The sequence below is a fragment of the Camelina sativa genome, chromosome 9, assembly GCF_030686135.1.
Source record: "Camelina sativa cultivar CO46 ecotype springtype chromosome 9, ASM3068613v1".
Classification (NCBI taxonomy): domain Eukaryota; kingdom Viridiplantae; phylum Streptophyta; class Magnoliopsida; order Brassicales; family Brassicaceae; genus Camelina; species Camelina sativa.
Genome location: NC_141888.1, coordinates 31,089,953 through 31,372,321, shown reverse-complemented (window position 1 = coordinate 31,372,321; position 282,369 = coordinate 31,089,953). Strand labels below are relative to the sequence as shown.

Here is a 282,369-nt window from a genome sequence, read left to right as displayed (position 1 = left end):
TAGTATAGATGTGTATACAAACAATTTTTTTCAAAAAATGAATATAATCAATTTGTTTGATATATAAGAAAATCACAATTTAAGTCTACAGCCATATAAATAGAAACGATAATTACTCAATATCTTTGAAAGCTATTTAGAGTTTGGTTCCATAATAATCAAAGAATTAAAGTCAAAAACTATATATATATATATATATATGTAAACATATTTGATTTGGTTTTATATTGTGAGATATTTACGGAAATAAAAAATCAATTTAATACATTAGGTAAAACAAATAATTATTTAGTTTAGATTTGCAATATTTTCTAAACGAAATTAAAGTAATTAATCATGATTAGTATATATAGAAAGAATTAAAAATCAAAATGTTATATATGTAAAAATAATAATTTGATTATATATTAAAAGATATAGAAAAGTGTATGTAGAGTCTCACATTGGCTAAATATATTTATACTATTAAAAGAGAAATATTTTTTACTATATAGTCATAAAGTTTTCTATTATTAAATGTAATGTCATTCAAGTTAGAACAAACAAAAAACAGAGAAAATGGTAGTTTGGTCAAAATAAAAACTAAAAAATCCGTGGATCTTAAAATGACCCGGTTCATTTGTAGTCGTGTTAAATAAAAAATATGCGGATCCTATGCTATTCGGTTTGAAAGGATTTGGATCCTACCCAGCGGAGATAAAAAAATAATACTAACTACAAGCATATTTAATCCCTAAAATCATTCAAACTATTTAATGCATTTAAATGAAACTATCCAATTACAAACAACAAATTTAAAATTTAAATTTATAAAAAGTAAATTTGTTACTATCAAAATCGGGAAATTAAATTTAAACTTATATATGTAAACATATTTATTTTAGTTATATATTTTGAGATATTTACGGAACAATAAATATATTTAAATTTTGATTTCTTTTTTTTCCTAAAATCTGTATATCAAACTTAAAATGAACGAAATCTAAAACAATGACGAATATCTTTTTGTGTTAATACATTAAATATTTTGTATTAGGAAACCCTAACTAATCTAATCACTATATAAGACTCTATGATTAATAATAAACTAGGATATATCCCGTGCTTTAAGCACGGGTCAACATTTAAAAAAAAATATATAATGTAATAATAAAAATTATTGTTTTATTTTTTAAAAAATAATTTTGTTTGAGATAATATTTATTTTTAATTGTTATGTAAATCTATTAGTCTATTTGAATACTAATTATTTTAGAATATTATAGTATTTTATTTTTGACGTATTATTACAGTTTTATATTGTTTATTTGTTGTATTTGCATAATATTTTGTGAAATATAAAATAGTAATTTTAATATTATAATTGTGAGTAAATAAAAATTATTAATTTATCATCAATATAAATTTAGTTTTACCAACCTGCCAATATGGAAATTAAAACACACATTTTCATACATTGAGTAATATATCTTCATTTTACAAAATTTAAATCACAACATATGCAGAAAAAAATATGTATTTTATTAATTATAAGTATTATATGAAAGTTCTAAACAATTTGTAAATAAAATAAAATAAAAATGATAGGAGAATCATAATTTGAAATCTTAACAAAATCTTCGAATTTAGTTATTAAAAATAATTGTATTGTATACTTAGATATAAAATCTTAGTTTTTAAAATTCTGATTGGTTTATATATTTAAAAAAAAATAATTAGTATTTTCGTCCATAATTTATTAGAGATATAAAATATTTTTTAAAGATTTTTGTAGATTTTTTAATATTTGATATGTGAGTGTTTTTTATTTTTTATTTAATTATATTTATTTAAATTAGTTAATTAAACTTAATTAATTTTTTCTAATGGCAATTGAATGTAATTTTTTACATATTTTAAGGTTAGTTTCATATTTGTACTTCTCAATTAATATAGTAGGATAATCATAAGAATGCTTGCACAAAGAGGAGATGCGAAAGAAAAAGCAGTGATGATGGATATGGAGTAGTAAGTAGTGTCAATCTTCTTTTCAGCATTTAATTATTAAGGTTTTGAGGAGTAGGGTTTGTTGTTAAGGTCATCAATCATTTATTTATTTTATTATTATTATTTTTTAAAAGGCTTTCAATTATAAACATATAATGCCCAATGGGCTATTTCCGGAGTAGGCCCATTACAGAAATCCCAGAAGGTCCAACTCATTTACATCAAACCGGACTAAACCGTTAGAAAAACAAAACTGGCCGGGTTACAACAACCGGATTAAACCGGCTACACATGAAACCCTAATCTACAAAACGAAGAACTCGTTTTGTAGCCGCCGTCCATAATTGCGGATGCTCGATCTGGACGATGGTAACCGAACGAAGATGGTGATCCAAGATCCGTTTGCCATCCCGCCACCGTGGAGCCGTTTTGAGAAGGAGGAAGAGATCCGATCTGTCATTCGTCGTGGAGGATTCCATGCTCAGTCGTGAGAGACAGAGAGGCAGCAGGGAGTAGATGAGAGGACCATCGACGGTGGCTTAGCTTCACCAGATCGGAGATTACCTCTCCTATCATAACCGATCCGGCAAAACCTCCAAAATCTCCGATCTCCAGATCTATCTACCCTCTTCTCTCGTTCTTCGCCGTGGATCTCCCTCTTCCTCTCCGCGTAGCAACACTTCCGGCAGAGCTCTTTACCGTCGGCGTCTCGCAGATGCTTCTCCTTTCCACCGCTCCCTTGATTTCGTCCAACAGCTTCGCCAGGATGATGTAACAAGTCGCGAATGAAGTACCATGAACCGGAGGGTCCTCACCGCCACCGGAATTTACGGAGGACCCGACGTCAGCGCACGAGATTGTGGTCAGACGAAGTAGATTTTTTGAGAGAGAAAAATCGCCGCGTGTAGCTCACTCACCCGATTTTTCTCTCTGATTTTTTGTGAACGTTTGTTATAATCTGTTTTTTTTCTCTCTGAATTTTTTGTGAACGTTTGTTATAATCTGTTTTTAGAAAAGATGTCATCAATCATTTATTTCAACTTTGAAATCGTAATGATCATTTTTGTTGTTGCTGCTTACTTACACCCGTAACGTACTTGACACGCCCATACCATATTTTAATAGGCCCGTCCAGTTCGACGAACTAAACTGAAAATATCGACTATATATGCACTGAGAAATATTAATTCATGTATCAAATATTATTACCAAATAAAAAATATTATTGCTCTGATGCTTTCTGGATTTTGTTGCATGAATCTTTTTTATTTTATTTTTACCAATTAAAAAGTTTGTGTTTTTATTTTATTTTCAGATTAATGTCATTGAAGTCTGGTTGTAACATTTGGTGTTGTTCTCTAGTATTATGTAAGATCAAGATCATCAATCCATATTTCAATTAATTATATTTATATTTAAAACAAACATATGTTCTGTTTTGATTGGTTATTAATAAATGTGATTACATGTATATATATATAGTAATCTCAAATAAAGGTGTTGACTTATCTCCATGGCTCCACCCTTATCTTTTAATAGATTTAACTATCTTTATCATGTGTGGATTTATTTATCAGTGTTAAACAATACTCCATCTATTTCAAAATATAAGATGTTTTAGTAGAGACACGCATATTAAGAAAAAGTTACTTTTAAAAAGTTTAACCAATCATATCCACGACTGCATAATATAAAATATAAAATTAATCTAAAAGTTGCATAGAAAATTAGAAACATCCTATATTATGAAACAAAAATAATTCTCTAAACATCTTATATTATGAAACAGAGGGAATAGATGAAAATGTATAGTACGAGTTTTTAAGAGTAAAGATAACCTTATATTTATGAGATTTACTTCGTTATTCTTGTTTTCTTGTGTTATCATGTTTCTTATTTAGTGTCAGATCGAGGTACGTACCATATCAATCTCTTACTAGTTCTGATTGTTTACCAGCAAAAAATTTAGAATTTTGTATTGGATGAAAAAATTCTGCAACTATAAAAAAGGAATTCCTATAATATATACCATATATAGTACTGTGTTGTACGATTCTAGTTATTTTTTTTTAAATATAATTATAGTGTCTTGTGATTCATATATTGTATTGTTATGCAACATAGATGGAAGCTCAAAAGACGAAAGTCTGTAAGATACGTGAATCATGGCTGGATCGATTTCAGAGGTGTAATGGTGACAAGAAAAAGAAAGAGGCTGAATGTGTAGCAGCTTTTGCGTCTGATCAGAGCCGTGCCTACTTGAGAAAATAAGAAACATCCGCCTACGGCCTAATTCTATTTTATGTCAAACTGTAGGCACAATCAAACTTTCCTTGCACTCACGTAAGCACATTCCCATTAATATCTGATGGCTAATCTATAGTATTATTATAAAAAGTTTTAGTTTATTATTTTCTTTGTATTTGTCACTCACTTTTTCGTTTTCTTTTATCATTTTTTTGCCAAATCCTTACTATCTTTGTTATTTTTACGTATATTTGACAACTTTAAATACACAATAACTATGTTAGAGATCATATATACTATATTTTATTGACTTTCTGGAAAACTTTTGTCTATTAGTCACAAAACAATTTAAACGTTAATTATATATGTTTTCACCATTTATATTAAAATTACTTAACATACATTATTATTATATTAGTTAGAAAAAAAATTTAAATATGTGATCTTTTTGCCTATGGCCTCCAAAACTCTTGGCACGGCTCTGCGTCTGATTAAAAAAAAAGCATTTCAATGCAGTTGTCAAGAACATTCACTACAAGAAATTGAAGTATTTATAGCAGATTAATATAGCGCAAGACCTTTATGCTATAATTGTATATCTCTTAGTTTTAGATAGCGTTCGCCAAAATGCAAACGCTACGTATGGTTGGTCAGATTTTAATGTTGGAAACGTTTTGAAGAAATGTAGAATATATAGCATTGGTAAGTTTCGAAACGCTATGTATTGTTGACCAATTACAAAGTTTGTGTTTTTGTTTTATTTTCAGATAAATGTCATTGAAATTGCTAAGTACTCCAATATCATGTAAGATCAAGATCATCGATCCATATTTCAATTAATTATATTTATATTTAAAACAAACATATGTTCTGTTTTGATTGGTTATTAATGAATGTGATTAGATGTATATATATAGTAATCTCAAATAAAGGTGTTGACTTAGCTCCACCCTTATCTTTTAATAGATTTAACTATCTTTATCATATGTGGATCTATTTATCACCGGCCAGTGTTAAACAATAAATGAAAACTTATAGTACGAGTTTTTGAGAGTAAAGATAACCTTATAGTTATGAGATCTACTACATTATTTTTGTTTTCTTATATTATCATGTTTCTTATTTTGAGTCAGATTCGAGGTACGTACCATATCAATCTCTTACTAGTTCTGATTGTTTACCAGCAAAAAATTAGAATTTTTTATTAGATGAAAAAATTCTGCAACTATGAAAAAGGAAATCTTATAATACCATGTATAGTAATGTGTTGTAAGATTCTAGTTTAAAAAAAGATATATAATTACAATGTCTTGTGGTTCATATATATACTGTATTGTTATGTAACAGAGATGGAAGCTCAAAAGACGAAAGTCTGTAAGATAAATGAATTATGGATAGATCGATTTCATAGGTGTACCGGTGACAAGAAAAAAAACGAGGCTGAATGTGTAGCAGCTTTTGCGTCTAGTAGAAAAAAAGCATTTCAGTGCAGTTGTCGAGAGCATACTGAAGCTCTTTTTTGCACTTGTAATACTCATTGCTAAGTTTTATTATACTTTCACAATAAAATATATTGAATAAGACTATAAGAGAAAAGAGTGGGTGGTTATGTTGACAAATAAGAAAAATAATACATGAGTGAAAATAAATGTCATATCAAAGTTTCATACTTTTTACTTTGTTAAAGTCAATGCACTTATGTATATTATGTATTATACTTTTTACTTTGTTAAAGTCAATGCACTTATGTATATTTTGTATTATACTTTTTACTTTGTTAAAGTCAATGCACTTTTGTATATTATGTATTAAGTATTAATATTTGAATTACCAAATGACTAATGAGTCTTCTTCTTAATTAAGTAACCATATAAATATGTGGACACATTGGTGAAGAGTTGATACAATCAATGTTATCTCCTCTTTATTAATTGGGAAGTACATTACAAAAACAACTTTAGTATTCTAGTTATGAGATATGGTATTTTTAAGCAATCACTACAAGAAAACACCACAAATCGGAAGGTATCGACAACATACAATAAGAGACGGCACTGAAATTAAAAAGGAAAGAAAAATGTAGAATATATAGCATTGGTAAGTTTCGAAACGCTATGTATTGTTGTCGCAAAGTTCGCCAAGTTCGTACAAGTTCACGCTATGTATACTTGTACGTGAGTATTTTATTCAACAACAATAAAATACTCACGTACAAGTATTTTAATTTCATAAGATTTCTGCAGACAACTACCTTCTTGTTGTTTTGTCAAGCAACCTTCTTGCGTAAGCTCGCTAACTCATTTCACTTTCCAACAATTTGCTTCAATAGCTCATAAGGTTTCAACTTTGGGTCCGATAAGATTTGGTTTCTATTTAATTCTTGAGATACGGTTGTTGGAGAAAAGTAGATAATTGAGATTTTATATTCAAATGCTAGAAAATGCTTGGTTGATAAGATCATGTACTCCTCTGCAGGAAGATGTCATGATTAGAATATATGCTAACTGGTGCTACTGAACAAAACCTGTTTGCATTATGTGAGAAAAAGAGGGATGGTCACACCACTAAGCTTCACAACTTTGGAGTGTCTTTGCAGCTTCAGTTGTAAGTTTCTTCTTCTTTTTCTTAAATATGAAAGTTGTTATCTTTAGTTTATGTTAATGTATGTTTTATTTTCTGCTCTTTCTTATTTTCTATGTTTGAACCAAAGCCGGACTATTTATAATATCTCGAAGGTTCTTTGTGCTGCATCAAAATAACAGACCATTAAACAAGGTAAGGTTTTAGTTTTCTCCAAAAAAGTTTGATGGTTTTGTTCCCAATTGATGTTACAAAGTTGTTTGCCATCTCGGCCATCAAATCCAATTAATTGGGACAAAAGAATATATATGTACATGTTTTTGTGCTATTTACTTTTTGTGAAGTCAAAGTTTGATGGTTTTTATCCCAATTGATGTCTCTGAAAATCTAGCTCTTTTTATTAGTGGTACATGTAACATTCTTCTTTTGCTAGCCGTAGAATCTGTCATTAACCTTTTTGGGTTGTTAATGTATGTCAATGTTTTGTTGTATAGAGTGTCGGTGAGACATGATGGACTCAAGAGGCGCCTAAGGGCATTTCTCTGACCTATAAATAAGATACAGCTCATTCAACCAAAGTCTCGCCCTGAACCAGTTTCCAAAAACTCATCACCTAAGGTATAATTCTAAACCTTTTGTCTTTGATTTGTGGTGTTGGATTGTTGCATTTTGAGAATAAATTGTTGTAGTGATTAAATCTAAGATTTTTTTTTTACTGTTGATTGTAGAGTACTAGTGTTAGTGTAAGTAACAACACCAACACCATCAAAGGTGGAAAGAAGAAATGCATCCTCTTAAATTGCTCCGAAATAGGAGAAAAAAGCGCTAATGCTACCAAGGTTTGAGTAGAAGTTTCTTGGTGATGCACCAGTCTGGAGACCAAATTCAGAAGTCGAAATCATTGCTGTTGCATTAGGTACTACAGTGGCTTGGCCAACTGACAAAATAGTTTTTATCTGAAACATTGTCTTTGTGTGTGTTACATAACTTGTTATCAGATGTGGCTTTGCTTAATAACTTGTTATCTCTTACTTTTTAGATGTGGCTTTGATAATATAAACATATCTTTTGTCATAAAAAAATATTTGGTTCGTTCATAGATTTATTACTGAAAGCAGGTTTCTGTATTTAGCAATTAGAAGAATACCAAAAATAACAGCACTACAAAAATGAATGCTATAGTAAAAACTGCTGTGTAGAAAATAAACAATAACAAAAAAATTAATGTTATTATAAACTCTATAACTGCATTAAAATGACCGCTATAGTAAATAACTCTATTGTAGTACAACAAAAAACCGTTATGTAAAGTGTCGGATCTACGATGACGGGGGTAGATATAGCGCTTATTAAAACGCTATAAAAACAATATATAGCGTTTATCGGGTGCTATAAATATTCTAAATTCTTGTAGTGATTATGAAGAACTTTACTGCACTTGTAATACTCCATGCTAAGTTTTACTTCTTTTTCTTGGACAAACATTTGCTTTCATTCCATTAAAGAAGAGAACAAATACAGAACAAGGAGGATTCTGAGAATCCATTGTTTAAAACAAACTTGAAATGGGCATTTCCCAGTACGAAAACAACAACACAGCAAAGATAAACAAGGTAGTTAAGGTTAATTGACAATTGATTCTTAGAGAGCTTTGAGCCAAAAGCTATAAAGCATATTGGTACATGTGAGGTCAAAGATTATTGATACTTCTTCCATGATGGATGAAGAGATTGCCACTGTCGTAATAATATGACGAAGTAGCGTTGAGTAAAGGGGCAAAGCTGTGATTCTCGCCGGCGTGAGAAGAGCTACACAGTGTAGAGCTTTGACAAGGGTTCAAGCAGGGGTAGAGATGCTCTGATGCTTGAGGTGGTTTGCTAGTTTCGCCGAGGCATGAGAACTGGACTTGGACAAGCCATAGCCATAAACAATGCTCAGACAAATTGGAGTCGGGAACCAAATACCATACAAACTCAAACAATAAGGTACATAAATCAAAGCCTTAAGGGATACTTTACCAGGGTTTTCAGAAGATGGAAGCTCTGCCATAGTAACAACGGTGAATTACTTCTACGACGGATTCCATAAGGATCGTAATCTTGACCACACCGTCGACTAGGTTTTGACTTCGACAATTGAGATATGAGACCATACCTAGGATTAAAAGGATTTGGACTTGAGGCACACCTAATGGGCTTAAAAAGTTGGAGCCTTAATGGGCCAAAAGCTAACTTAGGGTCCACCAAGGGAAACCATCAAACTTTAGATATCCACGGAGAGAGACTAAGGCGGCTGACCAGAAAGGGTTGAAAGGTTTGTCTTGAACATGGCCTCACCGGAAGTAAACTATGCATCAATAGTTCGAGATGAGGTTGGTCCGATGTTGAGGTGGAAAGGCAAGAAGACTTAATCATTCCAGATTGCTTAGCAGTTGCCCCCAGAAGAAGATCGCCTTGCACCGTCGACGTCTCCCCTGAGCATGGCGCATCTGCTGGTCCAAGAGGGATACCTCCTGCCAGTAACGAAGCCCAAGTGAGGGTTCTTCAGGGGTGATGTGAAGTACAGATCAAGAAAATTTCAGATCCGAAAGGAGATCCGATTTTTGTAACTCACTGACTTGCAGATGCTTCTGTTTTGGTGCTGCGGATAAAGGTTGAGAGAGGGAGTTCACCGGAAACTGCCTTTGTCCTTTGATTGATAAACAACCGTCGAAATATAAAGGGTTTAAAAGAGCTTGAAAAGCTTGAAAAAGGGGGAAAAATTGGGGGAAAACTTAAACAGAAAGAGAATAAGAGCAGGATCTTGAAGCAGAAGGGAGTGACGGTTAAGTTTTCCCGATGCCGGCGAGCCGAAGCTCCACCGGCGCCGAAAGAGTTAAATGCGATAGTTTCCTCGATAACCTCGCCTGAGAGAGTTACAATTCGCTAATCTCTTTTTATTTATTTTATATATAATCCAAAAATTGCTAAGTTTTATTATACCTTCACAATAAAATATATAAGACAATAAGAGAAAACAATGGGTGGTTATGTTGACAAATAAGAAAAAATAATACATGAGTGAAAATAAATGTCATATCAAATTTTCATATTTTTTTACTTTGTTAAAGTCAATGCAATATGTGTATATTACTAGATTTTAACATGCGGTACACCGCGGGATTTTTTTTTTTACTAAAATCATTAAATATCAAGTTGTAATTGTTAGTTAATTTTATACGTTTTATTTGATGTCTAAGATTGTATAGTTGTATTTTGATTGTTAATTCTACGATTTAATTCATGGTATACATCATAATATGATAATAATTTATTTTTGTTATAAATTAATTTACAGTATTAATATATTTTTATATTGTTAAGTTGTACTTGTTTGTTTATAGTAATTATGTATATAGAGGTGTCAAAAAGGTAGGTTCACATTTTTTTTTCTTGGACCCGCTAAGACCGCGGTCGTTAAAGTTATACCCAAACATGTCCCCGACCTAAATTTTCTATTAATTATTCTTTAAAAATTTAGTGGCAAAGAAACAGTTTTTTTTAATAACTTATAATATTGATATTTTGTAAATATCTTAATTGTTATACAATATGTTTATTTTAATCATATATTTGTAGTATTCGGGACGACCTGCCAAAACTCAGATGTACTTTGATAAAACCCGTAATCTGCATAGACTTAACCGTGAGGACCGTCTTTTAACGGTACACTGCAGGTCGTAGTGATGGGCCCAATAATCACAATTGAGAAATATCCATCCAAAAATTATTTCACTTTTGAGAAAAATAATCTTAGAGAAACAGAAATCAAGATTGGCGTTGCAGCCTCGCTGCCCGCTGTGTATTCTATTATGAGACCGAAAACATTATGGTTGTAGATTAATTATTTTATATTTAGCAGAGGAACTCTTTAAATTTTCTATATATTGAAGATGGGAAATCTGGAGGAATTTATTTTAAAATTAAAACTTTGAAATAATTAAATAATATTGATTGGAGCGAATATAGAGTTTCCTATAATATTGGAATGACGAAAATTCTGTTTAGTTTTGCAGAAAATTAGTTTCGGAGGTGGAAATAATTTAGGAATATGAGTCAAGATTTCTGGATAGATAGAAGGATATATCCGATTCACTTACATTATTTTTGCATATTTCGATTTTATCTTTTAATTTTTTTAAAAATGTTTTAATGATAATGATTTTGGTTGTAAATATCTTCAAACTCCAAGACTACTTTGACAAAACTGCTGTAAAAATGTTAATATAAATGTATTAATTAGGTATTATTTGAATTACAAAATGACTAATGTCTCTTCTTCTCAATTAAGTAACCATATAAATATGTGGACACATTGGTGCAGAGTTGATACAATCAATGTTATCCCCTCTTTATTAATTGGGAAGTGCCTTACAAAAACAACCTTAGTAATTATTCTAGTTATGAGATATAGTATTTTTAAGCAAATATTTAGCGGGATAAAACGATTTGAGTAATTATTGGTAATTTTTAGGAACTGCAACTGTTCACAAACGCAAACGTAACGAAAAATCAAGCAAGTCCTTAGTGATTCTCTACTACCTTGTACGTACTCGACCTAGATTGCTAGTATTAACCAATTGATAAAAGAAACCAAATAATTAACGGTTATACAATTTTTTACCAAAATATTATTCCTCATTAGTTGCGATACAAAAAAAAAAAAAAAAAAAAAAGTAGTTGCGATACTCCGTATAAATATTTAAAGTAAGGATTGACAAAATAATAATAAAAATATAATTCTTGTCAGTATCATTACATATTTTATCTTTTTTACTATTACTTTACAATTCTTTTTGAAAAATGTGTTTCACAGGTAAAAATGATTTTCGTTAACGACAAAATTTAATCCGAAACAGAGAGAAAAAAAACATTTATACAAATGAAAAACCGTGCCATTAAATATCATTTGGTTACTTTTCTCATAATAAAAAATATTATAAAAAAAAATGTCATATATATCCTTTATCCTATAAAACACAAGTCATTTGTCCAATAAAATTAAGCAATTTCAGAAATTTTACTGATGCGTGGAATAGGTTTTAACGGTAAATTAAAGTGTTCCATCCATGATCTCCACTTCCTTTTCATCATTTTTTAATATACATATATATCTATTGAAAAAAATGTACGAGAGAATAAAAAAAAAATTAGATACTTTGATACTGACCTCCTTCTTCCCTACGATCTATAATTCTACGCTTCCTAACAATGAAACAAAATGAATTTCCAAAATTGATGTGTATGTGCAACAAAGCCAAAGGTAAGTATTGCTGTCTAGATCGAGATTGATTGTTTTTTGTCTTTGTCTTTTTATTTACAATTTCTGTTTTCAGATTTCACAAGTTTGGCTCTCAGTTTGTTCATCGTGGTTTTATATACTCATCAAATTCTGAGTTTCACAATAGTTTTTGTGTTCAAAATTAGGAATTGACATGTGGATTTATAGGTTCATACTAAAAAAATCAAGTCTCCAATTATGCCACTTGAGATTTTACACAGATTTCCTTCTAAATAAGTCTGGAAGCAGAACCATGTGAAATCAGCGTTGGATTGTCCAGTTGTCCTTACAATTCTCATTTTTTTACATCGGTATGTCTCTCTGTTTTCTTTGTATTTTATTTCATCCAAAACATTTCGTCAACTTCTCTTTCTCCTACAAGAAAGAAGCTTCTAACGTGAGACATATATTTTTCTCTACAGTTAGTATCAGATTGTGTGAAAATGATTTTTAAGTGAACTGACCATTTCTCAATTCTGTATTAGTTTAGGAGATTCGTCGAATGAAGAAAAGAGAATAGACCAAAAAAAGAAGAAAAAATCAAGGCTAAGAAGTAAGAACGTAAGTTTCAATCTTTAGTTACCCTCTCTCTTTGTTTTTTTGTTTGTTTGTTTATTATGTTAATTTTTCATAGAGGATTCAACCCTTTTTTTTCTTGCAGATTGCAATATCTATTGCAGCAGAGACGAATACATATCAGATGGTTAAGCCATATTGGGACTTCCATATACAGAGACTAGAAAAGGAGCAGAGCGCGCGAGTTGCAGGATTTTTTTTTTTTTTTTTTTTTTTTTTTTTTTTGGTGTAGGCGAGTTGCAAGATTGATTTGAGAAAGAGCTTGATAGAACTAAAAGGTCTGTTTTAATTCTGGACAAGTTCTGATTTTCTGTTAGCAGTCATTTGAGTTGAAAGTATGTTTATTTACTCATTAACAGTTTGTATTTATGAATGGTAAGGGAATCACTATTAAACTCAAGGATCAAAACTAAGATAGATGATTTTTTTTTGCTGAATGGTAACTTCTTTCTTATGTTCGTTGTTGTTTTTGATATCTGTTTGTTGTTGCAGAGATCAAAACACATTCAAAACTATGGATGGTGTTTACAGTTTTGGTGTGACTTCGAATGTGTTAGCCATTGATTGTACGTACGTCTCATACGGTGCACCCCGTCTCCCTCATTCGTAGGCCTATTGGTGATACAATCCCACCCTCATCGACAAAATCTACGTAATCGGAGCGTGTTTAGTCATCGGAGGATAAAGAAGGTGAAAATGCATCAGAGCTCTGAAGGTGACAGGAGTCTGCGAAGTGTCTCAGAGTGCTGATATGCTGACGTGGTGTGATGTGCTGACGTGAAGAAAGATTGTGGGACGCGATGACAAGATGTATGAGAAGGAAGAAAGAAGAGATCGAGATATACTCGAAGTTATTAATAGTATATTTGATCGACTAGGATAAGGAAGGATATTTTCTTAGGGATAAGGAATATTTCCTTTTAGTTAGCATACACAGAGATCTAGGTTAGAGATCGTGTGTGAGGCTATAAAGTGACGAGGGCTAGCCGCAAAAAGAGTTAGCATTCGTGGGGATAAAGTTGTGAGTTTTGTAAATCTTCAAGCAAATACAAAAAGGCTTTGAAGGTGAGTGTGTATACTCTTTTAGATCTACACAAGGTGTTGTGTTTGATATAGAAAAGAGTGAGCTTTGTTTTTCAAGTCTTGTAAGAAACGAGGGTTTTTATAAAATTGATTAAAAGCGCGTTCCAAGTGTAATTTTGTGTGTTCTGTTGTCTCTTTACCTTAACAGAAGGTCATGGTGCTTAATACAGAGAGAAAAATGTGAGAGCTTGAGGCTGAGATGACAAAGCCAGCCATGAAGATAGGTCAAACGTAATTTGGCTGTGTGGTGGTGGAGGGTAAGATTTACATAAGAGATCCAGCGAATAACTTTGTTTAAGGTCTAAAGGTAGAAGATGTGAAATGGATGAGATTCTGAATTCTAAGAAGTGGGAGTATGCATATGTTGTTGATGATATTTTGTATAATACTACTCCATGATTCTTAAGAACAGATTAAAAGCAGATGATACACAAACTTTCACATATGGTTTTTTTGGTGATGCTAGCTGGTATTATTGTTTGATGCACAAACTTTCGCTTTTAAAACATGAGTAGATGCATCATCACATATTAAGGGTTTTGTTTATGCAACAGGTTTTTTTTTCCCTCCAATTTTTGTGATGATGCAATGATTTTTTTAGAGAACAACTTTTTTTTTGTTTTAGGTATTTGATTAGACAGTAATAACATTTTCAATATATTTAGTTGTTTAAAATCCAATAATTTTAAGTTAGAAAATAATTTCCCGTACGTAGTATGGGTCTATTACTAGTTACAATAATAAATGAAAAGATGTATATGAATTAGTGGGTGCATTTGAAAGTTTGTAAAAATATTGACAGGGGTCAAAACCCCAACTTTAGCAAGCTATATAACCAAATTTAATCAATTTATACTAAAAATATGTAATGTATTTTTTTTATAAGAGTCATATAACCTTAATTATGTGAGGAATGTAACTTTATTAAAAAAATATGCTTCATTCAAAAACTAGGTCCCACGTGTGAAAAGTGGAAAAATAATTCTTATAAATAGTAAAAAAAATCGTGAGAAACAAAAAGAAATAGGAAATTTGTTAGAAATATACTTTTTCATATATATTTTCTCAAAAATTCTTATTTTTGGCCATTTTCATTTTTGCCCTCTTTTAATTTTAATAACCATTTTACCCTTACATGAAAATTAATTTAATCACTAAAAAGAAAAACAAAATTTCCCGCCACAAATAAAAAATCCGACATATTTTTCCGCAAAAAAAAATTTCCTGCCCAAAATTCGAGAATTTGTTTTATTTTTTGGCGGGAATTTTTGTCAATTTTGATGATTGTACATTTTTGCTGTCACTCAAAGAAAATGTAGTTTTGTCATTTTATATATAGTGAGGGGTAGTTTTAAAAAGAGGTATTTTTGAGAATGCCCCAAAGAAATAAAACATACTTTAGTGTTCTTTTCCATACAATAGACACTAATCCCCCTTTTAATAAAAGGGAAGTACACAACGTAGTTTTTGTAGACTTTATAATTTTAATAAATGGTTACAAATAGGTTATAGACAGGTTATATATTAATCCATATATTAATATTAATGGACACACCAAAATATTATGGATATTCCAAATTGATAATTGATATATTAATGGTAAAAAATAAAATCATGAATATTCCAAACTGTATTTTTGGAAGATTTTAGTCATATATCACGTTGTTTCCAAAGATCTTTAAACACAATATTACAAAATTCTTTTCCACAGATTTTATTGATAGACCACAACGTTAACCAAAGATAGATTACGAAATTGATAGAATGATTGGTTACAAGTTAAATAGTGGGTTACAAGATAGATTACGAAATAAAATTTAACCAGTGTTATAGCATGGGTAATTATCAAGAATCATTAACAATATAAAACTTACAAAATAGATGTTTTTTCGAGCGTTCATGTTTAGCATATGATTTCATTGCATAATGTTTTATCCAAAAAAACTTTTAAAAACAATAACATAAAATTATATTTTACATAAAAGTACAATATAAATAAAATAAATTTCAACCCGTACTCTAGCACGGGTCTTTAATCTAGTTAGAGTTATAAGCGCAAAATACTGTGAACCACTATCTTTTAATAGAAATCAACTATTAATATCGTTTGTTTGGATATATATATGATCGTTATTGGAAAAAAAAGTAGTATTCTAATATAACTTTGTGTATACATTATATATGATCGTTATTGGAAAAAGAAGTAGTATTCTAATATAACTTTGTGTATACATTACGAGACACATTTGTTTGATCTGCTACATTTTAAGTAATGAGATCTGCTACAGTGTTCATGTTTTCTTGCGTTATTATGTTATTCGTTTTTGAGTCATTTTCAAGGTAATATATCAGCTTTGTGTTTAATTTTAATTGGTTACTTACTTTTTTTTTTTTGTCAACAATAAAGGAATTAACTCAAGTGAGCCAATTTGGGGGAAAAACGTTTACAAACTTAACATGCTGCGGAGAAGAGCGCGCTCGACGAGCCAACGAATCCGCACGAACATTTGCATTTCGAGGTACCTGAACCAAATCAAAAGAAGAGAACTCCTCCCTATCAGTCTTGATGTCGTCTAGGTATGTTGCGAAGGTGGGCCAATCCTGAGGCGAAGACACCATCTTCACCAAATCGGAACAGTCCGTATAAAACACCACCTCCCGGAAATCGTGTCCAATCATGCACCGCATCGCCCAAATGAAAGCTTCGACTTCTGCATGTAACGGGGACAAACTATGCCGGAAATTGGTGGCGCCGAGAATCGGGGATGATCCTTGTGAGGAAGTACAAACCCAACCTGCACCTGCAAAAATATCAGTTTCTTTCCAAGAACCGTCCAGGAAACACCGATGGCCGGAAACAAACGGCGGGAGAAAAAAAATATGGGGCTGCGGCCCAGCAGACAAAACACTAGGGGAGGACTGAAGCTCAGCCAGATCTGTCTCCAGCTGTGCCTGCTGCCAAGTCTGAGCTTCACCTATCGCCACCCGAACAACCTTAATAGGTTGTTCAACCTGGTTCTCGAAAACTCGAGCATTCCGTGCTTTCCAAATATACCACATTATCCAAGGAAACGCGGCGACCTGTGAACCCGGGTTAGTTGAACCCAAGAAATAATCCACATTAGCATAAACTGACTCCGTGGGGAAAAGTTGTGGTCCTACCGGAACATTCGCTAAAGCCCAAACCTGGCGAGCCGGTGGACACACAAAAATAGCGTGATTTATATCTTCCACATCGGCCCCACACCATACACAGTCAACATCACAATCTATCCCTCGACGTTTTAAATTCGCCGATACCGAAATATAACCCGTCAATACTTGCCACATAAAGTGCTGCAATTTGGGTGGACATGGAACCTTCCAAACCTTAGCCAAAAGAGGGGTTAACTCTGGCCCTGCCCCAGTAGGTTGAAAGGTATTCGGGGTCGCATAACGCGCCACCTCATAACCTGATTTTACCGTATACTTGCCATGCTTAGTAAAGTGCCAACCTAAATAATCTGCCCGGGAACAATTACTTAAAGGCAAAGCTTCTATCAAAGCGGCATCTACGGGATCAAAATGCTCGTAGAGCAGATCCCTGTGCCAAGAGTTTGTGTGGCGATTGATCATGTGAGTCAATCGAAGTTCTGGATCCTGACAAGGACCATTACTTAAAGCTGGTCTCGGGAATTGAGCTGGAACCCAGGGATCCTGCGATATAGAAATGGAGTCCCCTGAGCCAACCCTTTTAATAAGCCCTTTGTTTACCAGAGATCTAGCTGAAACAATACTTCTCCAACCATAAGAAGGAGAGTATGACCGTAGGGGTTCCATAGGATTTGAATTTCGGTAATACCTACTCTTAAAAACCCGAGCAAACAGAGAGTCCGTACATTCTATCAATCTCCATAACTGTTTGGCCAACATAGCCGTGTTAAAATCATCCACACTCCTAAATCCCAACCCACCCAACTGCTTGCTACAACAAAGCTTTTCCCAAGCTATCCAATGCATACTCCCAGACTGTCCATTAGAGCTCCACCAGAAGTTCGCCACTGCACTAGTTAATTTGGATGTTATTGTTTTTGGTAGGCGAAAACAAGACATCACAAATGTCGGTACCGCAGTCGCAACCGACTTAATCATCACCTCCTTTCCTCCTTTTGACAACAGTTTCGCTGACCAACCAGTTGTCCGGTTCTGCAACCGATCCCGAACAAAGGAGAAAACCTGTGTTTTCGAACCCCCCAAACTTTCCGGAAGTCCCAAATACGATCCCATGCCCCCTACATTAGTGATACCAAGAACACCCTGCATCTCCGCCTTGGCCTGGTCATCAACCTTATGTCCAAACTGAACTGAAGACTTCTCAAAATTTATCTGCTGACCCGAGGCAGCCCCGTACTGTTTTAGAATATCCAACACAATCCCACATTGAGCTCTATCAACCTTACAGAAAAAAAGACTGTCGTCCGCAAACAGCAAATGCGTAATTGGCGGACACTTATTTGCCACCTTTATACCTGTAATCTTCTTTTCCTCCTCCGCCTTCCGAATATTAGCAATCAGAACCTCCGTACACAAGATAAAAATGTAAGGAGAAAGCGGATCGCCCTGTCTCAAACCCCTTTCTGGGACTATCAGCCCATTGGGTTGACCATTAAGAAGAACCCTGTACTCAACGGAAGAGATACAAAACATAATCCACGAGATCCATTTATCCGCAAATCCCATCTTTCGTAAAAGAGCCTCAACAAAAGCCCACTCCACTCTATCATACGCCTTACTCATATCCGTCTTTATGGCTATAAACTTACTTTTACATGAATTATTAGTACGCAAACCATGAAACATCTCCTGAGCAATCAGGATATTATCCGAAATCAATCGACCTGGAACAAAGGCTGATTGAGTCTTCGAGATGAGACCATGCAACAACCGCTTAAGCCGTTGACATAAAACCTTTGAAATGATTTTATACCCCACGTTGCACAAACTAACCGGCCGCATCTCTGCCATCCGAGTCGGCTTTGTTACCTTGGGAATAAGACAGATATGCGTACGATTTAAAGCCGTATCAAAAACACCCTCAGTTAAAAACTGATTTACCATTGAGACAAGATCCGCTTTAACAATACTCTTAGCCTTTTGAAAAAACAGAGCTGTCATACCATCAGGGCCGGGTGCTTTATCCGGGTGCATCATAAACAAGGCCTTTTTAACCTCGGCCTCCGTGGCTGGGGCCGTTAACCGTAAATTTTCCGTATCCGTAATAACTGTTTCAACCTCCTTTAGAACATCCTCAAAATTACCCGGCGAGATCGTAGTAAATAACTCCTCAAAATACGCCACTGCCGTGGCACAAATATCTTGCTCCTCGGTAGACCAAATACCCTGTTTATCAAACAAACCGAAGATCCTATTCCGGGCCCGGCGTTGCTTAGTTTGTGCCTGGAAATACTTTGTATTCTTGTCCCCCAGTCGCATCCATCGATTCCTACTCTTCTGATACCAATGAATCTCCTCATCCTTACAGGCCTCGCGCAACCGGGCATTGAGATCAGAGATGACCTCCGGACCCGTGGCATCATTAGCCTGTGCTACCTCTAACTGTCTCTTAAGATCCTCAATCAAATCCCTCCCGTAGGGAGCCTGCTGTTTCCTCCATCGGGAAATCGCTCGGCGACAGTTCACAATCTTGTCGGCAAAACTAGTGGAGCCCCTATTCTGCTCCCGCAGCCAACCGGCCGAGATTGCATCCATTAAACCCTCCTTTCCCACCCATCAGCAGTCAAACATGAAACCCCGGCGACCCCTTGGTCGTTTGGCACCCAAAGTAGCAACCAAAGGCGCATGATCCGAGGCTATCATTGGCAAATATTCTGTAACCGTATCTGGAAAAAGATCATGCCAATCCGCATTGCCCAAAGCCCTATCCATACGACACCGAATAGGTTTCTTATCTCGCCAACCTCGCCAAGACAAACAATTTCCCAAATAGGGAAATTCCACAAAACCGCAGTCCTGGATCATTCCATTAAAAGAGAGAAAAGAGGAGGCATGTCTGAGTTTTCCCCCACGTTTCTCATGATTACCGGTTAATTCATTTAAATCCCCAATTATAAACCAAGGAGTAGAGCGAGTTGTACTAATCCGCACCAGCCTTTCCCAAACTAAATCCCTCTTTTGAGGCACAGGATCTCCATATACAAAAGATAAATGAATAATACGTCCTTTATAAACTGCTTCGACATCAATTAACTGATTAGACTCATACAAAATTGAAACATCAAAATCATCTTTATTATAAAATAAAGCCAATCCACCACTTGAACCAACAGGTTCTACAGTTTTTAAATTATTATAGCCAAAATGGCCTACAAATTTTTCCAAAAAAGAAAAGGATTTTTTTGTTTCCATAAGAAATTAAAAATCTGGCCTATGCTTATTCCAGAGATCTCTAAGATTCTCTATAGTAGCCTTATTCCCCAACCCCTGACAATTCCAACTCAAAACATTCATAGAATAAACTTTGGTTTTGGTGGCTTAGCCCCACCTATTCCTCCCTTGGGCCCTTCCTAGGCCTTTGGGCCGACACCACTCTCCCCACCAACCGCTCGCTGAGCGGGGCGCTTCCTCGGAGAAAGCAACATCTGAGCAATCCTCTTTTTTGCACTTACCCCTCGTAGCAAAGTTCCCTTACCACGCCTAGTCTTCTGCCCAGTAACTAACGTTGAAGCGACCTCCACCTCCTCCCCCTGAACATCATCCGCACCCCCCATCTCCTCCTCCAGATCATCAAACAAGTCTGGGTCGTCCTCCGCATCCCCCACATCCTGCGCTTTTCCACGCGGAACCATTTCAGCATCGAAGTGACCACTCTGTGTGTCCCCATCAACCAATATCTTCTCACTCGAGTGCTCCTGTTGAGCATCTTGAAGACCTAAATCCACATGAGATATCCCATCCCCAACAGAGTCCATAGCGAGAAGAGCAATACCCGACACCTGCTCATCAACCGTACCCCCCCGGGACCTCCCCAAGATCAATTGCTGGCGCATCCACGATCTGTCCCTCTTCCATTGCACCACCATCAGCAACTACGGCCAAAGAGGACCCTATGGGAACCACCGGTGCACTCACATCTTGAAATAAGGCCTTCTTGACCACTTTCTGAACCGGATCCTGGACCAAACCCATACTCTGCACCACCTGTGGGTTTATAGACTCTGTAACCGAAGCTACCACGTTGTCTTGCCGTTTCCGTACCTAACCCCCCTCCGCATCTGGACGCCTCCGATCATGTGAACTCCCTGAAGAGGATGTCCCCTTATGTCGAGAGGTCCTACCCTGAAAAGCCTCTGCTTTAGCCCTCGGACCGCCATACGTTGACCCCTTGTGTCCCCCTTTGATGTAACCTGGACCCCTCCGTGCTTCCACCAGAACCGCTCCCTTGTAGCTCATGAACTCCCCCTGATCCTGAGTAGCCTCAGACCCCACGCGTTCACCACCCGCTGTCACCCGCTTGGTCTTGGGACAAACAGTCTCATCATGACACAAACTGAAGCAGACCTTGCACCAACCATACAAACGCTCATAATCGAGCTTGACAATCGTCACTTCACCATTATAAAACTTGATATCAGTCTCAAAACAAAGAGGCTTGAGGCCGTCGATAGTAAGACGCACTCGCCCTCTATCAATATCCACTTCGTCAACAATCCCCAATGCCGAACCAATACCACGAAATGTTGGCACAGCCCAAAACTGAATGGGGACATCTGAGACACGCACCCAAAACCGGAGAGAGGACGGATAAGCTGGATCCACCACTGGTGTCCATCTTACCAACGAGACCATCCATGAATCAAAATGGAATGGTTCCATCTTCAAAACCGCCTCAATGTCCGCTTCATCCTCAAAATCAAATTGGAATTTCCCTGATCCCAAGTCTGCTCCCGCTACACGCCCCTCCACTTGCCAGATCCTTGGCAACACAATCAACAAGGATTTCATATCCTGCACTTGCGGATTGAAACAGCGACCGATCACCGTTTTTGAGTAACCAGCAATAAGGTCTGAGTTATCAAAATATGGAATCTTTATCCTCCTTCGTGGTTGCACGGCTTCCTCCGACGAAACCACCGAACCCTTCCCCAACAAAATACTCTGTGACATGATAAAACCAAACAGCTTCGAACCAAGAGCAACAGAAACACTGAAACAAGAGCAACATAAACACTGAAACAAGAGGAAAAAGATGACTCAAAATGAAACCGTATACCTCCCGTTTGTGTCTGTGTCCCTTTATACCCCAAGCGATACCAGCTATAAACGCACCACAAATATGTGATATCAATCAGAAGAGATCCGATCCTGACCAGGTGGAAACTAAATCCCAAGGGATCCGACCCTTTCCAAACATCCCCCGATTCGACATAATCTCCATAAAGACCAGATCGCGCCTTCCTAGTATAATTAAAACCAGACATGGAAACTAAAACCCACAGAGAATCCCGTCGACATCCCGTACAGTCTCCAAGCAAACCGACCTTCCCCGAATAAAACTCCCACTCACGAAGATCCCATCCTTTCCCAGATTGGGATCGCCCAGATCCACCAAATCGTAATCCCGTGGGATCCCCTTGTTTCCAAAACCAGAGCAAAAACCCCAAAACCAAAAGAAAAACCCGCCCGTGAAACCATTGCTCTTCCCATACAGAGACCAAATCGGACCCTTATCCAGCTAAAGAAGAAATCTTATCGGGTCAAAACCCTAGAATCGCCATTGTAATCGCCGCTTGAGAGAGTTTTTTTTTTCTTGGTTAATTACTTGTAAAATTTGAATTAATTGCGAAAATTTAGTTGAATTAACGAAAAAAGGAAAGAGGTTTAAATCAACAAAAAAAGGGAAAGAGGTCTAAACCATGGTTTAGTTTCAAAGTTGCTGCGTCTCCAATTGTTTATAAAAATGTCTTTTGGTTTATATAAATTGATAGAGATGGATGCTCGGAAGCCAAAACTGTGCAGGGTGCATTATGCCTGGAAAAATCATACGTGTCCCGTTCGCAGGAACGAACGTAACGATGCATGCGTAGCAGCTTTCAAAGAGAAAAGGCAACATGTTTTTGGATGCTGGTGTAATGTAGCAAGTGAAGGTCTTTCTTGCTTATGTAATACTCATCTTGCTAAATATTGTTATAGCTAGCTCCATATATGTACTCAAAAATATACTATTTCTTAACCCATAATTAATAGATAATAATAAAAGCTATGGAAGCTTTTGACATGAAACATGTAATGAAAAGAGATTTTATGAATAAAATTAAAATATGTTTAAAATAAAACATGAAAATTATATTCTCAAATGATACGCCATTTTTCAATGTACAAATGATTTTTAATTTCAGTCTGTTTGGCTCATTATTTATATTTATCCCTATTCAGTTTTCAGTGGCATTTCATTGTAATAATGTCTTAATCTGTGTCTACTTATTAAAAATGCTTTCTTTTTAATAGTATAGATGCACTTATGTATATTATGTATTAAGTATTATTTGAATTACCAAATGACTAATGAGTCTTCTTCTTAATTAAGTAACCATATAAATATGTGGACACATTGGTGAAGAGTTGATACAATCAATGTTATCTCCTCTTTATTAATTGGGAAGTACCTTACGAAAACAACCTTAGTAATTATTCTAGTTATGAGATATGGTTTTTTTAAGCAATCACTACAAGAAAACACCAAAAATCGGAAGGTATCGACAACATACAATAAGAGACGGCACTGAAATTAAAAAGGAAAGAAAAAGGCTTTTGGTAGAAGGATCTAAAGAGGAAGCAACGTTTAGAGGAGATATTTAAAGAAAAATGAGGATGGAGGAGTGTGATCTAATATTTATGGCTTTGGCCTAACTGATAAATAAGTGGGAGAACTGGAAGCGTTTGATCTCGAAAGAAGAATATAGAATTGATCTTTGCCATTTGCCAAGTGGCACCTAGAGGAGAGATTTTGAAGACCTTGATGATATGACTTACTCTAAGATGTTTTTAATTTTGATGAGATGGATGGCTTTAGGAGATTCAATAGACTTCTTTTATTAGTAAGTAATATTTCTTTCTTTTAAGTCAGATTCGAGGTAACATATCAATCTCTTAGTAGTTGTGATGTTACCAGCAAAAAAATATGTCAGTGATCAATGAATGCTTTATCAATAAAAAAAGAAGGAATTTTTAATTGGATAGAAAAAACTGCAACTATAAAAAAGGAAAGCATATTCATACTATAGTTTTATTTTAATTTTGTTGTACACATTTATAGTTTTAAAAAAAAATGTATTGTGGAGATCATGAGAGGACCACCTCATAGAAATGAGGGATGGAGATGGTCTGATAAGTCTACATATATACTCGAGTGGAGTTATTGATGGCTATTGGTTAACATGGTTCTGTTTTTAATTTGCTAATTAAGAATGTTTAACATATATATAAAAAAACATCTTCGTAACCATATTTTCAACAAACATTTAGTTTTCTTGTTTTTTTTCTTTTCTTCTGGAAACTAAGTTTGGGATATGGCCATAATGTCATATCATTTGCTTAAACAAATATGGTGCAGGGTTACTCTCACTCAAGTTCGGGGTCTTCTACTATTTCGTCTTTTAATGTGTTCTCCTCCGCATCAACAGAGTCATCAGTGGTACGAGGTCCGCTTGTGGAGGCTTCGCTCTGCCAAGTGAATTTCCTTAAAGCCTTCAGCTTCAGGTTCAGTGCTGAGAAGTTTGGGTCCGACAACAGGTTTTTCATTGCGGTCTTTTCCTCGAGGACACTCACGACCAGCGACATTTTTGGCCTTAACGCCGGGGACGTGTTAGTGCACATTAGCGCCACGTTCAAGATCACCATCGCTTCCTCTTTTGAGTAAGCTGAACCTAGCACTGGATCAACCAGGTCTAGTAAGCATCCCATGTCTTGCAAAACGTCAGCCTACACGTGAGAAGGAAGAGAGAAACCAAAGTTACTAGATCTGTGGTTTATTTTTTCACTTAATAACAGTTTTTTTTTAAAGCAGAGGAATAGATGGAAACTGTTTACCCGATCAAGAAGGCACTCCAAGTTTTCGCTTGGTTTCACGCTTGAGTTACTCTTTCCACTGACAATTTCAAGGGCAACAACGCCAAAGCTATAAACATCAGCTTTTTCAGTCAAGTAACCACGCATGGCGTATTCCGGAGCCATATATCCTCTGTAACATGCAAATGTATTAAGAGTATCAAGAAAAGTGATTTACCCTTGAGAACTTTAATACTTGGAACTCATTAGTAAAAAAAAAAAAAAAAAAAAAGACAAAGTTTACGGTGTTCCAGCGATACGAGTTCTGATGTGTGTGTTGTCATCATCATTTAGCTTTGCCAAACCAAAGTCAGAAATTTTTGCGTTGAGATCCTCATCGAGCAACACGTTGCTCGCCTTTATATCCCTGTGCACAATCTTGATCACAGAACCTTCATGGAGAAATGTTAGTCCTCTTGCTATGCCTAAGCAAATCTTCTTCCTTGTTGGCCATTCTAATTGCAGTCTCGATCCTGTGAATATTTTTTTTTTCAGAAAAAAAAATTATCATAGGGACTTTTAGCTTTCATGCATGTCACCGGATCATAGATATATATACATGGTTTCTATCGAAAAGTTTTGAGGAAACTAACCAAATAGAGCACGAGATAGACAGTTGTTCTCCAGATACTCGTAGACCAATATCAGTTGCTTCTTCTCCACACAACATCCATATAGTTTCACAAGATTTGGATGTTGTAGAGATGAGATTATTCCTAATTCATTCACAAACTCACGGCTTCCTTGCTTGGAATTTGAAGACAATTTCTTAACTGCAATCATTCTCCCCTCTGACAACTCGCCCTGCACCAAGAGAAAGAGCCACTCTAATGATCTCTTACAAAATGTAGCCATCTTTTAGGTTTTGTCAAAAACAGAGAAAGTTGAGGGATAACAACCTTGTAAACAGAGCCAAACCCACCCTCACCAATCTTGTTTGCTGCATCAAAGTTATTAGTGGCTGCTTTTATATGTCGAAGAGTGAAATTTCCGGTCTGGAGATCTAAACCCTTCAGCTCTGTATGGTTATAGAATTTTTTTTAAAAAAAAAATTCAAATTAAAGCGTTAGTAGACACAAAGAAGCAGCCTACACAAAAGTAGACCTAGCTAGCTAGTGTCTATCTATACCTCTGTCCATGGCATTTTTGTAAGACCTTCTTCTCCAGAAGCAAAACACTACGACAAGTATGATGACCAAAATGAAGATTACTGCTGCAACTACAATTCCTACAATTAGTAGGGTATTCTTCTTGCCATCATGCGTCGGAGGTTTGAAATCTGCCACAAACAAATTAAATGCCGTACGTACCATCTATCTATCTGCTAATAAGATTCCCCTTTAAGAAGTGAAAGCAGATTTAATTTGAAGTAAGATAACATACTAGGTTCAACTGATATAGCAGAGATCATTGGGCCATAAACTCCTCTAATTGGAAGCGTAGTTGTCCCTTTGCCAGCCCACCTCAAGCTGATCTTCAAATTGTGATTTGTTACATTTACCACAAATGTTTTTATGATTGGCTTGCCCGTACCACCAGCAGCTTCTTCAATGTTGAAGTCTTTGATCATCAACTTCTCCTGTGAGCAGTAGACAGTAGTTATATAAAAATAAAGTAAGAGTTTAGTTGTTATGATTTACATTTGTTGGATTCCACAGAGACGTACCTGAACATAAATATCGAACACTCGTCTGCCAAGACTGTAGAATGTACTGTCGCTGGTAAATATTATCTCTGCGAAGTGGAGACTCACAGTGTACTGCCCATTTCCCAGACAGAGTCCGTAGTAGGTCAACAAGAGAGGAGAAATCCTAGCCGTCTTGTAAAGAACAAAACGTGGAGACGAAGCATTGGCTGACAGTGTAGAGGTGTTAGCCACGGTGTAGTCATCCACTTCTGTAAGTTCATTTATGAAGTGTCCGGTGCTGCTAAACGCCCAGTGCTTGTGAGAGCCATAGACAAACGTAGAAGATCGTTGGCCCTCTATGTTAGCTTCGTATGTCTTTTCTTTATCAACTTTTGTTTCACCTCCTCCGCAGTTTATGTACAGCTTATATTTGTCTGCAAGAATTTTTCTTTATAAATTTTAATCAAGATGCAAATATATAAGGCTCTCAGAAAAGTGTTTGTAGCTTACACTTTCTTTCAGGCAAAAGGCAAGGGAAGTGTTGGAAGTAACAAGGGTAGCCCTTATATCTGAAATACCAAATTAAGAGGAAAACAGAAAGAAAAAAAAAACCCCCCATTATCATAATCAGTTCACTAATAAGCATAGCTGAAAAGAACAAAACACTTAAAGAGAGAATTAACCACAAAAACAGTCATCAACAAAAAAACAATCATATTTTTTTTATAAACACGCATGGTTTCTTACGATTCATTCCACATGGAAAAGCTTTCCACCAAATTCCTAGAAATGAAAAACAACATTATCATTTTCTGAAACGAACGTATAATGAGGAAATTGTTATGATTATGAGTTATTTGTGCAAACTTACGCATTATTAACTTGATCACAATCACCACTAGGAATTGAACTTTGAAGGGTGAAATTGTTGGAAGATATATCTCTGCACATAAAAGTAGAACAAAGATAATTTAAAATTAAATGTCTCTATATATATATATATATATATATATACTTGACACAAATTAATTTTAGCAATATATATATATATATATATCTTACATATATTTGTTGCTTTCGATAAAACTGTTTGGAACACCCCCTGTGAACTTGTTTCCTGCCAAGTAACTGATGATACAAATATATAGATTTTAAATTCTACCAAAAAAAGTAGATATAGATTTGAAAATATAATCTCCATAAATGGAGAAGATATTAAAACTACAGTAAAACTATATTTTACCTAAAACGAAGTTAGTACTTACATATAATCTGCTAACTTCAAGTTGGCCAATGATGATGGAATGTTGTTGGTTAACAGGTTAAAACTGAGGTCACTACACAGCAAACATGTTAAAAATCAACATATAATCAACATCATATATATATATATATATATTGATTTTAGCTCTATATAATCAAGTTAATTAAAAATCGAAGGCTTTTCTTTCCCCCTTCAATGTATCTTGATGACTTACAGTGTTTTGAGTCTCGTCATATCTCCAATATATTTTGGAATTCGTCCGTTTATGTTGCATCTCCTCAACTCCCTGCATGCATATCCAAGGTTAAATGTTATCTAATTAGATATCTTTTTACTGCATACAAAACAGAAAAAAAATTGTGTTCTATATATATAACTCACAATACAGTGAGAGACTTCAAATTCTGCAACGGAGGGAAGGGCGACGATTTTCCACCTAGATCGCTAATCTGGCTGTCATATTATATATACGTAATAAGAATAATGAAGCAACATTGTTTCAAGAGTAACCAGATTTGAAGAGAATAAAAATATTGGTGTGTACAGTTTGAACAAGCTAGTCAGGGCTGAAGTACTGGAAGGTAATGGACCATCCAAACCGCTACCAAACATCTCCCTACAAAACAATATTTCAGTGCATATATTTTCCATGAGAAGCTAAATCGATCGAGAGCACTAGTGATCTTACAGATGATATAACATTGTCCAGTTTCCAATGAATTCTGGTATTCGCCCAGTAAAGTCATTATCACTTATCCTCCTAACCAGACGACAAATACAACCAAAAGAGTGAAATCGTTAAATTTAAATAACAAGGGAATTAATTTACTCTTTGTTTTTTGTTTTTTTTTTTTGTGTGTGAGTTTGATCATGATAATATTAACCAAATGTCAAAGAACTATATATAAAATATATCCTTACATGAAGTGCAGGTTTTTAAGGAGTCCAAGCTGTTCAGGTAAAGGACCACTGAAAGAATTTGAAGACAGCGATCTGCCGCCAAAAATAAAAATCAGATAGATAAAAAAAAAAGGATAAATAGTAACTAACGACTAAAAAAAGTATACAAGATTGAAAACGATATGAACGAGAGAGTGTCAAGAAATTTACAATTCTTCCAGATTAACCAAATTTCCAATCTCAGGAGGGATTGGTCCTGAAAATTGGTTTCCTTCGAGTTCCCTACATAATTATATATTTCAAATGCTCAAGTTAAATTCTTAGAACGTCAAGAATCATAACTAAAACATTATGAGCAAATATTAAGTCACATTAATAAAAGTCACTGGCTCAATTATGCAGAAATTTACAGAATTCGGAGTGATGTAATGCTGGTTAACACTTTCGGAAATGGACCCGTTAGTCGGTTCCCCAAAAAAGATCTGCATGTGTCCATTGAACCAACAAAGACATCGATCATTTAGTTAATATTAACTAATTAATTACACAACAATTAAAAATAAATAACAGTAGTGATCTTACAACTTTTCCAAATGCATTGATCCCCATTCCTTTGGTATTGATCCAACAAGACAGTTACGACGAAGGATCCTGCACAAATTAAGTGGTATATACAACGTACGCGTCAAGAATCATTGCACAAATACTATGTTACATTTAAATTTAATTATAGTCTATTTGCTTCTTTTTTTTCTTCTTTTTAACAGAGTTTTGAGATAACGGAGCTGAGAGAACTTACAGAGTTTTGAGATAACGGAGCTGAGAGAACTCTGGGGGGATAATGCCTGTCAAATTCTGCGACGTCAAAACTCTGCAGAGAAAGCAAAAAAAAAAATTGTGGTCTCTGTATCAAAAATATATGACTTGATTATTGATTCTGAAAATGCATGATTAGGTCTTCCTTGGGTGACAAACTATATTTATAAGCAGGAACGTTTTGCTTTCTTCTCGAATAGATGTCGCAACCGCACTACTAGAGAGACTCATGAATAACTAGATAATTAAAGTTAAATTTTTAAAAAATCCAAGATAGATCCAACACCACTATAAGAATGACCATTTTGTAATATATATATATAAGTGGTGGAGAAAAATGACTTAGCTTACATTGAAATGACATGACACGTCGATGAGTTGTGGGGATCAATGAAACAATCACAAGTGAGAGTGCTCTTTTGAAGTAGATTAGAGTTTACAATCCAGTTTCCTTTCCCACTGCATGGATCGTTGGTAAAGTCCCAATCTCTTTTCTTCATCTTCTTTCCTATCTCTTTCAATAGAGCTACTGCCCATTCTCAACCATTAATTATCATCATCATCCATGCACCAAAATATGAATCAGATTATAGTCAAAAAGAGGCCAACAATAAATATATCGTATATGACGTTGTAAGAAAAAACTAATAAAAATAGTAGCACCTTCATCACCGTGGAGCTTCATGGTGTTACAAGATTCAAAAATCCCACTGAAAAACAATGTTATGATGATAACGCAATACATAGAATGGGATGTAACCATGTTCCTATTGTAAAGAGCGAGAGGGAAAGCGAAAACCAAAGAGAAGATGTAAAGAGTGATAAAGAAAGACAGCTAAAGCCAAAGAGGAGATGCGCAGTGATGATGGATATGGAGTAGTCAGTTGTGTCAATCTTCTTTTCAGCATTTAATTATTAAGGTTTTGAGGAGTAGGGTTTGTTGTTAAGGTCATCAATCATTTATTTCAACTTTGAAATCGTTTGATCGTTTTTGTTATTGCTGCTTACTTACACCCGTAACATACTTGCCACGCCCATACCATATTTTAATAGTCCCGTCCAGTTCGACGAACTAAACTGAAAATATCGACTATATATGCACTGAGAAATATTAATTCATGTATCTAATATTATTACCCAAATAAAAAATATTATTGCTCTGATGCTTTCTGGATTTTGTTGAATGATATATTTTTTTTTTTTTACCAATTACAAAGTTTGTGTTTTTATTTTATTTTCAGATAAATGTCATTGAAATTGCTAAGTACTCCAATATCATGTAAGATCAAGATCATCGATCCATATTTCAATTAATTATATTTATATTTAAAACAAACATATGTTCTGTTTTGTTTGGTTATTAATGAATGTGATTACATGTATATATATAGTAATCTCAAATAAAGGTGTTGACTTAGCTCCACCCTTATCTTTTAATAGATTTAACTATTTTTATCATATGTGGGTCTATTTATCACCGACCGGTGTTAAACAATAAATGAAAACTTATAGTACGAGTTTTTGAGAGTAAAGATAACCTTATAGTTATGAGATCTACTAAGTTATTTTTGTTTTCTTATATTATCATGTTTCTTATTTTGAGTCAGATTCGAGGTACGTACCACCATATCAATCTTTTACTAATTCTGATTGTTTACCAGCAAAAAAATTAGAATTTTTTATTAGATGAAAGAATTCTGCAACTATGAAAAAGGAAAATCTTATAATACCATGTATAGTAATGTGTTGTACGATTCTAGTTTTTTTAAAAATATATAATTACAATGTCTTGTGGTTCATATATATACTGTATTGTTATGTAACAGAGATGGAAGCTCAAAAGACGAAAGTCTGTAAGATAAATGAATTATGGATAGATCGATTTCACAGGTGTACCGGTGACAAGAAAAAAAACGAGGCTGAATGTGTAGCAGCTTTTGCGTCTAGTAGAAAAAAAGCATTTCAGTGCAGTTGTCGAGAGCATACTGAAGCTCTTTTTTGCACTTGTAATACTCATTGCTAAGTTTTATTATACCTTCACAATAAAATATATTGAATGAGACTATAAGAGAAAAGAGTGGGTGGTTATGTTAACAAATAAAAAAAATAATACATGAGTGAAAATAAATGTCATATCAAAGTTTCATACTTTTTACTTTGTTAAAGTCAATGCACTTATGTATATTATGTATTATACTTTTTACTTTGTTAAAGTCAATGCATTTATGTATATTATGTATTAAGTATTATTTGAATTACCAAATGACTAATGAGTCTTCTTCTTAATTAAGTAACCATATAAATATGTGGACACATTGGTGAAGAGTTGATACAATCAATGTTATCTCTTCTTTATTAATTGGGAAGTACCTTACAAAAACAACCTTAGTATTCTAGTTATGAGATATGGTATTTTTAAGCAATCACTACAAGAAAACACCATAATTCTAAAGGTATCGACAACATACAATAAGAGACGGCACTGAAATTAAAAAGGAAAGAAAAAGACTTTTGGTAGAAGGATCTAAAGAGGAAGCAACGTTTAGAGGAGATATTTAAAGAAAAATGAGGATGGAGGAGTGTGATCTAATATTTATGGCTTTGGCCTAACTGATAAATAAGTGGGAGAACTGGAAGCGTTTGATCTTTGATCTGAAAAGAAGAATATAGAATTGATCTTTGCCATTTGCCATGTGGCACTTAGAGGAGAGATTTTGAAGACCTTGATGATATGACTTACTCTAAGATGTTTTTAATTTTGATGAGATGGATGACTTTAGGAGCTTCTATAGTCTTCTTTTATTAGTAAGTAATATTTCTTCTTTTGAGTCAGATTCGAGGTAACATATCAACGTAATAGAAGTCTGGGGAGTAGGTTTTGTTGTTAAGTTCATCAATCATTTATTTCAACTTTGAAATCTTTTGATCATTTTTGTTGTTGCTGCTTACCAGGGGCGGAGCTACGTTGATGTAAAGCGGGGCAGTTGCCACTGTCAAAATTTTAGAAGGTAGAGTTATTTATTACAATTTTAATTTATGCCCCTGTTAAAAATTTACTCAATGCCCCTGTTACTTTATTTTTCTATACTCACGTTTAACTATTGTGTTAGTAAAACACGAAAACCCAATTCCTCGTAATAATATTTCTAAGCCCATTTAGTTGGCAAAAATGTATTACAAACTTATTTCTTTTTGGTACATTACAAACTAAAAATTAAACGTGAAACATGCATGACTCTTTAGCTTCCCTATTCTCCGTCAAACGTAAAATATTATATTCAGATAATTTTCTTCTATGTTATTGTTTTATTTATTACTTGGAGTAACCTTAGTAGAAATAAAAGAAAATTTTAATAAAATTAATATTAAGTGGTTTTTTAAATTTTATTTCAATTTTTTTTTTGTATTTTTTAGCTCGTCGAAACTATGGTAAAGAATTGGTATTATGTACAGTATGCTTATAAGACATGATTTTAAAATATTTTATTTAATTTTTATAGTTTAAAATTATTGCTACGGGTAAAATTATTTTCTAGATCCGCCACTGCTGCTTACTTACACCTGTAACGTACTTGACACGCCCATACCATATTTTAATAGGCCCGTCCATTTCGACGAACGAGACTGAAAATATCTACTATGCACTGAGAAATATTAATTCATGTATCAAATATTATTACGCAAATAAAAAATATTATTGCTCTGATGCTTTCTGGATTTTGTTGAATGACTCTTTTTTATTTTACCCAAATAAAATATTATTGCACTGAGAAATATTAATTCATGTATAAAATATTATTACGCAAATAAAAAATATTAATTCAAAGTTTGTGTTTTAATTTTATTTTTAGATAAATGTCATAGAAGTGTGGTTGTAATATTTGGTGTTGTTGCTCATTGCTCATTGCTAATTACTCCAGTATCATGTAAGATCAAGATCATCAATCCATCTTTTAATTAATTATATTTATATTTAAAACAAACATATGTTCCGTTTTGATTGGTTATTAATAAATGTGATTACATCTATACTATTAATTGGGGAGTACAAAACAAGATTTTGGAAAAAAAATATCATATATCCATGTTGCCAAACATGTCCAATTGCTTGTATAATTAAAAAAAAAAACAATATATGGTAAACAAAATCTGTTATTCGAAAATCTAATATTTATGGAAACAATAATTACGAAATTAATTATAAAATTAAAATTAGCCGATATTTTTGGAAATGGTTTAAAGTTGTTACCATTAAAGCAAACTATTAAATTTGAAATTGTATATATAACGTAAATGGTTCTAGATTTTGAGATATTTATAGAAATCTAATTTAATATTTGAATATTATTTTTTATTTTAGATTTTTAAATTTTCTTAACCAAAAAAACTATGTTAATTCATTCATCTTAATACATATGAGAAAAACAGAAAAAAATATGAAAACCTTAGTATATATTTACTATATATCTATACTATTAAAATATGAAAACCTTAGTATAGATGTGTATACAAACAATTTTTTTCAAAAAATGAATATAATCAATTTGTTTGATATATAAGAAAATCACAATTTAAGTCTACAGCCATATAAATAGAAACGATAATTACTCAATATCTTTGAAAGCTATTTAGAGTTTGGTTCCATAATAATCAAAGAATTAAAGTCAAAAACTATATATATATATATGTAAACATATTTGATTTGGTTTTATATTGTGAGATATTTACGGAAATAAAAAAATCAATTTAATACATTAGATAAAACAAATAATTATTTAGTTTAGATTTGCAATATTTTCTAAACGAAATTAAAGTAATTAATCATGATTAGTATATATAGAAAGAATTAAAAATCAAAATGTTATATATGTAAAAATAATAATTTGATTATATATTAAAAGATATAGAAAAGTGTATGTAGAGTCTCACATTGGCTAAATATATTTATACTATTAAAAGAGAAATATTTTTTACTATATAGTCATAAAGTTTTCTATTATTAAATGTAATGTCATTCAAGTTAGAACAAACAAAAAACAGAAAAAATGGTAGTTTGGTCAAAATAAAAACTAAAAAATCCGTGGATCTTAAAATGACCCGGTTCATTTGTAGTCGTGTTAAATAAAAAATATGCGGATCCTATGCTATCCGGTTTGAAAGGATTTGGATCCTACCCAGCGGAGATAAAAAAATAATACTAACTACAAGCATATTTAATCCCTAAAATCATTCAAACTATTTAATGCATTTAAATGAAACTATCCAATTACAAACAACAAATTTAAAATTTAAATTTATAAAAAGTAAATTTGTTACTATCAAAATCGGGAAATTAAATTTAAACTTATATATGTAAACATATTTATTTTAGTTATATATTTTGAGATATTTACGGAACAATAAATATATTTAAATTTTGATTTCTTTTTTTTCCTAAAATCTGTATATCAAACTTAAAATGAACGAAATCTAAAACAATGACGAATATCTTTTTGTGTTAATACATTAAATATTTTGTATTAGGAAACCCTAACTAATCTAATCACTATATAAGACTCTATGATTAATAATAAACTAGGATATATCCCGTGCTTTAAGCACGGGTCAACATTTAAAAAAAAATATATAATGTAATAATAAAAATTATTGTTTTATTTTTTAAAAAATAATTTTGTTTGAGATAATATTTATTTTTAATTGTTATGTAAATCTATTAGTCTATTTGAATACTAATTATTTTAGAATATTATAGTATTTTATTTTTGACGTATTATTACAGTTTTATATTGTTTATTTGTTGTATTTGCATAATATTTTGTGAAATATAAAATAGTAATTTTAATATTATAATTGTGAGTAAATAAAAATTATTAATTTATCATCAATATAAATTTAGTTTTACCAACCTGCCAATATGGAAATTAAAACACACATTTTCATACATTGAGTAATATATCTTCATTTTACAAAATTTAAATCACAACATATGCAGAAAAAAATATGTATTTTATTAATTATAAGTATTATATGAAAGTTCTAAACAATTTGTAAATAAAATAAAATAAAAATGATAGGAGAATCATAATTTGAAATCTTAACAAAATCTTCGAATTTAGTTATTAAAAATAATTGTATTGTATACTTAGATATAAAATCTTAGTTTTTAAAATTCTGATTGGTTTATATATTTAAAAAAAAAATAATTAGTATTTTCGTCCATAATTTATTAGAGATATAAAATATTTTTTAAAGATTTTTGTAGATTTTTTAATATTTGATATGTGAGTGTTTTTTATTTTTAATTTAATTATATTTATTTAAATTAGTTAATTAAACTTAATTAATTTTTTCTAATGGCAATTGAATGTAATTTTTTACATATTTTAAGGTTAGTTTCATATTTGTACTTCTCAATTAATATAGTAGGATAATCATAAGAATGCTTGCACAAAGAGGAGTTGCGAAAGAAAAAGCAGTGATGATGGATATGGAGTAGTAAGTAGTGTCAATCTTCTTTTCAGCATTTAATTATTAAGGTTTTGAGGAGTAGGGTTTGTTGTTAAGGTCATCAATCATTTATTTATTTTATTATTATTTTTTTTTAAAAGGCTTTCAATTATAAACATATAATGCCCAATGGGCTATTTCCGGAGTAGGCCCATTACAGAAATCCCAGAAGGTCCAACTCATTTACATCAAACCGGACTAAACCGTTAGAAAAACAAAACCGGCCGGGTTACAACAACCGGATTAAACCGGCTACACATGAAACCCTAATCTACAAAACGAAGAACTCGTTTTGTAGCCGCCGTCCATAATTGCGGATGCTCGATCTGGACGATGGTAACCGAACGAAGATGGTGATCCAAGATCCGTTTGCCATCCCGCCACCATGGAGCCGTTTTGAGAAGGAGGAAGAGATCCGATCTGTCATTCGTCGTGGAGGATTCCATGCTCAGTCGTGAGAGACAGAGAGGCAGCAGGGAGTAGATGAGAGGACCATCGACGGTGGCTTAGCTTCACCAGATCGGAGATTACCTCTCCTATCATAACCGATCCGGCAAAACCTCCAAAATCTCCGATCTCCAGATCTATCTACCCTCTTCTCTCGTTCTTCGCCGTGGATCTCCCTCTTCCTCTCCGCGTAGCAACACTTCCGGCAGAGCTCTTTACCGTCGGCGTCTCGCAGATGCTTCTCCTTTCCACCGCTCCCTTGATTTCGTCCAACAGCTTCGCCAGGATGATGTAACAAGTCGCGAATGAAGTACCATGAACCGGAGGGTCCTCACCGCCACCGGAATTTACGGAGGACCCGACGTCAGCGCACGAGATTGTGGTCAGACGAAGTAGATTTTTTGAGAGAGAAAAATCGCCGCGTGTAGCTCACTCACCCGATTTTTCTCTCTGATTTTTTGTGAACGTTTGTTATAATCTGTTTTTTTTCTCTCTGAATTTTTTGTGAACGTTTGTTATAATCTGTTTTTAGAAAAGATGTCATCAATCATTTATTTCAACTTTGAAATCGTAATGATCATTTTTGTTGTTGCTGCTTACTTACACCCGTAACGTACTTGACACGCCCATACCATATTTTAATAGGCCCGTCCAGTTCGACGAACTAAACTGAAAATATCGACTATATATGCACTGAGAAATATTAATTCATGTATCAAATATTATTACCAAATAAAAAATATTATTGCTCTGATGCTTTCTGGATTTTGTTGCATGAATCTTTTTTATTTTATTTTTACCAATTAAAAAGTTTGTGTTTTTATTTTATTTTCAGATAAATGTCATTGAAGTCTGGTTGTAACATTTGGTGTTGTTCTCTAGTATTATGTAAGATCAAGATCATCAATCCATATTTCAATTAATTATATTTATATTTAAAACAAACATATGTTCTGTTTTGATTGGTTATTAATAAATGTGATTACATGTATATATATATAGTAATCTCAAATAAAGGTGTTGACTTATCTCCATGGCTCCACCCTTATCTTTTAATAGATTTAACTATCTTTATCATGTGTGGATTTATTTATCAGTGTTAAACAATACTCCATCTATTTCAAAATATAAGATGTTTTAGTAGAGACACGCATATTAAGAAAAAGTTACTTTTAAAAAGTTTAACCAATCATATCCACGACTGCATAATATAAAATATAAAATTAATCTAAAAGTTGCATAGAAAATTAGAAACATCCTATATTATGAAACAAAAATAATTCTCTAAACATCTTATATTATGAAACAGAGGGAATAGATGAAAATGTATAGTACGAGTTTTTAAGAGTAAAGATAACCTTATATTTATGAGATTTACTTCGTTATTCTTGTTTTCTTGTGTTATCATGTTTCTTATTTAGTGTCAGATCGAGGTACGTACCATATCAATCTCTTACTAGTTCTGATTGTTTACCAGCAAAAAATTTAGAATTTTGTATTGGATGAAAAAATTCTGCAACTATAAAAAAGGAATTCCTATAATATATACCATATATAGTACTGTGTTGTACGATTCTAGTTATTTTTTTTTAAATATAATTATAGTGTCTTGTGATTCATATATTGTATTGTTATGCAACATAGATGGAAGCTCAAAAGACGAAAGTCTGTAAGATACGTGAATCATGGCTGGATCGATTTCAGAGGTGTAATGGTGACAAGAAAAAGAAAGAGGCTGAATGTGTAGCAGCTTTTGCGTCTGATCAGAGCCGTGCCTACTTGAGAAAATAAGAAACATCCGCCTACGGCCTAATTCTATTTTATGTCAAACTGTAGGCACAATCAAACTTTCCTTGCACTCACGTAAGCACATTCCCATTAATATCTGATGGCTAATCTATAGTATTATTATAAAAAGTTTTAGTTTATTATTTTCTTTGTATTTGTCACTCACTTTTTCGTTTTCTTTTATCATTTTTTTGCCAAATCCTTACTATCTTTGTTATTTTTACGTATATTTGACAACTTTAAATACACAATAACTATGTTAGAGATCATATATACTATATTTTATTGACTTTCTGGAAAACTTTTGTCTATTAGTCACAAAACAATTTAAACGTTAATTATATATGTTTTCACCATTTATATTAAAATTACTTAACATACATTATTATTATATTAGTTAGAAAAAAAATTTAAATATGTGATCTTTTTGCCTATGGCCTCCAAAACTCTTGGCACGGCTCTGCGTCTGATTAAAAAAAAAGCATTTCAATGCAGTTGTCAAGAACATTCACTACAAGAAATTGAAGTATTTATAGCAGATTAATATAGCGCAAGACCTTTATGCTATAATTGTATATCTCTTAGTTTTAGATAGCGTTCGCCAAAATGCAAACGCTACGTATGGTTGGTCAGATTTTAATGTTGGAAACGTTTTGAAGAAATGTAGAATATATAGCATTGGTAAGTTTCGAAACGCTATGTATTGTTGACCAATTACAAAGTTTGTGTTTTTGTTTTATTTTCAGATAAATGTCATTGAAATTGCTAAGTACTCCAATATCATGTAAGATCAAGATCATCGATCCATATTTCAATTAATTATATTTATATTTAAAACAAACATATGTTCTGTTTTGATTGGTTATTAATGAATGTGATTAGATGTATATATATAGTAATCTCAAATAAAGGTGTTGACTTAGCTCCACCCTTATCTTTTAATAGATTTAACTATCTTTATCATATGTGGATCTATTTATCACCGGCCAGTGTTAAACAATAAATGAAAACTTATAGTACGAGTTTTTGAGAGTAAAGATAACCTTATAGTTATGAGATCTACTACATTATTTTTGTTTTCTTATATTATCATGTTTCTTATTTTGAGTCAGATTCGAGGTACGTACCATATCAATCTCTTACTAGTTCTGATTGTTTACCAGCAAAAAATTAGAATTTTTTATTAGATGAAAAAATTCTGCAACTATGAAAAAGGAAATCTTATAATACCATGTATAGTAATGTGTTGTAAGATTCTAGTTTAAAAAAAGATATATAATTACAATGTCTTGTGGTTCATATATATACTGTATTGTTATGTAACAGAGATGGAAGCTCAAAAGACGAAAGTCTGTAAGATAAATGAATTATGGATAGATCGATTTCATAGGTGTACCGGTGACAAGAAAAAAAACGAGGCTGAATGTGTAGCAGCTTTTGCGTCTAGTAGAAAAAAAGCATTTCAGTGCAGTTGTCGAGAGCATACTGAAGCTCTTTTTTGCACTTGTAATACTCATTGCTAAGTTTTATTATACTTTCACAATAAAATATATTGAATAAGACTATAAGAGAAAAGAGTGGGTGGTTATGTTGACAAATAAGAAAAATAATACATGAGTGAAAATAAATGTCATATCAAAGTTTCATACTTTTTACTTTGTTAAAGTCAATGCACTTATGTATATTATGTATTATACTTTTTACTTTGTTAAAGTCAATGCACTTATGTATATTTTGTATTATACTTTTTACTTTGTTAAAGTCAATGCACTTTTGTATATTATGTATTAAGTATTAATATTTGAATTACCAAATGACTAATGAGTCTTCTTCTTAATTAAGTAACCATATAAATATGTGGACACATTGGTGAAGAGTTGATACAATCAATGTTATCTCCTCTTTATTAATTGGGAAGTACATTACAAAAACAACTTTAGTATTCTAGTTATGAGATATGGTATTTTTAAGCAATCACTACAAGAAAACACCACAAATCGGAAGGTATCGACAACATACAATAAGAGACGGCACTGAAATTAAAAAGGAAAGAAAAATGTAGAATATATAGCATTGGTAAGTTTCGAAACGCTATGTATTGTTGTCGCAAAGTTCGCCAAGTTCGTACAAGTTCACGCTATGTATACTTGTACGTGAGTATTTTATTCAACAACAATAAAATACTCACGTACAAGTATTTTAATTTCATAAGATTTCTGCAGACAACTACCTTCTTGTTGTTTTGTCAAGCAACCTTCTTGCGTAAGCTCGCTAACTCATTTCACTTTCCAACAATTTGCTTCAATAGCTCATAAGGTTTCAACTTTGGGTCCGATAAGATTTGGTTTCTATTTAATTCTTGAGATACGGTTGTTGGAGAAAAGTAGATAATTGAGATTTTATATTCAAATGCTAGAAAATGCTTGGTTGATAAGATCATGTACTCCTCTGCAGGAAGATGTCATGATTAGAATATATGCTAACTGGTGCTACTGAACAAAACCTGTTTGCATTATGTGAGAAAAAGAGGGATGGTCACACCACTAAGCTTCACAACTTTGGAGTGTCTTTGCAGCTTCAGTTGTAAGTTTCTTCTTCTTTTTCTTAAATATGAAAGTTGTTATCTTTAGTTTATGTTAATGTATGTTTTATTTTCTGCTCTTTCTTATTTTCTATGTTTGAACCAAAGCCGGACTATTTATAATATCTCGAAGGTTCTTTGTGCTGCATCAAAATAACAGACCATTAAACAAGGTAAGGTTTTAGTTTTCTCCAAAAAAGTTTGATGGTTTTGTTCCCAATTGATGTTACAAAGTTGTTTGCCATCTCGGCCATCAAATCCAATTAATTGGGACAAAAGAATATATATGTACATGTTTTTGTGCTATTTACTTTTTGTGAAGTCAAAGTTTGATGGTTTTTATCCCAATTGATGTCTCTGAAAATCTAGCTCTTTTTATTAGTGGTACATGTAACATTCTTCTTTTGCTAGCCGTAGAATCTGTCATTAACCTTTTTGGGTTGTTAATGTATGTCAATGTTTTGTTGTATAGAGTGTCGGTGAGACGTGATGGACTCAAGAGGCGCCTAAGGGCATTTCTCTGACCTATAAATAAGATACAGCTCATTCAACCAAAGTCTCGCCCTGAACCAGTTTCCAAAAACTCATCACCTAAGGTATAATTCTAAACCTTTTGTCTTTGATTTGTGGTGTTGGATTGTTGCATTTTGAGAATAAATTGTTGTAGTGATTAAATCTAAGATTTTTTTTTTACTGTTGATTGTAGAGTACTAGTGTTAGTGTAAGTAACAACACCAACACCATCAAAGGTGGAAAGAAGAAATGCATCCTCTTAAATTGCTCCGAAATAGGAGAAAAAAGCGCTAATGCTACCAAGGTTTGAGTAGAAGTTTCTTGGTGATGCACCAGTCTGGAGACCAAATTCAGAAGTCGAAATCATTGCTGTTGCATTAGCTACTACAGTGGCTTGGCCAAGTGACAAAATAGTTTTTATCTGAAACATTGTCTTTGTGTGTGTTACATAACTTGTTATCAGATGTGGCTTTGCTTAATAACTTGTTATCTCTTACTTTTTAGATGTGGCTTTGATAATATAAACATATCTTTTGTCATAAAAAAATATTTGGTTCGTTCATAGATTTATTACTGAAAGCAGGTTTCTGTATTTAGCAATTAGAAGAATACCAAAAATAACAGCACTACAAAAATGAATGCTATAGTAAAAACTGCTGTGTAGAAAATAAACAATAACAAAAAAATTAATGTTATTATAAACTCTATAACTGCATTAAAATGACCGCTATAGTAAATAACTCTATTGTAGTACAACAAAAAACCGTTATGTAAAGTGTCGGATCTACGATGACGGGGGTAGATATAGCGCTTATTAAAACGCTATAAAAACAATATATAGCGTTTATCGGGTGCTATAAATACTCTAAATTCTTGTAGTGATTATGAAGAACTTTACTGCACTTGTAATACTCCATGCTAAGTTTTACTTCTTTTTCTTGGACAAACATTTGCTTTCATTCCATTAAAGAAGAGAACAAATACAGAACAAGGAGGATTCTGAGAATCCATTGTTTAAAACAAACTTGAAATGGGCATTTTCCAGTACCAAAACAACAACGCAGCAAAGATAAACAAGGTAGTTAAGGTTAATTGACAATTGATTCTTAGAGAGCTTTGAGCCAAAAGCTATGAAGCATATTGGTACATGTGAGGTCAAAGATTATCGATACTTCTTCCATGATGGATGAAGAGATTGCCACTGTCGTAATAATATGACGAAGTAACGTTGAGTAAAGGGGCAAAGCTGTGATTCTCGCCGGCGTGAGAAGAGCTACACAGTGTAGAGCTTTGACAAGGGTTCAAGCAGGGGTGGAGATGCTCTGATGCTTGAGGTGGTTTGCTAGTTTCGCCGAGGCATGAGAACTGGACTTGGACAAGCCATAGCCATAAACAATGCTCAGACAAATTGGAGTCGGGAACCAAATACCATACAAACTCAAACAATAAGGTACATAAATCAAAGCCTTAAGGGATACTTTACCAGGGTTTTCAGAAGATGGAAGCTCTGCCATAGTAACAACGGTGAATTACTTCTACGACGGATTCCATAAGGATCGTAATCTTGACCACACCGTCGACTAGGTTTTGACTTCGACAATTGAGATATGAGACCATACCTAGGATTAAAAGGATTTGGACTTGAGGCACACCTAATGGGCTTAAAAAGTTGGAGCCTTAATGGGCCAAAAGCTAACTTAGGGTCCACCAAGGGAAACCATCAAACTTTAGATATCCACGGAGAGAGACTAAGGCGGCTGACCAGAAAGGGTTGAAAGGTTTGTCTTGAGCATGGCCTCACCGGAAGTAAACTATGCATCAATAGTTCGAGATGAGGTTGGTCCGATGTTGAGGTGGAAAGGCAAGAAGACTTAATCATTCCAGATTGCTTAGCAGTTGCCCCCAGAAGAAGATCGCCTTGCACCGTCGACGTCTCCCCTGAGCATGGCGCATCTGCTGGTCCAAGAGGGATACCTCCTGCCAGTAACGAAGCCCAGGTGAGGGTTCTTCAGGGGTGATGTGAAGTACAGATCAAGAAAATTTCAGATCCGAAAGAAGATCCGATTTTTGTAACTCGCTGACTTGCAGATGCTTCTGTTTTGGTGCTGCGGATAAAGGTTGAGAGAGGGAGTTCACCGGAAACCGCCTTTGTCCTTTGATTGATAAACAACCGTCGAAATATAAAGGGTTTAAAAGAGCTTGAAAAGCTTGAAAAAGGGGGAAAAATTGGGGGAAAACTTAAACAGAAAGAGAATAAGAGCAGGATCTTGAAGCAGAAGGGAGTGACGGTTAAGTTTTCCCGATGCCGGCGAGCCGAAGCTCCACCGGCGCCGAAAGAGTTAAATGCGATAGTTTCCTCGATAACCTCGCCTGAGAGAGTTACAATTCGCTAATCTCTTTTTATTTATTTTATATATAATCCAAAATTTGCTAAGTTTTATTATACCTTCACAATAAAATATATAAGACAATAAGAGAAAACAATGGGTGGTTATGTTGACAAATAATAAAAAATAATACATGAGTGAAAATAAATGTCATATCAAATTTTCATATTTTTTACTTTGTTAAAGTCAATGCAATATGTGTATATTACTAGATTTTAACATGCGGTATACCGCGGGATTTTTTTTTTTACTAAAATCATTAAATATCAAGTTGTAATTGTTACTTAATTTTATACGTTTTATTTGATGTCTAAGATTGTATAGTTGTATTTTGATTGTTAATTCTACGATTTAATTCATGGTATACATCATAATATGATAATAATTTATTTTTGTTATAAATTAATTTACAGTATTAATATATTTTTATATTGTTAAGTTGTACTTGTTTGTTTATAGTAATTATGTATATAGAGGTGTCAAAAAGGTAGGTTCACATTTTTTTTTCTTGGACCCGCTAAGACCGCGGTCGTTAAAGTTATACCCAAACATGTCCCCGACCTAAATTTTCTATTAATTATTCTTTAAAAATTTAGTGGCAAAGAAACAGTTTTTTTTAATAACTTATAATATTGATATTTTGTAAATATCTTAATTGTTATACAATATGTTTATTTTAATCATATATTTGTAGTATTCGGGACGACCTGCCAAATCTCAGATGTACTTTGATAAAACCCGTAATCTGCATAGACTTAACCGTGAGGACCGTCTTTTAACGGTACACTGCAGGTCGTAGTGATGGGCCCAATAATCACAATTGAGAAATATCCATCCAAAAATTATTTCACTTTTGAGAAAAATAATCTTAGAGAAACAGAAATCAAGATTGGCGTTGCAGCCTCGCTGCCCGTTGTGTATTCTATTATGAGACCGAAAACATTATGGTTGTAGATTAATTCTTTTATATTTAGCAGAGGAACTCTTTAAATTTTCTATATATTGAAGATGGGAAATCTGGAGGAATTTATTTTAAAATTAAAACTTTGAAATAATTAAATAATATTGATTGGAGCGAATATAGAGTTTCCTATAATATTGGAATGACGAAAATTATGTTTAGTTTTGCAGAAAATTAGTTTCGGAGGTGGAAATAATTTAGGAATATGAGTCAAGATTTCTGGATAGATAGAAGGATATATCCGATTCACTTACATTATTTTTGCATATTTCGATTTTATCTTTTAATTTTTTTTAAAATGTTTTAATGATAATGATTTTGGTTGTAAATATCTTCAAACTCCAAGACTACTTTGACAAAACTGCTGTAAAAATGTTAATATAAATGTATTAATTAGGTATTATTTGAATTACAAATGACTAATGTCTCTTCTTCTCAATTAAGTAACCATATAAATATGTGGACACATTGGTGCAGAGTTGATACAATCAATGTTATCCCCTCTTTATTAATTGGGAAGTGCCTTACAAAAACAACCTTAGTAATTATTCTAGTTATGAGATATAGTATTTTTAAGCAAATATTTAGCGGGATAAAACGATTTGAGTAATTATTGGTAATTTTTAGGAACTACAACTGTTCACAAACGCAAACGTAACGAAAAATCAAGCAAGTCCTTAGTGATTCTCTACTACCTTGTACGTACTCGACCTAGATTGCTAGTATTAACCAATTGATAAAAGAAACCAAATAATTAACGGTTATACAATTTTTTACCAAAATATTATTCCTCATTAGTTGCGATACAAAAAAAAAAAAAAAAAAAAAAGTAGTTGCGATACTCCGTATAAATATTTAAAGTAAGGATTGACAAAATAATAATAAAAATATAATTCTTGTCAGTATCATTACATATTTTATCTTTTTTACTATTACTTTACAATTCTTTTTGAAAAATGTGTTTCACAGGTAAAAATGATTTTCGTTAACGACAAAATTTAATCCGAAACAGAGAGAAAAAAAAACATTTATACAAATGAAAAACCGTGCCATTAAATATCATTTGGTTACTTTTCTCATAATAAAAAATATTATAAAAAAAATGTCATATATATCCTTTATCCTATAAAACACAAGTCATTTGTCCAATAAAATTAAGCAATTTCAGAAATTTTACTGATGCGTGGAATAGGTTTTAACGGTAAATTAAAGTGTTCCATCCATGATCTCCACTTCCTTTTCATCATTTTTTAATATACATATATATCTATTGAAAAAAATGTACGAGAGAATAAAAAAAAAATTAGATACTTTGATACTGACCTCCTTCTTCCCTACGATCTATAATTCTACGCTTCCTAACGATGAAACAAAATGAATTTCCAAAATTGATGTGTATGTGCAACAAAGCCAAAGGTAAGTATTGCTGTCTAGATCGAGATTGATTGTTTTTTGTCTTTGTCTTTTTATTTACAATTTCTGTTTTCAGATTTCACAAGTTTGGCTCTCAGTTTGTTCATCGTGGTTTTATATACTCATCAAATTCTGAGTTTCACAATAGTTTTTGTGTTCAAAATTAGGAATTGACATGTGGATTTATAGGTTCATACTAAAAAAATCAAGTCTCCAATTATGCCACTTGAGATTTTACACAGATTTCCTTCTAAATAAGTCTGGAAGCAGAACCATGTGAAATCAGCGTTGGATTGTCCAGTTGTCCTTACAATTCTCATTTTTTTACATCGGTATGTCTCTCTGTTTTCTTTGTATTTTATTTCATCCAAAACATTTCGTCAACTTCTCTTTCTCCTACAAGAAAGAAGCTTCTAACGTGAGACATATATTTTTCTCTACAGTTAGTATCAGATTGTGTGAAAATGATTTTTAAGTGAACTGACCATTTCTCAATTCTGTATTAGTTTAGGAGATTCGTCGAATGAAGAAAAGAGAATAGACCAAAAAAAGAAGAAAAAATCAAGGCTAAGAAGTAAGAACGTAAGTTTCAATCTTTAGTTACCCTCTCTCTTTGTTTTTTTGTTTGTTTGTTTATTATGTTAATTTTTCATAGAGGATTCAACCCTTTTTTTTCTTGCAGATTGCAATATCTATTGCAGCAGAGACGAATACATATCAGATGGTTAAGCCATATTGGGACTTCCATATACAGAGACTAGAAAAGGAGCAGACCGCGCGAGTTGCAGGATTTTTTTTTTTTTTTTTTTTTTTTTTTTTTTTTTTTTTGGTGTAGGCGAGTTGCAAGATTGATTTGAGAAAGAGCTTGATAGAACTAAAAGGTCTGTTTTAATTCTGGACAAGTTCTGATTTTCTGTTAGCAGTCATTTGAGTTGAAAGTATGTTTATTTACTCATTAACAGTTTGTATTTATGAATGGTAAGGGAATCACTATTAAACTCAAGGATCAAAACTAAGATAGATGATTTTTTTTTGCTGAATGGTAACTTCTTTCTTATGTTCGTTGTTGTTTTTGATATCTGTTTGTTGTTGCAGAAATCAAAACACATTCAAAACTATGGATGGTGTTTACAGTTTTGGTGTGACTTCGAATGTGTTAGCCATTGATTGTACGTACGTCTCATACGGTGCACCCCGTCTCCCTCATTCGTAGGCCTATTGGTGATACAATCCCACCCTCATCGACAAAATCTACGTAATCGGAGAGTGTTTAGTCATCGGAGGATAAAGAAGGTGAAAATGCATCAGAGCTCTGAAGGTGACAGGAGTCTGCGAAGTGTCTCAGAGTGCTGATATGCTGACGTGGTGTGATGTGCTGACGTGAAGAAAGATTGTGGGACGCGATGACAAGATGTATGAGAAGGAAGAAAGAAGAGATCGAGATATACTCGAAGTTATTAATAGTATATTTGATCGACTAGGATAAGGAAGGATATTTTCTTAGGGATAAGGAATATTTCCTTTTAGTTAGCATACACAGAGATCTAGGTTAGAGATCGTGTGTGAGGCTATAAAGTGACGAGGGCTAGCCGCAAAAAGAGTTAGCATTCGTGGGGATAAAGTTGTGAGTTTTGTAAATCTTCAAGCAAATACAAAAAGGCTTTGAAGGTGAGTGTGTATACTCTTTTAGATCTACACAAGGTGTTGTGTTTGATATAGAAAAGAGTGAGCTTTGTTTTTCAAGTCTTGTAAGAAACGAGGGTTTTTATAAAATTGATTAAAAGCGCGTTCCAAGTGTAATTTTGTGTGTTCTGTTGTCTCTTTACCTTAACAGAAGGTCATGGTGCTTAATACAGAGAGAAAAATGTGAGAGCTTGAGGCTGAGATGACAAAGCCAGCCATGAAGATAGGTCAAACGTAATTTGGCTGTGTGGTGGTGGAGGGTAAGATTTACATAAGAGATCCAGCGAATAACTTTGTTTAAGGTCTAAAGGTAGAAGATGTGAAATGGATGAGATTCTGAATTCTAAGAAGTGGGAGTATGCATATGTTGTTGATGATATTTTGTATAATACTACTCCATGATTCTTAAGAACAGATTAAAAGCAGATGATACACAAACTTTCACATATGGTTTTTTTGGTGATGCTAGCTGGTATTATTGTTTGATGCACAAACTTTCGCTTTTAAAACATGAGTAGATGCATCATCACATATTAACGGTTTTGTTTATGCAACAGGTTTTTTTTTCCCTCCAATTTTTGTGATGATGCAATGATTTTTTTAGAGAACAACTTTTTTTTTGTTTAGGTATTTGATTAGACAGTAATAACATTTTCAATATATTTAGTTGTTTAAAATCCAATAATTTTAAGTTAGAAAATAATTTCCCGTACGTAGTATGGGTCTATTACTAGTTACAATAATAAATAAAAAGATGTATATGAATTAGTGGGTGCATTTGAAAGTTTGTAAAAATATTGACAGGGGTCAAAACCCCAACTTTAGCAAGCTATATAACCAAATTTAATCAATTTATACTAAAAATATGTAATGTATTTTTTTATAAGAGTCATATAACCTTAATTATGTGAGGAACGTAACTTTATTAAAAAAATATGCTTCATTCAAAAACTAGGTCCCACGTGTGAAAAGTGGAAAAATAATTCTTATAAATAGTAAAAAAAATCGTGAGAAACAAAAAGAAATAGGAAATTTGTTAGAAATATACTTTTTCATATATATTTTTTCAAAAATTCTTATTTTTGGCCATTTTCATTTTTGCTCTCTTTTAATTTTAATAACCATTTTACCCTTACATGAAAATTAATTTAATCACTAAAAAGAAAAACAAAATTTCCCGCCACAAATAAAAAATCCGACATATTTTTCCGCAAAAAAAAAATTTCCTGCCCAAAAAATGTTGTCAAAATTTTTTTGCAAAGTTTTTAAAATGTTTCCAACCTTGTAAAAGCGTTTACAAGGTTTTCAAAATTCAAATTTTTGGCGGGAAAATCAAATTTTGTAGCTTTGGCGGGAAAAAAAGTTTTGGCGGGAATTTTCTTTTATTTTTTATTTTGGCGAGAATTTGTTTTATTTTTTGGCGGGAATTTTTGTCAATTTTGATGATTGTACATTTTTGCTGTCACTCAAAGAAAATGTAGTTTTGTCATTTTATATATAGTGAGGGGTAGTTTTAAAAAGAGGTATTTTTGAGAATGCCCCAAAGAAATAAAACATACTTTAGTGTTCTTTTCCATACAATAGACACTAATCCCCCTTTTAATAAAAGAGAAGTACACAACGTAGTTTTTGTAGACTTTATAATTTTAATAAATGGTTACAAATGGTTACAAATAGGTTATAGACAGGTTATATATTAATCCATATATTAATATTAATGGACACACCTAAATATTATGGATATTCCAAATTGATAATTGATATATTAATGGTAAAAAATAAAATCATGAATATTCCAAACTGTATTTTTGGAAGATTTTAGTCATATATCACGTTGTTTCCAAAGATCTTTAAACACAATATTACAAAATTCTTTTCCACAGATTTTATTGATAGACCACAACGTTAACCAAAGGTAGATTACGAAATTGATAGAATGATTGGTTACAAGTTAAATAGTGGGTTACAAGATAGATTACGAAATAAAATTTAACCAGTGTTATAGCATGGGTAATTATCAAGAATCATTAACAATATAAAACTTACAAAATAGATGTTTTTTCGAGCGTTCATGTTTAGCATATGATTTGATTGCATAATGTTTTATCCAAAAAAACTTTTAAAAACAATAACATAAAATTATATTTTACATAAAAGTACAATATAAATAAAATAAATTTCAACCCATAATCTAGTTAGAGTTATAAGCGCAAAATACTGTGAACCACTATCTTTTAATAGAAATCAACTATTAATATCGTTTGTTTGGATATATATATGATCGTTATTGGAAAAAAAAGTAGTATTCTAATATAACTTTGTGTATACATTATATATGATCGTTATTGGAAAAAGAAGTAGTATTCTAATATAACTTTGTGTATACATTACGAGACACATTTGTTTGATCTGCTACATTTTAAGTAATGAGATCTGCTACAGTGTTCATGTTTTCTTGCGTTATTATGTTATTCGTTTTTGAGTCATTTTCAAGGTAATATATCAGCTTTGTGTTTAATTTTAATTGGTTACTTACTTTTTTTTTTTTTTTGTCAACAATAAAGGAATTAACTCAAGTGAGCCAATTTGGGGGAAAAACGTTTACAAACTTAACATGCTGCGGAGAAGAGCGCGCTCGACGAGCCAACGAATCCGCACGAACATTTGCATTTCGAGGTACCTGAACCAAATCAAAAGAAGAGAACTCCTCCCTATCAGTCTTGATGTCGTCTAGGTATGTTGCGAAGGTGGGCCAATCCTGAGGCGAAGACACCATCTTCACCAAATCGGAGCAGTCCGTATAAAACACCACCTCCCGGAAATCGTGTCCAATCATGCACCGCATCGCCCAAATGAAAGCTTCGACTTCTGCATGTAACGGGGACAAACTATGCCGGAAATTGGTGGCGCCGAGAATCGGGGATGATCCTTGTGAGGAAGTACAAACCCAACCTGCACCTGCAAAAATATCAGTTTCTTTCCAAGAACCGTCCAGGAAACACCGATGGCCGGAAACAAACGGCGGGAGAAAAAAAATATGGGGCTGCGGCCTAGCAGACAAAACACTAGGGGAGGACTGAAGCTCAGCCAGATCTGTCTCCACCTGTGCCTGCTGCCAAGTCTGAGCTTCACCTATCGCCACCCGAACAACCTCAATAGGTTGTTCAACCTGGTTCTCGAAAACTCGAGCATTCCGTGCTTTCCAAATATACCACATTATCCAAGGAAACGCGGCGACCTGTGAACCCGGGTTAGTTGAACCCAAGAAATAATCCACATTAGCATAAACTGACTCCGTGGGGAAAAGTTGTGGTCCTACCGGAACATTCGCTAAAGCCCAAACCTGGCGAGCCGGTGGACACACAAAAATAGCGTGATTTATATCTTCCACATCGGCCCCACACCATACACAGTCAACATCACAATCTATCCCTCGACGTTTTAAATTCGCCGATACCGAAATATAACCCGTCAATACTTGCCACATAAAGTGCTGCAATTTGGGTGGACATGGAACCTTCCAAACCTTAGCCAAAAGAGGGGTTAACTCTGGCCCTGCCCCAGTAGGTTGAAAGGTATTCGGGGTCGCATAACGCGCCACCTCATAACCTGATTTTACCGTATACTTGCCATGCTTAGTAAAGTGTCAACCTAAATAATCTGCCCGGGAACAATTACTTAAAGGCAAAGCTTCTATCAAAGCGGCATCTACGGGATCAAAATGCTCGTAGAGCAGATCCCTGTGCCAAGAGTTTGTGTGGCGATTGATCATGTGAGTCAATCGAAGTTCTGGATCCTGACAAGGACCATTACTTAAAGCTGGTCTCGGGAATTGAGCTGGAACCCAGGGATCCTGCGATATAGAAATGGAGTCCCCTGAGCCAACCCTTTTAATAAGCCCTTTGTTTACCAGAGATCTAGCTGAAACAATACTTCTCCAACCATAAGAAGGAGAGTATGACCGTAGGGGTTCCATAGGATTTGAATTTCGGTAATACCTACTCTTAAAAACCCGAGCAAACAGAGAGTCCGTACATTCTATCAATCTCCATAACTGTTTGGCCAACATAGCCGTGTTAAAATCATCCACACTCCTAAATCCCAACCCACCCAACTGCTTGCTACAACAAAGCTTTTCCCAAGCTATCCAATGCATACTCCCAGACTGTCCATTAGAGCTCCACCAGAAGTTCGCCACTGCACTAGTTAATTTGGATGTTATTGTTTTTGGTAGGCGAAAACAAGACATCACAAATGTCGGTACCGCAGTCGCAACCGACTTAATCATCACCTCCTTTCCTCCTTTTGACAACAGTTTCGCTGACCAACCAGTTGTCCGGTTCTGCAACCGATCCCGAACAAAGGAGAAAACCTGTGTTTTCGAACCCCCCAAACTTTCCGGAAGTCCCAAATACGATCCCATGCCCCCTACATTAGTGATACCAAGAACACCCTGCATCTCCGCCTTGGCCTGGTCATCAACCTTATGTCCAAACTGAACTGAAGACTTCTCAAAATTTATCTGCTGACCCGAGGCAGCCCCGTACTGTTTTAGAATATCCAACACAATCCCACATTGAGCTCTATCAACCTTACAGAAAAAAAGACTGTCGTCCGCAAACAGCAAATGCGTAATTGGCGGACACTTATTTGCCACCTTTATACCTGTAATCTTCTTTTCCTCCTCCGCCTTCCGAATATTAGCAATCAGAACCTCCGTACACAAGATAAAAATGTAAGGAGAAAGCGGATCGCCCTGTCTCAAACCCCTTTCTGGGACTATCAGCCCATTGGGTTGACCATTAAGAAGAACCCTGTACTCAACGGAAGAGATACAAAACATAATCCACGAGATCCATTTATCCGCAAATCCCATCTTTCGTAAAAGAGCCTCAACAAAAGCCCACTCCACTCTATCATACGCCTTACTCATATCCGTCTTTATGGCTATAAACTTACTTTTACATGAATTATTAGTGCGCAAACCATGAAACATCTCCTGAGCAATCAGGATATTATCCGAAATCAATCGACCTGGAACAAAGGCTGATTGAGTCTCCGAGATGAGACCATGCAACAACCGCTTAAGCCGTTGACATAAAACCTTTGAAATGATTTTATACCCCACGTTGCAAAAACTAACCGGCCGCATCTCTGCCATCCGAGTCGGGTTTGTTACCTTGGGAATAAGACAGATATGCGTACGATTTAAAGCCGTATCAAAAACACCCTCAGTTAAAAACTGATTTACCATTGAGACAAGATCCGCTTTAACAATACTCTTAGCCTTTTGAAAAAACAGAGCTGTCATACCATCAGGGCCGGGTGCTTTATCCGGGTGCATCATAAACAAGGCCTTTTTAACCTCGGCCTCCGTGGCTGGGGCCGTTAACCGTAAATTTTCCGTATCCGTAATAACTGTTTCAACCTCCTTTAGAACATCCTCAAAATTACCCGGCGAGATCGTAGTAAATAACTCCTCAAAATACGCCACTGCCGTGGCACAAATATCTTGCTCCTCGGTAGACCAAATACCCTGTTTATCAAACAAACCCAAGATCCTATTCCGGGCCCGGCGTTGCTTAGTTTGTGCCTGGAAATACTTTGTATTCTTGTCCCCCAGTCGCATCCATCGATTCCTACTCTTCTGATACCAATGAATCTCCTCATCCTTACAGGCCTCGCGCAACCGGGCATTGAGATCAGAGATGACCTCCGGACCCGTGGCATCATTAGCCTGCGCTACCTCTAACTGTCTCTTAAGATCCTCAATCAAATCCCTCCCGTAGGGAGCCTGCTGTTTCCTCCATCGGGAAATCGCTCGGCGACAGTTCACAATCTTGTCGGCAAAACTAGTGGAGCCCCTATTCTGCTCCCGCAGCCAACCGGCCGAGATTGCATCCATTAAACCCTCCTTTCCCACCCATCAGCGGTCAAACATGAAACCCCGGCGACCCCTTGGTCGTTTGGCACCCAAAGTAGCAACCAAAGGCGCATGATCCGAGGCTCTCATTGGCAAATATTCTGTAACAGTATCTGGAAAAAGATCATGCCAATCCGCATTGCCCAAAGCCCTATCCAGACGACACCGAATAGGTTTCTTATCTCGCCAACCTCGCCAAGACAAACAATTTCCCAAATAGGGAAATTCCACAAAACCGCAGTCCTGGATCATTCCATTAAAAGAGAGAAAAGAGGAGGCATGTCTGAGTTTTCCCCCACGTTTCTCATGATTACCGGTTAATTCATTTAAATCCCCAATTATAAACCAAGGAGTAGAGCGAGTTGTACTAATCCGCACCAGCCTTTCCCAAACCAAATCCCTCTTTTGAGGCACAGGATCTCCATATACAAAAGATAAATGAATAATACGTCCTTTATAAACTGCTTCGACATCAATTAACCGATTAGACTCATACAAAATTGAAACATCAAAATCATCTTTATTATAAAATAAAGCCAATCCACCACTTGAACCAACAGGTTCTACAGTTTTTAAATTATTATAGCCAAAATGGCCTACAAATTTTTCCAAAAAAGAAAAGGATTTTTTTGTTTCCATAAGAAATTAAAAATCTGGCCTATGCTTATTCCAGAGATCTCTAAGATTCTCTATAGTAGCCTTATTCCCCAACCCCTAACAATTCCAACTCAAAACATTCATGGAATAAACTTTGGTTTTGGTGGCTTAGCCCCACCTATTCCTCCCTTGGGCCCTTCCTAGGCCTTTGGGCCGACACCACTCTCCCCACCAACCGCTCGCTGAGCGGGGCGCTTCCTCGGAGAAAGCAACATCTGAGCAATCCTCTTTTTTGCACTTACCCCTCGTAGCAAAGTTCCCTTACCACGCCTAGTCTTCTGCCCAGTAACTAACGTTGAAGCGACCTCCACCTCCACCCCCTGAACATCATCCGCACCCCCCATCTCCTCCTCCAGATCATCAAACAAGTCTGGGTCGTCCTCCGCATCCCCCACATCCTGCGCTTTTCCACGCGGAACCATTTCAGCATCAAAGTCACCACTCTGTGTGTCCCCATCAACCAATATCTTCTCACTCGAGTGCTCCTGTTGAGCATCTTGAAGACCTAAATCCACATGAGATATCCCATCCCCAGCAGAGTCCATAGCGAGAAGAGCAATACCCGACACCTGCTCATCAACTGTACCCCCCGGGACCTCCCCAAGATCAATTGCTGGCGCATCCACGATCTGTCCCTCTTCCATTGCACCACCATCAGCAACTACGGCCAAAGAGGACCCTATGGGAACCACCGGTGCACTCACATCTTGAAATAAGGCCTTCTTGACCACTTTCTGAACCGGATCCTGGACCAAACCCATACTCTGCACCACCTGTGGGTTTATAGACTCTGTAACCGAAGCTACCACGTTGTCTTGCCGTTGCCGTACCTAACCCCCCTCCGCATCTGGATGCCTCCGATCATGTGAACTCCGTGAAGAGGATGTCCCCTTATGTCGAGAGGTCCTACCCTGAAAAGCCTCTGCTTTAGCCCTCGGACCGCCATACGTTGACCCCTTGTGTCCCCCTTTGATGTAACTTGGACCCCTCCGTGCTTCCACCAGAACCGCTCCCTTGTAGCTCATGAACTCCCCCTGATCCTGAGTAGCCTCAGACCCCACGCGTTCACCACCCGCTGTCACCCGCTTGGTCTTGGGACAAACAGTCTCATCATGACACAAACTGAAGCAGACCTTGCACCAACCATACAAACGCTCATAATCGAGCTTGACAATCGTCACTTCACCATTATAAAACTTGATATCAGTCTCAAAACAAAGAGGCTTGAGGCCGTCGATAGTAACACGCACTCGCCCTCTATCAATATCCACTTCGTCAACAATCCCCAATGCCGAACCAATACCACGAAATGTTGGCACAGCCCAAAACTGAATGGGGACATCTGAGACACGCACCCAAAACCGGAGAGAGGACGGATAAGCTGGATCCACCACTGGTGTCCATCTTACCAACGAGACCATCCATGAATCAAAATGGAATGGTTCCATCTTCAAAACCGCCTCAATGTCCGCTTCTTCCTCAAAATCAAATTGGAATTTCCCTGATCCCAAGTCTGCTCCCGCTACACGCCCCTCCACTTGCCAGATCCTTGGCAACACAATCAACAAGGATTTCATATCCTGCACTTGCGGATTGAAACAGCGACCGATCACCGTTTTTGAGTAACCAGCAATAAGGTCTGAGTTATCAAAATATGGAATCTTTATCCTCCTTCGTGGTTGCACGGCTTCCTCCGACGAAACCACCGAACCCTTCCCCAACAAAATACTCTGTGACATGATAAAACCAAACAGCTTCGAACCAAGAGCAACAGAAACACTGAAACAAGAGCAACATAAACACTGAAACAAGAGGAAAAAGATGACTCAAAATGAAACCGTATACCTCCCGTTTGTGTCTGTGTCCCTTTATACCCCAAGCGATACCAGCTATAAACGCACCACAAATATGTGATATCAATCAGAAGAGATCCGATCCTGACCAGGTGGAAACTAAATCCCAAGGGATCCGACCCTTTCCAAACATCCCCCGATTCGACATAATCTCCATAAAGACCAGATCGCGCCTTCCCAGTATAATTAAAACCAGACATGGAAACTAAAACCCACAGAGAATCCCGTCGACATCCCGTACAGTCTCCAAGCAAACCGACCTTCCCCGAATAAAACTCCCACTCACGAAGATCCCATCCTTTCCCAGATTGGGATCGCCCAGATCCACCAAATCGTAATCCCGTGGGATCCCCTTGTTTCCAAAACCAGAGCAAAAACCCCAAAACCAAAAGAAAAACCCGCCCGTGAAACCATTGCTCTTCCCATACAGAGACCCAAATCGGACCCTTATCCAGCTAAAGAAGAAATCTTATCGGGTCAAACCCCTAGAATCACCATTGTAATCGCCGCTTGAGAGAGTTTTTTTTTTCTTGGTTAATTACTTGTAAAATTTGAATTAATTGCGAAAATTTAGTTGAATTAACGAAAAAAGGAAAGAGGTTTAAATCAACAAAAAAAGGGAAAGAGGTCTAAACCATGGTTTAGTTTCAAAGTTGCTGCGTCTCCAATTGTTTATAAAAATGTCTTTTGGTTTATATAAATTGATAGAGATGGATGCTCGGAAGCCAAAACTGTGCAGGGTGCATTATGCCTGGAAAAATCATACGTGTCCCGTTCGCAGGAACGAACGTAACGATGCATGCGTAGCAGCTTTCAAAGAGAAAAGGCAACATGTTTTTGGATGCTGGTGTAATGTAGCAAGTGAAGGTCTTTCTTGCTTATGTAATACTCATGCTTGCTAAATATTGTTATAGCTAGCTCCATATATGTACTCAAAAATATACTATTTCTTAACCCATAATTAATAGATAATAATAAAAGCTATGGAAGCTTTTGACATGAAACATGTAATGAAAAGAGATTTTATGAATAAAATTAAAATATGTTTAAAATAAAACATGAAAATTATATTCTCAAATGATACGCCATTTTTCAATGTACAAATGATTTTTAATTTCAGTCTGTTTGGCTCATTATTTATATTTATCCCTATTCAGTTTTCAGTGGCATTTCATTGTAATAATGTCTTAATCTGTGTCTACTTATTAAAAATGCTTTCTTTTTAATAGTATAGATGCACTTATGTATATTATGTATTAAGTATTATTTGAATTACCAAATGACTAATGAGTCTTCTTCTTAATTAAGTAACCATATAAATATGTGGACACATTGGTGAAGAGTTGATACAATCAATGTTATCTCCTCTTTATTAATTGGGAAGTACCTTACGAAAACAACCTTAGTAATTATTCTAGTTATGAGATATGGTTTTTTTAAGCAATCACTACAAGAAAACACCAAAAATCGGAAGGTATCGACAACATACAATAAGAGACGGCACTGAAATTAAAAAGGAAAGAAAAAGGCTTTTGGTAGAAGGATCTAAAGAGGAAGCAACGTTTAGAGGAGATATTTAAAGAAAAATGAGGATGGAGGAGTGTGATCTAATATTTATGGCTTTGGCCTAACTGATAAATAAGTGGGAGAACTGGAAGCGTTTGATCTCGAAAGAAGAATATAGAATTGATCTTTGCCATTTGCCAAGTGGCACCTAGAGGAGAGATTTTGAAGACCTTGATGATATGACTTACTCTAAGATGTTTTTAATTTTGATGAGATGGATGGCTTTAGGAGATTCAATAGACTTCTTTTATTAGTAAGTAATATTTCTTTCTTTTAAGTCAGATTCGAGGTAACATATCAATCTCTTAGTAGTTGTGATGTTACCAGCAAAAAAATATGTCAGTGATCAATGAATGCTTTATCAATAAAAAAAGAAGGAATTTTTAATTGGATAGAAAAAAACTGCAACTATAAAAAAGGAAAGCATATTCATACTATAGTTTTATTTTAATTTTGTTGTACACATTTATAGTTTTAAAAAAAAATGTATTGTGGAGATCATGAGAGGACCACCTCATAGAAATGAGGGATGGAGATGGTCTGATAAGTCTACATATATACTCGAGTGGAGTCACTGATGGCTATTGGTTAACATGGTTCTGTTTTTAATTTGCTAATTAAGAATGTTTAACATATATATAAAAAAAACATCTTCGTAACCATATTTTCAACAAACATTTAGTTTTCTTGTTTTTTTTCTTTTCTTCTGGAAACTAAGTTTGGGATATGGCCATAATGTCATATCATTTGCTTAAACAAATATGGTGCAGGGTTACTCTCACTCAAGTTCGGGGTCTTCTACTATTTCGTCTTTTAATGTGTTCTCCTCCGCATCAACAGAGTCATCAGTGGTACGAGGTCCGCTTGTGGAGGCTTCGCTCTGCCAAGTGAATTTCCTTAAAGCCTTCAGCTTCAGGTTCAGTGCTGAGAAGTTTGGGTCCGACAACAGGTTTTTCATTGCGGTCTTTTCCTCGAGGACACTCACGACCAGCGACATTTTTGGCCTTAACGCCGGGGACGTGTTAGTGCACATTAGCGCCACGTTCAAGATCACCATCGCTTCCTCTTTTGAGTAAGCTGAACCTAGCACTGGATCAACCAGGTCTAGTAAGCATCCCATGTCTTGCAAAACGTAAGCCTACACGTGAGAAGGAAGAGAGAAACCAAAGTTACTAGATCTGTGGTTTATTTTTTCACTTAATAACAGTTTTTTTTTAAAGCAGAGGAATAGATGGAAACTGTTTACCCGATCAAGAAGGCACTCCAAGTTTTCGCTTGGTTTCACGCTTGAGTTACTCTTTCCACTGACAATTTCAAGGGCAACAACGCCAAAGCTATAAACATCAGCTTTTTCAGTCAAGTAACCACGCATGGCGTATTCCGGAGCCATATATCCTCTATAACATGCAAATGTATTAAGAGTATCAAGAAAAGTGATTTACCCTTGAGAACTTTAATACTTGGAACTCATTAGTAAAAAAAAAAAAAAAAAAAAAGACAAAGTTTACGGTGTTCCAGCGATACGAGTTCTGATGTGTGTGTTGTCATCATCATTTAGCTTTGCCAAACCAAAGTCAGAAATTTTTGCGTTGAGATCCTCATCGAGCAACACGTTGCTCGCCTTTATATCCCTGTGCACAATCTTGATCACAGAACCTTCATGGAGAAATGTTAGTCCTCTTGCTATGCCTAAGCAAATCTTCTTCCTTGTTGGCCATTCTAATTGCAGTCTCGATCCTGTGAATATTTTTTTTTTCAGAAAAAAAAATTATCATAGGGACTTTTAGCTTTCATGCATGTCACCGGATCATAGATATATATACATGGTTTCTATCGAAAAGTTTTGAGGAAACTAACCAAATAGAGCACGAGATAGACAGTTGTTCTCCAGATACTCGTAGACCAATATCAGTTGCTTCTTCTCCACACAACATCCATATAGTTTCACAAGATTTGGATGTTGTAGAGATGAGATTATTCCTAATTCATTCACAAACTCACGGCTTCCTTGCTTGGAATTTGAAGACAATTTCTTAACTGCAATCATTCTCCCCTCTGACAACTCGCCCTGCACCAAGAGAAAGAGCCACTCTAATGATCTCTTACAAAATGTAGCCATCTTTTAGGTTTTGTCAAAAACAGAGAAAGTTGAGGGATAACAACCTTGTAAACAGAGCCAAACCCACCCTCACCAATCTTGTTTGCTGCATCAAAGTTATTAGTGGCTGCTTTTATATGTCGAAGAGTGAAATTTCCGGTCTGGAGATCTAAACCCTTCAGCTCTGTATGGTTATAGAATTTTTTTTAAAAAAAAAATTCAAATTAAAGCGTTAGTAGACACAAAGAAGCAGCCTACACAAAAGTAGACCTAGCTAGCTAGTGTCTATCTATACCTCTGTCCATGGCATTTTTGTAAGACCTTCTTCTCCAGAAGCAAAACACTACGACAAGTATGATGACCAAAATGAAGATTACTGCTGCAACTACAATTCCTACAATTAGTAGGGTATTCTTCTTGCCATCATGCGTCGGAGGTTTGAAATCTGCCACAAACAAATTAAATGCCGTACGTACCATCTATCTATCTGCTAATAAGATTCCCCTTTAAGAAGTGAAAGCAGATTTAATTTGAAGTAAGATAACATACTAGGTTCAACTGATATAGCAGAGATCATTGGGCCATAAACTCCTCTAATTGGAAGCGTAGTTGTCCCTTTGCCAGCCCACCTCAAGCTGATCTTCAAATTGTGATTTGTTACATTTACCACAAATGTTTTTATGATTGGCTTGCCCGTACCACCAGCAGCTTCTTCAATGTTGAAGTCTTTGATCATCAACTTCTCCTGTGAGCAGTAGACAGTAGTTATATAAAAATAAAGTAAGAGTTTAGTTGTTATGATTTACATTTGTTGGATTCCACAGAGACGTACCTGAACATAAATATCGAACACTCGTCTGCCAAGACTGTAGAATGTACTGTCGCTGGTAAATATTATCTCTGCGAAGTGGAGACTCACAGTGTACTGCCCATTTCCCAGACAGAGTCCGTAGTAGGTCAACAAGAGAGGAGAAATCCTAGCCGTCTTGTAAAGAACAAAACGTGGAGACGAAGCATTGGCTGACAGTGTAGAGGTGTTAGCCACGGTGTAGTCATCCACTTCTGTAAGTTCATTTATGAAGTGTCCGGTGCTGCTAAACGCCCAGTGCTTGTGAGAGCCATAGACAAACGTAGAAGATCGTTGGCCCTCTATGTTAGCTTCGTATGTCTTTTCTTTATCAACTTTTGTTTCACCTCCTCCGCAGTTTATGTACAGCTTATATTTGTCTGCAAGAATTTTTCTTTATAAATTTTAATCAAGATGCAAATATATAAGGCTCTCAGAAAAGTGTTTGTAGCTTACACTTTCTTTCAGGCAAAAGGCAAGGGAAGTGTTGGAAGTAACAAGGGTAGCCCTTATATCTGAAATACCAAATTAAGAGGAAAACAGAAAGAAAAAAAAAACCCCCCATTATCATAATCAGTTCACTAATAAGCATAGCTGAAAAGAACAAAACACTTAAAGAGAGAATTAACCACAAAAACAGTCATCAACAAAAAAACAATCATATTTTTTTTATAAACACGCATGGTTTCTTACGATTCATTCCACATGGAAAAGCTTTCCACCAAATTCCTAGAAATGAAAAACAACATTATCATTTTCTGAAACGAACGTATAATGAGGAAATTGTTATGATTATGAGTTATTTGTGCAAACTTACGCATTATTAACTTGATCACAATCACCACTAGGAATTGAACTTTGAAGGGTGAAATTGTTGGAAGATATATCTCTGCACATAAAAGTAGAACAAAGATAATTTAAAATTAAATGTCTCTATATATATATATATATATATATACTTGACACAAATTAATTTTAGCAATATATATATATATATATCTTACATATATTTGTTGCTTTCGATAAAACTGTTTGGAACACCCCCTGTGAACTTGTTTCCTGCCAAGTAACTGATGATACAAATATATAGATTTTAAATTCTACCAAAAAAAGTAGATATAGATTTGAAAATATAATCTCCATAAATGGAGAAGATATTAAAACTACAGTAAAACTATATTTTACCTAAAACGAAGTTAGTACTTACATATAATCTGCTAACTTCAAGTTGGCCAATGATGATGGAATGTTGTTGGTTAACAGGTTAAAACTGAGGTCACTACACAGCAAACATGTTAAAAATCAACATATAATCAACATCATATATATATATATATATATTGATTTTAGCTCTATATAATCAAGTTAATTAAAAATCGAAGGCTTTTCTTTCCCCCTTCAATGTATCTTGATGACTTACAGTGTTTTGAGTCTCGTCATATCTCCAATATATTTTGGAATTCGTCCGTTTATGTTGCATCTCCTCAACTCCCTGCATGCATATCCAAGGTTAAATGTTATCTAATTAGATATCTTTTTACTGCATACAAAACAGAAAAAAAATTGTGTTCTATATATATAACTCACAATACAGTGAGAGACTTCAAATTCTGCAACGGAGGGAAGGGCGACGATTTTCCACCTAGATCGCTAATCTGGCTGTCATATTATATATACGTAATAAGAATAATGAAGCAACATTGTTTCAAGAGTAACCAGATTTGAAGAGAATAAAAATATTGGTGTGTACAGTTTGAACAAGCTAGTCAGGGCTGAAGTACTGGAAGGTAATGGACCATCCAAACCGCTACCAAACATCTCCCTACAAAACAATATTTCAGTGCATATATTTTCCATGAGAAGCTAAATCGATCGAGAGCACTAGTGATCTTACAGATGATATAACATTGTCCAGTTTCCAATGAATTCTGGTATTCGCCCAGTAAAGTCATTATCACTTATCCTCCTAACCAGACGACAAATACAACCAAAAGAGTGAAATCGTTAAATTTAAATAACAAGGGAATTAATTTACTCTTTGTTTTTTGTTTTTTTTTTTTGTGTGTGAGTTTGATCATGATAATATTAACCAAATGTCAAAGAACTATATATAAAATATATCCTTACATGAAGTGCAGGTTTTTAAGGAGTCCAAGCTGTTCAGGTAAAGGACCACTGAAAGAATTTGAAGACAGCGATCTGCCGCCAAAAATAAAAATCAGATAGATAAAAAAAAAAGGATAAATAGTAACTAACGACTAAAAAAAGTATACAAGATTGAAAACGATATGAACGAGAGAGTGTCAAGAAATTTACAATTCTTCCAGATTAACCAAATTTCCAATCTCAGGAGGGATTGGTCCTGAAAATTGGTTTCCTTCGAGTTCCCTACATAATTATATATTTCAAATGCTCAAGTTAAATTCTTAGAACGTCAAGAATCATAACTAAAACATTATGAGCAAATATTAAGTCACATTAATAAAAGTCACTGGCTCAATTATGCAGAAATTTACAGAATTCGGAGTGATGTAATGCTGGTTAACACTTTCGGAAATGGACCCGTTAGTCGGTTCCCCAAAAAAGATCTGCATGTGTCCATTGAACCAACAAAGACATCGATCATTTAGTTAATATTAACTAATTAATTACACAACAATTAAAAATAAATAACAGTAGTGATCTTACAACTTTTCCAAATGCATTGATCCCCATTCCTTTGGTATTGATCCAACAAGACAGTTACGACGAAGGATCCTGCACAAATTAAGTGGTATATACAACGTACGCGTCAAGAATCATTGCACAAATACTATGTTACATTTAAATTTAATTATAGTCTATTTGCTTCTTTTTTTTCTTCTTTTTAACAGAGTTTTGAGATAACGGAGCTGAGAGAACTTACAGAGTTTTGAGATAACGGAGCTGAGAGAACTCTGGGGGGATAATGCCTGTCAAATTCTGCGACGTCAAAACTCTGCAGAGAAAGCAAAAAAAAAAATTGTGGTCTCTGTATCAAAAATATATGACTTGATTATTGATTCTGAAAATGCATGATTAGGTCTTCCTTGGGTGACAAACTATATTTATAAGCAGGAACGTTTTGCTTTCTTCTCGAATAGATGTCGCAACCGCACTACTAGAGAGACTCATGAATAACTAGATAATTAAAGTTAAATTTTTAAAAAATCCAAGATAGATCCAACACCACTATAAGAATGACCATTTTGTAATATATATATATAAGTGGTGGAGAAAAATGACTTAGCTTACATTGAAATGACATGACACGTCGATGAGTTGTGGGGATCAATGAAACAATCACAAGTGAGAGTGCTCTTTTGAAGTAGATTAGAGTTTACAATCCAGTTTCCTTTCCCACTGCATGGATCGTTGGTAAAGTCCCAATCTCTTTTCTTCATCTTCTTTCCTATCTCTTTCAATAGAGCTACTGCCCATTCTCAACCATTAATTATCATCATCATCCATGCACCAAAATATGAATCAGATTATAGTCAAAAAGAGGCCAACAATAAATATATCGTATATGACGTTGTAAGAAAAAACTAATAAAAATAGTAGCACCTTCATCACCGTGGAGCTTCATGGTGTTACAAGATTCAAAAATCCCACTGAAAAACAATGTTATGATGATAACGCAATACATAGAATGGGATGTAACCATGTTCCTATTGTAAAGAGCGAGAGGGAAAGCGAAAACCAAAGAGAAGATGTAAAGAGTGATAAAGAAAGACAGCTAAAGCCAAAGAGGAGATGCGCAGTGATGATGGATATGGAGTAGTCAGTTGTGTCAATCTTCTTTTCAGCATTTAATTATTAAGGTTTTGAGGAGTAGGGTTTGTTGTTAAGGTCATCAATCATTTATTTCAACTTTGAAATCGTTTGATCGTTTTTGTTATTGCTGCTTACTTACACCCGTAACATACTTGCCACGCCCATACCATATTTTAATAGTCCCGTCCAGTTCGACGAACTAAACTGAAAATATCGACTATATATGCACTGAGAAATATTAATTCATGTATCTAATATTATTACCCAAATAAAAAATATTATTGCTCTGATGCTTTCTGGATTTTGTTGAATGATATATTTTTTTTTTTTTACCAATTACAAAGTTTGTGTTTTTATTTTATTTTCAGATAAATGTCATTGAAATTGCTAAGTACTCCAATATCATGTAAGATCAAGATCATCGATCCATATTTCAATTAATTATATTTATATTTAAAACAAACATATGTTCTGTTTTGTTTGGTTATTAATGAATGTGATTACATGTATATATATAGTAATCTCAAATAAAGGTGTTGACTTAGCTCCACCCTTATCTTTTAATAGATTTAACTATTTTTATCATATGTGGGTCTATTTATCACCGACCGGTGTTAAACAATAAATGAAAACTTATAGTACGAGTTTTTGAGAGTAAAGATAACCTTATAGTTATGAGATCTACTAAGTTATTTTTGTTTTCTTATATTATCATGTTTCTTATTTTGAGTCAGATTCGAGGTACGTACCACCATATCAATCTTTTACTAATTCTGATTGTTTACCAGCAAAAAAATTAGAATTTTTTATTAGATGAAAGAATTCTGCAACTATGAAAAAGGAAAATCTTATAATACCATGTATAGTAATGTGTTGTACGATTCTAGTTTTTTTAAAAATATATAATTACAATGTCTTGTGGTTCATATATATACTGTATTGTTATGTAACAGAGATGGAAGCTCAAAAGACGAAAGTCTGTAAGATAAATGAATTATGGATAGATCGATTTCACAGGTGTACCGGTGACAAGAAAAAAAACGAGGCTGAATGTGTAGCAGCTTTTGCGTCTAGTAGAAAAAAAGCATTTCAGTGCAGTTGTCGAGAGCATACTGAAGCTCTTTTTTGCACTTGTAATACTCATTGCTAAGTTTTATTATACCTTCACAATAAAATATATTGAATAAGACTATAAGAGAAAAGAGTGGGTGGTTATGTTAACAAATAAAAAAAATAATACATGAGTGAAAATAAATGTCATATCAAAGTTTCATACTTTTTACTTTGTTAAAGTCAATGCACTTATGTATATTATGTATTATACTTTTTACTTTGTTAAAGTCAATGCATTTATGTATATTATGTATTAAGTATTATTTGAATTACCAAATGACTAATGAGTCTTCTTCTTAATTAAGTAACCATATAAATATGTGGACACATTGGTGAAGAGTTGATACAATCAATGTTATCTCTTCTTTATTAATTGGGAAGTACCTTACAAAAACAACCTTAGTATTCTAGTTATGAGATATGGTATTTTTAAGCAATCACTACAAGAAAACACCATAATTCTAAAGGTATCGACAACATACAATAAGAGACGGCACTGAAATTAAAAAGGAAAGAAAAAGACTTTTGGTAGAAGGATCTAAAGAGGAAGCAACGTTTAGAGGAGATATTTAAAGAAAAATGAGGATGGAGGAGTGTGATCTAATATTTATGGCTTTGGCCTAACTGATAAATAAGTGGGAGAACTGGAAGCGTTTGATCTTTGATCTGAAAAGAAGAATATAGAATTGATCTTTGCCATTTGCCATGTGGCACTTAGAGGAGAGATTTTGAAGACCTTGATGATATGACTTACTCTAAGATGTTTTTAATTTTGATGAGATGGATGACTTTAGGAGCTTCTATAGTCTTCTTTTATTAGTAAGTAATATTTCTTCTTTTGAGTCAGATTCGAGGTAACATATCAACGTAATAGAAGTCTGGGGAGTAGGTTTTGTTGTTAAGTTCATCAATCATTTATTTCAACTTTGAAATCTTTTGATCATTTTTGTTGTTGCTGCTTACCAGGGGCGGAGCTACGTTGATGTAAAGCGGGGCAGTTGCCACTGTCAAAATTTTAGAAGGTAGAGTTATTTATTACAATTTTAATTTATGCCCCTGTTAAAAATTTACTCAATGCCCCTGTTACTTTATTTTTCTATACTCACGTTTAACTATTGTGTTAGTAAAACACGAAAACCCAATTCCTCGTAATAATATTTCTAAGCCCATTTAGTTGGCAAAAATGTATTACAAACTTATTTCTTTTTGGTACATTACAAACTAAAAATTAAACGTGAAACATGCATGACTCTTTAGCTTCCCTATTCTCCGTCAAACGTAAAATATTATATTCAGATAATTTTCTTCTATGTTATTGTTTTATTTATTACTTGGAGTAACCTTAGTAGAAATAAAAGAAAATTTTAATAAAATTAATATTAAGTGGTTTTTTAAATTTTATTTCAATTTTTTTTTTGTATTTTTTAGCTCGTCGAAACTATGGTAAAGAATTGGTATTATGTACAGTATGCTTATAAGACATGATTTTAAAATATTTTATTTAATTTTTATAGTTTAAAATTATTGCTACGGGTAAAATTATTTTCTAGATCCGCCACTGCTGCTTACTTACACCTGTAACGTACTTGACACGCCCATACCATATTTTAATAGGCCCGTCCATTTCGACGAACGAGACTGAAAATATCTACTATGCACTGAGAAATATTAATTCATGTATCAAATATTATTACGCAAATAAAAAATATTATTGGTCTGATGCTTTCTGGATTTTGTTGAATGACTCTTTTTTATTTTACCCAAATAAAATATTATTGCACTGAGAAATATTAATTCATGTATAAAATATTATTACGCAAATAAAAAATATTAATTCAAAGTTTGTGTTTTAATTTTATTTTTAGATAAATGTCATAGAAGTGTGGTTGTAATATTTGGTGTTGTTGCTCATTGCTCATTGCTAATTACTCCAGTATCATGTAAGATCAAGATCATCAATCCATCTTTTAATTAATTATATTTATATTTAAAACAAACATATGTTCCGTTTTGATTGGTTATTAATAAATGTGATTACATCTATACTATTAATTGGGGAGTACAAAACAAGATTTTGGAAAAAAAATATCATATATCCATGTTGCCAAACATGTCCAATTGCTTGTATAATTAAAAAAAAAACAATATATGGTAAACAAAATCTGTTATTCGAAAATCTAATATTTATGGAAACAATAATTACGAAATTAATTATAAAATTAAAATTAGCCGATATTTTTGGAAATGGTTTAAAGTTGTTACCATTAAAGCAAACTATTAAATTTGAAATTGTATATATAACGTAAATGGTTCTAGATTTTGAGATATTTATAGAAATCTAATTTAATATTTGAATATTATTTTTTATTTTAGATTTTTAAATTTTCTTAACCAAAAAAACTATGTTAATTCATTCATCTTAATACATATGAGAAAAACAGAAAAAAATATGAAAACCTTAGTATATATTTACTATATATCTATACTATTAAAATATGAAAACCTTAGTATAGATGTGTATACAAACAATTTTTTTCAAAAAATGAATATAATCAATTTGTTTGATATATAAGAAAATCACAATTTAAGTCTACAGCCATATAAATAGAAACGATAATTACTCAATATCTTTGAAAGCTATTTAGAGTTTGGTTCCATAATAATCAAAGAATTAAAGTCAAAAACTATATATATATATATGTAAACATATTTGATTTGGTTTTATATTGTGAGATATTTACGGAAATAAAAAAATCAATTTAATACATTAGATAAAACAAATAATTATTTAGTTTAGATTTGCAATATTTTCTAAACGAAATTAAAGTAATTAATCATGATTAGTATATATAGAAAGAATTAAAAATCAAAATGTTATATATGTAAAAATAATAATTTGATTATATATTAAAAGATATAGAAAAGTGTATGTAGAGTCTCACATTGGCTAAATATATTTATACTATTAAAAGAGAAATATTTTTTACTATATAGTCATAAAGTTTTCTATTATTAAATGTAATGTCATTCAAGTTAGAACAAACAAAAAACAGAAAAAATGGTAGTTTGGTCAAAATAAAAACTAAAAAATCCGTGGATCTTAAAATGACCCGGTTCATTTGTAGTCGTGTTAAATAAAAAATATGCGGATCCTATGCTATCCGGTTTGAAAGGATTTGGATCCTACCCAGCGGAGATAAAAAAATAATACTAACTACAAGCATATTTAATCCCTAAAATCATTCAAACTATTTAATGCATTTAAATGAAACTATCCAATTACAAACAACAAATTTAAAATTTAAATTTATAAAAAGTAAATTTGTTACTATCAAAATCGGGAAATTAAATTTAAACTTATATATGTAAACATATTTATTTTAGTTATATATTTTGAGATATTTACGGAACAATAAATATATTTAAATTTTGATTTCTTTTTTTTCCTAAAATCTGTATATCAAACTTAAAATGAACGAAATCTAAAACAATGACGAATATCTTTTTGTGTTAATACATTAAATATTTTGTATTAGGAAACCCTAACTAATCTAATCACTATATAAGACTCTATGATTAATAATAAACTAGGATATATCCCGTGCTTTAAGCACGGGTCAACATTTAAAAAAAAATATATAATGTAATAATAAAAATTATTGTTTTATTTTTTAAAAAATAATTTTGTTTGAGATAATATTTATTTTTAATTGTTATGTAAATCTATTAGTCTATTTGAATACTAATTATTTTAGAATATTATAGTATTTTATTTTTGACGTATTATTACAGTTTTATATTGTTTATTTGTTGTATTTGCATAATATTTTGTGAAATATAAAATAGTAATTTTAATATTATAATTGTGAGTAAATAAAAATTATTAATTTATCATCAATATAAATTTAGTTTTACCAACCTGCCAATATGGAAATTAAAACACACATTTTCATACATTGAGTAATATATCTTCATTTTACAAAATTTAAATCACAACATATGCAGAAAAAAATATGTATTTTATTAATTATAAGTATTATATGAAAGTTCTAAACAATTTGTAAATAAAATAAAATAAAAATGATAGGAGAATCATAATTTGAAATCTTAACAAAATCTTCGAATTTAGTTATTAAAAATAATTGTATTGTATACTTAGATATAAAATCTTAGTTTTTAAAATTCTGATTGGTTTATATATTTAAAAAAAAAAATAATTAGTATTTTCGTCCATAATTTATTAGAGATATAAAATATTTTTTAAAGATTTTTGTAGATTTTTTAATATTTGATATGTGAGTGTTTTTTATTTTTAATTTAATTATATTTATTTAAATTAGTTAATTAAACTTAATTAATTTTTTCTAATGGCAATTGAATGTAATTTTTTACATATTTTAAGGTTAGTTTCATATTTGTACTTCTCAATTAATATAGTAGGATAATCATAAGAATGCTTGCACAAAGAGGAGTTGCGAAAGAAAAAGCAGTGATGATGGATATGGAGTAGTAAGTAGTGTCAATCTTCTTTTCAGCATTTAATTATTAAGGTTTTGAGGAGTAGGGTTTGTTGTTAAGGTCATCAATCATTTATTTATTTTATTATTATTTTTTTTTAAAAGGCTTTCAATTATAAACATATAATGCCCAATGGGCTATTTCCGGAGTAGGCCCATTACAGAAATCCCAGAAGGTCCAACTCATTTACATCAAACCGGACTAAACCGTTAGAAAAACAAAACCGGCCGGGTTACAACAACCGGATTAAACCGGCTACACATGAAACCCTAATCTACAAAACGAAGAACTCGTTTTGTAGCCGCCGTCCATAATTGCGGATGCTCGATCTGGACGATGGTAACCGAACGAAGATGGTGATCCAAGATCCGTTTGCCATCCCGCCACCATGGAGCCGTTTTGAGAAGGAGGAAGAGATCCGATCTGTCATTCGTCGTGGAGGATTCCATGCTCAGTCGTGAGAGACAGAGAGGCAGCAGGGAGTAGATGAGAGGACCATCGACGGTGGCTTAGCTTCACCAGATCGGAGATTACCTCTCCTATCATAACCGATCCGGCAAAACCTCCAAAATCTCCGATCTCCAGATCTATCTACCCTCTTCTCTCGTTCTTCGCCGTGGATCTCCCTCTTCCTCTCCGCGTAGCAACACTTCCGGCAGAGCTCTTTACCGTCGGCGTCTCGCAGATGCTTCTCCTTTCCACCGCTCCCTTGATTTCGTCCAACAGCTTCGCCAGGATGATGTAACAAGTCGCGAATGAAGTACCATGAACCGGAGGGTCCTCACCGCCACCGGAATTTACGGAGGACCCGACGTCAGCGCACGAGATTGTGGTCAGACGAAGTAGATTTTTTGAGAGAGAAAAATCGCCGCGTGTAGCTCACTCACCCGATTTTTCTCTCTGATTTTTTGTGAACGTTTGTTATAATCTGTTTTTTTTCTCTCTGAATTTTTTGTGAACGTTTGTTATAATCTGTTTTTAGAAAAGATGTCATCAATCATTTATTTCAACTTTGAAATCGTAATGATCATTTTTGTTGTTGCTGCTTACTTACACCCGTAACGTACTTGACACGCCCATACCATATTTTAATAGGCCCGTCCAGTTCGACGAACTAAACTGAAAATATCGACTATATATGCACTGAGAAATATTAATTCATGTATCAAATATTATTACCAAATAAAAAATATTATTGCTCTGATGCTTTCTGGATTTTGTTGCATGAATCTTTTTTATTTTATTTTTACCAATTAAAAAGTTTGTGTTTTTATTTTATTTTCAGATAAATGTCATTGAAGTCTGGTTGTAACATTTGGTGTTGTTCTCTAGTATTATGTAAGATCAAGATCATCAATCCATATTTCAATTAATTATATTTATATTTAAAACAAACATATGTTCTGTTTTGATTGGTTATTAATAAATGTGATTACATGTATATATATATAGTAATCTCAAATAAAGGTGTTGACTTATCTCCATGGCTCCACCCTTATCTTTTAATAGATTTAACTATCTTTATCATGTGTGGATTTATTTATCAGTGTTAAACAATACTCCATCTATTTCAAAATATAAGATGTTTTAGTAGAGACACGCATATTAAGAAAAAGTTACTTTTAAAAAGTTTAACCAATCATATCCACGACTGCATAATATAAAATATAAAATTAATCTAAAAGTTGCATAGAAAATTAGAAACATCCTATATTATGAAACAAAAATAATTCTCTAAACATCTTATATTATGAAACAGAGGGAATAGATGAAAATGTATAGTACGAGTTTTTAAGAGTAAAGATAACCTTATATTTATGAGATTTACTTCGTTATTCTTGTTTTCTTGTGTTATCATGTTTCTTATTTAGTGTCAGATCGAGGTACGTACCATATCAATCTCTTACTAGTTCTGATTGTTTACCAGCAAAAAATTTAGAATTTTGTATTGGATGAAAAAATTCTGCAACTATAAAAAAGGAATTCCTATAATATATACCATATATAGTACTGTGTTGTACGATTCTAGTTATTTTTTTTTAAATATAATTATAGTGTCTTGTGATTCATATATTGTATTGTTATGCAACATAGATGGAAGCTCAAAAGACGAAAGTCTGTAAGATACGTGAATCATGGCTGGATCGATTTCAGAGGTGTAATGGTGACAAGAAAAAGAAAGAGGCTGAATGTGTAGCAGCTTTTGCGTCTGATCAGAGCCGTGCCTACTTGAGAAAATAAGAAACATCCGCCTACGGCCTAATTCTATTTTATGTCAAACTGTAGGCACAATCAAACTTTCCTTGCACTCACGTAAGCACATTCCCATTAATATCTGATGGCTAATCTATAGTATTATTATAAAAAGTTTTAGTTTATTATTTTCTTTGTATTTGTCACTCACTTTTTCGTTTTCTTTTATCATTTTTTTGCCAAATCCTTACTATCTTTGTTATTTTTACGTATATTTGACAACTTTAAATACACAATAACTATGTTAGAGATCATATATACTATATTTTATTGACTTTCTGGAAAACTTTTGTCTATTAGTCACAAAACAATTTAAACGTTAATTATATATGTTTTCACCATTTATATTAAAATTACTTAACATACATTATTATTATATTAGTTAGAAAAAAAATTTAAATATGTGATCTTTTTGCCTATGGCCTCCAAAACTCTTGGCACGGCTCTGCGTCTGATTAAAAAAAAAGCATTTCAATGCAGTTGTCAAGAACATTCACTACAAGAAATTGAAGTATTTATAGCAGATTAATATAGCGCAAGACCTTTATGCTATAATTGTATATCTCTTAGTTTTAGATAGCGTTCGCCAAAATGCAAACGCTACGTATGGTTGGTCAGATTTTAATGTTGGAAACGTTTTGAAGAAATGTAGAATATATAGCATTGGTAAGTTTCGAAACGCTATGTATTGTTGACCAATTACAAAGTTTGTGTTTTTGTTTTATTTTCAGATAAATGTCATTGAAATTGCTAAGTACTCCAATATCATGTAAGATCAAGATCATCGATCCATATTTCAATTAATTATATTTATATTTAAAACAAACATATGTTCTGTTTTGATTGGTTATTAATGAATGTGATTAGATGTATATATATAGTAATCTCAAATAAAGGTGTTGACTTAGCTCCACCCTTATCTTTTAATAGATTTAACTATCTTTATCATATGTGGATCTATTTATCACCGGCCAGTGTTAAACAATAAATGAAAACTTATAGTACGAGTTTTTGAGAGTAAAGATAACCTTATAGTTATGAGATCTACTACATTATTTTTGTTTTCTTATATTATCATGTTTCTTATTTTGAGTCAGATTCGAGGTACGTACCATATCAATCTCTTACTAGTTCTGATTGTTTACCAGCAAAAAATTAGAATTTTTTATTAGATGAAAAAATTCTGCAACTATGAAAAAGGAAATCTTATAATACCATGTATAGTAATGTGTTGTAAGATTCTAGTTTAAAAAAAGATATATAATTACAATGTCTTGTGGTTCATATATATACTGTATTGTTATGTAACAGAGATGGAAGCTCAAAAGACGAAAGTCTGTAAGATAAATGAATTATGGATAGATCGATTTCATAGGTGTACCGGTGACAAGAAAAAAAACGAGGCTGAATGTGTAGCAGCTTTTGCGTCTAGTAGAAAAAAAGCATTTCAGTGCAGTTGTCGAGAGCATACTGAAGCTCTTTTTTGCACTTGTAATACTCATTGCTAAGTTTTATTATACTTTCACAATAAAATATATTGAATAAGACTATAAGAGAAAAGAGTGGGTGGTTATGTTGACAAATAAGAAAAATAATACATGAGTGAAAATAAATGTCATATCAAAGTTTCATACTTTTTACTTTGTTAAAGTCAATGCACTTATGTATATTATGTATTATACTTTTTACTTTGTTAAAGTCAATGCACTTATGTATATTTTGTATTATACTTTTTACTTTGTTAAAGTCAATGCACTTTTGTATATTATGTATTAAGTATTAATATTTGAATTACCAAATGACTAATGAGTCTTCTTCTTAATTAAGTAACCATATAAATATGTGGACACATTGGTGAAGAGTTGATACAATCAATGTTATCTCCTCTTTATTAATTGGGAAGTACATTACAAAAACAACTTTAGTATTCTAGTTATGAGATATGGTATTTTTAAGCAATCACTACAAGAAAACACCACAAATCGGAAGGTATCGACAACATACAATAAGAGACGGCACTGAAATTAAAAAGGAAAGAAAAATGTAGAATATATAGCATTGGTAAGTTTCGAAACGCTATGTATTGTTGTCGCAAAGTTCGCCAAGTTCGTACAAGTTCACGCTATGTATACTTGTACGTGAGTATTTTATTCAACAACAATAAAATACTCACGTACAAGTATTTTAATTTCATAAGATTTCTGCAGACAACTACCTTCTTGTTGTTTTGTCAAGCAACCTTCTTGCGTAAGCTCGCTAACTCATTTCACTTTCCAACAATTTGCTTCAATAGCTCATAAGGTTTCAACTTTGGGTCCGATAAGATTTGGTTTCTATTTAATTCTTGAGATACGGTTGTTGGAGAAAAGTAGATAATTGAGATTTTATATTCAAATGCTAGAAAATGCTTGGTTGATAAGATCATGTACTCCTCTGCAGGAAGATGTCATGATTAGAATATATGCTAACTGGTGCTACTGAACAAAACCTGTTTGCATTATGTGAGAAAAAGAGGGATGGTCACACCACTAAGCTTCACAACTTTGGAGTGTCTTTGCAGCTTCAGTTGTAAGTTTCTTCTTCTTTTTCTTAAATATGAAAGTTGTTATCTTTAGTTTATGTTAATGTATGTTTTATTTTCTGCTCTTTCTTATTTTCTATGTTTGAACCAAAGCCGGACTATTTATAATATCTCGAAGGTTCTTTGTGCTGCATCAAAATAACAGACCATTAAACAAGGTAAGGTTTTAGTTTTCTCCAAAAAAGTTTGATGGTTTTGTTCCCAATTGATGTTACAAAGTTGTTTGCCATCTCGGCCATCAAATCCAATTAATTGGGACAAAAGAATATATATGTACATGTTTTTGTGCTATTTACTTTTTGTGAAGTCAAAGTTTGATGGTTTTTATCCCAATTGATGTCTCTGAAAATCTAGCTCTTTTTATTAGTGGTACATGTAACATTCTTCTTTTGCTAGCCGTAGAATCTGTCATTAACCTTTTTGGGTTGTTAATGTATGTCAATGTTTTGTTGTATAGAGTGTCGGTGAGACGTGATGGACTCAAGAGGCGCCTAAGGGCATTTCTCTGACCTATAAATAAGATACAGCTCATTCAACCAAAGTCTCGCCCTGAACCAGTTTCCAAAAACTCATCACCTAAGGTATAATTCTAAACCTTTTGTCTTTGATTTGTGGTGTTGGATTGTTGCATTTTGAGAATAAATTGTTGTAGTGATTAAATCTAAGATTTTTTTTTTACTGTTGATTGTAGAGTACTAGTGTTAGTGTAAGTAACAACACCAACACCATCAAAGGTGGAAAGAAGAAATGCATCCTCTTAAATTGCTCCGAAATAGGAGAAAAAAGCGCTAATGCTACCAAGGTTTGAGTAGAAGTTTCTTGGTGATGCACCAGTCTGGAGACCAAATTCAGAAGTCGAAATCATTGCTGTTGCATTAGCTACTACAGTGGCTTGGCCAAGTGACAAAATAGTTTTTATCTGAAACATTGTCTTTGTGTGTGTTACATAACTTGTTATCAGATGTGGCTTTGCTTAATAACTTGTTATCTCTTACTTTTTAGATGTGGCTTTGATAATATAAACATATCTTTTGTCATAAAAAAATATTTGGTTCGTTCATAGATTTATTACTGAAAGCAGGTTTCTGTATTTAGCAATTAGAAGAATACCAAAAATAACAGCACTACAAAAATGAATGCTATAGTAAAAACTGCTGTGTAGAAAATAAACAATAACAAAAAAATTAATGTTATTATAAACTCTATAACTGCATTAAAATGACCGCTATAGTAAATAACTCTATTGTAGTACAACAAAAAACCGTTATGTAAAGTGTCGGATCTACGATGACGGGGGTAGATATAGCGCTTATTAAAACGCTATAAAAACAATATATAGCGTTTATCGGGTGCTATAAATACTCTAAATTCTTGTAGTGATTATGAAGAACTTTACTGCACTTGTAATACTCCATGCTAAGTTTTACTTCTTTTTCTTGGACAAACATTTGCTTTCATTCCATTAAAGAAGAGAACAAATACAGAACAAGGAGGATTCTGAGAATCCATTGTTTAAAACAAACTTGAAATGGGCATTTTCCAGTACCAAAACAACAACGCAGCAAAGATAAACAAGGTAGTTAAGGTTAATTGACAATTGATTCTTAGAGAGCTTTGAGCCAAAAGCTATGAAGCATATTGGTACATGTGAGGTCAAAGATTATCGATACTTCTTCCATGATGGATGAAGAGATTGCCACTGTCGTAATAATATGACGAAGTAACGTTGAGTAAAGGGGCAAAGCTGTGATTCTCGCCGGCGTGAGAAGAGCTACACAGTGTAGAGCTTTGACAAGGGTTCAAGCAGGGGTGGAGATGCTCTGATGCTTGAGGTGGTTTGCTAGTTTCGCCGAGGCATGAGAACTGGACTTGGACAAGCCATAGCCATAAACAATGCTCAGACAAATTGGAGTCGGGAACCAAATACCATACAAACTCAAACAATAAGGTACATAAATCAAAGCCTTAAGGGATACTTTACCAGGGTTTTCAGAAGATGGAAGCTCTGCCATAGTAACAACGGTGAATTACTTCTACGACGGATTCCATAAGGATCGTAATCTTGACCACACCGTCGACTAGGTTTTGACTTCGACAATTGAGATATGAGACCATACCTAGGATTAAAAGGATTTGGACTTGAGGCACACCTAATGGGCTTAAAAAGTTGGAGCCTTAATGGGCCAAAAGCTAACTTAGGGTCCACCAAGGGAAACCATCAAACTTTAGATATCCACGGAGAGAGACTAAGGCGGCTGACCAGAAAGGGTTGAAAGGTTTGTCTTGAGCATGGCCTCACCGGAAGTAAACTATGCATCAATAGTTCGAGATGAGGTTGGTCCGATGTTGAGGTGGAAAGGCAAGAAGACTTAATCATTCCAGATTGCTTAGCAGTTGCCCCCAGAAGAAGATCGCCTTGCACCGTCGACGTCTCCCCTGAGCATGGCGCATCTGCTGGTCCAAGAGGGATACCTCCTGCCAGTAATGAAGCCCAGGTGAGGGTTCTTCAGGGGTGATGTGAAGTACAGATCAAGAAAATTTCAGATCCGAAAGAAGATCCGATTTTTGTAACTCGCTGACTTGCAGATGCTTCTGTTTTGGTGCTGCGGATAAAGGTTGAGAGAGGGAGTTCACCGGAAACCGCCTTTGTCCTTTGATTGATAAACAACCGTCGAAATATAAAGGGTTTAAAAGAGCTTGAAAAGCTTGAAAAAGGGGGAAAAATTGGGGGAAAACTTAAACAGAAAGAGAATAAGAGCAGGATCTTGAAGCAGAAGGGAGTGACGGTTAAGTTTTCCCGATGCCGGCGAGCCGAAGCTCCACCGGCGCCGAAAGAGTTAAATGCGATAGTTTCCTCGATAACCTCGCCTGAGAGAGTTACAATTCGCTAATCTCTTTTTATTTATTTTATATATAATCCAAAATTTGCTAAGTTTTATTATACCTTCACAATAAAATATATAAGACAATAAGAGAAAACAATGGGTGGTTATGTTGACAAATAAGAAAAAATAATACATGAGTGAAAATAAATGTCATATCAAATTTTCATATTTTTTACTTTGTTAAAGTCAATGCAATATGTGTATATTACTAGATTTTAACATGCGGTATACCGCGGGATTTTTTTTTTTACTAAAATCATTAAATATCAAGTTGTAATTGTTACTTAATTTTATACGTTTTATTTGATGTCTAAGATTGTATAGTTGTATTTTGATTGTTAATTCTACGATTTAATTCATGGTATACATCATAATATGATAATAATTTATTTTTGTTATAAATTAATTTACAGTATTAATATATTTTTATATTGTTAAGTTGTACTTGTTTGTTTATAGTAATTATGTATATAGAGGTGTCAAAAAGGTAGGTTCACATTTTTTTTTCTTGGACCCGCTAAGACCGCGGTCGTTAAAGTTATACCCAAACATGTCCCCGACCTAAATTTTCTATTAATTATTCTTTAAAAATTTAGTGGCAAAGAAACAGTTTTTTTTAATAACTTATAATATTGATATTTTGTAAATATCTTAATTGTTATACAATATGTTTATTTTAATCATATATTTGTAGTATTCGGGACGACCTGCCAAATCTCAGATGTACTTTGATAAAACCCGTAATCTGCATAGACTTAACCGTGAGGACCGTCTTTTAACGGTACACTGCAGGTCGTAGTGATGGGCCCAATAATCACAATTGAGAAATATCCATCCAAAAATTATTTCACTTTTGAGAAAAATAATCTTAGAGAAACAGAAATCAAGATTGGCGTTGCAGCCTCGCTGCCCGTTGTGTATTCTATTATGAGACCGAAAACATTATGGTTGTAGATTAATTCTTTTATATTTAGCAGAGGAACTCTTTAAATTTTCTATATATTGAAGATGGGAAATCTGGAGGAATTTATTTTAAAATTAAAACTTTGAAATAATTAAATAATATTGATTGGAGCGAATATAGAGTTTCCTATAATATTGGAATGACGAAAATTATGTTTAGTTTTGCAGAAAATTAGTTTCGGAGGTGGAAATAATTTAGGAATATGAGTCAAGATTTCTGGATAGATAGAAGGATATATCCGATTCACTTACATTATTTTTGCATATTTCGATTTTATCTTTTAATTTTTTTTAAAATGTTTTAATGATAATGATTTTGGTTGTAAATATCTTCAAACTCCAAGACTACTTTGACAAAACTGCTGTAAAAATGTTAATATAAATGTATTAATTAGGTATTATTTGAATTACAAATGACTAATGTCTCTTCTTCTCAATTAAGTAACCATATAAATATGTGGACACATTGGTGCAGAGTTGATACAATCAATGTTATCCCCTCTTTATTAATTGGGAAGTGCCTTACAAAAACAACCTTAGTAATTATTCTAGTTATGAGATATAGTATTTTTAAGCAAATATTTAGCGGGATAAAACGATTTGAGTAATTATTGGTAATTTTTAGGAACTACAACTGTTCACAAACGCAAACGTAACGAAAAATCAAGCAAGTCCTTAGTGATTCTCTACTACCTTGTACGTACTCGACCTAGATTGCTAGTATTAACCAATTGATAAAAGAAACCAAATAATTAACGGTTATACAATTTTTTACCAAAATATTATTCCTCATTAGTTGCGATACAAAAAAAAAAAAAAAAAAAAAAGTAGTTGCGATACTCCGTATAAATATTTAAAGTAAGGATTGACAAAATAATAATAAAAATATAATTCTTGTCAGTATCATTACATATTTTATCTTTTTTACTATTATTTTACAATTCTTTTTGAAAAATGTGTTTCACAGGTAAAAATGATTTTCGTTAACGACAAAATTTAATCCGAAACAGAGAGAAAAAAAAACATTTATACAAATGAAAAACCGTGCCATTAAATATCATTTGGTTACTTTTCTCATAATAAAAAATATTATAAAAAAAATGTCATATATATCCTTTATCCTATAAAACACAAGTCATTTGTCCAATAAAATTAAGCAATTTCAGAAATTTTACTGATGCGTGGAATAGGTTTTAACGGTAAATTAAAGTGTTCCATCCATGATCTCCACTTCCTTTTCATCATTTTTTAATATACATATATATCTATTGAAAAAAATGTACGAGAGAATAAAAAAAAAATTAGATACTTTGATACTGACCTCCTTCTTCCCTACGATCTATAATTCTACGCTTCCTAACGATGAAACAAAATGAATTTCCAAAATTGATGTGTATGTGCAACAAAGCCAAAGGTAAGTATTGCTGTCTAGATCGAGATTGATTGTTTTTTGTCTTTGTCTTTTTATTTACAATTTCTGTTTTCAGATTTCACAAGTTTGGCTCTCAGTTTGTTCATCGTGGTTTTATATACTCATCAAATTCTGAGTTTCACAATAGTTTTTGTGTTCAAAATTAGGAATTGACATGTGGATTTATAGGTTCATACTAAAAAAATCAAGTCTCCAATTATGCCACTTGAGATTTTACACAGATTTCCTTCTAAATAAGTCTGGAAGCAGAACCATGTGAAATCAGCGTTGGATTGTCCAGTTGTCCTTACAATTCTCATTTTTTTACATCGGTATGTCTCTCTGTTTTCTTTGTATTTTATTTCATCCAAAACATTTCGTCAACTTCTCTTTCTCCTACAAGAAAGAAGCTTCTAACGTGAGACATATATTTTTCTCTACAGTTAGTATCAGATTGTGTGAAAATGATTTTTAAGTGAACTGACCATTTCTCAATTCTGTATTAGTTTAGGAGATTCGTCGAATGAAGAAAAGAGAATAGACCAAAAAAAGAAGAAAAAATCAAGGCTAAGAAGTAAGAACGTAAGTTTCAATCTTTAGTTACCCTCTCTCTTTGTTTTTTTGTTTGTTTGTTTATTATGTTAATTTTTCATAGAGGATTCAACCCTTTTTTTTCTTGCAGATTGCAATATCTATTGCAGCAGAGACGAATACATATCAGATGGTTAAGCCATATTGGGACTTCCATATACAGAGACTAGAAAAGGAGCAGACCGCGCGAGTTGCAGGATTTTTTTTTTTTTTTTTTTTTTTTTTTTTTTTTTTTTTGGTGTAGGCGAGTTGCAAGATTGATTTGAGAAAGAGCTTGATAGAACTAAAAGGTCTGTTTTAATTCTGGACAAGTTCTGATTTTCTGTTAGCAGTCATTTGAGTTGAAAGTATGTTTATTTACTCATTAACAGTTTGTATTTATGAATGGTAAGGGAATCACTATTAAACTCAAGGATCAAAACTAAGATAGATGATTTTTTTTTGCTGAATGGTAACTTCTTTCTTATGTTCGTTGTTGTTTTTGATATCTGTTTGTTGTTGCAGAAATCAAAACACATTCAAAACTATGGATGGTGTTTACAGTTTTGGTGTGACTTCGAATGTGTTAGCCATTGATTGTACGTACGTCTCATACGGTGCACCCCGTCTCCCTCATTCGTAGGCCTATTGGTGATACAATCCCACCCTCATCGACAAAATCTACGTAATCGGAGAGTGTTTAGTCATCGGAGGATAAAGAAGGTGAAAATGCATCAGAGCTCTGAAGGTGACAGGAGTCTGCGAAGTGTCTCAGAGTGCTGATATGCTGACGTGGTGTGATGTGCTGACGTGAAGAAAGATTGTGGGACGCGATGACAAGATGTATGAGAAGGAAGAAAGAAGAGATCGAGATATACTCGAAGTTATTAATAGTATATTTGATCGACTAGGATAAGGAAGGATATTTTCTTAGGGATAAGGAATATTTCCTTTTAGTTAGCATACACAGAGATCTAGGTTAGAGATCGTGTGTGAGGCTATAAAGTGACGAGGGCTAGCCGCAAAAAGAGTTAGCATTCGTGGGGATAAAGTTGTGAGTTTTGTAAATCTTCAAGCAAATACAAAAAGGCTTTGAAGGTGAGTGTGTATACTCTTTTAGATCTACACAAGGTGTTGTGTTTGATATAGAAAAGAGTGAGCTTTGTTTTTCAAGTCTTGTAAGAAACGAGGGTTTTTATAAAATTGATTAAAAGCGCGTTCCAAGTGTAATTTTGTGTGTTCTGTTGTCTCTTTACCTTAACAGAAGGTCATGGTGCTTAATACAGAGAGAAAAATGTGAGAGCTTGAGGCTGAGATGACAAAGCCAGCCATGAAGATAGGTCAAACGTAATTTGGCTGTGTGGTGGTGGAGGGTAAGATTTACATAAGAGATCCAGCGAATAACTTTGTTTAAGGTCTAAAGGTAGAAGATGTGAAATGGATGAGATTCTGAATTCTAAGAAGTGGGAGTATGCATATGTTGTTGATGATATTTTGTATAATACTACTCCATGATTCTTAAGAACAGATTAAAAGCAGATGATACACAAACTTTCACATATGGTTTTTTTGGTGATGCTAGCTGGTATTATTGTTTGATGCACAAACTTTCGCTTTTAAAACATGAGTAGATGCATCATCACATATTAACGGTTTTGTTTATGCAACAGGTTTTTTTTTCCCTCCAATTTTTGTGATGATGCAATGATTTTTTTAGAGAACAACTTTTTTTTTGTTTAGGTATTTGATTAGACAGTAATAACATTTTCAATATATTTAGTTGTTTAAAATCCAATAATTTTAAGTTAGAAAATAATTTCCCGTACGTAGTATGGGTCTATTACTAGTTACAATAATAAATAAAAAGATGTATATGAATTAGTGGGTGCATTTGAAAGTTTGTAAAAATATTGACAGGGGTCAAAACCCCAACTTTAGCAAGCTATATAACCAAATTTAATCAATTTATACTAAAAATATGTAATGTATTTTTTTATAAGAGTCATATAACCTTAATTATGTGAGGAACGTAACTTTATTAAAAAAATATGCTTCATTCAAAAACTAGGTCCCACGTGTGAAAAGTGGAAAAATAATTCTTATAAATAGTAAAAAAAATCGTGAGAAACAAAAAGAAATAGGAAATTTGTTAGAAATATACTTTTTCATATATATTTTTTCAAAAATTCTTATTTTTGGCCATTTTCATTTTTGCTCTCTTTTAATTTTAATAACCATTTTACCCTTACATGAAAATTAATTTAATCACTAAAAAGAAAAACAAAATTTCCCGCCACAAATAAAAAATCCGACATATTTTTCCGCAAAAAAAAAATTTCCTGCCCAAAAAATGTTGTCAAAATTTTTTTGCAAAGTTTTTAAAATGTTTCCAACCTTGTAAAAGCGTTTACAAGGTTTTCAAAATTCAAATTTTTGGCGGGAAAATCAAATTTTGTAGCTTTGGCGGGAAAAAAAGTTTTGGCGGGAATTTTCTTTTATTTTTTATTTTGGCGAGAATTTGTTTTATTTTTTGGCGGGAATTTTTGTCAATTTTGATGATTGTACATTTTTGCTGTCACTCAAAGAAAATGTAGTTTTGTCATTTTATATATAGTGAGGGGTAGTTTTAAAAAGAGGTATTTTTGAGAATGCCCCAAAGAAATAAAACATACTTTAGTGTTCTTTTCCATACAATAGACACTAATCCCCCTTTTAATAAAAGAGAAGTACACAACGTAGTTTTTGTAGACTTTATAATTTTAATAAATGGTTACAAATGGTTACAAATAGGTTATAGACAGGTTATATATTAATCCATATATTAATATTAATGGACACACCTAAATATTATGGATATTCCAAATTGATAATTGATATATTAATGGTAAAAAATAAAATCATGAATATTCCAAACTGTATTTTTGGAAGATTTTAGTCATATATCACGTTGTTTCCAAAGATCTTTAAACACAATATTACAAAATTCTTTTCCACAGATTTTATTGATAGACCACAACGTTAACCAAAGGTAGATTACGAAATTGATAGAATGATTGGTTACAAGTTAAATAGTGGGTTACAAGATAGATTACGAAATAAAATTTAACCAGTGTTATAGCATGGGTAATTATCAAGAATCATTAACAATATAAAACTTACAAAATAGATGTTTTTTCGAGCGTTCATGTTTAGCATATGATTTGATTGCATAATGTTTTATCCAAAAAAACTTTTAAAAACAATAACATAAAATTATATTTTACATAAAAGTACAATATAAATAAAATAAATTTCAACCCATAATCTAGTTAGAGTTATAAGCGCAAAATACTGTGAACCACTATCTTTTAATAGAAATCAACTATTAATATCGTTTGTTTGGATATATATATGATCGTTATTGGAAAAAAAAGTAGTATTCTAATATAACTTTGTGTATACATTATATATGATCGTTATTGGAAAAAGAAGTAGTATTCTAATATAACTTTGTGTATACATTACGAGACACATTTGTTTGATCTGCTACATTTTAAGTAATGAGATCTGCTACAGTGTTCATGTTTTCTTGCGTTATTATGTTATTCGTTTTTGAGTCATTTTCAAGGTAATATATCAGCTTTGTGTTTAATTTTAATTGGTTACTTACTTTTTTTTTTTTTTTGTCAACAATAAAGGAATTAACTCAAGTGAGCCAATTTGGGGGAAAAACGTTTACAAACTTAACATGCTGCGGAGAAGAGCGCGCTCGACGAGCCAACGAATCCGCACGAACATTTGCATTTCGAGGTACCTGAACCAAATCAAAAGAAGAGAACTCCTCCCTATCAGTCTTGATGTCGTCTAGGTATGTTGCGAAGGTGGGCCAATCCTGAGGCGAAGACACCATCTTCACCAAATCGGAGCAGTCCGTATAAAACACCACCTCCCGGAAATCGTGTCCAATCATGCACCGCATCGCCCAAATGAAAGCTTCGACTTCTGCATGTAACGGGGACAAACTATGCCGGAAATTGGTGGCGCCGAGAATCGGGGATGATCCTTGTGAGGAAGTACAAACCCAACCTGCACCTGCAAAAATATCAGTTTCTTTCCAAGAACCGTCCAGGAAACACCGATGGCCGGAAACAAACGGCGGGAGAAAAAAAATATGGGGCTGCGGCCTAGCAGACAAAACACTAGGGGAGGACTGAAGCTCAGCCAGATCTGTCTCCACCTGTGCCTGCTGCCAAGTCTGAGCTTCACCTATCGCCACCCGAACAACCTCAATAGGTTGTTCAACCTGGTTCTCGAAAACTCGAGCATTCCGTGCTTTCCAAATATACCACATTATCCAAGGAAACGCGGCGACCTGTGAACCCGGGTTAGTTGAACCCAAGAAATAATCCACATTAGCATAAACTGACTCCGTGGGGAAAAGTTGTGGTCCTACCGGAACATTCGCTAAAGCCCAAACCTGGCGAGCCGGTGGACACACAAAAATAGCGTGATTTATATCTTCCACATCGGCCCCACACCATACACAGTCAACATCACAATCTATCCCTCGACGTTTTAAATTCGCCGATACCGAAATATAACCCGTCAATACTTGCCACATAAAGTGCTGCAATTTGGGTGGACATGGAACCTTCCAAACCTTAGCCAAAAGAGGGGTTAACTCTGGCCCTGCCCCAGTAGGTTGAAAGGTATTCGGGGTCGCATAACGCGCCACCTCATAACCTGATTTTACCGTATACTTGCCATGCTTAGTAAAGTGTCAACCTAAATAATCTGCCCGGGAACAATTACTTAAAGGCAAAGCTTCTATCAAAGCGGCATCTACGGGATCAAAATGCTCGTAGAGCAGATCCCTGTGCCAAGAGTTTGTGTGGCGATTGATCATGTGAGTCAATCGAAGTTCTGGATCCTGACAAGGACCATTACTTAAAGCTGGTCTCGGGAATTGAGCTGGAACCCAGGGATCCTGCGATATAGAAATGGAGTCCCCTGAGCCAACCCTTTTAATAAGCCCTTTGTTTACCAGAGATCTAGCTGAAACAATACTTCTCCAACCATAAGAAGGAGAGTATGACCGTAGGGGTTCCATAGGATTTGAATTTCGGTAATACCTACTCTTAAAAACCCGAGCAAACAGAGAGTCCGTACATTCTATCAATCTCCATAACTGTTTGGCCAACATAGCCGTGTTAAAATCATCCACACTCCTAAATCCCAACCCACCCAACTGCTTGCTACAACAAAGCTTTTCCCAAGCTATCCAATGCATACTCCCAGACTGTCCATTAGAGCTCCACCAGAAGTTCGCCACTGCACTAGTTAATTTGGATGTTATTGTTTTTGGTAGGCGAAAACAAGACATCACAAATGTCGGTACCGCAGTCGCAACCGACTTAATCATCACCTCCTTTCCTCCTTTTGACAACAGTTTCGCTGACCAACCAGTTGTCCGGTTCTGCAACCGATCCCGAACAAAGGAGAAAACCTGTGTTTTCGAACCCCCCAAACTTTCCGGAAGTCCCAAATACGATCCCATGCCCCCTACATTAGTGATACCAAGAACACCCTGCATCTCCGCCTTGGCCTGGTCATCAACCTTATGTCCAAACTGAACTGAAGACTTCTCAAAATTTATCTGCTGACCCGAGGCAGCCCCGTACTGTTTTAGAATATCCAACACAATCCCACATTGAGCTCTATCAACCTTACAGAAAAAAAGACTGTCGTCCGCAAACAGCAAATGCGTAATTGGCGGACACTTATTTGCCACCTTTATACCTGTAATCTTCTTTTCCTCCTCCGCCTTCCGAATATTAGCAATCAGAACCTCCGTACACAAGATAAAAATGTAAGGAGAAAGCGGATCGCCCTGTCTCAAACCCCTTTCTGGGACTATCAGCCCATTGGGTTGACCATTAAGAAGAACCCTGTACTCAACGGAAGAGATACAAAACATAATCCACGAGATCCATTTATCCGCAAATCCCATCTTTCGTAAAAGAGCCTCAACAAAAGCCCACTCCACTCTATCATACGCCTTACTCATATCCGTCTTTATGGCTATAAACTTACTTTTACATGAATTATTAGTGCGCAAACCATGAAACATCTCCTGAGCAATCAGGATATTATCCGAAATCAATCGACCTGGAACAAAGGCTGATTGAGTCTCCGAGATGAGACCATGCAACAACCGCTTAAGCCGTTGACATAAAACCTTTGAAATGATTTTATACCCCACGTTGCACAAACTAACCGGCCGCATCTCTGCCATCCGAGTCGGGTTTGTTACCTTGGGAATAAGACAGATATGCGTACGATTTAAAGCCGTATCAAAAACACCCTCAGTTAAAAACTGATTTACCATTGAGACAAGATCCGCTTTAACAATACTCTTAGCCTTTTGAAAAAACAGAGCTGTCATACCATCAGGGCCGGGTGCTTTATCCGGGTGCATCATAAACAAGGCCTTTTTAACCTCGGCCTCCGTGGCTGGGGCCGTTAACCGTAAATTTTCCGTATCCGTAATAACTGTTTCAACCTCCTTTAGAACATCCTCAAAATTACCCGGCGAGATCGTAGTAAATAACTCCTCAAAATACGCCACTGCCGTGGCACAAATATCTTGCTCCTCGGTAGACCAAATACCCTGTTTATCAAACAAACCCAAGATCCTATTCCGGGCCCGGCGTTGCTTAGTTTGTGCCTGGAAATACTTTGTATTCTTGTCCCCCAGTCGCATCCATCGATTCCTACTCTTCTGATACCAATGAATCTCCTCATCCTTACAGGCCTCGCGCAACCGGGCATTGAGATCAGAGATGACCTCCGGACCCGTGGCATCATTAGCCTGCGCTACCTCTAACTGTCTCTTAAGATCCTCAATCAAATCCCTCCCGTAGGGAGCCTGCTGTTTCCTCCATCGGGAAATCGCTCGGCGACAGTTCACAATCTTGTCGGCAAAACTAGTGGAGCCCCTATTCTGCTCCCGCAGCCAACCGGCCGAGATTGCATCCATTAAACCCTCCTTTCCCACCCATCAGCGGTCAAACATGAAACCCCGGCGACCCCTTGGTCGTTTGGCACCCAAAGTAGCAACCAAAGGCGCATGATCCGAGGCTCTCATTGGCAAATATTCTGTAACAGTATCTGGAAAAAGATCATGCCAATCCGCATTGCCCAAAGCCCTATCCAGACGACACCGAATAGGTTTCTTATCTCGCCAACCTCGCCAAGACAAACAATTTCCCAAATAGGGAAATTCCACAAAACCGCAGTCCTGGATCATTCCATTAAAAGAGAGAAAAGAGGAGGCATGTCTGAGTTTTCCCCCACGTTTCTCATGATTACCGGTTAATTCATTTAAATCCCCAATTATAAACCAAGGAGTAGAGCGAGTTGTACTAATCCGCACCAGCCTTTCCCAAACCAAATCCCTCTTTTGAGGCACAGGATCTCCATATACAAAAGATAAATGAATAATACGTCCTTTATAAACTGCTTCGACATCAATTAACCGATTAGACTCATACAAAATTGAAACATCAAAATCATCTTTATTATAAAATAAAGCCAATCCACCACTTGAACCAACAGGTTCTACAGTTTTTAAATTATTATAGCCAAAATGGCCTACAAATTTTTCCAAAAAAGAAAAGGATTTTTTTGTTTCCATAAGAAATTAAAAATCTGGCCTATGCTTATTCCAGAGATCTCTAAGATTCTCTATAGTAGCCTTATTCCCCAACCCCTAACAATTCCAACTCAAAACATTCATGGAATAAACTTTGGTTTTGGTGGCTTAGCCCCACCTATTCCTCCCTTGGGCCCTTCCTAGGCCTTTGGGCCGACACCACTCTCCCCACCAACCGCTCGCTGAGCGGGGCGCTTCCTCGGAGAAAGCAACATCTGAGCAATCCTCTTTTTTGCACTTACCCCTCGTAGCAAAGTTCCCTTACCACGCCTAGTCTTCTGCCCAGTAACTAACGTTGAAGCGACCTCCACCTCCACCCCCTGAACATCATCCGCACCCCCCATCTCCTCCTCCAGATCATCAAACAAGTCTGGGTCGTCCTCCGCATCCCCCACATCCTGCGCTTTTCCACGCGGAACCATTTCAGCATCAAAGTCACCACTCTGTGTGTCCCCATCAACCAATATCTTCTCACTCGAGTGCTCCTGTTGAGCATCTTGAAGACCTAAATCCACATGAGATATCCCATCCCCAGCAGAGTCCATAGCGAGAAGAGCAATACCCGACACCTGCTCATCAACTGTACCCCCCGGGACCTCCCCAAGATCAATTGCTGGCGCATCCACGATCTGTCCCTCTTCCATTGCACCACCATCAGCAACTACGGCCAAAGAGGACCCTATGGGAACCACCGGTGCACTCACATCTTGAAATAAGGCCTTCTTGACCACTTTCTGAACCGGATCCTGGACCAAACCCATACTCTGCACCACCTGTGGGTTTATAGACTCTGTAACCGAAGCTACCACGTTGTCTTGCCGTTGCCGTACCTAACCCCCCTCCGCATCTGGATGCCTCCGATCATGTGAACTCCGTGAAGAGGATGTCCCCTTATGTCGAGAGGTCCTACCCTGAAAAGCCTCTGCTTTAGCCCTCGGACCGCCATACGTTGACCCCTTGTGTCCCCCTTTGATGTAACTTGGACCCCTCCGTGCTTCCACCAGAACCGCTCCCTTGTAGCTCATGAACTCCCCCTGATCCTGAGTAGCCTCAGACCCCACGCGTTCACCACCCGCTGTCACCCGCTTGGTCTTGGGACAAACAGTCTCATCATGACACAAACTGAAGCAGACCTTGCACCAACCATACAAACGCTCATAATCGAGCTTGACAATCGTCACTTCACCATTATAAAACTTGATATCAGTCTCAAAACAAAGAGGCTTGAGGCCGTCGATAGTAACACGCACTCGCCCTCTATCAATATCCACTTCGTCAACAATCCCCAATGCCGAACCAATACCACGAAATGTTGGCACAGCCCAAAACTGAATGGGGACATCTGAGACACGCACCCAAAACCGGAGAGAGGACGGATAAGCTGGATCCACCACTGGTGTCCATCTTACCAACGAGACCATCCATGAATCAAAATGGAATGGTTCCATCTTCAAAACCGCCTCAATGTCCGCTTCTTCCTCAAAATCAAATTGGAATTTCCCTGATCCCAAGTCTGCTCCCGCTACACGCCCCTCCACTTGCCAGATCCTTGGCAACACAATCAACAAGGATTTCATATCCTGCACTTGCGGATTGAAACAGCGACCGATCACCGTTTTTGAGTAACCAGCAATAAGGTCTGAGTTATCAAAATATGGAATCTTTATCCTCCTTCGTGGTTGCACGGCTTCCTCCGACGAAACCACCGAACCCTTCCCCAACAAAATACTCTGTGACATGATAAAACCAAACAGCTTCGAACCAAGAGCAACAGAAACACTGAAACAAGAGCAACATAAACACTGAAACAAGAGGAAAAAGATGACTCAAAATGAAACCGTATACCTCCCGTTTGTGTCTGTGTCCCTTTATACCCCAAGCGATACCAGCTATAAACGCACCACAAATATGTGATATCAATCAGAAGAGATCCGATCCTGACCAGGTGGAAACTAAATCCCAAGGGATCCGACCCTTTCCAAACATCCCCCGATTCGACATAATCTCCATAAAGACCAGATCGCGCCTTCCCAGTATAATTAAAACCAGACATGGAAACTAAAACCCACAGAGAATCCCGTCGACATCCCGTACAGTCTCCAAGCAAACCGACCTTCCCCGAATAAAACTCCCACTCACGAAGATCCCATCCTTTCCCAGATTGGGATCGCCCAGATCCACCAAATCGTAATCCCGTGGGATCCCCTTGTTTCCAAAACCAGAGCAAAAACCCCAAAACCAAAAGAAAAACCCGCCCGTGAAACCATTGCTCTTCCCATACAGAGACCCAAATCGGACCCTTATCCAGCTAAAGAAGAAATCTTATCGGGTCAAACCCCTAGAATCACCATTGTAATCGCCGCTTGAGAGAGTTTTTTTTTTCTTGGTTAATTACTTGTAAAATTTGAATTAATTGCGAAAATTTAGTTGAATTAACGAAAAAAGGAAAGAGGTTTAAATCAACAAAAAAAGGGAAAGAGGTCTAAACCATGGTTTAGTTTCAAAGTTGCTGCGTCTCCAATTGTTTATAAAAATGTCTTTTGGTTTATATAAATTGATAGAGATGGATGCTCGGAAGCCAAAACTGTGCAGGGTGCATTATGCCTGGAAAAATCATACGTGTCCCGTTCGCAGGAACGAACGTAACGATGCATGCGTAGCAGCTTTCAAAGAGAAAAGGCAACATGTTTTTGGATGCTGGTGTAATGTAGCAAGTGAAGGTCTTTCTTGCTTATGTAATACTCATGCTTGCTAAATATTGTTATAGCTAGCTCCATATATGTACTCAAAAATATACTATTTCTTAACCCATAATTAATAGATAATAATAAAAGCTATGGAAGCTTTTGACATGAAACATGTAATGAAAAGAGATTTTATGAATAAAATTAAAATATGTTTAAAATAAAACATGAAAATTATATTCTCAAATGATACGCCATTTTTCAATGTACAAATGATTTTTAATTTCAGTCTGTTTGGCTCATTATTTATATTTATCCCTATTCAGTTTTCAGTGGCATTTCATTGTAATAATGTCTTAATCTGTGTCTACTTATTAAAAATGCTTTCCTTTTAATAGTATAGATGCACTTATGTATATTATGTATTAAGTATTATTTGAATTACCAAATGACTAATGAGTCTTCTTCTTAATTAAGTAACCATATAAATATGTGGACACATTGGTGAAGAGTTGATACAATCAATGTTATCTCCTCTTTATTAATTGGGAAGTACCTTACGAAAACAACCTTAGTAATTATTCTAGTTATGAGATATGGTTTTTTTAAGCAATCACTACAAGAAAACACCAAAAATCGGAAGGTATCGACAACATACAATAAGAGACGGCACTGAAATTAAAAAGGAAAGAAAAAGGCTTTTGGTAGAAGGATCTAAAGAGGAAGCAACGTTTAGAGGAGATATTTAAAGAAAAATGAGGATGGAGGAGTGTGATCTAATATTTATGGCTTTGGCCTAACTGATAAATAAGTGGGAGAACTGGAAGCGTTTGATCTCGAAAGAAGAATATAGAATTGATCTTTGCCATTTGCCAAGTGGCACCTAGAGGAGAGATTTTGAAGACCTTGATGATATGACTTACTCTAAGATGTTTTTAATTTTGATGAGATGGATGGCTTTAGGAGATTCAATAGACTTCTTTTATTAGTAAGTAATATTTCTTTCTTTTAAGTCAGATTCGAGGTAACATATCAATCTCTTAGTAGTTGTGATGTTACCAGCAAAAAAATATGTCAGTGATCAATGAATGCTTTATCAATAAAAAAAGAAGGAATTTTTAATTGGATAGAAAAAAACTGCAACTATAAAAAAGGAAAGCATATTCATACTATAGTTTTATTTTAATTTTGTTGTACACATTTATAGTTTTAAAAAAAAATGTATTGTGGAGATCATGAGAGGACCACCTCATAGAAATGAGGGATGGAGATGGTCTGATAAGTCTACATATATACTCGAGTGGAGTCACTGATGGCTATTGGTTAACATGGTTCTGTTTTTAATTTGCTAATTAAGAATGTTTAACATATATATAAAAAAAACATCTTCGTAACCATATTTTCAACAAACATTTAGTTTTCTTGTTTTTTTTCTTTTCTTCTGGAAACTAAGTTTGGGATATGGCCATAATGTCATATCATTTGCTTAAACAAATATGGTGCAGGGTTACTCTCACTCAAGTTCGGGGTCTTCTACTATTTCGTCTTTTAATGTGTTCTCCTCCGCATCAACAGAGTCATCAGTGGTACGAGGTCCGCTTGTGGAGGCTTCGCTCTGCCAAGTGAATTTCCTTAAAGCCTTCAGCTTCAGGTTCAGTGCTGAGAAGTTTGGGTCCGACAACAGGTTTTTCATTGCGGTCTTTTCCTCGAGGACACTCACGACCAGCGACATTTTTGGCCTTAACGCCGGGGACGTGTTAGTGCACATTAGCGCCACGTTCAAGATCACCATCGCTTCCTCTTTTGAGTAAGCTGAACCTAGCACTGGATCAACCAGGTCTAGTAAGCATCCCATGTCTTGCAAAACGTAAGCCTACACGTGAGAAGGAAGAGAGAAACCAAAGTTACTAGATCTGTGGTTTATTTTTTCACTTAATAACAGTTTTTTTTTAAAGCAGAGGAATAGATGGAAACTGTTTACCCGATCAAGAAGGCACTCCAAGTTTTCGCTTGGTTTCACGCTTGAGTTACTCTTTCCACTGACAATTTCAAGGGCAACAACGCCAAAGCTATAAACATCAGCTTTTTCAGTCAAGTAACCACGCATGGCGTATTCCGGAGCCATATATCCTCTATAACATGCAAATGTATTAAGAGTATCAAGAAAAGTGATTTACCCTTGAGAACTTTAATACTTGGAACTCATTAGTAAAAAAAAAAAAAAAAAAAAAGACAAAGTTTACGGTGTTCCAGCGATACGAGTTCTGATGTGTGTGTTGTCATCATCATTTAGCTTTGCCAAACCAAAGTCAGAAATTTTTGCGTTGAGATCCTCATCGAGCAACACGTTGCTCGCCTTTATATCCCTGTGCACAATCTTGATCACAGAACCTTCATGGAGAAATGTTAGTCCTCTTGCTATGCCTAAGCAAATCTTCTTCCTTGTTGGCCATTCTAATTGCAGTCTCGATCCTGTGAATATTTTTTTTTTCAGAAAAAAAAATTATCATAGGGACTTTTAGCTTTCATGCATGTCACCGGATCATAGATATATATACATGGTTTCTATCGAAAAGTTTTGAGGAAACTAACCAAATAGAGCACGAGATAGACAGTTGTTCTCCAGATACTCGTAGACCAATATCAGTTGCTTCTTCTCCACACAACATCCATATAGTTTCACAAGATTTGGATGTTGTAGAGATGAGATTATTCCTAATTCATTCACAAACTCACGGCTTCCTTGCTTGGAATTTGAAGACAATTTCTTAACTGCAATCATTCTCCCCTCTGACAACTCGCCCTGCACCAAGAGAAAGAGCCACTCTAATGATCTCTTACAAAATGTAGCCATCTTTTAGGTTTTGTCAAAAACAGAGAAAGTTGAGGGATAACAACCTTGTAAACAGAGCCAAACCCACCCTCACCAATCTTGTTTGCTGCATCAAAGTTATTCGTGGCTGCTTTTATATGTCGAAGAGTGAAATTTCCGGTCTGGAGATCTAAACCCTTCAGCTCTGTATGGTTATAGAATTTTTTTTAAAAAAAAAATTCAAATTAAAGCGTTAGTAGACACAAAGAAGCAGCCTACACAAAAGTAGACCTAGCTAGCTAGTGTCTATCTATACCTCTGTCCATGGCATTTTTGTAAGACCTTCTTCTCCAGAAGCAAAACACTACGACAAGTATGATGACCAAAATGAAGATTACTGCTGCAACTACAATTCCTACAATTAGTAGGGTATTCTTCTTGCCATCATGCGTCGGAGGTTTGAAATCTGCCACAAACAAATTAAATGCCGTACGTACCATCTATCTATCTGCTAATAAGATTCCCCTTTAAGAAGTGAAAGCAGATTTAATTTGAAGTAAGATAACATACTAGGTTCAACTGATATAGCAGAGATCATTGGGCCATAAACTCCTCTAATTGGAAGCGTAGTTGTCCCTTTGCCAGCCCACCTCAAGCTGATCTTCAAATTGTGATTTGTTACATTTACCACAAATGTTTTTATGATTGGCTTGCCCGTACCACCAGCAGCTTCTTCAATGTTGAAGTCTTTGATCATCAACTTCTCCTGTGAGCAGTAGACAGTAGTTATATAAAAATAAAGTAAGAGTTTAGTTGTTATGATTTACATTTGTTGGATTCCACAGAGACGTACCTGAACATAAATATCGAACACTCGTCTGCCAAGACTGTAGAATGTACTGTCGCTGGTAAATATTATCTCTGCGAAGTGGAGACTCACAGTGTACTGCCCATTTCCCAGACAGAGTCCGTAGTAAGTCAACAAGAGAGGAGAAATCCGAGCCGTCTTGTAAAGAACAAAACGTGGAGACGAAGCATTGCCTGATAGTGAACTTTGTTCTTCAAAGAGAAAGGGAACAGTGAACCCACAAAATAAGTTCACCTCTGATAATTTTCTTTCTTTTGCCATGATTTTAGTCAAAGAAGATGAATCAAATTAGAAAGTGAATCAATCTCATGTTTTTTGCCAACCCAAATTTAAGAGAATCAAAAAATCAGGAATCATCCTTGAAGGTTTTTGTGTTCCCTATCTCTTGAAAATCAAAGACAATTTTAAATGTAAATGGCATTATCTGTAATAAAACACACAATTAAGTAATTTGCAAACTTTTATGTGTTATTTGAGTAAGTCGAAAATCTCAACGTGTTAGTCTAGTAATAAACCTACTTTTATGTAATATTCTAGGTAATTTCCCCTAAAACAATGGTAACAAATTTTAAAGAAATAAAAGATTTTTTTTTTTTTATAGTTAGTTATAGATTTCACTATTTTTTAATATGAGTATAAAGCATAAATAACTAATTTCGAATATATTAAGTTTTTCAAATAGTTTTCAAAATTAAATATTAAACATTTATAGTTTTCTAATTATAGTTAGTCGTGTATTATATTTGATTTAAAATATTCCAGTATTTTAGGAAATTATATTAATAATCTAAGAGATTATAATAATAAATTCATGCATTGGCTGTTGTATTATCCAGAAAAAAATCAATTAAATAGAGATAATAAGGAAGTTAAAAATAATAATTTCAATCATCTCTTTTTCCTCACAGCCAAGTAGTCACCCTAATAATTTGTCCACTAAAAACATTAAAAAAATAGCCAAAACAAAAAGTCTAAAACTATTGGATTCAAAATAGATATTATAATTCAATAAATAATCATAAGGATGCTCGCATATTTTTTGCTAAATTAGAAGTTATAATAGTGTATTATTTTTATGCTCCATGATTATATTGTTACATGTTGTCTATTAGGTGAATTGAAAGGAAAGATTTTGAAGTATGTCATACTTGAGAATCGAGTAAACCTATCAAGGAAAAGTGTACAAAGCACTAGACGGAGAAACTATAATCTATTGATTTTTTTTTTTTTTTTCATTTTCAAGAGTCTGAGACACTGTAATTAGTTGAGTTGTATAGGTTTATATTATAGATCTCTATTAATATAGTATTTACATGTTCTTAAACGGAAAAAAGTTTAGAACAAATTTCAAGCGTTAATATATATTTTCTAACAAATTGCTTGCAAACCGGAGGATGATTTCAATCTTGGTTCATGAAATTTCTTGGTATACTTTGAAAGCAAGAGATTTTAGAAGGGTGCAAAATTCTAATTTTAATATTAGAATGATCAAAACTATTTATCTTTTGTGAACTTTGTTTAAATTAGGGGTTTACATGAAAAAAAACATGAAGGACTAACATTGAAATTGGTAAGAGCCATTTGAATTTATTTTAGCTTCGGATTGACATTTCATTTTTTCTTTACTTTACTTAAAATTTGTAATGAATTTTGAGACATCAAAAATGAAATTTGACTTAAATATTCTGCCTTCTCATTATTATTCATTTTTTTCTGTTTTTATGTTATAAAGTTCTCATCTGTTTCTTAAAAACAATATTGAAATAAATTTAAGATTTCATGTCTAAAAATAATATTTGCAAAAACACAAAATTCTCATAAGAAAAACAATCTATCCTTTTTTGTGTGCATAATGTTGATGGTGATTACTGTGTTTGTAAATTAGTTTATTAATTATCTTTTAATAAACTGATCAAATAATTACATCCACTCCCAAAAATTTGTGATCAAGAATTCCCAAAAATGAAAATAACCACAAAGCAACCAAAAGAAACTTTGTGATCCTTACTATTTATAATTAAAAGCAACATAAACAATCACCTATATATATATAATGATATATCTTTAGAATGTATTATAAATAATTATTATTTCTAACCATATTATTTTATTTTTGAATTATATCGACGCTTACAATCTTATATATAACATGTTTTTTTAAAAAGCATTAAAGTGTATTTTACAATATTAAAATTTTAAAAATAAAGAAACGTAATGCAATATAGATGAACCAGACATAAAATAATAAAAATAAAAAGTCAACTAATTTATAATATTGTTTTATTATATGATATATAAATATACTATGAACTATATTTTTGTTTGTCCCAAATGGTATTTTGGTAATCTTTGTATTCGTTCCATCCCGTTTCCAATCGGGAATAATTTTATTGTCTAATATCGGAAATGTCATATATCGAGAATCTTCATTATTGAGAATGCATTCTCCATACAACTAGAATTCAGGTACAAGACGAAACATGAATTACATCCACTCCGAAATATTTGTATCAAACATGTTTTAATTATTTTTATATTTTCTACATACACTCTTATGTCTTTTTTTGTTTTAAAACAAAAGTTATAATTTAAATGCTATATCAAGTCATTATTTTTGGGTACTCGGTGTACTAATCGGTTCTCAAATTTGTAATCCGCACCGATCCGAAGCCGATAGTACCCGAACTACACTGAACCCATGTATTGAAAAATACCTAATAGGTTATATTTTTTTAAACCCGTTTAACCAAACTTGATCAGGTAATATCCCAACATGAACGGGTTAACAGAGGGTCCAACCCTACTAAAAATAGGTTTGCAAAAATAATCCGTATATACATTATATATTACAAACTTGATTACAAATTTAATTTTTGAAATTAACCCCGCACGTACGTGCGGGTCCAAACCTAATGTACATATATAGTAATCTCAAATAAAGGTGTTGACTTAGCTCCACGGCTCCACCTTTATCTTTTAATAGAGTTAACTATCTTTATCATGTGTGGATCTATTTATCATCGGTGTTAAACAATAAATGAAAACATATAGTAGAAGTTTTTAAGAGTATAGATAACCTTATAGTTATAAGATCTGCTACGTTATTCTTGTTTTCTTAAGTTATCATGTTTCTTATTTTGAGTCAGATTCGAGGTACGTTTCATATCAATCTCTTATTAGTTCTGATTGTTTACCAGCAAAAAAATTAGAATTTTGTATTGGATGAAAAAATTCTACAACTATATAAAAAAAGAATTCCTATAAATCTATAATACCATATATAGTAATGTGTTGTACGATTCTAGTTTTAAAAAAAAAATATAATTACAGTGTCTTGTGGTTCATATATTGTATTGTTATGTAACATAAATGGAAGCTCAAAAGACGAAAGTCTGTAAGATACGTGAATCATGGCTAGATCGATTTCACAGGTGTAACGGTGACAAGAAAAAGAAAGAGGCTGAATGTGTAGCAGCTTTTGCGTCTGATAAAAAAAAGCATTCAATGCAGTTGTCAAGAACATTATGAAGAACTTTACTGCACTTGTAATACTCCATGCTAATTTTTACTTTTTTTTTTGGACAAACATTTGCTTTCATTCCATTAAAAAAGAGAACAAATACAGAACAAGAAGGATTCTAAGAATCCATTGTTTAAAACAAACTTGAAATGGGCATTCCCCAATGCCAAAACAACAACGCAGCAAAGATAAACAAGGTAGTTAAGGTTAATTGGCAATTGATTCTTAGAGAGCTTCGAGCCAAAAGCTATGAAGCATATTGGTACATGTGAGGTCAAGGATTATCGATTCTTCTTCCATGGTGGATGAAGAGATTGCCACTGTCGTAATAGTATGACAAAGTAGCAATGAGTAAAGGGTCAAAGCTGTGATTCTCGCCGGCGTGAGAAGAGCTACACAGTGTAGAGCTTTGACAAGGGTTCGAGCAGAGGTAGAGATTCTCTGATGCTTATGGTGGTTTGCTAGTTTCACTGAGGCATGAGAACTGGACTTGGACAAGCCATAGCCATAAACAATGCTCGGACAAATTGGAGTTGGGAACCAAATACCATACAAACTCAAACAATAAGGTTCATAGATCAAAGCCTTAAGGGATACTTTTACCAGGGTTTTCAGAAGATGGAAGCTCTGCCATAGTAACAACGGTGAATTACTTCTACGATGGATTCCATAGGGATCGTAATCTTGACCACACCGTCGACTAGGTTTTGACTTCGACAATTGAGATATGAGACCATACCTGGGATTAAAAGGATTTGGACTTGAGGCACACCTAATGGGCTTAAGAAGTTGGAGCCTTAATGGGCTAAAAGCTAACTTAGGGTCCACCAAGGGAAACCCTAATCGAACTTTGGCTATCCACGGAGAGAGACTAAGGCGGCTGACTGGAAAGGGTTGAAAGGTTTGCCTTGAACACGGGCTCATCGGAAGTAAACGATGCATCAATAGTTTGAGATGAGGTTGGTCTGATGTTGAGGCGAAGAGGCAAGAAGACTTACTCGTTCCAGACTTTTTAGCAGTTGCTCCCAGAAGAAGATCGCCTTGCGCCGTCGACGTCTCCCCTGAGCATGGCGCATCTACTGGTCCAAGAGGGATGCCTCCTGCTAGTAACGAAGCCCATGGTGAGGGTTCTTCAGGGGTGAGGGTTCTTCAGGGGTGATGTGAAGTACATATCAAGAAAATTTCAGATCCGAAAGGAGATTCGATTTTTATAACTCGCTGACTTGCAGATGCTTCTGTTTTGGTGCTGTGGATAAAGGTTGAGAGAGGGAGTTCACCGGAAACTGCCTCTGTCCTTTGATTGATAAACAGCCGTCGGGATATAAAGGGTTTAAAAGAGCTTGAAAAAGGGGGAAAATTGGAGGAAAACTTAAACAAAAAAAGAATAAGAGCAGGATCTGGAAGCAGAAGGGAGTGACGGTTAAGTTTTTCCGACGCTAGTGAGCTGAAGCTCCACCGGCGCCGAAAAAGTTAAATGTGATAGTTTCCTCGATAACCTCGCCTGAGAGAGTTACAATTCTCTAATCTCTTTTTATTTATTTTATCTATAATCCAAAAATTGCTAAGTTTTACTATACCTTCACAATAAAATATATAAGACAATAAGAGAAAACAGTGGGTGGTTATGTTGACAAATAAGAAAAAATAATACATGAGTGAAAATAAATGTCATATCAAATTTTCATACTTTTTACTTTGTTAAAGTCAATGCAATTATGTGTATATTATGTATTAATTTGGTATTATTTGAATTATAAGTATGTGGACACATTGGTGCAGAGTTGATACAATCAATGTTATCCCCTCTTTATTAATTGGGAAGTGCCTTACAAAAACAACCTTAGTAATTATTCTAGTTATGAGATATAGTATTTTTAAACAATATGTAGAGGGATAAAACGATTTGAGTAATTATTGGTAATTTTTAGGAACTGCAACTGTTCAAAAACGCAAACGTAACCAAAAACCAAGGAAGTCCTTAGTGATTCTCTACTACCTTGTACGTACTCGACCTAGATTGCTACTATTAACCAATTGATAAAAGAAACCAAATAATTAACGGTTATACAATTTTTTACCAAAATATTGTTCCTAAGTAGTTGCGATAAAAAAAAAAAAAAAAAGTAGTTGCGATACTCCGTATAAATATTTAAAGTAAGGATTGACAAAATAATAATAAAAATATAATTCTTGTCAGTATCATTACAAATTTTATCTTTTTTACTATTACCTTACAATTCTTTTTGAAAAATGTATTTCACAGGTAACAATGATTTTCGTTAACGACAAAATTTAATCTGATTTCTTTTCTCTTGAATGGTTACTTTTTTTCTTTCTCTAAAAACTTTTCTCTTCTTTCTCTCTAAAACTCGATTTTAGATCTGAATCGGTTGCCTCTCCCGCTTGCCTTTCCGGTGTCGGAGAGCGCTTTTCGTTCCCCTTTTCTTGTTCTTTTGCTCTTTCCGATGTCGGTATCGCCTCTGTAAAGCCATTCTTCGACCTCGGATGGGTGTCTCTAGATGGTGGTTTCTGGTGAGCTGTTCGGCGCGTGAAGCGGAGTCTCGTAGGATGGTGGTCGCTAGTGAAGACTCAATGACGAAGCTTAAGGACGGCATCGTTTTTTGCAGTAAGATCTGGCAGTTCGGGGTTTCGCGACTCCGTGTGTCGATGAGTCTCCTTGGTGGGTTCGCTGGCTTTGTGGAGAAGTGAGGGGCTGGGGTTTGTTCTTTGAGTTCTTCGGTGTGGTTCGATGCTCTTGCATCAGATCTGTCTTCTCTCACTCCATTTGAGGCAGTGCTTTGCGGTTGGTTTGTTGTCGATTGTCAGGTAAGGTTGGGCTGTGCTTCAAGGAAGGACTCGGGTACAAGATGCAATTGGAGGGAGGCAAGCTTTCTTCTCCGTCGCCGGAGTGGTGTGGTTTTTCCGGCATGCGTTGCTGCTGTGGCCATATACGGGCAGTCGAAAGGCTTTGGATCTGGTTCCTCCTGGTTTGAAGACGCCGAAGGAGATGCAGAGAAGTCTTTCACGGTTAACCCGTCAGGATCTTGGCTGCGGCAGCGGCGGAAGGCGCATGCGGATAGGTGAGTTTTCCAGTGAGTGTTGTGGTGGTTAACAGTAGATCCTTTTTAGAATCTTAGATGGCTTTCATGGGATCCGGGTATTGAGAGGTTGGTTTGAACCACCTCCTCTCTCTTGCCTCCATGTTTTGCTTCCACCAAACCGGATCTGAATTCTGTTCTTGCCTCGAGAAAGATTTCCGGTTGAATAGATTCGGAGTCCAAAGGCTTGGGTCTGAGTATGTCGATTTGCTAGGTCAAGGAATCGATGTTCATTGGGTGGCGGAGAGTCGGAGTGTTGACCTATTCCGAAAGCCATGTGGCGGGTTTGAATCGCCGTTGGTGAGGGTTGTGAGACAGGATTCGAAAACTCCGATCAAAGAACCGGATCCGGCGTCGAAATCACAAAGCTGTGGGGCTTGTTTTCGTCGGAGCTAGTAGGTCTGATCCTCTGCCTCCGTTTAACCGCCCGAAACCAACTTTGTTTCTCTATTTCTGTTCACCGGAAATTTTTTTCCGTTTTGTAACTGTTGACAAATTGTAATCTCAGGCCTAAGCCCATTGGGTTGGCCATCAATAAAAATTGTTTTCAGAAAAAAAAAAGTTATTCTTAAACGGAAAGAAAAAAAAACATTTATACAAATGAAAAACCGTGCCATTATATATCATTTGGATATTTTTCTCATAATAAACAATATTATATAAAAAATATGTCATATATATTACAATAATAAATAAAAAGATGTATATGAATTATTGGGTGCATTTGAAAGTTTGTACAAATATTGACAGGGGTCGAAACCCCAATTTTAGCAAGCTATATAACCAAATTTAATCAATTTATACTGAAATTATGTAATGTATTGATTTTATAAGAGTCATATAATCCTAATTGTGTGAGGAATATTATTAAAAAAATATGCTTCATTCAAAAGCTAGGTCCCACGTGTGAAAAGTCGAAAAATAATTCTTATAAATAGTAAAAAAATTGTGAGAAACAAAAAGAAATAGGAAATTTATTAGAAATATACTTTTTCATATATTTTTTTTCAAAAATATTTATTTTTGGCCATTTTCATTTTTGCCTTCTTTTGATTTTTAATGACTATTTTACCCTTACATGAAAATTAATTTAATCACTAAAAAAAAAAAAATCCGCCACAAAAAAATCCACATATTTTCCCGTAAAAAAAATTTCCTGCTAAAAAAATTATGTCAAAAAAAATTTGCAATGCTTTTATAAGGTTTTTAAAAAGTTTCCAACCTTTTTTTTTTTTTTTTGCTAAATCTGTAAATATCATTTAAATGAAGTTAGAGGCTTTACATAGAGTAGCATCTATTACAAAAGTAACCTTGGCAAAAAAAATAAAACAAGGCTACAATAGAGTTACAAAGAAGATATGGGAGTTAACGGATCCAAAGAGGCAATATTGATCGCCACTTACGCCTCAAGTCTCTGGAGGTTAAGATGTTCCTGAGGTCTCGATCAACAAACTTGAAAATGAGCAGCGGGGAGAGCTTGATGGAATTGTGCAATACATTGTTCCTTTGTCTCCAAAGATTGTAGACGACTACCTGGGCAATCAGCTTCCTGAGGAGGGATGGGGCTTCTAAAGAGGAACGACTTGTCCACGATAGCAGCTCCGGCCAAGAGCAAAAAAGTCTCTGTCTCGGGCATAACCTGTTAAAGATTTGGAACCATACCTGGGCTGAGAAATCGCAAATAAGGAATAGGTGATCTCTGGACTCAGAAGATATGGAGCAAAAGCCGCAAGTGTCCGCTTGGATATGACCCCAAGACAACAGTCGATCCTTTGTAGGGAGACGGTTTAGATGGGTTATCCACATGTTGAACGCATATTTAGGGACAGCGCCTTTGAACCTTGTAAAAGCGTTTAGGGAGACGGTTTAGATGGGTGTCCAACCTTGTAAAAACGTTTAAAAAATTTTTAAAAGCATTTACAAAGTTTTTAAAATTCAAATTTTTTAGCGGGAAAAAAATTTTGGCGGGAATTTCTTTTTTTTCTTTTTGCGGGAATTTGTTTTGTTTTTCGGCGGGAAGATTTTTCAATTTTGATGACAGTACATTTTTGCTGTCATTCAAATAAAATGTAATTTGGTCATTTTATATATAAAGAGAGATAATTTTTAAAATGGTCAACATGAAATTAGAGTATGAAAGAAAATATATTTTTGAGAATATTCCAAAAGAATAAGACGTACTTTCACGTTCTTTTCCATACATTAGACACCAAGTGGAGTTATAAGCGCAAAATACTGTGAAACCACTATCTTTTAATAGAATCAACCATTAATATCGTTTGTTTGGATATATATATATGATCGTTATTGGAAAAAGAAGTAGTATTCTAATATAACTTTGTGTATACATTACGAGACATATTTGTTTGACCTGCTACATCCTACTATATTAATTAAGTACAAATATAAAACTAATTTTAAAATGTGTAAAAAATTACATTCAATTGCCATTAGAAAAAAAGTAATTAAGTTTAATTAACTAATTTAAATAAATATAATTAATTAAAAAAAGACTCACAAATCAAATATTAATAAATCTAAAAAAATCTTAAAAAAAATATTTTGTCTCTCTAATTAATTATGGACGAAATTACTAATTATTTTTTAAAAAGTATATAAACCAATCAGAATTTTAAAAACTAAGATTTTATATCCAAGTATAAAATACAATTATTTTTAATAGCAAGCCTCAATTTTTAAATGATGTCTTTTTTTCAATAAATATATTAAAAATTAAAAAAATTGCTAAGATTCTAAACCAAAAATTTCAATGACAAATCATTATAAATAATTTATTAATAAATTATTTTTACAAAAATTTAAAAATAAAATGTTCAGCCGCGGTTTACCGCGGGTTTGTACCTAGTAATTAATGAGATCTGCTACATTGTTCATGTTTTCTTGCGTTATTATGTTATTCGTTTTGAGTCATTTTCAAGGTAATATATCAGCTTTGTGTTTAATTTTAATTGGTTAATTACTTGTAAAATTTGAATTAATTGCGAAAATTTAGTTGAATTAAAGAAAAAAGGAAAGAGGTTTAAATCAACAAAAAAAGGAAAGAGGTCTAAACCATGGTTTAGTTTCAAAGTTGTTGCGTCTCCAACTGTTTATATAAATGTCTTTTGGTTTATATAAATTGATAGAGATGGATGCTCGGAAGCAAAAACTGTGCAGGGTGGATTATGCCTCGAAAAATCATTCGTGTCCCGTTCGCAGGAACGAACGTAACGATGCATGCGTAGCAGCTTTCAAAGAGAAAGGGCAACATGTTTTTGGATGCTGGTGTAGTGCAGTAAGTGAAGGTCTAATTTGCGTATGTAATACTCATGCTTGCTAAATATTGTTATAGCTAGCTCCATATATATACTCAAAAATATACTATTTCTTAACCCATTAATAGATAATAATAAAAGCTATGGAAGCTTTTGACATGAAACATGTAATGAAAAGAGTTTTTATGAATAAAACTAAAATATGTTTAAAATAAAACATGAAAATCAAATGATGAGATAATCTGTTGTTGCCAATTAAAATTTACCTATACAACTAGATTAGGACCCGTCCAATGTGTGGGTTTAGAGTTTTTAAAATAAATTAAATTTAACAAAGAATATAAAATAAATATTTTTAGTAAGTAAAAACTATCTATAAAAATAAATTGATACACTAAGTTGTCCAATGTGATTTTGGTGTAAATGGTGCGACTATGCGGTTGACTATTAATCATGTCTTTTTTGAATGTCCTCGCTTGTGTGAAGTTTGAGATTTATCTCCGACTCTGGTCTCGTCAGAGGGTTTTCCATATGAGTCAGTGTACTCGAATTTGGATTTTGTTTTCTAGAAGGTTGCCTCTCAACAGGGTGATTCTGATCAACTTCTTCAATTATCATAGAATTTATGGGCAATCTGGAAGGCCATAACTAAAAAATAAAAATCAAATTTAGAGATCGAGGCGAATGATATAATTGCTCAGGCTTTGGGAAGTTAGCCTAGGAAGAGGCGCTTTCTTTTATGGCGGTCATGTCAGCTCCATCTCTGTCTTCGGAGGTCCAAATTTCTTCACCTGGTTGTCAGATTAATGGTTCTTGGAAAGCAACCAATGTGCATTCAGGATTGGGCTGGTGGTGTTGTGTTGGTGAGGAGCGAACCTTGTTGTTGGAGGCCAAGTGTCTAAGATGGAGCCCTCCCCCTACATTCGGAGTTAGAAGCGTTGTTGTCGGTCATGGAGCGGATACGTGCTGCAAGGATCGCTTGTCAACATTTCGAGACTAATTGTGTGAGTTACTCACTATTGTGCATTCTCTGAAGATTGGCCGTCCTTCTCCAACCTGCTCGATGAGTTTAACTTGTTGGATTTCTTCCCACTATTTTATATCTCTTGGATCCTCCGTGCGTCAAATACAAAGACAGATTGTCTTGCCCGTGCTTTGCGTTCTCTTATCTCTAAAGTTTCTTTTGTAAACCTCTTCCCTCCAGCTTAGACAACTAACCGAGGCGATTCTTTTTAATTTATTGTTTGGTTGAAAAAAAAAGTAAATAGATACACTTTTAGTTAAAGAAAATAGTTGTAGAAATGTTCAAGGTTAATCTTTTAGTTACTTTATTGTTAAATTTAACAAAAAATATATATTTAATTCTTTTCATAAGTAATAACAATGTATAAAAAGTAAAGAGATAAACTTTTAGTTATAGAAAATACTTATTTTTTTTTGTTTTCTGTAATACACTAATGTATATCCATTTACAAATCTAGTATATACATTACCACTAAAAATGTATGTGTACACACAAATATATTTTACTGTTAAAATATACTCTTTAATTTTTACTACTACTAGCCCTGGGCATATTAACCAAACCCGAAACCCGAACCCGACCCAAAGTAGGTGGCTCGGTTCGGGTTCAGGAAGTGTGTAAAACCCAATCGGGTGTAATGTTTCTTAAGTTCGGATACCCGATCGGGTTCGGGTAATACCCGAAACCCGAACTAAAACCCGAATAACCCAAAAATATAACAATTGGTGTCTCGATCCCTAAATCCCTAAATCCATTTTACTTTACTCTTTCTCTTCGCACTCGCAGACAGAAAGTACGGTTTCTCTCTTAAAAAAAAATTTATACACCAAATCCTCAAACTGTATACACCAAATCAAAGGGTTGTCGCCTCTTCTCCTCCTTCTGAAACTTCACGGAGGAAATCAAAGGTTTGTCTTCTTTCTCTTCATCTTCAAAATTGAGATTTTGTAAAACTGAAACTGAAATTGGGCTCTTCATCTTCGTGTCTTGTTGCCATGATTTCTTGTTCTTGGTTTAGAGATTTGCTTCTACAATTCATGTCTTGTTCTTGTTTGAGTCCTTAGTAGAACGATTGATTGAAATTAGGGCTGATTGGCTTCTCATTTCCTTGTTTTAGATATTAACGATTCTAGAGATTGGAATTCTTTTTTGTGCTTCTCATGTTCAAGAGATTGGAATTATTTTTTGTGCTAGAGTTCCTCGTGGGACAAGTCACTACTCTTTTTATGACAATTTCGCTTGTCTGAGATGCTCTTCTCAGTCGAGTCTGTTGATATGCATTGTAGACAATTGGTGTATTGTCTATTGTTCCCCATAGTCTATTGTTCCATTACCATCTATTGTTTTGTGTTTTGTTGATGTGTGTTTTGTCTATTGGCATTAGCCCTCTTCTCTCTTTGTCTATTGGTACTGTGTTTTGTCTATTGAAGTGGTCATTGCCTTGTTTTGTTGAATATTGTTTGTTGTTTTCCCATCATATCACAAAACATCATCAATTCATTGCAACACAACATGTCATAATATCAACGATGGTTACTGTTTGTTGTCCTAATATCAATGATGGTCATTGCAACACAACATGTCATAATATCAACACAATATTGTTTGTTGTTGTCCTATTCGTAGCCCTTACAGTTTAGCTCTCTGTTTGAGTTTTGTTTTAGTTGAACAAGCTATACAAATTAGTTCTTAACTTGTTACTTATGATTTGCAGATGGATTCATCATCTCCAAATTTTGATGATGACGAGAGAGATATACACGAAGAAGAAGAGGTTATAACACCCGAGTCTAGTCGAAGGAGCAAAAAGAAACAAACTCGTAATGACGGATCCGAGTCTGAGCAGCCTGAGTCTAAGACCCAAAAGACTCTCAACCCAAGATCAAGTGTATGGCAACATTTCACAAGAATGAAGGACAATCGTGACAAATGCAACTGCAACTATTATGGGAAGGATTTCAGCTGTCCAACAAAGTCAGGGACAAAAACCTTGTGGAATCATCTAAAAATATGCAAGGCATATTTGGCATGGGAAGACTGTCAAAATCCATCCGAAGGTCAACAGGTCATTAGTAAAGATGGGAGTTTACAATCTGGAAAAGTGCCTGAGCATATTTTTAGAGAAGCATTGAGTGAAATGGTGGTGATTGGAGAGTTACCATTGTCGTTTGTAGAATGTGCGGCAATGAAACATTTTTGCAACAAGGCGTCACTTCTATCCTACTTCTATCACTTTTTTTCTTATGTTTTTAATACATGATTCTAATCAATGTTTTTCTTATGTAATCCACTTAGGTGAACCTGTACAAGCCGCATTCAAAAAGGACAGCAGGAAGAGACATAGTAATGATTTTTGTTGAGAGGAAAGCTACTCTTAAAAAATGGTTTCTCACAGCCAAGCAAAGAGTCTCACTCACAACTGATATATGGGTTTCCTCTGTAACTGGTACGGTTTTTTAAAATCAAATTGCAATATATTATGATTAATGTTTCTACTCAATTAGTGAAGATTCTTATCAATGTTTTTTTTTTAATTCACAGGTTCAAGTTATATGGTCATAACTGCCCACTACATTGATAAGAATTGGCGTCTAAAGAAGCTAATTTTAGGATTCAAGCATGTCGAAGATCACAGAGGTAAAACAATCGCCAATACACTGCTGAAATGTCTAGTTGAATGGGGGATAGAAAGGTTGTTTACTATTACTGTTGATAATGCAACAGCTAATACTAGTGCTTTGAGTCAGTTTCAGTCTGCTTTCTCTTTAGTTAGTGAGGATTCTCTGGTTTTGGGTGGAGATTTTATGCATATGAGATGCGCTGGACATATCATTAACTTGATAGTGAAGGATGGACTGACTGAGATTGATTCAAGTGTGACTGCAATCCGCAATAGAATCTCATATGTTAGAGGAGGACCAAATAGCAGGAAGTCATTTCAGCTGAGAGTAGAGTCTGGTAAGTTTTCAAAAGGAAGTTTACAACTAGATGTCTGCACTAGATGGAATTCGACATATTTGATGTTGAATAGGGCGTTAAAGTTCAAAGGAGCATTTGATAGGATGGAGTTTGAAGATAAGCTGTATTATGATCATTTCTTAGAGATTGATAATGGAGTGAAAAGGATTGGACCTCCTCAGAGAGATGATTGGCGTAAGGTTGAAAGGTTAGTGAAGTTTCTCCAAGTTTTCTATCATGCGACATTGGTTGTATCTGCATCTACGACTATGAATGCATACAAGTGTTATGGTGAGATAGTTAACATAACATTCAAGCTTCAGTTGCTTTGTCATAGTCCTGATAACGACGTGAAAGTAAATGCAGAAAAGATGTTTGACAAATTCGACAAGTACTGGGATGGCATGCAGAACATCAACAAGATGTTGGTACTTGTTAGTGTTTTCGATCCGAGAAAGAAGATGCAATATGCAAATTTGTGTTTTGAGGAGCTATATGGGGAAAAGAGTGTAACAGCTACGGCATTGGAAGATTCAGTTTTGAGCATCCTTCGTGGAATGTATACAGAATATACTACAAGATACGATGCAGGAGCAAATGAAAAACTTTCTCATTCTCAGTCTTCAACTCAGAGTACTCAAGATAGACAAACAGATCGAGTATTTGACTCCATGGAGGATGAGTTTGATGGATACAACCCAGTGGACCATAAGTATGATACATTGCTTAGAAAGATTGGAGTTAGAAACACAAATGAGTTGGGGACTTATCTCAAGGAAGAAGTTGAGAATCCTGAATTGATGATGGGAATTGAGTATGATGTACTCTCTTGGTGGAAAGTCAACAGTGGCAAGTATCCAATTTTATCTCAAATGGCTAGGGATTTATTTGCTATGCAAGTGTCTTCAGTTGCTTCTGAAAATGCTTTTAGCACTAGTGGAAGGATTATAAACCCATATAGAAGTTGTCTCACACACTATATAGTGGAGATTTTTATGTGTACAGAACAGTGGCTCAAGCAAGACCTTAAGTTTGAAGATACTGTGCACACAAATGCACAAATACTTGCTGAGTTTGAGTTTGAGGATGGGCTTGAAAGAGGTTTGTTTCTAATCTTGTTTAATGCTTACTATCTTAAGTTTTTTGTGTTAATATAAACTTATCTCTCAATGCTTGTAATTGTTTTTTTCAGAGTTTGAAAGTGATTCAGAAGGACCTTAAGTTATTCACATGCCAAAGGGAAGATGCAAAAGAGAAGTGAACCAAAGAATAAAAGATGCAAGTTGATTTTATCTTTAACCGTTTGTAGAATGTTTTGGAAGACTTGAATTCCTTTTTCTTTTGCTTTGAACATTTGACATTGCATTTAAGACTTTAAGTCACCTTTGTATACATTTGACATTGCATTGGTTTGAACATTTGAGATTGCATTGCTTTGAACATGATCAAGTTTTGATTGGGTTTTGGACAATCCGATCTGGTTCTTCGGGTTTCGGGTATACCCGAACAAAACCTGAACCCGAAAGAACCTGATCCAAACCCGACCCGATAGTATACAAAACCCGATCGGGTACTACATGTGTAAACCTGAAAACCCGAAAACCCAAACCCGAATGCCCAGACCTAAAAACATCTATAAAAAAACTTATTTACTATGTATCGTGCCCCCGCGATATCGCGGGGGAGCTCATTTTAATAAAATAGTTATTACAAATTTTTTTAATTATTTATTTTTATTAAGATAATTAATAATAATGTCAAAAAGTACAAACTTTTGAAATTTTCTTCATAGATTAATTGAGAAATATTCTTAAAAACAATGTTACCTTCACATGTAATTAAATAAATAATAATTAATGCTATAGACATATGATTAAAAAAATCTTTACGATTAATTAAATAATGATTAATACTATAAACATATGATAGATAATTGCATTTTTAAATAAAATTTGATGTACTCAAATCCACATATCTAAAAAAGGAACATAAAGAAGAGTTGTAATGAAAATATGACATTTTATAAAAGAAAATGTTAGCCGGTTATAGTTAAATATAAACAATCAAAACAGAAATATACGATAAAAAAAAAGAAACCAAAAATTGCAGTTGTTAGACAAATAACTTTAATTTAATTAAATGACAACAAAATTTTTATTAATTATATTTTAGTATCATAGACACAACTATAAATATCAAATTTTCCAAAAGTTGCAAAGGATTCACGATAGAAATGGAAAGCTTTAATGGTTCATCAAATAAACTAAATTTATTGTGGTTTAATTAAAAAGGTTGTAATAATTCATTTAAATATATTTTTCTAATTAAAATCTAGTAAATAATAATTTATGAAGATTTTATCCAAGTGATGTGATCTTAAATATTAAATATAGCAAATGTTGCATTGATCAATTAAATAGGTTAGAATAATTTAGTTTAATATATATTAATAAATAAAAATCATAGTTTATGAAGAATTATACTCAGATACTGAATATAATTAATAATTACTTCATCTGTCTCTAATAGATTGATGTTTTAATATTTTTCTTGTTTCTAAAAGATTGATGTTGCACACTAAGATACTAAATTATTTTTTTTTTTTTACTTTTTATTTTTCTCCACATGACATGTTATCTAAGGTTTATATTTTCTCTTTCTACCAAAAGTATTTATAAATTAACTTATACATAAAATTTAATTTTTTCTTAATATATGTGAAAAGGTCAAAACATCAATCTATTAGAGACATAGGGAGTACAATGATTCATAAAATAAATCAAAATTGCAATAGATATCTCACAGTGATGAGAAGTTATTTTTACATCATTGTTAAAATTATGTATGTTGATAAATAATTTATAGAGTAGAGAATAGACGTTAAAAATTGAATTTCAATTTATTTTGATTCATCATATTATGAAGAGAAGTAAATTTTTAAAGAGACGCAACCGTAGAATTTTCTGTCAAAAAATAAATAAATAAAATATTTGATGAAAAGGTATAACGAAAAGATGCAATTATTATTTGCATTTATTCAGATTTATGAAAAAATAAATCGGTGTTGAATAGAAAATTTGAAAATTTCACAAAAGAAGAACTTATATAGAGATGTTTAAAGATTTCTTAAAAAAGAACGAATATATAGATATCTAAAGATGTAAACATTTGAATAGATACAATTCTTTGTAAGAGACACACCTTTACATTTTGTAAAAAGACACAACCAAAGAAGTTTCTGTCTAAAAATAAATAAATAAAATATTTATAAAAATGTATAAAAGATGCAACTGTTCTTTGCATTTATTCAGATTTTATGAAAAATCATTATTGAATAGAGACACAACTTTTTATTCAACAGATGCAACTTTTTGAAGAGACCCAACCATAGAATTTTTTGTCAATAAATAAAATATTTTATGAAAAAGTATAACGAAATAAATAATTTATAGAGTAGAGAATGATGTTGAAAATTGAATTTCAATTTATTTTGATTCATTATATTATGAAAAGACATAAACTTTTAGCGAGACGCAACCGTAGAAGTTGCTGTCAAGAAATAAATAAATAAAATATTTGATGAAAATGTATAAGGAAAATATGCATCTGTTCTTTGCATTTATTCAGATTTATGAGAAAAAAAATATCTGTGTTGAATAGAAAGTTTAAAAATTTCACAAAAGAAGAACATATATAGATGTTTAAAGATTTCTTAAAAAAGAACGAATATATAGATATCTAAAGACGTAAACATTTGAATAGACACAATTCTTTGTAAGAGACACAACTTTACATTTAACAGATGCAAATTTTGTAAAGAGACACAACCAAAGAAGTTTCTGTCTAAAAATAAATAAATAAAATATTTATAAAAATGTAAATATCAACAGCTTTTAAATAGAAAGCATCTTTATTACCATAATGAAAAGTCAAATCCAAAAACTCACTATGTAATCCATCTAACTCTTGGAAAAACACTTTTGGTATTTTCATTAAACTTTTATATTTAAAATTAACTAAAAAATATAAATTAGATTCATCATTCCAAAAATCTTTTGTTAAATTAAGAATTAGAAGAATTTCTTGACTTTTAAAAGAATGAATGTTAGAAAATAATTTAGAATGTAAAAACCATCGAGATTGAAACTTTAGTTGATTTTGTGTCATGACCAAAAAAATGAAAACAGTTCAAATAGACAAATATATATATATAGATTTCAAAATACACGAATGTTCCAATCAACACAACTTTACAGTGAACAGTTGTACATTTTCATAAATAACTGTTTTAATGATCCATCACGACTATTCAGAAAATAGTCAAAAGGTACAATTGAAAAAACACAACTATTAATCGCATTTTTTCAATATTCAAAAGGTACGATTGAAAAGACACAACTGTTGGTCGTATTTTTTCAGATTGTTATTATTATATAGATTTTTTTTTCTTTTTCCTCAAATCAAATAAGATGATCAAATCAAATAAGATGATCACTTAGCTCAACACCACCCTTGTCTTCTACAGTTCTTCTACCCATCCTTAAAAATACGACTTATTTAAACTATATATTATTTTATTTTGTCATCAGTTTAAAATACTAGTATAATCAATCTAAAAAAAAGTGAATTCGGACAACATCCTACTATATCGGATATCCTAACATGAAAAATCGACGTTCCAAGATCCGGAAGGGAACTCCGGATATTAATTTTCGTATCGGGTCTGGTCTCGGATCCCAGGAATTTTGGTAGGCATCGACGCCGGGGTTGTAATATGAAGCGTTGGTTGTGTCGGGGTTATCCCGGAAAGATTTATTATTTCGAAGGATCTTTATATATATATATATTTTTTTTTTTTTGCAAATATACGTTCTCTCTGGCATATTTTTTTAAAAGGTCAGGAAGTTTCAAAGTGGATAAAAACTGAGACAGAACCGAATCCATCCATAAAGAGACAACAGAAGATCTAATCTCTATCGACCACATATACACTTTAATCTCTTCGCCAATGGCTTCTCTGAAGCTTACACCTTCTTCTTCTCCAATCTCCATCCCTAAGGTTGTTGGTGGTGTTCCTTGCTCTAGGAAAGGAGTTTCATTTCTTGTAAAAGCTGAGCATTCTTCGTCTTCCTCTTCTGATCTTCAAGGTTTGTTGCGATTTCTTATTAAACTTTTTAGGGTTTCGTTTCAATTCATCACAATTTCTCTCCAGATTCTGCTGCCCTGATGGCAACTATAAAAATGAATCTTTATTTTTTTTTGTTTTACCATTTACAAAGTTTGTGTGTTTTTAATTTTTTTTTTCAGGTAAATGTCAGAGACGTCTGGTTGTAACGTTTGGTATTGTTGCTCCTTGGATCTCATTGCTAAGTAGAGCTCCAGTATCATGTAAGTTTTGATTTTCTCTAATCCTATCTTAGTTTCCAGATTTTGCCTTTTGACACTAATTTTCTTTTTTATTTTTGCATATATTTGTGAAATGTGTTATCCTAAGAGGATTGATGTATATGACTCAGTTGCTGCAGAAAGCAAAAAAGGATTCCTTGCTGTCTCTGACAATAAGGATGCTTATTCTTTTATCTATCCATTTGGGTGGCAGGTATCATTGTGATCTTCTTTAGTTAAACTACCTACCGCGCCGACCCATTTACAAAATTATAACCACCTCGTTTTGAATATTGGTTCTAGGAAGTTGTGATTGAGGGTCAAGACAAGGTATACAAAGATGTTATTGAGCCGTTAGAAAGCGTTAGTGTGAATTTGATCCCAACTAGCAAACAGACTATTAAAGAGTTTGGCCCTCCTAAGCAGGTACTGTATGTTACGTTCTATTGAAATGTTACATTCTTCTCTTCTTATTTTGGTTTTAAATTCTCTCAAAATGTTTGAATTTTGTGTCTGGTCACAGATCGCTGAAACACTGGTAAAGAAAGTTTTGGCCCCTCCAAATCAGAAAACAAACCTTGTTGATGCATCAGAGGTTTGCTCCTTTGAGATATAACCTTTCAACTAATACATTGAGTATTGATGCTCTTATGTGTAATTATATAGAGAGTGGTTTTGTCTCAATTGATGCAGCATGATGTTGATGGGAAGACTTATTATCAGTTTGAGTTCACTGTTCAGGCTAGAAACTACACCCGCCATGCCCTCGGTGTAATCACTGTGTTTAATGGTACCTATCATCTCCATGACTTTACAATGATATCTGATTTTATTTTTTAGTTCGATTTTCGAAAGAGTCATTGGTGACTGGCGTGCTGCTGTGCAGGAAAATTCTACACATTGACGACGGGAGCAAACGAGAGGAGGTGGGAGAAGATGAAAGATAGGCTTCACACTGTGGTAGATTCCTTCAAGATCACTGTTTGAATATTATCAAGTTTGGTTTGGTTTGGTTATCTCTTGTTTTGAAAAGGCCCATTTCTTGTATTTTTGTCCATTCTTCTTCTCTTAACGATATTGTTTTTTTCCTGTAAGTGAGATTCAATACTCTTGACTTGCCTATTACCCCTCTCTTTCTCTCTCTCTCTCTCTCTCTGCTTTTTAACCTAACTTCATTTTCACAACATATATAGTTTGGCCAATTTGAACCAAAAAGGGCTTATAAATTGTGATGTTAAGAGTCAGAAAACGAAACAGAGTATTGATATTTCACATTGTTTCCAACTATGGTATATGATATTATCTCTTCAGTTGAATCACACTCTGTTTGCACTCCAAATCCTCACTTGGCTTGAAGCTTGTGTAACTCTTCCCACTGTCATTTCTAGAGCAGCCACATGAAGGTATAATATACATCATCTCTTTCAGTCCAATGACCACGCATATCGTGTATTCGGCCGGGAGCGATATATCAGCTGCAATGCAAATACATAAGAGTGCCACTGACAAGAAAAAATTGTTTCCATTCAGAAATCTACTTGTAATTGATGCGCAAGAAAGGGCCTTACACAGTTCCTGTAGACAGATGCTCATGTTTGTGTAAGTGTGTTTTCATCATGACTTAGCTTTGCAAAACTAGAGTCGGACGTTTCTATGTTGAAATCCATATCAAGCAGCCTTTAGACCCGTCATGAAAAAAATATGTTTTCTCTCTAGCTATGCCAAAGCAAGTCCCCTTGAGTGACCATTCTATTTTTATTCTTCAAGCTTTGGTCCTTTCCTGCAAAATCAGTGCATAGAGAATTCTTAGTCTTTAGCAAAATATGGACCACACCTGACACCACATAGTGCACCAGCTAGACAGTATTACTATTTTCCCCAACTCAGACCAATAGCAATTGTTCATTTTCAACTCAGCATCCATAGAATTTTTACCATTGGCGGATCCATTATTTTCAGAACTTGAAATTAGACTGACTGTTTCATTTTTTTTTTAAATTAGCATTCGCGTTTTTCATTAATTCACCAGTAAAAATATATCTTTAAGAAAAACGTACCCAAAAAAAATCCAAAGTCGCATTGACCGTTTAGCAGAACCAGCTCTTTTGTGTTTGACGGCACAGTACAAACACATGACAAAGCACTGCAACGGCAACACAAAGATCAAAAGATCTCACCAAAATTATTGGAGGAACCAAAAAAAAAAAACTTAAAACAAAAAATTAAATTAAAAAAAAAAAGGCGGAAGAAAATTATTTTCTTCTTCTCCGCTTCTGCTACGATTCTTCTTCTTCTCCATCTTCTTCATCTAATACAAAAAAAAAAAAAAAAGCTTAGAACAGATCCAGAGCTAATTTTAGCTATTAAAACCAAATTCGAAATCCCTAAAGAAACTCTAAATCTAGGGTTTTTTTTCTCTTCTTATACACAGAAGGTGAGTCGTCGTGGTGAGCTCCTTCGGGGACTCCAAAGATGATGATCTCCAGAGGTTTATTCGGATGGTCTCCACCTCATATGCAACCGTTAACTCCAGTCTCTGAAGTCTCCGAGCCTCCCGAGTCTCCTTCTCCTTATCTCGACCCTGGTGCTGAGTCTGGTGGTGGTGGCACGGGTACGGCGGCGGCGCAAGCGCAAGCGGACGCTGATGAAGAGATTGATGAGCTAGACGAGGTTGAGCCACCTCCTGCTGCTGTTCCTTTCTCTCAGCTCTTCGCTTGCGCTGACCGTTTCGATTGGGTGCTTATGATTGTTGGTTCCGTTGCTGCTGCTGCTCATGGTACTGCGCTTATTGTTTACTTGCATTACTTCGCCAAGATTGTTGAGGTTCTTGCTTTCTCTAATGATTCGACTCACCAGAGATCTCGGGATCAGTTTGACCGGCTCGTCGAGGTTAGTTTCGCTTTTGACGATTTACCTCCGAATTGGCTTTTGGCTTAATTATTATGTGTTTCTCAGTTTGCCATTAGAATAGTTTGGAGGGAGAGAGAGACTGAGAGAAAGAGTGTTTTGAACTGTTTAGCTTCAGTTTCCATTATTGAAAGCATTGATACGAACCAGCCATCTCAAGTTACTTATGCTCATTTGTGCAGCTTTCATTGACTATCGTCTACATCGCCGGGGGTGTTTTCTTTTCTGGTTGGATTGGTAAGTTGTTTTTTGCTTAATATACATATTTAAATGTTTCTTATTTAACAGTCACTCTTACTAAATGTTTCTTATAATAGAGGTTTCTTGCTGGATTCTGACTGGAGAGAGGCAGACCGCTGTGATCAGGTCCAAGTATGTCCAAGTACTATTGAATCAGGATATGAGTTTCTTTGATACATATGGTAATAATGGGGATATTGTGAGCCAAGTGCTGAGCGATGTCTTACTCATTCAGTCAGCTTTAAGCGAAAAAGTATGTCTGTCCAGCTCCCTTTATATTGACTACTATGAGTTTTCTCGTTCATATCTTTCTTTTTCACTGTGAGTGATATGCTATTTCTCTAATCTTCTTCCTGTTCCTGGACTTTGCAGGTTGGAAATTATATTCATAACATGGCTACGTTTATCAGTGGACTTATTATTGGATTTGTCAACTGCTGGGAAATTGCATTGATTACATTAGCCACCGGTCCTTTCATTGTTGCTGCAGGAGGCATATCAAATATTTTTCTCCACAGACTTGCTGAGAACATACAAGATGCATATGCTGAAGCAGCCGGCATTGCTGAACAGGTATTAGGATTGATAGGTTTATTAAGACATTATGGAATTAGCATCAAGATTTTCTCTTCGCCGCAATCTAAAAACTTGAAGTTTTTTTCCAGTATGATCGCTGAATACTTGAAGTATGAAAACTGGAAGCTAAAAACTAACTGTTAAAAGTTTGTATAACTATATTTTCTCACATACATATGTGCCTTGTTGGCATCGAACTTTCTTTTTCTGCATATTTTGACTTAGAATTATGCTTAGAGAGTTAAGCATCTTTTCTTTTTAGCTCTTATTTAATCAAACTTTTTTTGTTAAGTTCAGAAAATGGTAGGCAGAATCCAAGAGGGTTAAGATTGCACTTAGGCACGAATTTCTAGGTTACTTCAGTAGATACTGTGAGGTTACCGCGATTAAGAATCAGTTTAGCTTCTGCCAGTTTATGCATGATTACAAGTGATTTTGTAATGTATACCCTACAGTTCCCGTTTTATAGTGCTCCCTTCCGAGATTAGTTTATTGCCTCAGTTAGAGTCTGGTATGAATATTCTAATTCTTAGAATAATTTATCTTAAATGTGCAGGCAATCTCTTACATTAGGACTTTATATGCCTTTACAAATGAAACTCTAGCAAAATATTCATATGCAACCTCCCTTCAAGCAACCTTGAGATATGGCATATTAATTAGTCTTGTGCAAGGCCTTGGACTTGGATTTACTTATGGGCTTGCTATATGCTCGTGTGCCCTGCAACTTTGGATTGGACGATTCTTCGTTAACAATGGAAGGGCAAATGGTGGAGAAATCATAGCAGCTCTTTTTGCTGTTATTTTAAGTGGCCTGTAAGCTTTTCTGCTGGTGGAGAAATCTTCCCAGTCTCTACTCTCTACTAACATCATATTTAATACATGTTCGGTTGATGTTAGCATTACATTTACATACATACACATGTTATTACATGGAATAATGTCTTGATTATGCATATTCTGTTGGGCAGGGGTTTAAACCAAGCTGCTACGAACTTCTATTCTTTTGATCAAGGAAGGATTGCTGCGTATAGACTTTTTGAGATGATAACTCGTTCTTCTTCTGTGGCTAATCAAGAAGGAGATGTGCTGGCTTCTGTTCAAGGAAATATTGAGTTCCGGAATGTGTATTTCAGTTATCTGTCACGGCCTGAAATTCCAATCTTGAGTGGATTTTACCTGACGGTTCCTGCTAAAAAAGCAGTTGCACTTGTTGGTAGAAATGGTTCTGGAAAAAGCAGCATCATTCCGTTAATGGAACGATTTTATGATCCAACATTAGGTACTTTGACTTGTCATTTAAGATGCACCACTCACCTGTCCATGGAGAAAATTATGAGCTGACTCCATCTTTGGTTTTCTCTTATGCAGGAGAAGTTCTCCTTGATGGAGCAAATATTAAAAATCTAAAACTGGAGTGGCTGAGAAGCCAAATAGGCCTGGTTACCCAGGAGCCTGCTCTGCTAAGCTTGAGCATAAGAGAGAATATTGCATATGGTCGTGATGCTACTCATGATCAGATAGAGGAGGCAGCCAAAATTGCGCATGCACACACATTTATCAGCTCACTTGAGAAAGGATATGAAACTCAGGTAGACATCATGTGAAAAAAAACTGTTATGAAATCCTGTTTTCTTTCAGTTGGTATTCAACATTGAAGTGGGAAATGCCTTGTTTGTCTTCTAGGTCGGGAGAGCCGGTTTATCAATGACAGAGGAGCAGAAAATAAAACTTTCGATTGCTAGAGCTGTGCTTTTGAACCCAACAATTCTTCTGCTAGATGAAGTAACTGGAGGACTAGACTTCGAAGCTGAAAGAATTGTTCAGGAGGCTCTCGATCTTCTGATGTTGGGACGGTCAACGATAATAATAGCCCGACGATTAAGTTTGATTAGAAATGCTGACTATATTGCCGTGATGGAGGAAGGTCAGCTCGTTGAAATGGGTACACACGATGAATTGATAAATCTTGGTGGGCTGTATGCTGAGCTTCTGAAGTGTGAAGAAGCAACAAAGCTTCCAAGAAGGTATGATAGCTTAGAACTTAATTATTAAGTCGTGTAGTAGTCATGTGGCAGACTATATGTTTGGGCATTGGTTTCTGTTGTTATAATCTCTAGGAGTGTGAATTTTCTGGTGCTTACTTGTGAAGGAATTTTTATGTTGGTCCAGGATGCCAGTTAGGAACTACAAGGAGTCTGCGGTGTTTCAGGTTGAGAGAGACTCGTCAGCTGACTGTGGCATCCAAGAACCATCATCACCCAAAATGATCAAGTCTCCATCTCTTCAGAGAGGTAATGGTGTGTTCCGTCCCCAGGACCTGTGTTTTAATACTGAAGAATCACCTAATGATCATAGCCCTGCACCTGAGAAAGTGGGGGAAAATGGCTTGCCTCTGGACGATGCTGATAAAGAGCCAACTATCAAAAGGCAAGATAGTTTCGAGATGAGGTTACCAGAACTTCCTAAAATTGATGTTCAGTGTCCCCGTCAAAAATCAAACGGTTCAGATCCAGAGTCCCCTGTTTCACCCCTTTTAACATCCGATCCTAAAAACGAGCGTTCTCATTCACAGACGTTTAGTCGTCCTCTTAGTTTTTCTGATGACACTACAGCAAATGGTAAGTGGGCTAAGGATGCTCAACACAAGAAGTCACCTTCATTTTGGAGGTTGGCACAGCTTAGTTTCCCAGAGTGGCTTTATGCTGTATTAGGGAGTCTTGGTGCTGCCATCTTTGGCTCTTTCAATCCTCTTCTGGCTTATGTCATTGCGTTGGTAGTGACAGAATATTATAAAAGCAAAGGAGGCCACCTGCGCGAGGAGGTTGACAAATGGTGTTTAATCATTGCCTGCATGGGGATTGTGACAGTTGTTGCCAATTTCTTGCAGCACTTCTATTTTGGCATAATGGGGGAGAAAATGACGGAGAGAGTTCGGAGGATGATGTTCTCAGGTATTGGAAATTTTTTACTCATTATAATTTACTTCACCAAATTTTAACTATTTTTACTTGCCTCAGTTCATTAATTTTCCTGATATTACAGCAATGCTGCGTAATGAAGTTGGATGGTTCGATGATGAAGAGAACAGTCCAGATACGTTATCCATGCGTTTAGCAAATGATGCTACTTTTGTCCGAGCTGCCTTCAGCAACAGGCTTTCAATATTTATTCAAGATAGTTTTGCCGTTATTGTTGCTCTTCTTATTGGGTTGCTGCTTGGTTGGCGTTTGGCCCTTGTTGCATTGGCAACTTTGCCAATTCTCACACTTTCTGCCATTGCTCAGGTTTGCATTGTTCCTTCTAGAATTTTTTTTGAAATTGAGTATTATATTTTAGTCAGTTTGTGTTCATTATCCCCTCTATGACATGTGTTTCTGATTTTGCAAACCTTCAAACTCAAGTAGAGATTTAGCATGTATCTCATTCTTTTTCCTCATTCTCAATGCACGTAGCTCAGAAATGTTTATTTATTCAGCAGACACAACATTCTAATCATCCCCAAAACGATTTTGCAGAAACTGTGGCTTGGCGGATTCTCAAAAGGCATACAGGAGATGCATAGAAAGGCATCTTTAGTCCTCGAGGATGCTGTTAGAAACATCTACACTGTTGTTGCTTTCTGTGCTGGTAACAAAGTGATGGAACTGTACAGGATGCAGCTCCAGCGGATACTCAGACAGAGCTTTCTCCATGGGATGGTCATTGGTTTTGCGTTTGGTTTCTCACAGTTTCTTCTTTTCGCCTGCAATGCGCTCCTCCTATGGTGCACTGCGTTATCTGTTAACCGCGGATATATGAAATTATCCACAGCTATAACAGAGTACATGGTTTTCTCATTTGCTACATTTGCCCTTGTCGAGCCATTTGGATTAGCACCGTACATCCTCAAGCGACGTAAGTCTCTCATTTCAGTTTTTGAGATCATAGATCGAGTCCCTACAATTGAACCAGATGATAACTCTGCTCTCAAACCGCCTAATGTCTACGGAAGCATTGAACTGAGGAACATCGACTTCTGCTACCCAACTCGACCCGAGGTACTTGTGCTGAGCAACTTCAGTCTGAAAATCAGTGGCGGACAGACCGTAGCTGTGGTTGGCGTTTCGGGTTCTGGAAAAAGCACAATAATCTCACTAGTAGAGAGATACTACGACCCAGTTGCTGGTCAAGTCCTACTAGATGGGAGAGACTTAAAGTTGTATAATTTGAGATGGTTGAGAAGCCACATGGGTTTGGTTCAGCAAGAACCAATAATCTTTTCCACAACAATCAGAGAGAATATCATATATGCAAGACATAATGCGAGTGAAGCTGAGATGAAGGAAGCAGCAAGAATTGCAAATGCTCACCATTTCATCAGCAGCTTACCTCACGGTTACGACACACATATCGGGATGAGAGGCGTGGAACTTACCCCGGGACAGAAACAGAGAATAGCGATAGCGCGGGTAGTGCTGAAGAATGCTCCCATCATCTTAATAGATGAAGCAAGCTCGTCTATCGAATCTGAATCGAGCCGGGTTGTGCAGGAGGCTCTTGACACATTGATTATGGGGAACAAAACAACGATTCTAATAGCACATAGAGCGGCTATGATGAGACATGTGGATAACATTGTGGTTCTCAATGGAGGGAGGATAGTAGAGGAAGGTACACATGATTCTTTAACAGCAAAGAACGGATTGTATGTCCGTTTGATGCAACCACATTTCGGTAAAGGTTTACGCCAACATCGACTAATATAGAGTTTGAGGCTCTCTCGATGATAGAAATGATTTTGGCATCTCTGATCAATAATTCCCGGGAGGGACAGCTAAATGCTAAAAATGATTTATACAACCACGGTTAGTTCTGAAGCAGATAGTGCCTGTAGATGTAGATTCCCATGGTGTTCGACCTGCTTATTCTTTTTTTTGGAGACGAAGCTTCAGAAGTAGGTCATGGTCATTGCTTCGTTCTCCAAGGTATATCGATTTTGCTCATTGAATCCGAAGATTTGAGAAGGGTGGTAAATCATTCGGGAAAGTGTTTATTTGTCTTTTCCGTAATTTTTTTTGTGCTGGTTTGATCTTGTAAAAACATGAATGATGTATGTAAAGTTTTTAAAGTGGTAGAGAATGTGTAAATGTATACACTTATTATTGCCCAAGATATGGGGTTAAAATTCAGAGAGATGAGAAAATGGGCACACCGGGCAATGTATTTCCGGAATCGACAATGTATGTGTTCCCGGACACATGTTGAGAAGCGTCATGAATGAGATAGCGAACAAGAGAGGTAAGCCCGGGATCCACAGTTTGTTGCACCTTCAACGGGACAATACGCTCGGTCACGTTCTTCATCCACTCTTTCTGCAGGAGACTTTCTGTAATCTCTGACTTGAAAAGCCCCGGTGCGATCGAGTTTACTCTGATCTTGTGAACGCCTAACTCAAGTGCCATCATCCTCGACATAGTATCAACTCCGCCTTTGGAACAAGCATATGCGAGTCCACCGGGCAACAACCCACGGTGAAGCCCTGCGATTGATGAGATGTTTATCACCGAGCCACCGCGTTTAGCGTCACGCATCATAAGGCACACGTACTTGGAGACTAACCAAGGTCCGGTTAAGTTGGTCCTGAAGACTTTCTCCCATTCATCCTCTGACACATCCAAACTCGTCTTGACCTCGCCTCTGATTCCGGCATTGTTGATCAACACATCGATCTTTCCAAAGATTTCCCAAGCTTCCTTAACCGCTTTCTGAATTGTAGCTGCATCTGATGAAACGTCAAGCTCAAGAGCTGCAGCTTGGATTCCGGTTGAATTATAGCTGTTAATTTCAGAGCAGAGAGAGTTGAGTCTGTCGACACGACGAGCTGCTGCGATAATCTTACAGCCAGCTTTAGCCAGATCAAGACAAATCTCTCTTCCTATACCAGAAGAAGCTCCTGTCACAAGAACCACTTTGTCTTTAAGTTCACACCATGGCTCCAATTGCCTCGACACCTGCTTCTCCCCAAAACAAAAACAAAAATCAAGTAATTTCAGATTACATAGACAGAAGAAACACACGATCGATAATCTCAGTGGAATCATATGATGGAAAAAGACAACACAAAATCAAAATGCTAATCTCATAATTTTGAAGATAATAGAAAGAAAGAAAGATGGGACATGAGAGAGAAGGGTATATCTTACAGTTTGATGATTGCTCATATTTGTTTATCTGTGTGTCGTCGTCTTCGATGGATAAAGAGAAGCCCATAACGTAACCTTTATATATACAAAAATAAAAGTGTCAAAGAAGTGTAATTCGTACCACATTTAACATGTTTCACCCGAACCCATATGTTAAATACCGCGGTTCAAAAGACAAGACACCAACTTGAACACGTCCATAACAAGACGGTTTGTGCCCAATCCGTAGTATCTAGGTCCCAATTAATAACAGCCTTACATTACATATTAAAGAAGCTTCGTGTACTAATCACCAGATCGACAATTTAACGTGGCAATCTTAGTCTTTAACAGATTCGTGCAACCCATCTGCAAACTTATTAGGTTTTGATATGAATACTCGACATTATCAAGACGCAATGATGTTCCCTGTCTTCTTTTGGCAACAAGCAAAAAAACAATTCATATATTATAACGTCTTTAGAGCAAGATTATTGGGGGGTTCATATAAGGGAAGTTCTTAAATTTTTTATGAATTAATTGTGTACTGTTTGGAATATAAGAATCCATAATCTTTTAGATAAAATTTTCTCTTTTATTGGTAGGTTCTTATTTTGGGAATATTATTTTTGAAAATATTGTTTTTTAAAATTTAAAAATTTTAAATAGAATAGAAGTGGTATAAATGTGTAAACATTTAAGATTTTATAAAACTAGAAAATAATGCATTTTAATTAATTTTTAAACATACAAAACATAATAAAAACATTAATACATATTACAACAGAAGTGCAATTTATAAATGGAGAGAATGATTAATTTTAATACTGATTTGCTCCAAATTTAAGATAGTTTGATCTACATCATCATGATAATATCATTTTCCCTGTTTCCTAACCATACAAAGGAAATTACCTTGGCAGCAGAAACATGAATTTGGTACCAAGAAGCCGTGTAGTGCAAAGTAGCACTTATGTTAATAATCGAACCACCACGAGTTGATGAGTCTCTCCCAGGCCCATCTTTCTTAAGATACTTAAGTGCTGCGTGACACATGTTGAATGTTCCTACTGCATCAATGTCCAAGACTGCACACACACACACACAATAAAAACGTTTCCTTTAGCTAAACGAACACACTCAAATTGACAAAACCTCAGGCACAATTCCTCTCAAATCATTAATCAAAAAGTGAACCGAACCTGTTCTGAAGCCATTAGGAGACAGATCCTCAGCAGCAGCGAGGAAATTGCCAGCAGCAGCGTTAACAAGAACATCAATTTTACCAGACTAATTACTGTAGACCTAAGAGTTATCTAACTTTGAGGTTTTGTATTCACGCAGAATCAATTAGGCAGATCCCGAGATTCTATACAACAGAAAGAAAAAAAATGATGAGCAAACAAGAGGTAGGACACACTTACATTGTCGTAAACTGGTGAATAAGAGCAGATTCGGTGTACCGTTTCTATTTTGAACACGGGCAGGAACTGGAACAGATGAATTATTGCCAGAAGCTGCTCTTCTATCTGCTAGTATCTGCAATGAAAAATAAGAAAGTTCGATGGAGAAAGTAGAGATGGAAAACAGTACCAAGTAGACCATATTCCTTGCCACTGAAGTTTATCAAGTTCTATATATGTATTCCATTTTTGCAGAAGATGATACTGTCTTCAAAATAATGCATACATACACATGGACCAACAAATAGTTTGACAAGAAAGCCTAACCATGGCATAATTATCTAACTTTCAAAAGCAATGTAATGAATACTAGAGAAAAGGGATATGAATGACAAACCTCAAGGCCGACACAAACGGGAAGCTGAGTCTTTGTATGTTGCTTAATGGCAGATGAGTCTTTTTCAGTCATGTAGACGGAATATCCCAAACACCCATAGTAAAAATCTGCTAAGGTCCTCCCTTCTTTAGAAGCTTCAGCTTCAGATTGTCCAACAACGTAATCAGGAACTACAAATTTATGAAAAGCCATGACTGAATGCAGAAACCATGAGAGCCAAAACAAAGAGTAGTAACAAAACACCATCTCAATTCAGAATTCGTGATAAAAAAATGAAAACAAGCTATAGCTATAAAGCATACAGGCTTTGTTCTGAATCAGAACCTTATCTTGGTTCTTATCCTTGCAATTAGTTTTATGAATTGGTTGAGAGATAGTTACAGAGCAAGAGCAACACAAATCTACAGGCTCAGTAACTTAAACAAAGAATATATCAGTAAATTAACAGAATTAATGATCTAATTTTCTACAGCTACTACACCAAGCTATTGACCCCACTGATTCCACATGAAAAACGATTCAAAGCAATAAAAGTTGAGAAAAAAGCAGACCCAAATCTGTCAAAATAAAACCACACACAAGCGATTAAGGATTCGCCACTAACAATATCAAAAAAAATGGATCATACCAGAACCCTTCCTCTGATTCCAAATCAATCGATTCCAAATTATTCTTTCTGATTCCAAATTCCTTTGTCGTTTCAGCATATCGCGAGAGAAAGAGAGAGAGGAAAATAAATCTGAGTTTAGAGGAATTTGGAATCAGAAGGAAGGGTTTGGAATCTGCCGATTCAAATCGCCTCCGACCCAACACTCCACTGATTCTATAACCTCCGATTAAAGTAGACCTTTCTTTGTCGGATCGAGACTTGATCGCGAGAGAAACAGAGAAAGAGAGAAGAGATTAATTGTCTCAAAAAAAAAAAAATTCGCTTTTGTATTATTCTGTCCACCAACGATATAAGGACACGTAGCGTCTCTTATAAATCATTTGAGTCTATTATATAAGAGAGCCTCTTCTGTTTTTTTTGTTTCTTTTAATTTATTTTTTTGTCACAAAAACTCTAAGAACCTTGCTATGAACTCCCGATAACCACGAGTTTCTCGCGTACAGATTGGCTTATTGTGTTCACTGTTCAGGCTCCACAATAAAGCGTTCAGTACTGTATTATTTCTAAAATATCTAAATAAACTGATAAAGAATATGAAGACTTGGAGACCAATGTGCCAATTGAATTTTGAGTTGGTTTAATACTAAACCGGGACCATAGAAGTAGAATAAAGAAATTGGAACAAGACCTAAAGAAAAGATATGGACTCATCAACAAATACCACCAAAACCATATAATTAATCTTCGAATCCAAAGATTAAAAAAAAAAAGCATATAACAAAAGATAATATCTTAATTTCTCTAGCAAAACTGGAGACTATGGAAAAAGAAAAACCAGAAGTCTGTTTTCAACCGGATAAAGTGAAATCACAGAGCTGACAGATGGATGAGATTTAGATGATCCCGATTTTGTTAGCCACGTCCAAAGCATCATAATCAGGAGTCAACCTCACATACGCTTTCTTCGTTCCATCGGGCCTGTAACAAAAAGATACATTATAACATCATCTCTTCAAGTAAAAAACGAAGACTAAGGTGATGTTTTTTTAGTTTTCCAAGTGTGTTTTTTACCTAATGAGGGTGTTGACTTTCTTGGTCTGAATGTCATACATCTTCTTGACAGCATCTTTGATCTTCTTCTTGTCAGCACGGATGTCAACAATGAAGACTAAAGTGTTGTTGTCTTCGATCTTCTTCATGGCAGATTCAGTAGTGAGAGGGTACTTGAGGATCTGGTAATGATCCAATTTGTTCCTTGGCGTTGCACTGAGTCGTGGGTACTTGGGATTCCTAGGAATGCTCAATGTCTTTGGCCTGTGGAAAGTCACCTTTGTCCTGATCTTCTTAGCAGACTTCTTAATGATCTGGCCAGATTTCACTGCTTTGGCAGCTTTCAAGGCCTTGGCCTTAGGGTCGGCCTTCTTGGTGACATCAACTGCAAAAACAATGGAGCATTATAAAAAGGATTTGGCAAAAACCTGAATTTGTATATGAGCTATTACAATGGTTACTATTAACGAAATGCAAATACATTTTAAACAATCGTCATAATCCCAAAACACTTTATGTTCAATACCATATCAACATCAGACTCGTTTCTATAAAGACAACAGCTCATAAGAAAGTTTTCATCCTTGGCAAATCACAGAGAAACAAGCACATGATCAGATGAAACCATAATAGAAAAAAGTCACATCAGCACGAGTAAGAGAAACGTAATGATCAAAACACGATATATTAACAGAGTCAGACAAGAATCATACATTTCAGAAAGCTGTTCAGTCACAGTATTGGTTATTGATAAAACAAAGTATTTACAAGCAATCGTGAATACAGCATATTAAGAAGACGATTTGGGAATCAAAATTTGTAAATCAAAGTAACAAGAAACAAATCAGATAACAATGAGAGAAAAAAAAAAAAACAAATATAAAGGCCTCACCTTTAGCTGGAGCCATTACTCAAAGATAGATCCTTTCAAAGAAACCTGCAAAACCCAGAAAATCAAATCAGTAAAGAAAATGATAGCAATTGAAGCTGAGAAGAAGGGGTTACAACGGGAGATCGAGAGAGATGAGAAGGACGAACCTGAGCGGCGAAACAGAAACCCTAAAAAAACTCAGCAGCTTCCAAGCTGCTCTGAGGTTTTTATTTATTTGTAAATGGGAAAAGGTGAAAATGAAATCAAAGAGTAAACCCTAGATTGATTTCATTTTGGGCCTTGTATACAGTAGTGGGCTTTCTTTATATAAGCCCATTAGGAACTAGGTTAATAAATTGACGAAGTGATGAAATTTACTTCAGGAAGATTTTGTGAACGTATTCATTGAACAAATAGAAAACTGTAACTAAAAAACCAAGATGGGGACATCAAATGCTTATTCTAACCAAACTCCAAATTCTAGATTACTTTTGATTTTTAGATTAATTTTTGTACCAAATATATCTACATGTACAGTAGTCAGTAGTGTCACCAAGTGAGGCCTTGAGGAGAAACAGAAATGACATTTCGTTTGGTTTTACAGTATTACTGTTTTTGAGAGAGAAAAAAAAAAGAGAACTTTGTGCAAAAACCAAAATTGGAGGGCAAGGAAAACAGTAAATCAAGTGTTTAAGATGGTAATTATTCAATTAGACTTCAAAACCTACAGAGTTCTTTACTTGATGAATAAACGAAAAGGAAAAGTTTAACAAAAGAAACTATTGTGGCTGAGCTGTATTTGTAAACATTTGTAACAAGTCCATTATCTAAAATCCTCATAAAGCCCCTACCTTACAGTTTTATATCTGATAATGCTAACAATGGCCCTTGAGGACTTAATGTGATAGAAGTTGTTTTTTTTTCCTCACTGTACAAAAGAGCTGTTTCCCTCCTTCCAACATCAACTTCCATAAGCGCAGAGAGAAAGATCTCTGCATCAGACGTTAAACAGAAAGAACAATAAGGTTTATGAGATTTTTGTAAACCAATCATTCGAGCTTTTATGTTTTTTGTTCCAACGATCCTCTAACTCAAATCAATCAGAAGACAGCAAATAAAGATAATTCAGAAGTGACAATCAAGATGGGATGCAATTGTAAGGAAAAAGTATTAGGAACTGCGTTCCGAGAAAAAATTTCTCACCTAAGCTGAATGAAATACTTGGAAAGTATTGAGGTCGAAGGAATCTGTGAAAGAAAAAGAAAAGAAAAAAACAGAGTAAATGTGTAGAACTTGCGGGCTGGTGCTATAGCACACTCAGCAGTGCAAGAAACTCTGTCTGATCCTCAGCTTCCCTAACTATCTGTGAACAAAAAAGAGAAGCAAGTTATCAGTTACACACATCAAAAGGATCATAACAAGTTGAAACCATGCAAACACTACAAAATAAATCAGTACATACAACTGCTGAATTCATATGGATTCTATATCTTCAGTAATGAAAGTGCTGGGATTGTAATTTTCATCTTCAAATTTAGTTTGGTTGGCTAAGACATGACAAAGATGACCAAGCAGACTTTAAAACTAGTAAAAAGTAACAGAGCATCTAAAGTTTTGGCGATTACCTTTATAGGGGTATCTTTAGGCAAGTCCATCTGAGACAAAATGGATTCACCAACCTGTATCCAATCAACATTCTCCCCAGTGTCCGCCGCTTTGTTGCTATCTATTAGAGAACAGTTGTTATCAAAAGAGAATGACTTTCCTATCCAAATGTACAAAATCCTACTACCCGTTTCTCCTACAGCATCACTTGGCAACGGGATTGCTATAACAGATTCTGAATCTAAGCAACCTCTGCTCAGTTCTGTAATCATCTCCATACTTGGCCACCGACATGCTAAAGGCTGGCCCAAGTTATCACCTCCAGATTTGTGTTTATCAGATGTACGACTGATTAAGGATATCATTTCCTTCTGTGGCAAATCTGACTCAGCAGTTCTCTCTTTGCAGTCATTTGGTGGATTTAGATCGCCATTTCTAATACCCTCCAAGTTGAAGACTATGTCAATACTATCATCCGGATGTAAAGTAAAAGCAGGTGTGCCTCTGTTAGAATCAACCAAACCTGGTAGTTTCAGCGATCCTTTCAGACTGCCTCTACGCTCTGCAAGAGAGGGTGAAGCCTTTCTATTTGGTGACGGTTCAATGTAAGGCTGTGGAGAATTATTGACACCACGAGATTCTTTAGGAGAAGTCTGGGATGGGAGGAGAGACAGGCTGGAAAATTTCGGCAATGTCAACGATGGTGGAATAGAAGAAGGTCTCAAGGACGAGCGCCCAGATGATTGTGAGAAACTCTTTAAGCTATTGCCTGAATTTGTTGAACATACAGAATCCGGAGAAAGAAAAGGAGGCGATGCAGATGACGATGAAGAAGTTGTTGAGGAAGGTGAGGCTGATGAATGCACGATCATCATCGAATCAGAATAGACCCTCGATAGAGGCGTTTTGGAGACATACCGAAAACCCTTCTCAAACCTTGATGCAAACTTACATTTCAGTGAGCTCCAACTGTTTTCCCTAGCAGGAAGATGAGTCTCATGTTCGTTGTTGGATGAAGCTAAAGTTGGCACAAAACCTCCCTCGATGGCTTTCTGGAAAATCTCAAAATCCAGATTATATGCGTCGACCTTCCTGTCACCTGGTTGAATTTTAACCACCGAGCCCCCGATCATAGGCAAAATGCTTGCAAAAGCGTCCCAGTAATAAGCAGGCTCATCGCCTTCTCTGACCACCATAATAGGTGCTTCGACTTTCTCATATCGAGCAATCTGACAAACAGCAGCTTTTGCATCTCTTTCCATGATGGTTTCACACTGCCTACCAACCCAAATGTAAATCGCAGAAGGTAAGTGAATGATAAATGCACCTCTTGAATCCAGAGAAGACGGGCAAGGATCATTCAACAGTTTTGGAACAAGATGCAAAGGATCATAAGGAGAGTGTGGAGACATTCTGTACATCCTAAGTAAGGAAGTAGGGCTTAGCGGGAACGCATGAACCCTCTTTTGGCACTGTAACAATTGGCAAGCAAAGCCCATGTTAGGATCAGCAATACCTCTAGCAGACTTAACATACTGAAATGCATCGTCGAAACTTTGCCCTTCTCTCCACATCAGATATGCAATTACCAACGAGGTAGATCGTGAAACTCCTTGACAACAATGAACAAAGATCCTTCCACTTTGCTCCCTCACGTCTTCAAAGTAGTCAAACACATCGTACAGAATACTAGTTATATCCTCTGACGGACTATCCTGTAACCACAGGGATCTATAACAAAAATCAGACTTGAAGTATTCCGGACAGATAAAACCAACGCAGTTGAGGATATGCGTGATCCCATTGTTCTTCAATATATTCTTATCTTTTGCCACAGCATCTCCTCCCACGTATATATGGTCAGCAACCTTTGAACACTCTTTATCAAAGTAAGCAATCTTCTCCCTCTTAGCTAGACCAGCGCTCTTATCTGAGACCCGCTGCTGCGTTGATGACAAATCGAGCTTCAATCTCTCCCCGGTTGTTTTGTTCCCGCTAGGTGTTGGTGGATGAGGCCACTCACCAACATCATCCGAACCCGCCTTAGGCCACTCATCTAAGCTCCTCCTAGAAATGGAAAGAGGCTGCAACGGTGGCAAACAAGCTCTAGCCTTGCTGTTGTGATGGGAACGAGGAGTTAAAGGAGGAGGTGGACATCTACTACGACTGGAGCCAGAAGTATTAGGACAGGGAATGTTGAGACTTTGCTCCTCACCCTCGGAAACTTGTGATGCAGTCCGTGAAGCAGACCAAGAGGCAGAACGCCAATACAGTTTCTTAGAACCAGGAGGAGGAGGCTCATCATTCCCCATGGCATCCTCTCTTCCCACCATCCAATCTTTTATCTCACAAAGACTTTAAAAACTTTTATCCCCAACACACACAAAAATTCCTCACAACAACATCTACTGTAAACAAAGGATCTTTGCTTCTCCCAGTGAAGGCTTTAATAAATCCACATCTGATCTAACAATTTAACCATCAAGCTCTCTCACGAATCAAATCAGTCTTTCCCAGACTTTAAAACCCTAAAAACATAACAAAATAACATGAGAGAAGAACTCAGTATCAGATCAAACACGACAAAAAGAAGGAAACAAGTCTGACCATACGATTTCACAATTCAGGAAAGAAAAAGAAAAAGGAGAGATTATAACCGAATTCAATAAGACCAGAATTAATACCTCGAGAAAGGACGATACAGAAACCTGAATGAAAAAAAAAAACGGAAACAGAAGAAAGTGAGAATCTGAAAAGATGATGACAAAAAGGGGGATGAAGCAATTCTCCTGGGTTGGTTATATATAGATATGAGAGTAAAGGAGAGAGATTTGGAACTTACGGAGTGAGGAGGATTGATAGAGCCGTCAAAGTTTGGATCTTTTTATATTTTTTTTTCTTTAGAGAAGAGAAGAGAAGAGAAGAGAGAGAATGGGGCAAAGCAAAAGCTGAAGATTGAAGAAGAAGAAGAATAAGAAAGAACACAACAAAGAGGAAAGATGGGAAGTGGGAGAAAACAGTAAATTTTTTTTTTAATTATAAAAAATTAATAATTCGTTTTTTACTTTTTCTATTATTATTTTAATTACTTTTGCTATTATTATTTTACTGTAATTATTTTTGGGGTATATTATAAAGTAACAGTAACGATTAAATTAACTTTTGACAATTATCTCCTGATTAGAGCTACAAGAAATTGAATTCTTATAGAAACGCGTTGAAACCTTTGAAACCAATTTGTCAGTATTTTTCTTTTATTGTTTGTCAAAAAACATAATTAATTTATTTAGAGTTTTAACTCTACATTTAGTTTCTTTTAACATGAAAGTAATTATTAAGTTAACTTTGGATTTCTTTGGTCAACTATACCTTTTTTTAACATACAAATAAAACCTGCTTTAAATACTATATTCAGTCTTACTTGTTTAATCAAAGCATTAATTATTCTTTTGAACAAATATTAATTACCATCCAATTCAAAAATAATGCTAAATACAGAAATAACTGCTTCATTTTGAATCTTTTTTTTTTTTCAAAATTTATTAACAAGACTAAATAAATTTTGATGAATTAAAAGAACTTAAAAGCATGATGATACTGATCATTATTGAGTAGACAGACATTTCTTAATAACTTTCCCCCGTGATAATTGACAGTGATGATTGTTCTTTTATTTATTCTCTATTTTTGTCTTGTTTGCAATATTATTATTATTATTATTTTGTATCTTTTCACTTGGATAAGAAATATAAACTTTTCTTTCATCGAAACAAAATATTTTTTTCCGCATAGACAGTAGACTTGAAACATACTATACTCTTTGTTTGTTCTATTTTAATGTAGCATTAAACTTTAATTAGTAACCACATTTACTAATATTGACAAGTCCAAGAGGAATGAACATATTATACGATTGTGTTATCAAAATCATGTTTTGGAGCGATAAATTATTTTGATACGACTGCAATAAGACCAAATAAAAGATTGTGGTTCGTTGTGTGTGGCATTGGCCTTATTCGATCTACATTATTACATTTTTGTTGACGTTTAAAGTGTGGTATGAACATATTTTAATACAAAACTAAACACACAATTCTAGTCTCTATCGCTTTTTTATCTATCACTACTGTTTGGTTACTTTTTTTGTTATTTTTTTTACTATTTGGTTATACTTATGCCGCTTTATGACAAATATTCATTCTGCATCGTTCACATAACGTTTTCTACCAATATCACCACTCGAAGTTTCGAATCATAATGTTAGTGGTTTGAATAACAAAATAATTAGTAAGAAAAAGAGACGTCAAAAGTTTTAGTGAAAAGTAGTTTTGAAAGCAATGGCAAGTTCTTGTGTTGTTGACCAGGCCGTGTGCAGTAGTTTTATTTTGTTTCCAAAAAGATGCTCAGTACTTACTGGTCATTGGTCAATGTATGATCACATATATTTCAGGCATAAAATTTACCTTAAATGTTATAGGATTTTTAGGCATGAAATATGTATAATGTATCCTATTAGTGTTGTTTGACACTTTCATGTGAATTACATAAAAAATTGCTGATATATTTATAAGCATACTGAATCTTAAAACTTTGTTTTTTTCTTCTTAAAGAAAATTGGTAGGTGAACTACAAATAAATTATATATGTTTAAAAAAATTACACTGAAATACTGAAAAAAGTATTCATTTAAACAAATCTTCTCTATTAATGCACTCTTAATTTGTATCTTCTAGGTTTCTCTTCTGTTAGCTCCCTTTAGTAGTTTCTCTCCAATCTCCGTGTTTCCTCCTAAACAAAACGGTGTGATTTCCTCTCTTACATGCAAAGAATAAGAACCCGGCTTAGTCATGTTAATTTTACTTGCCCTTCTTGCTCAACTGTATTCACAAATTTACCGTTACTTTTTCAAGTTAAAGGCCAACATGCATGCATTTTCTATTGATTTTCTTTAGTGGATGAACCGGGCCAAAACTGAGCCTGACCTTGAACCAGATTGCAGTAATATCGCTCGTTGGAAAAAGGTGAAAATAAAGGTTGTTGAAAGAGCCAATCCTCTGAAGTTTCAATTTGCATGTCTTTGACTCTTTGAATAGTCTATTGTTCGAAGCAATACATAATCATACTCGATTAAAGAAAATTAATATTGTTGTTTGAAATATAAGAAATTGAAAAGACTGATGAAATCATGAAAGTGATGTTGATCTTCTGAATTTTTTGTTATATATTAACTTTATGAAGAAAATAGTATTTTCATGTTTTTTAACGTTGATACTCACATCATTAGTAAATTTTGATATTTTCACATTTTTGAATTTTATTTTGTTGGTGTATAATATACACATTCACTCATAACTCATAAGAAAACCAATCCGTATACGTACGTGTTCAGTTTATAAAACATAAATTTTCTTATAAGTTTTTAGAATCCTCTCTAAGCTAGAAGCCTTTAATGAACCACGCACAAGTACACAACCCTACGATACCAACGACTTAGTAAAGAAGATATACTAATGAAACTGTTTGTTAGAAAAGATAAGAGTAGAACTAGTCAAAACCATATATTTTTAATGTAAGATATAATCTAACGTTGGATTTTCTTGAGAATTTGGGGACGCAGTCGCTGTTGTTGATGTTCTTCTTTGGTCAATAATTGTAACCTACACGTCGTCGTCAATTCGATTTGATAATCTTTTTATTTTTTTCCACAATGCCAAATTTGTCACTAGGAAAATGATTTAATACTATAAGAAAAAACCGGAACGATATAACTTGCTGAACTATCATTATTTAATCAAAAACGTCATAGCTAGCTTAATGTGGACTTGACTAAGTTCGTATATATTTCAGTATTTGAGCTTATAGTTTACGTTGATATAGTTAACTAAAATGTCTTGTTTCCTTATGAACCTATATAGAATAGAGTTTTAAACTTTCATCATTTTCTAAGCTTTAGAAACGTAATAAAATTAGAACACGTACGAAAGCATACGTAAAAACACCAAAACAATTCACAGTTATCTAGCTATTTTTACTACTAGCTATTAAGAAATTACATATGCTGATATTATTAAAAATCCACTACATGTTCAATCGATCCATGTTGTTTTGCTACTTCATATTTCAAAATTATATATAAGACCGGTTAATAAACAAATATTACAATAGTGAGGAATCTTTATTTTTTTTCCTAATGTCTAACAAAGTTAATGTTTATGGTAATTACCAATCACTAATGTGGTATTTAGAGCGGCGCGTCGTGTGTGTATCATATGATCGAAGAGCTCTGATACCATAACAAACTCAATCATGCATCTTCTGTAACAACCTCGAGAGTGTGAAAGAGAGTTACTAAATTGGGTTTCTCTTTTAAGTCAACTGTACGTACGAGATAAATGTTCTTTCGGTATAGCTTCAAGTGTGGAAGTAAAACTAAACATAAGCTTAGTTCTAAACTTCTAATTAACTCTATACTAACGATAATTTGGATCGTAATTTCTGATATTTTCATGATTTATTCTTATTGCAAAGACAGAAGAAAGAAAACAAAAAGGAAAGCCAACTTTGATTTGAGTAATTAAGAGAAGCACACAGTTAAGAATAACAAATGCAACAACCATATTTCAGACAAAGAGAGACATTACATATACAATGAGAAGAAATGTTTTGGATCACTGAGCATAGCAAGAGCCAGGTCCCGAGGGCGGTCTTCGCGCGTAAAAGTTATCGACTGGAGCCGCTGGAACCCCACGGTTATTCAGTAGACATCTGAAGTAGTGTAGACGTGGCAATGCGGTTAACGTTATGTTCCCCTTTGACACAGCCTCTCTGGTGCTCCACATCCGTTCTGCTTCACCAACGATAACGATTTGGGAGCAGAGGTGAGCAATTAAACAGAACAAAATCAAATCCAAACTGAGAGAGTATATAGAGTTACCTGCAGCTGCTGCAGCACGTGGCCATATAGTCTGAAGGACAACGGATGTATCAGCTGTTTCACCCCACATGCAAACTTCTCCTCCAATTACAAGCTTTTGATGAGAAGTCTTATTGATCCCATGTAGAGGCTCGGTGTTATAAACCTCGTCCCACGGAACATCTAGATGGTCAAGGTACCAATATCCTTGGTTACTGAAAATGCATCTGAATCCTTTTGCTACAGCTTTTTGACATATATCAGACACTAGCCTGCAACGAGATTTAGAAAACAGTTTTGACATATGTATATCATACAAAACTATGACAAGATCAGAATCAGACAAAGACTTCTGTTTTCTATGGATTCTTACCAATTGTGCACCACAGTCCGAGGATCAAGATATTTTCCAAAGGAACTGAAGGTTTCTTCCCTGGGATCATTCCACAGAATTCATGTCAATCTTTTGGATTTTGAAGCCAAACACAACATACATTTTTGAAGCTAGAACTAAAGCACCTTTACCATTTATCATATGTATAAGTTTGAATCAATCATTGCAGTAAGAATAGGTTTGAAGAACTTGACAGATAATAGAGTCTTTGTCAAAGATTGTACCAGTTGACAGGTGTCCAATTTTTCGATATGGCTATCTGTTGCGCTCGGAGTACAAAGTATTTATATGCATCCTTAGTCGTGAAGTTGCGACCCTGAAGCCTGCAGTTGAGAATGATGAACATATCAAACAAAAGGAGAAGGTGAAATGTGTAAAGAAGCAACAGTTTCTATATCAATGAGCTCACGTAAATAATTATTAGCTCGTATAAATAATGATGAACGAGACAAGAGTGGGAGAGTCAAGACTGTACCATTCTTTAACATGAGTTGTGTTTTTCCAGCAATCTGCCAGACAAGAAACCGAGAAGTGAAGCTCTTAAGAGAAGCAAAAACACATGACTAGATGACACCGAAGCAGAGATTTCAGGGTGTTAAACAACTAACCCGTATTAACTTCATCACCACCTAAGTGGAATAGCTCAAATGGGAATATCTTTCTCATATCTGTTACAAACCGAAACACAAGAGAAAATATGAGAATCTAAACAGGACATACAAATAAATGTGCATATTATATAATAATACACTAATTAAGATGCAAGACGTATGATGCTGGATGGATCAAGATTACCTAATAACTTTTTGCCGGATCTCAAGATTAATTTGTTCTTTACAAGATTAAAATACTAAGTGGATTAGAGAACTAGGAAAGGAGTAACGATTCAAATGTGGACTATACATAGAAAAAGTAAGTAACTACTTGGAGTAGACCTGCCAAAATGCCAGAAATCACATCGAATGTAAAATTTTTAGTAACGTCAAGGGGCTCTCGGCAAGACAGAGAGGGCCAAAGATCAGGGTATCCAGTCCCCCTACAGTGAAAGCAACGCATATGTTACAGATATGATTTATTTTTGGTAGAAATGTTACAGATATGATATTTGTGTCATTAAAGCAAAATGAAGCTATAAATTCCTGAAAAGAAACTACAGCTTAAACCCATACTACAAAACTTATTCTTCAACATTAGGATTGTAGTAATACAAAGTACAGTATAGCCACTCTTTTGTTAACTCTTGGAAAATGAAAATCCTATGCTACTTTATGATATTACAATCTCGGGTGGGACATAAAAGACCTGTGTGACTAAACAATAGTGTGACATTAAGAGAAAAGAATATGATAACAAAGTTTAACAATTTCCAGTTATAGTCCTTACCACGATTCCGCATGGCCAGGGACATCTACTTCAGGCATGACATTAATACCTGCAATAAATATCTCCACCATGAGAAGTATCTGGTCAAATTTGAAATAAGTAATCATAGAATCCGTTTAAAATCATTCTCAACTCAAAAAGAATAGGAGTTTCATGCCATAATGATCATGCTAGGCTCCAGAGTTAGTTAGCAAGTACCTCTCATTTTGGCAAATCTTCACATGTTGAGATCACAAACCAACCATGAAACACAAAACGGAAAAATAAAAACAAAAAATATGAGTAAGTAGAAAAGATAGTTAATATTACTCACACAAGCTACTTCTTTACCATACAAAACATCAAGCCGTTACCTGACAATTTCAGAAGCATCCTCAACAGTATAACGTTCCCATCTTGAATAAGCTCCTTTCCACAAATTAGGATATGTTGGAGTTTCAAGAGGGAATGATTGCTCGTCTACAATGTGCCAATGCAGGACATTCTACCTCACATAACCGTCCATGGGGAAGAAATTAGATAACTTATAAATATTACAAGTTCAACTTTGTGGATCCGGGAAAGGGAAGAAAACAACCATGATTTCTTACAAGTTTAGCGAAGGACATTGATTCAATTATTTGCTTAATAACATCAATTGGCAAATAATGTCTTGACGTATCTGCAACAGAATAAGTAGTAAGTAATAGCCAGCCTATGATTGCATTCTCTTTACATGTGTGATGGAATGAAAGCAAGGCAGAGAAAGAGATATGGACAAATTACCTATTAGCAGGCCACGGTATTGGAATCTAGGCTTGTCTTGAATATACCAGGGTGCTTTATATATTTGCACAGATTGGGTTAAATAATCAAAGGCACACAATTGGCTAAATGTCTGCAAAATTTCCAGAGAAGAACACAAAAGAGCATAAGAATCAACGACACTCAACAAGAACTAAACTTGGAAGTTTGAGCAAACAGTTCAAGGTTCACAAGTCAAGACATAGCAAGAGGAAGACATAGCTGTGCAAATGCAAACAAAACAAAGCTCACTAGACATATAAAGATATCAGTATAGACCAGTGTTACAATCCCAAGGATCAAGATGGAGAAACTCATCTCTAATATATCAATGCACAAGTTTAAAGCAAAATAAAATGAACAAAATTTCTCAAAACGCAAAAACATTCACTCTGAAGTATTAGTTTTAAACTAGGAAACACATCTCTGCAGAAATTATATACCACAAAACCATGTGTAAGTTAATGTAACCACAGAGTCAAAATTGAGAATTTATACTTACACACCTCCAATCCTCTAAGAGCACCATAGACTGTATTAGCCTGAAACCACAAGAAAAAAGTTAGTAAACCCATAAGATTATTACAGACAGACACATATCCTCATATAAAGATAGAAGATAGCAGCAGGCAACAAAACCTCGATCGTGACTGCTCCAACAATGGATTGCTCATCCTTCTTCGAAACCATCAATGTGTAACTCTCATCCACACCCAATTGAAGCTGAAATTGACCACACCAATTTAATTTATTTGTCAATCTCAAGATTCAAAATTTACCAATCAAAAGAGTCAAAGTTTTGGTTTTTTTTAATTATTATTATTTTTGGTTTTTTTTTTTTAATTATTATTGTTACCTCCTCGGAACCAGAGTGAACAACGATCTTCAAAGAAGTGATATCATACTCAACCATTCTCAGAAACCTAATCCTCGCCAACAGAGAAGCTCTACCAGAGGCGTGTTTAAAGATCATCCCCATATACCTCTCGAACGCAGCTCTAACAATCGGAGATCCACCGCCATGCCCAGCTACGATTAGAGCCACGGCGGGATCCACCGAGAGGGTCTCGTTTCCGAACGAAAACTCCGCCGGCAACGGCCATAGATAAGGAGGAGAATCAGCCGGTGACGGAGATGACAGAGACGAAGTGATAGATAAAGAAAAGAACATCAATAAGAGAAGAAGAAGAAGAAGAAGATTCGGTGACATTTTCGAACAGAGTGAGGATTTTGTTGTCTCCTCCTACATAAGAAGAAGAAGAAGAAGAAGAACTTTTTTTTTAGTCGAAAGATTCAATTTTTATCTATTATTACAAGAACAGCAGCCAGCCACTTTGAGCTAGCTAGGATCATGTTTTTTTTTTGTGTGTTCGGTGGAAACACATTTCTCAACTCTTTTGCTTACGACAGCCAGCGAATGTCGTTTCTTAAAAAACTAAATTAAAGTACAATTTACTTATTTGAATTTGTATGGGGAGCCTTTAAAGTTAACCATCGTATATTCGTATTCGTACGTTACCTACAGCATTACTTTAGATTCAACTTTACAATTTTGTCTGTACTGTACGGTTTTAGTTAGCTAACCCTTTAAAACTGAGTTTAGGAGAACAACGTTGAAACACGTCAATATGTTTTTCCATCGATAAAGTAATTTCCTTTGGACACAATACAAAGGATCAATCTAAAAAGTAAAAGAGGATTGATGAAATTTTATTGTCGAACACCCCTCCCCTGAGATTATTAGCTCTTTAATCATTTTATAAACCTACATACTGTAATATTTTAATAATATTTCAAAGTCACAGTTACATACTCCCTGCGTTTCACAAAGAGTGTCATTTTGGAGAAAATTTTTTGTTTCACAAAGAATGTCATTTTACAATTCCAACGAGTGTTTTAATGCAAAATTCTCTTTTTTACCCCTAAACCCAAAGCTATTTTTATTAAATTTAGATCATTAATCACTTATTAAATAAGGGCAAATATGTATAATTCAAACTTTTCTTAATTTGTGTGAAATGTGTCAGAATGACACTCTTTGTGAAACAGAGGGAGTATTTAAATTTTTCTTCCACGCCCTCTGGAATATTCCCAAATAGCATTATTAAATTGACATAACTATGTTATACGTAAAATAATAAAATTAATTATAATTTTTTGGAAATTGCGTTAGTTCTCAAGTCGCCGATCCTCACGAGCTTCTCTTTGTCTCTAAAGGAACAACAACATGTGCAGAAATTATAGGTGGTTCGAGAAGCTTCAAACAGTTAAAGATAATATAAAATGCAAAATACATCACATAAGATAAATAATTCGGGTACCCACGGGTTTACCCACAAAACTAAAAACCCGTTCGGGTTTACCCACTAAAACCTAAAACCCATTTGGATTTCAAATTTGGCTTTTTTCTGGGCAGGCTTTTTTCGGGTTTGGGCTGGGTTGGGTTTTTTAACCCACGACAACATCCCTATTCAAACTCCCTGATGAGTTCTACCATATATCTGATCCATTTGGACAGCTCCATGTATAGCTTGCCAATCCCATCCATTGCTCTCTTAATTTGTCTATGCTCTTGAATAATAGTCATCGGATCTTTGTGAACTTCTCGCCGAGTCTCACGTTGAATCTCTCGAAAGCTTTTCTTTAAGCTTTCTCTCGCCTACGGTGAAAATGTCCATCCACAAATAATTGATTTGGCCGTAATCAATTTATCTCACAAAAATGAAGCTCAACATCAGGTAAACTATCAAGAATAGAAAGTAGAAGTTTTAGATGTCTCTGAAATTAATGGTTAAAGAGTGGGCAACAGAGTTCACGACCAATCATTTTGCACACCCAAGTGCTCTCGACATAATAATGCTTCTTAGAGGCCACCGTTTACATCAGCAGATGTATGTTCAAATCCTGGAAGTTCAAGATCAAAAACATGTCACAACCACAAAATTTGGTATATGAGGATTGAGGTGTTATGTGTTCAAGAGAAAAATACATTAACATATGATAATTAATATCATGTGGAGGAATCAATGACAGATGAAGATATACACACCACACTGATGGTGAGGTTAATGATGTCATGTTTTATAATCACATGCTTATATGTCTTTCTTTTTGTTTTCATTGTTCCAATTTTTTTAACTGATCTATTGATTATGAACTTCGCGATCAATTGGAAGTGACATCTCAACTTCTCAAATTTTTATGAAAGTCATCTTAAATTTTGAAAAAAGCATTTCTAAACATAACTAAACTTTTATGAATAATTTCTTTTTGCATCCAGCCTGAACTTTTTTTACCTATATTAATGTTTCTTGTATATATTATTGGCAGCATTATAAAAAAACTTCTAAACCAACAAAATATTTTACAATATTATAAAGTGAAAGTCAAAATTTTAAATATTGTAAATACTATAAGATATACTCCTAAATATATTTCTTACCAAAAAGTATGTATAGTTCTTATTTTTAAATTAATACTAGATCCAGCGCGGAGAATTTTTTTTATTTTGTTATTTGTTAATATTATGTTTATGTTGTATCATTCATTTACATGTTATATAATATAGTACTATATGATAAATTTTGATTCATATTAAACAACTAATAGGTAGGCCTGGAAACTACTACCGATACCCGTATTGGACCCGTTTTTCGGTTTGTATCAGTCCCGAAAAAGGTACCCGCAGCTTTAGGATCGAGTGAAGGGTATAATAATTATATTATCCATTAATAATGATCGAGTATTGGATATTAATTTAATTTTTGAGCGTCTCGTTACCTGTCTCATTACCCGTTTTATTACCCGACTCATAAATACACGTTAATATTTTGTAGAATAATGTTACCAGCGTGAGGAAATATTTATGTAAATTTGGATTTGTTTGTTACAAAATAATAGTAGAAAATTTATTAATTCTATACATTTTATAAAATCATATATTTAATTTACTTAAGGTCATACTCTGATTTCGACCCGTAGTTGGTACTACTATTTTGGTTTGGTGCAATATCAAATTCGTTAATTATACATTCGGTAAAGCCAAAAAAATCCAACAAAACATGTATTGACCCATGATTTGGTATTACAAATTAATGTGATCGTGTTTAGAGATCTTAATATACCAAATTTACAAATTGAAGTTATTGGTATAACATGTTGTATATTAATTTTATAGGTGAAAATTACAATTAGGCTATGTATATTATCAATATTATACACTTAGTATTGTTTATATAGTGAATATTGTGTATAAACAATTAAGTTTTAGCCGATTAAATAGTTTGTTATTATTTTCTAAGATTTATGAAACAATAAATAGAGTTTTATTATTTTGTAAACAAATCTAAACTTTTTTTTTGTTAGTTATTAGAATAATTAAAATATAATAGCATTTTCGTAATATGTCATATCAGAACTGGTTAAATTTTTAACAACCTAGCTTAAATAAGTATATAGATATATTTTAAAAATATAAACAATGTTGTATCCTAATTTTAATATATATTTGTTATTATTAAATGATTTAGATATGTAAATATTTAATCTTAGTTTTATAAATAAATTTAAGTTTTATAATTTTCTAAATAGTTTGTTATTGTTTCCTAAGATTTCTGAAACAATAAATAGAATCTGTTTAATTATTTTATTACATAATTTCGAAATAATTTTATTATTATTTTATTAAATAATTTCGAAATTATTTTATTAATGATTTCTTGTAATCTAATAAATTAATAATTACTATTTTTTTGGATAATCATTTTCAGGTTACAACAAATTAATATTAAGATTCTGTTATTATATTTTGTATTAAAATACAGTGGCATTTTGTGTAATGTTTTACATGGAGTAGGGTTATTTGTTTAAAGGGTTGCTTAAATAAGTATATAGATATTTATAAGCCCTAAGAAAATAATAAAAATTTATACATAAATTTACGTCTTTAAAATAGTAACATTGACTTGACTGGAAAATAAAATACGAACATAACTAAATACATGCATTCAACATTATATGAATTGCTCGATCGATCCCTAATGTTTCTCTCACTCTAAAGTCTCAAATATATGAACATTTTGTTACATCTATAAATATGAAATTTATAACTTGTGGCGGAGGTAGAGAAGTATTAGGGGTGTATGACACCCATGAAATTATAAATTTTGGCTTAGCTTTTAATAAAATAACTTAGGATTTAATCCGTAGTATACCGTGGGACAATATTTTTAATTTTAAAAATTTGAAATTTTACAGGTATTTGATATAAGTATTCAAAGTCTAGGATTTTTATAGTGTTTTCAAGGTTTTAACCCGTGTGCTATATGTATAGTCTAGTAATACATTTATCTCTTGGTACACATCTAAAAATATTTTTTTTTTTTAAATTCCAATTAACTCCCTATATGGGATTGATGCCAATCCGTCTCACCAAAATCAAAATAAGTTTTTGCGTAAAAAAAATAATCAGAATAAGTGTTTTTTTATCAAGTTTAATTATGTTAATTGTTTTATCAAATTAGCATATTTTATAGTTTATAATTTTTCCATGTCAATATATATAGTTTATGATAATTAATAGAATTTTAATTTTTTTGGTAGTTCCTCAAAAAATAAAAAATAAACCAAATTATATAGGGGGTTTTCAACATATTTAATGTGACATTTTATAATTGGATTTTCGGTTTAGGAAATTTATTAATGTTAATATAATTATGGAGATTGTAAACTTTTGTTATAGAAAATCTGTTGTATATCATTTAAATTTGAGAGATTCTAGCATCCATAAAAATAGTTTTGGAGATTTAATGGGTTAAAACTTTGATGGGTAGAGTTGTTTTTGGAAAAATCGGAATGGATAGATGTTGTTAAGATTTATGGCAATAAATGTAACAAATGTTGGTCAATTTAAGAAAATTTAGTATTTGAGTTTCTCTGCAATTGTTATTTATGGAATTTTTTGAGGGGTTAATGTTGTAAAAAAAAAAATTAAATAAGTAAAACTTGAAGGGCATAAACCAAAATGTACTTCAAAAATGTTAATATAGATTAAATTGTTGTTTTCTTTGTTTGCAAAGAATTTAGAGATAGAATATCCTCAAAAAACAATAGAAGGTGTCATTAATATAGTATAGCTTCTGTTTCCATAAAATATTGATTGCAGTTTGTTACATTTTTAGTAGGAATGGAATGTAAAATATTTAGAAAACAAAATCTGATGTAATTGTTATTTTAGGAAATTTTCTAGGGGTTAAGATTGTAAATAATATTTTAAATAACTACAACTAAAAAGGCATAACACAAAATGTACTTCAAAAATGTTAATATAGAAGCATATTTTTATAGTTTATAATTTTTCCATGTCAATATATATAGTTTATGATAATTAATAGAAATTTTCTTTTTGGTAATTCCTCAAAAAATAAAAAAAATAAACCAAATTATATAGGGAGTTTTCAACATATTTAATGTGACATTTTATAATTGGATTTTTGGTTTAGGAAATTTATTAATATTAATATAATTATGGAGATTGTAAACTTTTGTTATAGAAAATCTGTTGTATATCATTTAAATTTGAAAGATTCTAGCATCCATATAAATAGTTTTGGAAATTTAATGGGTTAAAACTTTAATGGGTAGAGTTGGTTTTGGAAAAATCGGAATGTATAGATGTTGTTAAGATTTATGGTAATAAATGTAACAAATGTTGGTCAATTTAAGTTAGTATTTGAGTTTCTCTGCAATTGTTATTTATGGAATTGTTTTAGGGGTTAATGTTGTAAAAAAAATAATTAAATAAATAAAACTTAAAGAGCATAAACAAATATATAATTCAAAAATGTTAATATAGATTAATTACACATATCTAATCAACCTGTTGACACTCCTCTAAAATTTTGTTGACACCCATAAATAATTTTTCTGGTTCCATATATTGTCCACTCCTACATAATTTACGTAACCATGCTTTTCACTAATAAACCTAATTTTATATTGTTGTTAATGATCTTTTTGACTGTTCTTTTTTAACGTTGGCATTAGATTTATCAAAGGGAATTTTCCGAAGAATGCCACTTCTGCTTGAAAACTTCTTTGAAATGCCACTTTCGTTAATGCCTTGTCAAAAATGCCAGTTTAATAGGTTTAGTAGGATAGTAAATGACGAAAATAAACTCTTGTTAAAGGCTGAAAATAAGTGGCAGACGAATTCAAAATGTGAGTGAGTAATGACGATGGGACATGCATTAATTGCGGGGGAGGACAGTTATTTACAAAAAATTGAGTTAATATGAGTTAATGCTGCCATTGGTTTGCACTATCGAAAACATCATGTCTATCGGAAACGTTATGTCTACCACTGTTTACTTGTGCAAGTACAAGAACAAAACGATGTCTTAGTTCATATGGTAATAGAGAAATGACAATAAGGTAAACCAACAAACACTGCATCCGTATTACATCCATGAAAAACATAGACCAAAAAAAGAGGAATTCATGTCCCTCCACTAGGTTAGAGATAGACAAAAGGGTGGACAAAAAAAGCAGGAAAACAACACACAATCGACTTGGATAGACATACGCGGAGGACTAGACCAAAAAAAAAAGTTGTGTCTATCGCACTGGATGGACATATTCGACAGATGATAGTCGCCTACTAGTATCCAATATAAGATTACTATTGTCCCCGAAGACTTCATCTAGCCTACTAAACAGACAACAACAATGTTGTCCAAACAATTAGTGTTTTTGGTCACAAAATCCACAAATAATTAGTGTGTGGACTGGTCCATCGTAGAGTAGACATCTATCTTGTCTGTCTGATCTGGTCCGCCGGATTGTCAGTTAGGCCTCCTGCAACATTACTATTGTCCCCTAGGAACGGATTAGAAGTGTCCCCGAACACTTCACCCACCCTGCTCAACGGAGAACAACAATGTTATTCAAAAGAATAGTGGTTTGGTACAAATATGGACATATTATTCTTGTGTGGATGGGAATGGTCCATCGTCGAGTAGACATCTACCTTATGTGTCTGAGCTGGTCCACCATGGCCACGTCATTGTCAGTTAGGCCTCCAACAACATTACAACAGTATCGACATAAAGATGGGGGTTAGTTAAGCAATAGACACACGGGGGATGTGAAGTCTAGTCCACCCAAAAAGCTAGACAGAAGTTACGGGTGGACATACATTGGCTGCGGTAATTGGTCCTCCTGGGATATCTCCTGGTCAGCTGACCTGCATTCCTGATGGATGTCGTCCATCGCCCCCAGATAACCTGCACATTTGTTAGTTGTGAGTTACCCAAGACGGAGTGACAAAAAAAACAAAGGTGGAGAATAAAATGTTCTAATGGTTGTCTAGCAGAGACCAAATGGTGAATCATCGCAACAGGTCTAACAAAATTTGTTATATCCTCATTTTTTCAAATCTTGGTGGACAGTTATTTAGGATCTACTAAGTTGTCTATCAGGTCGGTTAGGTCAACTATTTATTTAAAAAACTGAAAAAATGAGGGGTTAGTTAAGCGATAGACACACGGGAGGACATTAAGTCTAGTCCATCGAAAAGATAGACAGAAGTATACGGGTGGACATACATTGGCTGCAGTAACTGGTCCTCCTAGCGTATCTCCTGTGACGATGGGACAAGACCGGCGCATTCGTGGTCAGAAGATCTGGATTCCTGATGGATTGCGTCCACCGCCCCAGCTAACCTGTACAATTGTTAATTGTGAGTTCCCAATAACGGATGGACAAAAAAACAAAGGCGGAGAAGAAAATGTTCTGATTGTTGTCTACGAGAGACCAACTGTTGAATCATCATAAAAGGTCTATCAAAATTTTGTCTATCCTCATTCTTTCAAATTTTTTGTGGACAGAAATTTGGATCTACTAAGTGGTCTATCAGATCGGTTACCACAACTATTTATTTGAATAACTGACGAAAAATTCTAACAGAAAACACGAATTACGCGGCTGTGATGCGAATTCGGAAAAAAAAAAATTTACCTGGGAGAGCCGCTGAACGCGCTTGGCTTCGCCTCACTTAAAATATATGCATCTGACTCTAGACTGAAATAAGAAAGACGAAAGGGTAAGGTTTTTGGATTTGTGGACAAATCGTAAGACAAAGCAAAAATTCTCTTACATACCAAGGGTCGCGTTCTATTGTAGGTTTCCCTGTCTCGCCTACTGCGGCGGGTGGAGGCGGAATCGGCGAGGGATTCGACTGTAGAAGTGACTTCATTAAGAAATTCATCATTATACCCTAAGAAGACGACCTGGGGCTTGTCCGGCGATAAAAAAGGAACGGAGACAAACGAGAAACATTAGGGAAGACGAGAGAGACGAAGAAAGAAGATTTCTGATGAGAGAAGACGAAATGGGTTGGGTTTCCCAATGCTATGTCGTAAATAATTTTTGTAATTTATAAAAATATAATTTTTAATTAAAATTCTTTTGTTTAATTATGGAGATAGGTTGATGGAGGGTATAGAAGTCTTCTTTGCATTGTGTGTGGCAGACGGGAAAAACAAATATTGAAAGTGGCATTCGAGAGAAAGTCTGACACTGTTCATGACATTTTGGACAAAATTCTCTTTATCAAATAGTCCAGCAGAAGCATCAACTTTGGACGGTGACGGAAAACATGTTGTAATCCGCAACAAAGTAAAAAACAAAGAAATTTTGAATGTGCATTGTATATCTAGCGAAGATGACTAAGGGATGGTACATATTCCATGGAATGGTACATGAGGTTTCAAATTTCATGTTAACTTTTGGAGAACTACAAAATTTCATTGTCATTTTACATGGCAGGGAGGCGGATTTCACTATTTTTATATATTTAGATTATCAAGAGATGATAGTATGATTGGAGAATATCCTGTTTGTGAAGAATGTATATGGGAGGTGGGAAGAGATGATAAAAACCCTATGTGTCGTATTCCTCTTTCTGAGAAAGACAATCCATATTCTTTCAAATGGGAGGATGGTCCTTCAGAAAAAAAATTATTGTGATCATTTTATATCTTATCAAATAAATGTAACCATCAAAATTGATTGAATAAATAATACCATTATAATGTTTGAATGTTTAGCAGTTTTCTTTATTTGAAGTTTATATATATATATATATCTACATGAGCAAATTATTATTTTTAATGGATAATCTTTTTCTTTTAAAGAAGCTTGCATCATTTCTGATGCTCTATTACCTATAATTTTATATGTTGTTCTAATTTATTGGAGTTGTATCACAACTACCATATAACAAATACACCATCTAAGAAACTTGATGAACCAATAAATGGAACTTAATTTGTTGTGAAAGGGACTGTCAAGGTTATGCTAGTCCATTTCCTAGACATAAGTCATCTAAGATCGTATTAAATCTGACACCTTTATGGCTTTATCTCATGTTTCTTCGTGCTTAATTCCAGCGGATTCAAATTCTTATATGTTTTAATTATTTGTATCAAAAAGCAATGATTGATACATTACCACCATAAGCTTCATTCGCAAAAGTTGATTTGGTCTTCTCATGAATCGAATCAAGTCAATGACTATGAGGGATCGAGCAATTCACCGTATCACAAAACACTCTTGTTTCAACCGTTGCGAGGTTTTTACAAATCGGATAAGATAAAAAGTTTACCAAACGGAAGACATGGAAGAGACAAAGAGAAATCTTACAGCAGAATTCATTAATAAATAAATAAAAAGCTTTTTAAACCTACAAAATATTGATATTGATAACTTTACAAAGTCAAGTCACTATCAAAAATATATTTTTACAGTCAAAAAGATTAAATTGTTTCCAAATATTTTAAATGCTATGTAATTCTATTTCCAAAGATATTTATATATATTCTTATTTTAAAGTTAATTAATTTATAACCCCAAAAAAAAACAATAAAAATTTATAAATATATTTACATCTTTGAATACCAACATAGACTTGACAGGAAAAAAAAAGAAAAAAAATAATACTATCATAGACTAAATACATGCTTTCAATGTTCCATTAATGTTTACATTTTGTTACAGCTATAAATAGGAAATTTTTAAGTTGTATTGTATCAAACCAATCCTACATAATTTACCTAATAAAATGGCTTTCACTGATAAACCTCATCTTATATTATTTTTTATGATGTCTTCTACTCTTATTCTTTTTGTTTCAGTTATAGATTTATCAAATGCTTCAGCGGAAACCCCATCTTCGGGCGGCGATGGCTTTTTACCTCTAGCCAAAAAGCATGTTCTAATCCGTAATAAAGTAAGAAACAAACAAATTTTGAATGTTCATTGCAAATCTAGTGAAGATGATTTTGGGATGGTCCATATTCCTTGGAATGGTACATGGGGTTTTAGATTTCATGTTAACTTTTGGAAAACTACGAAGTATCATTGTCATTTTACGTGGTATAAAGGAGGTTCTCACTATTTTTATATATTTAAAGCATCGAGAGATGATAAACCATTTGGAGATCCTCCAGTTTGCAAAGAATGTATTTGGGATGTGGGAAGAAGCGATGAAAACCCTATTTGTCGCATTCCTCATGAGATGGGATACCTCCCATACTGTTTCAAATGGGAGGATGGTCCTTAAGAAAAGAAAAAAGTTTATTGTTATCACTATATCTCTTATCAAATACATGTAATCATCAAAGCTGATTGAATAAAATAAAACCATTTTGTAGTTTTCGAGTGCTTGAATGTTTTGACTCTTTCTTAAATCTTTATTCAAAGTTTTCATACATCAATCCATGGGGGAAAAAAATCAGTTTATTTTAACATGGAATATATTAATTTTCTCTTAAATAACCATCCTTTTGAAAACTAATTAAGCTTATACTTATAAGTTATAGAATCAAATTTTGTCTGTACTTTCAATTTATTAGAGCTGGTTTATAGCTATCATATGATAGGATTCATGGGAAACAACCACATCTGAAGCCTATACAGTAACAACTATTTGTTGATGACTCTACCTGTCCTATAGAGCTTCAAGGAAGAGGAGAAATCTGATCCATCCCAATTTCTCCACCAATTGGCCTTACTCGATCCATCTAAGGTTGCAGCTCACGATGGTGAGATTGGTTCGCTTCCACTAGTTTTTTTCAATATCATTTGACCCTATATAGTACTCATTAGTCGTTATATAGTACTCGTTTGTTAGATTGTGTCCCATCCAAGCATCAAATGACTTTCTTAACCATATTTCGTAGAGACTGTGGACTATTTGATTTATGAACAAAGAATTAAAACATGAATATACTTAAAAAAGTTATTGCATTTTTTTCTATATATAGAATTCGCTGTAGAAAAAAAAAAACATGTTTGGTCGGATCATCTCAACCTCTATTGTTAAGAATCTATGTTTTGTTGTTGAATGAACTGAAGATCCTTCATATGCGTTTCAAAGCTTTTTTGGGCAATTGTTTCGCCATAACATTATCTTCTCCTCCTCCTTCCGCAACCCTTGTGGCTTTCTCTTTGATGATTCTCTCTATCTCAGACTTGTCAACCGAAGGGAAAACAGAGATTAGCATCACTTGAAGTAGCTTCTCATCTTCTTCTTCGATAAGTCATCTACGGAAGCAACAAGCATAAATACCTTCAAGAGTTTTTTCAAGTTTTAGTTCCATCCGTATAATCGGCGCATCAATGTCTTCAACTTTGCTCTTCTTTGCATAACCTAACAAAGTAACAACCTTTTTGTATGGAAAGTATCAAACTCACTAGTTTCGAACTAAGTTTGCTCTCAAGATTCAACTCTTAAAACAAAGAAACCAATTTGGGAAGTGTAATAGTATGGACAAGAAACAATCTGATTATTTCTAAAATCAAATCATTATGATGCCAAACAAAAAAAAAATTTGAAACTAAAATCAAATCAAGTCATTGGGCTTTCTTGTAGGCCTCTCACTATTTATAACATAGTTAAGAAATAATGATTTGATTTTTTGGCAACTACATCATTTTTGATTGTTTGAAAAGTCGAATGCAACACAAAAGTATATGTTAACCAACCATTTTAACGCAAAAGAATGCACGAAATTAAATGGGGAAGATACATTAAATGGATCGCATTCTATAGCACACAGGCAAAATATTTTGATGACTTGAATGATAATCCTATCGTTAAATAGAAACATGTGAATACTTTCAAATCCGTTGAATGTAGGAAGACTTGAAACGTCCAAATATTTTGTCCACAGTCATTAAGAGAGAGCAAACCAAAAAAAGTTTCACAATTTGCTTATATCATGATCTTCTTCTACAATTTCACATCTTTAAAAACAAACTATCTTTTAAAGCAAAAGAAGAAAAACAAACCTCGCGGGTGTTAGCAAGACGACGAGTCTCTTGCTCAACACGACCAAGCTGAGCCTTAACCCTATCATGAACTACCACTTTTCTCTTCTTAATATCATCTTTGTAACAACCCGTCCCGTTGACCCCACTAGCCCACCGCTACCTTGTCCCCATAGGCCCGAAGCTGGCCCTGCAGGGCATCGATCCTAACCCCTCACTGGGCAAATGGAACTATTCATCCAAATCCACAGTAGGTTATTGGTGCGCCAGGCGTTCCTCGAACCCTGGTCCCCACCCTTTAACAACCTTCCCACAGGACAAGCTGTCACCAATTGAGCTGCAGATTAGAAAGGGTGGGAAGGTTGTTAAAGGGTGGGGACCAGGGTTCGAGGAACGCCTGGCACACCAATAACCTACTGTGGATTTGGATGAATAGTTCCATTTGCCCAGTGAGGGGTTAGGATCGATGCCCTGCAGGGCCAGCTTCGAGCCTATGGGGGCAAGCTAGCGGTGGGCTAGTGGGGTCAACGGGACGGGTTGTTACAATCCTCTTTAGCCCTAAAAGCAGAGAGAGCAGAATGAGGCAACGAGCCATCTCCTCATCTTCTTTAGACATCTGACTACTAAAACTCAAGCTCATCATTTGTTGATTCTGAGGCTGAGGCTGTGTAGGGGGTTCCGTAGTCGTAATCTGTATCTTCGATTTTGACTTCCTCCTCTTTGTTCTTGTTTTGGTTGTTACTACTAGAGTACTAGTATTCTTCTTCCTCAAGCCCCAATAAGAACGAGACTGACACAATTCCTCAGTGGAACTCTAATGGGGTTCCTCGATTAAACCTATTTTAGTATTTTTACTGATTTGGGAATGAAACTTTGGTTTTTAAATGGAGTTTTTTCTTGAGAGCAAACAAAAAAATGTAGGTTTTGAATCAAGATCTTCAATACAATTATAATAAGTAAAGTTGGTGACTACTTTGAACATATCTAATTGAAAGAAATGCTTGTTCAAGGTCTTCTTATAGATGTTATGAATTTGAAATGATACATCACAGGAAAGTTTAGTAATTTACTCGTTTTTTGATAAATATTCTCAGATTGGCCAGTATATAACTTCCAGGGGAGGTGTTGTATTTTGAAGCAATGATATATTTAGGAGTATACCTTATTTATTGGCAGCATTATAAAAAAAAATTCTAAACCTAGAAAATATTTTAACAGTATTATAAATTCAAAATTTTAAATATTGTAAATACTATAAGGTATACTCCAAAATATATTTCTTACCAAAAGTATGTATATACAATTCTTATTTTAAAATTAATATATTTATACCCAAAATGAAACAATAAAATAATAACATTAACTTGACTGAAAAAAGAAAATACATAAGTTATTAAAATAATAACATTGACTTGACTGAAAAAGAAAATACTAACATAAACCACTAAATTAAATACATGCATTCAATTCAACATTACATGAATGTTTTTTAGTCACCCTATAAATAAGAAATTTATAAGTTGTATCTAACCACTCCTACATAATTTACATAATCATGTCTTTCACTAATAAACCTAATTTTATATTGTTGTTTATGATATTTTCGACTCTTATTTTTTTAGCCTTTTCGTTAGATTTGTCAAATGTTCCAGCAGAATCACCAACTTTGGACAGGGAAGAGCCGTTAAGTAAAGGTCGAAAAGTTGTTGTAATCCGCAACAAAGTCAAAAACAAAGAAGTTTTGAATGTACATTGCAAATCTACCAAAGATGATTTAGGGTTGGTCCATATTCCATGGAATGATACATGGAGTTTCAAATTTCATGTTAACCTTTGGAGAACTACAGAATATCATTGTCATTTTACGTGGTATAAAGGTGGTTCTCACTATTTTTCTATATTTAAAGTATCAAGAGATGCTACTGTAATTGGAAAATATCCTATTTGTACAATATGTATATGGGAGGTGGGAAGTGATGATAACAATCCTATGTGTCGTATTTCTCTTTTTGAGGAAGAAAAACCATTATGTTTCAAATGGGAGGATGGTCCTTGAAAAAAAATCATTGTGATCATTATATCTTAGCAAATAAATGTAACCATCAAAATTGATTGAATAAATAATATCATTATTATGTTTGAATGTTTAGCAGCTCTTTTGTTTGAAATTTTTATATATATCCACATGAGCAAATTATTATTTTTTAATAGATAATATTTTTCCCTTATAAAAACGTGCATATCGTTTCTCATACTCTATTACCTATAGTGTTCTATGTTGCTCCAATTTATTGGAGTTGTATACACCATCTAAGAAACTTGATGAGCCAATAAATGGAACTTAATTATTCGTGAAGTAACTGTCATGGTTTATGCTAGTCCATTTCCTAGACATAACTCCCTCTAAGATCATAGTATTAAGTCTGAAACATTTATCTCATGTTTGTACGAGCTTGATTCCAACGGGTTCAAATTTTTATATGTTTTAGTTATTTGTATAAGGAAGCAATGATTGATACATTACCTCAATAAGCTTCATTCAAGAATTTTCTCTGAAAAAACGTAATTTAATAAAATTCATGGTTATACATTATAAAATAATCTTTTGGTGTCAAAATGGTAATAATAATAATAATCTTTCATCTTTATAAATCGTTGTAATATTGCAGGAATGTGAATGTAATATATACTTTAGATAATTAGGTTTAGTCAAACTTTCTTTGTTTAGATACTGAAATAGTATAAGAATGAGTAAATCGGTGAGAGTGACATCAAATGTTGGGATACAATCCAAGTCCCACATCTGAAGTTTAAAGGGACTATCATTAATATATAAAGGGTTAGGGTCAATTTACTAATTGCCAATTGGCTTTTAGTTAGAAGACCAAAATAAACCCAAATTTAACATGGTATCAGAGCCCAAATTTAACATGGTATCATGTCCAATGTTAAAATTCTAGTGGACCTAGAAAAGTGGATACGAACATACCTCTTGTTAACCCGAGTAATGGGGACCAAAGAAGGGGTTTATTATCGGTCCAAGTGGGATCGGTTCGAGATGAAGTTATCATCTCGATGAGGCGTGTCCTTGGTTTGAAGGGGAGATTGTTGGGATACAATCCAAGTCCCACATCTGAAGTTTAAAGGGATTATCATTAATATATAAAGGGTTAGGGTCAATCTACTAATTGTCAATTTGTTTTTAGTTAGAAACCCAAGATAAACCCAAATTTAATATCAAAATATTTCCTTATTGGTTGCAAAATATTTTCTTTTAAACCTATAAAATATTGATATTGATAACTTTACAAAGTCAAAGTTACTATCAAAAATATTCTTTTTACATTCAAAAAGATCAATTTGTTTCCAAATATTTTAGAATGCTATGTAAGTCTATTTCCAAAAATATATGTATTCTTGTTTTAAAATTAATTTATAATCCCAAAGAAAAACAATAAAAATTTATACATATATTTACATCTTTGAATACTAACATAGACTTGACAGGAAAACAAAAAAGAAAAAAAAAAATAATATTATCATAAACTAAATACATGCATTCAACATTACATTAATGTTTACATTTTGTTACATCTATAAATAGGGAGCTTATAAGTTGTATCTAACCAATCCTATATAATTTGCCTAACAATGGCTTTCACTGATAAACCTCATCTTATATTATTGTTTATGATGTCTTCTACTCTTATTCTTTTTGTTTCGGTTTTAGATTTATCAAATGCTTCGGCGGAAACCCCATCTTCGGGCGCTGATGGCTTTTTACCTCTAGCCGAAAAGCATGTTGTAATCCGTAATAAAGTAAGAAACAAGCAAATTTTGAATGTTCATTGCAAGTCTAAGAGCGATGATTTTGGGATGATCCATATTCCTTGGAATGGTACATGGGGTTTTAGATTTCATGTTAACCTTTGGAAAACTACGAAGTATCATTGTCATTTTACATGGTATAAAGGTGGTTCTCACTATTTTTATATATTTAAAGCATCGAGAGATGATAAAGAATTTGGAGATCCTCCAGTTTGCAAAGAATGTATTTGGGATGTGGGGAGAAGCGTTGAAAACCCTGTTTGTCGCGTTCCTCGTGATCCCAAAGATGATCCATATTGTTTCAAATGGGAGGATGGTCCTTAAATAAAAAAAACTGTTATCCCTATATCTTATGAAATACATGTAATCCTTAAAAATTATTGAACAAAATAAAATCATTTATAATGTTTGAATGTTTAGAAGCTTTCTTTGTTCAAAGTTTTCATACATCTTCAAAAACAAATCTGTTTATATTAACATGGAGTATATTAATTTTCGCTAAAACCCATCCTTTTGAAAACTAATCTTATATACTTATAAGTTATAGATTAGTATTTCGACTATAGTTTCAATTTATTGGAGCTAATTTACAGCTTAGCATATGACAACAAATATATGATAGGATTCATGGGAAACAACCACATCCAAAGCGTATACAGTAACAAATATTTGTTCATGGCTTTGCCTGTCTATACAGCTTCAAGGAAGAGGAGAAGTCCGATCCATATCCAATTGGCCTTCCTCTTTCTCAGGTTGCAGCTCACGATGGTGAGATTGGTTCACGATGGTGAGACATCAACAAACCTCTACGCAGAGACTTTAACTCGAAGTCTATTTTGTGTGGTCTATTTTTGCAATTACAATTTAAAAAAGCAGACACCGGACGAAGTCTACTGGGATAGTTGACTTCTTTTGTTGTCTTCCTTTGTTAATTTATTGGTCAGTTTTGCAATTAAAAACATAGAACAGAGTAGACTTCTTAGGGAGTTTCAACAAGTTAACTTCAATTACAGTCAACTCTGGTTATTTTTGCAATTGACCAAACCATTGACTTGGTAATAGACTTCTAGCTGACAAGTAGACTTCATCTATCCGTCAACTAGAAAAAGTAAACTTCGTTGTGGTTAGCTTTGCAATTGACCAAGTTTGACTTTCGCCAAGTAGACTACATACGAAGTCTCCAGGAATGTTGACTTCGTTTGCAGTCTGTCGTGGTCATTTTTGGAGTTGACCAATATTTAAATTTATTTATTTAGTAGACTTATTTTGCAGTCAACTGATTAATTTTATTTCAATAATATTACGATCAACGCTTTTATATTTTGGTCAAACCCAAAAATAGCCACTATAGAAGTCTACTCTTTTATTATCGGAAGAAGACTTCGTCCAGCAGTCATAACTAAAAAGTCAAGAATTTAGTCAATTGCAATAATACACCTTAGTAGACTGCAAACAGAGTATCCATTGGAAATATTCTAATGCGGTCTAAACCATATTTTTTTGTTTTCAAACAAAATTAAGGAGACTCAAATTTAGTATATGGACTCGAAACTCGATAAATTTTTAATTGCAAAATTGACCACATAGTAGACTTTACATGATATTATGACAGTTAGACTAACAAATGAAGTCTAATTTCGCAAAAAAAAAAATCAAAGAAAATCACGAAATCTACCGGAAAATAACCTTATCGGTGGTTGTTTCGTAATGTCAAGCACCGAAGACGTCGTCTTTAGTCACCACGAAAGAAACCAACACCAATTTAATCACTATCCAAGATCATGACATATAACAGATGAATGCAATTGTAAATTTTCTTTGATTAAAATGGAGAGGAGGAAGAAAATGAAGTTCTCATAGCATTGGTGTTATTTAAGCTTACAAATTCAGGTTGTTGAAGCTTTAAGTTCTTCAAATTTGGTTGTTCATGGTGTTGGAAAATTGATTGTGGTGGCACAACCGTAAATAAAAGAAGAAGATGGAGATATGGATGTAATAAACATTTTCGCAAGAAATTCAAATAAATCAGAAATAATGGTATTTTTGTGAATACAATGAATGGACAAGAATTTAATAAGGAAAAAGTGGCAAATGTTGGAGAGAGAAAAAGAAGGGTCTAACATTGGAATTGACTCAAGTTAGGAGTCTACTTCTGCAAGCATCCCATATTGTAAACCAGTAAAATCAGAGTTACGTTGTTTACGTAATTTAATAAAATTCATGGTTATACATTATAAAATAATCTTTTATTGTCAAAATGGTAATAATAATAATCTTTCATCTTTATAAATCATTGTAATATTGCAGGAATGTAAATATAACTAGATTAGGACTCGCAGTACACCGGGGCAAATTATTTATAACTAAAATATTTAAATTATAATTTATATTTGTTAGTTAAATATGTTATAATTATATAATAATTGTTAATTTTATGGTTTAAACCATATAATGATGGGGCATTCTCAAAAATGCCCTTTTTCCATACTCCTTTTTAAAAATACCCCTTCATGTTGACCATTTTTAAAACTACCCCTCTTTATATACAAAATGACCAAATTACCCTTTTTTGAGTGACAGCAAGAATGTACAGTCATCAAAATCGAAAATATTTTCCCGCCAAAAAAATTTCCCGCCAAATTTTTTTTTCCACCAAAATCGAAAAAATTTTCCGAAAAAATTATTTTTTCCCGCCAAAAATATTGAAACTTATACCTTTTAAAAACATTGTAAACGCTTTTAAAAAACTTTTAAAAGCGTTTACAAGGTTTTTGAAAGGTTTTTAAACACATTGTAAACACTTTTAAAAACCTTGTAAATGCTTTTAAAAAGCTTGTAAATGCTTTTAAAAACCTTTTAAAACTCTTTTAAAAATCTTATAAAAACTTTTACAAGGTTTTTAAAAACATTGTAAAAGCGTTTACAAAGTGTTTAAAAACCTTTTAAAAATCTTATTAAAAACCATTTGAAAACCTTTTAAAAACCTTTTAAAACCTTTTAAAAACCTTTTAAAACCTTTTAAAAACCTTTTAAAACCTTTTAAAACCATTTTTAAAAATCTTGTAAAAGCGTTTACAAGTTGTTTTAAAAACCTTTTAAAACTCTTTAAAAAATCTTGTAAAGGTCTTTACAAGGTGTTTATAAGGCTTTTATAAGGTAGAAACCTTATAAAATCTTTTAAAAACCTTGTGAATTTTTTTTGGCGGGAAATTTTTTATCAAAATTTTTTTGACAAAAAAATTTTTGGCGGGAAAATTTTTTTGAAAAATTTTTGGCGGGAAAATATGTCAGAAATTTTTTGGCGGGAAAATTTTGTTTTTCTTTTTATTGAATAAAATAATTTTCATCTAAGGGTAAAATGATCATTAAAAATTAAAAGAGGGCAAAAATAAAAATGGTCAGAAAAGAGGGTATTTTTGAAAAGGGGTATATCAAAAGGGGCATTTTTAACAAATTCTCTATAATGATATAATACCGCAATATAATTTTTTTTTACATAATATTTATTTAATCAATTTAATTAGATATGTCTATTCTCCGACACCAACAGTGTTAACAAATAATGAAATAATGTTTTACCCGTATAACACTAGATTAATGATATTTTTAATTTATATAAATATCGGTAAAACCCGTCCCGAGATATTTTAACTCGCACTATATCATCTTAATATTTAATATTTATTGTGCATACGCAGTATAATATTTATTATATTTAAAATTTTAAAGTTTTAAATATTTATTATATTTAACTTTTTAAAAATCTTTAAAATAAAGAACCGGAATAAACTAAATAAAAGATTTTAAAGTTTGAATGCCTGATAAATCAAGTTTTCTACTCATTTGTATTCTGAATTATTTCGGTCTATTTTATAGTATGACTTTGAACCACTGCCCAATTTTTTTAGGCGATGTGGGATATTGTACCTGTATTTTTTTATTCATCTATTGAGTAATATATGTCTATTTTAAAAATTTTGTATTACATTTTTTGGTAAGGAAAAATTTTTTTGTATTACATCATATGCAGGAAAAAAATCACAATTTTTATTAACTAAATGTATTATAGAATAATTCATGATAATTTAAATATAAATTTAAATAAAAATGAAGAGAATCATATATTTATGTTTGAATGAGATAGAAAGATTTTCTTATTTTTAAAAAACTTACCTATAATTAATTTTGAAATTTTTGGTAATTAATATAAATATTAATGCATTGAATGCTAATTGTTTCGAAAATGAATTTTTGTCAAAAGTTGCTGCAAAAATACTAGTTAGATATATACGTTAGATAATTAGGTTTAGTCAAACTTTCTTTGTTTAGATACTAAAATAGTATAAGAATGAGTAAATCGGTCAGAGTGACATCAAGATATTTCCTTATTGGTTGCAAAATAAGTTTTTTTAAACCTATAAAATATTGATAATGATAAATTTACAAAGTCAAAGTTACTATCAAAAATATTCTTTTTACATTCAAAAAGATCAATTTGTTTCCAAATATTTTTAAATGCTATGTAAGTATATTTCCAAAAAAATAAGCATTCTTGTTTTAAAATTAATTTATAATCCCAAAGGAAAACAATAAAAAATTATACATATATTTACATATTTGAATACTAACACAGACTTGACAGGAAAATATATATATATATATATATATATATATATATATATATATATAATATTATCATAGACTAAATACATGCATTCAACGTTACCATTAATGCTTAAATTTTGTTACATCTATAAATAGGGAGCTTATAAGTTGTATCTAACCAATCCTATATAATTTACCTAACAATGGCTTTCACTGATAAACCTCATCTTATATTGTTGTTTATGATGTCTTCTACTCTTATTCTTTTTGTTTCAGCTTTAGATTTATCAAATGCTTCAGCGGAAACCCCATCTTCGGGCGGCGATGGCTTTTTACCTCTAGCCGAAAAGCATGTTATAATCCGTAATAAAATAAGCAACAAACAAATTTTGAATGTTCATTGCAAGTCTAGTAGCGATGATTTTGGGATGATCCATATTCCTTGGAATGGTTCGTGGAGTTTTAGATTTCATGTTAACCTTTGGAAAACTACGAAGTATCATTGTCATTTTACGTGGTATAAAGGTGGTTCTCACTATTTCACTATATTTAAAACATCGAGAGATGATAAAGAATTTGGAGATCCTCCAGTTTGCAAAGAATGTATTTGGGATGTGGGGAGAAGCGTTGAAAACCCTGTTTGTCGCGTTCCTCGTGATCCCAAAGATAATCCATATTGTTTCAAATGGGAAGATGGTCCTTAAAAAAAAAAAAAATTGTTGTTATCATTATATCTTATGAAATACATGTAATCATTAAAAATTATTGAATAAAATAAAATCATTTATAATGTTCGAATGTTTGAATGTTTAGAAGCTTTCTTTGTTCGAAGTTTTCATACATCTTCAAAAAAAAAAAAAAAAATCTGTTGATATTAACCTGGAGTATATTAATTTTCGCTTAAAACCCATCCTTTCTTATATACTTACAAGTTATAAATTAGTATTTCAACTGTAGTTTCAATTTATTGGAGCTGATTTACAGCTTAGCATATGACAACAAATATATGATAATATTCATGGAAAACAACCACATCCGAAGCCTATACAGTAACAACTATTTGTTCATGGCTTTGCCTGCCTATAGAGCTTCAAGGAAGAGGAGAAGTCCGATCCATATCCAATTGGCCTTCCTCCATCTAAAGTTGCAGCTCACGATGGTGAGATTGATTCACTTCCACTAGGTTTTTTCAATATCATTTGAACCCTATATAGTACTGCCTTCTTAGATTATGTCCCATCCAAGCATCAAAGGACTTTCTTGAGCATATTTTGTTGAGACTGGACTATTTGATTTATGAACATAGAATCAACACATGAATATACTTAAAAAGTTATTGCAATTTTTTTTAATAATTCGCACTGGAAAGAAAAAAAACATGTTTGGTCGGGTCATCTCAACCTCTATTGTTAAGAATCTATGTTTTGTTGTTGAAGGAACTCAAGATCCTTCATCTGCATTTGAATAGCTTCTTTGGGCAACCGTTTCGCCATGACATTATCTTCTTCTCCTCCTTCCGCAACCCTTGTGGCTTTCTCTTTAATGATTCTCTCTATCTCAGACTTGTCAACCGAAGGAAAAACAGAAACTAGCATCACTTGAAGTAGCTTCTCATCTTCCTCTTCGATAAGTCCTCTACGGAAGCAACAAGCATAAATACCTTCAAGAGCTTTTTCAACTCTTAGTTCCATCGGTATAATCGGCGCATCAATGTTCAACTTTGCTCTTCTCTGCATATAAACCAACAAAGTATCAACCTTTCTATATGGAAAGTATCAAACTCACTAAGTTTGCTCTCAAGATTCAACTCTTAAGTAAAAACCCAATTGGAGAAGAGTAATAGCAGATACAAGAAACAGAACAAACCTGTCTTGCTTCAGTCATCAAAGCAATAAAGTTCTGTTCTTCAAACTCGAGATCATTGGAAATGCTAACTCTAGTAACACCTTCAAGAATCTCTTCAGATTTCAAAAGACCTGCACCTACTGCAGCAACCCAACAACACAGAAGCACATACAAAGGCTCCCCTGCCTAACACCAAACAAAACAACAAGCCACTTAAACCCAAACAAAAGGCAATGAAACTCTTATGTACACAACAACAATCCTAAGCTCAATCTCTTTAAGAAAAAAAACAGAAATTTACTTTGCCTCTTCGTTGTTGGAACTCGTAGAAAGCTCTAGAATCATCAGGAGTACATTTATTCCCAACTCGTTTCCTAAACTCAGCGAAATCGACTAAATCTCTTCCGACGCCACCTTCATCGCTGAGAATCCGAGCGAGGAGTCCAACAACCGGAAGCGAACCGATGACTCTGTTAGCGAAAGTGGAGAATGAGTTTGGTTTCTCTATGTAAGCTCGGATTGACAAAGCGAAACCACCTCCTCCTCCTCCGCCGCCACCGCGTTTGGGAAGGGACGAGGAGGGGTGGTTGCGAAGACGGAGATGGAAGAAGGAAGGAGAGATTTGGTGGAAGGAAGTTGGAATGTGAGTGACAACCACCATGGCTTTGATGAAGAAACCAAAATAAAAATCGAAGCTTTTTGGATAAATCTTAACCTCATCTTTATATACGTTATCTTCTCTCTGTACAATCTGATTTGTTTTTGTATAGTAATCTGTTTATTTTGGTCGATTTAATTATTTCAAAATTAAAGTCATTATGAATTATGATGCCGAAAAGAAAAAATTCTGAATCTAAAATCAAACTAAGTCATTGGGCTTCCCCGCAGGCCTATGACTATTAGGTAAAAGCCCATGTTTTAATATTTTTAGGGGAAAGAATAGGGGAAATAACATTAAGGAGCGTAAAATTATTTAGCAATCAAAGGGATTGTTATGATGACGACGACGTTTTATTCATATGATGATGATGATGATGATGATGATGATGATGATGACGATGACGACGACGCCTTATTCATATGAGTTAAGAAATAATGGTTTAGTTTTTAGGCAACTACTATACATCTATTTGATTGTTTGAAAAATCGAATGCAACACAAAAGTATATGTTAACCAACCGTGTATGTATGCCATTCTTATAAGCACTAAAATTTGGAAGATATACACATGGCAAAATATATAACTTGAAAGATAATCTCATCGTTAAAGAACAACGTGTGAATACTTATAATTCCGTTGAATTTAGGAAGTGTTGAAACATCCAAATATTTTGTCCATGGTCATTAAGATGCATTATTATTCACTGTATCTAATAGTGTTTTTTTTTTTTTCTTTCATTTGACTTTCTATCAAATAAAAAATGTTTAGATCCTCTTGTAAAACAAATATGAACGTCGCAATAATTTTGCATCGGGGAGTCTATCTTGACTTGGCACAATGTGAACGAAATAACAAAATTTGTCTTTGGAACTTCATGAAATTTTCTTACTCTTCAGAGACCGATATATGTTCGATAGATAGAGTGTTTTTTTTTTTTTTTTTTTTTTTGATAAAGCCGATAGATGGAGTGTTAATTATACCCAACGTAGACATATATGACATGATACGATCGGTAATTAGTTGAAAGTTACTCTTTTTCAGAGTGTCTCGCAAATCTTGCAGTAGATCTTATAGGTTAGATGAATAAGGAATCCTAAGTTGACGCAACCAAGATAATGAGATATTCAAAATAGTATAAGGGTTTCCTAAAATATCCAAACATCGAATTGTAGCCTAAAGTTTGGATCCACTATATGAGTGGACCCGGATAAAGTTGTAGGTTTTGATTCGTAGCTTGAACAACTTTTTTGTGTATAGTACACATGGTGAAATTTTGTTTATTTGGTACTTTTAACCAAGCTTGAGCGTTGTACATAGTACATGCTTATTCAAACCAAAAATGTCATTAATTGGGTTAATAAGCGTACCGCATCTTTCTTCTCCAGTCGTGATCTATATATAATTAGGCCAACCAAGTTGTAGTAGCACAAATTTATTAGACAAACAAAACAAAGAACAACAAGACACCTTAAAAGCTAAAATTTCATAATACAATAGCTAGATGCCCCCTATAATATCATTAGGACGTCTCTGATCACTTGGTTTTGGCTCAAAGGAAAAGATACAACAAACATATTCCGTTATGCTGACACGGCAAGATCTCATTGGACAACAGAATTCAATCACATCGTACACTTTAACCCCTCGACTTTAAAGAATATAAATCGAGCAATTTTGGCTTTAGAGAAAAGGAAAAAAATCAAGTGGATGGGTGTGGTCAATAGAATCTCCACTTGTCCCTGTGACAAAATTTGGGTTTTGCTTTTTGAAGAGCTTTTTGGTTTGAAAGTTTTTTGAGTTAAGGCAATAATAATATGAGTCTACTGCACCACCTTTGTCTCTTTTTGCACTGTCGCGTCTTTCGGCTGTCTCGTCCTCCAGTGATATTTCGTAGTTCTTAAATAGTTTTAATCAGAAACCCCACCAAAATTACGTACATTCTCTTGAGAACAATCGAACGATAGAGATTCAAAATGGGTAGTGGGATCAATTATTCTTGATGGCTTATCAATTTGGACAAAATGTGATCCAAAACGTGGAATAATCAGATTTAGCTCTCTTTGGTGAACTATGATAGTAGCTTGATATTAACCAGATTTAACAAAGAAACAATAACATGGAGATAAAGATGCCAAGCATAAACACGGAAAGAAGTTAACAATAACATGGTTATGATTTGCTTTAATTATTTGGTATAGAAAAGTTACAAACACAGAAAGTTCATATTTTAGTGGATGCCCTAATTAATTTAGAAGTAAAAGCTCTATTGAAAAAACAAAAAAAAAAGTGAAATCCGATATACATTAGTTAGTTCTTTTCTATGCATCACTAGTGTTCAAAGTCGGACCGGACTTAATGTCTAGATGATTGATATATACACCGATTGAGCTATCCAGTTTTTTCACTTTTTCTTTGTGAACTACTACTTATTTCTCTTGTTTTAATCATATTTTTGGTTTGTCCGAGAGTTTGGGACCGAACTAGACGCTTAACTTCTATTTTATGTACATTTTTTTTGGATCCAGAATGAACGTAACACCACTACTGGCCTATTTGACACGGTTGTGTATACGTTATAATACATCAACTATTTTCTTGTAACACGCAAAACATTTTCAAAATCGTTAGAAGTTAAATACACTCGTAACTACGGATCTAAATGATAACGTGATCTTAAGAGGTTGGATAAGGAAGGTATCTTAGGGTATATGAATAAGTGGATGAGAAAGAATAGGCGTCTTTGCTTGTAATCTTGTTGACGAGGAGAGGGGAATGAGAGAGAAAGTGGTCATGAATAGGGTTTTAATTTGATTCGAGGGAATAGTTGCTGTTTCAGGACTCAAATTGAGAGAGCTAGCTAGGTCCACATTGATGAGGAATATGTATAGTTTTATTAAATGTCTGAATTTGACGGATCCTTGTGCTTCAGAAACCTTTGATTTCGACAAAACACCCCTCCTCCTCAATGTGTTTGTCTCTCAGTTCTTTACGTAACCTTTGTAGATTCTCTCTCTCTCTCTCTCTCTCTCTCTCTCTCTCTCTCTCTCTCTCTCTCTCTCTCTCTCTCATGTCCATTTACGCCACGTCACTCTGCTGGTTCTACCATTTGCGATTATTTGATCTTATTGTAGATTGTTATGCGTGACGTGGCATTGTCCCATTGGTTTAGAATCAAAAACTTTAATCTCCCGCGTCCCCTTCTTACCCAACCCAAAAAACTTAATGATCGCATTTGCTCTTTTTCTTTCTTTTTTTTTTCTTTTTCTTTTTTCTGTAACGTTTACTACACATGTCATGGTGATAATATTTTTAGGAGTCAATTATTTAAATGATTAAACTTTTGAATAGTAATTATGAAAGATTGACAACTTGTGTTGAAGGTTTCTGATTCAATTTCAGGTTTGGTCTTGGTTTGTCTTAACCGAAATCAAGAAGGATTGGATTGGGTGGTTATCTCCGGTTTTGGAGGCATGTGACTAAACCAGAAAAATGGAGTCAAAACGCAAAATTTCTAACTGCAGTGGAGGATTTGCTGTTATATCGAAATGTTGCGTTTCTTATTTCTCTAAGCTTCTTCATTCTTGTATCTTCATGAGTTTGTTTCGAGAGAGAGACTCAGAGAGAGAAAACACCATTGTTGTAAGCTCAAGTTTGAGCTGTGTTCATCTTGCTCTGATAGTGAATAGTGAATTTGCTGGATTGATTCGGCTCCGGATGTAGGCTTGATCACATCGATCTTGCTGAACCGGGTTAACAAACTTGCGTCTTGTGTTCTTTGTTCATTATTCGTTTAGATTTTGATCCAGGTTGAGAGAAAGTGATTCGTGAGATTCACATACTCAAATCGAATCTTTCTTGCTTCAAATCGTAACAAATTGGTATCAAAGCTTGGTTTGCTCGTCAATCTCAATCGATCGATGGCAACGACTGCGAGAGTTGAGATCAAGGTGTTCAATGGAGATAGCGATTTCTCGCTATGGAAGATCAGAGTATTAACACAGCTTGGGGTTCTTGGTTTAAAAGGTATCCTCACCGATTTCCCTCTTGACGAAGATTGTTCCGGTAACAAAGGATGAAGAGAAGAAGGTTTCTCCAGAGGAATCATCAGATTCATCATTGTCACAGACCAAGGAGGTACCAGATCCAGTCAAGATCGATCAATCTCAGCAAGCCTTGACTATTATCATTAATCATGTTGGTGACAAGGTACTTAGAAAGATTAATCATTGTGAGACGACAGCTGAGATGTGGGCGTTGTTGAATAAACTGTATATGGAAACTTCTTTACCAAATCGAATCTATGTACAGTTGAACTTCTATTCGTTTAGAAAGGTTGATGCTCAGACGATAGATCAAAACGTTGATGATTTCTTAAAGATTGTTGCTGAACTTGGGAGCTTGGAGATACAGGTTTTAGAGGAAGTACAGGCCATATTGTTGTTGAATTCTTTGCCAGCAAGCTACGGTCAGCTTAAGCACACACTCAAGTACGACAACAAGAGTCTGTCAGTCCAAGATGTTGTATCATCGGCTAAATCTCTGGAACAAGATCTGGCGGAGTCAAAGGAGTCAATAAGATCTACATATGCTGCACTGTATACCACCGAAAGAGGGAGACCTCAGCAGAGAAGTCAGCAGAATGGTTCAGCGGGTAAGAGTAGAAGTCGATCAAGTTTAAGATCGAAGGTCACCTGTTGGTTCTGTAAGAAGGCTGGACACGTGAAGAAGGATTGTTATGCTAGGAAAAGAAAAATGGAGAATGAAGGTCAAAATGAAGCAGGAGTGATTACGGAGAAGTTGGTTTTCTCAGAAACTTTGAGTGTTAACAATCAGCTGATTAAGGATTTGTGGATTCTTGATTCTGGATGCACGTCTCATATGACATCTAGAAGAGATTGGTTCATTAGCTTTGATGAGAATGGTGGAACAACTATATTGCTTGGTGATAATCATTCAGTGGAGTCACAGGGTCATGGTTCTATTCGCATTAACTCACATGGTGGCTCAATCAAAGTCATGAACAATGTTAAATATGTTCTGAATCTAAGAAGAAATCCCATCTCTACTGGTACTCTTGACAAGCTAGGATACAAGCATGAAGGTGGAGATGGAAAGGTGAGATACTATAAGAATAACACAACGGCTTTGTCTGGTAAATTGTAATGGTTTATACATTCTTGAATGAGAAACAGTTATCAGTGAGAACTGCAATGCAGAAGGCAGGACAGACAGTACAGTGTTGTGGCACAGTAGGCTTGGTCATATGAGCCTCAGCAACATGAAGAGATTGACTGGTAAAGGGTTACTACAGAAGAAGGATATCAAGGATTTGGCATTTTGTGAACATTGTGTTATGGGGAAATCAAAGAAGCTAAGTTTTAATGTTGGAAAACACACTACATAAGATATGTTGGGATATGTTCACGCAGATCTATGGGGTTCACCAAATGTCACTCCATCACTTTCTGGAAAACAATACTTCTTGTCGATTATAGATGATAAAACCAGAAAGGTATGGCTTATGTTTCTTAAGACTAAGGATGAGACCTTTGATCGGTTTTGTGAGTGGAAGGAGCTAGTCAAGAATCAAGTTGGGAAGAAGGTGAAAGTTCTTAGAACAGATAATGGTTTAGAGTTCTGCAACTCTAAGTTTGATGAGTTTTGTAAGAAGAACGGTATTGAAAGGCATAGGACTTGCACTTACACCCCAGAACAGAATGGAGTAGCTGAAAGAATGAACAGGACCCTCATGGAAAATGTTAGATGTTTGCTGAATGAATCTGGTCTAGAAGAGATTTTTTGGGCTGAAGCAGCATCTACTGCTGTATATCTTATCACCCGATCACCAGCATCAGCAGTAGATCACAATGTACCTGAGGAATTGTGGTTGAATAGGAAACCTGGTTACAAGCATCTTAGGAGGTTTGGGTCAGTCGCTTATGTGCATCAAGATCAAGGGAAGCTGAAACCGAGAGCTTTAAAAGGAATATTTCTAGGTTATCCTCAGGGTACAAAGGGTTATAAAGTTTGGTTACTTGAGGAGAAGAAATGTGTGGTCAGTTGGAATGTACTATTTCACGAAGAATTGATGTACAAGGAGTTAGCAGGTAAAGTCCAAGATGATAAGTCAACTGAGGTTAAAGGTGATAAGGTGTTACTTGAGTTTGGTAAACTAGGGTTGGAATGAGGAGAAAGTTCAAATTCAGGTGGAGCTAATATAGATGAAGTGAGTGACTCAGAAACAGAGTACTTCGAGCCTGAGGAAGAAGCACCTGCATCTGTTGCAAGCTTAAAGCATTATCAGTTGGCAAGATACAGAGTACGAAGAGAGATTAAAGCTCCTGCCAAGTTCTCAGATTATTCACAGTTTGCTTTTGCATTAATGACTGCAGAAGAGGTGGTTTGTGAAGATCCTCAATGTTATCATGAGGCTATCACAGATAAGTTCAGTAAGGAGTGGGATGCTGGAATGTCTAATGAGATGAGTTCCTTGAAGAAAAATGGGACTTGGGAAGTTGTGGATAGACCTGAAAATGAAAAGGTTATTGATTGTAGATGGCTTTACAAGAAGAAGCCTGGCATTCCTGGTGTAGAACCTGAGAGATATAAAGCTAGCTTAGTAGCAAGAGGCTTTACACAAAAAGAAGGAATAGACTATCAGGAAGTGTTTGCACCAGTGGTGAAACACATATCCATCAGAACCCTAATGTCATTGGTTGTTAAAGACGACCTTGAGCTCGAACAGATGGACGTTAAAATGGCTTTCCTTCATGGAGAGCCTGATAAACCGTTGTATATGGAACAACCTGAGGGTTATGAGGAGAATCCAGGTAAAGACCTGTTTGTTGAAGAAATCGTTATACGGACTTAAGCAGGCACCTCGACAGTCGAAAAAAAAGTTTAATGCCTTTATGATCAAGCAAGAGTTCAACAGGAGTGAACATGATCAGTGTGTCTATGTTAAAGAGGTATGTCCTGAAGAACTTGTCTACTTGTTGTTATATGTGGACGACATGTTGCTTGCTGCTAAGAGTATAACTGAGATAAATAAACTCAAGGAAGGTTTAAGTAGGGAGTTTGAGATGAAGGATATGGGTGCAACAAGTAGAATTCTGGGGATTGATATTGCTCGAAACAGGAAAGAAGGCACTCTGACTTTATCTCAGTCTGGTTATTTGGAGAAGGTGTTAGAAATGTTTAATATGAGTAAAGCTCATGTTGTGGAGACTCCGATTGGGACACATCTCAAATTGAAAGCTGTTAAGAATGAAAGTGAGTGTGTCAATCTTGATAAAACTCCATATGCTAGTGCGGTTGGAAATGTAATGTATGCAATGGTAGGCACTAGACCTGATATAGCGCATGTTGTTGGTTTGGTGAGTAGGTTTATGAGTAAACCTGGTTATGTGCACTGGGAGGCTGTGAAGTGGTTACTGAGATATCTAAGAGGAGCTAGTGATTTGAATTTGACATTTACTAAAGGAAATGGTCTAAAGATAGAAGGTTTCAGTGATTCAGATTACGCAGCAGACCTTGTTAGAAGAAGGTCGACCAGTGGTTACGTGTTTACAGTTGGAGGAAATACTGTAAGTTGGAAGTCATGTTTGCAGCCTGTTGTTGCATTTTCAACAACTGAAGCTGAGTATATGGCATTAACAGAGGCTGTGAAAGAAGCTCTGTAGCTTAGAGGATTGCTTAAAGATATGAGTTATAGCCAAGAGAATGTCACAGTTTGGAGTGATTCACAGTCTGCGATATGTTTGTCGTAGAATACTACTTTTCACGAGAGGACCAAGCATATTGCGATAAAGTACAACTTCATCAGGGACGTCATTGAATCTGGAGAGGTTGTTGTTCAGAAGATTCACACTTCAGTGAATCCTGCGGACATGCTTACAAAAGGCATTCCTGTGCAGAAGTTCAAGGTAGCTTTAGATTTTCTAAAGTTGCTCAGGTGAGATGTAATATCGTCTCGGCCGAAGGTTAAATCCAAGTAAGTGCAAATTTCACTGAGCAAGAGAGAAATCGAATCAAGGTGGAGTGTTGAAGGTTTCTGATTCAATTCCAGGTTTGGTCTTGGTTTGTCTTAACCGAAATCAAGAAGGGTTGGATTGGGTGGTTATCTCCGGTTTTGGAGGCATGTGACTAAAACAGAAAGAATGAGCCAAAACGCAAAACTTCTAACTGCAGTGGAGGGTTTGCTGTTATATCGAAACGTTGTGTTTATTATTTTTCTAAGCTTCTTCATTCTTGTATCTTCCTGAGTTTGTTTCAAGAAAGAGAGACTTAGAGAGAGAAAACACCATTGTTGTAAGCTCAAGTTTTTGCTGTGTTCATCTTGCTCTGATAGTGAATTGCTGAACTGGGTTAACAAACTCGCGTCTTGTGTTCTTTGTTCGTTATTCGTTTAGATTTTGATCCAGGTTGAGAGAGAGTGATTCGCATACTCAAATCGAATCTTTCTTGCTTCAAATCATAACAACTTTGTTGGTGTTATTAAAAAGTAATCAAATTCCAAAAGAAAAATGATCGAATTACCAAAGAGCAACTTAAGTTAATCATAGTGTATTGTAGCTAACGCCTGATGTAATGTTTTTGTTGATGTTATAACTTATATGTGATGTTTTCCGCTTATATGTACCAATAATTGATATCTTACAACAGTTATTTTTATTTTTCTTTGTTCTTGATGAAAACCTTAAACATTTTAAAGTTTTATATTCCACAATACATTCTAGGAAGAAGTCGGTTAATTACAAATTTACAATTGCTCTCGAAACGTCATTTGTTTATTTTGCACTAGCTCCTTTATGATTTCGTATTCTTTAATTACTTATTTTCATGTAATCATGCTAAGACTTTCTCCAGCGGTGAAAAACGTTGATGATTGCTAAAAAATAATTATTAAAGATTTTTTATAAACTTTTTTAAAATAAATTCATTAACAAATTAGTGACACATGTAGTTTGTTGTCTCAGAATCGTTTCTCCCATTACTCAACAGGGAAACGCATCTCCACTTTTCTTCTTCTCTCTTCATTTTATTATTTTTTTAATAAAAACGTTTCATATAGGTACGTCCGCCGGAGAAGTTCTAAAGCTCATTTTCTTATATAAAATTAATTATTAACACCAGAAACGTATATATTTCTAGAAGATTATGGAAATTAAAAACACGACTAAGTGTTTTTTTGCAGAAAATGTAGAGAGAGGGGGGCCATGGATCACGTGGATGATGCGTGGGATGGAAATGAAAAAAACGAAGGGAGAAGAGAGAAAGAGTGATTTTACAAATCTCCTCTAATCCTTTCTCAGCCAATTAAGATCAATCTCCCACGTGGGGCTTCTGGCCCCATGCATGCACATCATCTTTCAACTATTCACTCCTTTTGTCTCCTTCTTCATCCTTTTTGCGTGATCTTCTTCTATATATGGCTGTCTTTATCTCCACAAGTGGCTTTTAGAGAAGGCTCTTTTGAGTTTTGGTGTTAATTCTAGCTAGGGTTTCCATTAACAATGGCTAATTCTTCTTCTGCTTCTTACATTCACATGGTAATATTATATGTGATTCAAGAACCTTTTGTAGTAGTACTACTCCCTTGTTTCGATGAGTGATTATATATATTTGTCTCTATAACGTATGTGTATACCTCAATTTGTTTTGGATGTGTGTATGTATATATGTATAGGTGCAGCACATGATAGAGAAATGTTTGATCTTCCATATGAGCAAAGAAGAATGTGTGGAAGCTCTCTCTAAGCATGCAAACATCACTCCTGTCATCACCTCTACGGGTTTTCCTTTCTCTCTCCACTTTTTTATATTTATCTTTCTATAATCCTTATGTACACAGATGATACACCTATGTACTCTCTAACAGGATTATAAACTGTGGACATATCATTGTATTATTATACCATAATTAGGAATTTGATCTTGCGACATGTAGGTACCTACACATGATCTTCCGTGATCGATGGATCTTGGATTTTTTTTCTATTCATATAAGTGTTCATGCATGATCTAACGATCATGTGCACTGCTTTGAATACACGGAGGCTATAATACTTTTTTTTTTCTTTAAAAAAAATCTAAATCTTCCTTGTTACATAATAGGATAAATTTTATGTACTAATCGAACTCTAGATCTGTTTTCATTTTTGTTATCATAATTAATTGGATACCAAAAAAAATTACAGTGTGGAAGGAGCTGGAGAAAGAGAACAAGGAGTTCTTCAAGGCGTATGAAGAGAGGCAAAGCAAACAAGAGCAAATGTCGGAGGAAGAGACAAACCAGATGATCCAGAAGATTATCTCGGATTCATCTAAAGAATCCGACGACTGATCGCGATGTTCAATCGTTAGATTTCAAAAAAACCTTATAGTTTATATATGAATCTCATGAAAACGATTTATCCCTGACGCATGCATGTTTATGTGTAAAATTAAATCGTTTTTTCCTCTCTTCGCATCGGTCCAACAAGAAAGACAGCAAAAAAAATGGAGTGATGACACTCCTTTTGGTACGTTATACGTACGTGGTCCATATAATATTGCCTTTGTATAATTATTAAATATAATAAAACTGACGCTCATACATCGATAGATCGTGTGGCGATTTAATTGAATGTATCATGTGTGTGTGTATATATATATAGTCACATAAACTATTTCTTGATGGTCTTGGACCTCTTGGTCACCTTAAAAGTCTATAACACTTGGAAAATAATTATCATCATGGTTCCCATCCCAATATGCTTGCAAGTTTAGGCATCTACGTGACCAAAACCACCATAAGTTCAGAGTTAGGTGAGAAACCCAATCGAATATTTTTTTCCTTCTGTTTTTGAATAGAAATTGAAAAGGTCTCAAGTAGTTTTCATTAACACAAAGAAAAAACTCAAAAACGTCTTGAGTAATTTCCAATTAATCTCCGAATACACCTGGCGTCAAAACTTGTTAGAACGCCTGATCAACCCCTCACTTGGACAATGTTACCTTGTGCACAATTTTTTTTTGGGGGGGTCAAAGTTACAGAAACTTAACATAAGAAAACTGTCACTAAACATGACACGAATAAGGAAACTGAAACTCAAATCAGAAGACTATAACACGTGTTACTTGCTAGCCCAAAAGCCACATGTCTAAAAGACTAAAACTCCTTTGAAATTTGTTTTATTTTTTTGGTAAGTAATTAATCCACCACATATTTGTAAATGAAAACTTCTTAAAAGGATAACTCTTGCGTTAATTGATATGATGTATAGGCTTACAAAACCCAAATTGAATACTCGTTAAGGAAATGGAGTTTTGACACGTCTATTTGTATTCTGTTACAATATTCGTATATGATTTATTATAAATTTTAAGATAATAACTTATTAAAATAATATATATCATTATAGATTTTTAGAGCTTTTCCAGCGGCGAGAAACGTTGATGTTTGTTTAAAATTTTTGTTTTTCTTCCAATTAATTCACCAATAAATTAGTAACGCTTGTCATTTTTTGTCTTAGAAACGTTTCTCCCGTTGTTCAACAGAAAAAAGTATCTTCTCTTTTCCTCTTCTCTCTCTTCATTTTATTATTTTTTTAATAAAAACATATCATATAGAAACGTTTGTTGGACATGCTGTCCGACGTTAAAAATGAGATAAGTTGTTCAATATATATTATTTTAATAATTTTAATGTAATATAATTATTTATTTAAAGATTAAATCAGAAAAATCAACTATTAGCTATGTGACAATCTGTCGAGAAACGGTTCTATAGATCCTCAATTAAGAATTCTTTCTCACCTCTTTTTTTATTTTTCTCACTTTCTCTTTTCTTTTATTATTACTAGATGAGTACTCGCATACTGCGCGGGTTATCTTTTGGCGATATGAATAATTACATTTTCATTATCAATATCAGATCGTGTATTGAGTAGTCAAAAACGAAAGTACAAACCATGGTGATCAATATCATGTGACTGAAAATTTGGAGTAGACACCACACATGATTGAATCTTCTTTTTCTCTGACATTGTAGCAGTAAGGAAAAAACTGTAGAAAATTTGGCCAATTCTCAAATCTCTTAATCTATTATACCTCTTAAGAATTAAACACAAAATGACCAGTTTCTTCTATTCTATAGTAATATTACATTTAATAACACACATACCAGTCCTAGATACATAAAATAAAAATTTAGAAACAACACCACTCGAAGATAAAATCCTTAAGGTTCACCATATTGAGAATGAACTTGCAATCATGTGTATAGTTTAGCAGATAGAGTGATATAAAAGAGGTTTACAGAGAAGGAAAACAACACAACAATGTAAACTTAAGAGAGAATTTTAATTTTTCTTGTTTGTTATCGAATGAGAATGATATAATCACTTACAAACTATTATTAGAAGAACTAATTAAACATTTTTCTCTATATATTCACGACTCCTGCCATATAAGGATTTGTTTTTTTTTTTCGAACCTGCTACACCGTCCCAAAGCAAGAAATATATGAATAATTAAAGAAAATAGTAAGCAAAACATAGCATGCAATTCCCATAATGAAGAAACTAACTTGTAATCTATTTTAAGCAAAAGAAATAAACCATTAATAATGCATTAACATAGTATAGGTAACCTACAAAAAATAACCAGTTACAACCAATATAAATTTGTTCATGCATAGATATAGATTATTGAGAAGCCTAAAAAGCCACAAGCTGTACCCGTCAGCTATTTGGAACAATAAGCATACTATCATTTCCAATTAGATAATTTCTAGATGATGTTAAGATTGTCTTAACATCATTATAAGATAATTTTCTTTCTTTAGGAAGTTCAGTCCTCTGTTATCTTCAGCATTCTAATCTATATTCTAAAGCCAAGTCTCGTTGGTGATTACTTCAAAGGAGTACTCTCTGAATATTCTTGATCTTCAGACCTTCATCTTCCACATCCTATTAGTTCATTACAAAAAAAAACAACAGGATGTGAGAGATATTATAAAAGATCAGTTACTACAAAAATCAAAGTAAGGGAAGACGAAAAGGGTCAAAGTAGCAGTTACTATGAAATCAATCAAGGGAAAACGAAGATAATCAGTCAAGTAACATAAATAATTCAAAATGATTTGTTGATTTTAGTCATGGACTGTGGCACTCTCTCTATTGCTGATGTGGCAGAAGTTTGGAGAGAGTTGACCAACTTTCATAGTATAGATTTATTTCTTTTTATTGAATGAACAACTGTGTGATAATCGACGGTGCAAATGATCTTACGATTACCAACAATAACGAAGGAATGGCAATGTTTTCAACACATTTGTAATTAACCTCAAAAATATCTAAGAAGTCATGCTCCAAATTTCATCAACAAGGCTATATGTGGATTTGTTAACGACATCCAAAACTCTTAACTAAATTTGATCATCTAACTTGAGCTCTTGATTTTGGGATTTAAGTCAGAAGATAATAGTGTTTACACAAGCGTTTTGTGTGTTTAGAGACAGACAACTATTTTTAAGAATTAATGCACAAATTTAAGTATTTACCAAAAAAAAACTAAAGAGTTTTGCATGTAAAAAGACATATTAAAGATTCTCATTCAACCATTTTTTATACATTAAGCGTGCACAACACAATAAAAGCCACACATGAAACTAGTAAACAAGAACATACAAATAAAACAGAGATATTTTTACAACAAATGCCATTACTCTTCAAGCTTTGTAATATGTAAGATAGACGCTGAAATGTAGAATGGTATCATGACCATCAGTGACATGTTGGTCTTCCTGGTTGTGCAGAGTCTCCACGACAGCGTACCCTTTAGCATGCTCGAATCTTCCAGTCCCACCCACAACAGCAATATGCGAGGCATGAGAAGCAGTTCGGTGAACCCCGAAGAAGCTGATGGCATCATCAAGGGTGTCATGATGATCATGCTCTTCGTGGAGCAACACGGTTAAGGAAAGTGTCTGGCTAGTTCCGTCCAAAGAGGTAGCCAGGTAAAACCCTTGAGCTCTGCCAATGATTGCAGAGCCTAGTTCATGGCCCTCAGTGAGCTCATCGTCAACCACGGTAATAGTGCCAAACATGAGCTGTTGGAGGGCAGCTGCTGGAGGGAGCTGACCCGTGGTTACAAAGGGAAGGTTGTTGGAGCTAAGTGCTCCTTGGGAGTTACCGTTACTGTTTTGGATGACGGTGTTGGCTTGCGAGCCACTAAGTCCTGTGAGGAGTGGAGCTGTGTTTGGGTTGATTAAATTGTTGATGTTGTTTGCGTTCACAAGCGGCACTGCGTTATCTACTGGGAAAATGTTGTTGCTGGATTTAGAAAACGGTATACCATTCACCTCTGTTTGTGCTACTATTCCCGTAACCACACGTGCTGATGGGTGTGACCCGCCTAGCACGTCATGCATAAAGAACTCGAGGATTGGCTCGTGTCCTCCAGTGACAGGTCCTGGTAGAGGAATTGGTATTGGATTTTGTGTTGTTGTTGTTGTTGGAGTTGTTGTTACGGCTGGTGAACTATCATCCTCCTCCTCTTCCGGTACCGGGGGGATTTGGGTGCCGGGGACTAGTTGTGGCTGAGTTTGAAACTCATCGAGAAGTCGAGCGGATTGGACAATGGAAGCTATCAAGAGAAAGAGAAAGATTGTTAGGCTAAGAGCTTTGGCCATCGTTCTTTCTCTTATGCTTTGGTTTTAGGTTTTGTGTTTATTTTCTGAGGCCTAATGGTTTTGTTTATATAGGAAGCTTGGAGGATGATAACTTGATAAGAGTGGAGTTGTTGTTGTTTTTGTCATTGCTTTCTTAAACTCTAGCTGAGTAATGGATTTAACTAAACCTTATAGGTTTTATCAATATTAATATATGCTACTTACTCCTCTTGTTTGATCTGGCCTTGTTGATTTCTTTGACCTATTTTGCTTCTTTCTATTTCCCTCTAGAAATTAAAAGAGATCGTTTTAAAAGAAAAAAAAAATGAATTGTAAGAGATCGTATTCATATCTTCCTATACATAAAGACAATTTATGCATTGTTTGTTCTAAAATTATGTTATCTTGCTAAACTATATCATTGTTCATTTGGAATTTTTTTTTTTTGTTGCAGTCTGACTTTTATAGTTTTGGATTTTGGTTCAGTTCATACACTTTTTAGTTTTTTGGTGCCTTGTTAAAACGATTAATGCAGTTCTTTATGATTTTACCGGTCACATAATTATCCTAAATCACAACTTATAATAGAATATTGGGCCAATATTGGGCCAATGTTGTTACATCCTGAATTAAGGCCCATGGCTGAACCTCCGCCGAGCAGGAACCACCACTCCCCTCGTCGAGCTTGGAGCTATGGCGGTAATTCATAATTAGCTGAGCTCTAGGGTTTATTGTTTCCTTTCTTCACCATAATTTGCCAAATCCAAAGTCGTAAACGGTCTAGGAGTTCATCTGAACTCGGAAGCAAAACCATCCTGAAGTTGTTACAGTTTCCTGGATTCTACTAAACCCTAGCAGGTTCGGTGGTGGTTGTATTGTAGGGTTGGTCGAGGTTGAGAGAGAATGTATCTGTACAGTCTTACACTGCAGCAGGCGACGGGAATCACCTGCGCAATCAACGGGAACTTCTCCGGTGGGAAGACGCAGGAGATTGCGGTAGCGCGTGGCAAGATTCTGGATCTTCTCCGCCCAGACGAGAACGGTAAGATCCAAACGATACACTCTGTGGAAGTATTCGGTGCAATTAGATCCTTAGCTCAGTTTAGGTTGACCGGTGCGCAGAAGGATTATCTAGTGGTTGGGTCAGATTCGGGTAGGATAGTGATACTTGAGTACAACAAGGAGAAGAATGTGTTCGATAAAGTTCATCAGGAGACCTTTGGAAAGTCGGGTTGCAGAAGAATTGTGCCTGGCCAGTACTTGGCTGTTGATCCCAAAGGAAGAGCTGTTATGATTGGAGCTTGTGAGAAGCAGAAACTGGTTTATGTTTTGAACAGAGATACTACTGCTAGGTTAACCATTTCTTCTCCTTTGGAAGCTCACAAGTCTCATACTATTTGCTATTCTGTCTGCGGTGTGGACTGCGGCTTCGATAACCCGATTTTTGCAGCCATTGAGCTTGATTACTCCGAGGCAGATCAGGATCCTACTGGCCAAGCCGCTAGTGAGGCTCAGAAGCATTTGACTTTCTATGAGCTCGATTTGGGGCTCAACCATGTCTCTAGAAAGTGGTCTGAACCAGTTGACAATGGTGCCAATATGCTTGTTACTGTTCCTGGAGGAGCTGATGGGCCGAGTGGAGTTCTGGTTTGCGCCGAGAATTTTGTTATTTACAAGAATCAGGGTCATCCAGAGGTGAGAGCCTTGATACCTAGACGAGCTGATTTGCCTGCTGAACGAGGAGTTTTGGTTGTTTCTGCAGCCGTGCACAAGCAGAAGACAATGTTCTTCTTTTTAATTCAGACCGAGTATGGCGACGTTTTTAAGGTTACTCTGGATCACAATGGGGATAATGTCTCCGAGTTGAAGATAAAATATTTCGACACCATTCCTGTCGCTGCTTCGATTTGTGTTTTGAAGCTGGGTTTCCTTTTCTCTGCTTCGGAATTTGGAAACCATGGTTTGTATCAGTTTCAGGCCATAGGGGAGGAACCTGATGTAGAGTCTTCATCCTCTAATCTGATGGAGATTGAAGATGGTTTTCAGCCCGTCTTTTTTCAACCTAGACGACTTAAGAACCTTGTTAGCATTGACCAAGTCCAGAGTCTGATGCCACTCATGGACATGAAAGTCCTAAATCTTTTTGAAGAAGAAACGCCTCAGATCTTTTCACTTTGTGGGAGAGGTCCACGCTCCACTCTAAGGATACTGAGACCTGGTTTGGCCATCACTGAGATGGCTGTCTCTCAGCTTCCAGGTCAGCCAAGTGCTGTGTGGACGGTGAAAAAGAATGTGAGCGATGAGTTTGATGCATATATCGTTGTCTCTTTCACCAATGCTACTCTTGTACTTTCGATTGGTGAAACAGTTGAAGAAGTTAACGACAGTGGGTTTCTTGATACTACCCCGTCCCTGGCTGTCTCTCTGATCGGCGATGATTCTCTCATGCAAGTCCATCCCAATGGTATCCGCCACATAAGGGAAGATGGACGTATTAACGAATGGAGAACTCCTGGCAAGAGGTCAATTGTTAAAGTTGGGTATAATCGGCTTCAAGTTGTCATTGCATTGAGTGGGGGAGAGCTTATATACTTTGAGGCAGATATGACGGGTCAGCTGATGGAGGTGGAGAAACATGAGATGTCTGGTGATGTGGCTTGCCTGGACATTGCGCCTGTTCCTGAAGGAAGACAAAGGTCTCGCTTTCTTGCGGTGGGATCCTATGATAATACTGTGCGCATTCTATCTTTGGATCCTGACGACTGTCTGCAGATTCTCAGCGTGCAAAGTGTCTCTTCAGCTCCGGAGTCTCTGCTATTCCTCGAAGTTCAGGCATCGATTGGTGGAGATGATGGTGCTGATCACCCGGCAAATCTCTTCCTTAATTCTGGTCTGCAGAATGGTGTTCTATTCAGAACGGTGGTGGATATGGTGACTGGTCAGCTTTCGGATTCTCGTTCCAGGTTCTTGGGACTGAAGCCTCCCAAGTTATTCTCCATTTCTGTGAGAGGTCGGTCTGCAATGCTGTGTTTGTCTAGCCGACCTTGGCTTGGTTATATTCATCGGGGACACTTCCACTTGACGCCTCTTTCTTACGAGACTTTGGAATTTGCTGCCCCCTTTTCATCTGATCAGTGCGCTGAAGGTGTAGTCTCTGTCGCTGGAGATGCTCTGAGAATTTTTATGATCGATCGTCTTGGTGAAACGTTCAACGAAACAGTGGTCCCTCTGAGGTACACGCCTAGAAAGTTTGTTGTCCAACCCAAGCGGAAGTTGTTGGTTATTATCGAGAGTGACCAGGGAGCATTCACCGCAGAAGAGCGTGAAGCTGCAAGAAAGGAGTGCTTCGAGGCTGGTGGAGTGGGAGAAAATGGCAATGCAGATCAGATGGAGAATGGTGCGGATGATGAAGATAAGGAGGACCCGGTTTCAGATGAGCAGTATGGTTATCCAAAAGCAGTTTCTGAAAAGTGGGTTTCTTGCATCAGAGTTCTTGATCCTAAGACAGCTACGACAACTTGCCTCCTGGAACTTCAGGACAACGAAGCTGCATACAGTGTCTGTACGGTGAATTTCCATGATAAAGAGTATGGTACTTTGTTGGCTGTTGGTACGGTCAAAGGGATGCAGTTCTGGCCCAAAAAGAATCTAGTGGCTGGGTTCATACATATTTATAGGTTTGTGGAGGATGGGAAATCTCTTGAGCTTCTTCATAAGACGCAAGTAGAAGGTGTTCCTCTTGCTCTGTGCCAGTTCCAAGGAAGACTGCTGGCAGGGATCGGACCTGTCCTCAGATTGTATGATTTGGGCAAAAAGAGACTGCTTAGGAAATGTGAAAACAAGCTCTTTCCAAACACCATTATCTCTATCCAAACTTACCGTGATCGAATATACGTTGGTGACATTCAGGAGGTGAGTGCTAGATCCTGTTTTCATGTTTTACTCATTGTTGTTGTTGTGCGCTTCTTATTGGTAAATTATCTCATCTGACCTATCAATTTTTTTTGTTGCAGTCTTTCCATTACTGCAAGTACAGGCGCGATGAGAATCAGCTATACATATTTGCAGATGACTGCGTCCCGAGGTGGCTGACAGCATCGCACCATGTGGATTTCGATACCATGGCAGGGGCAGATAAGTTTGGGAATGTGTATTTTGTGAGGTTGCCGCAGGATGTGTCGGAGGAGATAGAAGAAGACCCGACAGGCGGGAAGATCAAGTGGGAGCAAGGAAAGCTGAACGGAGCACCGAACAAAGTGGACGAGATAGTACAGTTCCATGTTGGGGACGTTGTGACGTGCTTGCAGAAAGCTTCGATGATCCCAGGTGGATCGGAATCCATAATGTATGGAACAGTGATGGGTGGCATAGGGGCATTACATGCATTCACATCCCGTGATGATGTCGATTTCTTCTCTCATCTAGAGATGCACATGAGGCAGGAGTATCCTCCTCTCTGCGGGAGAGACCACATGGCTTACAGATCTGCGTATTTTCCGGTCAAGGTATGAACCAAAAAAACCATTGCTCTTTTTCTCCTCTCCAAATAAAAAGCCTTGTTTTTGAATTGACACTTTTTGCATCTTTTATGTTTAACAGGACGTGATAGATGGAGATCTCTGTGAGCAGTTCCCGACACTTCCAATGGACTTGCAGAGGAAAATAGCAGACGAGTTGGATAGAACACCTGCGGAGATTCTCAAGAAGCTCGAAGACGCTAGGAATAAGATCATTTGAAAACACACACAAAAGAGGAGTCGTTGTTTTGTTGAAGAGGACAATGTAGAGTAGAGAAAGAGGTTATAATAGTTTTTTGTAAAGCTCTGTCTTCAATGGTTTGTAAAACAAAAACTCTTGTGAGAACTGATGAGTGAAGTCCAAATTTACTTTTGAATTCTACCATTTGGATCTCGTATATTTTAGTTGTTATTCTTAATGTTGATCCTTGTAGTAGTTGTGTGATGGCATATGGATGCTAAATGTTAATAGACTCCCGAACGTAGGCATTCCCATTCATAAAGTATGGATTAGTGATCCTAATTTTCACCTATTACTGTCTCCTGAATTATACTCCTTTTGTTTCATAATTTCACCTATAAGCAAAGAGGAGTCATTGTTTTGGATCGCGTATATTTTGTTGATTTTAGTTGTGCGATTGCATATTGATGCTAAATCTATACTATGAAAGTTGGCTAACTCTCTCCATCTTTGTGCCACATCAGCAATGGAGAGAGTGGCACATGTACATGACTAAAATCAACCAATCATTTTGAATTTTTTATGTTACTTGACTGATTCTCTTTGTCTTTCCCTGCTTGATTTTCGTCGTAACTGCTGCTTCGATCTTTTTCGTTTTCTCTTGCTTTAAATTTTGTAGTAACTGCTCATTTATAATATCTCTTACATCCTCCTGTTTTTTTTTGTAGTGAACGAAGATGTGGAAGATAAAATTCAACTACAGAGAAAGGATAACTTGAAGATCAAACATATTTAGAGAGTACTCTTTTGAAATAATCACCAACGAGACTAGGCTTTAGAATATAGATTAGACTTCTGAAGATAACAGAGAACTGAACTTCCTAAAGAAATAAAATTGTCTTATACTGATGTTAAGAAAATCTTAACATCATCTAGAAATTTTCTAATTGTAACTGATTATTATGCTTATTTTTCCAAATTGCTGATGGGTACAGCTTGTGCCTTCTTCTCAAGAGTCTATATCCACGCATGAACGAATTTACATTGGTTGTAACAGATTAGTTTTTATAGCTTACCTATACTATGTTAATGCATTAGTAATGGTTTATTTCTTTTGCTCAAAATAGGTTACAAGTTAGTTTCTTCATTATGGGAATTGCATGCTATACTTTGCTTACTGTTTTCTTTAATTATTCATATATTTTTTGCTTTGGTATGGTGTGGCAGGTTCGAAAAAAACAAATCCTTATATAGCAGGATTCATGAATAAATAGAGAAAGATGTTTAATTAGTTCTTCTAATTATAGTTTGTAAGTGATTATATTCATTCGCATTCGATGATAAACAAGAAAAATCAAAGTTCTTATGTGTTGTTTTTCTTCTCTGCAAACCTTTTTTCTATAACTCTATGTGCTCAACCATACATAGAATTGCAAGTTCATTCTCACTATGGTAATTTTATGTATCTAGGGCCAGAATGTTTGTTGTTAAATGTGATCTTACTATAGAATAAGAAGAAACTGGTCATTTTGTGTTTGATTCTGAAGAGGTAGAATAGATTATGAGTCTACAGTTTTTTTCCATACTGTTACACTAAGATTCAATTATGTGTGGTGGCTACTCCAAAATTTCAGTCACATGATATTGATCACCATGGTTTGTGCTTCCGTTTTTGGCTATTCAATACACGATCTGATATTGACAGTGAAAATGTAATTGTTCATATCGTCAAAAGATAATGCGCGCTGTGCGCGGGTACTCATCTAGTGTTAATTAATAAGGTCAATGTGGACCTCTTCCAACCAACAAAAAAAATTGATTTTAATATTCCTCTAGTCTTATCCCAAATTATAGATTTTTTTAGCTTTTTTTAATTTTAAATCTAATATAATAAAGTAGGCTTACTTACACTCTCTAAGGAAGCTCTATCATCTGCCACGTGGCACCTTTGAATCTTTTGTTTTTTTTGTTTCTCTTATGTTTAAGCTATTTATTAATAGTCTGTGTAAATAATTAATCTGTCACAAAAATATCTTTACTTCCCAAAGCAAAACCGAAGGAATCTCACAGTTCCGTCTTCTCCTCTTTCTCGCCTCACTCTCTTCTCCACCCCTACCTTCTTATATGTTCAATTACCGCTAGAAACCCTAATTAATCTCATCTCCGTTTTCATGGTGTTTCGTTGACCAACAACGGAGATCTTAAATCAATATACCGACGTTAACGTCGCTAAAAATCATAACAATGATATGTGAGAAAATGGAAAATCGTGATAGTTCATATATTTTTTTATCACCTATAAAATAGTTTAAGTATTTTCTGGCAATGAAAGTAGTTCATGTTTTTTTTCAAGCAAATATTAAATAAGTCATGTATTTTTTTGGTATTTTTCCCTTTTTTAGTTTCATCTTTCTAATTTAAAAATATGAGAGACACACTCTTCTATTTTTGATTATTATCATCTAATTTAAAAATATATAAGTTATTTTCATAATTAATTTGTTTGTAACATGTGACATATTTTCATGTAATTTTCTTTTAAATTTATTTTGTGGTCTCTTTTTAATATTTTCTTACCTAATTATTTTTATATTTTATATTATATAATATTTTCTAATTTCAGTTACTCTCTCCTTACTGGTCTATTTGGTATTTATTTTCTTAAACAATTAATATTTATTTTTAATTAAACCTAAAATGTAACATATTTAATCATATACATTAATTCATACTTTAAATATACACTTTAGTACTAAATTGTAACTAAAATTACATAAACTGTGAATTGCCTATTTGTTTTCTCCATTCACTTTCAGTTAAATACCCTAGCAATTATAATTATAACTCCTCTAATTTAATTTTTGAGAAATGTAACTTCCATCACTTCCTATCCTATAAATAATCATTCTCACATCCTCCTCCATCATATCTCAAATCCTAAATATTTTTGTTTTTGTTTTTTATGTTTTTAATGTTCTTGCATTGGTTGAAAACTGAATGAAAATAATATTTTAAGAGTTCAATAATATATTTTACATTGTTCTCCATTTTATTTCTTCTTGCTTTTATGTACTTCTTTCTTTACTTTAGATGTTAGATTATTTCTTACATATTATATATATTTATCTGATTCTTAAAAATATGTAATGTTCTAACTTCTAAGGAAAGAAATTTTGTATTATAATTATGAAATATCAAATCAATTTTTCTTAACTCTCTCTTACCTTTAACAAAATTGTAATACATTTCTTAAGAATACTCATCATTATATTTAGTTTCTGATTAAACATATAATTACATAAAGATCATTAAGCTATATTTATTTAATTCAAATATGTACTTCAAAAGGATTTATCTATATAAAAAACATTATAATATTCTAATTTCTATCTAGCTTTTACTACAAAGATGAAACAATTATAACTATTAGCAATATATATTTAAAATGAGGGCAATATAAAAAATAGACTTAAAGATAAAATTAATCTTTGGGAATTGTACTTTAAAGTTTTGCTTGCACTTCATATGATTTTATAGAAAATAATTTCGTTTCTCTCATTTAATACTTTAGGTTTTGTATTAGCTTATATGAGCAACTTAAATTAATATTTGAATATCATAGTTAATTTTCATTTAATCATTTTTTTAACCTCAAATCCTCAGAGAAACTAATGAAAATTATTATTGAAGTTAAATAATAATAAAACAAAGAAAATAAATAGATATGTATGTGTGATTATATTTAAATTAGTTATAAATTATGAAATTGTATGTTTTTTTTAAATGTAAATTTTCTAAAAAGATTTAGATTTAGAATTTTTTGCTTTTTTAATTATTAAATAAAATTAAATTAATTAACATAATTAATTATATGTATAACAATCCGCGCATGCGCAGGATATAACGTAGTAACCTATATTTTAATTGATACTTTTAAAAGTCAAATTGATATATTTCTCTTTTAATATTAATATTAAGATGCCCTCCTAAAACATACTTAATTAAGATCATGATATTTACTTCATGGAGCAACAATATATAGCATATCATGATTCATATAAACTTGTCATTGTGTATGTTTCAAAAGTAATTTAAATTTGATTAATGTTAAAATGAATAATTGACTCATGAATTCAATCACTTTATTTGATGATTCACATCCATCATAACATATATTGAAAGAAATAAAGGTTCACAGTTTGTGCAAATTGGTCAAATGACTAATTCTAAGGTAAATATATTACCAAGTACCCAAATGTTTAGACACAACCACAATCCATAACATATATTGCTTTCAGTTTTAGTAATTAAAAATTATTACTTTTGTATTAAATGTAAAACAACACTTTTAGATAATTTTTTGGAAGGAAGAACTTAGATTAATAACTTGATTAAGACTATGAAGTTATTAATCCACAAAGTTTGTTTAAATCATAGGAAAATCGTGGCAAGCTGCTGAGATGCATAATAAGCATTAAATCATGGATAAACATAAAATCAGAATCCCACCATGGGTTGTGTGTATTGTTGGATTCTTCCTTTGTTTCTTTAAGAACATATGTTCTTCCACACATAACAATAAAAACACCTTCCTCGGGAAATCTTTCAGCCATCGTTCTTCTTCGTACAAGCTACCGATAACAACGACATCAGACGATAACTACAAGATTGTCTTTACGAGTCTGAGGATTCATGCTGAGAAAGGTACCAAGCTTATGAGTCTGAAGAATCATGCTGAGGAAGGTACCAAACATGATGAGAACACTGTTAAAGCAAGCCTTAAAGAACTTGTAATAAGACTCAAGGATAACCATTCCTTAGGTTTCAACTTCTAATATAGTTACTTCTATTTTACTTTTAGTAGTCATATTGAAGTGTATGATATTTTGCTAAACAAATCTCCCAATAAAACATCCTGTCACAAAAACTATATTATAACCTCTTTCTCTAGTCTACATTGTCCACTTCAACAAAACAATGACTCCTCTTTTGTGTTTTTTTATTAAATGATCTTATCCCTAGCGCCTTCGAGCTTACAGGTGAAAATATGAAACAAAAGGAGTATAATTCAGGAGATAGTAATAGGTGAAAATTAGGATCACTAATCCATACTTTATGAATGGGAATGCCTACGTTCGGGAGTCTATTAACATTTACCATCCATATGCCATCACACAACTACTACAAGGATCAACATTAAGAATAACAACTAAAATATACGAGATCCAAATGGTAGAATTCAAAAGTAAATTTGGACTTCACTCATCAGTTCTCACAAGAGTTTTTGTTTTACAAACCATTGAAGACAGAGCTTTACAAAAAACTATTATAACCTCTTTCTCTACTCTACATTGTCCTCTTCAACAAAACAACGACTCCTCTTTTGTGTGTGTTTTCAAATGATCTTATTCCTAGCGTCTTCGAGCTTCTTGAGAATCTCCGCAGGTGTTCCATCCAACTCGTCTGCTATTTTCCTCTGCAAGTCCATTGGAAGTGTCGGGAACTGCTCACAGAGATCTCCATCTATCACGTCCTGTTAAACATAAAAGATGCAAAAAGTGTCAATTCAAAAACAAGGCTTTTTATTTGGAGAGGAGAAAAAGAGCAATGGTTTTTTTGGTTCATACCTTGACCGGAAAATACGCAGATCTGTAAGCCATGTGGTCTCTCCCGCAGAGAGGAGGATACTCCTGCCTCATGTGCATCTCTAGATGAGAGAAGAAATCGACATCATCACGGGATGTGAATGCATGTAATGCCCCTATGCCACCCATCACTGTTCCATACATTATGGATTCCGATCCACCTGGGATCATCGAAGCTTTCTGCAAGCACGTCACAACGTCCCCAACATGGAACTGTACTATCTCGTCCACTTTGTTCGGTGCTCCGTTCAGCTTTCCTTGCTCCCACTTGATCTTCCCGCCTGTCGGGTCTTCTTCTATCTCCTCCGACACATCCTGCGGCAACCTCACAAAATACACATTCCCAAACTTATCTGCCCCTGCCATGGTATCGAAATCCACATGGTGCGATGCTGTCAGCCACCTCGGGACGCAGTCATCTGCAAATATGTATAGCTGATTCTCATCGCGCCTGTACTTGCAGTAATGGAAAGACTGCAACAAAAAAAATTGATAGGTCAGATGAGATAATTTACCAATAAGAAGCGCACAACAACAACAATGAGTAAAACATGAAAACAGGATCTAGCACTCACCTCCTGAATGTCACCAACGTATATTCGATCACGGTAAGTTTGGATAGAGATAATGGTGTTTGGAAAGAGCTTGTTTTCACATTTCCTAAGCAGTCTCTTTTTGCCCAAATCATACAATCTGAGGACAGGTCCGATCCCTGCCAGCAGTCTTCCTTGAAACTGGCACAGAGCAAGAGGAACACCTTCTACTTGCGTCTTATGAAGAAGCTCAAGAGATTTCCCATCCTCCACAAACCTATAAATATGTATGAACCCAGCCACTAGATTCTTTTTGGGCCAGAACTGCATCCCTTTGACCGTACCAACAGCCAACAAAGTACCATACTCTTTATCATGGAAATTCACCGTACAGACACTGTATGCAGCTTCGTTGTCCTGAAGTTCCAGGAGGCAAGTTGTCGTAGCTGTCTTAGGATCAAGAACTCTGATGCAAGAAACCCACTTTTCAGAAACTGCTTTTGGATAACCATACTGCTCATCTGAAACCGGGTCCTCCTTATCTTCATCATCCGCACCATTCTCCATCTGATCTGCATTGCCATTTTCTCCCACTCCACCAGCCTCGAAGCACTCCTTTCTTGCAGCTTCACGCTCTTCTGCGGTGAATGCTCCCTGGTCACTCTCGATAATAACCAACAACTTCCGCTTGGGTTGGACAACAAACTTTCTAGGCGTGTACCTCAGAGGGACCACTGTTTCGTTGAACGTTTCACCAAGACGATCGATCATAAAAATTCTCAGAGCATCTCCAGCGACAGAGACTACACCTTCAGCGCACTGATCAGATGAAAAGGGGGCAGCAAATTCCAAAGTCTCGTAAGAAAGAGGCGTCAAGTGGAAGTGTCCCCGATGAATATAACCAAGCCAAGGTCGGCTAGACAAACACAGCATTGCAGACCGACCTCTCACAGAAATGGAGAATAACTTGGGAGGCTTCAGTCCCAAGAACCTGGAACGAGAATCCGAAAGCTGACCAGTCACCATATCCACCACCGTTCTGAATAGAACACCATTCTGCAGACCAGAATTAAGGAAGAGATTTGCCGGGTGATCAGCACCATCATCTCCACCAATCGATGCCTGAACTTCGAGGAATAGCAGAGACTCCGGAGCTGAAGAGACACTTTGCACGCTGAGAATCTGCAGACAGTCGTCAGGATCCAAAGATAGAATGCGCACAGTATTATCATAGGATCCCACCGCAAGAAAGCGAGACCTTTGTCTTCCTTCAGGAACAGGCGCAATGTCCAGGCAAGCCACATCACCAGACATCTCATGTTTCTCCACCTCCATCAGCTGACCCGTCATATCTGCCTCAAAGTATATAAGCTCTCCCCCACTCAATGCAATGACAACTTGAAGCCGATTATACCCAACTTTAACAATTGACCTCTTGCCAGGAGTTCTCCATTCGTTAATACGTCCATCTTCCCTTATGTGGCGGATACCATTGGGATGGACTTGCATGAGAGAATCATCGCCGATCAGAGAGACAGCCAGGGACGGGGTAGTATCAAGAAACCCACTGTCGTTAACTTCTTCAACTGTTTCACCAATCGAAAGTACAAGAGTAGCATTGGTGAAAGAGACAACGATATATGCATCAAACTCATCGCTCACATTCTTTTTCACCGTCCACACAGCACTTGGCTGACCTGGAAGCTGAGAGACAGCCATCTCAGTGATGGCCAAACCAGGTCTCAGTATCCTTAGAGTGGAGCGTGGACCTCTCCCACAAAGTGAAAAGATCTGAGGCGTTTCTTCTTCAAAAAGATTTAGGACTTTCATGTCCATGAGTGGCATCAGACTCTGGACTTGGTCAATGCTAACAAGGTTCTTAAGTCGTCTAGGTTGAAAAAAGACGGGCTGAAAACCATCTTCAATCTCCATCAGATTAGAGGATGAAGACTCTACATCAGGTTCCTCCCCTATGGCCTGAAACTGATACAAACCATGGTTTCCAAATTCCGAAGCAGAGAAAAGGAAACCCAGCTTCAAAACACAAATCGAAGCAGCGACAGGAATGGTGTCGAAATATTTTATCTTCAACTCGGAGACATTATCCCCATTGTGATCCAGAGTAACCTTAAAAACGTCGCCATACTCGGTCTGAATTAAAAAGAAGAACATTGTCTTCTGCTTGTGCACGGCTGCAGAAACAACCAAAACTCCTCGTTCAGCAGGCAAATCAGCTCGTCTAGGTATCAAGGCTCTCACCTCTGGATGACCCTGATTCTTGTAAATAACAAAATTCTCGGCGCAAACCAGAACTCCACTCGGCCCATCAGCTCCTCCAGGAACAGTAACAAGCATATTGGCACCATTGTCAACTGGTTCAGACCACTTTCTAGAGACATGGTTGAGCCCCAAATCGAGCTCATAGAAAGTCAAATGCTTCTGAGCCTCACTAGCGGCTTGGCCAGTAGGATCCTGATCTGCCTCGGAGTAATCAAGCTCAATGGCTGCAAAAATCGGGTTATCGAAGCCGCAGTCCACACCGCAGACAGAATAGCAAATAGTATGAGACTTGTGAGCTTCCAAAGGAGAAGAAATGGTTAACCTAGCAGTAGTATCTCTGTTCAAAACATAAACCAGTTTCTGCTTCTCACAAGCTCCAATCATAACAGCTCTTCCTTTGGGATCAACAGCCAAGTACTGGCCAGGCACAATTCTTCTGCAACCCGACTTTCCAAAGGTCTCCTGATGAACTTTATCGAACACATTCTTCTCCTTGTTGTACTCAAGTATCACTATCCTACCCGAATCTGACCCAACCACTAGATAATCCTTCTGCGCACCGGTCAACCTAAACTGAGCTAAGGATCTAATTGCACCGAATACTTCCACAGAGTGTATCGTTTGGATCTTACCGTTCTCGTCTGGGCGGAGAAGATCCAGAATCTTGCCACGCGCTACCGCAATCTCCTGCGTCTTCCCACCGGAGAAGTTCCCGTTGATTGCGCAGGTGATTCCCGTCGCCTGCTGCAGTGTAAGACTGTACAGATACATTCTCTCTCAACCTCGACCAACCCTACAATACAACCACCACCGAACCTGCTAGGGTTTTAGACTTCAACTTAAGATTTTCGCTGGCCTTTCGAGTTTATGCGAACTCCTATCGCATTATCAACTTTAGATTTGGTAAGATTATGATGAAGAAGGAGATGAATAAACCCTAAATATTACCGCCATAGCTCGAAGCTCGGAGAGAGGTGTTCTAACCGCAAAGATCCAATCATGGGCTTGTTTTCTGAAACCAAACCGGCCCATATAGTATTTACTAAAAAATTCAAAATCAAGGGTAATACAATCAAGGAATTTACATTTACTTTGGATGCTTGTGTTTAGTTAAACCAGTAGTACTTAGTACTTACTGTATCTACATGATATTAAATAGACAAATACAAAAACAACCCAGAAGGTTAGAAAACAAAATCTTACTTATTTGATAAAATCATCTAATCTCTTAAGCTATGATCCAACCTTTTTTTTTTAATTTCAAACCTTAAAAAATGAAGTTGCACACTAGGAGAAAATAACAAGACGTGGTTGTACGTAGTAGTCTAGACCGAGTCTGAGTTAATCAGATTTGAGATTTTGCTTCATCATTATTAGCCTTGACATTAAGTGTAGTGATTCTTGTCTGCATCCATTGGACAATGTCATTGAACACAACTGTTGAATTCTCTGGAGGCTCCCCGAAAAGAAGGCTATGCCACATTTCTGGATACAACTTCAAGGTCTTGTCATTAGATGAAGCCACCTCATAAAGCAATTTGCTCACTCCTTTATCCGTCACTTTGTCATCTTCTCCATGCAAAACTATGAACGGCATTGTCACCTATTCTCACATGCACATATACCCCAAATTAACATTTTTACATTTTAAGATGTTAGATTGTTTTTTTTTTTGTTTTTTTGGTGACTTTTTGGGTTTGTTTTGAACATTTACATATATATGTATATTAGTATATTTTTTTACCAAAAAAATGTATATGTTAGTAGATTACCTCGTTCAACCGATTCTCTAGATCGAGACTGACTCTATAAAGCTCGCTCATTGTCTTCATACGAGGTCTCCCTTGGTAGCAATTTGGATTCGCTCTTATCTGTATGTTTAAAGGGTCATGACTCATGAGTGTGATAGCGATTCTGGTCCGAAGATTTTTCAACGTTTATAATTTATTGGTTACCAAAAAACAAAATCATATCTTATAAATGATGTACGTATCGAAAAAAAAAAAGTAAGAGTACCTCTTGTCTCTTTTCAGGCAGTTTAAACGCGTTATTGATGATATCGGGTCCCGGAACTATCGATTTCCATGATGGGATCAGATTCGTAACCATAGTAATCATAGATATAACCATTCGTGATGGTTTCATCTCCTCAGCAATCTGACTCTCATCATATTAGTACGTAATTATACATAATTCTTTTAGGATATGAAACGATGTACGAATGTGAATGTATATGTTCACCTTACACATGGGCGCAATAAGGATTCCTCCATCCCATAACTCGGGTTTCTTGCGGTGCAACAGAAGAACTACAGCTCCTCCCATCGACTCTCCCATTATAAACTTCTTCTTCTTTGTGTTATCTCCCATCTCTGCCTCGCACAACAAACAAAATCAAAGTCGTACATGGCTTAGTATCGCGGATAACTAGAGCATTTGCATGGGACAGTGGTTTAGTTCTAAATTCTTTTTGCATAAGATTTATTTACCACATAAAAATATGTATTTACTATAGATTTGCAATGAAACTCCATATAATATAATTTGAGTTCGCATTTACATTTAGCCTATACTTTTAGATGAAACCATTTTAACTTTTCTAAGAATACCTTTTGTTTTCAAAAATAAACTGTAAAATGTTACACATTTTTCTCATGTAGAAATGTAAACGCAGAAAAATGCTTTTGAAACAGTCTAGCTGGTTTATGGCTAACGTTATGATAAATTCAACAATGTACAGTGTCTAATGAGGTCAAGAAAGAAGAGATGGACCAGATATTTTGGAGAAATGTGAAGAGACATCGTCGATGAGAAGATCGAAGTTATCAATGTAGACAGAGAGGCCGCCTGATCTTCCATGTCCTTCATATTCAATTCCATACACAGCAAACCCTTCTTTTGCAAAATTAGATGCAATATCTGCAAGCAAGAATAATTCACATTTAATTCACCTCTTTGTTCCTCAATCTCCAATGGATGCATATATATTATGTAAATAGATACCTTTAAAGGTGGTGCTGCAATCAATTGCATAGCCATGGCAAAAAAAGATGAGAGCTCTTGGTTCTTGGTTCACTGGAAACCATTTGCATGTTAAGAGTTGCATCCCCCTTGAATTCTCTATGAATTCCTGAATCATTGAACTTATAAGACTTGTTCATTTGATATATAATAAAAACATAAGAGTATTGAATTTTACCTCGCTATATCCGACTTGGCCGTCAACATGAGCCTGTACATTACAAAAGTCAAGTCAAATATACATAAATTTATAAGCCAGATAATTAAGAAGAACAAAACTAACCATGTTTGATCACAGAAAATGTAATGTGAGAGTAGCAATTAAAACATAACAGAGAATATATGGCTTAGGTTGTTGTTTCTTGTGGAAGAAGAAATGTTTGAAAAGGGTTGAATCAGACAATAGTGATGTCCTTCTTCTTCGCTCGCAAGACCTATTACTAAAATTTTAGGGGTGGCCTAAATTTAGCAATTTCATAACACCAAAAGTAAAGCACTAATGGCGGAATGAGTTTTTTTTTTTTTTTTCTTTTTCTTTAACGTCATTTAGTGAAGTTGTAACTTCATAAATTATAAATGATGCCCAATTAAATCCATACTAACAAGAAACTGGTTACTTTTCCTTCTCATCATATTCTAGTTTCTCACTTAGATTTAGGTTGATTTCATGTTCAGTGTTCTGTGAAGTCGTAACCTGCTCTCTGACATTTCCATTCAATCCTAGTCGAAGAACGTTGTAAGTCCGGTCGTGAGCTTTAACTAGAAGAAAGCAAGTTATCGATTGTTTTATAATGTTTTAAGAATCAAATGCAATTTGCAGTTGTTAAACGCATATAACAACACCAAACGCAAATATTGAATGGTAAGTCAAATAAATATCACATTTCATGTACTGTTTTCCAAATATATGACAAATTAAAACATATATTCAAAAATACCACAAACAAATTTGGGTTTGCCAAAGGTTGTCTAAATGTTAATATGAGGTCATAACTGATTTAGTAACTCTTTATGAACTTTAACTATCCACAATATTTTGGGATCTAGAATTTGTTCTAAATGAAATTTCGACATGTAATGCAAACCATAATAGTACACATGTAGGTTCTGATATGGTCAAATTTTTTTTGTTTGGATAAAGAAACAACATCAAATTTTGTAGTCTAGCTAGAGTGAGTAACTAATTTTCATTTATGGTAATCTCAGTGTGGTGGTATATAACAATTTTCGTGAGTTTTTTTTCTAAATCTCATAAATTTTGTTTTGTTTTGTTTTGTTTTGTGAGGACTGAGGAGATTCATTAAAGGTTTACATGTTTTCCAACCAAGTCAAACTCAAGTAACTACGGGATATTATTCTTAAATACGGATTTATATTGGATCACGCAGAGAGTAGATTTGGGGAATCATCTTGATGAGTATTAGAGAAGCAATATTTTCTTTTTATTATTCTTGCGAAGTTACATTTTCAAACATGAACTTGGGTGTTTGTATAACTTTTTATTTGATCCTTCAAAATTACGCTAGATCAACTAAAAAAATTGGGTCAGCCTTTTACTTATTGTAAAATTGGAGGCGTTGAATTATAACAGGTTGTAAGAATTTAGAACTCAAATCTACTATACAAAGCGAGGATTGGAAAATTTCTGACATTTTGTCATGAACCTTACGATACACACCATTCATTATTAATTCGACTCACCGCCAATGCACATAAACAGATCAGACAACACAAATTAACATTAAGAGTAAGTAAAAACACAGAAACATCACTTGTATGAACAAGAAATTGCATCACTTTGTTTTCTGAGGTCCAAGATGGGTTTCAAATTGATGACCTTTATTTCATTTTGAATGATATCATAACAGAGAAAGATCTACGAAACTCTATCATGACTTGCACGGTTCGGTGTACATAAAAAAGTTACAACATTCTTATACTAACAAATGATACATAAAAGTATAAAACTAAGGGTTTTAGTTACAACACTTATTTATGCATAGAAAAACCATCATTCATATGCTTTAACTCAGTCTCTAACCTTTGGTTTTTGACAGAAGCTCTCTCGTTTAGCCAATTTATGATATCACTAAACACAATCGTCAAATTCTCCGGAGATTCCCCGTATAAAAGCCCATGCCACATGTTCGGGTATAGCTTAAAAGTCTTGTCCGAACTTGAAGCCACCTCGTATAGTAGTTTGCTTACGTTTTGGTCTGTAACTTTATCATCTTCACCGTGAAGGACAATAAATGGCATCGATACCTGTTTTTTAATTCAATTATATTTTTAAAATGTCGATCCACAAATTCTGTTTAACAAATAAAATCAAATCTTGGACATAACAGAGGAGGTCGATAAAAAGATGAGAAACCTGATGAAGATTCTTTTCAAGATCCAAGCTAACCATTAAGAGTTGGTGAGCGGTTTTCAAGCGAGGTCGGCCCTTGTAGCAATACTCGTTTTCTCTTACCTTTGAAACAAAATTTCACTTTTAAGTAATGAAAACGTCTAGCTAAAATTATTACTACTACTATATGATATGTTACCTGTTTTCTTATGTGGGATTCTTTAAATGCCACGTCAATAATATCGTTGCTAGGAACTATCTTCCAAGTTGGAATAAACCGAGTTAGCTTTGTGAGAAATGAGATCACCATAGGATGTGGCTTTATGTCTTCTGCCAACTGTATGGAAAAAAAACTCAATCTTAAAGTTTAAAAGTCAACACTTTATAAATAGTAAGGATATAATATGCAAAGGGCTAACTTAAAAACACGAAGATCACGCTGATCAGATCAATACATACCTTACACATGGGAGCGACTAAAACTGCACCGTCCCAAAAATCGGGCTTCTTTCTCGCTAACAGTAACACGACTGCTCCTCCCATGGATTCTCCCATTAGAAACCTCATCTTTCCCTTATTCTCTTCCATCTCTTCACATTCATCATTTCCAAAATATATTAGTGCTAACATTTTACAAAAAGAAGAAGAAGAATTTTAGGTCTTTATGATTAATCTTCCTAGAATTTTAATTACTTAGGTCTATAGCTTTAGCTATGCTAAACTTATCTTTTGGTATTTATAGAATTTTTTTTTAAAATAGTGGCATATTTGGAGGTAAAACATTCTTGTTATATGGAATATATCGTAATGAATAATTACCGCAAATCGAAGAGTAATGAGAAGAGACGTCAAGAACAAGATCATCAAATTTTTTGACATAACCATTTAATCCCCCGGATTTACCATGCCCTTCATAGTCCATTCCGTAGACCGCGAATCCCGCATTGGCCAATCTCATTGCAGTGCCTGATGTATATGAATTAATATTGAGGATAAGCATTAGTTTTGCTATGAATATATATATATATATATATATATTGACAATTAATCATCAGAATAATCTCAAAATACGGAACTGCTCATGGTGATGCTTGATTCCATGGCGTAGCCATGACAGAGAAAGATTAAAGCCTTTGGTTCTTGGTGCAGCTCGGCCTCTGGTTTCCATGAACACGTGAAAAGTTGTATCCCTCGTGAGTTCAACACATAATCCTAACAAAAACGAAACCCCATTTTAATATCAGTTTTAAACTACATAATTTCATAACGAATCTTGATTTCTTACACAGAGCAAAAGCTTGCATGATTTATGATAAAATAGCTAATTCATAATTAAAAAAGAGAGAAAGATTAAGAGACATACCTCTTTGTACGTAACCATGATGTTCTGTTTTGAGTTTTGTTATAAATTATAAGAAAGGAAAACTGGATTTTGTTTCAATATATATAGAAGAAGAGGGTCACGTCACGTACCAGACACAGAGATTTATTGACCCAAAAGCAAAAAAAAAAAATTCGAAAGAGGAGAGAAGAAGAGAGTCAAAATCAGATTTGAGATTTTAACGAAGAGCCGCTTAATGCGTTTACATACGGGACCAGTTTACTAAAATATTTGTTTTTTTGTCGGATTTAAGATTTATTTCATTGACCTCAAAGCCACGAAGATAGATGTTGAATCAACATATTATATTACGATACTAGGTAACAACCCGCACATAGTGCGAAATAAATCGATTTAAAGAAAATTATCATAAGTAAAATTATTATCCTAGAACCAATATCTATTTGTATCAAACATAATATGTAACTTAAGTTTTTATTTATTTATTCAAAGCTGCACTTTTCGTGTAAAAAATATGTTTCACCCGTGAAATCTTTGAGTGTGTAAGAGGTTTTCTGGTAGAGAAAATATCGATAAAATGTTACTATTTATTGCAACATGTCTTTTGTGTGGTTTAAAAATCAAATTCATATCTTCTTATATTTTATTTTTTAATCATAATAATTTTGCATGTTTCTTATGTAACCATAACAATATATACTAAATTACTCGGTAGTTTAATTAATTAATTTTATTATATATTAGCAACAATCGGATTCTAAACTAAATTTTCTGTAGGAATCTAATTTATTGATTTAATATTTTTGATTCTATTTAAATCTTTTGAGTTAGTCGATTTACTAATATTTTCTATAAATGACGAATTATTACCAAAAAAGTCATTATGAAAAAATTAATGAAATTATAAAATCAATGTATTCGTGTAAGAATACATTTCACCTGTAAAATATGTGAACGTGGTAAAGAAAATATTTATAAAATGTTACAATTTAAGGCAATATATATTTTTGTGTGTTTTAAAAATCAAATTTATATTTATGGTTTGTCGAGTAACTATAACAATTTTGTATAATCTAATAATCACTCATTTTAAATATATTATAATTTTTTTGGGGTACTAAGTTTATTTATAATGATAAAGGTTATTGTCTCATTCATTTTTGATATAAAATTATAACGTATATTCCTATTCGGTTATCAATATTTTTATTTTTTAATAAATAATCACACTAAATGTTGAGATTAATTAGTTTACATACTTAGATATATATAAATAATCACACATCATGATATCCCCTAATTTGTTGTTATTTTTATATTTATTTATGAATATATATAAAGCTATTTTTATTGGGAATTAAGTTTTTTTTAATGAGTTAGAGATATTTCAGGGGTAATATACTTCTTTTTATAATCCATTTTAATAACTATTGAAATATTGTTATTTAAATTATTATGGTAATAATACTAACATATAACATTTGTTTTTATATGATTATGTTAATAAGTTATATGTTTAATAAGTTATATGTTCTTTATTTTTATTAACTTTATATTAATTGATATATTTTTATAGCCTTTTTAGAACATTATACTTATATTGATTTCAAGAAATCAGTATTTATATTAATTTTAAGAAATCAATATAATTTTGACTTGTATATTTGTAAGTCAATTTTAGTGAAATTTTGCTTTACTATTAAATTTGTGTGAGAAATGATGACATATCTAATTATTATTCAGTTAATTGTTTTTAAAATAAATACAACGGCATACAGTTGTAATTAATTAGAAAGTTTAAGGATATTTTGTTAAAAAGTGTCATGAGTTGTCTGACGGTGACACATCAGTTTTTTCTCAAATATTTGTATGAGAAATGATGATATATCTAATTATTCAGTTAATCTATATTAACATTTTTGAAGTACATTTTGGTTTATGTCTTTTAAGTTTTACTTATTTAATTTTTTTTTACAACATTAACCCCTAAAACAATTCCATAAATAACATTGTAGAGAAACTCACTAAACTTTCTTAAATTGACCAACATTTGTTACATTTATTGCCATAAAATCTTAACAACATCTATATATTCCGATTTTTCCAAAAACAACTTTACCCATTAAAGTTTTAACCCATTAAATCTCCAAAACTATTTTTATGGATACTAGAATCTCTCAAATTTAAATGATATACAACAGATTTACCATAACAAAAGTTTACAATCTCCATAATTATATTAACATTAATAAATTTCATAAACCGAAAATCCAATTATAAAATGTCACATTAAAAATGTTGAAAACCCCCATATAATTTGATTTATTTTTTATTTTTTTGAGAAAGTACCAAAAAAATTAAAATTCTATTAATTATCATAAACTATATATATTGACATGGAAAAATTATAAACTATAAAAATATGCTAATTTAGTAAAACAATTAACACAATTAAACTTGATAAAAAAAATTATTTTGATTACATTTTTTTACGCAAAAACTTATTTTGATTTTGGTGAGACAAGTTGGCATTAATTTCATATAGGGAATTAAGTGCAATTGTTTTTTTTTAAACACTTTTAGATGTGTACCAGGAGATAAATGTATTACTAGACTATACATATACGACACGGTTAAAACCTTGAAAACACTACAAAAATCCTATACTTTTAATACTTATATCATATACCTGTAAAATTTTATATTTTTAAAATTAATAAAATAATAATAAAATAACAAATAAATACTTAAAATTAAAAATATTGTACCGCGGTGTACCGCATGTTAAATCCTAATTGTTTTTAAAATAAATACAATGGCATAGAACTGTAATTAATTAGAAAGTTTAATGGTATTTTGCTAAAAAGTGTCCTGAGCTCTCTGATGGCAACAAATCAGTTTTTTCTCAAATGTTTCTCAAATGTTTCTCTAGGGGATTACAATCTGATTAATTATTAATTACCGTGGCTAATCTCAAAATCTCAATACGTCGAAAATAAACTAAAACTTACGGCCCATTTATATATTAAGGCCCATTATCACGCTTCATCTTCTTCAATTTAGGGTTTCTGGTCTCACTATTGCACACCACAAGAGACTGTGAGTGAGCCTGAGAGAGTTCGAAGACGCCATGGGTAAGACTCGTGAATCAATTCCACTATTATACTTTTGCATTTCTTAAACTTTTTATTTCTTTTGTTTGTCTCCTCTGATTTTTTTCTTAATGGGGTTTTATTTCTTGTGAACAGCGAGAATCAAGGTTCATGAGTTGAGGGAGAAATCAAAATCGGATCTTTCTGCTCAATTGAAAGATCTCAAGGCGGAACTTGCTCTCCTCCGTGTCGCTAAGGTCACTGGTGGTGCTCCTAACAAGCTCTCTAAGATGTGACTGTTCTCTTCTCTTACCTATCTCTTTTAAAAGAAACAAATTGTTCCAGTTTGTAGCTTTCTTTGATAGTATTGCATTTTGGTTACTGTAGATTGATTTAACATTTTAAGTTTCTTGAATCTAGCTTAGTGAGAACAGTAGATTGTGGATTTAATATTATTGTTAGTTGCATATCTATTGAATTGTTTATGGTGCCAATATTTACAAGATTAGGCACTTGATACATTCATGTGACTAATGGTACATGGCTTATGGAATTATGGGGTTTTAGTCGTGAGGCCTCAATTGTTTTGTTTGCCTTTTTGTTTAGTGTTATCCAGAATCTTTAGCAACTTAAACAAGATTCCTTTGTTGATTGTGTACTCAGAGGCTGAACTTGGTATTTAGAAACAGTCGAGGCTTAGATTAGTATTCGGCTTGTGTTAATGTGTCGTAGGTTTTGGGATTTGTAGTATCTTGTCTATCAGTTTTCTCATATGGCTAAAGAAAGATAATTATGCAATCTATTTGAATCTCTAAACAAGCAAGAACCTTGTTGATTAGGATTTTCTTAGCCATCTTGCTAAAGCCTCAAATCTCAAGTTGTTATGGATCTGAATGGGGGTCTTTTTTTTTTGGGTGGTTGTTTCAGCAAAGTGGTGAGGAAGTCCATTGCGCAAGTGTTGACTGTGGCCTCACAGAAACAAAAGTCTGCTCTTAGAGAAGCATACAAGAACAAGAAGTTGTTGCCACTCGATCTCCGTCCAAAGAAGACTAGAGCCATCAGAAGGAGACTAACTAAACACCAGGTATTTTGATGCGATGGATTTCCCTATTATAATCCAGTGACATGCTTTGTTTTGGTCCATACTTAATGACTGATTCTCTACATTCTATAGGCGTCACTGAAGACAGAACGAGAGAAGAAGAAAGAAATGTACTTTCCAATTAGAAAGTATGCCATCAAGGTTTAATATCTTCGTGTCCTCTGATATATCTGAAATTCTGAATTATCTTTGAATTAAAGGATTTGATTCTTCAAACATATCATTGTATGATTCTTCACATTTCACATTGTATGGTTTGGGAATTTAGTTTTTTTTTTTTGTTTGTTTCTTAACTATGCAAGCCAGCTTATATTGAGAAAACTTTTAAAGAACACATAAGCCATAGAGAGAGTACTCTTCACCATAAAATCTGCCTAAACATTAGGTTTATACTAACAGAAAAGACCTGTAAATATATGATGAGCGTACTGTGAGCCGTATAAAGTTTAAGTAATCTGAGACACAGAGACAGCATAAACCGAACAAATTCTTGGAGAGCTATGCAACTGAAATCACCACTCAATCATACGTCTCAGTCGACTGAAAACTTGGCTTCGAGAAACCAGACGTGATCACAGCTAAAATTCTAGTTGTAATAACTAGACGTGATGATTGTAAAAAAAAAAAAAAAAAAAAAAAAATAACTAGACGTGATGAATAACAACAACTAAGGAGAGTCTCTAGACTCTAGACGACCAAAATAATTCCCCAGTTGTATAAATCAGGCCCATTAAAACTTAAGTGAGGCCCAATTCTTTTCAGTTGAAAGATTTGATTTGTTTTTGAAGGTGGTCGTCTCCGCCGCGTCGCCTCTTAGGTCAGTCACTGATATTGCTCCGGGCTCCCTAATAAGCTCCCTCGTTCACTTAGCCGCTTTTCCCGGTATGATCTTTATTTTGTTTTACCATGTTTTCTGATTCCTACTTGTAGTTTGGAAAAAAAAAGTTTCAATTTTTATTGTTTCTCTGTTTTTTTTTCCTCAGCTCACTGAAACATGTCTGCAAAGTGGCGAGCTTTGCAGCATCGCCATCGTTACACATACAGTGCTGTCTTGTTCCCGAGCTCGTTCACTGCTTCTTTGAGCCAATCTAGTTTGTTTCAGTCTTGTCCCAAGTTTTACTCCAACATTGAAGAATTGGTTTCGTTGAATTCAATCTACGCGCAAGTTAATCACGCCAAGAAAATTGTTGCTTCGTTCGGAGAGGTACTCGCAAAGACCAATGAGAATGAAGGAGGCGAGAGAGAGGCAGTTTCTGTACGGGAAGCTATTAGGTTTTACTTGGAGGTTCTGTTCATGGAGAACTCTTTGCCTCTACATAAGACCCTTGTTTCAGCCTTGGCTAAGACCAGTAAGTTTCATTCAGTGATTAGTTCATGTTTTAAGGAGCTTTGTGATGAATATGGCGGTTTGGAAGATGGTGGGAATCGATTCTGTGTGTCTAGAGTTGCTTTGTCAGTGATGGGTATGCCGAAGTTGGGATATTTGGTTGATATAATTGAAGATTGCGCGCTTTTGGTGGGTTATGATATCGTTTCAGGGCTGAATGGTATAATCTTAGACACTGAAGCTTGTGACAGGCCTCCTCCCACTGTTATGGAGCAGTGCCAAGAGGCTTTGTCTTGCTCGTATTACTTGTTTCAGCGGTTTCCTTTGAAGTTTAAGGGTTTAGCTGGGGAGGATGCAAGTTTTATGGAGAGTGTTTTGGCCGTTCAACTTAGCATTTTGAAGTCGTCGGCGTTTTCTAGGGACTGTTATGTGGCTGCTGGTGTGAGTTTTTGCGCTGCTCTACAGGTCTGTCTCAAAGACGAAGAGCTCGGGTTGTTTATAGCGCAAGGTATATTTTGCTGGAGTAGTGTCGTTGGATTGACTGATATTGTTAGCAAAATTCCATTTGCCGGGGACATTTGTTCTGAGATCTGCAGTTTTTCATCTTTGAGTAGACTCTGCTTGATCCGGGGCATTCTTACTACATTTTCTAGGGGTATTCTTGTTTCATCTTTTTCTTGGTTGAGTAACACTGAGTGTGATCACAAAACTATTCTGTATGACGGAATTTTGCTGGAACTTTGTGATTTATGCGAGAACCCCATTGACAGCCATTTAAATTTTCACGCGCTAACTGTGATGCAGATTTGCTTGCAACAGATCAAGACATCTATGTTAACTGATTTATCAGAAGATTATGATCTAATGCCAGACAGCATGACAGCTCGAGTACTCAGAATTATATGGAACAACTTGGAGGATCCTTTGAGCCAGACAGTCAAACAAGTCCATCTCATGTTTGACCTCTTACTAGACATCCAAACCACGGTTCACCAGACTGATGATAAAGTGGGAATAAGGGGGTCTTTGCTTAAAATTGTCAACTATCTTCTTCGGTTAGGATCACGCTGTAAGGGAAGGTATGTTCCATTGGCATCCTTGACAAGAAGATTAGGTGCTAAGACGTTGATGGATATGAGCCCTAACCTGTTGTTCGAGATGGCAAATGCATATATTGATGATGATGTCTGCTATGCTGTAACATCATTTTTGAAATGTTTCCTTGAAATGCTGCGTGATGAAAGCTGGGGGAGCGAAGGTGTTGACCAGGGTTATGCACGTTATCGAGAACATTGTTTGCCTCCTTTCCTTTACGGGCTTGCTTCTGGCATGTCGAAACTTAGGTCCAATCTAAATACTTATGCAGTACAAGTTTTGCTAGAATTGGATGTAGACAGTATATTTCTTTTGCTTGCGTATATATCTATTGGGCCGAGTGAGGAGGAGACCAAGCTAAACTATACTGAGTTGAGTAACATGAGTATGGAACTGACAGTCGAACAGAAAGTGGTTGTTTTAGTATCACTGCTGAAAGTTTGTCGTACACTTGCATTCCTTGAAGGGGATATTGAACAAAAAAGAAGTACTGATGCATTTGCAATTGTTCAAATTAAGGGTGTTGAGTTAAAAGTACCCATTGAGTGGCTCAAAATGGCCTTAACCCATGTTGATGAGTCTGTTCGCGTGGATGCTGCAGAGACACTCTTCTTGAACCCCAAGACTGCTAGACTTCCATCCCCCTTAGAGCTTTATCTATTGAAGGAGGCTGTTCCCTTGAACATGAGGTCATCTTCTACAGGATTTCAAATGAAGTGGACCAGTTTGTTCAGGAAATTTTTTTCCCGGGTCCGTACATCACTGGAAAAGCAGTATAAGCATGGGAGCTTGCAACCACTTAAAAGTGACGAGAATGCAGTTCTACGAGCAGAGAGTTTGTTCAAGTTTATGAGGTGGTTGAGTTCCTTTTTGTTTTTATCTTGCTACCCTTCTGCCCCTTACAGGAGAAAAATAATGGCAACAGAACTTCTACAAATCATGATTGAAGTCTGGCCTGTTGTGGCTTCTAAGGATCCCACTTCTCATCAAGGCCATCTTTACCCATACTGTGATATTGTCACTTCACATGATTCAACGTTATTGCTGGTTGGATCGATTGTTGATAGTTGGGACAGGCTTAGGGAAAATTCTTTCCGTATTTTGCTTCATTATCCAACTCCATTTACTGGCGTTTCAAGTGAAGACATGGTTCAGAACATTATTCCTTGGGCCAAACACCTAGTCTGCAGTCCAAGGGTTAGAGAGAGTGATGCAGGTGCGTTGACTCTGAGGCTCATCTTTAGAAAGTACGTATTGGACCTTGGATGGATAGTCAAGGTTTCCACAAATGTTTTTTGTTGTGAAAGAGAGTGTGAAAGCATAAATGGTCTTTATCAGAACTCTAAACCCAAGTATCCTGTGATTGAGTATATCAAATCACTTATTCATTGGCTTGATGTTTCTGTGATGGAGGGAGAGCGTGATCTCTCTGAAGCATGTAAGAACAGTTTTGTTCATGGGGTATTACTGGCTTTGCGTTATACATTTGAGGAATTGGACTGGAACTCTAACGCAGGGTTAAGTATGTCAGAGATGAGAAAGGAACTGGAAAAGCTTCTTAAACTGGTGACGCGAATAACTACACTAGCACTGTGGGTGGTTTCTGCAGATGCTTTGAGTTTGCCTGAGGATATGGATGACATAATAGAAGATGATGGTTTCTTGTCAAATGTTCAAGATGATGCTGCCGCTGTTCTCTCAGAGGAACACAAGAGTATTTTTCCAAAACCTGTGCATGAAACAATACAATCAGAACAGGTAGTTATGGTTGGTTGCTGGCTCGCTATGAAGGAGGTATTGATTCTATCATCTTTCTGATAATTGTCCTTACTTTGGCATCACGTTTTTGTGTTTTCATTTTTCATAATACTTTTCTCGACTAGCAGACCTATTCATCCTGAAATGGAGAATATTGCAATTTATTAGTTTTCTGATAAAAGTCCTGATATAAACTAGTTTCTTTCTTCAGGTGAGTCTTCTTTTGGGAACCATCATAAGAAAGATTCCATTACCTACCTGTAGCCTTAGACCTTTAGAAAAGGGTGATTCAGCTTGTGCAGTCCCCAGTGATTCAATGATTGAAAATTCTGAATTACTGCTTGATCTGAAGCAACTTGAAAAGATTGGGGACCACTTCTTGGAAGTACTTTTGAAAATGAAGCACAATGGTGCGATAGATAAGACAAGAGCTGGATTTACAGCTTTGTGCCACCGTTTATTATGTTCTAATGATCCAAGGTATGTTTTTAAGCTTCCCGTGTGTCCTTGGATCTTGTTTTTCACTTCACTGACATATTGCGTTTGTTTTTTCTTTTCGTAGACTTTGTAAGTTAACAGAATCCTGGATGGATCAACTTATGGAAAGAACTGTGGCGAGGGGACAAACAGTGGACGATGTGTTAAGAAGAAGTGCAGGAATTCCCGCTGCATTTATTGCTCTTTTTCTCTCAGAACCGGAAGGTTCACCAAAGAAACTTCTCCCACAGGCGCTTAGGTGGCTAATAAGTCTTGCAGAGAAACCTCTCTTGGATCCCATGGAACAGAAAGGTTCTAAACATATGGTTGAGGAGGTCAATTCTTCTGATATGCATTCAAGTGAAAATCTTTCAAAGGTCCGTGATGAAGGAGTCGTTCCAACGGTGCATGCGTTCAATGTTCTCAAAGCTGCTTTCAACGACACAAACTTGAGCACTGATACTTCTGGGTTTTCGGCGGAGGCTATGATTGTTTCAATAAGATCCTTCTCTTCACAATATTGGGAGGTCAGAAACAGTGCCACACTTGCATACACTGCCTTGGTCCGTCGAATGATTGGATTCCTTAATGTTCAAAAACGTGGATCTACCCGTCGTGCCTTGACTGGGCTTGAATTTTTTCACAGGTATGTCTATAAGATCCTCCCCTGAATTTTTCTTTTTCTTTTGTAGCTGTCTCTACATATGACAATGCATTGTTTCCATCCAGTATTTATTGTTGTGTTGGGTTTCTTGAAGGTACCCCTTGTTGCACCCTTTCATATACAGTGAACTAAAGACAGCAACTGATTTGCTCGACACATCTGGTCCATCTGATTCAAACCTCGCAAATCTTGTCCATCCGAGTTTATGGCCCATTCTGATTCTTCTATCTAGGCTTAAGCCTTCACCCATTGCAAGTGAAACTGGAGATGACCTGGACCCGTTCGTTTTCATGCCCTTTATAATGAAATGCTCTACTCAAAGCAATCTCCGTGTTCGTGTTTTGGCATCACGTGCTCTAGTAGGTCTTGTTTCCAATGAGAAACTCCAAAGTGTTCTGCTCCAAATTGCCTCAACTTTACCTTCTAATGTGGCTCAAGGTGGGTCCTTCAATTATCTTCATGGAATTTTGTTGCAACTTGGTAATCTCCTAGATACAAATTGTAGAGACCTCGCTGATGACTCTAAGAAGGATCAGATTATTGGAAAATTGATCAATGTCCTTTCAAAATGTACATGGATGGCTTCTCCATTGACGTGTCCATGCCCGATCCTCTGTACATCGTTTTTGAGAGTGCTTGATCATATGCGAGTTATTGAAAGGACAAGCTCTGAAAGCAAAAATCTAAGGGACATCTACAAATTGCATCTGGATCTGTCTACAAATTGCCTGGATACAGATGCTTCTTTTGGTTTCTCCTATTATGACCCTTCAATCGCTGAGCTTAGAGAACAAGCAGCTGTATCATATTTTGGCTGCATATTTCAACCATCTGATGAAGCAGCGGAAGTTTTCCAGATTACTCAAAGATCAAATCTACTACGACTGCAGAAAGTTCCTGAAGCATCAGATTATCCTGACCTTAATGAAAGGCTCCTTCGTTGTTTGTCTGATCAATCATATGAAGTTCGTCTTGCAACACTGAAGTGGTTTCTGCAGTTTTTAAAGTCAGAAGATTCCAGTTTCTCAGAGTCAAGCAGTATTTGGAACTGGGCGAAAAACGGTCTCCAAGTGGTATTATTAGAGCTCTTGGACAAGGAGAAAAACCATAAATGTGAGAACTACATTCTAAAGATTCTTTTCCAGTGGAATCTGCTTATGTTCAAAAAATCATGTAAAGGGGAATCTGTTGAAGGCATTTACGTTGGTTCGTTGAACTATGATTTGGTGCTTCATCTTTGGGGCAGGCTGACTTCTCTATATGAGAGCACACGACGTGCTAAAATCCGAGGTACGCTCATGTGTTGCCTGGCAATTTGTGTGAAGCATCTCACAGGTTTGTTCTTTCACAAAAACGATTCTGAGAAGGAAGAAGAATCAAGATGGGGCTGCGTAATTGATTGTGTCTCTTACTTTGTTAACATGATCAAAGAGAAAAGCTTATCATCCGAGCAAGTCAATGTTCGCCATGCATCTGCAGAAGCTATTATAGCATCTGGTATACTGGAACAAGCCAAGATCGTAGGTCCTCTTGTCTTAAATCACCAAATTCCCTCTGAAAATATACCAAGCACATTTCAAAAGGCTTGCAATGTATACGCATATCAAATTCTGGATATGTGGTTCACGTGCATCAAATTGTTGGAAGATGAAGATGATATCATCAGGTCAAAACTCGCTACGGATGTCCAGAAGTGTTTCTTCACTGCTATGGAAGTTCCTACTCAAGTAGATAAAGTCTTAGAACTGAGCTTCAACCATTTATCTTCCGTCTTTGGGCACTGGAACGAGTATTCACAATATCTCTCGAAATGGGTCTTCAACACTGCAGATTACTCACCCCCACCAAAGGGAGGTAGTGATCTAGTTAGACGGGTTTTTGACAAAGAAATCGATAATCACCATGAAGAAAAGCTTCTGATCTTGCAGTTTGGCTGTTACCATCTACAGAAACTACCAATGAGTGACTTTTCCCTGGCACAACTACTCGACTGGAGGGGTAAATTCCACAATCAGTTGCTTTCTTTAGCTAAAGACCATGTTAGTAAACAAAGAGAGAGCTGGGTAGGTGGTGTAGGGAACCACAAGGATGTGTTTTTGCCACTCTATGGTAATCTCCTCGGTCTCTACGTCTTCTCCAACTGCATATTCAGATTCCCAACTGACAGCAATGACAAGAAAACTCTGTGTGCTGATATGGTTGAACTTGGGGGTGCACTGAAACCCTTTTTGAGGAACCCCCTGGTGTCTAACATGTTCCGAGTAGTTGTCAGATTACATGAGAATTTACTGGATGATTCTTTGGTGGACTTAGCTACTGTTCTTTCTGGAGAGATATGGGAAGGTTTTGATCCATATTTTCTTCTCACTGAGGGAGAAATCAAAGTCGAATCTTTATTCTCAGTTGAAAGCTCTAATGGCGTAGCTTGCTCTCCTCAACGTCCCTAAGGTCACACACTGAAGAAGCTCTCTAAGATGTATGTTCGCACCTCTCTCTTACGGAAACATTAGATATATTGCGTTCATTAATGATGTTGAATTTTGTATTCTGGGTTTACAATATTTAAAAATGAACCCACAGTTTGTCTTGTCTGCGTGATATATCAATAAGTGTTTTCAAAGGAAAAGAAAGTTACATGTAATCTATTTAAACCAAAGATCTTCTTGGCTTAAACTTTTATCCATCTTCCTACGTCTCAGTTCTAAAGTCAAGATGTATATGAATAGGGTCTTTTGCGTTGTTGCAGCTAAGTGGTGAAGAATTTAATTGCACAAGTGCGAAACAAAAGTCTTCTCTCTTAGGGAGAAGCATACAAGAACAAGAAGTTGTTGCCACTGGCCCAAGAAGACTAATTAAACAACCAGGTACTTTGTGTGATCGATTTCCTTATTATAATGACATTTTTTTTTTGTTTTTTTCCATACCTAATGACTTATTCTTTGCATTTGATAGACGTCGTTGAAGACAGAACTGTACTTTCCAATTAGTAACTATGCCATCAGAGTTTACATAGTTTACTCGTCTGCTTAAACATATCATCGTCATCTTCTCTTCTCTGATGTATATGAGATCTATCTTTGAATTAAAGATTTGATTCTTCAAACATATCATTGTATGATTTCACACATTTTTATTTTAATAATGGTATTAAATTATAAATTTTGTGACTTTCGAGAATGAAAAATATTAAAGTTTGATTTTTTTGTCATGAACATATATCATTTATATCTTGTAAAAGTGTGATGGGCTAGTATATAAAACATGATGTGATCAACAAATTTACCAAATGCGGAAATATTATTTAATATCTCTTGTACGCTTCTCTTCAAAAAAGGAAGACTACGATAATATTTGCCGATTAAGACTGTCGTTTGGTTAACTCTTTGTTTTACCTGTTTAAGACTACGATAGCATTAAACAGGTAGGATGCAGGCTATGCAATGGCAAGCAGGATGACAGTTATTAGACTAGACTTCCTTTTCCCTTTTTTTGATTATTCAGCAACGTCATCCAAGCTTTGTAAATTGTAATCCTTAGTTAACTCTTTGTTTTCAATCCGTTTACTTTCCTGCAGTATTGTAAAATATGTTGTTTGGTTAACGGTAGCCTGGGCTTTTTGGTCTTGGGCTTTAATAAAAAGATCCCTTTGTGAAAAAAAAAAGATTGTCGTGTCGTCAACTAATCTTCAATTGTATTGAATTTTCTATTCCATGATTTAATAAACGTTTGGTAGCATAATTAATGTTATCAGATACTCCTTCTATTTTTTATTAGTTGTTATTTAAGGTTATTTCACACAAATTAAAAGAACTATTAATTTTATTGTTTTATTTTTTGTTAATATATTTTTTAATTTTTTCATTGGTCAAAACATTAAAACAATCGGATAAAATTGCAATATTTACCAAACATTTGCATTGAAAATCTAAAACGACAACTATTATGACACAAAATTTTAACTCTAGAACGACAACTAATAAAAAACGAAGAGAGTATATTCTAACTTCTTCATCTATTTTTTTCTGAACTCCAGGATAGGATATTCTAAAAAAATACAATTTAGTTTTCTCCAACATATATCATTTACTTCAACTTTATATAGTAACCCATTCCTTGTTTTGTTAGCAATTTATCAACGAGCATTAATCATGTACAACCAGATTCATGTATGAAAAAAGTGAAAACGTGTCAAACAGTTTCATCTGTCCTATGTACTTCCCACTTACAACAAAGTGCGGAAAAGTAAGGTACGGGTGACAGGAGAGTGGCTACGTACGTACTCACCTGACGGCAAACATAACAAGGGAAATACTGAGAAACATTCATGTTAACGGCCGTCATGAATCATACTCATGAGATACTCATATACATAGAGACACACACACATGTTTCTACTTTCATTATTCCCACACGTACGACATTTTTCATGCTATAAATGGTTCGTTCATATGATCACGTCAATTCCATATTTTGTTTCGTTCATATGCATATTAAGACGAGCATTTATATCTTGTCTGGACTTGCTTTATACTTAGTTTGTTTCGAAAAATACTTAGGTTCACCTCTAGGGGTGAACCTCTCCATTCACCCCCTCTTCTCTCAGCCAATCAGAATCTTCCATCTAATATTTTATTTCAAAAATAAATTAAAATTAAATTAAAAAGCAAACCAAATTAAGGAAACAAATTCTGTATACTTTTAATTAAAGAAAGTTAAATATTAGCTTGGTTTAGATTTTTAAACTTAGAATAAAATTATGTCGGTTTGGGTTTACAAATGAAGTGGTTAGGGTTTAGATTTTACAATTAAAATGAAATTATATGTCGGTTTGGGTTTACAAATAAGGTGGTTAGGGTTTAGATTTTACAATTAGAACAAAATTATATGTCGGTTTGGGTTCACAAATGAGATAGTTAGGGTTTAGATTTTACAAGTAGAACAAAATAATATGTCGGTTTGGGTTCACAAATGAGATGTTAGGGTTTAGATTTCACAATTAGAACGAAATTATATGTCGGTTTGGGTTCACAAATAAGATGGTTAGGGTTTAGGTTTTATAAGTAGAACGAAATTATATACGGTTTGGGTTCACAAATGAGATGGTTAGGGTTTAGATTTTATATATGTCGGTTTGGGTTTATTAAAGTGCGGTTTAAGTTTTTTAATTTTATAATAATGTATACAGATTTTATTGCTTTATTTTATTAGGGGGTGAATGGAGAGGTTCACCCCTAGGGGTGAACCCAAGTATTGTTCGTTTGTTTCTTATGTTGACAAGTAGGTTGTCAAAGAAGAAAATGGAAGAACAATACTTGGGTTCACCCCTAGGGGTGAACCTCTCCATTCACCCTCTAATAAAATAAGACAATAAAATCTGTATACATTATTATAAAATTAAAAAACTTAAACCGCACTTTAATAAACCTAAACCGACATATATAAAATCTAAACCCTAACCATCTCATTTGTGAACCCAAACCGTATATAATTTCGTTCTACTTATAAAACCTAAACCCTAACCATCTTATTTGTGAACCCAAACCGACATATAATTTCGTTCTAATTGTGAAATCTAAACCCTAACATCTCATTTGTGAATCCAAACCGACATATTATTTTGTTCTACTTGTAAAATCTAAACCCTAACTATCTCATTTGTGAACCCAAACCAACATATAATTTTGTTCTAATTGTAAAATCTAAACCCTAACCACCTTATTTGTAAACCCAAACCGACATATAATTTCATTTTAATTGTAAAATCTAAACCCTAACCACTTCATTTGTAAACCCAAACCGACATAATTTTATTCTAAGTTTAAAAATCTAAACCAAGCTAATATTTAACTTTCTTTAATTAAAAGTATACAGAATTTGTTTCCTTAATTTGGTTTGCTTTTTAATTTAATTTTAATTTATTTTTGAAATAAAATATTAGATGGAAGATTCTGATTGGCTGAGAGAAGAGGGGGTGAATGGAGAGGTTCACCCCTAAGTATTTTTCAAAATGGAAAATAAGTCATGTGGATATCATTATCAAAAACAAATAAAAACAAAAGAATCATGTGGATGTGATATTTTTATAGAGCTATTTTTTAATAAACGTATAATAAAAAAATGAGGGTTTCACTTCCATAACCCTTTTCTGTATCATTTTTCTCTCTATCAAATTAATACTAAATATATTAAACATATATCTGTAAATAAGCAAATACTTAAGGGAAAACATTGATTTTTATTAAATATTGATTAATCTTTATATATAAGTACTTCAGTTCTCAAAAATTTAATCTAACTAGCTGATCTTAAATACCCAGTACAGTAGATATAATTACAATTTTGGTAAATAATCAAATTTAAACCATTTTTTTTTGTGTTTGCCAACAAATAAAAACCAGTTATTTACAGAGATGTACAAACTGATCTCATATTTATTATAGGAGGGGTAAGATCAATGATTTGCAGATAAATTGTCTATGTTTGATTTATTTATTTTAAGATTTAAACTTCCGATAAAAAGACTTCATGCATACGGATTCAAAAAAATTTGTGTTATGCTTTGGATTATTCTACGAAATATCATTAGTTAATTTCACCGAAATACTTTTAACTATCGAGTCTTAATACTACAATATATATATATATATATATATATATATATATATATATAATATATGTATGTATCATCAATGCTAGTTATGTTAAAATCGACAAAAGAAATGGTAATTATGGAAAATATATTATTAAAGGTGACGAGTAATTTTATTGTCATATTCGTGTTAATTAATACAATATTTACAAAATGATGAAAATGTTTAAAAACAATTTTTAAATATTAGAAAATGGGATTTATTAAAACTATGTGGTCATACTTTTCAAAATGCAAATTAAATGGTACGTAAGCTTTGAACATTACATCACACTCATACTGTCATACATACTAACCCTAAATGGCAAAATCTTCATCTATTTCTCTCGTTATAAACACATACTTAACCTTTGAACATTGCATCATTTCTCTCTTCTGCTTCTCTTTTATCATTGCCTTTTTCATTCTCTTCTTCCTCTCTTCTCTCTGAAATCTCTGGTAAGATATTTCTTATACTTTCTTTCTCTCTCACTGTTTTAATGACTTAGAATAAGAAAAATCCCCATTTTACATCATCTAACGAGTGGTGTCATGGCACTAATTAGTCTAATTTTACCATTTTTCATTGGCGATATCATGATTTAGATAAACATATTTAAGTAAAGATGTTAATGTTTACAGAGCATCAAACATTGACTGGTAATTAAGAGATTACATGAAATACATCTAATAAAATTTTATAAAAACGAGTCCAAGACGGTGAAGCCGGAGTCACCTGCATGCATCAAAAGTTGAACAATCAGTTAACCTCACAAGTTCAACAAACCGAGAGAAATATTATACAAAATGAAATAGAAAGAAAAGCAGAAGATATATGTGTGTAAACCAAAAAGAAAAAATATGTGTGTAAAAGCTCACCAGCAATCAGTCTTGTGTTGGCCTTAGCCTGACCATAGAGACTGAAATCTCATCACCACATCGCTCCACCTTTGCTTGGTACCGTTTAGGTACTGAATCTGGTGATGAAACTTCTTTCGCAGAAAATGTTATATAATACATAATACCTCTACATGCCGCTGTATTTGCTTTCACATGCTCCACAAACTCAATTTTGCTTCCCTAGGAAAAAAAAAAAAAGAAAAGAAAGATCAGTGATCAAAGATGGGAAAAAAAAACCATCAGAAAGCTGAAAATATTATACGAAGAAGACCAAGTTCTGACAGTTTCGTTGTTGTATACGTCAATGGCTGTCTGTGTAAGCAGTTTGAGCAACTCTTCCTTCCTCCCAGGTGGATGATAATGTTGTTCCCAGGCAAAATTGAAGGCAAAGAACTTGTAGCCCAAGTTGTCCCAGTCCACATCAAACCCCTGGAATATATGAAAATTGATTAAGCGTCGGCTCTTAAGGCCACTGTCAAGCAAACAGAACAAAAAAAAAAACAGAGTAACATGGTTCCTAGATCTGTCTTAACATCAACATAAGACTAAATCAAAAGTACCTCGCTTTTCTGAAACTGGTCGTAGAAGATATCGCACTGTCTCCTATACTCGGGATCCTTTGAGCTGCCTAGTGGGAGTAGTCTTTCGCCGGCGAAGAAGAAACCTGGTGGAGGCTCTGCATTTGCCTCTGTCTCTGCATCTTTCTCTACCGTCGGCTCATTTGGTAGTGGAGAATCGAACTCCGTCGAATCTCGGATTTGGAAGGAATCGGCATCACCAGCCATGGCCGAACAAACCCTAGAAATGTCCTCTGCTTTATTTTGGAGAATATACTGTTTTTCTTTTTCTTTTAACCAAATCTCTTATATATATAATTATATATATACATACATACTAATTTTTGTGATATAAAAACAAGATAAAATTACTAAAAAATGTATTCATTAGCTTAAGAAACTTTATTATTAAATAGAAAACTCTCAACAATTATCTAGGTTTTTTAAGAAAAATATTTTACTTAACTTTCATATTTAATATATTAATATTCCTATTTCTAAATATAAATTAATTAAATTTTATTTTACATTTAATATCTAATTTTAAAATAATTCAGTTGATTTATTAGCAAAATTGTAGTTTTAAAATATTTTTTTTCTTATGTTAAAATTAGATGTATATAATTTATCTTCTATTTTAGGTAAACTCTTTTTTTTTCTTTTAAACCAAATCTTATATATATATAAATATATATATTTTACATATACTGTACATACAAGGTAAAACAAGGTAAAATTACTAAAATATCATAAATACATTCATTAGCTTAAAGAAAATTTACATAATTAAATAGAAAAATCTCAACAATTATCCAGGTTTTTTAGAAAATTATTTACTTAATTAACTTTCATATTTAATATACTAATATTTATATTTCTAAATATAAGTTAACTAAAATTGGTTTGAAATCTATTATATAAGTTAAAAATTATTCAGTTGATTTTGTTTGCAAAATAGTTTTAAAATAAACCTTTTCTCATATTAAATTTATATGTATATAATTTAACTAAGTATAGTATATCAATCTCAACAATTATCCAGGGTTTTTAGAAAATTATTTACTTTTCGTATTTAATATACTAATATTTCTATTCTAAATATAAATTAATTAAAGTTGATTTGAAATCTATTATATAAGTTAAAAATTATTCAGTTGATTTTGTTTGCAAAATAGTTTTAAAATAAATCTTTTCTCACATTAAATTCATATAAGAGACCTAAATCTTACACATTAAAGTGTAGACATGGGCATAATATCCAAACCCGAGGATCCGATATCCGAACCCAAACTGAAAAGTCTAACTCGAATTCAAATTCAGAATTTTAAAATATCCGAATAACTCATAAACCTCTTAATTCGAAAATCCAAACCCAAACATGTACCTTAAATTATCCATAATAGTACTACTAATAATTACATGTACCTAAGTGTCTAACATTTGAATTTTTGAATATTTTAGATATTTGTAGATATTTAAACTATTTTAATGTAAATTTAGATAAATATCCAATATTTTTAATTATTTGGATATCTTCTAGTAGTTTGGATAAATTTGAATGTACAAATTACGATTTTTTGGAACTTAAACTAATCCTAATCCAAATCCAAACCCAAAACAAAATCTAAAAATAGCCGATATGCTATAAGTCTATACCTGAAAACCTGAAATATCCGAGTTAGGCTTAAACGGAACCCAAATGGGCTATCCGTCTTGATATTTTTATGGGTATTTTTTTATTCACAGGTAAAGTAGGTAGCCCACACATTGTTATCGAATTGAAAACTAAAGTCCCATATGCACACTCTACTCTCTGAGTCTAGCAGTATCTGGAGCTGGGCGAAAAAGATAATACTGTCAGATTTAAAATAAAATCTTATGAGTTTGTTTGTAATCGAAGACCATGCGAGTCTTCATTGCTTTGTGGACTGAAGATTCCACTTAAAAAAAGACAACTAGAATAACTAAATTCCTTATGATTTGGTTCTAATCTAACCACATCGTGAAATAATTCTGTCTATAATTTTAAAATTAAAGAGAGTCGTAACAAAACGTAGACTAGCTTATAATGAGTAAGCCAACTCACATATACAAGTCGTTGAAGCCAAAATGGGTTGAAATATATCATGTAAGCTCAGTTGACTTTGGTAAAACGAATAACATGCGAATTGCTAATGACTCCGGTATGTATTGTATATCTTTCATATCACAGTTTATCGAGTGCGTATATTTGACTTTTTCTTGCAAACTTGATCTTACTTACCTAACATGCGAATGTCTTGTGTTTGTGTGCATATGATATGTTATGTATTGGCAAAGTTGGAATATAACTTCATTGTTTTTTGGGTCAAGAAGATAATAAGTACGTATCATCATCATTTTCGATCTTCTTTTGGTCAAACGAAAATATATTAGATTTTATATAAGGCTACAAAAATCAACTGAAATATTTTGTAGCACTTTTATCTTTAACTATTGAAATAAACATATAGCTGTTAGTTTATAAGGACAACGATAACAGATTATAATGTTATTCATTACTGAAGTGCAGACGTTGACGGACACAAAACAAAAACTGAAATGCAGACACGCGTTTTTCTAATAAGAGAACGCTGAATATCTAATCTAGAATTCGGACTTTTCTAGTGAAACTTCTATTAGTTTTTTCTTTTTTTCGTCAAAAACTTCTACTAAAATACAAAATTCGAAACAAGAAAGATACAAATATTACGAATGATGCTATAAAAAAGTCAAATTGATTGAAAATTTGATTAAAATACATATATAAAAGTTATAAGTTGACAGATTGAAATGGTCAAATTCTCCTAGATAGACGTGTATAGCAAAACATTGTCGCCAGATTAAAATTTGTACTCTAGTTAATAAAAATACATTTAAGGAGTATATTATACATCAAAGTCAATAGTCTCTATATTCACAAATCACAATCACAGGTAAGCACATCTCATCGCTTTCAATCTCAATAGTCAAAGACCAATCTCTCTATATATATAATTGTTAAATACCATCTCCCTTAACAAAATATAAAGAGTAAAAGCCAAGTAACACCATTTTTGAAAAACTCCTCGTTTTCAATTCAGGAAAAAGAAAGAGAATACAGAGCTTTTCATCAATGGCGAAAATGGCGAAATTTTCTTTCTTCTCTTCCTCATCTCCTAAATATACTCCTTCTTCTCCTTCTTCATTCACTTCTTTCCCTGCTTCTCCTCTGAACCAGACTTTTACTCAGTCTATGGTTGAGGAAACCATGGAGAAAGCAGAATCTGTCATCAGAAAATGGGACCCGAATACGCCTTCCTTCACCAAGATCGTCTCTCTGTTCAACCATAGCAGAAGAGAGGCCAAAGAGTTCATCAGATGTGTCCGTGATTTGCGCAGAGCGATGCACTTTCTTGTCTCTGAAGACTCTCAATCTCCAAAGCTTGCTCTTGCACAGACCCTGATGCAGATCGCCATGGCGAGACTCGAGAAAGAGTTCTTCCAGATATTATCTTCAAATAGAGACAGGCTTGATCCCGAATCAGTTTCCGGTCAATCCTCAACCTCCAGCAATTCTGAATTTGAAGATTTTATGGGATCTGACGACGACTATGACAGTGACAATGAGTTGAGGAAAGCTGGTGAATCGATCACTAAGGTTGAGAAAGCTGCAGCTGTGGTGATGTCTGACCTAAAGGCGATAGCAGAGAGTATGATCAGTTGTGGATATGGTAAAGAGTGCGTAAAGATTTATAAGCGGATCAGAAAATCAATCGTAGATGAAGGACTGAGCTTGCTCGGGATAGAAATCTACAAAGGCTCCAGATTTCACAGAACGGACTCGGTCACCCTCGAGCATATGATCAAGAACTGGATAAAAGCTGCAAAGATTGGAATTGCCACGCTCTTCCGTGGAGAAAAACTTCTTTGTGATCATGTCTTTTCTGCCTCTAATTCAACAAGAGAGTCATGCTTTTACGAGATTGCAAACGAAGCAGCCACTAACCTTTTCAAGTTCCCTGAATTTATTGCCAAGGAGAAAAAATCTCATGAGAGGATCTTCCCGCTAATGGATCTGCAAGCTGCAATCTCTGATCTCTGGCAAGACATAGAGATGATATTCCACTTCGATGCAGTAGCTGGTGTGAAATCTCAGGCACTCACAACGCTGCAAAAACTAAAGGTCTCAATCCACAATGCTCTCACGGACTTTGAATCAACCATTCAGAAGGATTCCACGAAAGCCCTTACAACTGGAGGAGGGGTTCATAAACTGACACGGTCAACAATGAGCTTCATCTCTTCCCTTTCTAAATACAGCGGTGTATTGTCTGAAATCCTTGCAGACCATCCAATCCCGAGAGACACCCGCCTGCTAGAATCTTATGTCAGAACTCCAATTTCGGAAGATGAACAACAAAATCACGCACTCTCGGTCCATTTTGCTTGGCTCATCCTGGTTTTGCTATGCAAACTAGACACCAAAGCAGAACATTACAAGGATGTTTCTCTGTCTTACCTTTTCCTTGCTAACAACCTTCAGCTCATCATTGAAACGGTTCGTTCAACTCAACTGAGGGATCTCCTTGGTGATGATTGGCTCACTAACCATGAAGATAAACTCAGCGCCTATGCTGGGAATTATGAGATAGCAGCATGGTCCAATGTTTTCATGTCTTTACCAGAGGAACCCACAGACCTATCACCAGAGGAGGCCAAAATATATTTCAGAAGATTTCACACGGCATTTGAGGAAGCATATATGAAACAATCATCACGAGTTGTACCAGATGCAAAACTTAGGGACGAACTGAAGGTTTCGATAGCAAAGAAACTTGTACCAGAATACAGAGAGTTTTACAGGAAGTACTTACCAATGCTCGGCCAGGAGAGAAATACTGAGATCCTGGTGAGGTTCAAGCCAGATAATTTGGAGAATTACATCTCCGATCTATTCCACGGAACACCAATTCATGCATCTTCTTCTTTTTCTTCGTCTTCGTCTTCTTCGTCTTGGAAATCGCTTGGTTGTGTTTCAGGCTGAGAGACTCGATCCATGGTTTTGGCTGAATGCTCCATTCTACATGATGTGAAATATAAAAAAAATGTACGGCTACTTGTGTTTGCATTGTGTGTACAACAGAAAATGAGAACGAAAAACAACATTGGGATTTTATTTACATAATTTCTACTGAGTTCGTCATCTTCTAGATCTAAGGAAAAAAATCTATGAAACGCTTTAACAACTAGTATAGTCTATAATAACCAAAGCTGATATAAATCTGGCAAAGAATTTGAATCAGGGATTATACATTCAAGAAGCCAATTACTTATCACAAAGAAGAAAAATGCATCAAAAATCACACACAACAGCGTACTCTGAAAATGAAGTGCTGACGAACAAAAGCCTTATTCACTTCTTGAATAACTTAGGAAGAAAATATGATATGCAAGAAAACAATCGGATCGCAACTGTTACTTAGGAACTCCATGATCTGAAGGACGGGATAAAGATTGCCAACCGGTACAAATTTGCATAATTTGCTTGAGAGTTTCTGATGGTGGCTCGACAGTCCATGTCGGGTAGTGCTCGCTTGGATGGAACACACATTCTTCACTGGCTCCTGTCAACAAGGAAGCTTGAGCTCCGTTCAAGAACAAGTCATTTTCAGAACGTACTAAACCAGCTCTCACTTCTTCCTTGTCAGCAGCCTACAAACAAATCAACACAAGATGATGATGATGGTGAATTCACAAGAAGAACAAGATTTTCTCTAAATGCAAGTGAAAAGCAAGAATCAACCTTTTCTGGGTAGTATTCAAAAGTTTTCTTCTTCACACCTGCTTCGTATATATTGCATTGAGAGAAAACCTGATTTCAGAAACACAATTGTTCCTCAGTTGAGATATGAAGCAATGACATAAGATCTACAATTGGAATCTAGAAAAAGAGATTTTTACCTGCGCTTCTACGCTAGCACAAACAGCATATAATCCCCAGTTTCTTGTATAATTGTTGTATAAATGAACTTTGCCAAACCTCAAACGAGGTTGCCTCTGCCTGGTTCCATCAAAGAAACAATGATGAATGGTAACTCGGATACATCTATCATCAACATGAGAAGGATCTGCTCCAATCAGCATCGTCTTATCATGCTGTGCAAAATAACATCTGTAGAAACAAAGATGCAAAAAACATTAATCACCAGAAAAAGACCCTACAACAACAACACTAGCTTCCTTAACCATCCAAAAAAGAAAAAATCATCTAGTCTCACCTAGAAACAGTGATATCAGTGCTTTGTCTAGTGACATCAATAAGCCCATCATCGTAATCGCGTAAGCTACACCGATCAATCCAAATGTGTCTAGACTTTGGTTTAATCTGAATACCATCAATATCATGACCTCTACCACCTTCAAACTCCAAATTGCAAATGATGATATGCTCACATTCCTTTAGTCTTATCCCTTTCCCAGTGAGCTTGATTCGCTGTCCTCTTCCATCAACCGTCTTGTAAGAGGATACACTCAAGTATGAATTGAGATGAATAGTTCCAGAAACTGCAAACACAATCCATAACGGCTCTTTCCTCCTACCTCCTTCACGAAGAGTCCCAGGTCCATCATCTACACATAAATCAATCTCAACATCTTTCGAATACACAAACAGATACGATGTCTCAAATCAAATCAAACCAATGCATCTCACAATCAAATATGATCATCGGTGAAGGATCGAGCATAACCAATATATATAGATTCGTAGATATGTGTGTGTTTACGAATAAAAAGACATCTCACCTGCGAGAGAAGTGACGACGTAGACATCGCCGTGGAGACCACCGACAGCGAAGCGGCCGAAACCCTCGGCACGGCCAGCTAAAGCTCTAAGGCTACAATCGGCATCGGCGTATGGTAGCGACGCCATCGTTCGGTGTTACTGCGACGTCGTTTCGTTATGTTTCTGTTTACCCGTCGGTGCTTGAGCGACAAAGTCACAAACACGACAAAAGTAGATTCTTCTCTAGATCGAGATGATTCGGTTTACCAAACCGGTTTGGACCGGGTAGGACTTTGTCAATTTTAAAACATGTCATTAAAATTGAGCTTATCTCTCCTATTTTTAGTAATAATATTTTGATATTTTCAGTCGTTCCAGCTTGGTTCATTTTCTAATAAATGTCTATTTCATTGTTTGTTTCATTGATTGATTTCGTTAATTATGATTGTGTATATTGTTGGTATCGATCAATGTTAAACCCTGAGGTTCTTGGGAGAAAACTATAGGACTAGCGGTTTTGGATACACAAACCATAGATTCAAGGTCGAACAAGAGCGCGTTCTTAACTCTTAAGAACATATATATATATATATATATATAATCTTTATTTGGAAATCTAATACATTGGGGTAGCTAGAGATGCAACTTTGAATCTTTGATCTGCGATTCATACACATACACTGAGTCGATCATAAGCAGAGAAGTTTGTGCTTGATAATAATAATGATCTATCATTATAAGGCTATCTTTTGTAAGTTCATATGGTTAGGTCTCTCAATTTTTCAGTTCAAAAGTATTATTGGTTGAAAACTGAAATAATCCTACAAAAAAATTTATTCTTACAAATATTTATACTAACCGACTGTTTTTTTTTTTTTTGGCCTCAATCGAGGCTCCGTGAAGACAAGAAGACTTGAGAATCAGTTCAATAATTGACGGTTTCTTGACGACTTCATCTTTTCTTTGAAAAGCAACTATGAGTGAAGGTTGTCAGAAATTTAGAGATTCTATAATCGTTTTATTTACAGTTTTGCTGATGTCGGATCATGTTACCGAACTAGGACTGATGTATTCCTTGTTCTTAGGGATAAAGTTTGTGGTTATCCGTTTGTCAAGATATTTGTTTTAATAATAATCTCCATGTGAAATGAAAAAACCCGACTGTTTTTAGATTTGGGACCTCCCGAATTCTCTCATCTGAGCCATGCTTCCAAAACAACCAAGCAAATTAAATTGCCGTCACAATCATACTTGTACCGACGGAAAATAACTAATACCGTGTGCTTGTCGTACTAATTTACATGTTATGATGCTATACGATTTAAGAAATTATGGGCGATAAAGGATTGAAAAAGTAGTTCTTGCTATTGAAGGGTAGTTCTTATATAGAAACATTGCTTTAAACAAGATTTGGTACCATGTCCCAGCAGCTTTGAAGTGATAGATCATAATACATTAATCTAGGGCGGGTGGACTAGTGCAAAATTTGGTAATGGGTCACGTGGACAATTCGATAGTCAGTTTTAAACAAAACTTTGCTTTAAACTTCCTATTTAGCTAGTAATCTCTCGTGCTAAAAAAAAAGTTCTATACTGTATCTCATAATTCGGTTTCTTAAATGTTATTTATTTCATTCCCTTTAGGAGTATAACTGTAGAATTAGCGATTGTGGTGGACACTCAAAACCATAATTCCAAAAACGAAAGAATGTGTATACGGCCGTCAGATCCCTGCTGATCGACGAGAAAACAAATAGTACTAATTTTAGGTGTTATGATTTGAAACTTGTAATTTGTACTACTATTAGTCAAAGAAAAAATGTTTTAAAATGTTTTAATATAGAAAAACATTACTTTAAATAAAACTTGGTAGACGTCCCAACTTTGAGAGTTAAACAAGCCTAATTGCATTTATTCCAAGCATGTACCACGAATTAAATTCAACAATCACAATTTATAGTATTTCTTAAGTACAGTTATATCGAAAATAATTTCATGAAATAATAGTAGAAAGATAAAAAATAATTAATGAAATCATGCATGTACGACGGCGATGTTGGTGGTGGTTGTCGTATCCTACGAGCCACACACAAATTATAGTTAACTTTTTACTCTTTTTTTTTCTAAAAGAACTAGTATAGATTTTTTAACTTGCAAGTTGTCACTTTTTGTTTTCTTTGGTCAATTACTTTCTATTATTGTTAGTTGTATTCTGAGTCTCCATTACAATGATCATACCAAACAAACTAGATTAATCATGAATCCAACTCAATTGGGCATTCGAGTTTAACCAATTAGTGGAGAATTGGGTATAAAGTGGAGTACCCATACCAAATTACTAACCGTTTTGTGGAGCCACATTGAAGAGAGTGAGAGACGTACGTGAGTGGTTCTCCTACTAGCTTTGACATCAACATCCATTGTATCTGTATGCCGTATGCGTTACATGCATGATTAATTTGTCAGCGCATTCCTCAATGGTTTCAGCATGGTTCCTTACTTCCTTTCAATAAATAATGTTTATCACTTCTTTTCTTCTCTTTTGGATTTTTTCATGCTATACACATATTCATTAATCTATATTCTGTATGTTTCCGTGTTCATATTTGAATAGGTAGTTAGGAGTGTAGAACTAGCGGTTTTGGATGATTCCAAAACCATAATACCACCAAAACAAAAGAATGTGTGTATGGGCAATCAGAAAGAATACTAACACTTACATAATGTACACATGCTTTGGTTTCCGATTTAAAAAGCATAAGATGGAATGATCAGGGGCGGATCTTGGTGCTTTAGTGCAAATTCCACCAATTGAATTTTGATAATTTTCATATTCTGTATATAAAATAACTATATAGTTCTATAATATTATGATGCACTAAAGTATCTGTTGGATCTGCGCGCTCTTCTGGACGATAAAACTTTTCGTCACTATTGGTTGCTGATACCAATTAACAAACGTGTCACTGTGTTTACAGAAACACAGCTTCAAAATTTTGTTGATGAGTCATATTTAAATGCGAGTCGTGGCGCAATGCAAAAGCCAAAATCAATATACTTTTAGTATCTTGAATTTTTTTTTTTTTCAAGTCTGATCAAGAATTTAATGACCACGTTATTATTCACAATTTTTTTTTTGCTTCTTAGTTCTTACATACATTTAATGTCGAAAACCAAATTTCTGAATAAATTGTCGACTCGCTCGTACGAGCCATTAACGTTAAATTTCTTTCAAATTTTTTAGTTCAAGAAGTTATAACACACCAGTTACATATTTTCTTATAAATACACAACGTTTCGAACTATACGTCGCATCATAAATATACCATTACTAGAAGTGCTTTCTTATTCCACCATATTTTCACCATCAGTTTGATGATCTATAACCGACGCTAGCTGTACGATGAATCTATCACTTAGCGGTAGAAAGATTGCTATCGGATCACCTACGCTCGACGAGTTACTGAAAGATTGTGACAGTTTCCGAAAAGGAGATTCCCCCGACAGCGAAAAAAGCGATGATCCAGCTCATCACGTGATAGATGTCGAAGCCTTACACCTAAAACCTGTCCCGTTCGTCCTAGCCTTCAACAATCTTGAATACGACGTCATACTTGGACGTCGTTTTGGTTTCTCACGTCGAAGCGGAGTAAAGACTCTACTTGATGATGTTTCCGGCGAGGCTTGTGACGGAGATATCCTCGCCGTTCTTGGTGCAAGTGGAGCAGGTAAATCTACGTTGATCGATGCATTAGCGGGGAGAGTTGCTCAGGGAAGCTTAAAAGGCTCCGTAACTCTAAACGGAGAAAAAGTTTTGCAAACTCGACTGCTCAAGGTCATATCAGCGTATGTGATGCAAGACGATCTTCTCTTTCCGATGCTTACCGTTAAAGAAACCTTAATGTTCGCTTCCGAGTTCCGTCTCCCGAGATCTTTATCCAAATCCAAGAAGATGGAGCGTGTTGAAGCCCTAATTGACCAATTAGGGCTTAGAAACGCGGCCAACACGGTAATCGGGGACGAAGGACACCGTGGAGTCTCTGGCGGAGAACGACGGCGCGTTTCAATAGGAATCGATATTATTCACGATCCTATCGTCTTGTTCCTCGACGAACCAACGTCGGGATTGGATTCTACAAACGCGTTTATGGTGGTGCAAGTTCTGAAACGTATCGCTCAAAGTGGCAGTATTGTAATTATGTCGATCCATCAACCTAGTGCTCGTATCGTGGAGTTGCTTGATCGGCTTATCATCTTATCTCGTGGTAAAAGTGTGTTCAATGGATCTCCGGCGAGTCTTCCCGGATTCTTCGCCGATTTCGGTCGTCCCATCCCGGAGAAAGAGAACATCACAGAGTTCGCTCTTGATTTAGTTCGAGAACTCGAAGGATCCAACGAAGGAACAAGAAGTTTAGTTGACTTCAATGAAAAGTGGCAACAAAACAAGCTCAGTTTCAGCCAATCTGCTCCACGAACCAACATGTTCGAGCTAGACAGCCCATTAACCTTAAAAGAAGCCATCAATGCAAGTGTTTCTAGAGGTAAACTAGTCTCAGGCTCATCTAGAGACAATGTTATCTCCATGGAAACAGTATCTTCATACGCAAACCCGTCATTGTTCGAAACATTCATCTTAGCGAAACGGTACATGAAAAACTGGATGAGGATGCCCGAGCTTGTAGGAACGCGGATTGCTACCGTAATGGTGACTGGCTTTCTGTTAGCCACTGTGTATTGGAAGCTAGACCACACTCCAAGAGGAGCACTAGAGAGATTGACCTTGTTCGCTTTCGTTGTGCCAACAATGTTCTACTGTTGTTTAGACAATGTCCCCGTTTTCATTCAGGAACGATACATTTTCTTGAGAGAGACAACACACAACGCGTACAGAACATCTTCCTACGTTATATCTCACTCTCTCGTGACTCTTCCTCAGCTCATTGTCCCTTCCTTAGTGTTTTCCACGATCACATTCTGGACTGTTGGATTGAGCGGCGGCGGACTAGAGGGTTTCTACTTCTATTGCCTCATAATATACGCCTCTTTTTGGTCAGGATCCTCCGTCGTGACCTTCATATCCGGTGTTGTTCCCAATATCATGTTAAGTTACATGGTCGCCATTTCCTATCTCGCCTACTGTTTATTGTTGAGTGGATTCTACGTCAACCGAGATCGGATACCGGTCTACTGGACATGGTTTCATTACATTTCACTGCTGAAATATCCATATGAGGCTGTCTTAATCAACGAGTTTGATGACCCATCTCGATGTTTTGTTACGGGAGTCCAAGTATTTGACAACACTCTTCTCGGAGGAGTATCTGATTCCGGGAAAATTAAGCTCCTTGAAACTCTCGGTAAGTCTCTGAATACGAGAATAACAGAGTCCACCTGCTTGAGGACCGGGTCTGACTTACTTGCACAGCAGGGTATTACTGAGTTGAGCAAGTGGGAATGTTTGTGGATTACGTTTGCGTCAGGTCTTTTCTTTAGGATATTGTTTTACTTTGCCTTGCTGTTTGGAAGCAGGAATAAGAGGACGTGAAGGTTACTAGTCCCCACAAATATGTGTGCATTAGCCAAGTAATTAAGTAAAAAAGTTGAAGGATAAGTCTCCCAATGATGTAATTTTGTGATCTAAGTTGTTACCTTTGTATTTGTTTCATCTTTCTTTTGTTTGTGTTTTTTTTTTTGATAAAAAAACTGTAAAATTAATATTTCGATTGATACAAATAAAATAAATTGAAAAAAAATGAAGAAAAAAGAAAGTAGGAAAGTGAGGCGATGTTTGATAAAAGTGATAACTACAATTAAATACTACTAGGTTCGGACCGCACGTACGTGCGGGGTTGATTTCAAAAACTAAATTTGCGATCAAATTTGCAATATTTTATGTATGTGTTAGATTATGTTGTAAACATATTTTATATAAATATTATTAACGTTCATAGTCTAAACTCATCGATTTGTTTCTAATTCAGTATAGAAAAAAAAAATGATCTGATTGTTTATTATTATTATTAGTGGCACATTAAAGAAATAGTAAGAGAAAAGTGATATGTTTAAAGTTTAAACACGTCTTTTCCCTTCATGTGGACTATCAAACCGTTTCATCCCAAACCGGAAGTAACTGAAAACCCGTCCCAGACCAGAACTAACAGAAAACCCATCCCAGACCGGAACTAACAAAAAACCCATCTCGTCTTGTCCCGTCAACTATCAAACCGATAAAATTCGCCATAAATATTAATTAAAACTTGTCAAATCAGATGACCTAAATTGTGTAGCTGGACAAATCTATCTCGTTAGGCCTGCCTTGTAATAGTTTTACTATTTTTTATCTATAGAAAACTTGTCCCGTGAAACCTATAAGAGAAGTGTGTCCATTCATCTTGTTTGATTTTGCAAAACTTATGGATAACAAACGTTTCAATAAAAAAAATTATAATATAAAAATTATTTTAAAATTGTATAATATAGAATAGGCCTGGGCATAAAAATCCGAATACCCAAAAGCATTTCACATTTTCTTGATTCAATCCCTGCTACATACATATAATCACACAAAGTAAATAGGCATTATCTATGATGATTGATGCCAAGCTAAATAATTATGATTTACAGAATTTCCCTAGACTTCGCCAAATCTTCTCATACGGAGTAGCCATTTTTAATTGTTTCTGCCAGAGACGGAGAGATTGTTTGCAAAGTTTAAAGTATTGTTCTTCTACCAGAGCTCTCTTTTATAGAAAAGTATTAAGGGTTTTGACTTTTGATAGTAACGAATCTTTTTCATATTCAATTCCGGATTTTGTGATTGGTGTATATGGTGATTGTTATCAATTATTGCGATGATTTGAAAGTTTGGAAGATTTTGTATCAATTAGAATAAGTTACTATAAATTAGGTAGAATTTAGTACTTGTAAATCATTTTTTGGAAACATTGATATATTGTTTAGAGAAATTTCTTTAAATACCACTAAAAAAGTTTTTTCCAAAAATACCACATTTTAGTTTTTTTCTAAAAATACCATAAAAGTTTTTTTTTCCAAAATTACCACAAACACACAAAAAATGAATTTTAAGGATGTAAATTTTTTTTTTTTATGTTTGGGTTGACAAATTTAGTTTTAGGGTATAGTTTTTAGGGGTATGATTTAGTATTTATAATTTAGGAATTAGTTTTTAGTATTAGATTTTTAGTTCAATTATTTGGTATTTTTGGAAAATACATTTTAGTGGTACTTTTGGAAAAAACTAAATAGTGGTATTTTTGGAATAAAAACATATTTTAGTAGTATTTATGACAATTGACCTTTTATTTATTTCTTTAATAATTGTTACCATTGTTTTAGGAAAGTATTTTTTTATTATTATTATGTAGGTAAGTTGGTTTGTTTGGCTACATGTATATATGTTATGTTTTTTTTTTATTCGTAAGTGTACTACCCAATTATGTTATGTTTTTTTATTATTATGTACTATGTAGTGTCTCAAAATGAATTTCGAATTTAATGTCTCTTTTGTCTAACCGTTCTTAAATCTCACAGTCACAGAGTAGATAATTTCGAAATTTTTTGGTGAATTATGCTATGAAGTATGAACAAATAATATATGTATAGTATTCATTAATATATGGCAAAAAGAAGTTTTGAGTTTGTTTTGCTCAGCAAAATACACACGTGTGACCACGAAATTTAGTGGATGGTCCAGACTCCCATACTCCATATAATTAATATTGCGATGTTCTAATAGCATATATACTAGATTAGGATCCGTGCTAGAGCACATGTTGAATTTTTTTTTTTTTTTTTTTAATTTTAGAATAAAATATAATTTATATATTTGTTTTTAAAAGTTTTTTGGATAAAACATTATACAATAAAATCATATGTTAAATATAAAAAATACCTATTTTTTTAAGTTCTATATTATTAATTTTGTAATTTTGTATATGAGAAATGATTATATTTGTTGTTTGTTTTTATTTTAATTTTTGAACATGTTTGGTGAAATTTTTTTAATATGACTCGTGCTTAGGTACTATTTTATTTTTAACTGCACAATAAGATCTCGGAAATCACGATTAAGTGTGATAAATTTCCAAGATTTTATTTCTTTTTACGCCTAATAGTATATTTTTATGCCTAACAGTATATATTTTGTAATAATATATGGATACTAAAGATTTTATTTTGGAAATTGTATAAATTATTGGAATATTCTCTTTAAGAGAATTCTTTGGGATATTATTATGTATTTATATAGCCCACAAATTCAATTAATCTATAACTTATTTTTTGTAACCAACCTATATATAATGTATAACCTATTATGTAACAAACTTATAAAAATTATATAGTCTACCAAAAAAGGAATTGAGTTTGGCACAATGTTGATCTGCTCCAAATCACTAATCAATGGCAAATTTATTTGTGTTGTTCCTAGTGATTCTTCTTCCGGGACATGTAAAAAGGGAGTAATGCTACTCGGTTGCTCCATTTCCAAATGGGTTAGTTTTTCAAGCACAAAATCAGATTGGATAAAAGAAAAATCACAGTTAGCTTGAGATAGAATCATAGGTCCAGTTGGTATAACAACATCATCCTCAGCTATGAACTGTCTCTCCTTGGCTTCTTCTCCAAGCTGTTTCTCCTTGGTTCCGTCTCCAACCTGTTCCTCCTTAGGTCCGGGGTGATCCTTTATTTCAAACTCCTTATTCTCCTTTTTTTGTTTTGTTTGTTTCCATTGCCCTCCATTAGAATATGTACCTATCTCAACCTATATATAATATATAACCTATTTTGTAACCAACTTATAAAAATTATATAGTTTACCAAAAAAGGTTGTATACTTCTATTTTATAATATCATAGAAAAATGGACAATAAAAAATCTAGTGAATATATAAAAAAAATCTAGTAAATAAATGTAACCACTAAAGTCAATAATATATAATGGTGTGACGACCATTGTATTATTCACCATTCAATGTCTCAAATTTAAACAATTAAATTCGAACCCAACCCAGCGTCCGGCCGGCCACATTTTGAAATTAGTCTCACAGACTCTTATCCCCTATATAATAAAACGAAAGTACATAACATTATTTTATAGACTATATAATTTTAATAAGTTGATTACAAATAGATTATAGAATAAGTTTTCTATTATTTATATAATCTGAATTTATTGTTTCCAAAAATCTTAAAAAGAATATTTTAAAGAATCATTCTATATCATCTAACTTACCATATTAATTTCTTTTATTAAATTATTCATCAAATAAAATCCTTTGATATCTAACTTAACATATTAATTTGTTAATTATAATTATACTTTACCTCTCATTTATATATATGAGTCTATTTTGTGAAATAAATAAATTATCATATTATTTATTATAATTAAAAATAGTTTTATTTCTGGATATACCATAAGTTGAATTTTAAAAAACAAATATAAATGAATCAATCTATAAAATACTCAAGTTTATTAATATTATTCTTTAAAAATAATCCCCTATATAATAAAACGGAAGTACACAACAATGTTTTGTAGACTATATAATTTTAATAAGTTGATTACAAATAGATTATAGAATAAGTTTTAAATTATTTATATAGTCTGAATTTATTATATCCAAAAATCTTAAAAAGAATATTCTAAAGAATCATTTGATATCATTTAACTTACCATATTAATTTCTTTTATTAAATTATTCATCAAATAAAATCCTTTGATATCTAACTTAACATATTAATTTTTTAATTATCATTATACTTCACCTCTCATTTATATATATGAGTCTATTTTGTGAAACAAATAAATTATCATATTATTTATTATAATTAAAAAATAGTTTTATTTCCGGATATACCATTAGTTGAATTTTTAAAAACAAATATAAATGATTCAATCTACAAAATACTCAAGTTTTATTAATATTATTCTTTAAAAATAATATCTATTGAATTAAAAAATTTACTGAGTAACAGGTCAGAATTTGAATATTTCAATTCAATTTCATACTTTTTTTGTTGAATTTTATAATTTTATACAATACAAGAAACTTTAAATAATTTATTTTGAAATATTTTTAAAATATTGAAACTTGATATTAAAGTTAGAAACTATAAACACTCTAAATTGGTTTGTTATAGCAATATCAATAATATGAAAAAATTTCAAAAAACCAAATATATTAAAAAAGTACAATAATCAATGTTTTCAAAACCGGACCGGACCGGCGGTCGAACCACGTTAACCCGCGAACCGGCATCATGTCCGGGTTGGGTTAATATCAAAACCCAAAAGAAATTGAACCGGTAAAAAACCATATCAACCCGCCAAAAAACCAAAAACCGGTGAACCATTAAACCGGATAAAACCGGGTTCTACTTTTTTTTTTGTAAATTTGAGTACAATTAATTTAATTAATTACCTTTTCTAGTTTTCTTCTTAGCAAATTAGCAATAGTAGAGTTTCTTAGAGAATGAAGATTGCATGTTCTACACTCTTATTATCTTATTGCTTTTAGATTTAAATTTCTAAAATATTTTACAAGTACTGGTTATACTTTGAGTTTGTTACAGTTTGAGTTTATTACTTTTTAATGTTTTTTAAAAACATTATGATTATTGAATTATTTTATTTGGTATATCCAATTATATCATAGTTATAATCATTGGAAAAAATAGAAGACATATCCATACCTATTATTTATAAAAATATCATCAAAATCAATTGAACCCGGTTAACCCCGGTCGAACCATATTGATTCATGACCCAGAAGCTTTCCCCGTTCAATTACCGGTCCGGTTTTAAAAACATTGACAACAATATATTAAATTATTCAAAATATAATAACTAGCTTTTAAAAAATCAAATTCACAAGATTATGTCTTATAATGACATTCAAATCATGAGATAGAATATATATTGTTGAAATAACTTCACTATAACACATATACTTATCTAGAACCATTAACAATATAAAACTTACAATATAAGTATCTTTTTCAAGTCATCATATTTAGCATATGATTTTATTGCATTATATTTTATCCAACAAAACTTTTAAAAACAATCACATAAATTCTATTTTATATAAAAATTACAATATAAATAAAATAAATTTCAACCCGTACTCTAGCACGGGTCTTAATCTGGTTTTATTTTATTTTGTCAAAGTGTGTCACAGACTTTGAATTGAATTATGAGTTTTTATTCATATATAATGTGTGTGTATAGGACATTAGGACGTGCATTTTTTCAAGAAAAACAAACTAGAAGAGATCAAGAATGGACAAATCAAGATATATGGAGAATTATGATATGAAAATTTTAATTACGGCTATACATATCTTATCTAGTAAGAGAAGGTTTTTCTCAACTTCTGTTTAGAACATGACACCTAGCTTATTATATAACTGACACATGTCCTCTCTTAGTCTTAAAGGCCATTGTTTTTAAGTTTTCATATTAGGCTTGACAAAATAAGACCAATTACAAGCCCAACAAATATAATTGACAGCCCTTACACCCATCAGGAGTATACGAACCAAACGATGTCGAATTCACCTGTACTCACATTCTCACAACCATCGTTCCCAGCAGCTACCACCTCCAATGTACCTTCACATATCTCATAATCATTGGTTTTCTTTGGTTTAATTCTCCTACTCCACCACCAAATTCTAAATCATTTCTGGTTTAATGTCTGTGTCAAGATCCCAAACACCTATTTGAAGTTCCAAACTGTATGTAACATTATTCCTGTCCAAAATCATTTTCAAATTGTTTGGAATCAAATTTAAATTTTTTTTAAAAGGGGTTTAGATCTGCACTACCAATTATAATCATATGAACCATTATTATGATTACATTATTTGTATTATGTATTACAATCTTTAAGGTAATTAAAGACAATATGTAACATTAATCCTGTCCAAAATCGTTTTCAAATTGTTTGGAATCAAATAATTTTTTTTTTTTTAAAAGGGGTTTAGATCTGCACTACCAATTAGAATCATATGAACCAATATTATGATTACGTTATTTGTATTACTCATTACACCTCTTTAAGGTAATTAAAGAATTCCATTGAAGTATATCCTTCATTTTCATCTTTACGCTTACCACCCAATTATAATGTAATGAAAACAATACCAAACACCTATGATTTCATGGTCATTAACATTTCATTCCAATCCCTGATTACTCTCCTTCAACCATTGCATTAAGTTTTCTTTTTAAATAACAACTTTTGACGATACTTACCTTCTCTCTCTCACAGCATGTGTAAAACTAAAACAATACTGCCCTACTCTACCCTTTATTCAACCTCCAACGAACACACACAACACTCATATCAATAGGACTGTTGTTCAGGTCATCCATATTTGGGAAGTTCGAGACTTTCGAAGAAACAATATCTTACTTATTATTCCTGATGAAAATGCCTCCTTCCTGATGAAAATGTATATTATCTCTATTATTGTTCCTCTTGACCCCTGATTTACCTCCATTTTAACATATTCATTTCGCCTTTGTTTCAGGATTGTGCTATACAAGCTTCAGTCCTTCCTAATCGTGTGCCTAAGTTTCAAGATCAATTGGTTAAAGGCCAGTTGTACAACATCAATGATTTGATGTTGATGCATATTCCAACCGTTATCGTCGCACCAATCACAAGTGGATAATTGTTTTCACGAAGAAAACGTCTTTGGAGACTGTTAAAAATGACAATGCTCTATTGGTTTTGATTATTTTAGGTTCTCTACTTTTTCAGACTTGCTTGATATGGTAGACAAGGGTGAGGAGCTTCCAGGTAACAACCTATTTTGCACTGTTCGTATTTTTGGTATCCTAGCTTCCACTTTGTTCTTCAGTATATGATTTATATCTACATTTACCCACTCACCAGATGTTGTTGGCAAAATATCCTCATCTCGAACATCTGAAAACAAAGATCAAAACCACCCTTCGAAGACAATTTTCAATCTGACTTGCATTTTAGAAAGGTTAGCTTACATTTCTATCAAAATATCAGTTTCAATGTTTAGTCATAAATTTATATTCCAATCTCTTATTTCTCTTCATCTAAAATTCTATATTGTCCCATAAATTTTAAACGGCCAAATTCTGCTACTATGATGGCTGACTGGCTGGTTCCTTAATATGTATATTTCATGTGACTTTATTCTTACTCAAATTAATATTATAATTCGAGGAAAGTTCTAATGTCTCTGAAGCATTTTTCCTTTAGATCACGTAAATGATTTGCTCATTGCACAGTTTATTTTTAAATCTCATTATCGCCTTTAAAATCCCAATAAATTAGCTTACATTTATATCAAAAAATCAAATTCAATGTGTAGTCATAAATTTATATTCCAATCTCTTATTTCTCTTTATATAAAATTCTAAATTACAATAATAAATATAATAATAAATATAGAGAGGATACCTATAAGTGCAAAAAGATAGTATATATACAATAATAAATATAAAGAGGATACCTAGAAAGATGAGCAGCTCACCGTGTGCTGAACTCAGAATTGGTTTCTTTCTCAATATGCATTTGTGACATAAGAGCAAGTTTATTGGGGGGTTCATATAAGGGGAGTTCTTAATTTTTTTATGAATTAATTGTGTACTGTTTGGAATATAAGAACCCATGATCTCTTAGATAAAATTTTCTCTTTTATTGGTAGGTTCTTATTTTGGGTCTCTTATTTTTGAAAATATTATTTTTTAAACTTTTAAAATTTTAAATAGAATAGAAGTGGTATAAATGTGTAAACATTTAAGATTTTATAAAATTAGAAAATATTCCATTTTTATTAATTTTCAAACATACAAAACATAATAATTTTTGAAAAACCTTAAGCTTAACTTTTACTCTATTTTCATCCGGCAAACCAAATTATCTGCTCTCATTTTTTTCTTTCTCTCTGTTTTTGTGTTCTGGTTTATGTATACTTTGTATTTGAGCTATTTGAATTGGGGGTTCGTTGTTATGCCATGGGTTGCAGTAAGTTTCGTATATTGATTATACATAGTTCATATGAGTTATCTTATGATTGTAATCCTTTATCTAAGAAAAGTTAATATGAACTAAGTTTCCTCTGATGTGAGTCATCAACTAACCAAATTATGTTCATATGTTCATATAGTTACCTTCAGGCGTGGGCACTAATACCCGTTACCCGTATTCGACCCGTTACTCGGCTCGTACCCGTCCCGAAAAAAAGGGTACCCGCAGCTTTAAGGTCGAGTAAAGGGTATTATAATTATATTACTCGTGAGTAAGGGACGAGTATAGGGTATTAGTTTAGTTTTCAATACCCGTCCCGTTACTCGGCCCTTTACCCGTTTTGCTACCCGACCCGTAAATACCCGTTAATATTTTGTATTATTATTATTATTATTTATTATTAATTTATAGAGTTAGAGTTAAAACCTAAGTTCAACTTAGACTAACTGAATTAATATATTATTTTTATTTTCAAAATTCGTAATTTTATAATTTTTGGAACTATATATTGCATAAATTTATGAATTTTTCATTTTTTGGATTTCAAAAGATAAAATTATTATTGCGATTATTAATATTTTTTTATCGGGTACTTGTTTTCCGGGTAATAATAAAGGGTCGGGACGAGTAAAGGGTCAACTATTTTTTACCGGGTACCTGTTTCTCCGGGTACCCGTTATTTAAGGGTCGAGTATGAGTAAATTTTTTCTGTTACCCGTTAGGGTCGGGACGAGTAAAGGGTCGGAGAAAATTCAAGGGTACCCGTTCCGTGCCCAGCCCTAGTTACCTTTATATTGAACCAACTGCCAAATATAATGCACACAGATGTATAAAAAAGAACACATTCGATAACGATTTAACTTATAGTTTGACTTCAAAGAGTAAGTAATAAAGAACCAATGCGATCAAGTAATCTTTCTATTCACCATATTTTCTTCTTCTTTATAGGCCAAAACAGAGTATCATCATCGTTGTATACATTTTATCCTAGAAATGAAAAAAGAAAAACTAATCATTTACATCTCTATACTTTCATCATTTAGTTACCAGGCAAGAGTCATGACGATGTTGTTATCTTTCACAAATAGTCACGACAAACTCTGATTCACTAATCACAACAGAAACTTCACCTGGTGGGCAATTTCATGACAGCAGTACGATCTACTTTCATCTCAGCCAAGTAAACAAACAAACTAGCCATTGCAATAGCTGAAAGAAGAAGCCAAAACACTGCGAAGATCCTTCCTTCAATCGTCTTAAACGCTTTATCTCCATAACCAACCGTCGTAACCGAGATAACCGAATCCAACCAATCCAACCTCTCGAAAACGTGAAGGAAGCAAGTTCCAGTCGGGACGCAGAGAAAGACGACGCAGAACGCTTAACAAAGTTTCCACTTAAGACTGATACCAAAACGATGGTCAAGATCTTGGTCGTGGGATTTGACGGGACAATGTCGCCGTAACCGACAGTGCACAAAGTGACGACGGAGAAGTAGAAGGCGTCAACCCAAATATAAGTCTCGGTTCCAGAGAACTGGTCTCGAAAACAAGAATTTGTGAAAACAAGAGAGGAGGATCAGCGCTAGTACAAGAATAGTCCATTTCGATTTCGATACAGCGGCTGGTGATAAGGCTTCGACGGGACGGAGAAGAAGGTTCTCATTGAGGAGTATCTCGCCTTCCATTGATTAAAAAGCTCTGCCTCTTCTTCTTCTTCTTGAAAGGAAAAGTCTTTGACGATTGATGAAGTTGTAATGACTCCAGATTTTGATTGCCGTTCATATGAGTCAAAATCATATTAACTCCAGATTTTGATTACCGCAGGAGTTCAAAATAGAATCTAGGATCACTTGAGAAAAGACTTACGCAAATCCCTAATTTTCTAACTAACATAAAAAAACCCTAAACTGAGATCGAAAAACAAAGAACCCTAATCATAAAACAATCTGAGATTCATGCAGTTGTACTAACAAGCGTACCTTTTGATTCCAATTGCTTCAATCTCTACCAATTTATTCGACTGAAACTCGATTCATGCAATTGGCGAGTAGCTTCCAAATCGCCATCTTCTTCTCTCCAATCCCATCGAATCGCCTTCTCTCCATTCCCAATTGAATCCAAACCATTCTCAGTCCTTCGATTCAAACCCATGAAACTTCTGATTCCAAATCGTTTTCTTGTTTCGGAGATTTCAATCGCGAGAGAACGAGAGAACGAGAGAGAGAGAGAGAAATAATAAAATCAGTCGGAGAAATTTTTTTTTCCATTTTATATTTTCTGTTCGCCCAACAGAGAGCTGACACGTATCAGTCTCTTAACCCATGAGACAGTATATTATATAAGGGGAGTTCTTACGTTTATTCTCTACTTTTGATTTATTTTTTTCAAAAAAAGACTCTGAACCCCTGCCTGAACCCTCCGATAATCATGCTCTAAGTACATAACTACATGGAGTCCAAAACAAAGAATTAGTGTAGATATGAAATAAATCAAACAAAAAATATTTTGATTATCCACTAACCGGAAGGTTGCATGTTCACGTGAAACCAAATCATTTTTTTTCAAATAAATGGAATAAGTGTGCATCTGTTTATCGCCAAAACCAAATCAAGTGTCTCAACCGGGAATGTTACTTCAAGTGTATGAATTGATGCATTTTTGTATTGCTATTGAGACGTTATTTATATGGTTCTTTGAAGATGGTAAAATTAGATGTGATATGAGATCGAGAATATATTGGTAAGCAAGCAAAAAATCTAAAAATATATATGGCAATTTTGAATTAATGCAAAAGGTTTACCATGTTATGTTTAGCTATGCGGATGTAGGTTTTGGTTGTGGATGTTGTCTTTCTCTTTCGAAGTTGATATTTATAATTAAATAAATGCTTGCTGAGCAAGGTGTCAAACGATCCTTAGCAATAAACACGAGATTTTTCTGTATGCCTAATGGAGTTTTGAGAATATTGTGGAACTATATTTAGTTTCTAAAGGAGATATGTACAGAAATAAATGTATTTCTTGCTTACAAAGTTATATATTTGCTAAAATGTGATTTCCTTAATTTTGGTTCTCGTGTTTAAGGACATTATCTACGTCATAATAATCTTTGAGGTTGTAATCTTTTGTTTCTCAAAGTGGATCGATTTACATTAAACATATCATAAAGATGTATTAAATAAGTTTTGAGCATTTATTCTCGATCTCTTAAATGATGGTATCATGCTGTGTATGGCAATAAGCATTAATAAATTTGAACCATTCCTATCGTTCCATTAATTGAGTTAATTTGAAATGTTAGTTTAGGAAAATCTGTAGGGATTAATTAAGTAGAAATGTTATTTTAGGAAAATATGGAGGGGTTAATGTTGCAAAAAACAAATTAAATAAGTTAAACTTCAAGGGCATAACACAAAATGTACTTCAAAAATGTTAATATAGATAAGAATGTAAAATTTACTTATCCTATAACAACTAACAAGAAAATGTTTTGTTGCATTTTAATTAAGAACCAACATAATTTGTTTTAATTAATTTACAAAATAATTTTATGCATAAATTAAAATTCGTATGCAAATAATTATCTATAAGTTTTGAGATTTTATCCCCAAAATATAAACTCACGATCTATGTGCTAAAAATGCATGGTCACAAATGTTGTATAAAACAGTTTAGCTTTAAAACGAGATTTAGTAGTTTTTAAAACTAGATTCGACACTTTTAATATTAAAATTTTAAAATGTGAGTCTAAAAATTTAAGTGTTAACATACGACTCTATAATTTTGGCGCCATATCATGATTTCATAAAAAGCATCAAAATATAAGTTTACAACTATCGCACTTGAACAAGATTTTGTAAATTTGATTTTCAAACACAATTTCATTATTTTTATGCTAGATCACAATTCTCAATCATTTATATTAACACAAAATTTTGTGATTTTGGCGTTAGAAAAGTGACTTCGCATAAATAACCATATTTTTTAAACACGCTCTTAAGTCTTAACCAAACACGCTCTTAAATAAATTACTTTTAAAACAATATTTGAAAAGAATCACGAGTTTATCGTTTATAGGAGCGTCGTTTTAAGCAATAGTTGGTTGTTAACGTAAAAATGGACTGGTGTGTCACAGACTTTTCTTTTTTGTCAAAGTGTGTCACAGACTTGAATTGAATTGAATTATATGAGATTTATACATATATATATATATATATATAATGTGTGTGTGTATAGGACGTCCGTTTTTCCAAGAAAAACAAACTAGAAGATCAAGAATGGACAAATCAACATATATGGTGAATTAGGATGTGAAAATTTTAATTACGGCTTGTTTGTACCGAGATGAGCATAATACTAATAAACAAGATTTTATGGGGTAAGAATAGAGTTGGTCCTTTTAATAAAGAGAAATGAGATCGTCACTTACAAAGAGTCAAGATTATGCTCGTCAATTTACAGGCAAACTAACGACCAGAACTATGACAAGCTCATAAGTGGAAAAAATTACACAAAAGACAATAAACTCAGTATTCGATGCAAAGTATTGCTCTATGGATATTATATGGGGGTCAGGATGGTGATCTCAATAAATGTCCTCTGCTTTTATAAGCGCCTGTTGACTTAGGGCTGCCTAAGAGAATCATTACTCCAGCAACCCTCTCAAGTTACTCAAGCATTAATTAATCATATAATTAATACTAAAATAATTAAAGCAACCCACTTAGAACTTAACCAAAATCATCCCTCCACTAGAATACTCCAATGAAGGTTGCTCATCATTTAAATAATATATATTTTTTTTTAATTTTTGTTAATTAATTATCAAATTTTACTAATCTGAAATGATAAAACAATTATTTGATACATAGCTGCAAATAAATAGATAATTGAACTCAAGAGAGGCTTACAAATTCAATTGATATAGAAGAAAACTCAAAATGGTGAAATATATACAAGGAACCTATATTGCAGAACAACAAAAGCTCACTTAAACAATGTTTGCACAAATTGATAAATAAGAATTACATTAGACTTCAAGAAAAAATTGGGGCACTTGTTGGTAATCATTGATTAGTAAAACAGTTTTTTACCAGTAGAGCAGGCTTCTTCAACATCTTTCTCCATCTTTCTGATACGTTTAACAGCAGACTTGCATTTATTCATCTCAGCTTCTTCATTTGAGTTTTCTGCAACAACTAAATGATATGCTGATGCTATTGTCTCAGCCACACCTCCACTCGAAGATAATTTCTAGTTTCAAAGGCACGCATCTGCTCAGTTTCTACGCTTACACGAATGACTTTAGCTGATACAGCCTGCAACCACAAACCAAAACACCAAGCCATCCTTATTGCTACGCTTACACTAATCGATGAACAAAAGTTTTCAATCTTCTACATAAATAACCCAAAGACTACAACTGTTGCCTCTCTAGTTCTCAAATTTTCTCCAGTGGTGAATAGTTATATTTCTTATTCTTTTTCTTTAGACTAATAACTTCCCTCAAGCTTCATCATCGTCATTACTGCAATACATAGAGAAAGAGATTTCGTTTATATGTCTTTATCGAAAGTCATTCTCACAAACTCAAATATGAGCCGAGAAAATCTTAACCTTTCCTAAAAGTTAGGATTATACAACATCAAAAAGAAACAATATAAAACTTTATCGAATCTTTGTTATACCCAAAGTAGAAGAAACTTGAAAGACTCTGTTTTTATCAACTCCATGACAAGGATCCAAACTAATAAATTTGCTGCAGAAACTAATTATATAGGATCCAAACTAATAAATTTGCTGCAGAAACTACTTATATAGGATCCAAACTAATAAATTTGCTGCAAAAAAGAATACAAAACACACATACATACACTTTGCTGAAGACAACATGAAACATTAACTGAAATTGAAATTGAGGCTCACAGTTCATAAAAAAGTTTTGGAGTTAATCACATAAACCATTTCTTCAAAACAAACATCTGCAATCCTTCGACCATTCTGCAAAGTTTTTATATTTCTGTAATAATATAATTTTGTGAGCTAACAGATTGAGAATTTACCTTTGGGTGATTCTACTACATCCCTCTAAACATTCTTTGCAATTTTAACCTGCAACTGCAAGTTCCAAACCAATCATCTACATAAAAAAAAAATCAAAAGCTGATTGTAACAGGTAACCGTTCAACCTTTCTATCATTTAAAATTAGGAGGATATGGTCCCAAAAGCTTACCGAGAGCCAAATGTTTCCCCTAATTGAGTATTCACCGATAGAATTGAAAGGAAAAACGAAGAAGAAGAAACATACCAAAGGAGGAAGTAAGAAGAGAGGTCCGGTGATTTCTCCAGGCCAATGACCATCTCTCCAGCCCAAAGTCGCGCCGGTGGAGATAATGATCCAAATGACGATAACGGCAGGGAGAGTCGCGAAACAGAGAAGAATCGATTGATTTTTCTGGTTTCAGTCGATTCGCCTTTTTAGATCGAGAGAGAAAAGAGAGAGAAGATCGGGAAAGAAAGAAAAAAAGAAAATAGAAAAAAAAAATCTTTTATATTTACGTATCAACGTATCAAAACACGCTACGTAGCGTTTCTGGAGAATCACCAGTATCTACGTAGCGTTGCTTAATGTGTTGCTCAATTCCTTTCTGGAGAATCGATTTTCTTGTTAATGGACCAAAAAATGAATATTTTATTATGTTTTGGGCCTCAAATACAAGAGTAACGGTGAGAGAAATCACCAGTAAAGATGGTCTAAGATGTCAGCGCAAATTCCCGAGATTGCCTTCTCCAAAGCTTAATAGACTTTCATTTAATTTGTTGAGCCAGAACTTCAGATTAATATACTCCCTCCGTTTCAAAATATAAGATGTTTTAAAAAAGTTTTTTATTTCATAATATATGATGTTTTCATATGCAACTTTTAGATTAGTTTAGTATTTGATATTATTCAGTATTATTTCTGATTGGTTGAACTTGTGTTAAAAGTAAAGACTTCTTAATCTGCGTGCTTTAATTAAAACATCCTATATTTTGAAACGGAGTATTTAAGAAGTCTTTGTTAGACCGAATGTCATATAAGGCAAAGCCCATATCCAACACGGCCATTCTTGGGTTCACCCCTAAGGTGAACCCATTTGTTCACTTCTCTTTAATTAAACCAATGAGAATGTGACATGTCATAATGCAATTAAGAACTTATTTATTCATTTTTAATAAAATAAGGAAACAAAATCTGTATATATTATTATAAAATTAAAAATTCAAACCGCTCTTTTATAAACCCAAACCGGTATATAATTTCATTCTAATTATAAAATCTAAACCTTAACCATCTCATTTGTAAACCCAAACCGACATATAATTCCGTTCTAATTGTAAAATCTAAACCCAAACAATCTCATTAGTAAACCCAAACCAACATATATTCCGTTCTAATTGTAAAATCTAAACCTTAACACTTCATTTGTAAACCCAAACCGACATATAATTTCGTTTTAATTGTAAAAACTAAACCTTAACCACTTCAATTGTAAACCCAAACCAACATATAATTTTGTTTTAATTATAAAATCTAAACCCTAACCACTTCATTTGTAAACCCAAAGCGACATATAATTTTGTTTTAATTGTAAAATCTAAACCATAATCATCTTATTTATAAACCAAAACCGACACATAATTTCATTCTAATTGTAAAATCTAAACCAAGCCAATATTCCTTAATTAAAAGTATACAGAATTTGTTTCCTTAATTTGTTTGGGACACTTGCAAAATTGGACCCCTAACTTGAGTCAATTGCAAGACTAGACCCCTCTTTTTCTCTCTCCAACATTTGCCACTTTCTCCCTTCTTAATCCTCGGCTATTCATCATATTCACACAAATGCCATTATTTCTGATTTATTTAAATTTATTGCGAAAATAATTATTACATCCATAACCTCATCGTCTTCTCTTATTTACGGGTGTGCCATCGCCATCAATTTTCTAACAACCATAAACAACCAAATTTGAAGCTCTTAATGGTTCAACAACCCGAATTTGCGAGCTTATATAACACCCAATTCTATGAGGACTTCATTTTCTTCCATCTCCTCTTCGTTTTAATCCCAAAAAATTTGCAAGAGTGTTCATCTAGTTATTTGTCGTGAATGATTAAATTGGTGCTGCTCATCTGTTTTGGCTAAAGACGACGGCGTCGGTGCTTGACATTGCGAAACAACCACTGATAAGGTTATTTTCCGGTAGATTTCGTGATTTTCCTTGATTTTTTGTAGAAATTAGACTTCATTTGGTAGTTCAACCGTCATAATATCATGTAAAGTTTACCTAATGGTCAGTTTTGCAATTTAAAATATATCGAGTTTCGAGCCAGTAGACTTGAATTTCATTTGATTAAAAAAAATATGGTTTAGACTGCATTATAATGTTTCCGTCAGATACTTCGTTTGCAGTCTACTAAGTTGTATTTTTGCAATTGACCAAATTCTTGAGTTTTAGTTACGACAACCGCAAGAAGTCTTTCTGTCATCATAAATTAGTTGACTGCAAAAGAAATCTACTGGAAAATGTTGGTCAAACACAAAAATGACCACGGCAGACTGCAAATGTAACAGCCGCAAACCAATTTTTGGTAAATCGGTGGGGGTGTCGATCGACACCACAGGAGGTGTTGATCGACACTGTTTGTTTCGGGTTTGACCAGTTCGATTAAATTATCGATTTCTGGCCGGTTTGGTTTAAGGAAACCATTGAACCGAGGTTTAAAAGGGGGAAAATGTCCTAGGGTCGTGTTTTTGTTGTTTTTATGCCGCTTGAAAGAAAGAGGAAGGAGAAAACAGTTCCTAAAGGTTTTGGAGAGAGTTTGTGAGATTTCAAGGTGTTTTTGGTGAGATCTTGTTGTGGGAGTGAAGATCCAGGGCTAGGAACGTGTTAGAAGGTTGCTGAGAGTGTTGGATTCGCTTCTTTTGGTCTGAATCTTCCTGCAAAGAGGTGAGTGCATGACCATGGCTTATCTAAGCTAAGATCTCTAGTTTTTATGTGATTTGGTGCTTATGTGGTTGTTTCTTTGAGTCCTCTATGGTATTTCGTCGCTGCTTTGGCTGGGTTTGGCTTCTGGGAATGCATGGAGCGGATTGGAGAAGATTGGAGGCGATATTCGGAGTTTTTTGATCGAAGGAAATCGGTGCTCGGCAACGGTGTCAGTCGACACCAACGCGAGGACGGCTCGAGACTTTGGCGAGTGTCGATCGATGCCATGTGGAGGTGTCGGTTGACACAAACTAGGGTTTTCGGGAGTGTCGGGCAGGGTGTCGGTCGACACCAGATTGTCAGTGTCGATCGACACCATATGGTGTCGGTCGACACCCTTCTTTCAGATTGTATTTTGACTGGTTTGTTTTATTGATTGTTGATTGTTGCATGTAGAGATCTTATTGCTTGTGTGTATAGCCCAGTAGATGGGAGGATTGCCTCACTGAGTGTTTATCAAATACTCATGCATCTCAATTTGTGTTTGTGGTGTAGATAAATGCAAATTGTGATCATGGAATCAAGGCAATGAAGAGGAGGATGTTCTAGCGACTCGATTGGATGTCTTCTGGCATTGCTAGGTTGCTAGAGTTGAGTCATTAGAAACATTGCTAGGTTGCTGGTTTCATGTTTCTTGTTGTTTGGTATTGGAATATTGCTTATGCTACAATTTTGGATTGCTATTGGTTTATTATTGGATATTGGTTTTGTTATTCCGCTGCTGATTGTGAATGTGGTTAGGTGGCTAGTGGGTATAGGACTACTAACTGTAGTTTATATATATATATATTATTTATTATTTATTAAAAAAAGGTCGGTCCTTTCATTTTGGTATCAGAGCCCTTACAGTTCTAGGTTTGGGTTCACTAGGTTTCTGTTGTGATGTTTTGGGATTGCATGTCTTGATTGATTATGTGAGTTAGTCAATTGTGTGTGGCATGGAATCCTAGAACATCCTCTTCGAGCCGACTGTGTGATTCCACGGTGAGTTTATGTTTCTGTGTTAAATAGTAATTGTTTGCTTAGTCTTCTGTTCATGGTAGTGCAGATGGCTAGAGAGGATGTTATGGCTGGTCGTGGTTGTGGACGCGGACGTGGTCATGGACGCAGACGTGGTCGTGGTAGGGGCAGAGTCCCAGTGGTTAGTGAGACCGAGGACCAGAGTGTGACAGCTGAGGGTGTTGACGAGTCGCAAGATGTTTCAGGGGATTCCGTGAGTGTGGCAGGAGAGGGCGGTGTTGATGCTCCAGTGGCCGGTGATGCTAAGGTCCCGGGTGTGGGAGTCCCAGCGGGTGGAGTCCCTGGTGTTGATGTTGCGGCTATGCTAGCACAGGTTTTGGAGCGGTTACCACCAGTGGTACCGGCTTAGGCTCAGGTAGTGCCACCAGTGGTGGCGGAGGAGCGGCAGCCAGTGGCTGCAGATGTGGGAGTTCATGGACGTTATTTGTCTATGCTCAAGGAGATGAAAGGTCTTTTCACTGAGAGGTTTTTGGGTGGTACAGATCCTACTGTTGCGGATGCGTGGAGGACGAGTGTGGAACGTAACTTCCATACTCTGAGATGTCCTGAGGAGTTTTGGGTGGACATAGGGGTATACTATTTGAGTGGTGATGCTGAGTTGTGGTGGAGATCAGTGGCTGCTAGGAGAGTGCAGCGGGAGATGACTTGGGCTGACTTCGTCTTGGAGTTCAACCGCAAGTATTTTCCTAGAGAGGCATTGGATCGGTTGGAGGTGCAGTTCCTTGAGTTGTCTCAGGGGACACGGTCAGTGCGGGAGCTGGACTTGGAGTTTAGTCGACTTCTTTGTTATGAGGGTTGGGCTTTGGAGTATGAGGAGGCTCAGATCAGGAGGTTTTTGAGGGCTCTACGTGATGATTTGAGAGTTCACTGTAGAGGGCAGAGTTATGCTACGCGTGCAGAGCTGGTTGAGACTGCAGCAGAGATTGAGGAGGATATCCGGGCACAGTCAGTGGCAGTACCTCCAGCAGTTCAGCCTAGTAAGGCTCAGCAGCAGGGTGGTTCTAGCAGGGGTGGTAGGTAATATATCATGGTTTTTGTGGTTTTTAACCATGATATAAGGAGTCTTTTAGTGTCTTTTCATTTGTTTCTAGATTGTTTTTGAGTCTTTACAGGTTTTTAGCATGAAAGGAGCAAAGTGGAGCAGTTTGGATCATTTTGGAGCAATAATCTGGAGGAAATCAGCTTGGAGTCGAATATGAGAGAGGGCATCGATCGACACTAGAGAGCATCGATCGACACCCTTGTTGCCAACAAGAAAAGAGCCAAATTTGGAAGTTTTACAAATTGCCCGAAGTTTTCCATATTTGTAAGACTAGTCCCTGACGTGTTTTAGGACATATATATATAGTTTTTAGGTTTTCAAAACCCTTAAGTTTTATTCTACCAAGTTTTATTTTTTCTGCAACCCTGAGAGATTTTTGAGAGCTATTGGAGAGAGAGATCTGCTTTGAGAGAAGAATTTCTTGAACTCCTTCCTTACTCTTTTAAATTCAATTGCATATTATTCAGAATATTATGTCTTGTTCTTCATTGATTATGTCTGAGTAATTTGCTTGTTAGGTTTAGGGTTTTTCACAGGGATTTTATGAATTATTAGATCTGTTTATTTAGGATTCTTTATCTATCTAGATCTTCATCTTAGGTTGTTCTTCATATTAATCTTTGATTGGCCATCTAGAATTAATACCCTAGGAAAATAAATTGATATGAGAATATAATTGATTTTCCTGATAAAACCTTTTGATGAGCAAAATTATTTCTTGCAAAGAGATTTGATTTAATAATTTTGTGAGCAATCTAAACCTGATTTTATTGCTGATTTATTACCTAGAATTTTACAAAGAGATTTGGATTTTCTGGTTTTAAATTTAGATATTATTTGCATTGAGAACTGATTTAATTTACAAAAGTGTTTAGAGTTCTAGATCTGTTCTTAATTGTTTGAATCCTAATTTATTGATTGATTTAATATTTCATAATTTCCTGAGAAATTCCCTAGGCTTAGCTTTTTGATCTTCTGAATTTACAACAGCTTTTATTTAATATTTTGCATTGCTTTTATTTTAATTCAATTTAATTTGTTTAGCATAATTGAAAAACTCTATAATTTCTTGTGTAAACTTGAGTCCTTGTGGAATTCGACCCCTAAATACTGCATTAACCTCTTAATTTGAGAGAGTAGCTCTAGGGTTTAATTTGAGCATATCAAATTTTGGCGCCGTTGCCGGGGACTCTCTGATTCTACCATTAGATTTAAGTTTTTAATTTCGTCTAAATTTTTCTTTTTATTTTCGACTTACACGTTTTTGTTTTTCTTCTCTTTGGTGTTTCAGGTGCATGCCTCCTAGACCTGACACAAGGAGCAACAAATCTGGTCCAACTGTGAATTTGTCAAACCAAGAGTTGGGAAAACTTGAGCGTGAGAATAGAAAAGCAGCTAAATCTCTGAAGATGGTTAATACGATCATTCTGATGCGTGATGAGGCTGGTGTTTTGAGGGATCAAGAGGGCCACTTGCGCAATGAGCATGGCCAAAAGCTTGATGCAGAAGGAAACGTGATTCCTGAACCTGTTGTCAACGAGCAGGCTGTCGTGAACCAGCAAGCTGGTATCGTTGATGATCTGGATCTTGGTGTCGATCGACACCAACCAGGTGGCATCGATCGACACCCACCTGCAGACGTGCGTGGAGCTGCCAACCACGTACAGAACCCCGTTCGACGACATGAGCAAAACCGGGACTTGATCAGGACCATTGCTGACTACAATAAGGCTGATCTGGTGTATGAGAACCGGTCTGCTATTGTTCCTCCCCCTTTTCAGAGGAATGATTTTGAGTTGAAACCTGCGTACTTTCAACTAGTTGGGCAGAGACCTTTCTCTGCTTTGCCCAATGAGAAGCCTCTGGACCATATTGAGCATTTTGAGGATCTTGTGACCAGTATCAAGGCTAATGGAGTGACTGAGGACTTCATATTCTGCAAGCTCTTCCCATACTCACTTGCAGGAGAGGCATCTCAGTGGTTGAAGCAATTGCCAGCTGGATCTTTGACATCTTGGCAACAAGTCAAAGTGGCTTTTCTAAACCATTTCTATGATGATGCAATGTCAGATGAGTTGAGAGTCAAGCTATCCACTTTCAAGCAAAGACCAGATGAAGCTTTCAAGGCAGCTTGGGTGAGATTCAAAGCTTATCAGAGGGATTGTCCACACCATGGTTTTTCAAGGGTACAACTGTTGAGTATCTTCTTTAGAGGGTGTGACTGGAAGTATCAGTTAGCTTTGGATGCTGCAAGTCATGGGAACTTCAAGACAAGATTTCCAGAAGATGCTGAAGTTTTGATTGAGAATTTAGCTGCTAGCAATAGTACTAAGAGAGCAGATGCTGAAAGGAAGAGATTGCATGGAGGATTTGATTCAAACCAGTTAGCTTCTATTAATGCTAAGCTGGATTCAGTGCATAATCTCCTTATGGGTAAGAAATCTGTTCATTTTTCTGCTGAGGTTGAGACATATGAGCCAGAACCTGATCAAGGACACCAAGAGGAGGATGTGAACTATGTGTATGGGAATCAGGGACTGCGGTTTGGAACTCAGCAAGGCAATAGGCCTTACAGTGGGAACTCTTCAGGCTACACTTCCAAGCCAGAGTATCAGCAGCAACAACAGAACAATGGCTATACAAGGACATATGGGAACTCATCTCGGTCAGGGGTTACCACCATCTCGGTCGGATCCTTTTACCATTGAGCTGGAACCAGTGACGATGCCGTTATCCAAGGCTCTTTAAAGAATGGCTCCAGCAGAGATGGCAGAGCTGAAGAAGCAGCTAGAGGATTTGTTGAGTAAGAGATTCATCCGTCCTAGTGTATCACCGTGGGGAGTGCCGGTGTTGTTTGTGAAGAAAAAGGATGGGAGTTTCAGGTTGTGCATTGATTATCGGGGCTTGAACCGGGTCACTGTGAAGAACAAGTATCCTCTTCCTAGGATTGATGAGTTGTTGGATCAGTTGAGGGGTGCTACTTGGTTCTCCAAGGTAGATCTGGCGTTGGGTTATCATCAGATACCGATAGATGAGGCAGATGTGAGGAAGACGGCTTTCAGGACGAGGTATGGGCATTATGAGTTTGTGGTGATGCCTTTCGGGTTGACTAACGCGCCAGCAGCGTTTATGAGATTGATGAACAGTGTGCTTCAGGAGTTTCTGGATGTGTCTGTCATCATTTTCATCGACGATATCCTGGTCTATTCTAAGAGTCCTCAGGAGCATGCAGTACATTTGAGGACAGTTCTGGAGAATCTGCGGGAGCAGAAGTTGTTTGCAAAGTTGAGCAAGTGTAGTTTCTGGCAGCGGGAGATGGGTTTTCTGGGTCACATAGTTTCTGCAGAGGGGGTGTCTGTAGATCAGGAGAAGATTCAGGCTATCAGAGATTGACCTAGACCACAGAATGCCATAGAGATCAGGAGTTTCCTGGGGTTGGCAGGTTACTACAGGAGGTTTGTGCATGGTTTTGCAAGTAGAGCACGCCCTATGACTAAGTTGACATGGAAGGATGTTCCTTTTGTGTGGTCATAGGAGTGTGTGGAGGGCTTTGAGAGCCTTATGGAGATGTTGACTACTACGCCAGTGTTGGCTTTGCCTGAGCAGGGAGAACCCTATATGGTTTATACTGATGCATCTAGAGTTGGTTTGGGGTGTGTGTTTATGCAGCATGGGAAGGTGATTGTCTATGCTTCACGGCAGTTGCGGAAGTATGAGGGCAACTATCCTACTCATGATTTGAAGATGGCTGCTGTAATTTTTGCCCTGAAGATTTGGAGATCTCTTTATGGTGCAAAGGTACAGGTGTTTACAGATCATAAGAGCCTGAAGTATATATTCACTCAGCCTGAGCTGAATTTAAGACAGAGGCGGTGGATGGAGCTTGTGGCGGATTATGATTTGGAGATAGTCTATCACCCTGGTAAGGCTAACACGGTTGCAGATGCTTTGAGTCGGAAGAGGGTAGCTTTGGCTCAGGAGCAGGAGATGGAGTCTCTGGTAGGAGAGATCAGTGCTTTGAGCTTGTGTGCTGTTTCACAGGAACCGTTGGGTTTAGAAGCAGTGGATAGAGCAGATCTTCTGAGTAGGGTGCGGTTGGCTCAGGAGAAGAATTTGGGGCTGGTGAATGCCTCAAAGGATGTGGATTCAGAGTATTAGGTCTCAGATAATGGTACTATCTTGGTGCACAGTCGGATTTGTGTGCCCAAGGATGAGGAGTTGAGACAGGAGATCCTGAGAGAAGCTCATGCGAGCAAGTTTTCTATTCATCCAGGAGCGACTAAGATGTACCGTGATCTCAAGAGGTACTATCACTGGGTCGGGATGAAGAAGGATGTAGCTAGTTGGGTTTCGAGGTGCGATGTGTGTCAGCTAGTGAAGGCTGAGCATCAGGTTCCTGGCGGTTTACTGAAGAGTTTACCCATTCCTGAGTGGAAGTGGGATATGATCACCATGGATTTTGTGGTAGGATTGCCAGTATCACGGACCTTTGATGCTATTTGGGTCATTGTGGACCGGTTGACTAAGTCAACACATTTTCTGGCCATTAAGAAGACTGATAGAGCAGCGGTCTTGGCTAAGAAGTATGTGAAAGAGATAGTCAGGTTGCATGGGGTGCCAGCGAGCATTGTGTCTGACATGGATTCTAAGTTCACTTCGGTGTTCTGGAGAGCCTTTCAGGCAGAGATGGGCACTAAGGTGCATATGAGTACAGCTTATCATCCCCAGACAGATGGACAGTCTGAGAGGACGATCCAGAGGCTGGAGGATTTGCTGAGGATGTGTGTGTTGGATTGGGGTGGCCATTGGGCAGATCACCTGAACCTGGTAGAGTTTGCTTACAACAACAGTTATCAGGCGAGCATTAAGATGGCTCCTTATGAGGCTTTGTATGGGAGACCATGTCGTACACCATTATGCTGGACTCAGGTGGGGGAGAGGAGCATGTTTGGTGCTAGTTTTGTTCAGGAGACCTCCGAGAAGATTCAGGTTCTCAAGATGAACATGAAGGAGGCTTAGGATAGGTAGAGGAGTTATGACGATAGGAGGAGGAGAGACCTTGAGTTTCAGGTAGGAGACACAGTGTACCTCAAGATGGTCATGTTGCGGGGCCCGAACAGGTCATTGTCAGAGACTAAGTTGAGTCCAAGGTATATGGGTCCATTCAGAGTGATTGAGCGGGTTGGACCAGTGGCATATAGACTGGAGTTACCTGAGGTTATGCGTGCATTCCATAAGGTTTTCCATGTGTCTATGTTACGGAAGTGTCTTCGTGAGGGAGAGCAAGTGTTGGCCAAGATTCCTGAGAATCTTCAGCCTAACATGACATTGGATGCGAGACCAGTGAGGGTTCTCGAGAGAAGGATCAAGGAACTTTGGAAGAAGAAGATTCTTTTGATGAGAGTCCTGTGGGACTGTAATGGTGTTGAGGAGCAGACTTGGGAGCCTCAAGCGAAGATGAAAGCAAGGTTCAAGAAGTGGTATGAGAAGCAAGCCGCGACTTGAGCTTGTTTAGCTTGATTCCATCTGTAATCCGTGGCTGGAGCGGGAATGGAGTATTCCAGCCCATCTCTCTTGTTTACTCGGTCGCTTGGGTGGTTGGTTGTGCGACTCAATAACAAGATGAGGTGGTGCTCGGGGTACAAATTTTCCGTGAGGCGGGATTTTGGAGGAAATTTTCCTGAAATAGAAGTTTCCAAAAGTGGAAAGTTTCCAAAAATTGAAAGTGCTAAATATGGAAAGTTTTTCGGGAGTTGGAATTTGTCCATTTTAGCGGTGAAGAGCCCTAGAGGGGCTTGTGTGGCCTTAGTGGCGGAGTTTCAAGTCAGTGTGCCCGTGTGTGGCAGTCTTTTTAGACATTGTGTGGCCTTTTTGGTGGGCTGTTTAGCTATTGTTTGGCCTTTGTGGCGGGCTGTTTAGCCAATTGTTTGGCCTTTGTGGCGGGCTGTTTAGCCAGAGTGCCTGTTTAGGCGGTTCTTCGGGACAGATGGTCTTTGTGACGGTCCTTCGGGACGAGTGGCCTTGGTGGCGGTCCTCTTTAGGAAATTTGTTTGGCCTTGGTGGTGGTCCTCTTTAGGACGTTTGTTTGGCCTTGGTGGCGGTCCTCTTTAGGACATTTTGTTTGGCCTTGGTGGCGGTCCTCTTTAGGACATTTTGTTTGGCCTTGGTGGCGGTCCTCTTTAGGACATTTTGTTTGGCCTTTGTGGCGGCCCTTGCGCATGTATATGATCCTTGAGTGGTCATGAGGTATTCCAGTGAGGGGATATGTGGTTGGTAGCACATTGAGATGTTTTACGCGAGCCACGAGAAGGAAACCTAGATAGGGATAGGACTCAGACGTGTTCAGAATTGTTTGCTAGCGGCTCTTGGAGGACTTAGGTTCTCCTAGTACTGCCATATTCAGAGACTCTGTGGCTTGGGAATATGGTTGGTATATCGACTTCGGATGACGATCCGGGGGCACGCTGTAGGGTGGCAACCCGAGAGACGAGTTGGATTTCTCCTTATATATTATGGCATGTGGGTTTAGGCCCGATGAGGAGCCAATATTATGGCATGCAGACTTAGGTCTGATGAGGAGCCAACAAAAACTCAAGGTTTAGGCCTATGGGTAAAGGAAAATCCAAAAGTCGAGAGCAAATGACGCCTGGAGCGTGAGTCTATCGCCTAGAGGTGACCTTCTGTAGTTTGGTCGGAGGAGTGCGGGCCGTGAGGACGGTTGCATGAGAGTCCTTGACTGATGGTCATATGAGATTCGAGGACGAATCTAGATTGGTGGGGGAGAATTGTAACACCCGCAAACCAATTTTTGGTAAATTGGTGGGGGTGTCGATCGACACCACAGGAGGTGTCGATCGACACTGTTTGTTTCGGGTTCGACCGGTTCGATTTAATTATCGATTTCTGGCCGATTTGGTTTTAAGGAAACCATTGAACCGAGGTTTAAAAGGGGGAAAACGACCTAAGGTCGTATTTTTGTTGTTTTTACGCCGCTTGAGAGAAAGAGGGAAGGAGAAAACAGTTCCTAAAGGTTCTTGAGAGAGTTTGTGAGATTTCAAGGTGTTTTTGGTGAGATCTTGCTGTGGGAGTGAAGATCCAGGGCTAGGAACGTGTTAGAAGGTTGCTGAGAGTGTTGGATTCGCTTCTTTTGGTCTGAATCTTCCTGCAAAGAGGTGAGTGCATGACCATGGCTTATCTAAGCTAAGATCTCTAGTTTTTATGTGATTTGGTGCTTATGTGGTTGTTTCTTTGAGTCCTCTATGGTATTTCGTCGCTGTTTTGGCTGGGTTTGGCTTCTGGGAATGCATGGAGCGGATTGGAGAAGATTGGAGGCGAGATTCGGAGTTTTTGATCGAAGGAAATCGCTGCTCGGCAACGGTGTCAGTCGACACCAGTTGGGGTGTCGGTCGACACCAACGCGAGGACGGCTCGAGACTTTGGCGAGTGTCGATCGATGCCATGTGGAGGTGTCGGTCGACACAAACTAGGGTTTTCGGGAGTGTTGGACAGGGTGTCGGTCGACACCAGTATGGTGTCGGTCGACACCAGATTGTCAGTGTCGATCGACACCATATGGTGTCTGTCGACACCCTTCTTTCAGCTTCGACGGATTGTTGCATGCTTGTATTTTGACTGGTTTGTTTTATTGATTGTTGATTGTGGCATGTAGAGATCTTATTGCTTGTGTGTATAGCCCAGTAGATGGGAGGATTGCCTCACTGAGTGTTTATCAAATACTCATGCATATGAATTTGTGTTTGTGGTGCAAGTAAAGGCAAAGTGTGATCGTGGAATCAAGGCAATGAAGAGGAGGATGTTCTAGGGACTCGATTGGATGTTGTCTGGCATTGCTAGGTTACTAGAGTTGAGTCATTAGAAACATTGCTAGGTTGCTGGTTTCATGTTTCTTGTTGTTTGGTATTGGAATATTACTTATGCTATGATGTTGGATTGTTATTGGATTATTATTGGTTTATTATTGGATATTGGTTTTGTTATTCCGCTGTTGATTGTGAATGTGGTTAGGTGGCTAGTGGATATGGGACCACTAGTTGTAGTTTATATATATATATATATATATATATATATATATTATTTATTATTTATTCAAAAAAAAGGTCGGTCCTTTCAACAAACGAAGTCAACGGTTCTGGAGACTTCGTCTGAAGTCTACTTTAGGAAAGTCAAACTTGGTCAATTGCAAACGGATAGTAGAAGTCTACTGTCGAACTAGAAGTCTACTATGAAGTCAACGCTCTGGTCAATTGCAAAAATAGTCACAGTAGACTGAAAAAGAAGTTTACCAGGTGAACTTTCCTTTGAAGTCAACTTTATTTTATGAATTGAATTGCAAAACTGACCAAAAAATTAACAAAGGAAGACAACAAAAAAAGTCTACTAAATTACGCAGACTTCGTTTGCAGTCTACTTTGTTAAACTGTAATTGCAAAAATAGACCACTGGAATAGACTCGTTATTTGTCTACCGTCAGAGGCGGGGTTTATGTCCGAGCGGTAGACATCAACATGAAGTCGACACATTTAGAAAACCAATTTATTGCAAGTTGGTGAATAATTTTTAAGATTTTCTTGTTTTATTCCTTCATATATGTTATGTAGTTGAGTTTGCATGTTTTTGACATGATTATATATTATACATATGGAGAAATCAAGTTTTTAGTTTTCATAGGCAGTTAGATCAACAAAATAGACTTTGTGTTTAAGTCTACTTGTTTGAGTTATGCGTGAAGTCTGTATAATTGTTGATGTCTTTAATTGAAATATATAAAGTTTTTTTTTTTTTGTTAGTTCATTTTTTTTATATTGGTTATGTACATGCCTCTGGATATTTTTTTCATGATAATATATTATATTGTTGGATCAATAGTGTTTTTGGTTTTCTAAGGCAATTAGGTTATTGATTTAAGACTTCTACGGATAGTCAACCATATAATGAGTATTTAACTTGCTGCCTTACACTTTCAGATAAATGGCGCAAATACCTATTGTTTTCGGAGTATGGCTGATGAGAAATGGGTCTTGGCAGTTTGACATGGATGGAGGCAAAGGGAATACTAAACATGCAGTAGACTTCCCCAGAAGACTACTTCCTGGGAATACTAAACCGTACTTTATACTGCAAATCTATCAAATCAAATTAATTTTGTACTGAGATGCAGAAGACTTCCCGTGAAGACTTCTTCCTGGGAATCCTAAACCGTACTTTATACTGCAAATCTATCAAATCAAATTAATTTTTTGTACTAAGATGCAGAAGACTTCCCGTGAAGACTTCTTCCTGGGAATACTAAAACGTACTTTATACTGCAAATCTATCTAATGAACCGTTAACGACGATGGACAAGAGTTGCGGGTTAATATAGAATTCTACACTTAATAGTATATAGAAATGGTATGATAGTTACCCAACCGTGAATGATTTCAGACTCCAATACTTCGTAGATGTGATGATTTAGATTGACCAATACAAGTACTGAAAGATTTCCAATTCTTCGTCGTGCAATCTGGACTTAGATCATGAGGCCTGGACTTAGAATGAAATGATTTGATTACTTTTTTGTGTTTATATAGATGAGCCTAAGCGGTTATAATGAACAGTTACATATAAGTCATCTAACCGTCGCGTCGCTACTCATGGTTATAATGAACAGTTACATATAAGTCATCTAACCGTCGCGTCGCTACTCATTAACGAGTAGACTTCACAAGTAAACCTAACACGTAGACTTCTTCACTCAAATTTGTTGACTTTATAAAAAGTTTAACGGGTGAAGTGTACTCCAAATATTACAAAAACCGAAGCAAGTTCACATATTACAGACATAAATACGCCATTCAAACAAACAGAAGCGATAAAGAAAGGTCTACAAAATCAAAGAGATGAATACAAACAATGAAGATTATATCGGCGATTAACACATTCTTGACTACCTCGCGTACACGACGAACTGACAGACGTAATTCCTTTATCTGATCTTTCATCTTGTCTAGCTCCTGCTGAACACATATCAATTCTTCGTTTTCCTGGATGGCTGTAATAAAATCCCTGTGGTCATCAAGGTTACCTCTCATTACTTCAAGTTCTTGCATAATTGCCTCATCCCACCACTTCATAATATGGCCTCTCCATCCTATACAAAGAAACAAATATACCCATAAGAATATTCTTTATACTCAAATAATAATTATACCAAAACGAGTAAAAACACCTCATGGTTATTGCATCCGAAGAAAATCCTTCCAGGATTGTCGGCTGTAGTGGAAAATTTAATAACGGTTTCTCTTCTGCAGAAACATTTGTCAGGAATTCCAGTTGTTAAGCCAAGAAAGTTCACTTCAGGTTGACCTACACTCCATACTTGCAAAGAACAAGAAGATGGCTGAGTGTAGCTGTGTAATCCCATATCTGTGCGCAAAATGAGAAAAAAAAAACGGTGAGAACATATATATTTCCGGACAAAATTAGCTACATCGTTACAAAAGCAAAGTGCGGACGATTAATGATGAGAATACTTATCTGAGATGTCTCTGAGTAAGAAATGTAAATCACAAAGAGAGATAAATAAGATATTTTCAAAATATTAAAAAATCAAATATTTAATAATACTTAAACTTTTAACTTTTCATAGAGTTTAAATATTTATAATATTTTAAATTTAGATGTAGTTTACATGTTTATAACATTTTAAAAATTTTAAGGTAAAATTTATAATACTTAAACTTTTTATAGAGTTTAAATATTTATAGTATTTTAAACTTTCTATGGGGGTATTCTAATAATTTTAATTTTTTTATAAAGTTTAAATATTTATAATATTTTGAACCTTTTAAAAGTTTCATTAATTCTAATAAAAAAATTTAAATTTGAACGCCTGATAAATCAAGTTTGCTGCTGATTTGTAGTCGGAAGCATATAGTCTTATTTATAGTGGTTCTCAGCCATTGTCTAAAAATTGTATAGCCAATGTGCAACGTTGTACATAAAAATTATGATTTCAAAAATGTTAACTATTGAGATGTCTGATTTTAATTCGTTGTTTCAAAAATCTTAATATAGAAAATTCTGTAAATTTAAAAAATGTTAATCAGTGACATGCTGAATCCTAACAGGTTATTTAAAATCCTATGTGGACGTTTTAAGGAGCTTATAGCTCCAAATTTTATTAGTATAAAATAATTATAATATTTTAAACTTTTAAATTATTTAAATTTGGACGCCTGATAAATCAAGCTTTCTGCTCATTCGTAATTGGAAGCATATAGTCTTATTTATAATGTTTCTCAGCCATTGTCTAAAAAATTTCAGGCCGATGTGGGACGTTGTACATACACTTATTGCAGGGCATCGATCCTAACCTATCACTGTGGATATCCCAATCCACCAGTAGGTTATTGGTGCGCCAGGCGTTCCTCGAACCCTGGTCCCTACCCTTTAACAACCTTCCCACATGACAAGATGTCACCAATTGATCTGCAGCTCAATTGGTGACAGCTTGTCCTATGGGAAGGTTGTTAAAGGGTGGGGACCATGGTTCGAGGAACGCCTGACGCACTTTAATATAGAAATTTTATATAATTTTAAAATTTTATATATTGAGATGTCTGATCCCGATTGATTATTGAAAAAATCTGATTATACAAAACTCTAGAAATTTTTAAAAATGTTAATTAGTGACATGTCAAATCTCGATATGTTATTTTAAATCCCATGTGGACTCCTTAAGAATTTTATAGCTTCTACTTTTATTTAGTATAGATTGTTGGATATAGGCTCTGTCCCCAACATTAATAAGACCCGAACAGAATACCCACAAGTTTAGCAGGTCTACAAGACCTTAATTCGGCCCAATAAGTACAGAGGTAAAATCGTAATTTGCAGAAGGGACAAAAGGAATTTAAGATCAATGTCTCATTATAAAGAAGAGAGGTCACTATCAAACTCGATATCCGAAAAAAGTGATTAAAAGGAGCATTCAAGAGCTAAACCGCAAGTCCAAGTCGTATTAATCGCATTTAGCATTTGTGTGTTGTCTCTTTCGTCTCGTACGAAATGTCTTTGGAGCGACAGAACTATAACGTCGCACAACACAATCTCTCTATAAACACTTGCTTTGTTTCAACGTTAATTAAAGGATCAGCTCTATTTTTACCCCCAAATTCCTGTATTATCTATATTGTTGCGATTTAGCATCAACAAATATCTCTATATTTAAAAATTTCATATAAAATTTCAATAAGTATAAACTATCTTAAAGTTTATCATGTTCCATTTATCTTTAACAACATAAATCATATAAATCATTTACCTATAATGATTTACCAAAACTCTGGAAGAAGATAAGCCTTTATGAAATTCAATAATATATTTCATATCTTAAAATTAAAATATATAAACCCAAACCAAAAACCTAAGCTGCAACGAAACTTAAAGGAATAAGAGAAAAAGTCTTTGTTTGGTATAAGAGGATCCGAGTTTAAAACCACCAAGTGTCAGTACATCTTCTAGTCAAATATAAAAAGAGAGACAAATCTAAAAAGTTAGTTAAGTCCACGTGCTTACACATCCAACCAAACCAAAAACCTAAGATGCAATGCAACCAAACAAAGATCGTAAACAAAAAGTCTTTGTTAGGTATAAGGGGATCCGAGGTTTCAACCACCAATTGTCACTACATCTTGACATCTTCCAATCAAATATAAATAGAGAGACAAATCTCATAAGTGAGTTAAGTCCAACACTCGTAATCGTAACTCAACTATGTCTTCCTCCTCCGTTGTCGTCTCTCCGTCTCCGCTCCCTACCGTCGCGGAGCTTCATGTAGATTCCGTCACCTTTGCACCGTCCGTCAGATCACCGGCCTCCTCCAATCCACTCTTCCTCGGTGGCGCAGGTTCGGTTGTCGTTTCCTATGTTTTTGTCTTCTTCTTTTTGCTGACTATGTGATCCTTTTGCTAACATATATGTAGAATTGGATATCAAACTTGCTTGCCTTTATTCATTGTTCTTAATATCGTTTATATACACATGACTTCTAGGGTTACAACACAAGAGATTTACAACCGTCATTAACAAGTAATGGACTTTAGCCCAACTCAAACAAACCCAACAAATATAGCCCAATACTCCCCCTCACGTTGGAGCATGAGGATTCGAAATGCTTAACGTGGACATTATGGTCTCAAACTGAACTCGACCAAGTGCTTTTGTCAAAATATCAGCAAGTTGATCGGAGGTGCCAATATGTTGTGTGACAATGGTGCCATCGGACACTGCATCACGCACGGCATGACAATCATTCTCAATGTGCTTTATGCGTTCATGGAAGACGGGATTCGCAGCGATATGAATGGCGGCTTTACTATCGCAGAAGAAACGTGTGGGAGACGTTTGTTCGATGCCCAATTCTTTCAACAACCGACGAAGCCATTTAACTTCACGAAGCCCTACGGCCATTGCACGATACTCTGCTTCAGCAGAAGAATGCGAGACGGTCTTTTGTTTCTTTGTCTTCCAAGAAATAGGAGAACCACCAAGCATTACCACAAACGCACTGATTGAACGACGAGTTAACGGGCAGGAGGACCAGTCGGAGTCACAATAAATGGTGAGTGTGAGATCAGAATCAGCTTTAAGCAGAATACCTTGACCGGGACAACCTTGCAAGAAGCTGACAACACGAAGCGCGGCCTCCTAGTGAGCCGTACGAGGTTTCTGCATGAATTGAGCCAGCACATGAACCGAGTAACTCAACTCTGGACGTGTATGTGTAAGATAAATGAGGCGACCAATAAGGCGACGGTAAGGCTTTGGATCAAGGAGGAGCGGACCATCATCAGTGGCGATACGATGGTTTTGGGGTAAAGCCGTGGCTGCTGCGGAGGTAGCACTAAGATCACCACAATCAGAAATAATATCCAAAGCATACTTGCGTTGAGATAAAAAAATTCCTTCAGGACCACGACTTACTTCAATGCCAAGAAAGTATTTTAGTTTCCCTAAATCCTTCATAGCAAAACAACGAGACAAATAATCCTTGAATTTCTGAAGCATATAGGCATCATTACCACAAATGAGGAGATCATCGACATAGACCAAGACGCGAAGCTCAATACCCGCACGAGTGTAGGAAAATAATGAATAATCATCATAGGACTGAACAAACCCAAACCGGAGCAACGCATCAGACAACTTCTTGAACCAACAACGAGGTGCTTGTTTAAGACCATAAAGTGACTTTTTAAGACGGCAAACTTTGCCAGGGTGTGAATGACGAAAACCAGGAGGAAGTTGCATGTAAACCTCTTCCTCTAAGTCACCATGGAGGAAGGCATTATTAACATCCATTTGATACACTTCCCATTGTTTAGCAGCACATAACCGGAGTACGGAGCGAACGGTGGTAATCTTAATCACGGGTGCAAATGTCTCGTTATAATCTTCTCCTTCAACTTGGTGATTACCGAGTATAACAAGACGAGCCTTGTACCTCTCAATCGTTCCGTCAGCATAATACTTTGTTTTGTACACCCATTGACAACCAAGAGCTACTTTACCTTCGGGTAACGTTGTGACGTCCCATGTATCCTTGTCTTCAAGCGCCACAACTTCCGTAGTCATCGCATCATTCCATATTTTCATACGTATTGCCTCTTTAAAAATTTTCGGTTCCTTAGATTGGATAATAGTGGCTAAGAAAGCCCGATGCCCTGGAGAGAATTGTTCATCAAACACATAATCCGTCAAGAAAAGAAAAGACATACCTTGGACCGTTTTGGAAGACTCGAATGGTTGAGCGGGTGAAGCGTGATGGGTATCCGCAGTTGTAGACAACACATGATGATTGACAACATAATCACTTAAACGGACGTTTTCTTTTCGTGTTCTTTCACTACGACGTAAAGGAACAGGTGGAGGAGGCTCATTAACCGGAACAACAACCGGAGGTGCAACGACGTCAACAGTCGGAGGCACCGGAGACGCCGGTGACGAGGGAGATGAGGGTGACGATGGTACAGCCAGAGTCACGGGAACAACCTCATCAGTACGACTCTCCCTCACGGGAACAGCCGGTGGAAGAACAGCCTCATTGGGACTCCCCCTCACTCGAGTATCCGGTGGAAGAAGCCAATCTCCATCAACATCACCGGAGAGCGGAGGAACCGACGACAAAGTATCTGTATGTTCAGCATACGGAAAAACCATCTCTTGAAAAACAACATCACGAGAGACAGAAAAAACATGCTTCTCAATATCATAAACTTTCCACCCTTTCTTGCCAAGAGCATAACCAACAAAGATACAAAGACGACTCCGTTCCCCAAATTTATCTTTATCCCGAGAGACGCGATGCACATAACAAGCAGAACCAAACACTCTTAATTGATCATAAGCCGGCTTACATCCATGAAGAACCTCATAAGGAGAAATACCTTTGTGTATTGATGAGGGTGTGCGATTGATCAGGTAAGCCGCAGTAAGAACCACTTCTCCCCAAAAATTGATCGGCAAATGGGCTTGAAACAACAAGGCTCGAGCCACATTAAGAATATGTCTATGCTTGCGTTCGACTCTTCCATTCTGTTGTGGAGTGCCAACACAAGAAGTCTGATGGAGAATACCTTGTTCTCGAAAATGTGAAGAGAGACACATGAACTCCGTACCGTTATCACTACGCACCATCTTGACAGTTTTACCAAACTGTTTTTCAGCATATGCGAGAAAATTCATAAGAATGCCACGAACCTCTGATTTTTCCAACATTAAGAAGGTCCAAACGGCTCTTGAAAAATCATCAACAATAGTTAAAAAATAAACTCCTCCACAAGAAGCCGGAACCCGATAGGGTCCCCAAACATCGCAATGAATCAAAGAAAAACAGTCGTCTGCTTTATTAAAACTATCATTAAAAACTTCTCTTGTCTGCTTGGCTCTAAAACAAATGTCACAAGAACTAGAGCCAGCCAATATATTGGAACTAGAAAACATAGGTAAATCGGAAAGCACAGAAAACGAAGGATGCCCGAGACGTCGATGCCACAATGTGTCATCAACAGCAGCTTTCACACTGTGTATCTTAGCTGAAACAACCTCTTTCAAGTAGTAAACCCCATCACGCTCTTCACCGCTTCCAATCAAAGTCTTCGAAGAACGGTCTTGCAAAACACAAAATTCATCACTAAACCACGCATCACACTTTGTTTGCTTTACAATTTTTGAAACAGAAATCAATGTGCAATTCAAACTTGGCACATAAAGGACATTTTCTAAAGAGACTGTGGAAGACAGCGGCAAACTCCCAACACACAAGGCAAATGTTTTACTTCCATCCTCAAAACCAACAGAACAAGAAGAAATTTTTGCAATGTGTTGAAGAGAAGAGAGATTTCCTGTCATATGATGAGAAGCTCCTGTATCAAGAATAATATCACCTAAAGCTTTCTTACCAGATAATCTATCACCACCACCAGTCCCTTGCTTTTCTTTGCTTGCTTTTTCATCAAGCAACTGCTGCAACAACTTCAACTGATCTTGTGAAAACTCAGGAAAGATCGACTGATTGGAAGTAGTAGCATGGGCTGTGACCGCTCCTCGACCACGACCTGCTCCAGATCCTCTTCCTCTCAGTCCCCGTCCATTGCCGCGACCCTGGGAACGCTCTTCCCACCAGTCCGGGAAGCAAATAAGCTGCCAACAATCACGTTTGTCATGCCCTGTTCTCCCACAGTGAGAACAGAGTGTCCTGCTTCCGGGTTTTAGGATGGAAGAGGAGCCAAGCTTATGACTTCCTTGATGATCAGACCGTCCCAAATACGCAACCGATTCAGGCAGTGCGTCTTTAACGAACGAAGGCTCATTGGATTCACGTCGAGCCACAAAACCGACAGCATCACGTAGCTGTTCACGACCACGAGCAGAGGACAACCGTTGTTCTTCGCGGATAACCTTCGAATACGCTTCACCAAGAGACGGCAAGGGTGTAGTGCCAACCAAGTTCGTACATAACCCTCCAAATCGCGCATCATCAAGTCCTAACAAGAACTGGTGAAGCTTCTCTTTCTCTGCTTCTTTGGCAAACTTCGCCGTTACACCACACGAACACCCACCGCAAGAACACATCGGAGGAGGACAATACTTGCGCAATTCATCCCACAAGGTACACACTCTGCCCATCTTGTCTACAAGAAGCAAGTTGAGCCTTGATCTGATGAGCACGAACTTCGTTTCCAACAGATAAACGCTGCTTCAAATCCTCCCACAGTTGATGTGCATTAGAGACAAAGGTTACGGTGGACTTCACCTTTGATGCAATCGACGAACGGATCCACCCCACAATCATCGAGTTAACTGTCTTCCAGTTTTCATAATCAGGATCATTGAGAGGAGGTTGAGGAATTGTGCCGTTGATGAAGCCTGTCTTCCGCTTCGCTTGAAGAGCGTTCAACATCTCCTCTGACCACTCGTTGTAGTTATCTCCATTCAAAGTAACAGAGGAGATAGACGTTCCACAATTGTCAGAACTTGCCAACAAATACGGCGACACCGCCACCGTTTGAGAAACAAGAGCCGTAGCTGTTTTACTCTCGTCACTTGACATCTCCGAATAACACCAAGTTCTCAACTAGAGAAAAGACAAATATCGAAACTATCGATTAACAAAGAAGAAGAACAATTTTATAAATGAGAAATTTTGATCTTAAGCTCTGATACCATGTAGAATTGGATATCAAACTTGCTTGCCTTTATTCATTGTTCTTAATATCGTTTATATACACACGACTTCTAGGGTTACAACACAAGAGATTTACAACCGTCATTAACAAGTAATGAACTTTAGCCCAACACAAACAAACCCAACAAATATAGCCCAATAATATGAATACGCGCAGGTGTCCGAGGCTTGGAGGACCGAGGAGAAGTCATAATTTTGTCCGTCGTAGGAGTATACCTAGATGCTAACGCCGTCCCATCACTCTCCCTCAAGTGGAAGGGCAAAACGGCAGAGGAGTTAACGGAATCTGTCCCGTTCTTCCGTGAAATCGTCACAGGTACTTAATTCCTTATATAACACCAGTTACTTAATTTACACGTCAAGTTAGATTATTAGACCAACTTAGTTTAACTTCCTTCAATTTGCTCTTTAGGTGCGTTTGAGAAGTTTATTAAGGTGACTATGAAACAGCCGTTATTTGGACAGGATTACTCGGAGAGAGTAACGGAGAATTGTGTGGCTATATGGAAATCTCTAGGGATTTATACGGACTGTGAAGCCAAAGCTGTGGAGACGTTCTTGGAGGTCTTCAAGGACGAAAACTTCCTTCCCGGTGCATCCATTCTTTTTGCTCTCTCCCCAAACGGCTCTCTTACGGTAACTTTGCTACCATAACAATGACTTGATTTATAGTTTGAATTGGCGTTTTACATTATTGTAAGTTCAAATTAAATGTCAAATTGCAATGAGATACTCTGTTTGCATGTTTAATTTACACTTGCGTTAGTGAATGTTTTAGTATTTTAAATGTGAACAGAACACTAATGTAGAAGTAGCGTTTGAAATAATAGTAGTTATAACGTGTAGCTTTGGAATATTGTATTATGGATTTGTTGTGAACGTTTTTTTGCAGGTTGCGTTTTCTAAAGATGATAGCATTCCTGAAACCGGGAAAGCTGTGATCCAGAACAAATTGTTGGCGGAGGCTGTTTTTGAGTCGTTCATCGAAAAGAACGGTGCTTGTCCAGGGGCTATGTTGAGTGTTGCCGAGAGATTAGCCCAGCTGATGAACGAGAACAAGGTCGAAGAGGAAGAGAACTGAGAATCCATAGGATGAAAATAACTTAGTATTTGGGCCTTTGAGTTCCATAGGTTCTCTTGAGTACGTATTTGGTGTTTTAATTTTTCTATGTCGAATCCTATGTAAATAACTTAGTTCCTTTTGAATGTTTTCAACTATTTTTAAGAATAATACAAGAGTATCATGGAATAGGATGAAAATTGTGTTATCACTAGCTGGTCTTGATTCTAGAGATTACACTGAAACGAAACCAAGTGATCAAAAAATTATAGGGAACAAAATTTGAATTTTGGTCAACAAAGAATCAAATCTGAAACTTGTTGCATGTTCATTATTAAAGGATGATGACTCATTGCAACTGTGGTCCACTGGTCAACTTGGAGAATCTGGTTCTAAGAAAAAGGTTGAAAGCTTTATGTGTTGCGTTTGGCATTGGTTTTGAACTTTTCCGTTACATATTATTGAGGTGTTTGATCCTGTTGAATAAGAGAAAATTCAGAAGGGTAAAAAATTTGGTCATAAACATCAACGTTTGAAGCTCAAATCAAAGAAGCAAACAAAACACTTATATGAAATTTGGTCTCCCACAGAGAAGGTCGTTTTGATGGGTCAGAGATGTTCAGCCCTGTATGTTAGGCTTTGAGTTAAGCTTTAGATCAGCATGCATGTCCGTGATCACCTAAAAATATGTAAGACTGGGGCCACTGGGCCGACATGCTTTTTTTTGAACCACCATAGTTAATATCCGTAGGAATGAACGTGGAGTTCCACAATCTCATCAATGTTTATTTGTGTCTTGCATTCATGTCTAACATAACATTTAGATGCAACATCCAGATTCGGCATTTAAATGTTGTTCACTTATTAAATTAGGTTTTGTATATGGTATTGTATTTGGATACAATTTTGTCCGTTTGTTAATTTGAAGAAATATATGAATGTAAAATTTACTTATCCTATAACAACTAACAAGAAAATGTTTTGTTGTGTTTTAACTAATACCAACGTAATTTGTTTTTCAATTCGTTGTTTTAAAAATTTTAATAGAGAAAATTCTGTAAATTTTAAAAATGTTAATCAGTGACATGTTGAATCCCGATATGTTATTTAAAATCATATGTGGACGCTGTAAGGAACTTATAGCTCCAAATTTTATTAGTGTAAAATAATTATAATATTTTAAACTTTTATAAAAATTTTAAATTTGCATGTCTGATAAATCAAGCTTTCTGCTCATTCGCAATTGGAATCATATTAGTCTTATTTATAATGTTTTCCAGCCATTGTCTAAAAAATTTCAGCCCGATGTGGGACGTTATACATACACTTATTTATAATTATTTTAATATATAAATTTATATAATTTTAAAATTTTAAATATTGAGATGTCTGATCCGGATTGATTATTGAAAAAAAAATATGAATATACAAAATTCTGAAAACTTTAAAAAAGGTTAATTAATGACATGTCAAATCCCGATAGGTTGTTTTAAATCTCATGTGGACGCTTTAAGAAAAGCTTCTACTTTTATTTAGTATAGATTGTTGGATATAGGCTATGTCCCCAACATTAATAAGACCCGAACAGAATACCCATAAGTTTAGCAGGTCTACAAGACCTTAATTCGACTCAATAAGTACAAAGGTAAAATCGTAATCTGCAAAAGGGACAGAATGAATTTAAGATCAATGTCTCACTATAAAGAAGAGAGGTCACTATCGAGCACGATATCCGAAAAAGATGATTAAAGAGAGCATTCAAGAGCTAAACCGCACGCAAGTCCAAGTCGTATTAATCGCATTTAGCATTTGTGTGTTGTCTCTTTCGTCTAGTACGAAAAGTCTTTGGAGCGACAGAACTATAACATCGCACAATTCAAAAACTCTGTAAACACTTGCCTTGTTTCAGTGTTAATTAAAAGACAGTTCTATTTTTACCCCCAAATTCTTGTATTATCTATATTGTTGCGATTTAGCATCAAAAAATATCTCTATATTTTAAAAATTCAAATAGAAATTTCAATAAATATAAACTAGCTTAAAGTTTGTCATGTTCCATTTATCTTTAACAACATAAATCATATAAATCATTTACCTATAATGATTTACCAAAACTCTAGAAGAAGATAAGCCTTTATGAAATTCAATAATACCTTTCATATCTTAAAATTAAAATATATAAACCCAAACCAAAAACCTAAGCTGCAACGAAACTTAAAGGAATAAGAGCGTAAACAAAAAGTCTTTGTTTGGTATAAGAGGATCCGAGTTTAAAACCACCAAGTGTCACTACATCTTCTAGTCAAATATAAAAAGAGAGACAAATCTCAAAAGTTAGTTAAGTCCACGTGCTTACACATCCAATCAAACCAAAAACCTAAGATGCAAACCAAACAAAGATCATAAACAAAAAGTCTTTGTTAGGTATAAGGGGATCCGAGGTTTAAACCACCAATTGTCACTACATCTTCCAATCAAATATAAATAGAGAGACAAATCTCATAAGTGAGTTAAGTCCAACACTCGTAATCGTAACTCAACTATGTCTTCGTCCTCCGTTGTCGTCTATCCGTCTCCGCTCCCTACCGTCGCGGAGCTTCATGTAGATTCCGTCACCTTTGCACCGTCCGTCAGATCACCGGCCTCCTCCAATCCACTCTTCCTCGGTGGCGCAGGTTCGGTTGTCGTTTCCTATGTTTTTGTCTTCTTCTTTTTGCTGACTATGTGATCCTTTTGCTAACATATAAATACGCGCAGGTGTCCGAGGCTTGGAGGACCGAGGAGAAGTCATAATTTTGTCCGTCGTAGGAGTATACCTAGATGCTAACGCCGTCCCATCACTCTCCCTCAAGTGGAAGGGCAAAACCGCAGAGGAGTTAGCGGAATCTGTCCCGTTCTTCCGTGAAATCGTCACCGGTACTTAATTCCTTATATAACACCAGTTACTTAATTTACACGTCAAGTTAGATTATTAGACCAACTTAGTTTAACTTCCTTCAATTTGCTCTTTAGGTGCGTTTGAGAAGTTTATTAAGTTGACTATGAAACAGCCGTTATTTGGACATAAATACGCGGAGGGAGTAACGAAGAAGTGTGTGGCTTTATGGAAATTTCGAGGGATTTATACGCAGTGTGAAGCCATAGCCGTGGAGATGTTCTTGGAGGTCTTCAAGGACCAAGCCTTCCTTCCCGGTGCATCCATTCTTTTTGCTTTCTCCCCAAACGGCTCTCTTACGGTAACTTTGCTACCATAACAATGACTTGATTTATAGTTTGATTTGGCGTTTTACATTATTGTATTTAAATTAAATGCAAAATTGCAATGAGATACTCTGTTTGCATGTTTAATTAACACTTGCGTTAGTGAACGTTTTAGTATTTTAAATGTGAACAGAACACTAATGTAGAAGTAGCGTTTGAAATAATAGTAGTTATAACGTGTAGCTTTGGAATATTTTATTATGGATTTGTTGTGTATTTTTTGCAGGTTGCGTTTTCTAAAGATGATAGCATTCCTCAAACCGGGAGAGCTCATGTGATCCGGAACAAATTGTTGGCGGAGGCTGTTCTTGAGTCTTTCATCGAAAAGAACGGTGCTTCTCCAGGGGTTAGGTTGAGTGTTGCCGAGAGATTAGCTCAGCTGATGAACGAGAACAAGGTCGAAGAGGAAGAGAACTGAGAATGATATAAATTTCTCTTGAGTATTTGGTGTTTTATGTTTTTCTATGTCAAATCCTAATGTTATTTAGTTCCTTCTGAATGTTTTCCACTATTTTTAAGAATAGTCCAAGAGTATCATGGAATAATGTTCCTTCTGAATGTATTTGGTGTTTTGGCATTGGTTTTTAACTTTTCGGTTACATTATTGAGGTGTTTGATTCTATTGAATAAGAGAAAATTCAGAAGGGCCAAAAATTGGTCATAAACATCAACGTTTCAAGCTCAAATCAAAGAAGCAAATAAAACACTTATATGAAAATTTGGTCTCACACAGGGAAGGTCGTTTTGATGGGTCAGAGATGTTCAACCCTGTATGTTAGGTTTTGAGTTAAGCTTTAGATCCGCATGCATGTCCGTGATCACCTAAAAATATGTAAGACTGGGCCGACATGCTTTTTTTTGGACCACCATAGTAATATCCGTAGGAATGAACGTGGAGTACTTCCACAATCTCATCAATGTTTATTTGTGTCTTGCATTCATGTCTAACATAACATTTGGATGCAACATCCAGATTCGGCATTTAAATGTTGTTCGCTTATTAAATTAGGTTTTGTATATGGTATTGTATTTGGATACAGTTTTGTCCGTTTGTTAATTTGAAGAAACATATGAATGTAAAATTTACTTATCCTATAACAACTAACAAGAAAATGTTTTGTTGTGTTTTAATTAATAACCAACGTAATTTGGTGACAGAGTCTTGGAATAATCTGTTGATGAACTCTCCGTACAACGATCAAAAGGCTGTGACAGAGTCTTGGAATAATGCATTTCCCAAGAGCAAAAGTACTAAGAAGAATGATAAAGGGAAGGTATCATCATACAAAGAGTCATTACTGGGTAAAGTTCGTGAGGACTCATATCATGGTAACTGTTGGTGAAGAAGCAACTTTGAGTGAAACAGATGGAGCTCGTCATATCATAAATTTAGTTAGGACGACAAGTTCTTAGAATTAGAATATATACTACAATATAAAATATTAAAGTATATTATTCAAAAAAAATATATATTAAAGTATAGGAAACCTAATGCTCATTAATACAAGTTAAATTTAGTAGATGGATTACTTTCATTCACCTCACATAGAAAAAAAGAAACTTAGTGACAACTTTTTAATCTTTCTCTAAAAATGAATATCTGCAGGAAATCAACTAACTTGTATAATTTATAAACAAAGTCTGAGAAAACATAAAGTATATTCAACACAAAAGTGAAAATGCATATTGAGAAGGCCAAAGTGTAAGTCATAGATTACGGAACAAAGACCAAACTAGAACGAAAACTTTTATTCATCTTATCTGAGATTTAAAGAAGATAATCTCCCATTTAGTCGATACCGAAGAGATGATTCGTAAAAACGCATAAGTTAAACGTCAGAGATTAGATAGACAGTGCACTTCGTCGAGGTTGCTAACATCTCAAGTTGGTTTATCACATCTTCTTCAAGATTCGGCATAGTCTCTAGGAAATACATAGTTGATCACGGACATAGTCTCTAGGAAATACATGACCAACTCCATCTGCTTCTCCACGTCATCATAATCATCATGAATTTCACCAAAGTTCCATATCTTTAGAACCTTCACCGGACTTGATGATAAGCAACTAGGAATGTAACCTGAAACTTTGCATAGACATCCGTCAACATCCTCACATTCCATTGTATCTTTGTGATAGATTCCCTGAATCGTAGAGGAACATATATATATATTATATATTTGGTTTAACATTAACTCTTAAGAACATATATATATATATATATATTTGGAAATCTAATACATTACGGTAGCTAGAGATGCAACTTTGAATATTTGATCTTCGATTCATACACATACACTGAGTCGATCATAAGCAGAGAAGTTGGTGCTTGATAATAATAATGATCTATCATTATAAGGCTATCTTTTGTAAGTTCATATGGTTAGGTCTCTCAATTTTTCTGTTCAAAAATATTATTGGTTGACAACTAAAATAATCTTACAAACATTTTTTATTCTTACAAATATTTATACTAACCGACTGTTTTTTTTTTTTGCCTCAATCGAGGGTCCGTGAAGACAAGAAGACTTGAGAATCAGTTCAGAAATTGACGGTTTCTTGACGACTTCATCTTTTCTTTGAAAAGCAACTATGAGTGAAGGTTGTCAGAAATTTAGAAATTCCATAATCGTAGCCTTTAGTTTGTTTTACAGTTTTACAGTTTGGGACCTCCCGAATTCTCTCATCTGTACCATGCTTCCAAAACAACAAAGCACATTAAATTGCCGTCACAATCATACTCGTACGTACCGACGGAAAAGAAGTAATACACTAATTTACATGTTATGATGTTATCCGATTTAAGAAATTATGGGCGAGAAAGGTTTGAAAAGGTAGTTCTTGCTAATGAAAAGTAGTTCTTATATAGAAACATTGCTTTGAACAAGATTTGGTACATGTCCCAGCAGCTTTGAAGTGATAGATCATAATACATTATTACATTAATCTAGGGCGGGTGGACTAGCGCAAAATTTGGTTTATGGGTCACGTGGACAATTCGATAGTCAGTTTTAAACAAAACTTTGCCATTAACTTCCTATTTTTAGCAAGTAATCTCTCGTGCTAAAAAAAGTTCTATATCTCATAATTCGCTTTCTTAAATGTTATTTATTGCATTCCCTTTAGGAGTATAACTGTAGAATTAGCGATTGTGGTGGACACTCAAAACCATAATTCCAAAAACAAAAGATCTCTGCCGATCGACGAGAAAACAAATACTAATTTTAGGTGTTATGATTTGAAACTTGTAATTTGGACTACTATATATTAATCAAAGAAAAAATGTTTTAATATAGAAAAACATTACTTTAAATAAAATTTGGTAAATGTCCCAGCTTTGAAAGTTAAACTAGCCTAATTGCATTTATTCCAAGCATGTACCACGAATTAAATTCAACAATCACAATTTATAGTATTTCTTAAGTACAGTTATGTCGAAAATGAAATTTCATGAAATAATAGTAGAAAGATAAAAAATAATTTAATGAAATCATGCATGTACGACGGCGATGTTGGTGGTGGTTGTCGTATATATCCTACGAGCCACACACAAATTATAATTAACTTTTTACTATTTTTTTTTTTTTAAAGAACTAGTATAGATTTTTTAACCTGCAAGTTGTCATTTTTTTTTTTTTGGTCAATTACTTTCTATTATTGTTAGTTGTATTCTGAGTCTCCAGTACAATCATACCAAACAAACTAGATTAATCATGCATCCAACTCAATTGGACATTCGAGTTTAACCAATTAGTGGAGAATTGGGTATAAAGTGAAGTACCCATACCAAATTACTAACCGTTTTGTGGAGCCACATTGAAGAGAGTGAGAGACGTACGTGAGTGATTCTCCTACTAGCTTTGACATCAACATCCATTGTATCTGTATGCGTTACATGCATGTTTAATTTGTCAACGCATCCCTCAATACTTTCAGCATGGTTCCTTACTTCCTTTCAATAAATAATGTTTATCACTTCTTTTCTTCTCTTTTGGATTTTTTCATCAGTTACTTCTACATGCTATACATATATTCATTAATGTATCTCTTGTATGTTTCCGTGTTCATATTTGAATAGGTAGTTAGGAGTGTAGAACTAGCGGTTTTGGATGATTCCAAAACCATAATACCACCAAAACAAAAGAATGTGTGTATGGGCAATCAGAAAGAATACTAACAGTTACATAATGTACATATGCTTTGGTTTCCAATTTAAAAAGCATAAGATGGGCGAATGATCAGGGGCGGGCGGATCTTGGTGCTTTAGTGCAAATTCCACCAAGTGAATTTTGATAATTTTCATATTCTGTATATAAAATAACTATATAGTACTATATTATTGTGATGCACTAAAATATATTTTGGATCTGCGCGCCCTTCTGGACGATAAAACCTTTCGTCACTATTGGTTGCTGATACCAATTAACAAACGTGTCACTGTGGTTACAGAAACACAGCTTCAAAATTTTGTTGATCAGTCATATTTAAATGCGACTCGTGGCACATTGCAAAAGCCAAAATTTAAATACTTTTAGTATCTTGAATTTTTTTTCCAAGTCTGATCAAGAATTTAATGACCACGTTATTCACAATTTTTTTTTTTTGCTTCTTAGTTCTTACATACATTTAATGTCGAAAACCAAATTTCTGATACATTTAACGTTAAATTTCTTTCAAATTTTTTAGTTCAAGAAGTTATAACACACCAGTTACATATTTTCTTATAAATACTCAAGTTTCGAGCTATACGTCGCATCACAAATATACCATTACTAGAAGTGCTTTCTTATTCCACCATATTTTCACCATCAGTTTGATGATCTCTAACTGACGCTAGCTGTACGATGAATCTATCACTTAGCGGAAGAAAGATTGCTATCGACGAGTTGCTAAAAGATTGTGACAGTTTCCGAAAAGGAGATTCCCCCGACAGCGAAAAAAGCGATGATCATCACGTGATAGATGTCGAAGCCTTACACCTAAAACCTGTCCCGTTCGTCCTAGCTTTCAACAATCTTGAATACGACGTCATACTTGGACGTCGTTTTGGTTTCTCACGGCGAAGCGGAGTAAAGACTCTACTTGATGATGTTTCCGGCGAGGCTTGTGACGGAGATATCCTCGCCGTTCTTGGTGCAAGTGGAGCAGGTAAATCTACGTTGATCGATGCATTAGCGGGGAGAGTTGCTCAGGGAAGCTTAAAAGGCTCCGTAACTCTAAACGGAGAAAAAGTTTTGCAAACTCGACTGCTCAAGGTCATATCAGCGTATGTGATGCAAAACGATCTTCACAGAGTTCGCTCTTGATTTAGTTCGAGAACTCGAAGGATCCAACGAAGGAACAAGAAGTTTAGTTGACTTCAATGAAAAGTGGCAACAAAACAAGCTCAGTTTCAGCCAATCTGCTCCACAGACCAACAAGTTCGAGCTAGACAGCCCATTAACCTTAAAAGAAGCAATCAATGCAAGTGTTTCTAGAGGTAAACTAGTCTCAGGCTCATCCAGAGCCAATCTTGTTTCCATGGAAACAGTATCTTCATACGCAAACCCGTCGTTGTTCGAAACATTCATCTTAGCCAAACGGTACATGAAAAACTGGATGCGGATGCCTGAGCTTGTAGGAACACGGATTGCTACCGTAATGGTGACTGGCTTTCTATTAGCCACTGTGTATTGGAAGCTAGACCACACTCCAAGAGGAGCACTAGAGAGATTGACCTTGTTCGCTTTCGTTGTGCCAACAATGTTCTACTGTTGTTTAGACAATGTCCCCGTTTTCATCCAGGAACGATACATTTTCTTGAGAGAGACAACACACAACGCGTACAGAACATCTTCCTACGTTATATCTCACTCTCTCGTGACTCTTCCTCAGCTCATTGCCCCTTCCTTAGTTTTTTCCGCGATCACATTTTGGACTGTTGGATTGAGCGGCGGACTAGAGGGTTTCTACTTCTATTGCCTCATAATCTACGCCTCTTTTTGGTCAGGATCCTCCGTCGTTACATTCATATCCGGTGTTGTTCCCAATATCATGTTAAGTTACATGGTCGCCATTTCCTATCTCGCCTATTGTTTACTGTTGAGTGGATTCTACGTCAACCGGGATCGGATACCGGTCTACTGGACATGGTTTCATTACATTTCACTGCTGAAATATCCATATGAGGCTGTCATAATCAACGAGTTTGATGACCCGTCTCGATGTTTTGTTAAGGGAGTCCAAGTATTTGACAGCACTCTTCTCGGAGGAGTATCTGATTCCGGGAAAGTTAAGCTCCTTGAAACTCTCGGTAAGTCTCTGAATACGAGAATAACGGAATCCACCTGCTTGAGGACCGGGTCTGACCTACTTGCGCAGCAAGGTATTACTGAGTTGAGCAAGTGGGAATGCTTGTGGATTACGTTTGCGTCAGGTCTCTTCTTTAGGATTTTGTTTTACTTTGCCTTGCTGTTTGGAGGCAGGAATAAGAGGACGTGAAGGTTACTAGACCCCACAAAAACTTGTGTGCATTAGCCAAGTATTTAAGTAAAAAGGTTGAAGGATAAGTCTCCCAGTGATGTAATTTTATGATCAAGTTGTTACATATGTATTTGTTTCATCTTTGTTTGTTTGTGTTTTTTTTTGGTTTTAAAAAAACTGTAAAATTAATATTTCGATTGATCAAAATAGACAATTACAAATAATATAAATTGAAAAAAAAAAAAAGTAGGAGAGTGAGGTGATGTTTGAAAAAGTGATGCCTACAGTTAGATTTTGTACACGTTAATTGCCAACATTCAGTGGGTACTATTTAGTGTCTCAGAATTATTTTCGAATTTTAATGTCTCTTTCGTCTAAAGGTTCTTCAATCTCATAGAGTGGACAAAAGCGGGACTCGATCCATGGTGTGATGGTGTTTTCTACAAATGGACTTACCTCCTGCTACTGCACTAAGGTGAATTATGCTATGAACAAATAATATATTCATTAATATATGGCAAAAAAAAAAGTTTTGAGTTTGTTTTACTCAGCAAAATACACACGTTCGACCACGAAATTTAGTGGATGGATATGCAATTATATGGCGCATTGCACGTTGGATAGTAAAGTTCAATGGTCCAAACTCCCCATACTCCACACTTCCGAACTTACAAAAAAACAAAACAAAAAATATCTAGTAAATAAATGTACCCACTAAATTTAATAATATATATTGGTGTGACAGATATTGTATTATTCACTTCACTATTCAATTGACTCAAAATTTAAACCATGCATGCATAGCATTATAGGCTAGGACACAATTAAATTCGAACCCAACTCAACAGATCAGCGTCGGGCCGGCCACATTTGAAATTAGTGTCACTGACTTAGAACTGAATTATGAGTTTCTTTATACATATATACTCCTTCCGTTTCAAAATATAGGATGTTTAAGGTAAGATACACATATTAAGATAGTTTATTTTTCTTTTAAAAAGTATCATATATATTTAAATTAAAAAGGATTCAACCAATAATAAAGAAGACTGCATAAATAATGATTACAAATTATTAAATATATATTAAAATTTGCATAGAAAGTTACGAGATATCTTATATTTTGAGACAAAAAAAGAGGCCAAAACATCTTATATATTAAAACGGAGGGAGTATAATATAATTTGTGTGTATACGAGGTGCATCTTTTGAAGAAAAACAAATTAGAAGATCAAGAATGAAAATACTGTACATGGAGAATTAGGATATGAAAAATTAGTTACGGCAATAGATAAGGAACATTTTAAAGTTTTGGTAGAGAGCAAATTATTCAAAGCCCGGTTATCTGATACAAATTCGAGTTTGGCTACTGCAACAAACATGGCGCATGCGCATCACAAATGTTAGAAAAATTAAAGTTAAATGAATCCAAATTTGATAATTTACCAAAGAATGGAGAATTCAAAATCGTGTGAATTATGATGTGGTCAATGTATTCACTGAGTTTTACAACGCAAATAGTATTTTCTTTCGAATTTGGTAGAGGTTGATTTTTGTATTAATGACTATTAAATGACAAAAGTACAAACATTCCAGCACATATTTATAATCACTTGTGTATATAAATTTCGACAATACATTTAAAGCATATAAATACGCAGTTAACTAGGAGCCACATAATTTGCAAAACTGAAAAATTTATGTTTTCTCACTGATTCGACTGACATCGTATGCATTAGCTAAGTCCACCTTTCCAGATTAATTATTTTGCTTTCTCAATTTGAAATGTTGATGTAATTCCTGCTTGGCTCTAGTCTTTTGTAATTCGCAAGCTCGCATGGCACTATAACAAAAAATGGTTGATTGCATCACTTAAATAGTATCACAAAAGTAAATGATTTTAATTTAAATGACTTATTGATAAATGATGCATAACTATGTGTTTGGCATCAATTATTATTATTGATATCATAATCGAATAATTTGACATCAGTTCAATAAAAGTGACACAATTTAATTTGAATTTGCATCAGTTCAAAAATATTTAACAGAAAATGTAATTTACATCACTTAATATAATGATACAAATTAAATATCAATTAAATAAATGATACAAAACTGATATCAATAATAAAATGATGTTAATTCATACATATTCGATTTAAATTAAATAAATATATATATTTCAAAATTTTATTATATCAGTTGCATATAACTGATGCAAGTCAATCTTAATTTACATGTGTTAAAACTCAAAATATTCAATATTACTTTTTTTTATTCTCCAAGGATCAATTTATTTTTCAACAAAAAATCAAACATATATTACTATTTCCCAAAAAAAGTTTTATAATTTTCTATTATTAATTAATTTAAAGATACAAATATAACATTTTTTAAAATATAAATTATGTTTATTTTATTTTATTTGAGAAAATATAGTAATTACATTCTCCACCTAACAAACCTGCAAAAATATTTTATTTTCAAAATAATTAATCACTAGGTACTACCGCGGTAGACCGCGGGCTGAACATTTTATTTTAGAAAAATTTGCAAAAATAATTTATTAATTAAATTATTTAAAATGATTTATGATTGAAATTGTTGGTTTAGAATCTTAGCAATTTTTTCAATTTTTAATATGTTTATTGAAAAAATGACATCAATAAAAAACTGAGGCTGTAACAATGAATAAATTGTTTAAACCTTTGATTATAGACACATTTGAAAGAACTTAAGCTTTTTAAGAATTCATGGCTTGAAATTTTTTTGTTAAGAGGATAAAGATTTTGTTAAGGGAATATTTTTTTGGTTTAGATTTTTTGGTTTATGTATTTAATTTAAATGGATTGATTATCCATGTAACCCCACAATTTTGGTTAATTAATATAGTAGGATTTTTAATTTTTAATAATTACTAATTATCTTTTATAGCCTCAGCAGTTTTAGCCTTTATTTAACAATTTCTAATGGCAATTACATGTAATTTTTTACACTTTTTAAGGTTATTTTTAATTTTGTACTTCTCAATTAATATACTAGGATTATATCACAAATATTTCCATAAATTAATAATTATTAAAAAATTGTAAATATAATATAACAATTAATCAATATTATCAAAAATATTTTCCATAAAGAATAATTATAAAAATAAAAGAAAACAGATCTGTTTGGATATCGTAACCTGTTTTCTTTTATTTTTTAAATTTCTCAATTTTTCTTGCTTTTATTAAAAATATTGGGGGATTTTATATTTGTATTAAAGATGTTTAAGAAAAAACTGTTTCTACACTACTCATGATCTTTGTAATTACTTAAAAAAAAACTTTCTGATTATTTAAGGGTGAAAGTACTTCTTCATCTATATAAGAAAATTATTTGAGAGTGATCAAAACAACTTTGAATGTCAACAAGACAACCACTGGTATGCATTTACAAGTTACAACACATCTTCAGCATATAATCATGAATCATCACATCTAAAACATTTAAAGGTAAATCTTCTTTTCTTCTCCCTATTTTGTATCAAGTTTTTTTGATTATCAAATCTAGAATTCTAATTTTTACTCTGTTATTTATGTTTATGTACTCAAAAAATCTAAAGATGACACAACATTGTCATTAAGACAATGAAAAATAAAGGGAGGGAACAAAAGCAATAAGATACATATGACACTTCAGCAAGAAGAAAAAAAGCTCAGTTCATATCAGTTTTTTTTTTTCTATTTGTTGAATCTATATTAAACTAAATCTTTTGTATTTATGTTTTTTAATTTATTTTATAAATAACAATTTTAATAAAAGATATTAGTACAGATTCGAAAAGATTTTAATAGATATCAAGACAATTTTTGCATATTAAAAATAATTTCAAAAACACTTAAAATAAACGAATTTGTTATTGTTATTAGAACAAAAAAATCTTTTATTAGTACCAGTTATTCATAAATGATACCAAATTTTAAAATCATTTATAAAAACTGACAGAATAATTTAAAATCATTTGTTATAACTGATTTAATATGACATGAGTTTGAAATAAATCGATACAAATTATATTTACATTATTTAAATTTGATGCAAATATAGAAAATAAATGATTTAAAACAACACCTTTTTTGTAGTGTGGATTATTTCAGGTTCAGTTGGATTTTGTTTCGATAATACATTAATCCGTCAGCCCAGTGTTTCATTGAGGGGTTTCAGACCAAGGCTAACAACTATTTCGTCTTTCTAATTGTTTTTTATTATTATTTAATTTCCACCAAATTAAATGTGATTTATGGATATATACATGTACATGTCATTGGCCCATTGCAACCGATTAATTTTGAGAAATACCCTTAATTAGCACCAATCTATGTTTTTCTTCCAAAATTAGCACATTACTGAATTTTTATCTTAAAAATCATTTATAATTTTTTCATTAACTTTTCTTCTTCTTCTTCTTCTTCTTCATTAACTTTTCTTCTTCTTCTTCTTCTTCTTCTTCTTCTTCTTCTTCTTCTTCTTCTTCTTCTTCTTCTTCTTCTTCTTCTTCTTCTTCTTCTTCTTCTTATTCTTCTTCTTCTTCTTCTTCTTCTTCTTCTTCTTCTTCTTCTTCCCAACGACAAACACCGTCGACGAGATTGCCACCACCACTCAATTGATTCTAATTAATAATAATTATCGATCTTTGTTTTCTGCTGCTGAGACCACCACCTGAGCTTCTGAATGTGAAAGAGGAAGTAAAAATGGAGATGCCATGTTGGACAAAGGAAGTGGATGAGAACTTGAAGCTTCTCCTTCGTTTAGATCATTGGGATTTGTCTTCTAGTGAATGAAATGTTGGGTATTAAATGAGATCTGAACATTTGGAAGTTATTGGGTATTAGAACTGTTGAAAATTGTTGGGTAATGAATCAAATATGATCATGAGTGGTGGCTTGAATTGTTTGGTATTAGCATATGAACTGTGAATGAAATGGATAAACATGGGTAATCTTGAAGCTGAAATGTGTATTTGAGTGCTACTTTCTCATCTTTGGATATCAATGTTCTGCATACCAAGTGTTTGATATATTGTCATTGAGAACAAAACAGTTGGAAAAAAGTAAAAAAAGTTTGTTATCGTTGATTTCAATGTTCCGGCTTCTTCGGCTTATACATAGTTGGTTATTGAGTTGGTTATTAGTGTTGATGAGACAGAGTACAGTGGGGGAGGATCTTCTCGTTATGGTCCATCACTCATCACCATTTTTGGGATTTATGAATATTCAGGAAAAGCTTTCTAGATTAAAAGGATGTCTTCCTAAACATTATGAAATCCTTCCTAAACATTATGAAGACCATCCTGAAATTCAGGTAATCTTTCATAAAGTTCGTGGAATCCTTCTTGAATTAAAGAGAACTTGTTACCTCAACAACTATTAACTTGTCTAGTAGAAACCTATGACAAAAGCAGTTTTTTGTCCAAAAAAAAAACCTGTGACATTCTTCTATTGCAGAAACATCGTACAAGTATCAAAACAATATAAAAATGTATCACAACTATTATAGATGTCTAACAACAAGAATAGATAATAGGTGAACCACACTTTTTCATTGATTTTACCATGGCTATTGAATCTTCCAAGTCTTTTTCACAGGACTTGTATGCAAGCTTTTTTCACGAGTTTTCTCCAAAACGTTGTTGTTGATTAAGAACATTTGGTGCTGCATTTCACGAGACTTCTCCATCCTTATGTTCATCCTGAAATCCAAACTTTTTATGAAGGTCATCCTGAAGTTTAAGGAACCTTTCCTAAATTTTAAGGAACCTTTTCCTAAATTTCGAGGAAGGCTTCCTGAATTTTCATAAGATGAAAGCTGTAGCTTAAAAACTTCACAGAACTATTCACGAGACCTCTCCATCCTTTTGTTCATCCTGAAATCCAAACTTTTTATGAAGGTCATCCTAAAGTTTAAGGAACTTTTCCTGAATTTCGAGGAATCCTTCTTGAATTTTCCATAAGATGAAAATTGTAGCTTAAAAACTTCACAGAACTATATCCAAATTCAATAGACCTTACATACCCATCTCTTAAAGAACCAAAACAATCAAACTGTCT

The 282,369-nt window shown here is 34.8% G+C and overlaps 26 protein-coding genes, 14 long non-coding RNA genes and 5 pseudogenes across 68 annotated transcripts; 29 read left to right on the top strand and 16 right to left on the bottom strand.

Annotated features, from left to right (window-relative positions):
• The first annotated feature begins 5,250 nt into the window (after positions 1-5,250).
• Positions 5,251-6,068, top strand: LOC147939032 (uncharacterized). Its single transcript, XR_015567291.1, has 2 exons — positions 5,251-5,373; positions 5,581-6,068. It is a non-coding gene; the product is annotated as an uncharacterized LOC147939032 (long non-coding RNA).
• Positions 6,069-6,351: 283 nt separating this feature from the next.
• Positions 6,352-7,184, top strand: LOC147939031 (uncharacterized). The gene is made up of 3 exons (XR_015565019.1): positions 6,352-6,516; positions 6,709-6,837; positions 6,944-7,184. It is a non-coding gene; the product is annotated as an uncharacterized LOC147939031 (long non-coding RNA).
• A 121-nt stretch (positions 7,185-7,305) lies between these two features.
• On the top strand, positions 7,306-7,910 carry LOC147939030 (uncharacterized). The gene is made up of 2 exons (XR_015565018.1): positions 7,306-7,431; positions 7,542-7,910. It is a non-coding gene; the product is annotated as an uncharacterized LOC147939030 (long non-coding RNA).
• A 16,303-nt stretch (positions 7,911-24,213) lies between these two features.
• Positions 24,214-30,392, bottom strand: LOC147939029 (putative LRR receptor-like serine/threonine-protein kinase At1g07650). Its single transcript, XM_087464133.1, has 24 exons — positions 30,165-30,392; positions 29,853-30,030; positions 29,485-29,556; positions 29,268-29,336; positions 29,096-29,167; positions 28,896-28,967; positions 28,707-28,778; positions 28,474-28,545; positions 28,330-28,401; positions 28,167-28,238; positions 28,000-28,071; positions 27,787-27,858; positions 27,584-27,649; positions 27,393-27,464; positions 27,269-27,304; positions 27,032-27,090; positions 26,561-26,955; positions 26,278-26,473; positions 26,024-26,173; positions 25,794-25,912; positions 25,488-25,698; positions 25,139-25,367; positions 24,877-25,027; positions 24,214-24,768 (listed from the first exon to the last, which is right to left on the bottom strand). Exons 1-24 carry the CDS (start codon positions 30,262-30,264, stop codon positions 24,409-24,411), a joined length of 3,039 nt encoding a protein of 1,012 aa, XP_087320259.1. The 5' UTR covers positions 30,265-30,392; the 3' UTR covers positions 24,214-24,408.
• Positions 30,393-30,990: 598 nt separating this feature from the next.
• Positions 30,991-31,787, top strand: LOC147939028 (uncharacterized). Its single transcript, XR_015565338.1, has 2 exons — positions 30,991-31,115; positions 31,328-31,787. It is a non-coding gene; the product is annotated as an uncharacterized LOC147939028 (long non-coding RNA).
• A 7,452-nt stretch (positions 31,788-39,239) lies between these two features.
• LOC147939027 (uncharacterized) lies at positions 39,240-40,057 on the top strand. Its single transcript, XR_015567150.1, has 2 exons — positions 39,240-39,362; positions 39,570-40,057. It is a non-coding gene; the product is annotated as an uncharacterized LOC147939027 (long non-coding RNA).
• Positions 40,058-40,151: 94 nt separating this feature from the next.
• On the top strand, positions 40,152-41,905 carry LOC104712164 (uncharacterized). The gene is made up of 4 exons (XR_015567149.1): positions 40,152-40,826; positions 40,933-40,997; positions 41,297-41,420; positions 41,531-41,905. It is a non-coding gene; the product is annotated as an uncharacterized LOC104712164 (long non-coding RNA).
• A 16,477-nt stretch (positions 41,906-58,382) lies between these two features.
• LOC109126478 (putative LRR receptor-like serine/threonine-protein kinase At1g07650) lies at positions 58,383-64,890 on the bottom strand. 2 transcript variants are annotated; one of them, XM_087463935.1, is made up of 24 exons: positions 64,311-64,890; positions 63,999-64,176; positions 63,631-63,702; positions 63,414-63,482; positions 63,242-63,313; positions 63,042-63,113; positions 62,853-62,924; positions 62,620-62,691; positions 62,476-62,547; positions 62,313-62,384; positions 62,146-62,217; positions 61,933-62,004; positions 61,730-61,795; positions 61,543-61,614; positions 61,419-61,454; positions 61,182-61,240; positions 60,711-61,105; positions 60,428-60,623; positions 60,174-60,323; positions 59,944-60,062; positions 59,638-59,848; positions 59,289-59,517; positions 59,027-59,177; positions 58,383-58,918 (listed from the first exon to the last, which is right to left on the bottom strand). In XM_087463935.1, exons 1-24 carry the CDS (start codon positions 64,408-64,410, stop codon positions 58,559-58,561), a joined length of 3,039 nt encoding a protein of 1,012 aa, XP_087320061.1. In that variant the 5' UTR covers positions 64,411-64,890; the 3' UTR covers positions 58,383-58,558. The 2 variants fall into 2 exon arrangements, 1 of the variants encoding a protein (XP_087320061.1); XR_015565193.1 differs by lacking the exon at positions 59,289-59,517 and having other exon boundaries at positions 64,311-64,550.
• On the top strand, positions 58,778-59,297 carry LOC147939026 (uncharacterized). Its single transcript, XR_015565194.1, has 2 exons — positions 58,778-58,912; positions 59,004-59,297. It is a non-coding gene; the product is annotated as an uncharacterized LOC147939026 (long non-coding RNA).
• Positions 64,891-65,136: 246 nt separating the features above from the next.
• On the top strand, positions 65,137-65,917 carry LOC147939025 (uncharacterized). Its single transcript, XR_015564962.1, has 2 exons — positions 65,137-65,261; positions 65,474-65,917. It is a non-coding gene; the product is annotated as an uncharacterized LOC147939025 (long non-coding RNA).
• A 7,468-nt stretch (positions 65,918-73,385) lies between these two features.
• On the top strand, positions 73,386-74,203 carry LOC147939024 (uncharacterized). The gene is made up of 2 exons (XR_015567144.1): positions 73,386-73,508; positions 73,716-74,203. It is a non-coding gene; the product is annotated as an uncharacterized LOC147939024 (long non-coding RNA).
• A 91-nt stretch (positions 74,204-74,294) lies between these two features.
• LOC147939023 (uncharacterized) lies at positions 74,295-76,051 on the top strand. The gene is made up of 4 exons (XR_015567143.1): positions 74,295-74,972; positions 75,079-75,143; positions 75,443-75,566; positions 75,677-76,051. It is a non-coding gene; the product is annotated as an uncharacterized LOC147939023 (long non-coding RNA).
• Positions 76,052-92,528: 16,477 nt separating this feature from the next.
• Positions 92,529-95,258, bottom strand: LOC147939021 (putative LRR receptor-like serine/threonine-protein kinase At1g07650). Its single transcript, XM_087464127.1, has 8 exons — positions 94,857-95,258; positions 94,574-94,769; positions 94,320-94,469; positions 94,090-94,208; positions 93,784-93,994; positions 93,435-93,663; positions 93,173-93,323; positions 92,529-93,064 (listed from the first exon to the last, which is right to left on the bottom strand). Exons 1-8 carry the CDS (start codon positions 95,130-95,132, stop codon positions 92,705-92,707), a joined length of 1,692 nt encoding a protein of 563 aa, XP_087320253.1. The 5' UTR covers positions 95,133-95,258; the 3' UTR covers positions 92,529-92,704.
• Positions 92,924-93,443, top strand: LOC147939022 (uncharacterized). The gene is made up of 2 exons (XR_015565485.1): positions 92,924-93,058; positions 93,150-93,443. It is a non-coding gene; the product is annotated as an uncharacterized LOC147939022 (long non-coding RNA).
• Positions 95,259-113,349: 18,091 nt separating the features above from the next.
• Positions 113,350-115,253, top strand: LOC104712163 (psbP-like protein 1, chloroplastic). The gene is made up of 7 exons (XM_019229792.2): positions 113,350-113,893; positions 114,054-114,134; positions 114,263-114,345; positions 114,435-114,557; positions 114,655-114,726; positions 114,825-114,921; positions 115,018-115,253. The coding sequence occupies exons 1-7, from the start codon at positions 113,755-113,757 to the stop codon at positions 115,116-115,118; spliced, it is 696 nt and encodes a 231-aa protein (XP_019085337.1). The 5' UTR covers positions 113,350-113,754; the 3' UTR covers positions 115,119-115,253.
• A 1,012-nt stretch (positions 115,254-116,265) lies between these two features.
• On the top strand, positions 116,266-123,006 carry LOC104712159 (ABC transporter B family member 20). 2 transcript variants are annotated; one of them, XM_087463955.1, is made up of 12 exons: positions 116,297-117,020; positions 117,221-117,275; positions 117,356-117,531; positions 117,651-117,851; positions 118,411-118,670; positions 118,826-119,136; positions 119,226-119,446; positions 119,541-119,881; positions 120,027-120,475; positions 120,635-120,808; positions 120,900-121,141; positions 121,373-123,006. In XM_087463955.1, the coding sequence occupies exons 1-12, from the start codon at positions 116,604-116,606 to the stop codon at positions 122,600-122,602; spliced, it is 4,077 nt and encodes a 1,358-aa protein (XP_087320081.1). In that variant the 5' UTR covers positions 116,297-116,603; the 3' UTR covers positions 122,603-123,006. The 2 variants fall into 2 exon arrangements, with proteins under 2 accessions (XP_010427293.2, XP_087320081.1); XM_010428991.3 differs by having other exon boundaries at positions 116,266-117,020; positions 120,027-120,808.
• On the bottom strand, positions 122,943-126,939 carry LOC104712162 (uncharacterized). Of its 12 annotated transcripts, none has more exons than XM_010428997.3 (7): positions 126,447-126,789; positions 125,819-125,988; positions 125,482-125,557; positions 125,221-125,387; positions 124,934-125,106; positions 124,040-124,114; positions 122,943-123,847 (listed from the first exon to the last, which is right to left on the bottom strand). In XM_010428997.3, exons 6-7 carry the CDS (start codon positions 124,055-124,057, stop codon positions 123,023-123,025), a joined length of 843 nt encoding a protein of 280 aa, XP_010427299.2. In that variant the 5' UTR covers positions 124,058-124,114; positions 124,934-125,106; positions 125,221-125,387; positions 125,482-125,557; positions 125,819-125,988; positions 126,447-126,789; the 3' UTR covers positions 122,943-123,022. The 12 variants fall into 12 exon arrangements, 8 of the variants coding, with proteins under 8 accessions (XP_010427299.2, XP_087320086.1, XP_019084887.1 ...); XM_087463960.1 differs by having other exon boundaries at positions 126,423-126,787; XM_019229342.2 differs by having other exon boundaries at positions 122,943-123,850; positions 126,447-126,785.
• Positions 126,940-127,146: 207 nt separating this feature from the next.
• Positions 127,147-128,642, bottom strand: LOC104712158 (large ribosomal subunit protein uL23y). The gene is made up of 4 exons (XM_010428990.3): positions 128,517-128,642; positions 128,371-128,415; positions 127,500-127,863; positions 127,147-127,406 (listed from the first exon to the last, which is right to left on the bottom strand). The coding sequence occupies exons 2-4, from the start codon at positions 128,384-128,386 to the stop codon at positions 127,322-127,324; spliced, it is 465 nt and encodes a 154-aa protein (XP_010427292.2). The 5' UTR covers positions 128,387-128,415; positions 128,517-128,642; the 3' UTR covers positions 127,147-127,321.
• A 394-nt stretch (positions 128,643-129,036) lies between these two features.
• On the bottom strand, positions 129,037-132,975 carry LOC104712157 (protein-tyrosine-phosphatase MKP1). Its single transcript, XM_010428989.3, has 5 exons — positions 132,797-132,975; positions 132,639-132,662; positions 129,975-132,482; positions 129,553-129,712; positions 129,037-129,341 (listed from the first exon to the last, which is right to left on the bottom strand). The coding sequence occupies exons 3-4, from the start codon at positions 132,285-132,287 to the stop codon at positions 129,656-129,658; spliced, it is 2,370 nt and encodes a 789-aa protein (XP_010427291.1). The 5' UTR covers positions 132,288-132,482; positions 132,639-132,662; positions 132,797-132,975; the 3' UTR covers positions 129,037-129,341; positions 129,553-129,655.
• A 3,517-nt stretch (positions 132,976-136,492) lies between these two features.
• Positions 136,493-140,899, bottom strand: LOC104712156 (beta-hexosaminidase 1). Of its 8 annotated transcripts, none has more exons than XM_087464574.1 (16): positions 140,284-140,881; positions 140,067-140,150; positions 139,930-139,969; positions 139,410-139,521; positions 139,235-139,305; positions 138,998-139,128; positions 138,843-138,859; positions 138,645-138,693; positions 138,186-138,297; positions 138,057-138,093; positions 137,870-137,929; positions 137,737-137,770; positions 137,486-137,584; positions 137,241-137,300; positions 136,889-137,139; positions 136,493-136,798 (listed from the first exon to the last, which is right to left on the bottom strand). In XM_087464574.1, exons 2-16 carry the CDS (start codon positions 140,099-140,101, stop codon positions 136,623-136,625), a joined length of 1,284 nt encoding a protein of 427 aa, XP_087320700.1. In that variant the 5' UTR covers positions 140,102-140,150; positions 140,284-140,881; the 3' UTR covers positions 136,493-136,622. The 8 variants fall into 8 exon arrangements, 6 of the variants coding, with proteins under 6 accessions (XP_087320700.1, XP_019084886.2, XP_087320701.1 ...); XM_019229341.2 differs by having other exon boundaries at positions 139,934-139,969; positions 140,284-140,864; XR_015565862.1 differs by lacking the exon at positions 138,057-138,093 and having other exon boundaries at positions 139,934-139,969; positions 140,284-140,864.
• A 5,494-nt stretch (positions 140,900-146,393) lies between these two features.
• Positions 146,394-149,453, top strand: LOC109126477 (S-protein homolog 5-like; annotated as a pseudogene).
• Positions 149,454-150,522: 1,069 nt separating this feature from the next.
• Positions 150,523-151,154, top strand: LOC104712154 (S-protein homolog 3-like). The gene has a single exon (XM_010428987.2). It carries the CDS (start codon positions 150,547-150,549, stop codon positions 151,045-151,047), a length of 501 nt encoding a protein of 166 aa, XP_010427289.1. The 5' UTR covers positions 150,523-150,546; the 3' UTR covers positions 151,048-151,154.
• Positions 151,155-154,281: 3,127 nt separating this feature from the next.
• On the top strand, positions 154,282-154,899 carry LOC109126601 (S-protein homolog 3-like). Its single transcript, XM_087467484.1, has one exon. It carries the CDS (start codon positions 154,312-154,314, stop codon positions 154,810-154,812), a length of 501 nt encoding a protein of 166 aa, XP_087323610.1. The 5' UTR covers positions 154,282-154,311; the 3' UTR covers positions 154,813-154,899.
• A 1,472-nt stretch (positions 154,900-156,371) lies between these two features.
• LOC104712153 (S-protein homolog 5-like) lies at positions 156,372-157,003 on the top strand. Its single transcript, XM_010428986.2, has one exon. It carries the CDS (start codon positions 156,408-156,410, stop codon positions 156,906-156,908), a length of 501 nt encoding a protein of 166 aa, XP_010427288.1. The 5' UTR covers positions 156,372-156,407; the 3' UTR covers positions 156,909-157,003.
• Positions 157,004-161,365: 4,362 nt separating this feature from the next.
• LOC104712152 (S-protein homolog 3-like) lies at positions 161,366-161,979 on the top strand. Its single transcript, XM_010428985.3, has one exon. It carries the CDS (start codon positions 161,393-161,395, stop codon positions 161,891-161,893), a length of 501 nt encoding a protein of 166 aa, XP_010427287.1. The 5' UTR covers positions 161,366-161,392; the 3' UTR covers positions 161,894-161,979.
• A 479-nt stretch (positions 161,980-162,458) lies between these two features.
• LOC104712151 (photosystem I assembly factor PSA3, chloroplastic) lies at positions 162,459-163,828 on the bottom strand. The gene is made up of 3 exons (XM_010428984.3): positions 163,336-163,828; positions 163,056-163,220; positions 162,459-162,919 (listed from the first exon to the last, which is right to left on the bottom strand). The coding sequence occupies exons 1-3, from the start codon at positions 163,693-163,695 to the stop codon at positions 162,599-162,601; spliced, it is 846 nt and encodes a 281-aa protein (XP_010427286.1). The 5' UTR covers positions 163,696-163,828; the 3' UTR covers positions 162,459-162,598.
• A 9,070-nt stretch (positions 163,829-172,898) lies between these two features.
• LOC104712150 (uncharacterized) lies at positions 172,899-174,323 on the top strand. Its single transcript, XM_010428983.3, has 3 exons — positions 172,899-173,246; positions 173,384-173,489; positions 173,895-174,323. The coding sequence occupies exons 1-3, from the start codon at positions 173,211-173,213 to the stop codon at positions 174,038-174,040; spliced, it is 288 nt and encodes a 95-aa protein (XP_010427285.1). The 5' UTR covers positions 172,899-173,210; the 3' UTR covers positions 174,041-174,323.
• Positions 174,324-177,259: 2,936 nt separating this feature from the next.
• Positions 177,260-178,405, bottom strand: LOC104712149 (dirigent protein 24 pseudogene; annotated as a pseudogene). Its single transcript, XR_015565680.1, has one exon. The product of XR_015565680.1 is annotated as a dirigent protein 24 pseudogene (transcript).
• Positions 178,406-178,961: 556 nt separating this feature from the next.
• On the top strand, positions 178,962-183,253 carry LOC104712148 (spliceosome-associated protein 130 A). The gene is made up of 3 exons (XM_010428981.3): positions 178,962-182,263; positions 182,365-182,856; positions 182,951-183,253. The coding sequence occupies exons 1-3, from the start codon at positions 179,255-179,257 to the stop codon at positions 183,086-183,088; spliced, it is 3,639 nt and encodes a 1,212-aa protein (XP_010427283.2). The 5' UTR covers positions 178,962-179,254; the 3' UTR covers positions 183,089-183,253.
• Positions 183,254-188,279: 5,026 nt separating this feature from the next.
• Positions 188,280-192,634, bottom strand: LOC104712147 (spliceosome-associated protein 130 A). The gene is made up of 3 exons (XM_010428979.3): positions 189,270-192,634; positions 188,677-189,168; positions 188,280-188,582 (listed from the first exon to the last, which is right to left on the bottom strand). Exons 1-3 carry the CDS (start codon positions 192,276-192,278, stop codon positions 188,445-188,447), a joined length of 3,639 nt encoding a protein of 1,212 aa, XP_010427281.2. The 5' UTR covers positions 192,279-192,634; the 3' UTR covers positions 188,280-188,444.
• On the bottom strand, positions 192,516-194,646 carry LOC104712146 (caffeoylshikimate esterase-like). 2 transcript variants are annotated; one of them, XM_019230048.2, is made up of 6 exons: positions 194,511-194,646; positions 194,280-194,426; positions 193,749-193,879; positions 193,524-193,664; positions 193,280-193,378; positions 192,516-193,110 (listed from the first exon to the last, which is right to left on the bottom strand). In XM_019230048.2, the coding sequence occupies exons 1-6, from the start codon at positions 194,644-194,646 to the stop codon at positions 192,853-192,855; spliced, it is 912 nt and encodes a 303-aa protein (XP_019085593.1). In that variant the 3' UTR covers positions 192,516-192,852. The 2 variants fall into 2 exon arrangements, with proteins under 2 accessions (XP_019085593.1, XP_087323340.1); XM_087467214.1 differs by lacking the exons at positions 193,749-193,879; positions 194,280-194,426; positions 194,511-194,646 and having other exon boundaries at positions 193,524-193,683.
• Positions 194,647-195,130: 484 nt separating this feature from the next.
• On the top strand, positions 195,131-196,163 carry LOC147939020 (uncharacterized). The gene is made up of 3 exons (XR_015565282.1): positions 195,131-195,264; positions 195,349-195,390; positions 195,814-196,163. It is a non-coding gene; the product is annotated as an uncharacterized LOC147939020 (long non-coding RNA).
• Positions 196,164-196,348: 185 nt separating this feature from the next.
• On the bottom strand, positions 196,349-198,425 carry LOC104712145 (caffeoylshikimate esterase-like). Its single transcript, XM_010428977.3, has 7 exons — positions 198,242-198,425; positions 197,955-198,090; positions 197,698-197,844; positions 197,338-197,468; positions 197,078-197,215; positions 196,903-197,001; positions 196,349-196,793 (listed from the first exon to the last, which is right to left on the bottom strand). Exons 1-7 carry the CDS (start codon positions 198,257-198,259, stop codon positions 196,518-196,520), a joined length of 945 nt encoding a protein of 314 aa, XP_010427279.1. The 5' UTR covers positions 198,260-198,425; the 3' UTR covers positions 196,349-196,517.
• Positions 198,426-201,221: 2,796 nt separating this feature from the next.
• Positions 201,222-202,707, top strand: LOC104712143 (large ribosomal subunit protein uL29z). The gene is made up of 4 exons (XM_010428976.2): positions 201,222-201,354; positions 201,469-201,604; positions 202,240-202,396; positions 202,487-202,707. Exons 1-4 carry the CDS (start codon positions 201,351-201,353, stop codon positions 202,559-202,561), a joined length of 372 nt encoding a protein of 123 aa, XP_010427278.1. The 5' UTR covers positions 201,222-201,350; the 3' UTR covers positions 202,562-202,707.
• A 400-nt stretch (positions 202,708-203,107) lies between these two features.
• Positions 203,108-210,894, top strand: LOC104712142 (uncharacterized). Of its 3 annotated transcripts, none has more exons than XR_015566991.1 (7): positions 203,165-203,296; positions 203,398-206,630; positions 206,806-207,074; positions 207,157-207,717; positions 207,830-210,211; positions 210,482-210,599; positions 210,688-210,894. XR_015566991.1 is itself a non-coding variant. In XM_087467333.1 (5 exons), the coding sequence occupies exons 2-5, from the start codon at positions 203,409-203,411 to the stop codon at positions 210,180-210,182; spliced, it is 6,405 nt and encodes a 2,134-aa protein (XP_087323459.1). In that variant the 5' UTR covers positions 203,108-203,296; positions 203,398-203,408; the 3' UTR covers positions 210,183-210,365. The 3 variants fall into 3 exon arrangements, 1 of the variants encoding a protein (XP_087323459.1); XR_015566992.1 differs by having other exon boundaries at positions 210,462-210,599; XM_087467333.1 differs by lacking the exons at positions 210,482-210,599; positions 210,688-210,894 and having other exon boundaries at positions 203,108-203,296; positions 207,830-210,365.
• Positions 210,895-214,964: 4,070 nt separating this feature from the next.
• LOC104712141 (uncharacterized) lies at positions 214,965-216,202 on the bottom strand. The gene is made up of 4 exons (XM_010428972.3): positions 215,824-216,202; positions 215,546-215,692; positions 215,243-215,443; positions 214,965-215,099 (listed from the first exon to the last, which is right to left on the bottom strand). The coding sequence occupies exons 1-3, from the start codon at positions 216,046-216,048 to the stop codon at positions 215,249-215,251; spliced, it is 567 nt and encodes a 188-aa protein (XP_010427274.1). The 5' UTR covers positions 216,049-216,202; the 3' UTR covers positions 214,965-215,099; positions 215,243-215,248.
• A 2,535-nt stretch (positions 216,203-218,737) lies between these two features.
• LOC104712140 (exocyst complex component EXO70H1) lies at positions 218,738-221,005 on the top strand. The gene has a single exon (XM_010428971.3). It carries the CDS (start codon positions 218,954-218,956, stop codon positions 220,862-220,864), a length of 1,911 nt encoding a protein of 636 aa, XP_010427273.1. The 5' UTR covers positions 218,738-218,953; the 3' UTR covers positions 220,865-221,005.
• Positions 221,006-221,072: 67 nt separating this feature from the next.
• Positions 221,073-223,160, bottom strand: LOC104712139 (putative pectate lyase 4). Its single transcript, XM_010428970.2, has 5 exons — positions 222,625-223,160; positions 222,099-222,450; positions 221,782-221,992; positions 221,624-221,692; positions 221,073-221,532 (listed from the first exon to the last, which is right to left on the bottom strand). The coding sequence occupies exons 1-5, from the start codon at positions 222,749-222,751 to the stop codon at positions 221,296-221,298; spliced, it is 996 nt and encodes a 331-aa protein (XP_010427272.1). The 5' UTR covers positions 222,752-223,160; the 3' UTR covers positions 221,073-221,295.
• Positions 223,161-225,805: 2,645 nt separating this feature from the next.
• On the top strand, positions 225,806-228,371 carry LOC104712138 (ABC transporter G family member 19 pseudogene; annotated as a pseudogene). Its single transcript, XR_015565408.1, has one exon. The product of XR_015565408.1 is annotated as an ABC transporter G family member 19 pseudogene (transcript).
• A 9,399-nt stretch (positions 228,372-237,770) lies between these two features.
• On the bottom strand, positions 237,771-238,331 carry LOC147939019 (two-pore potassium channel 4 pseudogene; annotated as a pseudogene).
• A 3,217-nt stretch (positions 238,332-241,548) lies between these two features.
• LOC104712137 (uncharacterized) lies at positions 241,549-243,490 on the bottom strand. 3 transcript variants are annotated; one of them, XR_015567246.1, is made up of 3 exons: positions 242,954-243,490; positions 242,708-242,762; positions 241,549-242,172 (listed from the first exon to the last, which is right to left on the bottom strand). It is a non-coding gene; the product is annotated as an uncharacterized LOC104712137 (long non-coding RNA). The 3 variants fall into 3 exon arrangements; XR_015567245.1 differs by having other exon boundaries at positions 241,549-241,963; positions 242,954-243,284; XR_015567247.1 differs by having other exon boundaries at positions 241,549-241,963; positions 242,708-242,784; positions 242,879-243,117.
• Positions 243,491-260,372: 16,882 nt separating this feature from the next.
• LOC104712135 (chalcone--flavanone isomerase 1-like) lies at positions 260,373-266,761 on the top strand. Its single transcript, XM_019229339.2, has 4 exons — positions 260,373-260,651; positions 265,648-265,806; positions 265,903-266,126; positions 266,383-266,761. The coding sequence occupies exons 1-4, from the start codon at positions 260,519-260,521 to the stop codon at positions 266,569-266,571; spliced, it is 705 nt and encodes a 234-aa protein (XP_019084884.1). The 5' UTR covers positions 260,373-260,518; the 3' UTR covers positions 266,572-266,761.
• A 1,954-nt stretch (positions 266,762-268,715) lies between these two features.
• On the top strand, positions 268,716-270,476 carry LOC104712136 (chalcone--flavanone isomerase 1). The gene is made up of 4 exons (XM_087467156.1): positions 268,716-269,225; positions 269,308-269,466; positions 269,563-269,786; positions 270,038-270,476. The coding sequence occupies exons 1-4, from the start codon at positions 269,093-269,095 to the stop codon at positions 270,227-270,229; spliced, it is 708 nt and encodes a 235-aa protein (XP_087323282.1). The 5' UTR covers positions 268,716-269,092; the 3' UTR covers positions 270,230-270,476.
• Positions 270,477-274,512: 4,036 nt separating this feature from the next.
• On the top strand, positions 274,513-276,476 carry LOC104715678 (ABC transporter G family member 19 pseudogene; annotated as a pseudogene). The gene has a single exon (XR_015567222.1). The product of XR_015567222.1 is annotated as an ABC transporter G family member 19 pseudogene (transcript).
• A 3,124-nt stretch (positions 276,477-279,600) lies between these two features.
• On the top strand, positions 279,601-280,083 carry LOC147939018 (uncharacterized). Its single transcript, XR_015566513.1, has 2 exons — positions 279,601-279,774; positions 279,885-280,083. It is a non-coding gene; the product is annotated as an uncharacterized LOC147939018 (long non-coding RNA).
• The last annotated feature ends 2,286 nt before the right edge of the window (positions 280,084-282,369 follow it).

What these genes read in the sequence shown, in the direction of transcription:
- LOC104712148 (XM_010428981.3), top strand. Translation starts at nt 179,255, where the DNA reads ATGTATCTGTACAGTCTTACACTGCAGCAGGCGACGGGAATCACCTGC. An exon ending in ACGTTGGTGACATTCAGGAG is followed by an intron (nt 182,264 to 182,364) that starts GTGAGTGCTAGA and finishes TTTTTGTTGCAG; the next exon opens with TCTTTCCATTACTGCAAGTA. An exon ending in CTGCGTATTTTCCGGTCAAG is followed by an intron (nt 182,857 to 182,950) that starts GTATGAACCAAA and finishes TATGTTTAACAG; the next exon opens with GACGTGATAGATGGAGATCT.
- LOC104712140 (XM_010428971.3), top strand. Translation starts at nt 218,954, where the DNA reads ATGGCGAAAATGGCGAAATTTTCTTTCTTCTCTTCCTCATCTCCTAAA.
- LOC104712156 (XM_019229341.2), bottom strand. Translation starts at nt 140,637, where the DNA reads ATGTCACCGAATCTTCTTCTTCTTCTTCTTCTCTTATTGATGTTCTTT. An exon ending in ATACCGTGGCCTGCTAATAG is followed by an intron (nt 139,306 to 139,409) that starts GTAATTTGTCCA and finishes ATTCTGTTGCAG; the next exon opens with ATACGTCAAGACATTATTTG. An exon ending in AATTGGACACCTGTCAACTG is followed by an intron (nt 137,301 to 137,485) that starts GTACAATCTTTG and finishes GAATGATCCCAG; the next exon opens with GGAAGAAACCTTCAGTTCCT.
- LOC104712147 (XM_010428979.3), bottom strand. Translation starts at nt 192,278, where the DNA reads ATGTATCTGTACAGTCTTACACTGCAGCAGGCGACGGGAATCACCTGC. An exon ending in ACGTTGGTGACATTCAGGAG is followed by an intron (nt 189,169 to 189,269) that starts GTGAGTGCTAGA and finishes TTTTTGTTGCAG; the next exon opens with TCTTTCCATTACTGCAAGTA. An exon ending in CTGCGTATTTTCCGGTCAAG is followed by an intron (nt 188,583 to 188,676) that starts GTATGAACCAAA and finishes TATGTTTAACAG; the next exon opens with GACGTGATAGATGGAGATCT.
- LOC104712145 (XM_010428977.3), bottom strand. An exon ending in ATCAAGCATCACCATGAGCA is followed by an intron (nt 197,845 to 197,954) that starts GTTCCGTATTTT and finishes CATATACATCAG; the next exon opens with GCACTGCAATGAGATTGGCC. An exon ending in TTGAAAAGAATCTTCATCAG is followed by an intron (nt 196,794 to 196,902) that starts GTTTCTCATCTT and finishes ATTAAAAAACAG; the next exon opens with GTATCGATGCCATTTATTGT.
- LOC147939029 (XM_087464133.1), bottom strand. Translation starts at nt 30,264, where the DNA reads ATGGTTACATCCCATTCTATGTATTGCGTTATCATCATAACATTGTTT. An exon ending in GAAGCTCCACGGTGATGAAG is followed by an intron (nt 30,031 to 30,164) that starts GTGCTACTATTT and finishes GAGAATGGGCAG; the next exon opens with TAGCTCTATTGAAAGAGATA. An exon ending in TTGGTTAATCTGGAAGAATT is followed by an intron (nt 28,779 to 28,895) that starts GTAAATTTCTTG and finishes TTTTGGCGGCAG; the next exon opens with ATCGCTGTCTTCAAATTCTT.
- LOC104712142 (XM_087467333.1), top strand. Translation starts at nt 203,409, where the DNA reads ATGTCTGCAAAGTGGCGAGCTTTGCAGCATCGCCATCGTTACACATAC. An exon ending in GCTGGCTCGCTATGAAGGAG is followed by an intron (nt 206,631 to 206,805) that starts GTATTGATTCTA and finishes TTCTTTCTTCAG; the next exon opens with GTGAGTCTTCTTTTGGGAAC. An exon ending in GGGCTTGAATTTTTTCACAG is followed by an intron (nt 207,718 to 207,829) that starts GTATGTCTATAA and finishes GGTTTCTTGAAG; the next exon opens with GTACCCCTTGTTGCACCCTT.
- LOC104712152 (XM_010428985.3), top strand. Translation starts at nt 161,393, where the DNA reads ATGGCTTTCACTGATAAACCTCATCTTATATTGTTGTTTATGATGTCT.
- LOC104712163 (XM_019229792.2), top strand. Translation starts at nt 113,755, where the DNA reads ATGGCTTCTCTGAAGCTTACACCTTCTTCTTCTCCAATCTCCATCCCT. An exon ending in TCTATCCATTTGGGTGGCAG is followed by an intron (nt 114,346 to 114,434) that starts GTATCATTGTGA and finishes TATTGGTTCTAG; the next exon opens with GAAGTTGTGATTGAGGGTCA. An exon ending in TGTAATCACTGTGTTTAATG is followed by an intron (nt 114,922 to 115,017) that starts GTACCTATCATC and finishes GCTGCTGTGCAG; the next exon opens with GAAAATTCTACACATTGACG.
- LOC104712154 (XM_010428987.2), top strand. Translation starts at nt 150,547, where the DNA reads ATGGCTTTCACTGATAAACCTCATCTTATATTATTTTTTATGATGTCT.
- LOC104712141 (XM_010428972.3), bottom strand. Translation starts at nt 216,048, where the DNA reads ATGGCTGGTGATGCCGATTCCTTCCAAATCCGAGATTCGACGGAGTTC. An exon ending in ACCAGTTTCAGAAAAGCGAG is followed by an intron (nt 215,693 to 215,823) that starts GTACTTTTGATT and finishes CATATATTCCAG; the next exon opens with GGGTTTGATGTGGACTGGGA. An exon ending in ACGTATACAACAACGAAACT is followed by an intron (nt 215,444 to 215,545) that starts GTCAGAACTTGG and finishes TTTTTTTCCTAG; the next exon opens with GGAAGCAAAATTGAGTTTGT.
- LOC104712143 (XM_010428976.2), top strand. An exon ending in CCTAACAAGCTCTCTAAGAT is followed by an intron (nt 201,605 to 202,239) that starts GTGACTGTTCTC and finishes TGGTTGTTTCAG; the next exon opens with CAAAGTGGTGAGGAAGTCCA. An exon ending in GGAGACTAACTAAACACCAG is followed by an intron (nt 202,397 to 202,486) that starts GTATTTTGATGC and finishes TACATTCTATAG; the next exon opens with GCGTCACTGAAGACAGAACG.
- LOC104712135 (XM_019229339.2), top strand. Translation starts at nt 260,519, where the DNA reads ATGTCTTCCTCCTCCGTTGTCGTCTCTCCGTCTCCGCTCCCTACCGTC. An exon ending in ACTCTTCCTCGGTGGCGCAG is followed by an intron (nt 260,652 to 265,647) that starts GTTCGGTTGTCG and finishes GAATACGCGCAG; the next exon opens with GTGTCCGAGGCTTGGAGGAC. An exon ending in CCCCAAACGGCTCTCTTACG is followed by an intron (nt 266,127 to 266,382) that starts GTAACTTTGCTA and finishes GTTTTTTTGCAG; the next exon opens with GTTGCGTTTTCTAAAGATGA.
- LOC104712151 (XM_010428984.3), bottom strand. Translation starts at nt 163,695, where the DNA reads ATGGTGGTTGTCACTCACATTCCAACTTCCTTCCACCAAATCTCTCCT. An exon ending in TCCAACAACGAAGAGGCAAA is followed by an intron (nt 163,221 to 163,335) that starts GTAAATTTCTGT and finishes GTTTGGTGTTAG; the next exon opens with GCAGGGGAGCCTTTGTATGT. An exon ending in TGATGACTGAAGCAAGACAG is followed by an intron (nt 162,920 to 163,055) that starts GTTTGTTCTGTT and finishes GTTTATATGCAG; the next exon opens with AGAAGAGCAAAGTTGAACAT.
- LOC104712146 (XM_019230048.2), bottom strand. Translation starts at nt 194,646, where the DNA reads ATGATTCAGGAATTCATAGAGAATTCAAGGGGGATGCAACTCTTAACA. An exon ending in TTGCAGCACCACCTTTAAAG is followed by an intron (nt 194,427 to 194,510) that starts GTATCTATTTAC and finishes TCTTGCTTGCAG; the next exon opens with ATATTGCATCTAATTTTGCA. An exon ending in TTATTGCGCCCATGTGTAAG is followed by an intron (nt 193,665 to 193,748) that starts GTGAACATATAC and finishes GATGAGAGTCAG; the next exon opens with ATTGCTGAGGAGATGAAACC.
- LOC109126478 (XM_087463935.1), bottom strand. Translation starts at nt 64,410, where the DNA reads ATGGTTACATCCCATTCTATGTATTGCGTTATCATCATAACATTGTTT. An exon ending in TGCTATATCAGTTGAACCTA is followed by an intron (nt 60,324 to 60,427) that starts GTATGTTATCTT and finishes TGTTTGTGGCAG; the next exon opens with ATTTCAAACCTCCGACGCAT. An exon ending in TCTATCTCGTGCTCTATTTG is followed by an intron (nt 59,518 to 59,637) that starts GTTAGTTTCCTC and finishes AAATATTCACAG; the next exon opens with GATCGAGACTGCAATTAGAA.
- LOC104712136 (XM_087467156.1), top strand. Translation starts at nt 269,093, where the DNA reads ATGTCTTCGTCCTCCGTTGTCGTCTATCCGTCTCCGCTCCCTACCGTC. An exon ending in ACTCTTCCTCGGTGGCGCAG is followed by an intron (nt 269,226 to 269,307) that starts GTTCGGTTGTCG and finishes AAATACGCGCAG; the next exon opens with GTGTCCGAGGCTTGGAGGAC. An exon ending in CTTCCGTGAAATCGTCACCG is followed by an intron (nt 269,467 to 269,562) that starts GTACTTAATTCC and finishes TTTGCTCTTTAG; the next exon opens with GTGCGTTTGAGAAGTTTATT.
- LOC104712157 (XM_010428989.3), bottom strand. Translation starts at nt 132,287, where the DNA reads ATGGTGGGAAGAGAGGATGCCATGGGGAATGATGAGCCTCCTCCTCCT. An exon ending in CTAAAGATACCCCTATAAAG is followed by an intron (nt 129,713 to 129,974) that starts GTAATCGCCAAA and finishes TTTTGTTCACAG; the next exon opens with ATAGTTAGGGAAGCTGAGGA.
- LOC104712139 (XM_010428970.2), bottom strand. Translation starts at nt 222,751, where the DNA reads ATGGCGTCGCTACCATACGCCGATGCCGATTGTAGCCTTAGAGCTTTA. An exon ending in GTGCTAGCGTAGAAGCGCAG is followed by an intron (nt 221,693 to 221,781) that starts GTAAAAATCTCT and finishes TTCTGAAATCAG; the next exon opens with GTTTTCTCTCAATGCAATAT. An exon ending in TTGAATACTACCCAGAAAAG is followed by an intron (nt 221,533 to 221,623) that starts GTTGATTCTTGC and finishes ATTTGTTTGTAG; the next exon opens with GCTGCTGACAAGGAAGAAGT.
- LOC104712153 (XM_010428986.2), top strand. Translation starts at nt 156,408, where the DNA reads ATGGCTTTCACTGATAAACCTCATCTTATATTATTGTTTATGATGTCT.
- LOC104712158 (XM_010428990.3), bottom strand. An exon ending in AAAGTCAACACCCTCATTAG is followed by an intron (nt 127,407 to 127,499) that starts GTAAAAAACACA and finishes TTTTTGTTACAG; the next exon opens with GCCCGATGGAACGAAGAAAG.
- LOC109126601 (XM_087467484.1), top strand. Translation starts at nt 154,312, where the DNA reads ATGTCTTTCACTAATAAACCTAATTTTATATTGTTGTTTATGATATTT.
- LOC104712150 (XM_010428983.3), top strand. Translation starts at nt 173,211, where the DNA reads ATGGCTAATTCTTCTTCTGCTTCTTACATTCACATG. An exon ending in CTGCTTCTTACATTCACATG is followed by an intron (nt 173,247 to 173,383) that starts GTAATATTATAT and finishes ATATATGTATAG; the next exon opens with GTGCAGCACATGATAGAGAA. An exon ending in TCCTGTCATCACCTCTACGG is followed by an intron (nt 173,490 to 173,894) that starts GTTTTCCTTTCT and finishes AAAAAATTACAG; the next exon opens with TGTGGAAGGAGCTGGAGAAA.
- LOC104712159 (XM_010428991.3), top strand. Translation starts at nt 116,604, where the DNA reads ATGATGATCTCCAGAGGTTTATTCGGATGGTCTCCACCTCATATGCAA. An exon ending in ATTTTATGATCCAACATTAG is followed by an intron (nt 119,137 to 119,225) that starts GTACTTTGACTT and finishes TCTCTTATGCAG; the next exon opens with GAGAAGTTCTCCTTGATGGA. An exon ending in AGAAAGGATATGAAACTCAG is followed by an intron (nt 119,447 to 119,540) that starts GTAGACATCATG and finishes TTTGTCTTCTAG; the next exon opens with GTCGGGAGAGCCGGTTTATC.
- LOC147939021 (XM_087464127.1), bottom strand. Translation starts at nt 95,132, where the DNA reads ATGGCAAAAGAAAGAAAATTATCAGAGGTGAACTTATTTTGTGGGTTC. An exon ending in TGCTATATCAGTTGAACCTA is followed by an intron (nt 94,470 to 94,573) that starts GTATGTTATCTT and finishes TGTTTGTGGCAG; the next exon opens with ATTTCAAACCTCCGACGCAT. An exon ending in TCTATCTCGTGCTCTATTTG is followed by an intron (nt 93,664 to 93,783) that starts GTTAGTTTCCTC and finishes AAATATTCACAG; the next exon opens with GATCGAGACTGCAATTAGAA.